The sequence below is a fragment of the Eurosta solidaginis genome, chromosome 3 (assembly GCF_040869045.1).
Source record: "Eurosta solidaginis isolate ZX-2024a chromosome 3, ASM4086904v1, whole genome shotgun sequence".
NCBI lineage: Eukaryota > Metazoa > Arthropoda > Insecta > Diptera > Tephritidae > Eurosta > Eurosta solidaginis.
This window is the reverse complement of record NC_090321.1, coordinates 87,924,773-88,157,669: the sequence shown is the minus strand read 5'-3', so window position 1 is coordinate 88,157,669 and position 232,897 is coordinate 87,924,773. Positions and strand designations below refer to the sequence as shown.

The 232,897-nt window shown below is 37.6% G+C and overlaps 4 protein-coding genes across 14 annotated transcripts; 3 read left to right on the top strand and 1 right to left on the bottom strand.

Annotated features, from left to right (window-relative positions):
* Positions 1–33,920: 33,920 nt before the first annotated feature.
* On the bottom strand, positions 33,921–41,283 carry LOC137244112 (T-complex protein 1 subunit eta-like). 4 transcript variants are annotated; one of them, XM_067772675.1, is made up of 11 exons: positions 40,963–41,281; positions 40,397–40,535; positions 39,861–40,335; positions 39,587–39,796; positions 39,297–39,526; positions 38,923–39,239; positions 38,578–38,869; positions 38,344–38,522; positions 38,155–38,288; positions 35,169–35,553; positions 33,921–35,109 (listed from the first exon to the last, which is right to left on the bottom strand). In XM_067772675.1, exons 7-9 carry the CDS (start codon positions 38,742–38,744, stop codon positions 38,197–38,199), a joined length of 438 nt encoding a protein of 145 aa, XP_067628776.1. In that variant the 5' UTR covers positions 38,745–38,869; positions 38,923–39,239; positions 39,297–39,526; positions 39,587–39,796; positions 39,861–40,335; positions 40,397–40,535; positions 40,963–41,281; the 3' UTR covers positions 33,921–35,109; positions 35,169–35,553; positions 38,155–38,196. The 4 variants fall into 4 exon arrangements, 3 of the variants coding, with proteins under 3 accessions (XP_067628776.1, XP_067628777.1, XP_067628778.1); XM_067772676.1 differs by having other exon boundaries at positions 40,397–40,462; positions 41,091–41,279; XR_010950797.1 differs by having other exon boundaries at positions 38,344–38,512; positions 40,397–41,268.
* Positions 41,284–46,523: 5,240 nt separating this feature from the next.
* Positions 46,524–51,550, top strand: Ate1 (arginyltransferase 1). Of its 6 annotated transcripts, none has more exons than XM_067777622.1 (10): positions 46,524–46,611; positions 47,903–48,029; positions 48,101–48,510; positions 48,568–48,761; positions 49,147–49,296; positions 49,418–49,599; positions 49,660–49,823; positions 49,882–50,030; positions 50,823–50,885; positions 51,067–51,550. In XM_067777622.1, the coding sequence occupies exons 2-10, from the start codon at positions 47,905–47,907 to the stop codon at positions 51,160–51,162; spliced, it is 1,533 nt and encodes a 510-aa protein (XP_067633723.1). In that variant the 5' UTR covers positions 46,524–46,611; positions 47,903–47,904; the 3' UTR covers positions 51,163–51,550. The 6 variants fall into 6 exon arrangements, with proteins under 6 accessions (XP_067633723.1, XP_067633719.1, XP_067633720.1 ...); XM_067777618.1 differs by lacking the exon at positions 46,524–46,611 and adding an exon at positions 46,618–46,797; XM_067777619.1 differs by lacking the exons at positions 46,524–46,611; positions 49,147–49,296 and adding exons at positions 46,618–46,797; positions 48,968–49,114.
* Positions 51,551–70,324: 18,774 nt separating this feature from the next.
* LOC137244114 (sialin) lies at positions 70,325–223,015 on the top strand. Its single transcript, XM_067772678.1, has 10 exons — positions 70,325–70,573; positions 163,055–163,213; positions 218,233–218,375; positions 218,444–218,680; positions 218,747–218,771; positions 220,370–220,650; positions 220,735–220,857; positions 221,618–221,774; positions 221,850–222,091; positions 222,311–223,015. Exons 2-10 carry the CDS (start codon positions 163,189–163,191, stop codon positions 222,467–222,469), a joined length of 1,392 nt encoding a protein of 463 aa, XP_067628779.1. The 5' UTR covers positions 70,325–70,573; positions 163,055–163,188; the 3' UTR covers positions 222,470–223,015.
* Positions 223,016–227,276: 4,261 nt separating this feature from the next.
* LOC137244115 (tRNA (guanine(26)-N(2))-dimethyltransferase-like) lies at positions 227,277–232,216 on the top strand. 3 transcript variants are annotated; one of them, XM_067772681.1, is made up of 7 exons: positions 227,277–228,082; positions 228,139–228,579; positions 228,648–229,025; positions 229,096–229,249; positions 229,436–229,550; positions 230,595–230,952; positions 231,015–232,216. In XM_067772681.1, the coding sequence occupies exons 2-4, from the start codon at positions 228,527–228,529 to the stop codon at positions 229,103–229,105; spliced, it is 441 nt and encodes a 146-aa protein (XP_067628782.1). In that variant the 5' UTR covers positions 227,277–228,082; positions 228,139–228,526; the 3' UTR covers positions 229,106–229,249; positions 229,436–229,550; positions 230,595–230,952; positions 231,015–232,216. The 3 variants fall into 3 exon arrangements, with proteins under 3 accessions (XP_067628782.1, XP_067628781.1, XP_067628780.1); XM_067772680.1 differs by lacking the exon at positions 229,436–229,550; XM_067772679.1 differs by having other exon boundaries at positions 229,096–229,550.
* Positions 232,217–232,897: the final 681 nt, after the last annotated feature.

Below are 232,897 nucleotides of genomic sequence, written 5' to 3'. Positions count from 1 at the left end.
ATGTTCTAGAAAACGAATTCACAAGATAACCATTCGGTTAGCATTCGCTTCAATTTGAATTGGTGAATTTGCCAAGAGAAAACATGTAAGTTAACTAAATCGCAATAAACACACGCCAATTTAATAAATTAACGTTGAATACTTTAGGGGTAAGCATAAAAATGTACGCCAAGAAACAGTTTTACTGCAATTTATGGAGAAGCATCCACATATTGCAAAGGGTTTCATTAAAGGCGACAAGTTGAAAGTGGATGCACTATGGGCGGAGGTGGTAGTGGAATTGAACGAGCATGGCCCACCTCATAAAAATATTTCTGGCTGGAAAAAGGTGCAAAATTAAATTTTTTCTGTATAATTTGTGTATTTTCTTATACTTATTTAAATTTGTACAATTGGCAGGTTTCGATAGATTGGAAAGCCTTTATAGAAAGGAAACTCGTTCATAACAGCAAAGAAGCTAGGGCAACTGGAGGTGGACCATACAACAAATATGTACTAACCCCAACAGAAGATGCAATTGCCCGTTTATGTAACTTGATTACTTCTGTGAAAGGTGTTCCCAACACAAAAGACTACGGGGCTGCAGAAAGCGAGACACCTTCAGATTCATCAAGTGATGATGACCAGCCATCTACAAGTAGAGCTGCTGCATTATCTCGCTCGCGAAGGTCTGAGCCTTCCGCAACTGATTGCCTTAAGGCCAACATTGACGAGCAAACAAAAGATATGAAAAACATTGTAAATGGTTTAAAAGGATGTATTGAGGCAACTGTGTATGTGAGCGGAGCAGTTGAAACTTTCTGTGAAGCAGTAAAGGCAACGACGACTGCTATACGTGAAGGCAATGCCGAAAGAAAGAGACACCATCTTGAAATGGAAAGACAGCGGCAAACGGAAAATGAGCTAAAACAAAAGGAAAATGAACTGACTGAACTTAAAATACATTTAAAATATAACAAAAGCGGAAACAATAATTAGATTCTTAGTTTGTAATTTATGTAATGAAGTATCAAATTTTAATTTATTAACTGACACCTGAAATGTGATTAATTTTGTGTACCTGAAATGTGATTTTAATATAATAATTAAAGTATTTGCTTTGTGTTTTCTACTTTCACGAATTTCTATGAAGGCGACTGGCTATGTTTTCTCTAATTAATGCAGCTTCGTCATAAAGTATAGAATCGTTAAATATTTCTTCGGCAAGAGCATCTTCCTGATTTTCTATGTCAACATCTACGATTTCCTGGACTTCGTAGTGTATACAAATGTTGTGTAAAGCACAACAAACATTAATTATTTGTACAACATTTTCTGGTTGGTATTGAAGAGTACGAGCTACACATCTAAATCGGCTTTTTAACACCCCTATAGTTCTTTCAACTATATTGCGTCCTGAACAATGTTTTTGGTTAAACGTATGCTCTGCTGTGTTAGCTTGTGGATTTCTGAACGGTGTTAGCAGAAATGGCTGAAGTGGATATCCGGCATCACCCAAAAGCCAAGAACCACGTTCTCTATTCTCATAACGGCGTTGGAAGGAGTCATTTGCTTTACTTACACTCCATATCAAAGCATCGTGACTTGACCCAGGGTGACGACCATCAACACTTCTAATAACCATATTGTAATCACATATCTGTAATAATTTACTTATTTAAATTATTTTATATTTTTAGATTTTATATTTGTATACTCACAATCATTGCATTCATGCTAAAATAACCCTTACGGTTATAAAATATGCTGTGATCTTTATTAGGTTTAGTTATTTGTATGTGCGTCCCGTCTATGCAGCCAATTACTCCAGGAATCCCAAAGTGTTGCTGAAAATGTTGCTTCGATTGAGTCAGTTCGCTTTCTGTCATTCGCAACTTAATCCACCGGGGACACAAGTAATTTTCCAAAATACGCAGCACTTCTTTTAACACCTTTGATACCGTGCTTCGCCCCATAGCGATGTAGCTATCCTTACCCACAGCTTTTTGGAAGCCACCTTCGGCTAAAAATCGCAATGTTGCAGCCATTTGCAGTGTCGTTGGAAGCGAAGTGTGCTTTATATGTGGCGCAGCAATATTTAAGAGCAAATGAATGCTTCTTTGCTAACACGATAGCTGGACACGAAACTATAATGAGAATCACTATGTAAAAAGCAGAATACACCGCATGCCCTACAAAATTACGCAGATTCCGGCACATCTAATGGATTTGAGTGGTCACGGAGTATCTTTCTATGAAGAGCTTCTTCTCCATTTCTCTCACTTTCCAAAATAATAAACGAAAGCGTTGTTATAGCACCTATTTTTTATTTTAAGTTTTATTTTTCCCTAAAATGTATTATTTTTTCTTTATCAATTGACAACTGTCAAATGCTAAGTTCATTTTAAGGGTGAATTTAAAACGAGCAAGAAAATGAATGAAAACTAGGTTTGCAGAACACCAAATTTTAATTCCCTCGTTTTAGGTTTCATTTTCATATTTACTTTCACTCGAATTTCAGAACCTACCTGATAAACTCATTCGTAGTCGTGCCCTTTCTGAAACCATTTTGAGTTTCGAAGCTCACACTGATGGTGCTCAATTTTTCCTGCGCGGGTGGTGTTGTTAGTATTAGTTTGCATAGATATGAGTGTTGTAGATATAATACCGGAATATATGCAGCCCCATTTCGTGCTATCAAAGTCGATTTGCAGGTGATGTTGAGCCTTTGAACTTGACCCTTTCCCATAATATGCGTGGTAGGGCCTTATATGTGATACTAAAGAGGCCGAGGACAGTTGTCGCAGTTTTCTTGTAGTTTGAGCAAATGTACGTTCTTCTTACAGCCACAGCTGGAATATTGCTATGCCCACATCGTCAAATCGAATTACCTAGAATGAAAAAGAAACGAATATCAGTAAGGATAGATAATAAGTTTTTAATATAACCGGAAGTGCTTAATAAATACAAGATACTCAAGGAGATTTCAAATAACCAGAATCAGGGCCTGTAAAGTAAATTCAAGTGAACCTCCGCCATGCCAAGGCATCTTCCGGTAGCAGGGGTACCCGAAGATTATAACAAGGGATAATTGATAGATGTTCGGTAATAGATAGTAAATTAGGCGTGCTACAAAAACAAAAACGAATAAATGCAGATGACTGTTTAATCCATTATGCGAAGTTCTTTGAATGGATGTGCAAATTGAAACGGGCAAAGTACTGCTAAAACTGCTTTCCCCGAGTAACCCGGGAACGAATTGATATGACTACGTCTATTCTTCTTTAGCAGCAGTGCCGAGCACCAATTCCCTTTTGGACAGGAAAGTAAACGTTTGGTTGTCTGCAAGTTTATCATATGCCAGTACAGAACATACTCGTTTGCTGGATCTGAGCAGTACATCTAATTTTCCCAGATTTTCTGGGCTCAGCGAGGGTATCATCCTGAATGGTGCATGTGTACCCTGCTGCCTTGCCTGGCCGCTCACCCAACAACACCAGGCACGACGGAACTTGCCTTGCGACACCCAAAGTGCACTCACGCTGCTCATGGCTCCAGCGGGTTAGTGGGCTTAGAGTATACCCGTGGTAGCTATGCCTGTCGTAAGAGGCGACTAAAATACCAAATTGATTCAAGGGGTTTTGTAGCGCAATCCTTTCAATGGGTTGCCAGAGCAATATATAGCCTCTCCAACCCAATTGTCAACGTCACCTACCCGTGGCGAATCCTGTTTCTTTAACAGCCGAGGCTCTGGCGACGTCATGTTCCTTATGGATCTACATTTGAAGGCGCTTAGTTAGCTGACATCGCTTACTTAACCGGTAGATTCTAAAGTAGAAACCGAAACACAAAATATAGGTTAGGTTGAAGTGGCCGGTTCATGAGGATCTCACATAGACTGAATGAGTCCGTAGTGTTACCAGAAGTTTGTTTTAACGACCAAGCTGAAAACCCTATCAAGAACCAGGACCTATGTTATAAAAAAACTCTGTCCTCTTGACAAATACTAGAAGCTTCCTAGGACTTAAGCCACTTGCTGCTTCTAGATCTGACAGCTTTATCACTCCTAATAGCTGGAGCCTTAGCCTGGCAAGCGCAGGGAACGATATTTCTCAGGGGGCCCGGTATTTCTCGGGGGCCCGCGATTTAGAGGTACTAAGACATTTTTTTTAATTCAGGAGAGTCTTTAGTTGTTCCATGTGGAAATTTTAAGCCGAATTTCAAAAGCAACGAATATTGATAATGATTTTTTACCTGGTCCCTCGAACAGTGAGGAGACAATAAAAACATCAAACAAAAATATGTGTTTACATGAATCCGAAATCGTAAAGTTTTCGTGGTAACACTGATGAAGGTTCATCTTCAAAAAGCCTTCCAACAATACCACCAACTCTGTATCAAAGTCTAGATTATTTAAACGACTTGGATATCGGTACCGTGAATAATGAGTTTTTGCGATCTGAAGAAGTCAACGAAATAATTCGTCGAGGTCATCCAAAGTGCCCTGTTATTTTTCCACGTGATTGTCATGACGAGGCATTTCCTACCTCGTTGTTAAACAGAATCTTGCCAAATGGAGAGAAATTGGATCGTCACTGGTTGGTGTGGAGTGCCAGTAGCAATGCTTTTTATTGCCTACCATGTCGTCTGTTAAGCACCAATACTTTAAATCGACCTAAAATTTGTTGTCCTGGCGAATATTCGAAATTCCAGGTATGGAAGAAGCTATACGCTAAACTGCCATCACACGAAAATACTGAAGATCACATTAAATGTTATATTCAGTGGCGATCTTTACAAAGGAGGCTACAATTGATACACTTATCAATGAACAGCTAATCACTGAAACTCAAAAGTGGAAAGAAATTTTATATAGAATTTTGGACGCTATTTTTTTTTCAAAAAGCGAAAGCATGGGCATTTTTTTGGGCATCTAAGATCTCATAAGCCATTATGATCCGATACTTAGAGACAATTTGGAGAAAGTTAGGATTTCACAATAGCAGCACAAACGTTTACAAGTTCAATATCTTTCCCCAGACATTCAGAACGAGTTTATAGAAATTTGTGCAAAGCATGTGAGGGAAACTATATTAGATCAAGGCAAGAAAGCTAAGTATTTTGCTATTATCGTTGATGCTATGCTTGATGCTAGTCACGTTGACTACGTTCATAGCGTTTTCTTTTCTGGATAAAGTGTTACGCAAGCGTTGTTGTTTTATTATAAAAAACAGGCAACGCCTTTACGGGGTATTTCGTTCTTTTGTGAAAATTCTTGCCTGCTCGCAACGCAAAAGCGTTACACTTTTACCCTGTATAAAATGGCGGTGTGGCAGTGCAACTTTGTGAAACTCTCAATTCGCTCTTAAGTTCCACATATACTCTGTTAATATGAGTGAATTTGGTGAGTTGAAATGTTCGTTGTATGCACTATAAATGTTGACCATTTTCTGGGGTAGGAGTAACTCTATTGTTGTTGTTGTTGTTGTAGCGATAAGGTTGCTCCCCAAAGGCTTTGAGGAGTACTGTCGATGTGATGGTCCTTTGCCGGATACAGATCCGGTACGCTCCGGTACCACAGCACCATTAAGGTGCTCGCCCGACCATCTCGGGAACGATTTATGTGACCACATTAAACCTTCAGGCCATCCCCTCCCTCCCCATTACAAGTTCCATGAGGAGCTTGGAGTCGCCAGAGCCTCGTCTGTTAGTGAAACAGGATTCGCAGCGGATAGGTGAGGTTGAAAATTAGGTTTTGGGAAGCTATATATTGCGCTGGCAACCTGCAGGGTTGCGCTACACAGCCCCTGGAATCTGATATTTTAGTCCCCTCTTACGCATACGACAGGCATACCTACCGCGGGTATATTCTGACCCCCTAACCCGATGGGGTAGAGTATTACCATTTACTTAGGCAACAATTTATTTCAGAAAAGAAAACGCTATCAATTTAAGTCGTGTTGATGCTGCAGAATGTTGTACGGCTGCAATTATTTTCTTCGGCAGCACTCCACAACGATGTGACATCCTCAAAAAAAAATGTACCTAGCTCTCTTCATAGTCTTTCAGCCAAAAGCCAAATTTGACTGCGCAAGCATACGGCGATGTTACCGGCATTCTCAAGCGTGGTCCTCCAAGCGAGAGACGCCACCACAGATGTTGAGGTCCGACATCTAGATGCCTTATTAGCTGATTTGAAGTTGATCAGGAACCAATGAGAAACAATTTTAAACGAATGCAAAACAGTTGCTATTCAATTGAACAAAGTTTCCGGACATTGTTTCAAAAACAATACATTCTTGGTGATCGTTGATTCGGTAATCACTGGCATTACTGAACGATTTGCAGCTATGAGAAATTTGAACGAAAAATTTTCCTTTTTGTGGCAATTTAAGACATGGATGAAACTACGGTTCGGGCGAGCGCAGCAAAATTTGTCGAAAAATACAAGTCGGATATTTCTCAAAGCTCAGAATGTGAAATAGTTCACTTGAAACACATTTACGAAACAAATTTTGATAAAGGTCTGTCACCATTGGAATTGCTAAATGCCGTCTATTTTCAAAATATGTATACAATTTTCCCCCAACTTTTGTATTGGTTTACGTACCTTTTGCACTTTACCTGTCACTGTATCTAGTGCAGAACGTTCCTTCAGCATCCTTTCAAGAATGAAAGACTTTCATAGATCGTGTTCATCTAAAGAGCGAGTTTTGGACTTGCCACGCTTTGTGTTGCATCCGTTTTGGCAAGACAGTTAAATTTTGATATTATCATAAAAAATTTTGCAGCGAAAAAAGCAAGTAAAGCCACTCTTTGATATCCGAACCTTCTATATTGAATAATTAAAATTTATAATCATCATTACATTTATCATAAATGTATGAAAATGTTACCAAATAACTAGAAAAGATTATTTGAAATAATATGTGGCTGTTAAAAGAGAATTTTTTTTCTACGTTAAAATAAAATAAAACAAATAGTAAATATTCTGTGTTAATTTTATTGTCAGCTCTTAGCCAAAAATCATTTAGTTGATGTGGCAAAAATTTTTTTTGATGTAACCCATCAATAATGATTTATGAATGAAATGTCATTAATTCACGGTAATCAAATGTAATAGTGGATTTTTTATAGGGGGCCCGTAATTTTTTTTAGTCCCGGGCCCGGATTTTCTCTCTACGGCCCTGGTTCGAAGACGCCAGAGGGGATTGAAGCCAGAGTCTCCGGACCCAGAGCCAAAATATCAGTACCTCTAAAAGCACATACGAACAGCTTTCAAGCGGAAGTATTCGCCATATGTTGGTGCGCTAAGCTGAACCTTCAGCGCTGATACTCCAATGAAACAATTGCCATACTCAGTCAGACAGTCAAGCCCCACTAAAGGCAATTGTGGCGTTCGAAATAAAGTCAGCACTGGTCCTTGGGTGCACAACGTAGTACTGTTGCACTGGCTTCCTGGCCACAGGGGAGTACAGGGTAATGAGCAGGCGGACTCTTAGTGTTTAGTTTGTTGCGTCCCTCCCACAAATTATCATCCTCCCAGCAGATCCATGCAGCGGGTCTGCGCCATACTCTCCACCTCCGGGAAGGTATCGAACCCAATCCGTGTCCTTCTCCTGACCCCGGTCATGAGAAATGGTTTTGCTGCGTTTGCCGGAAAAGAATCTTTTTAGGACGGTCATACTCTTGTCAGTGTGTCACGTGCAAGGGATGGTTGCATCGGACAGGTTGCTCTGGGCTTGATCCCAAAACCCGACGTCCTCGTAACTTTTACAAATGTTTTGTGGCTTCTTGTTGTTCACGCCCTCATTACATTATGTGAAAATACGGCACCTGAGAACACAGCCGTATGAAGCTGAAAAACACAAGCACGTCCTGAGTGAACTCCACAAACAGGCGTCGGACCTCTATGCCAGGAATTGCCCGGTGAATCCTGTACTCAAAGAAAAAAACTAGCAGAGTAGGAACGCACTCTCCCTATGGAAACGCCTCTAACACTCCTCTCATTATGGTCCACCCCTGTTGAAACTTTCTGTTTCCTTGGACTCCCGTTAGAGGACATTGAGAGAGACAGAGAGAAGAACACTGGAGCAATACGCCAGGTTTGAGACAATCTAAGTTACTGTTAGAAAGTTATAGCACAAGTCGCTACAGGGCAATAATAGACCTATCGAAAGATAACCGAAGAATCCCAAGACCTATTCTTACAGGGCATTATATACTGAGCAACCGTATGCAGAAAGTGGGCATACTATCGAATAACACATTCCGATTTTGTGATCGATCAGCAGACGGCGGACCATATCTTCCAAGAATACGAAGCAATCTCAAAACGTATGGCTAAGTTTATGGGCTCACCATGGCCAGTGCATTCCCACATTTAATCCCTCAAGCCAAGAACTCTGCTAGGGTTCATCAAAGAAGTCGGCTACGATGAGGTGCTGTGAAGGAGATGTGCAAGTCACTGTACAATCCTCAATAAATTATCTATCTACGTTCCGGTAACAAGCACCATTGAGGTACTAACCCGACCATCTCCGGACCTATTGATATGACTACATTGAACCTTCTAGGAATTGAATATTAATAATGACCGCAATGCGAAAGTCTGCTAAAATTTACCATTCTCCATGGAATGCTACATATATAACTTCCCACGTTTTGAATCAGTAATGAAAAGAGCAAAATTTACTGGTTGTGGGTAAGGTGTTGATTTCCTTTCTTAACGCAATGTAATGGCAACGGGACGCAGGGAAAATAATAAAAATCCTATAAATCTACTGATCATAATTAATTAATCCCTCCCTTTCTATACAGTTGTATGCATACATACATATGGGTTTTGTTCTCCAAACGCTATTTAAAGAAATCAATTGGTATTTACATGAACTTCGAACTCTTTGGTATTTGCCTTCTTCAGTTCATTATCAACAAAAGCATGACAAATTATCACTAACAAATTATTATTATTATTATTATTTTATTTATTACGGCCAAAAAAGCCTAATTCATTGTATAGTACAGTTTACAAAATTCATAATTGTTTCTTAAAACTATTTCATTAAAACGAAATGAGTAAATTTATTGTTTAACTAGTATTAAATATTTAAATTTTTACAATATAGAAATAGTTTTTCTTTAAACTTAACAACGTTTTCACAGTCTTTTATCTCTGCTGGTAGTTCATTATACATTTTATAGCCTACGTATTCTAAGGTCTTTTTTGCGAACTCGGTTCTTACTTTGGGCAGTCTTAAATTTCTGCTACTCCTAGTTCCATAGTTATGGATCTCATAATTGTACTGTATCCTATCACTCAGATAATTTGGTAACATTCCCTGTGTTATGTAATGTATAAACTTCAAAGAGTAATAACAGATTAATTGCTTAATACTAAGCCAATTTAACATAGGAAGCATAATACTTTTTGATGTTCTATAAGAGCATTTTAGTATCAAACGCATTGCTTTGTTTTGCTGTATTTGGAGCTTATTAATTAACGTATCATTTGTTACTAGTAGTATTGATGGGCAGTAAACAAAATGTGGTTCTACAATTGATCTATATACTAATATTTTATGATGTTGGCTAATAAGCTTACATGTTCGATACATAAATCCTATTTTCTGTGCAATTTTCTTCTCTAAATGATTCATGTGTTCTGTGAAACTTAGTTTCTCATCAATCATTACACCTAGGTACTTCATTTGACCTACTCTTTCAATTGTATTGGTTTTTATTTTCAGACTAGACTGGATTAAGTTATTATGGTTCTTGTTAAATATCATATACTTGGTTTTATCAATATTAAGTTTTAGCTTTCTACTGCATAGCCACTTAAATAAATTATTTAAGTCTTCTTGTATTTTCATGACAGCGCAATCTACATTTTTGTCACTAATGCTAACTAATGCATCATCCGCAAAAATACTTATTTTACAATTTCTCAAGCAAGTTTTTATATCATTGATGTAAATTATAAACAATATCGGAGCAAGTACTGAGCCTTGTGGCAGCCCAATGTTAACATCAACAACCGATGAAACTGCGTCTCCAATTACCGTCCTCTGCTTTCTGTTACTGAGGTAACTACGAAACCATTCCAAAGCTTTTCCCTTGATCCCAATTTTATCCATTAACTTCAGCAATTCATTTCGATCGATTGTTTCAAACGCCCTCTTTAAGTCTAAGAAGCAAGATACTACTACCTTTTTATCAGCAACAGCCTCTTTCCACTCTGCAATTACCATATTCAATGCTATTTCGCAGGAGTGGCCTTTCCTGAAGCCTGATTGCTCTGGTATGATTATATTATGATCGTCTAGGTATGCTACTAGTTGCTTTTTCACCACTGTTTCCATAATTTTTTCATCAATAGGTAGGGTATTAATCGGACGCAGCTCGTCAGGTTTCATTGTATTTTTTACTTTTGCCACTGGTATTATTGTGGATATCTTCCAGCAGCTGGGAACAATGCCACTATCAAACGATTCGTTTATAATGTCCTTATATAAGTGTGCAATGTACACCATAGAGTCCTTGATAACACCCTCTGACAATAGGTTTTTACCGCCATATTTGTTTTTAAATGATTTTGTTATGTTCATTATATCTTCTAACTCGATACTGGTGAGCTCAAATGTTGCTACCGAGTTGGTTGTTTCATTTTCATCAACAAGTTCAATTGTTTCAATACTATCATTGATTTGAATTATGCTCTGAACAAAGTAACAATTCAAGACATTAGCTATATCGTTGCTATTTTCTAGACATTCACCGTTAAATACTATTTTTTTGATATGCTCTTTATTATCTGCAAGTTCCACAGCATCTTTCAAACATTTCCACATGGATTTCATATTTCCTTTATTAATAATCACTTGATCTTCCATGTATTTCTTCTTTTTAAGTATTATTGTTTTTTTATATATTTTTTTAACGGCATTATAATCATCCCAGTGACCTGTGCTAATCGCAATTTTATATAATTCAAATTTTCTTTTATGTAGTACTGTTAGTTCACGGTCGTACCACTTATTTCGCAATTTTATATTGATCCTCTTCTCGTACGTCAACGTTTGCATGGCTTCAGACAAGATATCATTCAAAGCCTGAACCCTATTTTCTAACACTATATTAGATATAGAACTTATATCACATATAGAACTTATATCACATATCCGCAGCAGATTTATCAGGTTCTCCCAACAGACAGCATTAGCATATTTTCTCATTCTGCAATATTTTGAAGTAGGTATCTGAAAGCAGATTGTCTCATGATCAGATATTTTATATTCGCTGGCACATTCAATTTTGATCTGGTCATTATTGGCAAATAGTAGGTCAATTTTTGTAGCTGAGTACATGTTGTTTATATATTTAATATGGTAGGCAATTTACTTACCCTTTCTGGTGCGATGATCCTGGATAATCGGGACTGACTAGACGAGATTTATTTTGCTTTAACATAGCGTGCATAACGCGAACCATATCATGTTAGGGCACAATTTCGATTATGCAACCAATCAAAGAAATGTCGTGCTTGTAATACTACTATAATAGCAGCAGCAGCTCCCGGTGGCGGCACATAAACAACAGTTGCATGCGGATCAGTTGCATTTTTTGCTTCGGCTACCTATTCAATTTTAATTCACATTACATTATCTACTATTGCAATTTTTAATCCATACAAATCAATGTAAATTACCGAAGCAAATACTGGCAAATCAAGATGCGTAGTTCCACCCTTTTTTGGGGAAAAACATCCAACCAATTTTGTACCGTATTCAAAAGCATGTTGGTTGTGGAAAGTACCTTGTTTACCGGTAAATCCTTGGCAAATGACACGTGAATCTGCATTTAATTGTAGGTTTCTTGTTGTTTTGGCATATCCTGAGCTGAATCGCACCCCGGCAGAGATGATATATATTAGAATAATATAACATTTTTTTTTTTATTATTTAAAAATACACATACGTATGAATGAAAAGCAGAGTAAATAATGTTGCTTTGGTTGTAGCGATAAGGACACTCCCCAGGAGCGATTTAGTATGACCACCTGAAACCTTCTAGGCCATCCCGTCGATTCTATACAACTTTCAGATTCTAAAAACGGATCTCGACACGCGTCTTTTGATACCACCTTTGTTTAGGTTGTGCACTGTCTTGAAAACGTTACCTTTTTTGGTTTTGGAAATCGAATCTTCCAATTCCAATTGGTGGCAAGAGGACTTGGCTGCCTCTAGTTAATGCGCCAGGTTTTTAGTTTAATTACCACAATTATAGTTTTTCATCGTTTTAAAATGTTTCCCGGAATAATTAATAAATTGCCGTATTAAGATGACACTGTCATTTCGATGACAGCAAGAAACGTCGATGTGTTAGTGGAGAGCGAAAAAAGCTTTGAATGTGTGGGTGAACTAGTTACCACCGTCTTGTAGGGGTGTAGTGCAGCTCAGTGTGGCCTTAGCTTAAAAGCTGACTGAAACATAACACAAATTTAAGGAACTGACATGTACTATGTACAAACACACACCAAATTGGCAATTTATACCATTTGGGCAATTTATCATATAATAATTTGTAATAATAAATTGCCAATTTAAAAAAAAAAGCGTAATAAACTTTTTCAAACTGAAAATGCAACCTTGTAAAGTCTGTTTATTGAGTAGATTTAAACGTCAATTAGGCATGGCTCAACTATTGCCGTCTTCCAGTGAGTTTTATAGCTCCGGCTCACGCTCAATTCTCACAGGAATGCTCTGGATCATTGAGAGACTTGAAAAGCAGATGTCGTGAAATTTTCGCACACGTAAATGTGATAGGCAGATGTCGCCGCTGTTTTTCATTTCACTCATACGGCGAAAGGCTAAGCAGCTACATCTATTTTTGAAAAAGTAAGTTTATTAAAGGCCGCGTTGCAAACCAAAAAAGAAGTAATTAACAAATTATCTGGCTCATAAATTGAACCAAACTTCTATCTGGATTTATCTGGCTCAGATCGTTGTTGTTGCATTTACATGCAAAATTATTTACCTGGCTCAGGATTTTGCCACCGGATGACAGCATTAGCTCATCTATCAGCTGTTTTTATGTTTTTAATTTCACTGGAGTAGGGATTGTCAAAAGAAGATGGCAAACTCCAAATGAAACCAAAACATTGAACACATTTTCTTACAACACACAAAAATTTCAAAGTTTTATGTTTTCATTCCATTAATTCGTCTAATACCAACACGCTCATTTTAACAGTCTGAACAAAGGTCTGTTGTCGCTGTAGAGATAAGCCAACCAGCTATCAAATTACTAGTGTGTTACCTAAATTGAGTTGTATGAACACCACTCAATTTAAATCGAAATTGCCTCAATTTATTTTTTTTGTTTGAACATAGTATAAGTAACCATAAAAAAAAACCTAAAAAAATTGGCAGGTTTTGATCATAATGCAATAATAGCCGTGTTTTTTTTAACACGTGTTACGTTACGTTATACACCGTATACGTTTACGTTTGCGCATAAAAAACGTTATCCTCGCTTAGATAATGCTTAGGAGACCCATCTAGCGGCAGTGGTTAAATAGCTAGCTACAGAACAGGGTGCACTAAAATCGGAGACATAAACCTCTGGTGGCCATAATGTATAACATATAGCTGAATCAGTTGCGATGAATAGTGGACACGCATAGAATACATAGAATTAATGTAGAGGGTGAAACATAGACACATATTTCAGTTACATCTGAGTATAATGCGTATTGAAATTTAGTAGTACAAATTTTATGGGCAGCAATTTCAGAGGTGTATTTAAAGTTTGGCGGTTAGCAGTCCATATAAAGTTTAAGCGTAAACGTCTATAGATGTGAAAAACCACACAGCTAATATGAAAAAATATTGAAAAAGGCAGAAAATGTTCAAATAATAACAAAAATACTTAACTTCGCTGAATTCTGTTGCGCGAACAAATTATTAGTTAATTTTATCTTACCTTATAGCAATCTCCTAAATTTCATTACCATAGACCAGAGCTGTAAAACTGTGCAATCATTTGAAATTTTAAATCATTGATTTAAGAATGCTTTCTCTTCATTCATTCATTCCTTGCTAGGGAATGTAGCTTAAAAGTCAACCCATTCTTCATTCAGTAGTGGAAAAAAATAATGCACTCCTTAACTTATTCGAAGAAGGAATGAAGTAATTGAATGAAACACAAACATTTTTCAACACAGAATAAGCATTCAAATGAATGCAGCCTGAGTGTGCACACACTTTTCTAGTACCAATCAATTATGAAAAATATCGTACATGCCCAACACCCGCTCAAATATCATATGGTTCCATTTAATTAAAGCCACTTCAAAATATCAACACAAAAATTTAATTATTGTCCGTGATGACCAGTTTTTCCCATATTTAAATGACAGTAAAGTACGTAGAAGTTAAGTGGAAAAGTATTCATATTGACATTTTTCTAAAAATTTAATAATAAAAAAAGCAAATTACAAATATTTCAACATCTCTGTTCCGAAAATTGTCATCGTTCTAAATAAGTGTTCCCAATGTGCCATATAAAAGGCTTGCATTAAAAAGTACTAGCCTACATTTTTTTTTGTTTTAATTGACACTGCATTCGCAAGTGTCATATGGCAAGGTGCTTAAAAGAGCTCTTATACTGCCAGGTGGTCTAAATTCACTTATTCAATTCCGTTATTTGTAGAAATGTTAATTTTTTGGTTTTTTTTTTATGGCACCACGCCAGGCACAAAATTATTAATAAATATTTGAAAATCCAATATATGGCTTGTTGCCATGTTTTTTCCACTATCCCGTTATGGGTAAAAGTCCCGTTCGTATATAACACACGTTTGACTTTTATGGCGTCACGCCAGATATTCCGTTAGTTTATGTTACAATATCCCGTTACATTTTGCTTAGTATATAAAAATAAGATTAGGTTTTCATCGGCACCACGCCAGTTTTCAAATGTCACTGATTCCTATTAGGAGTGCATAAAACCGCCCTAACTCCAGGTCAGGGAGGCATTGTATCTCCTAACTCCGCCAAAACGCCCGAGGGAAGCAAGCAGCCAACCTTGGGGTCTATTTTGCTTTTCCACTCAACGCAAAAAAGCCCGAAAAAATTTACGTTGAGTCGAGGATGATACCGCACGTCCACTCACACGTAAAGACAAGACCGGAATGATACTAGCCTACATTTGCATGCCCTCAATTGGCGATTAAACAATTGAAGAAAAGGCAATACATTATAAAAGCTCTTAAGTTCCTCCATATACTCTTCCTAGCGGTATATGGTCAAATACTGTATCTATACTGGTTTGTGAATTTGCAAATTGCAATAGCAATATCCTATTTTCTAAGAAAAATATGCTTGTAAACACAATAGTTTTTAATTACAGTCATTTAAAGTGGGCTCTATAGGTAGTTGTAGCTTTTTAGATAGCAAGGGAATTAGGATAGGATAGGATAGGTTAGGTGGTAGCTGCCCTGATAAGGATAGCTCACTTGGACAACACGAAGGTCCGTTGTGATACCACATACACCAAAAATAACGGTGACTTAGATCTAGCTACTTAGAGAATCGTTGGGTAGCAACGATAAAGCTCCGAATGATACCGATCTCAACTTTGGATATATCCTCGGGAGATCCAAGTGAGTCGCGACCGAAGTACTTTCGCCTAGTTCTGGCAAAAGCTGGACAATCAAGCATAAAGTGATTTGGTGATTCCACCTCACCATCCTCCATACAGCTGCAGCAGGATGGAGTTTCCAGTATATTGAGACGTACCGCATGGATACCCATGGGACAGTGCCCCGTCAAAACCCCAATGACCATTGATAGGTGAGCCTTAGTGAACCCAATTATTTCAGCAGACCTCCTGCCATCCACTTTTGGCCAGAAAGATCTTGCTACCCTGCAAGACGTAGTATCCGCCCAACGTTTGCTGAGCTGATTCGAGGCCCAGCCCAGCTATGGAGGAGCAAGCCACAGGTGGCCAGCGGGATCCCGAAATCCCTACAGCCATCTTCATCCGGTTCAGTTGTACCGATGCGGGCTGAGAGATCCGCTTGACAGTTACCCGGGATATCACTATGGCCCGGGACCCAGATAATCTTAATTGTAAAATAATTCGATGCAATCGCAAGCGAGGTCAGGCACTCCCAGACCACCCTCGATTGCACTGTAGCTGAGCTCAAGGCCTTGATAGCCGCTTGGCTATCAGAGTAGATGTTAAATTCCCTAACCGTGGTAGCACTGGATAGCATTCCATCCACCGCATCCTTAATCTCAGCACTTTCCGCTTGGAATACACTGCAGTGATCAGCCAACTTAAACTTGCGGCTTAAATATAGCTCTTGACAAAAGACCCCCCACCAACCTTTCCATCCAGCTTTGACCCATCCGTGAACAAGTTAACCGGTCCCATGCCCCAGATAATTCCACTTCCCCAATCCTCTCTCTCTGGAATAACTGGGGTGAAGGTTGTATAGGGAGCAGTTATCGGCATACAGTAGTCCGTTCTGTCCGGGATGAAGTCGAAACTGGTAAGAAGGCTAGAGTGTCCGCGGTCAGAAAGTCTATATCCCATATCACGAAGCCTGACCAACGACCTTGCCGCGGCCGCCTTTCCCGCAATATCTACTGGGTATATGTTCAGCATGACGTTCAGTGCCAAGGTAGGTGTTGTTCTGAGAGCGCCACTGATACCGATCAGCGCCGTCCGTTGCACTGACACTAACATTTTGGAGGTGCTCGTCGTGTCCAGTGCTTTCCACCAGACCAGCACCCCATATAGCAGAATCGGTTTGACCACAATCTCATAAAGCCAGTGTACTATTCTTGGCGAGAGTCCCCATCTCTTTCCGATAGCTCCTCTACAGCAGTACAAGGCAATGGCGGCCTTCCTGGCTCGATCTTCCACATTGGGTCTCCAGGACAGTTTCTTGTCCAAAACAATCCCCAAATATTTAACCCTTTCAGAAAGTACCAACGGTACCCCTCCAATCGAGGGCGTTCTGAAATCGGGCATCTTATATCTCCTTGTGAAAAGGACCAATTCCGTTTTTCCCGGGTTGACCGCCAACCCACATGACTCAGCCCACCTAGCCACAGTATCCAGGTAACCCTGCAGAACATCGCGCAGGGTGCCCAGAAATTTGCCTCTGACTAGGATAGCGAGGTCATCTGCATAGGCAACCACCCGACAACCATTGGCTTCCAGCTCCACAAGAAGCTCGTTGACTACCACAACCCAGAGGAGAGGAGATAGGACACCCCCCTGTGGCGTGCCCCTGCACACCTTCCTCTTAATTATGGCCCCACCCCATTCCGCTGCTACAATTCTGCCGCATAGAAGTTTGCTAATAAATTCAACCAGAGCCGCCTCGACTCCTAAACCCACCAGAGCTCTTTCGATTGCCCCCGGTAAGACATTGTTAAAAGCTCCCTCGATGTCTAAAAAGGCACCCAGAGCATACTCTTTGTGTTCTAGGGACCCCTCTATTTGCTTTACAATCGAATGGAGAGCCGTTTCCGTCGATCTGCCCTTGCAGTACGCATGCTGTGAAGCCGACAGTAACCCCCGAGGTATCCTTTCCCGTAGGTACAGGTAAATCAACCGCTCAAACGTCTTAAGAAGAAACGACGAGAGACTGATTGGCCTGAAATCCTTAGGTGATACATGAGAGCTTCTGCCGGCCTTCGGAATGAAAATAACCCTAACCGTGTGCCAAGACTTCGGGATATAGTTAAGCCTGAGGCAGTTAGTATATATGATGGCCAACCAGCGGCAGGAAATCCCCAAAGACCCTTGAAGCTGCGCAGGAATGATTCCATCCGGCCCGGAGACCCGCTATGGACCAAGCGAGTGCTCCAAAATTAACCACAATTCATACAAAAAATATGGTCCAATTAACATTGCGATGCCCTAGGACCGGACCATATACTCCAGCTCCGCATTACATCAGAGTAATCCATGGAGTACCCACAGTCCAATAAACATTGTGTAGTGATTACAATCGTTAAAAACGAGCAATGATCGGCTTACAACATGTTCGTGTAGAAACATGAGTTGGTCCATCGCTGCATTACAGTGGAGTAGAATGGTAAGTACTCCAGTGGACCACATGGTACAACGATTTTTGCAGGGTTACCATTATACTCCACTGCAGGCATGCTTAACGAACGAAACGATATCATTTCGTTACGATAATCAACGCTAATAAACGAAACGAAGTCACTTCGTTTCGTTTATTAACGTTAAAATCGTCAAATTAACGTTAATTTGACGTTCACTTCGTTTCGTTTATTAACGTTAAAATCGTCAAATTAACGTTAATTTGACGTTCTTAACGTTAATAAACGAAGTGACTTCGTTTCGTTTATTAGCGTTGATTATCGTAACGAAATGATATCGTTTCGTTCGTTAAGCATGCCTGCTCCACTGTAATGCAGCAATGGACCAACTCATGTTTCTACACGAACATATTGTAAGCCGATCATTGCTCGCTTTTAACGATTGTAATCACTACACGATGCTTATTGGACTGTGGGTACTCCATGGATTACTCTGATGTAATACGGAGCTAGATTATATGGTCCAGTCCGAGGACATCGCAATGTTAATTGGACCATATTTTTTGTATGGATTGTGGTAAATTTTGGAGCACTCGGTTGGTCCATAGCGAGTACCCTTACCTATACGCCTCTTTCCCTTACCTATACGATATTTAGATAGATACGATAGAAATAAAAGTCATAACACTCATATACCTGATCAATTGTGTCTTCAATGGCGCTCTCTAAATTGGAATCATAAAAGTTTTCTTCTTCGTCACCTTCTTCATCATCAGAATTATTCCAGTCGAAATTGATTATTTGTTTTATTTCAGATTCTGTGAGACCTTTTGGGCGCATTTCTAAAAAAATCTAATTGTTGATAATAGTTTCTTCCTGAGCTACTACCCTGCAAAAATCGTTGGATCATGTGGTCCACTGGAGCACTTACCATTATACTCCACTGTAATGCAGTAATGGGCCAACTCATGTTTCTATACGAACATATTGTAAGCCGATCATTGCTCGCTTTTAACGATTGTAATTACTACACGATGTTTATTGGACTGTGGGTACTCCATGGATTACTCTGATGTAATGCGGAGCTGGAGTATATGGTCCAGTCCTAGGACATCGCAATGTTAATTGGACCATATTTTTTGTATGGATTGTGGTTAATTTTGGAGCACTCGGTTGGTCCATAGCGAGTATTCCATACATGCATGCATGGAGTACTCGCGATTTTTGCAAGGTACAGACACATGTTGCCTATAAGCAGTATTGTGTTTATAAAATCCTCACAAAACAATACACAATTTTTATAGTTTTGCAAACGTTATTTAATTTACTTACCTTTTATTTATAATAGTATTCAGTTTTTAAGAAAAAATTTCGAGTCTTGACTTTTTTATATGAACTTTTGTAAAACCTTTTTTCACTTTCTTTTGCACACGCTTGAGCAGGGATGCACCTTAACGTTAAGCTAATCGTTTATCAAAAAATTTCCACCGTTTCCGTTGAAACACTTCGAAATATTATCGATAAAGAAATTATCAAGATAAATTGTATCTCGTTTTTAACCGAAACGAAAAGCTTTCGTTAACGTTAAAAACGTGATACTTTATGTTTGAATTGTGCTGGCAATGCTATAGCCATGGTGAAGCCGTAAGGTGGCAACAACGAGCGCACATACACACACAAACTCTATGTAATTTGTTTGTGTAATTCGTTGGTGGTAATGTCAAAAATACTCTGAGAAATGTTTGTACTGTCAAAATTCATGAGAAAAGTTGCAATCAGCTTGGCTAATGCTTTCACCTTTAATGACTCCGCCATCAATCAGCTTTGCCAGAATAGTTTGAAATTAATAATCAACATAAACGATTTGATTTCGTTTTGATATGGCAGAAAACGAAACGAAATCATTTCGTTAATTTGACGATCTTAACGTTAATAAATGAAACGAAATGACTTCGTTTCGTTTATTAACGTTGATTATCGTAACGAAATGATATCGTTTCGTTGGTTAAGCATGCCTGCGCTTGAGCCTTATTTCAACTACCTCGAAATTAAATACTTGTAAAGCTCTTCAAAATATAACGTCGTAAAGAAATGCTTATACACACAAATTTCATCGAAAAAAAACCGTTAGCAAAAATAACATACCCTGTAGGAGATATAACCGAAAAAAAACAATGTTGCATATAAGCAACATTTGACATCAAAAGTTAAAGTATTTTAAGCCATTCAGGAATGGAGATTTATAATATGCAACCAAAAAATCACAAATTTTTAAAAGAATGCTGAGAGAATGCACACTCAATTGATTCTATCTTTTTACAGCTCAGCCATAGACACCACTTTTTTTATACCCACTGTACTTGTACACAGGGTATTATAACTTTGATTGGATAACGGTTGATTGTACAGGTATAAAGGAATCGAGATAGATATACAGCCCAATTCTAAACGAAAATTCCTCGTATTATAAATAAAAATTCCTTGTGAGTTTTTTCACTTCTCCCTTCCTCCTATTCTGAACAATGTTCGAAAAAGCGGAAACCGGTTATGGGAGAAAAGTAGGTATTATGAATGCGAGGGAGAGGGCGATTTCTCTGCCATTTCATAGGAGTTTTTTCACTAGTTAAATTAAAGGGAATGCATCAAAATAGTTAAAGTACATTGGTTCTTTTAAGAAAAACACTTATTTGTACAAATTTGTGCTAAAATATGTATTTACATTCTACCACAATATTCTCACTGTTAATACAACAACAACAACAATATTCTTTATTTTAAGTCGAAAAGTATAACATAAGCAACGCACGATCTCTTCGTATATTTGACGCAGCCATCCAGAAATTGCGCAAAGATTTTTTAAGAAGGCTTAAATAGATTTTGGCATATGGCGAAAGGCGAACTCAACTCGACTTGACCGCCAGAAAATTGCTTTGGAGAATGAAAGCAGGCAACTCCGGCGGATTTGTGTTATCCCGCCGCCTTCTTCTTCTTATGCTTCTCTGTTGATGTTGCTGTGGCACCAATTCATTACTCATTTCAGTGAATACCACATGAAATGCAATAATGTGCATTGTTTATACCTTGTTCCTTAATTTCAAACAAATTTGCAACAATAATTAAACTTTTAAATTTTTTATTCAAAACAAGAAATGCGCAACGAAATTTCAAGTGACAAAACAGCTGACTTCGAAAATTCGAAATTCCAATTCCCCAATTATTCTTCTCCCTAAGAGAAATGAATTGGAGGAATTTTTCCGCGGGAATAAAAAAATCTGCGAGAACAAAATTCCGCGAGAATATTTAGAATTGGTCTGATAGGCTCCCATATATCAAGATCATCAGTATCGAAAAAGAATTTGATTGAGCCATGTCCGTTCGTCCGTCCGTCCGTCTGCCCGTTAACACGATAACTTGAGTAAATATTGAGATATCTTCACCAAATTTGGTACACGAGCTTATCTGGACTCAGAATAGATTGGCATGGAATATAATCAAAATCGGATGATAACCACACCCACTTTTTATATATAAAACATTTTGGAAAACACAAAAACCCTGATTACTTAGTAAATAATACACCTAGAATGTTGAAATTTGACGCCTGGACTTACCTTGAGACTCTTGTTAAAAATTTTAAAAAATTTTTTAAATGGGCGTGGCATCACCCACTTGTGATAAAATCAATTTTACAACTATTATTAATCATAAATCAAAAATCGTTAAACCTATCGTAACAAAATTTGGCAGAGAAGTTGCCTTTACTATAAGGAATGCTTTGAAGAAAACCTAACGGAATCGGTTAAGGACCACGCCCACTTTTATATAAACGATTTTTAAAAGGGTCGTGGACGAATAAAATAATCTATATCTTTGCAAAAAAGAGCTTCATACCAATAGTATTTCACCTCCCAAGTGTATTTATCACAATAAATAGGAACAAATTCTAATTTAAAAATGGGCGAATTTCAAATTTAAACAAGTAAAAACGGGACTGTCTTCGGCTGTGCCGAAGACTTCATACCTTTCATGAATGGGGCTGAACAATAATCTTATCCCGCTCGTAGTCTCCGAATAATCGGATGTATAAGATAAGAAATATATAGTGAACAGATCTACATACCTTAACGATTTTTAAGATAAATATAAAATAAAAAACAGGTAGGTACTTTGTGTGAGGATGCAAAGTTTCAGGTTTTTTGTGGTCTGCGTGTAAAAACTATGACTACGAATCACGTATTTCAACAATATATGACGTAAACGTAACTATTTGATGAAATTTGATGAATTTTGAAGCTTCTAGCCGTAAAAAGGGGACAAAAATTAGAGTTTATATGCGGTATATAATATATATACCACCGATCTCTATGATTTTTTCAGACAACAATATATGCTATATAGGTAAGCATATGGTGAAATTTGAAGCGTCTAGCTATTAAAAAGGGGCAGGAATTGCGCACAGTTTCTTATCTGAACAATCGGTTGTATGAGATATAGACTATATATACCACCGATCTCAATGATTTTTTCAGACAACAATATATGCTATACACGTAAGCATTTGGTGAAATTTGAAGCTTCTAGCTCTTAAAATGGGGAAGAAATTGCGCAAAGTTTCTTATCTGAACAATCGGTTGTATGAGATATATACTATATATACCACCGGTATCTGTGCTTTTCTCAGACAACAATATATGCTATCCACGTAAGCATTTGGTGAAATTTGAACATATCTAAACGATTTTTAAGATAAATATAAAATAAAAAATAGGTAGGTAATCTGTGTGAGGATGCAAAGCTTCACGTTTTTTGTGGTCTGCATGTAAAAATTATGACTACGAATCACGTCTTTCAAAAATATATGACGTAAACGTAACTATTTGATGAAATTTGATGAATTTTGAAGCTTCTAGCCGTAAAAAAGGGGCAAAAATGACAGTTTATATGAAGTATATAATATATATACCACCGATCTCTATGATTTTTTCAGACAACAATATATGCTATATACGTAAGCATTTTGTGAAATTTGAAGCTTCTAGCTGTTAAAACGGGGCAGAAATTGCGCAAAGTTTCTTATCTGAACAATCGGTTGTATGAGATATATACTATGTATACCACCGATCTCAATGATTTTTTCAGACATCAATATATGCTATACACGTAAGCATTTGGTGAAATTTGAAGCTTACAGCTGTTAAAATGAGGCCGAAATCACAAAAAAAAAATATATATACTATATATATTGTAACGAATTTTACTTGCAAATCCTTTTATTTGCAATCCTCTGCTAAGTTCGAATCACTAAACTGTTGAATAAATAACTCCAATATTGAATAATGGGAAAATGGCCTTTATTAAAGTACTTCACAATGAAACTTATACCTTGCTACTCGCTGGCTTAATAACCAAACTGATTGATAACTCAAATTGAACTCTACTATTGGCCGCCAGATCGCGTGCTTAATCAATAACTGATTGATTGCTCAACTCAAACTGAATTACTTCTTACTCGCCTGCCCCGCTTTTATAGTTTACGCTGCATACTTCTAGGCTCTTCCACTTCCAGAACTTACCAACTATATTCGTGTGTGTATAGTTCTCATATAGTTTCTACTTGTTGATGTACATATGTGAGTTTGTAGTTTACAGTCTCCCGCACACACATAAGCGTATAAGTAAATTCATCTGTGTGTGACATCTCATCTCTCGATGCCTTGTATGTAAATGTTGCTCGTCGGAATGTGTACATATGTGTAGACGCAATTATTGATTCGTTTATGTAGATACATAATGATTGAATTATTGATGTGAATTTACGTCACTGCTTAGCATCGGCCTGGAAATGGCAGCACTCCTTAGTTTTGCTAATATTCGTAACACTGCCCTCCACCTAAGTCTGATCGTCCAGATCAGACAAATCTCCCAATCTAAACGCCGCTAGCATCTCCAAATGTACCACCCTTCTAATCCGTGGTTTCCCAGTGGTTTGTATGCGGTAGATGGTATCACTGATCTTCTTCACAACTTTGTACGGGCCTTCCCAACTGCACCGAAATTGGGCTGGAACACCTTTCCGCCGGTGAGTGTTGTTTAACAGTACCAAATCTCCATTCCGGAAACCTTCCGAATCATTTTCCCTGTCGTACCTGTGTTCCATCTTACTACTCATTATTCTGGATCGTTCTCTCGCACTCTGTTGCTTGGCCAATGAAGAACTACTTTGTAGAGCTTGTTCTTGACGGATTGGCTTCACATACTCAGTATCGTTCCGACGTTTCCCAACAAAAGTGCGCGCTGGCTTGAAACCATCCTTGCATTCTTTCTGAAAAATTCTTTCAGTCATTTTAGTGCGTCCATTAGGGTTTGTTGATGCCGGTCTTTTCCTCGGAGGTACTTTTAATTTCGCTTTATTTGGCACATTCGATCCATCAACCTTTGCTCGATCTACTTTCCTTGACTTTCGTGGTCTCTGTCGAATCTCCTCCACCAGCACTCGCTTACTGCTGAACCCTTTTTCCAAACTGAAGTTAAGTGGCACATCTTGGTTCTCATAATGCATCACCCTTCTCTGCATATCGATCTTGATGTCATGGTCAACCAAGAAATCCACTCCCAATATAACTTCATCAACGATCTCCGCCACAACGAATTTGTGTAGAACCTTTCCAATCAATACTTCACATATCACTTCTCCCTGAACTTGGTTATACTCGCCAGTAACCGTACGCAACTTTGCTCCAGGTAACGGTTTTACTCTCCTGTTGACCAAGTCAGATCGGATCAAGGAATGAGATGCGGCCGTATCTACAGTCAGTACTCGTTCTTTGCCATCCACATTCCCTCTGACGGAAAGACTGCTCGATTTTCTACCAATTTGCAACACAGATATCACAGGGCATTCAATAGCTGGATCTAGCTCTCTGCCTCTTACTCGCTCTTGCTCATCTCCTCTAGCTTTGCGTTTATGGCCACCCACATTGTTGGAACTATTAGGACCAAGATCGCAATGACGTGCAATGTGACCTGGGTTGCCACACTTGAAAGATTTAATAACTCCGGCATTCTTCTGTTGAGATCCCTTCAGTGCTTCCAAAATTGTTTCTACCCACTCTGGCCTTTCTACTTCCACACGGCGTGCTTTGTACGCTGGCTTACTGAAAAGTGAGGCTGTTTCCTGAGTCAGTGCATGCGATACCGTTTCAGCAAACGTTAGTTTTTGATTCGCATATGTAGCCCGCTTCGTTTCAACATCTCGTATGCCATTTATGAAGCTCTGGATTTTTACCCTTTCAGTGTATTCCACGGGTGCCTGCATTTGCAAGATGAGCCAATCTTTCAATATCTGAAGCAAACTCCTGCAATGTCTCATTTGCTTTTTGGTAGCGGTTTTGCAACTCAATTTGGAATATCTGTTTCCTATGCTCGCTTCCGTAACGTCTCTCTAAAGCGCTCATCAATGTTTCGTAGTGGTTCCGCTCGTACTCTGGGATGGTCTGTAAGATTTCCGCGGCAGGCCCTTTCAGTGCCACGAACAGAGCTGCAACTTTATCTTCAGCATTCCATTGGTTCACTGCTGCGGTCTTCTCAAACTGTAGCTTAAAGACCTGAAAAGGAACAGAACCGTCAAAGGATGGTGTCTTTACCTTTGGATTACTCGCTGAAACAGCTAGGCGGTTTAGTTGTAACTGCTCCATACGACCTTTTAACGCTTCTATTTCGGCATCAATTTTGTCCTCGAGTTGTAAAATTTTTGCATCCTGCTCTTCCAGTTTCACAAAGAGCTGCGATGATACCTGTTCCGAAATTTGTGCCGACATTTCAGATATACGTGCCTCTTGCGCTTCCAGTTGAGATGCCAAATATGTCTTCTGTTCTTCCAATTGTGATGTTATACGGGTTTCCTGCGATTCCAGTTGGGATACCATATACGTCCTCTGTTCTTCAAGTTGTGAAGAAATTTGTGTTTCCTGTGCTTCAATCTTCGATGTTATTCGGTTCTCCTGCTCTTCCATCTTGGATGTTATACGGTTCTCCTGCGAATCCATAAATGTTTGCTGTTCTGCCAGTTGAGATGACACTGTCGATGTTTGAGCAGATATTGCAGCTAAAATCATGTTCAAGTCTGTACTGGTAACCGTCTGCGATGTTTCGTTTTTCTCTTCAATTTTTGTTATCTCCTCACCATCAAGATGAAAGACATGCTCTTCCACATCAATTCCTTCTGCTTCCATTGCCTCTCGTAGCCGTGCCTGAAGTTCAAGTTTAACGCCGCTTGTATTCAATCCACGGCTATCCAACTCCTTCTTCAGTTGCTGGATCTTCAATTCACTGAACTTTGCCATTTCCTTGTTGTCCTCTGGAATTTATTCAACAATTCCTCTTCTGACACCAATTGTAACGAATTTTACTTGCAAATCCTTTTATTTGCAATCCTCTGCTAAGTTCGAATCACTAAACTGTTGAATAAATAACTCCAATATTGAATAATGGAAAAATGGCCTTTATTAAATTACTTCACAATGACACTTATACTTTGCTACTCGCTGGCTTAATAACCAAACTGATTGATAACTCAAATTGAACTCTACTATTGGCCGCAAGATCGCGTGCTTAATCAATAACTGATTGATTGCTCAACTCAAACTGAATTACTTCTTACTCGCCTGCCCCGCTTTTATAGTTTACGCTGCATACTTCTAGGCTCTTCCACTTCCAGAACTTACCAACTATATTCGTGTGTGTATAGTTCTCATATAGTTTCTACTTGTTTACAATTGTCTACTTTTTAGCGCTTCTCAGATGTACATATGTGAGTTTGTAGTTTACAGTCTCCCGCACACACATAAGCGTATAAGTAAATTCATCTGTGTGTGACATCTCATCTCTCGATGCCTTGTATTTAAATGTTGCTCGTCGGAATGTGTACATATGTGTAGACGCAATTATTGATTCGTTTATGTAGATACATAATGATTGAATTATTGATGTGAATTCACGTCACTGCTTAGCATCGGCCTGGAAATGGCAGCACTCCTTAGTTTTGCTAATATTCGTAACAATATATACTATATATACCATCATATATATATTATATATATCACCGATCTCTATGATTTTTTGACACAACAATACATACTATATACGTAAGCAATCGGTGAAATTTGAAGCTTATAGCTGTGAAAATGGGGTAGAAATTGCGAAAAGTTTCTTATCTGAACAATCGGTTGTATGAGATATATACTATATATACAACCGATCTCTATGATTTTTTCAGACAACAATATATGCTATATGCGTAAGCAATCGGTGAAATTTGAACCTTATAGCTGTTAAAATGGGGTAGAAATTGCGAAAAGTTTCTTATCTGAACAATCGGTTGTATGAGATATATACTATATATACAACCGATCTCTATGATTTTTTCAGACAACAATATATGCTATATACGGAAGTATTCTGTGAAATTTGAAGCTTCTAGCTGTTAAAATGGGGCTAAAATTTGCGAAAATATATATATATATACTATATATATATACTATATATAGCACCATATATATACTATATATACCACCGATCTTTATAATTTTTTCAGACAACAATATATGCTATATACGTAAGCATTCGTTGAAATTTGAAGCCTCTAGCTCTTAAAATAGGGCAGTAATTACGAAAAGTTCCTTATCTGAACAATCGGTTGTGGGGGATATATACTATATATACGACCGATCTCATCAATTTTTTCAGGCAACAATACGTGCAATATACGAAAGTATATGGTGAAGTTTGAAGCTTCAATCTGTTAAATTGGGTAAGATATTACAAAAATCCTCTTTTTCTGAAAAATCGGTTGTATGGAGGATATATGCTATAGTGGTCCGATCCGGTCGGTTCCGACAAATGTCTAATCGGACACCCAAATACACCCGGTCACCAAATTTTATCAAGATATCTCAAAAATTGAGGGACTAGTTTGCATACAAACAGACAGACGGACAGACGGACAGACGGACAAACGGACATGGCTAAATCAACTCAGCTCTTCAACCTGATTATTTCGGTATACTTAATGGTGGGTCTATCTATTTTCCTTTAAGGACTTACAATTTTCGGTTTCGTGACGAAATTAATATTCCATTTCATTTTTTGAAAGGTATAAAAACCACCCCTTTTATGACTAAGCAATTTTCTAAGTTCCGGGAGCCATAACTCGAAGAAAAATCAATTGATCGTAATAAAATTGGGTACACAAATTTTCCCTATAGCAGGAAATATTTCTGGGAAAAATGGACGAGATCGGTTAAAGACTACGCCCACTTTCGTATAAAAGATTTTTAAAAGGGTTGTAGACTAAAATAATAAGATATATCTTAGCAAAAAAGAGCTTTGTATCAATAGAATTTTACTTTCTAAATTGAATTATAACATTAAATTGGAAAACACCAAAATTTTTGAGAATGGGTGTGGCACCGCCCCTTTTTCAATTTACATATCGTTAAAAAATTGGGTACACATATTTTCCTTATAGCAGCAAATATTTCTGGTAAAAATGGATAAGACTGGTTAAGAACCACGCCCACTTTTATATATGTAAATGAATTTAAAAAGGGTCGTAAACAAAAATAATAAGTTAAATCTTAGCGAAAAATAGTTTTGTACCAATCGTATTTTTATTGTTCTGATATATCTTTATTTTAAAACAACAGTAGCGAAATCCCCATATCTGAAGGACAACTGCATTATTACCCGCTCAAGCACATTGGTGTTAGCCTCTGTATCCTTTTGCTTCCTTTAAACGAAAATTAGTTCAGAATAGAACCATATGTATATGTATTATTGCGCAGCCTTGTAACAATATTAAGCCACAAAACAAACAACAACAGCATTTCAAGTTTACAGCTGGGTGTGTAATGTTCGCATTCACCCGAACTTAGACTTCCTTACTTGTTTATACTCAGCTGAGCAGAGCTCACAGAGTATATTAATTTTGTTCGCTTAACGGTACCCCGTAACGGCATAAACTAATCGATATAGATATAAACTTCTATATATCAAAATGATCAGCAGCGACATCTATTTTTGAAAAAGCAAGTTATTTGGCTCACAAATTGAACCAGACTTCTATCAGGATTTATCTGGCTCAAATCGTTGTTGTTGTATTTACATGCAAAATTATTTATCTGGCTCAGGATTTTGCCACCGGATGATAGCTATTAATTCAGCTGTTTTTTATGGGCAATTTTTACGTCATTTTCCTTTCGCTCTTGTTTTTTTCTCTCTTTCTTTCATTCGCTGAAGCAGTCAAGTGTGACGTAGTTGCGCAGAACGAAGCAATTTTGAACATTGTAAATTTTACATAGTAGCGCAACTAACAGCTGATCGGTGAAAATTCGCACATTCACACGCACAGTTCTCGACTCAGTTTCAAAAAAAAACTTTAGATATTATTTAACTAAAATTTTAAAGTGCGATAATCCTTACGAATTTATGTATATAGAATATATAAGGCGTTTTTGTTGTTATTAAAACAATATTTTTATTTATATTAAAGCTTTTATCATTTTTTTTAACTTTGAAAAAACTCCGAACACCATTCCTTCATTAGCCGTGTTTTTTTCACACGGCGCGTGAAAAAAGCACCTATCCTCGCATAGATAATGCTTAGGAGACCCATCTAGCGGCAGTGGTTAAATAACTACAGCTACAGCACAGGGTGTACCGAAAAGCGGAGACACAACTCTCTGATGGCCATAGGGTATAACATATAGCTGAATCAGTTGCGATGAATTGTGGACACACATAGAATACATAGAATTAGTGTCGAGGGTGAAACAAAGACACATATTTCAGTTACATCTGAGTATAATGCGTATTGAAATTTAGTAAGACAAATTTTATGCGCAGCAATTTCAGAGGTGTATTTAAAGTTTGTCGCTTAGCAGTCCATATAAAGCTTAAGCGTGTGTGTACAATGTGTTGACTTCTGTCTGACAGGCACTCGCTTAAGCCCCCATTACTGATACTTAGCATAGACTTGACTTGACTTGGCGTAAACTTGGCAACTTAGCCACGATTATACCCCACTTGTCGCATAAAATCTGGCATCATAATCAGTGTTGAAATTTATTTTTAAATAAATGTCAATTTGTATGACAAAATGTCAAAATTAAATGGAAACAAAGAAATGGCATCTCAAAATGTAAACGTCACTTAGAACTTACATAGAAAATCAAAATTCAACAGACTTCTAAGTCAAGTTAAGTTTTGAGTAATCAGTAACATGCAATGTTCATTTAACAGAACTGTAAGTGACAGTTCGCAAGCCAAGTCAAGTCTCTGCTAAGTATCAGTAATGGAGCCTTTAAGCGAGCATAACGGGAAAATATGGGCTGCCATTGTTGTTTCGGTTGAAAACGGTCAATTAGGGTTCTGTACAGAAACGTCAAACATTGAAACAGGGTTTATGAAGTCACAAAAGTGTTGCTCCTGTTCCACAGCATTTTAATTTTATATCATGGCGAAAAGTGTTCAGTTCAGAGTTATTGATTTTTATTAAAAGTTTAATTTATTACGGAGGGTTACTCCTTTAAGTGTAAAAATCAGAGAAAACGTAGAGTATTTCAAATTATTGTGAAAAACGATTTTAGTATGAATTTCTATACCCAAGTTCACTATATTTGTGTAACACAAGAATCTAGAGGTCAACTCCTTAACTATGAAAAACTGAAAAATTGTTATGGAATCGCATCTACGGTGGAAGCAGTAAGGAAGGCGGTCGGCATGATGTGGTGGTGCACAGTGGCTAGTCATTGTCGGCTGGGGCGGGTCCTTGCCAACCTTACTGTTCCTGCGCCATAATCAGAGAAAAGCTCCCATCATGCCCATCAAAAACCTCAGCTGTCAGATTCAAAAAAAAAACTGACAGAAGCGCAGAGACCGACTCAAAACGCCCACAAATTCAAACCAAAACGACATCCGGTCAAACCAGATGCCACGGACAGACCGTTAACATTCAAAAACTCAAATTCAAAAAAAAACTAAACGCAACGAAAATTACCGAACCGGACATGACCGGTTACCAACTCTAAAATCAAAAATCAAAACAAAAAGCTGAAAATTAAAATGAAAGAAGAAAAGGGCGAATACATCTTGGGGGCGCCGCGGGTGTTGTTGCGACGCCCGGTGCTTGTCCCACCCTCAAAATCCATGGCCACCGACGCACCCAAAATTTCGGTGGCCCCGGATTTTGAGGGTGGGACAAGCACCGGGCGTCGCAACAACACCCGCGGCGCCCCCAAGATGTATTCGGCCCTTTTTGTTTTTCTGATTTTAATTTTCAGCGTTTTTTTGATTTTCAGCAGTTAGTAACCGGTCGTGTCCGGTTCGGTAAACTTTTTTTTGCGGTTTTTTTTTTTGTATTTAAATTTTTGAATGTTGTAACGGTCTGTCCGTGACATCCGGTTCGGCCGGATGTTGTTTTAGTCCATTTGAGCGTTTTGAATTAGTTCCGCGCTTTTGTCAGTTTTTTTAAAGGCATGATATGACTTTTTTTTCTGTTTATGGCGCAGGAACAGTAAGGTTGGCAAGGACCCGCCCCAGCCGACAATGACTAGCCACTGTGCACCACCACATCATGCCGACCGCCTTCCTTACTGCTTCCCTTAGAAAATGCGTTACCATAACAAAATGTACACTTATTGCAAACTCATTTGCACACACAATTTACACTTTGAATTTAGTTCTGTTTTTATGCACAAAATTTTGAAACTAAAAACAAAATTTTCATTTGTCAGGAAAAATAAAGAAAAAACGGCCTAATGTAAAAAAACCCTATCGAAATACAAACTGGCTTGGTTGTTTTTAATGAACTACGTTGTGTTCTTCTTGTATTTCGTTAGTTTTTTTAAATATAGTTCATACACTTACAACAGTACTGAAACATTGTAAACTTTACCAAGTAGCGCAACTAACAGCTGATCGCTCAAAGTTTGCACACACACACAAACACCACTAATGGCCATATTACGGAAATCTTAGGGAAATTGAAGTTAAATTTTTAAACAGACATAAAATGTTACAATTTTGGAATATATAGCATCTAGGACACCTTAGTTGCAGTAATTGAAAGAAAATGTTTGCTTATACTCAAGTATTTAATTATTTTTTCTAAATTTATCTTTAATACTGATGCAATGATTGATCCAATGCAACTCTGGTCTTCCTAGTGTTCTTCATTCCACTCCATTCGAGTGCCTATTTTCACGGCCTGCGAGTGCCTTCCACTCTATTCGCAACATAACCTCGAATTAAGCTGCCAAACTATATAGTAAACAATGACTGAAACCTTATTGGCTCCCTCGACAAAAAATATAAGAAAAAATACATAGAAAATTAAGTAGTGTCATATAGGAGTTTGATTTGTTTGCACTTAAAGCACAATTTTATTTGCAGGAGACTTTCACATTTACAAAAATTAAAGCGGATTTACACAGACGATTTGGTTGTGTTGCATTCATTAATTCATCTGTCGGGCGAAGTATCGAAAAATTTACATAAATGCTTTGGTTGCGTGCCTACGCTTTGACAACGCCATACGAAAAACAATTAAACGCCGTATGTTATCTTTGCTTTGAAGCGACCAAATCGTTTGTATAATTTTGCCCTTATACATTTGTGTAAACAGCCTTAGAAGTGAAAATTTTCCATGTTACATGTGTGGCGCTTTATATTTTGACTCTAATTTAAACAAATTTTGCTTTCCGTATGTTTCCGCATTGTTGCAGGCTACAAATCTTCTAGTTTTCTTATTTCCGCGGAAATATATGCAACTACTTCATCTGTAAATACTACAAAGTTTTATTAAACTATCAAATGCAATTCAGCTTGAAGTACTCTTACGTACCAAAGATGACACAGCTATTATATTATTTTTTTTGTTTACGGCCTTTGAATTATAACTTTTTAAATCAAATCGAGCTCTAGGCCAAATAATTGTATATTCTTAACAAAACACAATACGTGAATAATAATAAATGTTCTAGAAAATAATGAATTTCCCACACGCAAAATAAAAAACTTTATAAGAGATTATTATAAGAAACCCACTGCGAGGAAAAATGCCGAAAATAATAAAATATATATATCGACTACATATGTGTCAGGCCTGTCCAACAGAATAAAATATTCAAATATTTATGACAAAGAGAAATGTATGCCCCTATTACGGTATACAATTCAACTTATACGGCCCATACATGACACAAAAACCATGCGCAAATATAAAACGACGAAATTTGTGCAAATGAAAATTTTGACATACACGGCTCAAAAACACCGCGCAATATTCATTTTTAAAGTAGCGCAACAAACATGGTTCAACTATATACAGGTTGGCTCATCTGTAAAGCAACAAAATATGTCTGTTCAAATTGTCAAAATCTGTGTATTGGTGATGGTGCGAATGGTATGGAATGGAAACATAAAACTTCCCTGCAAAAACGCTCCACGTCATTTTACGGTCATTGTGACTTTCTGCAGCGGTTATATTCATAGTCATTTTTGTATGGGCGGATTAGGTTTTGTGACCAAATTTTCCGTTTCGTTCCTATTAATGTGATAGTGCATTCCGCTCCCACCTATAGGATGTGAGCATAGTACTGTGCTGCTCACACACGTCACAATGCTCGTCAAATGGCGGTCATTTTTCCGTCATTTCACTCTACATTTTCGAGTCATTTGACAATCAATTATACTGCGGTTTTACCATTTATATAACCGCCATATAACGTGAATTTTACCTGCAGATTTACTCTACCTGGAGCAGCCATATGAATAAAATATGAACCAAAAAAATTGAATTTTCAATATTTATTATTTTCAATATTATTATATATGTACATGAAATTGGAACTTATATTAATCCAGTTCATATAAAACAGAAGAACTTTAATAATAAATAAACTCGCTTAATTGGTTTTTGTTTTCCAATTGAAATCTCTTCTAAGCGAGCAAAAATAATATTAAGCTTTAGAAAAAACTCCAATTATTTGAATGATCTATAACTTAAAGCTTAGTATAAATTCAGATCAAAAATATTCAAAGGTGTCGTGGAATCCGATTGCTCTCGTAATTGAAGAACTTAAAAATGTACGACTATTAATTGAGTCAGACTTATTATTGTTCTAAATCTAATCATTCAAGCAATAATTCTGCAACCCATAGCAGGAGTATTGATTGGTTTCAAATCTAATTCCGACAGCAATCGTATCACATCCCTTATTATATATGTACGTGATATTGCAACTTAAATTAATACTGTTGATACAAAGAAAAGTAAATACTTTAATAATAAATCAACTCTCTTAATTGATTTTTGTTTCCAATTGAAATCTTTTCTAAGCGAGCAGAAAATAATTTTAAGCTTTAGAAAAAACTCCAATTATTTGAATAATCTACAACTTAAAGCTTAGTAGAAATTCAGATTAGGTTTACTCTTTTTTCAGATCAAGAATATTCAAAGGTGTCGTGGAATCCGATTGCTGTCATAATTGATGAACTTAAAAATGTACGACTTGTAATTAAGTCAGACTTATTATTGTTCTAAATCTAATTATTTAAACAATAATTCTACAACCCATAGCAGGAGTATTGATTGGTTTCAAATCTAATTCCGACAGCAATCGTATCACATCCCTTATTATATATGTACGTGATATTGCAACTTAAATTAATACTGTTGATACAAAGAAAAGTAAATACTTTAATAATAAATCAACTCTCTTAATTGATTTTTGTTTTCCAATTGAAATCATTTCCTGTGCATGCACATCGCTAACCTGTGTTGGCAAAAGATATGATTATACTGTCTTCGATAGATAGTCGGACGAGCCGCTACTCGGCGAAGTAGAGATGACCGTTGTGTCGGTGGCAGCTGTTACAACAGCAGTTTCTAACTTTACACCATCCGTACGGTGTGATGAAAGCTTCACTGCCTTTTCCAATTGCTTGGCGCCAGCAATTTTTGCTGTTTGTAACGCTTTAGCTGTAATGCAAATATATAGATGGGTTAAAGTGGTTTTCGTATGTTATTCAACAACTCACCCTATACCATCATCACAGCGTCCTCATCGATTTTGAATATGTGTACTCTTTCAGTATTCAGACCCAGTTCGTTTGGTGCAATATTTTCGATTTGATGAATATGTATACTATCCGTTAGGCAGACAATTAGGTGCAATCGATTCATTCATATACTGTGGGTATTTGAGCCGTAGACGCAATGGCAGATATTTTGATTCTTTTTGAAGTGTAACATTTGTAAACAGTTGGGTTTCTCTGCTGTCACCATCACCACTAGAGAGCTATTGAAGAAACGCTCGACCAAGATAATATGTGAGATTTACACGCATAGATTTCTTCCACCTTTTCACAGTTATTGATGGAGAAAATGCGAAAGCCATATTTACCATCCAATACCGAAATAGAACTGTAGAGGAAGAAACATTTTATAAAATTTAATAAAATCAAAAAATGATAGTTGTGCTAAAATGGGGTAACGTATTGTATGTTAAAGTATAGCGAAGTCTCAGCGGCTTTGTCCTGGTGAAAATTGAGTTTGAATAGGTTTTATTCTTCATTCTTAGAAAAATGTACGAAGGTACCTGGTAAGATATTAAAAATCCTCAACGCTTTTTTTGCTATAACTTAAAAAACTCATATTCAAACTTCTGCTTAACTTCTACATATCAATAGCTACCTTTACCACCAGGAGTCACTATTGCTTCTACGCCTATGCTATTGTTTCCTACATCGATGAGCTTTGTAATAAAATAAACAGCTATCTCCAAAATCTCTCCAGTTTTGTCGCCTCGCGAAACCTGATATTGTCACCAACCAAATCATCGGTGACCTTATTTAAAACATGATCGCGCCAAAAGTCGACCATATGGCATTACCCTACCGACTGTCTTACACGCTAAAATTTTGGGTGTGACTTTCGATCAGGATCTACATCTTGGAGAGCATGCACTAGCAATTGTAACGAAAATCGTCGTTGGTGTGAGGTCTTAGCCGATCTCCAGATCTGTAGAAAAGGAGCTTATTAGCTTAATGCTTAAGATGATGCGGGAATAACCAAGTAAGCTCCTTCCAACCTTTGATTCGGGGGATGGTATAATGGTATGAAGATGATAGCGTGCGACTAGATCGCGAGCTTGCGATGGCTGGAGGAAGTGGTTCCAAACCTCCAAAGGCAGGGCACGAACGCTCGTTTTGAGATGGTGGATAAAGCGCAAATCCCCAAGGTAACAAAAGTTAAGGTATGGATACCATGCGTGATGAAGTCGGAGGATACACTGCGACTTTTGCAGAATCAGAATCCGAACATACCGACACAGTATTCGAAGGTCCTTACTGTATCTCGGCGTACGGACGAAGGTTAGTTATACATCTTCCAAATAAACAAGCAGGCGGAGGATATATTGTACGCGCAGCTTGGAAAAATGTCCTTAGGTACAGGCAAAATGTATATGCGACTCAGGAAAAGAAGTCGCGGGTATTAAAGTCCTAACACGGTGGACGTCGAAAAGGAGCTCAAAAGCCTAAGGGAAAAAATACAGGTGGAGGTAGCCCACGTCACCCCGAATGTGTAAGAAGGGGACCAACAGCCAGATGGTGGTGTGAGTCGCACAGAGGAACACCCGGCACAACAGGTACTTGAGGCTGAAGGGGGCTTCGAACGCTCTAAACCAAAAGGGCTAGAGGAGGACGACGACGTCACGATGAAGGTGCTGGAGGGGAACAAGCAGCCCATTGGTACTGCAAGTCATACAGATAAACCTCCAACACAGTAAAGTGGCGTCGAGCGAACTCCTCCTCCTAACGCGCTGATCCAGGAGCCGTGGCTTCCATCGGGAGGAAAGGGTTCTGGACTTAGCGCGCGCGGATTTGGCGTTTACTATGCGCAAACGGAAGGACGGGTGCGAGCTGTAGTAATGGTAAGGAAACAGCTGCATTCATATATGCTGCCTAATTACACTACTGAGGACCTCGTAGTGGTGGTGAAATCGCCGGGCTCAGATGGTACATGTCCGGCCATGCTACAAGTTTCAAGTAGGGTGGTCGTGGGATGGCTTAAAATAATATTCGATGGGTGCATAAACTGAATCATGTACCGCACTCTTGGAGAACTGCTCGTGTAGCTTTCCTACCAAAGGCGGGGAAGATCGGTCACGTGTATCCCAAAGATTATAGACCCATAATTTCTGCTCAAAACCTTTGAGAGGCTGATAGATGTGTACATAAAAACCAACGTGGATGAAAAGCTGCTCTCCACAACACAACAGGCGTACACCAAAGGCAAGTCAGTAGACACCGCATTGCATAGGGTGGTAATAAGCATAGAAAAAGCCCTGGAATATAAGGAATATGCTCTAGAAGTCTTCTTAAGCATTGCCGGGGCTTTCTAAATGGGCGATTATTGATGGTCTTAATTACGTTAAAGTACATCCAGCCTTACCCAGATGGATCGACTGCATGTTAAAATGCAGTAAGATTACATCGCAATGGGGATTGTACGCGGCCACGAAATTAGTGGACAGGGGCATTCCGGGTGCTATCACCTCTGCTGTGGACGCTGGTCATTAACCAACTGCTTAGGGATTCTACGAGGGACCACAAAAACTTACGGTTTACGCAGATGACGTTGCATATGGTCTTGTTTACAAGGAGGTACAAGGTCCCTAATTGGACCAGGCCTAAGTTAGGAGGGGCGACCCTACGGGGAAACCTTGCACAAAATATCTAGGAATGATCCTAGACAGTAAGCTGTCATGGAAGCTCAACGTGGAGGAGAGGGTGAGGAAGGCTTAAACGGCACTTTATGCATGTAAAAGAATGCAAAAGAACCGGCATATACGATCAGAAGGAACTCGATGACGATGGCTCAAAATAACAACCAAAAGCAATAATTATCATTTCACTGACACAAATTTTATAGTTTTTTCTTCCGGAGTTGGACACAATCTTTTCATAATTTTACTTAACAATTTAAGATTAGAAATTTTTTTCAATTTGTATTTTGACTTACCAGCAACAACAGAATCATGTTTAATTGTACGCCGCACAATCATTATAGCATCATGTAACGAAGCTCAGTTTCTTTCAAAAATTGTTCGGCACCGCCATGTAAAATCAATGTATATGTTCTAGCATTAACGCAACCTTTAAATAATTATAAACTATAAAAATGAAGTTAATGTCAAACCCACTATCAAACCTTGGAAAATGTTGAAATGTTCACCACCAACTTGACGTTCTTCAAAGTAATCACATTGACCCAAAACACTTGAATTAATATCATTAGCTGTAGTCATAACAGCTCCACCACAAGCTTTCATTGTACGTTTAAAATCTTCTTCTGGTACACTAACAGAACATTTCACGATCTGAAAAATACTGTGTACCAACATCACCAATTGTTAGTTTAAAAAACACAACATTGGCACCTTACTTTCCTATTTTATTGTACAGGCGACGCCATTCAGCATTAACAATTTTCTGATACTCTTGGACATTGGAGGACATTGCTGTGGCAGAGCATTTTTCCAATAAAGCACTTTGTTGCTCCTTTGATTGGCGCTTCCACATGTACAGCCATGTCATATTTTGGTCATGCATAATTATAATGCTTTACGTATAGCTTTAATGATGATACGTGCATGCACGCCTTCCTCAACATATGGTTTAACTTGTTTTAAGATTTCACCTGCTTAAAGTACTACTGAAGTGGTGCCATCTCCGACCTGATAAGAGAAACATTTTTATTCTACACATTCTAATATAACAAAAAACTTACCTCAGCATTTTGAAATTTGGCGATGTCTACTAGAGTTTTACGGCTGGATTCACAATATCCAATAGTTTCATAATGGTTGCCCCATCATTTGAAATTGTGGCCTTACCACTGGAATCAACAATATGCTTGTCCATACTACGTGAACCCAATTGAATGCGAGGCATTGATGTGGATATGAGTTAAGGTTTACCATGAGAGCTATCGGTACCCAAGCATTTTTTACACAAATACTCATGTACCCAATACAAGTTCAGGACGTTCATATTTATCGACACGCTGTCCGGTATGGCCCAAATGTTGGAAATATGCAGTTGGCACTGTTGAGAAAAAATATGGATCAATGAACACAAGTAAAAGGGAAAGATTTTTTTTACCATCTCTTGTTACTTTACACATTAGACATTGGAAACGACGACCAGCATCTACAAGTTGCTATTGAGCCTTGCAACGATTAGATCTAATTGCACCCAATTCACCAAAATTTACAATGGGTGGCTCATATTCACCCTCAACCGTTCGTGCCATTGGTGAGGCGGTAAGTGTAATGGACAAAACTGTTGTTTTTAATAAATCAGCTGTTGCATGTATGCAATACAAAGACGACCTGCAAAGAAGAAAGATCAATGTAATTGCCAAACAAAACATTAATTTCGATTATCGATACCTAACGTAACGTGGCGAGGAGTTACCCTGATCTTCTACCACATATTTTGTGGTCACCAATGGTGGTAATAAACCCTGTTCATTAGTAATAAAAGCACCACCAGCGCTATTTTGATTTTCAATGATAACGCTTATCGGGATCTAAACGGCGTTGGGCTTGAGCATACTGTTGCGGCTGTTGATATTTATCAGTAACAGGTGCAGGTGGTTGCTAAAGAAAATAACACAAAAATAATCATCAGCAAATTTGTAAATTATTAGTTGTATTAGCATACATTATAAACAGGACGTCCGGACGTGTCCGGGTATTGGGGGTTGACACGGCTGGGGTGGTTGACTGAGCATTGGCGTCTGTCCAGGTTGTGTTGGTGGCATCATAAAAGCCATCAATAACAAGTGCCAAGAATATATCCGCGGCATACCTGCCGACCAAAATGATTCAAGGGGTTGTGATTGCCAACCTCACCTACCCGTGGCGAATCCTGTACCTAACAATTTGGTGTGAACAATTGGTGCCAGTTAACCCTCTGAAATAATCGGCGCAATTGTACGCCATTGTGTTGGCATTAATTAGGCAAAATGCAAAAACTTTTCATCCTCGCGTGACCATTCTGTCTTCTTTAAGCTAGGATCAAGCCATTCGTACCAGCGTGCCTTACATTGCTTGGCAGATTTGCGATGCAGCAGTGATACAATACGTGACCACTGGTTTTTGCCATATTTCATTACAGCTACTTTGAGGATTTTATCCTGAAAGTTATCAATTTAGTTAATAAACGGCCAAGAGTAACCAGTCGCGTCAAATGCTTACCTCAGTGCTTCTCCACACACCACCTTTTATTATTATTCGCGGCATGGTGCTATATAATTGTGAATTCTTTCGATGAGCACAAAAATCAAATCAAAAATTTTTGTCGAAATAAACAGCAAAAATCATTGTATATTAAAGACTTTGGGAAAATTTTAGAATAGAGGGAGTTCTCCCGATCACAAATATATATATTTTAAAGTGCGCAAACTTATAATTTAAAGTTATTTCTTGTTAAAGTTTGCAAATTTAACAAATTTCTATAGAACTTTAAATTACAATTTACATATCTTTCAAAACCTTAATCCACATATGTACATATCTATATAAACTGGCAACGGTAAACTTAAATTACATTTTAGTATATTTCACATTTCATTTTTGCATTGTTTTCACTTATTATAAATGTTTTTATTAATTCAATTGCGCTTTTGTAGCAACATGCACATATATATATATATATATACATATATTTTATTGATGACATTACAAAGCTGTGCTGCCACATATATATACGTATACACATATAAAATTTCTATAGAAATTTGCAAACTTTAACACCAAATTACTTTTAAATTATAAGTTTGCGAGCTTTAAAATATATATATATATATGTGATCTGGAGAACTCCCTGTTAATTTTAAATATTTCCGGAGATATTCCATTTAAAACTCTCAAAATTGAAAAAATTGTCGACCACCAAATGTTTTGCTGTCTCTGCTGAATTAGAAATGGCGAATTTTTTTGCACGCAAAAATTACGTATTTTGCTATCCCTATAAAAATAATAGGTGCGAGAGAGCACGATACATTGTGGGAAAGCTAAATTTGTCAACATGCTATTTCATTTGAAGAATTTTTCATTCCAAATCGTCACCCCTGTCAAAAATTCGTGTGTTTGTGTGCGTTTTTGGTCACACGATTTTTGCAGGGTTAGCAGTTTTCGTATGTGTAATGCGGCAGTTACCCACCGACGTGTGCCGTACGTACGGACGTTTGTCGTACGAAGCACGTTTGACCGAACTCTTAAGCCCGTAGGAATCAATGTGTGCATCTGTGTATATGTACATAACATATTTGTGTGTGCATTGTTTACAGATAAACACTGTTGCCATTGACCATTTTGCATGTATGCTTATGGAAACATCAACTTTTTCCAATTTCATTTTATATATTGTAAAAGGCCGGAATAAATATTAAATAAGTATAAATAGATAACATATTTATAATCTGCACTTTTACATAATTATTTCAAATTATTTTCACAATTTTTCAAACTTTAATTAGGTGTTTTTGCATAAAATTGCAAACGGTCAAAAATTAGCGCACAACAGTTTACTAGGCAACTCTGTTTAGTGAGAGAGCGATCAGCTGACACGTTCTTACGGAAAAAATCAAAATTGTTTTGATTTCTACGTTCCGGGCTACGTACGTACGGGCGTTGCACGTCGGTGAGTTTTCGTTTACATTGCACACTCATAAGATAGGTCGTGTCAGCTGACACGTTTTTGGTACGTACGTTCGTGAGTTATGCGGCAGTTACCCACCGACGTGTGCCGTACGTACGGACGTTTGTCGTACGAAGCACGTTTGACCGAACTCTCAAGCCCGTAGGAATCAATGTGTGCGTCTGTGTACATGTACATAACATATTTGTGTGTGTATTGTTTAGAGCAAAGCACTGTTGCCATTGACCAGTTTGCATGTATGCTTATGGAAACATCAACTTTTTCCAATTTAATTTTTGATATTGTAAAAGGCCGGAATACATATTAAATAAGTATAAATAGATTACATATTTATAATCAGCACTTTTACATAATTATTTCGAATTATTTTCACAATTTTTCAAACTTTAATTAGGTGTTTTTGCATAAAATTGCAAACGGTCAAAAATTAGTGCACAAAAGTTTACTAGGCAACTCTGTCTAGTGAGAGAGCGATCAGCTGACACGTTCTTACGGAAAAAATCAAAATTGTTTTGATTTCTACGTTCCGGGCTACGTACGTACGGGCGTTGCACGTCGGTGAGTTTTCGTTTACATTGCGCACTCATAAGATAGGTCGTGTCAGCTGACACGTTTTTTCTACGTACGTTCGTGAGTAACCACGGCTTAACTGCCGCATAAGTAAAATGTTGCCAATGTGTTAGTTTCATTTTGAGTTTGCCATCTCCTTTTGACAATCCCTTCGACCATGCAATGACATAAATAAAATCAGCTGCTGAGATGAGCCAACCTGTACATAATTGAACCATGGCAACAAATGAAACATGTATTTTAATTGTATAAAAAAGGCATTAATTGTATAAAAATTCACTATTTATTTTCCACAGTGCTGGTAATTCACGGTATAAGTCGAAAAACTCGCACAGAAGCGTTTATTTTCCATTGTATTTATAAAATATATATTTTAATTGCAAGACCAGCTCAACTCATTGCAGCACTGCACAATATTCATTTTTCAACTAGCGCAACAAATGAAACATGTGTTCTAATTGTATAAAAAAATTATTATTTATTATTGAATTTGTGTGAATTCCTGTTACAAGCTAGAGATGGTCCTTGCGCCTTCGATATTAACATTTTTAAGCAATAATTACTGATGCTATATTATCAGGAACCCCAGGTAAACTGTGTAAGATTTACCACACACGAAGAAAAAAGCATGTGCAATATTTGCAGACATGCGTAAATATCAAAATCGTTTTGATTTTAGCGCAGTTCTTTGCGCAAATAACGCAACCAGTGCACACACCGGGGAAATCCTTGTGCAAATTGGTAATTGGCACAAGGATACTTGAGCCGTGTAATTGGCGTATTAGTTGGGTTGTAATTAAAACAACTCAACTTTCAGACAACTCAACGCCTGTTTGGTATTACGAATTACAACTTATTTGAGTTCAGGGATGCACCTTAACGTTAAGCTAATCGTTTATCAAAAAATTTCCACCGTTTCCGTTGAAACACTTCGAAATATTATCGATAAAGAAATTATCAAGATAAATTGTATCTCGTTTTTAACCGAAACGAAAAGCTTTCGTTAACGTTAAAAACGTTAACGAAAACGTGATACTTTATGTTTGAATTGTGCTGGCAATGCTATAGCCATGGTGAAGCCGTAAGGTGGCAACAACGAGCGCACATACACACACAAACTCTATGTAATTTGTTTGTGTAATTCGTTGGTGGTAATGTCAAAAATACTCTGAGAAATGTTCGTACTGTCAAAATTCATGAGAAAAGTTGCAATCAGCTTGGCTAATGCTTTCACCTTTAATGACTCCGCCATCAATCAGCTTTGCCAGCAAAGTTTGAAATTAATAATCAACATAAACGATTTGATTTCGTTTTGATATGGCAGAAAACGAAACGAAATCATTTCGTTAATTTGACGATCTTAACGTTAATAAACGAAACGAAATGACTTCGTTTCGTTTATTAACGTTGATTATCGTAACGAAATGATATCGTTTCGTTGGTTAAGCATGCCTGTTTGAGTTGAAGTTGAATTGGTGCTGCCTACTTAAAAAAGTGATGATTTGACAGATAAATGAACAGTTGATCAATTTATGGCGAAAATTTAAGCATTTGCAAAAGTGATTTTGTTATTACAGATATTATATGATATGAAATCTATTTTATAATGGCGAAAATGTTGGTGATTAACATGTCGCGAATACGGAAAACATTCGCGTGATCATTCCAATCCCTTGGAACTACCAAGCACCAAGTAAGAAACTGTTTAAGTGACAAATGATGAGCTTCAAATGAAGTTATTTTGCAGATTTGAAAGGAAGCATTTTACTCATTACTACACAAAATTAAGGACCATTTCCAGAAACGCTTTCGAGGAAAGGATTTACCCCTATTTTAAAATTATGCGCCACATTCAGATTCCTTGCTGATGGCAGCTATCAAATATGCTGTGGAAATGATTTTGGTGTTGGACTGGTTATTATTGATGAGCATATTTGTGCGAAGTGGATTAAAACCCAAACAGCAAAAATTGTATTTTACTCTAAAACATGATGCCCAGGAGTAGTGATTAGTATCAATGGGACTCACGTTCGCATAATTTCACCTACATCCGAACTGCGGCCAGCCTCGTCCAACTTCGGAATATCGCTCCATAAATTCAAAAAGTTATTCAATGTAATCCTTCGTTTAAACGTTGTTTTTTCAATAAATGTGCACAAAATTGTTGATTATTGTTTGGTTAAAAAATATTTAACTACCGGATCTAAATTTTTTGTTTTTTTTGGTAACATTTTATGAGCCCGTGTACCATCTAACTCTTATCAAAGGTGTAATCAAAAGACGCGTTTCGATCTCTGTTTTTAGGATTCGAAAGCGGAAATTAAAATATTTATTTCTGTCGCAAAATATTTACAAAAACCCACAAAATGGCCCAGAGAGGGTCCGAAATATGAGACCCGATGCAATGTTTTTTTGCACAGAAGATCTTTCTGTGTTGGCGGCCTTTGGCCGCGATTAGTGAAAATAACCCTGGGTGCATCCAACACCTTTCTGCATTAGTGTGTACAAAAAATTGGCAAAATACAACCATATGAAAATTTGAACCGAAATGATATGATAGAAATTAAATTTTAAATTTTTGTTTCCGGATTCTTAAATCGGAGGTCGAAACGCGTCTTTTGATACCAACTTTGAAAATTTTTGTTAAAAACTAAGTGGTGAACTGTCTTCTAAACGTTACATTTTTTCAAAACAACTGCAAAATTGTATAAGACAACTGCCAGTAATCAGTTGTAAGATTTTGACGTCTTTGACAACTACACTAACACAAGGTTGTAAACGGTAATGCCACAAAAAGTTGTTAGACTAGACAACTCAACCGATATTTTTTTTGACAGATTGAGTTGTAATCTGTAATACCAAATTGCGAGATTTCAACTCAACCAGAGTTGAGTTGTAAACGGTAATAGATGCAGTAATTTAGCCTTTACCTACAATAATACGTTGCGACAAATTTTCAGTAATACCAAGAGCAGAATAGATAAATATGAGAAATTGGACTTGATATATAAAATTCTATGTAATGGTGACGGGTCCCACGTATGCGACAAAGTATATGTGGGGACTACTAAATCGAAACTAAAAACGAGGATTTCCGGGCATAAAACGAATATTAAAAGTCGAAACAACCCTAATGATGGCAAAACGGCGCTAACACAGCATTGCAGGGAAACTGGACACTCCCAATTTAGAAAATGTAGAAATTCTACAGCAAGAGAGGAATTACAACAAACGCTACATATTAGAGATGCTGCACATCATAAACACAGCCAGCGACAAACGCATGAACTTCAAATCTGATACAATTGGTATTGCCTCTGCCTTTAGGCAGCTGATCAACAACAACAACAATAATAGATAAGAGCATCTCCAACTGTTTACTAAAGAGTTCACCTGCAGGCTGCAGCTGATATCACTTGAGCGGCGCTCAATACTCATTAGATAACTGTCTGCTTATGTTCATTTTTTGTTTATGATAACGGCTTTGTGTTATTTACATTTTATTGTTATTTGCTTTGCACTGTTCGTAAACTTATATTTTTGTTACACTAGTTGACATATTGCATTCAACAATGTAAGTTCTGTACTTGTGCAAATGTGTATTTTTATGATTTTAATATGTATGTTTGTTCTTTTCGTACCTAGTCCTGATGATGACTTCAGACTGAAGTCGAAATATCGACAAATTTAATAATATAATTGTATATCAAAAATTCACGTATTGTGTTTTATTAAGAATATACAATTATTTGGCCTAGAGCTCGATTTGATTTAAACAGCTATTATATGGCATTCGACTACCTAGTCCATTGCCTTCCACTCTATTCGCAACATAACCTTTATTTAAGCTGCCGTACTTTATAGCATTGTGAATGATGAATAAGTGTGATATCTTATCTGTCAACTGCCTGACAGGATGTTCTATATGACTACCTTTTAGCGTTTTGACAGAGTGTTCAATATGGCGGCGCCTATCTTCAGCGGGTGATAGAAAGAGATACAGAATGAGATAGCGATAGGCAATTACAAATCAGGTGATACAATCACTTTGGAATTTAGACGTCACAATGCAATATAGTTTTGAACTCGTGAATGCAAAATATTCTGTGTGATTGTGCCTGCAACCATGTGCGGAACGACACTGCTCGAACTTGGCAGCACCAGCGTTCTAATGTCAGCTGTAAATTTCTCTAATATTTCTTTGCTCCTATACATATTTAACTATTTTTAGCTGGATCTTTGTAGTATTTTATTTATACAAGTATTTAGTACTATATTGAAATGGAGTTTACGATAAATCATTATTACAGCAAACAAAATAGCCGTTGTGGTTACTGCAAAGGAGCCAAGTGTTCCGTGTCTCATGGTGGGTGAAGGAGCAAGTTTACTGTGAAATACTATTTTGATATTTTATTGATTTATCAAAAAAGTATTGCACTCTTTTATAACAAAAGTTACCATTCGCCTTAATACTTAGCTAGTTAAACATTTATTGCCTTTTTTAAAGCTGGTCCTTTTGTTGGCTTATCGCTGGGACCTGTGAATTTATTTATTCTACGCATGATTGGACAGTGGCGAACCGGTCCGAATTTCGCTACCGTCTATTGCTCGGCCAATTATGATTTTTTAAAAATACATAAACTTAGTCCGTATTGTATACAATGAATTCAATTGTTTGTTTTAATGACTCATATTGGCCATCGTTTTACTGCGCAGTGAGCCCTACCAAGTCAAAGCGGTGTTTAAGAGGAAAAGTATGCTTAGGGATTATATTGAAGAACAAAAGGGATAAGCATAGTTAAACACTTCATAGAAGCATATGTGCAGTTCATATTGAATTTTAATGCCATTATCGGGTATCGACGAGACACCTAATTTTTATTTGCTAATATTGCCTTTTTCATGAATTTGTAGTTTTCGTCAATCAATAATTGGTGAATAAATGTCTCGGCGATTTTATCATAGCATGATACGGCATAATTCTTATTTCGTAATGTTTGGCGCAAATTGGAAGCACTTAGGCGACCACGTCTTCTTTCACCTTTTTTTATCAACCCATTAATGCTCTGCTATTTTGCTGGCACATCTTCATCACATAACAAGGTGAAGATAGCAGTCTTGGTCTTTAGCGACACACTAGCACGTTGTCTCCGAGCTACATCATGTTCTCCCAGCGGGTTAGGAGGCAGAATATTCCCGCTTCCTCAACCCAATTTTGAACCTCACCTACCCGTGGCGTATCCTGTTTCTTAAGCAGCCGAGTTTAGTGCGACCCCAAGCTTCCAGGGAACTAGAGGGGCGGGATGGCCTAGAAGGTTTGATATAGTCATATTAAATCGTTCCCAAAATGGTTGGGCTTGTACCTTATTGGTGCTTGTTACCATAACGTATCGGATCTATATCCGACAAAGGACCATTAAAAACAAGTATTGCTTAGTTTACTAATTCTTTAAATTTCTTTTTAATTTCAGGAATGCATGCCTACACAATGTTTCCGCAAGATTACCAGGAACTAATCGATCGTGGCTGGCGCCGCTCTGGTCTCTATTGTTACAAACCATTAAATAATGAAACATGCTGCCCCTGCTACACCATCAAGTAAACACTTAAAAATTTGTAGAATTATGTTGGCAAAACATATACAACCAATCAATTCATTTTAATCTTAGATGTGACGCCTTAGAGTTCAAGTTAACCAAATCACATAAGAAAATATTAAAACGAATGGCACGCTTTCTACGTGATGGGAAAAAAGATAAAATCGAAGAAACAGTTGCACCTACCGTGATTAACAAAGATTGTGATGAAATGGAGGAAGACGCTGGTGCCAGTGGAGGAGACGAGGTTAAAGGATCCGAGTCAGTAGGTGGCATACGTGATGAGCCACAAGAGCCCAATCTACCTATTAGCACTGTAGATTTAGCAGCTGTGGCAGCTGCAAATGTCGAAAAGCATGAAGCGGCCCGTCAAGAAAATGAACATTTTGATGACCAAACACCATTCACGTCACAACGTGATGAAACGGCCGTCGATTCAAAAAGTGCAGAAAAAGTGGGTTCCCAGGATAGTGGAAAGAAACGTAACTGTGTATCCGTTTTAAAGAGTTGGACTAATATTTAATATATATTTTTTTCAGCTCATGACGGTACAAATTTGCCACGTAAAAAGGCGAAAATAATGCGATTGGAACGTAGACAAGCCAAGCTTGCAGCAAAAGGTGTTGCAAATGCAGAAGAAAAATCTGCACCTTCAAAAAAGTCGGCAAGTAAAGAAAAGACACTTGCAGACTTTTTCGCCGATGTAAGCCCCAATGATAAGCACACACTGGAGGTAAAAGCACATATTTGAAATGTATATAGTTGTATGTATGTACAATACATGGGTATTCATTGTTGTAGCAATTTGGTATTCCGGTACAAGCACATATTTAACTTATTTAAGTTTCGATATTGTAATTCATACATCTTTTGCGAAATGCGCATAAATAAATCTCATCTTCATGTCGCTCTCAAATATATTGTTATTGCTTTTTACAGGTGATTTTAATACCGCCAAATAAGAAATGCGTTACCGACGAAGCATTCAATTTATATAAGAAATACCAATTGCTCGTCCACAATGACGATCCAAATCGTTTAACACCGACTAGCTTAGAACGTTTTTGTTACAAATCCCCCGTTAAGGTAAATCAAATTTTCATTTCTCTCTTACGCAGTTCAAATTGTTACATGTAAAAAGCCAACAATTTAAAGATACACTGAAATCGACATACGCACTTTATCAGAAATATCAAACTCGCATACATAATGATCCACCGACGCATATAAGTGAATATCTGGAATTTTTGCAACAATCGCCTTTAAAGGTTAAACAATTCGAAACATTTTAATTACTTGTTGATCTCAATGTTGTGTATTTTTCGTTTTTTTTTATTTTAATTTGCTTTTCATTAATTTCTTTTTAACAACCGTTATTCCTTGTTATAGTACACAAAAACACGCGATGGTCCTTCAGCTGGTTATGGCTCATTTCATCAACAATATTGGTTGGATGATAAGCTTATTGCAGTAGCTGTTATTGACATCTTGCCTTACTGTGTAAGTTCAGTGTACTTTTTTTATGATCCGGACTACAGTTTTTTGTCGCTGGGAACCTACGGTTCACTAAGGTGAGTGTTTTATGGATGCAAATTATTTATTTTGGTAATCAAATCGTTTCCTATTTTTAGAGAAATCGAACTTGTTCAACAACTCGCGAAAAAAGTACCCGCGCTTAAATATTACTATATGGGTTTCTACATACATTCTTGCTCCAAGATGCGTTACAAAGGCCGTCTTGTGCCCTCGTATTTACTATGTCCAGAAGCATATACATGGCATTTGTTGACGGATGGTAAACCAATAAATTTTACGTATTCATTAAATTATTGAGATTTTTTATTTGATTGCAGAAATTCGTACAAAACTAGATCAACACAAATATCAACGTTTCAATCCAAACTCTGACGCAAAAGATGTTGATATATTCGAGGATACTGACTTAAACGATGTTGTGCTATTATATGACAACACGTACTTAACTTATCGTCAGTACATCCAGGTAGGTTAAATTTAAATTAAATAATATGGTTTTGAGAGTATACTCTTGGTTGTTACACTTTGTTTTCGAATTGGCTATTACTATTTTCACTTTTATATTTTATTTTAATGTAATTATGCATGAAATTTACATAATACATACATAATATATACTAACTTGATTGCAATTCAAGAATAGTCTTTAATCATACTTATGTCAAATATTTTTGTATAATTTTCTTATGCCACAGAGTTCTTTACTCAAATACATGGGGTTCCAAATTTTTACTTTCATATTTTCTAATTGATGATTTCTAATTTTGTATGTGAGACATTTAAATCGAAAAATTCCGAAATTTTTGTCCAGCATTTTCTGAACAAATAGGGAAAGCTTTCTATTTAAGTAATTTCAATTTGCAATTTTCATAAATATAATTTTATCACTACTTTTGTTTTAATATTTTTTATTTGATGTTTCCTGTTTGATATTTAAAACTTTTTTATTCCATACGATGTATTCAATTTGATTCGATATTCTGAGTTAATATTTTTGTATTGATGCGTTTGGTTTTGTTTTTTATATGATATTTTGATTTCATACACGTTGTAAGTACATTGGTTTTTATTTTTTAGAATTCGCGTTTCTGGATTTTAATTTTTGATCTGATAAATTTTAAATAATAATCATATAATCGATGAAGTGCTTTCAAATAAGACTTAAAATTTTTTTTTTATAAGCTCACAACACTTATTGCTTAATTGGTATATTTTGAAAACTCTGCTCCTTTTCCATGTTGTTCGCATTAATACGCAGTCGTTTAAAATATCAGGAAGTGACAACATGTTGGACGTTTTAAGGAGCAGAATTTACAAAAAGGTAAATCCATATCATTTTTATTTAAAAGTATACTTATACATAAATATATATATCCCCGTTCTTGGTTCGAAAAATTGAAAAGTTTGTTTTTATAATAATTTATTCGTTGTTAATTTTGCTGCTTTGCTTTCTTAATAAGAGTTATTTACAATAACATACAAGTTTATAATTTCAATTTCAGATTACTGGTGACCATGACGATCGTGATTTAATATTGGAATATGGTAAATTGGTGGGCAAATCACTGGCACATCGAATGCTCTATGTCAAAACTTAATAGTTGTTCATATTTTTTTATAGACAAATTATAAATTTGTAAGAATATATACATATGTATTTACATGTATTGTATATATTTTTGTTTTTGATTTCTTCCTTATATGTAATAACAGGTAGGAACGATGGTTAACATTGCTGTATTTTATTAACTGAATAATAATAATAATAACTGAATAATACGAGATAAAATATGCGGCTGTTAAATTCGTAAATTAAAAAAATTTAAATATAAATAAGCATTACTTTTAAATCGTCTAAAATCAGAGTATTAAATAATATCTTTGCTGTTAGTTAATTTGTAAAATTCGTTTGCCATTTAATTGATTGACCAATTGTCCTTTACGAAAATGTCTTGCAAGTATAAAATTAATAAAATATGAACTAGTATTTAATACGTAAATCTCTTTTTATTGCTTTTAGTGGTAAACGAACGCGTAGGTAAAGAAATAATTTAAACCAAATCCACACAGAATCGGTAAACGCCTTTGTCAGGACGTGCCCGGTGAACCCCATTATTAATGTGCAATATCCCGCCCTTGCAGAAGAAGAAAGGACACTACCAAGGGAGACACGAGTCACACTGGGCCAACTTCGCTCTGGATGCTGTACCAGGTTGAACTCTTAATTGTCCAGAATCAACCCCGACATACGTAATGTATGTCCTGCATCCGATGTGTCCCCACATTACACCAAACATCTTTTCAATTCTAATGTGGAACCTACGCATCTAAGACCAATTTCTCTATGGTCCGCCCTTGTTAAAACTGCCACTTTCCTTGTACTTCCGTTATAGGACTTTGATGACAATTTGTGTGTGGTTGTTATATTTGTTGTAGCAGTGCTTCGCCCCACCTAATAGGTGCGACCGATCACAAATTGTCATCAATATCCTCTAACGGGAGTCCAAGGAACCTTGAAGTTTCAACAGGGGTGGACCATAATGAAGACCATAATGGTGGTTCCACATTAAAATTAAAGAGATGATTGGTGTAATGTGGGGACACATTGCAAGCGGGGCATATATTTTGTATGTCGGTTACAGTATCCAGAACGAAGTTGAGTCAGAGTGACTCGCGTTTCCCTGGGGAGTATGCGTTCCTTTTCCGCAAGTTTTGGGTACTGTTTTTTGAGTACTGGATTTACCGGGCAATTCCTGGCATAAAGGTCCGACGCCTGTTTGTGGAGTTCACTGAGGACCTGCTTGTGTTTTTTGCTTCATACGGCTAAGTTCTCAGGCGCCATATTTCCTCATAATGCTTACGGAGATGACTCCTTAAGCCCCTAGGCGGAGTTGGCTATTCAATCAGATGTCTGTTGGGATGCCCAGGTTTCTGGGTATTCAACAAGGGAGTATTCTCGCCTCATTATGTAGATGGTGTTCTGAGGACATAAGAAGACAGCCCGTGGCGGTTATGAGAGCAGTATTTTGGCAGGCCTGTAGCTTCTTCCAGTGAGTAGTTTTTAGTATGTGGTAATGAGCGTTTCTTTGTCTTTTCCCCAAATACTGACAGCAAGGGATTTGGGGATTTTATTACGGCTCTGGATTTAAGGTACAATTGCGGCTGCATGCTCACCAAAATGTAGATCCTGATCGAGGACAGTCGGTAGCGTAGTGCCATCGATGTGGATGTTCAAAATGGTCGAAATTTGAGACGTCCATGTTGTAAATAAGGTCGAGGATTTAGTCGGTGATAATGCCAGGTTTCGCGAGGCGAAAAAAATGGAGAGATCAGGGAGGTAGCCGTTTATTCTGTTGCAAAGCTCATCGATCTGTGGGCCTGGGCCTGTGGCCAGCTTAGATATGCAGAAATTAAACAAAACTTGGGATAGGACACCACCCTGTGGCACCCCTGGTTTAATTCTTCTTGGTTTTGATGTTTCGTTTCTAAATTGCACCGATGCCTGCCGACCACCCAGATAATTTGCGGTCCAATTTTTAAGACATGGGGGAAGGGTAGACCTTTCCAGGTCTTACAGTAGCGTGCCATGGTCGACCGTATCAAAATTGATAGGTCTAGCGCAACGAGTACTGTTCTATGGTGCGGGTTTTGATTTAAACCGCAATTTATCTGGGTGCTAATGGCATTTAGAGCGGCGGTGGTGCTATGGGGTTTTCTGAAGCCATGCTGATGACAGGCTAGCTGCAAATTTACTTTGAAGTAGGGGAGCAAAATGGCTTCAACAAGCGTATTGGCTACTGGAGATAGGAGAGATATCGGGCGATATGACTCTCCTATATTAGCTGGTTTCCCAGCCTTTAGTAGCGGGACCACCTTGGCCATTTTCCATTTTTCGGGAATGACAAAGGTGGAAAGAGGCAGGTTGAAGACATGTGCTAAATATTTGAAACCCTCTTTCCCTAGGCTTTTAAGCATCGGCATGGCTATGCCGTCTGGGCCCACTGCTTTGGATGGTTTAGCATGACCGCTGGCATCCTCAACCTCTTGGGCGGTGATGGTAATTGGTGACGCGCTGAATTTATGTTTATGGGCGTGTCTGTTGGCCCTCCGTCTATCTTTGTCAGCCGTAGAATGCATTATATATTGCCGACAGCACTTTATCGCCAAAGGCGATGGAAACTTTGTCATTGTGCCTAGACGGATTGGATAAGAACTTGACGGTGGACCGAAGTTTACCTACACCCGCAGAGAGGTTACAACCGCTTAGGTGCTCCTCCAATTTCGCCCGATTGTGTTCTTCCACAAGCAATCTAATGCGTTGGTTTATATCCCTTATTTGGGGTCGCCGGGGTCGAGCTGTCTTATAAGGGCCTCCGCCGGAAAGTGGGGCCAAATTTCGGGAATTCTACCGGCGGGAATGAAGCGCGCCGAGGCGGATTCAATGACCTTCATGAAATCACGATCCCCTTGGCGGGCATCAGTCGGGATAGGGAGGGCAGCAAAGCGGTTGCCTTTAAAGGATTTGAATTCGTCCCACTTTCCTTTTTTAAAGTTTATGAAAGTGCGTTTTTCTGTGACGATGTAGTCGGCGGTATGCTCGAGCGAAATAAGTATAGGCAGGTTGTCGGATGCCAATGTTACCATCGGCTGCCAGTGGACGCAGTTTACGAGTTCTGTGCTCACGATTGATATATCCGGCGAACTGTGACAGCTTCCTACCATACGTGTGGGGGCGTCTCCATTTATTGTGCAGAACGTCGTTTCTTCTATTTGATCCGCCAACATCTCACCCCTACTATCCGCATGCAAGTTTGAATGCCATAGATCGTTATGGGCATTGAAATCGCCTAAGATAATGCGATTGTTGCCAGTGAGTAAGGCACTGGGGCAACAGGTGGCAGGAGGGATGACAGATAAGCCTTGACGTTCTAAGACACTGTCCCTGCGGCCGATGTCGGGATCAAATATATGATATTGCACAGAGTGGTGTATGATAAACGCGAGGCCGCCTCCATTTCCGCTCTCGCGATCTTTTCTGTGGACATTATAACCAGAACAAGTCTGCAGAGCAGATATTGCTGCGAGTTTAGTCTCTTGAATCGCAGCAATACGGATGTTGTGCCGCTTCATGGAATCGACTATCTCCGTGATCTTCCCAGTTAATCCATTACAGTTTAACTGCATAATTCTGAAGTGCATAGGGGGAGACGTTGTCACTCTGGGAGTAAGTGACGGGTGACTACGCCTGGGTCGTGGAAGGCTAGGATGCAACTGCTGTTGTGGCCTTGGGACTGGACGTCGTGTATTTGGGCCTGGCAACATGGCGCAATGAAACCCGTCGGGGGATTGCCGTCGCGGGACCAGAACATTTAGGAAAGTGGCACCGTCCATGACAGGAGCTGCATTGGGCGGATGTCGCAAACATATATATTTTGTGCTGGGTAACGGTGCAAAGGGAGGTAGGGACTAAGAGTCTATTTCCCTGACCTACGCAATTGCTGCCGGAAAAGAGGGGTGGGGGAGGGGGGAGAAGTAGGGGGCAGGGGCTGATGCTCGGTATTGCTCCCGACTCTACTAAGGAGATTGTAGGTATGAATGGCAGCAGCCGTATGAGTTGGTGGCGCCGTGGGGCGAAGCACTGTTAATACAACAACTTGCAGTTTCAACAGGGTTTGACCAGGGAGAAAGGGGTGTTAGATGCCTTGGTTCCACGTTGCAATTGAAAATGTAGTTTGTGTCATGTGGGGAAACGTTATAAACAGGACATACATTATGCATGTTGTTGTTGTAGCGATAAAGAACATCGCGAAGGTTTTGGGGGGTGTAATCGAAGTTTATGGTCCTTTTACAGTATCCACATCGAAGTTGAGCTAGTTTGAAGCGCGTCTCCCTGGGGAGGTTGCTTTCCTCTAGTGCGAGTTTAGGGGTTTTGTTTTAAGAACGGGGTTGGCCGGGATATTCCTAGCAGGACCCTTATGCCCTTTTTCCTCATATCGCTGAGTTCTCAGTTGCTGTATTTCCTCATATTGCGGAGATAACTTCTTACGCATTAGGCCCCCCTTGTCCTCTTCAATCAGATGCCTGTTGGGATGCCCAATTTTCTGGATGTTTAGCTGAAGCTGTTCGTTCAGCATTCCCTTTATCTCCCCTATAAAGAGTACTCTCGCCTCACTGTGCAAATTGTGTTCTGGGGACATAAGGAAAGAACCCGTCGCAGTTCTTAAATCAGTGTTTTTGCCGACATGTAGTTTTTTCCAATGTGTGACCCTTAGCCTCGGGGACCATATCGGGTACGCGTATCATGCAAGTGGCGGCCAATGGATTTTTACGTGGTAATGAGCGCATATTTATCTTTACCAAAAATGCTGCCGGTAAGAGATTTGAGGATTTTATAACGGGTTCTAGGAATATAGATCCCTATTGAACGTCACACCCAGTATTTTTAGATGTAAGACAGTATGTTGTAAATAAGGTCGCCGATGATTTGGTCGGTGACAATGTCTGGTTTCGCGAGGCGAAGAAATTGAAAAGAATAGAGAGATAGTCTTTTTTTTACATAGCCCATCAATAGGTGGGGCAGGTTCTGTACCCATTATTGTGCAGTCATCGGTGTAGGATACAATGGTTGCTCCTTAAACCTTTTGGGACTAGTAGGAAGGGGGACCCCTGCAAGTCTTCCAATAAAGTGCCGTGGTTGAATTTATCAAAAGCTGTTGAATGTGGAGTTTTTGATTCAATTAATTTGCAATTAATCTGTGTGGTGATGGCGTTTAGCGCGGTGATAGTGCTATGTAGTTTTCGGAAGCCATGCTGCAGATTGACAAGTCGCATGTTTGCGGTAATAGGTTAGCAGAGGGACATCGATTTTCTTGTCTACTGGCGATAGGAGAGATATTGAACTATATGATACTCCTACGTAAGCTGGTTTTTCTGGTTTTAGTAGCGGTACCACCCTCAACATTTCCATTTTTCGGGGATGACGAAGGTGGACAAAGGCGGAGTGAAGACATGTGCCAGATATTTGAGTCCCTCATTGCCAAGTTTGATGGCTTTTTCAACCACTGTGTCGGTGATGGTAATAGGAGATGCGCTTACATGTTGCCGTCATTGTATCGACAAAGGTTATAGATATTTTGTCGTGCTTAGTCGGGTTTGATAGGTGTTTTACGGTAGATCATAGCTTAAATACACCGGCAGACAGATTACAATTCTTTAAATGTTTCTCCCATTTAGCCCGCTTGTGTTTGTCCACAAGCTGTCTGATGCGTTGTTTTGAGCACTTTATTTGTAGGTCGTAAAGTGCGGTTTTCTGAAGTAAAAAATTCGGCTGATTCAAGGGGTTGCGTAGCGCAACCCTTTTAGGTTGCCAGCGCAATATATAACTTCTCCAAACCCAATTGTCAACCTCACCTATCCGTTGCGAATCCTATTTCATTAACAGCCGAGGCCATGGCGACCCCAAACTCTCCATGGATCTAGGGCAAGGGAGGGCGGGATGGCCTAGAAGGTCGACTGTGGTCATAACAAATCGTTCCCGAGACGGTCGGGCTTGGTACCGGAAAATGACCTTTAACATCACTAACGTGCAAAGCACGCTGAGTATAAAAAGAATTTGAAGTCCGATGTTGTCTAATTATAAGGCCAAGCTATTTTGTATGTGCAACAAAACTTATAATAAGGTTATACTATGGTACACCAATCCTTATTCAACCTCGCTGTTATAACAGCCTGTTTTGAGGTGGTCTATATATAAGCCTTATATAAAAGTTCCTAATACAGGAAGTAGTTTTTTTTAATAAGGCCTTATGTAAGTAAACTTTATATTTGTTGGTCCATAAGCCTTATAATAAAGTTGTTATATATTACATAGCTCTTTTGTCTACATGTGGACTTAGAAACCCAGTTAAATATTTCGGGAATAAAAAATTCTATATCACTCGGAAGCGGTTTCGAAGCAGATGAAACCGTCATAGAATCAAGTGGCAAACACACGGACCAAAAATGATATTAGGTTGATGCTGCCTTAAGCTGGAGACATTGGTGCTTTATCGGTAACCGTATCGGTAACCTTATAACAGCTGATTCGACCAATCTTATGAGAATCAATGCAATCGATTATTGGTGCCGCTAAGGTCGTAACCGTATCGTAGCCAACCAATTGGGTTTTGGTTTACCGTCGTAACGATAAACAGCTGATTACGTTAGGGATACGGATACAGCGATGCGACATACGGCACCAATGACTCCAGCTTTAATAAAGATACTACGCCTCGATTTCTGCCTACCATAATGCCATATGTGTTCCTTAGCCCCTCAAATGTTTTAAATCTAGCCCAAATTCATTCAATGTTCTTAAAATTGAATCTACATAAAACTGTTAACATAGATTTTGTAAAATTTTGAGAAAACACTAAAAAGAGCTAAAACATTTCTAAAATTGAGCTGAAAAAAGGTTAAAGCTAAATCGCAAATTTTCAAGCTAAACGGAGAAAAAAAGCTAAATCTAGCTTTTCATAATTTTTTTGAAGTTAGTGGTTCTGGACAATAAACACATGCCCTTTTTCTCGTATGTCATTCCACCATTATCAAAAAGTCGGTTTAAGTCAAAGGCGGAGCTATTACCGTATTGTCGACGATCTCAGTTTATGCTCAAGTTATGGTCTTAATGGACTGAACTTTGTTGATTTTAAACATAAAGACCATCGGCACTTGATAAAGTATCGGGGGAAAGTATCGAGGTAAAGTATCGAGTACGAAATATTCGAGTATTTTTTGGAAAAGTATCGATACTTAACTCAGTACTTGAAAAAAATCAGCGAGTACGAAATATTCGAGTATTTTTTGGAAAAATATAGGGGGTATTCCATCCCATTTCGACCAATTTTGAACCCGACCCCTTTAGAATTGGCTGAAAGTTTTTCTTCTTTTTCTAGCTTACGAAATACGTTTTTCAGAATTTTTTAAAATTTTTTCATCCAACTCATAAAAAGTTATGAATTTTTAAAAAACACCGTTTTTGTTTTCAAAATGCTATAACTTTTTCAAAAATTGACCGTTTGGGATCTTTTTTTTTTTAAATTTGTTTTTAAATGCACTTTTCGGAAAAAATACAAAAAAATTTTTAAAGTTTTTTTTTAATTTTTCAGTTTTTCGAGATTTTTCGAATGTCGCCATTTTTTTTTCTCATAAAAAACTTCAATCAGTTCTGCAATCATCCCCACTAATCCCGGAATGGGCCGATTTTTTTTTATGTTTTTATTTATTTAATTGAAAAAAAAATGTTTTTTTCAAAAATAAAAATTTTTTTTTATCAATTTTATTTATATAACAAAAAATGTAAGAAAATTATTTTTTAAGTATTCTTTTCTTTATATATTATGGTAATCTACGATTAAAATGACATGTTTACTGTGTCAGTCATAAATCCTGGTTATTTATAAAGAAAAGAATACTTAAAAATCATTTTCTTAAATTTTTTTGTTATATAAATAAAATTGATAAAAAAAATTTTTATTTTTGAAAATTTTTTTTTTCAATTAAATAAAAAAATATATAAAAATATGGCCCTCTCCGGGATTAGTGTGGATGATTGCAAAATTGATTGAAGTTTTTTATAAGAAAAAAAAAAAAAATGGCGAAATTCGAAAAATCTCGAAAAACTGAAAAATTAAAAATAAAAAAAACTTTAAAAATTTTTTTGTATTTTTTCCGAAAAGTACATTTAAAAACAAAGTAAAAAAAAAGATCCCAAACGGTCAATTTTTGAAAAAGTTATGGCATTTTGAAAACAAAAACGGTGTTTTTTTTAAAAATTCATAACTTTTTTTGAGTTGGATGAAAAAATTCTGAAAAACGTCTTTCGTAAGCTAGAAAAAGAAGAAAAACTTTCAGCCAATTCTAAAGGGGTCGGGTTCAAAATTGGTCGAAATGGGATGGAATACCCCATAGATACTGCTCACTGTACTCGTATCGTTCTATTACTAAGGATAACTTGGTTGTTATTCCAATGATGTATCTGTATAGCGTTTTGAACGCAAAATGTATATTTAGCAAAGTCTAATGTAGCAACCATTTCTTTTCTTATATTTTCCTTACTTTTCTTAAAATAAGAAGCTTGCAATTTCGCTAAAAAATCATGTTTCAACAAAAAAAAAAAATTCCGCGGATTTTCCACTTCTCTTATTTCACACTACAATCATCAATAATAATTTATGATTTTTAATATATATATGTATGCATATAATGAGCAGTAATGAATTGTCTAGTGCTCTTATTACATGGCTATATTTTATTTCCAAAATGTTATTCTTTGCGAGTATTTGCTTCAGTTCCAGCGAATTAAAACGCAGCGGCTACAATGGTCAGGCGAAGTTATGCGAATGAAAGATGATGTCCCGGCTAAGAAACTATTTTTATCGCAACAAGCCAATGGAAACAGAGGAAGAGGGCGTCCCCACTCAGCTGAAGAACCAGGTGGAAATCGCTTTAAATTCCCTTGGTGTGACCAATTGGCGCCAACGTGTAGATATATTCGTTAATCTTTCGAAGAACATTTCTCTCGAACACTCCCATAGCCGCCTCATCTGATGCTGTCATGGTCCATGCTTCTGCACCATATAGCAGAACGGGTACGATAAGTAACTTGTAGAGTATGATTTTCGTTTACCGAGAGAGGACTTTACTTTACAATTGCCTACCCAGTCCAAAGTAGCATTTATTGGGCAATAGTGATACTGGATTTCAAAACTCAACATCAGTTTGTGGTAATAAAGTAAATTACTATTTCGAAACAATGGCTACTAATGGTGCCGTGGTTACCAAGGCGCAAATGAGCTGGATATTTGCTCGATGACAGCAGGTACTTCGTTTTGTTTTTATTCACCATCAAAACCCTCTTTTTCGCTTCTTTTCTGGTTAGGAGTAAGCAAAACTCACGGTGCGGGTGTTTAGGCAGATGATATCAATGTTATCATACGTCAGTAATTGCACTTATAGAATATTGTTTCAGAGCGGTGAAGTTCTACAGCTAGTATAATTTTCTCCAGCAACAAATTAAAGAAATCGTACAGTAAGGATTCCCCTGTCTGAAACCTCGTTTAGTTTCAGATGGTTCGGAGAGTTCCTCTCCAATTCTGACTCAGCTGATGGCGTTGCTCAATGCCATTTTGCGCAGTCGTATAAGTTTTGTGGCCATCGTGGTGTGAGGGTAGCGTGCTCCGCCTACCACACCGTATGCCCTGGGTTCACAACCCGGACAAAGCAACATCAAAATTTTAGAAATAAGGGTTTTCAATTAGAAGAATTTTTTTCTAAGCGGGGTCGCCCCCTCGGCAGTGTTTGGCAAGCGCTCCGGGTGTATTTCTGCCATGAAAAGCTCTCAGTGAAAACTCATCTGCCTTGCAGATGCCGTTCGGAGTCGGCATAAAACATGTAGGTCCCGTCCGGCCAATTTGTAGGGAAAAGCAGGAGGAGCACGACGCAAATTGGAAGAGAAGCTCGGCCTTAGATCTCTTCGGAGGTTATCGCGCCTTACATTTATTTTTTTTTATAAGCTTTGAGGGTAAACTTAATTCAGCCATCGTTTTTTAATCTGTTTATTGGTATACTGATTTCGTTTAAAATCGGGTGGGGGACATTAATTCCATCATCCTCGAATGCGGGGTCGGGTTCATCACCCCTGTGCGGCACACCGCTGCCTCCATTTAGAACAGCAGAGAAGTGTTCCCTTCATAATCTTAGTACTCTATCGATATCAGTTACAAGGTCACAGTTTTTGTTCTTACAAGAGTTTGCCCCAGACTTAAAACCTTCCGTCTGTTCCTGTACTTTTTTGAAAAATTTGCGGGCGTTATTCTTAGTGACTAGCAGTTCAAGCTCCTCGCACTCATGCGTTTTCCCTCTGCTTTTTTTCCTTCGGTATGGCCTTTTGTTTCCTTTTCAACTTTAAATTTTTTAAAGCCATCTTATATGGTTTTTGTGGCGGAGGGACGAAGCTTTAATTCAAGTTTCTGGTACGTCAGGTTTCAAAGAAAATCAGAGGTAAAGGCACTAAAAATTACGTTTTTTTGGGGTTTTAACCACAACTTGTCTCAAAATCAGGATTGTGATAAACAATAATAGCAGAAACCTTCGTTCATTGACCGAACCACCGGTTTGAACGGAGCGGCGACTTACTTACTTACTTAATTGGCGCTTAACCGTCTAAACGGTTATGGCCGTCCAACAAGGCACGCCAGTCGCTCCCCCAACCGGCGCCAATTCGTCACACCAAGGGAGTTTAAATCGTTTTCCACCTGGTCCTTCCAACGGAGTGGGGGCCGCCCTCTACCTCTGCTTCCATAGGCGGGTTCCGATAGAAACACTTTCTTGGCCGGAGCATCATCTTTAATTCGCATAACATGGCCTAGCCAGCGCAACCGCTGCGTTTTAATTCGCTGGATTATGTTGATGTCTGCGTACAGCTCGTGCAGCTCATCATTAAATCTTCTTCGGTACTCGCCATCGCCAACGCGTAGAGGTCCATAAATCTTTCGAAGAACTTTTCTCTCGAACACTCCCAAAGCCGCTTCATCTGCTGTTGTCATGGTCCATGCTTCTGCCCCATATAGCAGGACGGGACTTTACTTTTCAATTGCCTACCTAGTCCAAAGTAGCATTCATTGGCAAGATTGATTTTTCGCTGGATTTCAGTGCTGATGTTGTTGCTAGTGTTGATGCTGGTTCCCAAATAAACGAAGTCTTTTACTATTTCGAAATTATGGCTACCATCAGTAGCGTGGTTGCCAAGGCGCATATGCGCTGACTCTTTGCTCGATGACAGCAGGTACTTCGTTTTGTCCTCATTCACCATCAAACCCATCTTTACCGGTTCTTTTTCCAGTTTGGAGTAAGCAGAGCTAACAGCGCGGGTGTTTAGGCAGATGATATCAATGTCATCAGCATATGCCAGTAATTGCACGCTTTTATAGTATATTGTTCCAGTGCGGTTAAGTTCTGCAGCTATTATAATTTTCTCCAGCATCAAATTAAAGAAATCGCACGATAGGGGGTCACCCTGTCTGAAACCTCGTTTAGTTTCGAACGGCTCGGAGAGGTTCTTCCCAATTCTGACTGAGCTGATGGTGTTGCTCAACGTCATTTTGCACAGCCGTATAAGTTTTGCGGTGAAACCAAATTCAGACATAGCGGCATATAGGCAGCTCCTTTTCGTGCTGTCGAAGGCGGCTTTAAAGTCGACGAAGAGGTGATGTGTTTCGATTCTTTTTTCACGGTTTTTTTCAAGATTTGGCGCATTGTGAAAATCTGGTCGATGGTAGATTTACCAGGTCCGAAGCCGCACTGATAAGGTCCAATCAGCCGGTTCACGGTGGGCTTCAATCTTTTGCACAATACACTTGAAAGGACCTTATATGCGCTATTGAGAGGGCTGATTCCACGATAGCTGGTGCATTTTGCAGTATCCCCCTTCTTGTGGACTGGGCAAAGAACACTTAGAATCCAACCGTCGGGCATGCAATCTTCCGCCCATATTTTGCTAAGAAGCTGCTGCATGCGCCTTGCCAACTCCTCGCCGCCATACTTGAATAGCTCCGCAGGCAATCCATCAGCGCCCACGGCCTTGTTGTTTTCCAATATGGTTATTGCTATTCTAACTTCGTCATAATGGGGGGGGACATATATTACATCATCATCGATTGCGGGATCGGGTTCTTCATCTCTGCGTGGTGAATTGCTGCCTCCATTTAGGAGAACAGAGAAGTGTTCCCTCCATAATCTAAGCACTCTCTGGACATCAGTTACAAGGTCGCCGTTTTCGTTCTTACAGGAGTTTGCCCCGGTCTTAAAACCTTCCGTCTGTCTCCGTATTTTTTGGTAAAATTTTCGGGCGTTATTCCTGGTGGCTAGCAGCTCAAGCTCCTCGCACTCACGCCTTTCTGCTTCTGCTTTTTTCTTCCAGAAAAGGCGTCTCGCTTCCTTTTTCAACTCACGATAGCGTTCACAAACTCCTCTTGTCGCGCTCGATTTTAACGTAGCCCTGTAGGCAGCGTCTTTTCTTTCAGTTGCAACGCGGCATTCTTCATTGTACCAGTTGGTTTTTTGTGGTCGCCGGTAACCAATTTTTTCCTCGGCGGCAGTACGAAGTGCTTTGGAAATATACTCCCACTGCTCCTGTATGCCTTCAGGATGAGTTGTGCTCTCAGAGAGCAGGTGTGAGAGTCGAGTTGCGAAATCATTGGCAGTCTGTTTTGATTGAAGCTTTTCGACGTCTAACTTTCCTTGTGTTTTTTGTTCCTTGGTTTTAGCCGCGTTCGTATTTTGGGTGCGTATTTTGGTTGCAACGAGATAATGGTCCGAGTCGATGTTAGGTCCTCGGATCGTGCGCACATATAAAACACTGGAGGCATGCCGTCCGTCTATCACAACGTGATCGATCTGATTGCGAGTATTTCGATCAGGAGACAGCCATGTAGCTTGATGTATCTTTTTATGCATGAACCTCGTGCTGGATATGACCATGTTTCGAGCACCGGCAAAGTCAATCAGCCTCAGTCCGTTAGGAGAAGTTTCATTGTGTAGGCTGAACTTTCCGACTGTAGGGCCAAAAGCACCTTCTTTGCCCACCCTGGCGTTAAAGTCACCAAGCACGACTTTTATATCGTGACGGGGGCAGCGCTCGTATGTGCGTTCTAATTGTTCATAAAAAGTGTCTTTCACCTCATCGTCTTTCTCCTCTGTCGGCGCATGGGCGCAGATGAATGATGTATTAAACAAATTTGCTTTTATTCGGATAGCGGCGAGACGTTCGTCCACAGGTGTGAACGCCAGAACTTGGCGACAAAGTCTCTCTCCCATCACGAATCCGACGCCGAAACTGCGCTTATTCGTATGGCCACTCCAATATATGTCACAATTTTTGATCTTCTTTCTTCCTTGCTTCGTCCAACGCATTTCTTGGATGGCGGTGATATTAGATTTTGCTTTGACGAGGACATCAACCAGCCGGGCATCTGCACCAATCTCATTCAGGGAGCGGGCGTTCCAGGTGCATGCCCTCAATTCATTGTCCTTCAAACGTTTGCCATGGTCGTCATCAATAGAGAGTGTATTTATCCGAGGCTTGTTGTTATATTTCATTGGAGTATGGTTTTACGTGGCGGGTCCCAAGCCCAGCGCACAACCCGCTTAGAGGTGGTGAAAATATTACTTGGCACGTTTATATAGCGAGCCGCTTGCTCCAAGGCAGATGCCCGGAGCGGCGACTAGCCCCACTAAAAATAGCAGCAATTAGTTCCAGGAGAAAGTGCACCAAAACGACGCCCCGTCCGCTACTTGGACTCCGGGCTTTAATGTCCGGGCAACACAGCAACAAATTAGCCTATGCAGAAATAATGAGCTCTGCCTATTTTTTGGGTATTGAAATATTGAAGTTAACTTTTTTGCTTTGCCATCTGAGTAATAATTATAATAACATTTTCACGGAATATATCTCCGATCATATTGAGGCCGAGCTTCTCAACAAATTTACGGTGTTCTGCTTTTTCATGTTTGTCATAATAATGTTTTTGTAAGAAGATGTGGGATTAAGGTGAGTTCAATTTTAACAGTTATGCACCACCTTAATGTTCGTCCATCCAACGTTAAGCAGAGCGAACAGTAATGTTTATTTTCTAGCAGGGATGCACCTTAACGTTAAGCTAATCGTTTATCAAAAAATTTCCACCGTTTCCGTTGAAACACTTCGAAATATTATCGATAAAGAAATTATCAAGATAAATTGTATCTCGTTTTTAACCGAAACGAAAAGCTTTCGTTAACGTTAAAAACGTTAACAAAAACGTGATACTTTATGTTTGAATTGTGCTGGCAATGCTATAGCCATGGTGAAGCCGTAAGGTGGCAACAACGAGCGCACATACACACACAAACTCTATGTAATTTGTTTGTGTAATTCGTTGGTGGTAATGTCAAAAATACTCTGAGAAATGTTTGTACTGTCAAAATTCATGAGAAAAGTTGCAATCAGCTTGGCTAATGCTTTCACCTTTAATGACTCCGCCATCAATCAGCTTTGCCAGAATAGTTTGAAATTAATAATCAACATAAACGATTTGATTTCGTTTTGATATGGCAGAAAACGAAACGAAATCATTTCGTTAATTTGACGATCTTAACGTTAATAAACGAAACGAAATGACTTCGTTTCGTTTATTAACGTTGATTATCGTAACGAAATGATATCGTTTCGTTGGTTAAGCATGCCTGTTTTCTAGGTATATACATATGTGTATAGGTAAACATGCGTTTGATCTTGTTATTATTAAGCTCTACAGCAAATTATAATAGACGAGATAAACTCTTAAAACCACATTCATACCTAAGTACATATTTGCTGTACTTACTTTCTACCCTGCACTAAACCCAACTGGTGATAAACTTCCACAATACTAGTTTTATTCCCAAGCGAATGAAGGCAGTTATACAAGTTACTGTGATTCTCAATATGGGGATGTCCTGAAAATTGTCTATCAGAAATATAGCAGTCTCGTGAAAAACTACATGAGTGAAAATTGTTGCCGACATTTTTTCTGTTTTATAGGCAAGGTGAATGCCGTACCAGGTCGTGTTATCCCATTAGCTGATTGCTTCTTCTTTTAATCAACGCCTAGGTACAATAAGATGTCAGATGTCGAAAGCAATGCTAATTATCTTTTGACTTGACTTTCTTCTGCTCGGCGAATTTGGTTGAATTCGCTTGGCCATCAACTAGTTAGATTCCCCTTGTTTATGTGCGAATATGGCTATACCAAAGCGAATTCAGTACCAGGTGTTGTTATCCCAACAGCTGATTGCTTCTTGTTGATTATTTTCCATACAGTGCAAGGCGAATCCATACCTGGTAGTGGCAAAGCGAATTCAACCAATTCGCCGTGCAGAAGAATGTTAAGTTAAAAGAAAATTTTCATTGATTTCGATTAACTGACATCCTGTAGTACAAGGCGTTGTATGGAAAAAAAATCAAGAAGAAGCAATCAGTTGTTGGTATAACAACAGCTGGTACTGAATTCTGAAAGTACTTTGGAAAGTACTCTCACGTATGTACTCTATGGAATACTCACACACAAAGCGAGAGTGGGATCACCTACTCCTCTCCTAGGACATCGCAATGTTAATTGGAGCACATTTTTTGTATGAATACAGATTAGTTTTGGAGCACTCCTATACTCTTAAAGGAGTATTCCTTACACTATTTATGGAGTACTCGCGTTTTTTGAAGGAATGCTGTGTTTTTTTACTCAGCTGAACAGAGCTCACAGAGTATATTAATTTTGTTCGCATAACAGTAATCCGTAACGGCATAAACTAATCGAGATAGATATAGACTTCTATATATCAAAATGATCTGGGCGAAAAAAGAAATAAATTTAGCCATATCCGTCTGTCCGTCTGTGCGTTAACACGATAACTTGAGTAAATTTTGAGGTATCTTGATGAAATTTGGTATGTAGGTTCCTGGGCACTCATATCAGATCGCTATTTAAAATGAACGAAATCGGACTATAACCACGCCCACTTTTTCGATATCGAAAATTTCGAAAAACCGAAAAAATGCGATAATTCATTACCAAATACGGATAAAGCGATGAAACTTGGTAGGGGGTTGACCTTATGACGCAGAATAGAAAATTAGTAAAATTTTCGACAATAGGCGTGGCAACGCCGACTTTTAAAAGAAGGTAATTTAAAAGGTTTGCAAGCTGTAATTCGGCAGTCCTTGAAGATATGATCAAATTTGGCAGAAACGTTACTCCTATTAGCATATGTGTGCTAAATAAAAATTTGCAAAATCGGATGACGAACACGCCCACGCATAGATTCTATGACGATAACTGTTTTCTGTGAAATGGGCGAATCGGTTGTCCTTCCGCTCGGCCGTTAACACGATAACTTGAGCAAATATCGATATATCTGTACTAAACTTAGTTCACGTACTTACCTGAACTCACTTTATCTTGGTATTAAAAATCGGCGAAATCCGACTATGACCACGCCCACTTTTTCGATATCGAAAATTTCGAAAAATGAAAAAAATACCATAATTCTATACTAAATACGAAAAAGGGATGAAACATGGTGATTGGATTGGTTTTCTGACGCAAAATATAACTTTAGAAAAAAGTTTGTAAAATGGGTGTGACACCTACCGCATTAAGTAGAAGAAAATGAAAAAGTTCTGCAGGGCGAAATCAACAGCCCTTGGAATTATTGCAGGGATACTGTTCGTGGTACTACATATGTATATAAATAAATTAGCGGTACACGACAGATGATGTTTTGGGTCACCCTGGCCCATATTTTGGTCGATATCTCGAAAACGCCTTCACATATACAACTTAGGGCCACTCCCTTTTAAACCCCTTTGATGTTTGATGTTTCTTTGCCCGCGAACCGAACCCACGATCTTCTGTGTGGCATTGACTGTCGATAGTTTTCAAACACAAGCTTTCCACATTTTCGTGGACTTCCAAATACGCCCCAACAAAACCCGTCCTATAAGTTATGTACCAATTAAGGAAGTAAGTAAGTACAAGTATGTATTGTGTTTTTGGACTAGTACGTTTTCAGTTAGACAATTCTAGTTAAAATACTTGTTGTTTGTCGCAGGGTAGATAAACAATTTTTATACAAATCAGCAAGCTCATTATCGCTTATTATAAGCTTTTATTTAGTTTCACTTTTGTTGTCTGTAATGGAATCTTGCAAGTTAAATTTGATACACTTCCCGGTGTCCGATTGAGCTGAAATTTTGCACACATGTACAACTCCGATGACAATGCAATATTACTTTGTTAGAATTCGATAAATTAATCGATAACACAGTTATCGGTAAATATTTGTATTTACTTTGGCATACCAGCCTAAGTCCCATACAAACCCGCCGGTACCTATCCGTGGATTGTGATATTTGGACGTGGTGAATCACGTGTGGTGAATCTCAACGCTTGCGAAAAGCGGAGACACAACCCTCTGTTGTATTTCTGTGTATAACCAACATAGCTGAATTTTTAAGGCTGTTTAACTCTGTAATCTTTTCTGTAATTTATTTTGCTTTTGGAAAAATTACCTATTTGAAAAAAGCTGGCTGAAAATTAAGAAAAATCAAGAATGGAAAATCTTGGAAAATTTGAGCAGATGTGGCAATTTCGCGCGTCCGTTGAACGAAATATTGACAATCTGCGGATCATCGCTAGGAAATTAGCGACATTCCATCAACTAAGCAGCACTTTAGCAATACTACTGTTATTATTTGGCCGCTCAAACACTCACATATTAATTGTGCATTAAATCTAAAATATACAAATACACCATAATAATTTACACGGCCAAAGCCATAATAATTTACACGGGTCATCAATTCTTTCTCTGATTCAAAATCTGAACTACCAGCGCTACCGTCAACAGCTCAGTGTCATCATTGCCAGTAGCGCCAATAACACCAAACTCGTGCCTGACACACAAAAGTCGTTTCACTCAATAGCGCAAGTAAAATGTACTGCACACTCACTACTAAGTAGCGTCAAAAATTCGCTTGGAGTCATTTCGTCAATGAGCTACCATTGAGCTGGCACCGCATTGGCGCTGGCGCCATGCAATTTACATCACTAAAATTGCGCGAATGCCCAGGCTCATGACTTCAATACTTATATTTACTATGCTTTAAACTTTGAATACACCTCTGAAGTTGCTGCGCATAAAATGTGTACTAATAAATTCCAATCCGCATTATACGCAGATGTAACTGAAATATGTGTTTTTGTTTCACCCCCTATACTTATATTTAAAGCTTTTCTAAGAACAAGCTTCTATTACTTGTTAATAAAACGAACTAAAAAGTAAAAAATAAAATTAAAGAAAAAAAAACTTTTTTAAAAATAAGCTTTTATTATTTTGGTTAATAAAATTGACTAAAAAGTAAACAATAAATTGAATCTAAAGAAATATAACACTTTATAAGTTCATTGTAAGCTTAAACGATAATTAGGCTTTTTTCGTCTGCGACAAAAAAAATTCTATATTGTACATATTTATATATTTTTAACATTAAAACTTTACACCTAAATTATTAAATCTTACAGTTTATATCACAGTCCTAATTGTTCTAATAAAAGCGTGTTACATTGCGATAGCAAGAAAATGAGATCCTAAATGTTCTTAATTATACCATCAAAATTTAACACGTTTTTTATTAGAACAATTAGGACTGTGATATAAACTGTAAGATTTAATAATTTAGGTGTAAAGTTTTAATGTTAAAAATATATAATTATGTACAATATAGAATTTTTTTGTCGCAGACGAAAAAAGCCTAATTATCGTTTAAGCTTACAATGAACTTATAAAGTGTTATATTTCTTTAGAGTCAATTTATTGTTTACTTTTTAGTTAATTTTATTAACCAAAATAATAAAAGCTTATTTTTAAAAAAGTTTTTTTTTCTTTAATTTTATTTTAGGCTTTTAACTTTCGCTGGGCACGCGCTTCCTCGCACTCAGCTTTCGTTCCATACGATCAGAAGCAATTGCTGTCACCTGCGCAGCCCCACTGCGGCTGCGTCGAACACTTCTAAATTCGCAACCTGCGCTTCGTGTTGACTTTTTTGATTTTGGCCAAGTTTCGCAGTTATCACTGCCGCTTTACGGGTTACTCTCGTGCTTTGGTGGAAGAGCGAATGAATTAACGCGAACCGTTAAACGCCAATCAATCGTTGGTTTCGCGTAAATTAAAAAAAGTTAGTAAGCAAAATTGAGACTTAAAATATAAAAGTTTGCCAATTGTTGGGGCAGTACGTTTGATAATTTCGTAGCGTGCGGTAGTTTGACTTTTAAGCTCCAAAGTGGCGTTAAGAGTGTGAAGTGACAATAAATATTTAAAGAAGACGCGTGAATACGAGTAACAGTACAATAAGTTAAATATTGGTCTGTTTGGCGCAGTTTGCAGTGTTGTGCCAAGGTAAAGCGTGATATTGAAGAATGGTTGATGGTTCAATGTACTACTTCTAGAAAATACTATGCAAAAATTCATGCTCCAATGTGGAAGGTTATAACATTTCGAAATTTCGTGCCCTTTGAATAAGCTAACATACATATGTATGTACGTATGTACTTATGTACATATAAAAACTAATGTGTACTTAAGTGAATTTTGTGATTTTTAGATAATTGTTTTGCGGTTTAAAAATAACCATAAAATAAATACACCACAATTCAATATTCTACTATGCATATTGAAACAAGTGAAAATTTGGTGTCGGGTTTGCGTATTTTATACATTTTAAGTTGTTTTTGAATGCTTGAAACCAGGGCCGGTAAAAGGCGTGGGTATTGTGGGAAGAACTACCGAACCTGGAATTAGAAATAGTCGATACAAATTTTTTTCAAATAGTCGATAAAAACTACAATAAAAACTTCGTTATATTATTACTTGCCCATTGATTACTGATCATACCTAATTTCTAGAACAATATAATCTCTCATGCTAACACTTTTACCACCGATCCAAACTACCCACCCAAATTTTGCGCGTTTCGCCGGCGCTGCTTGAAACAACCTTAAAAGATAACATGAAAATTGTGAATTATAAAATAAAAAATTTTAAACAGCACTCGAATTTATAAAGTTTTGCTGATTCCAAGGAAATGTGTTCTCTTACTCAGTTTAACATGTTTAATTTTTTTTTATTTTTGAATGAACATTTATAAGTTGAACCAATTGCAAAGCTGTTATTCCTATGCGTGTTACCGTAAAAGTGTCAACCAAGAGCATAACAGTAAACTTTTGCCTAGGATCATTTCATAGACGTCAATCGAAATCCTCTACGACACAAAAATATTGGTCCTATTATTTGGATATTATAGAAGGCTCATTCCATTTCAAGACACCCGGTCCGCGCAGGACATGGTTTTTGATTTCGATGAAATTTTAATATGTTTTTCTTTGGTCAAAATAATGAAACCCGTGTTTTTTTTTGCCTCAAAAAATTTCTTTTCGGATTTATCGGCAATTGAATTCGATAAAATGCAATTGATATTTTATTCACCTATTTTTTCAACTGTCAATAACTTTGTCAAAAATTAACCGATTCTCATGATTTTTTCTTTGAAATGTTCGTTATTACTTTTAATTTTATATAAATTTATAAAAAAATGCATTGCACATGGTAATTTGCTACCGTTGAACACTACAGGCATATGTTCAATTTGAAAACGACATCTAACGATTTAACTACTTACCAATAGATGGCGCTTAGGGAAGTAAGTTGACATTTAATTAAACTAACTGATAGTTGTCATTCGTGGGATTTACAAGTTTTTGGAATGTAATAAAATAGTGAGACTTTCATAGTGTATAACTAAAAAAAATTTTTGAAATTAATAATTCCGCGCATGAAGTTACTCGACCTAAATAACTTAGTTCTCGATTTCACTAATTGTCATAACAATCCCTTATACTATAGGCTGGAATTACCCATTACAAATTTTTCGTTCCAGTTCATTTTGCGGTTAGTGTTTGATATGTTTTTTAAATATATTTTTAAGGAAATCAAATATTGGTAAGTAAAAATATATAATATATGTACATATAAATAAAGTAGAGTTTGATTAATGATGACATGTAGAACAAAGTATGCTATGCGGCATACTCGAAGATTGCCGAGCAAAGCTCGGTCGCCCAGGTACTGATTCTTTATAACTAACCTAAATGACCCGATTTGAAAATGGAAAAAATGATAGACAAATTAACGGTTATCAACCGTTTCATATAACTTCTGCACCTTAAATGCACAAGGTTTTAATTTTGCACAGTTTCATTTTAGACTATAATTTATTATATTTCGCCCGGCAAGCTTAATATTCGCAAAAGAGGTATGTATAACTAACGGCTTAATACTAAATATCGGCTTTTCAGTGCAAGTTTAAACTACAGTTAGCGTTAACTAGAGTTCAACCTCTCCACTTTACCCCCTTAAACTGAGATGAGCATTATTATTCCCGGTTCTCTGTATTCCAATGAACAGTGATCCAGGTCCCGATAAAAATTTAACATGCAAATGCAATGACAGTGTTGTTCATATGGATCAATTTGTTGATGGATTTGCATGTTAAATTTTTATCGGGTTCTGGACTACCGTCCATTGGAACACAGAGGTTATCGGAAAATTTGGCAAGGTTAAACTCACTCGCGGTGAAAAGCCGTGCCTAAGTTAGTAGAATTTATTTTTGGTAAAGTTTCGAGATATAGTTCATAATATACAAATATGATTAGTGAAGTGATAAGATTATCTGTATATTTATTTAACAGACACTTTGTTCCGTTAAACACTTTAATAAAACCCATATTAAAATGTGCGGGCTGAGGCCTGAGATGTTTGACTTTTTGCAAGCGTTCGGACGCATTTTATATTTTTATGATTTGAAGAAAAAGTCGTAGAGTTGGTTTAACGTGTAAAAATGTTAACACCAAACGGCAATTTCAGGTATATTTTTTGGTGCCATAATTTTTTTTTCGAATGGCATTGGCAGCAAAGATTGTAAGGATCTCAAAAACCAGACCGTCTGAACGTCTATAGACTCTATGTATTACTTTATAAATTTATTTGCAACAGATTTTATCATATATAAAGGTGAAGCTGAAAAATTAATTTGGCTTAAATAAATGCAATTTTCGGCACTTCCAAATTCAGGGTTTATACAAAAAAAAAAAAAAAAATAAAACTGTAACGTTTCAAAAAAAGACATGCAATTATAAAAATAAATAAATGTAAAGCGCTATAACTTCCGAAGAGATTTAATACCGAGCTTTTCTTCCAATTTGCGTCTTGCTCCTATTTAGTTTTTACTACAAATTGGCGGGACGGGACTTACTTGTTTAAGGCCGATTCCGAACGGCATCCGCAAGGCAGATGAGTTTTCACTGAGAAGCTATTCATGACAATAATACGCTTACGCAAGCATCTGATGAAATTTCAATTTTTAATTTGTAGGAAGAAATTACGAAAACCTTATCGAAAAAATCGTTTGTATGGGAGATATATACTATAGTGGTCCTATCCGGTCGGATTGTAGCTCAATGAGAAATCATTTGAAAACCTATGTCAAAATTCCAAATTCTTATCCAATCATTTCGAACTGTGCGCCACCTAACAGAATTTTTTTAATTTTTGGTTCACTGTCCCGGTGTCTTAACCTAACTGTGAAGTTTTACGTTTGTACCTCAATGGGAGGTTACTTAAAGATCGATCGCACGATTCCCTCCATTCCGTACGATTTTTCTAAATATCTCGATCCGTGCGCCCCCTAGCGAAACCTTTTATTATGCGTTTTAAACTGTCGTCGGCCTCGGAATGAAGTTTGAAATTTCAAGTTTATAGCTCATCGATAATTACCTAAAATCAGGTTTCATTCTCTAATCTTCATCTAATTATTTCGTGCGCCAGCCAACGGATTTTTTCCTCTTTTGTTGCATTGTTAACCTCTATGTGAAGTTTTACGTTTGTAGCTCAATGAAAAATTACTTAAAAATCGATTGCAAGATTTGTATTGAAAATGCGTACAAACATTCAACCAGCCTAATATAAAGGAAATAAGAAAATAGGCCTGAAACTGAGTGAACAAGTCCTGATGAAATTAGATTTTCTAGCTTCAGTTAAAAAATGATTATATTCAGTTAAGTTCAATTTATTGGTTAAAAATACCTGTACAAACGAACTTACTCTCGGGCGGGAAGTGACATGGACTATCTTTTCTGAGTAATCTATTTAATATTTATTAATTTATTTAAAACTAAATATTCCTAAAAATTGAATATAATTTAAGGCGTATACAAAGTATAGCAAACGCAGTCAACAGACTTAGCAATTACAGTTCATAAATTTGACATTAAGATTTAATAGTTTGTAAATTTATTTGCGATAACTTAGATAGCTTAACTCAGTATTCTACGGGAATATACAGGTGTTGGAGACGATTGCTTATACATTTGTATATGCCAAATAGCGCGCTGGCGTCAAGTGCTCAAAAAAGAGCTGACGCGGTGTACCCAGTAACGCGCGTGGATCTGAGAGTACCTACCTAGACCAAAGTACGTTCAGAAAAAAACACTTACCTACAATGAGCGAAATATTTCCTAAAAATATGTTCTCTAAATTGAGAAGAATTTCAATTTAATGAGTAAGATGTGTATACAATTTTTCATTCATTTGAGGAAAAATATTTCTTTATTTTAATCAAGAATCCTTGATTGAATATTTCTCACAAAATTTGCGTTAATTTTTTTATACAATTTTACTTAAGGTAACTTAAGAAAATTGATTTCATTAACAAAGAAAAATACTTTATTTTTGAGAAAATAACTTGTCTAGATTAAGGCAAACATATAGTAACTGCTCTTATAGAATATAGTCTCAGAGGGGTTAAGTTCTGCAGCTAGTATAATTTTCTCCAGCGACAAATTAAAGAAGTTGCACGATAAGTGGTCACCCTGTCTGAATCCTCGTTTAGTTTCGAACGGCTCGGAGAGGTTCTCCCCAATTCTGACTGAGCTGTTGCTCAACGTAATTTAGCATAGCCGTATAAGTTTTGCGGGGAAACCAATTTCAGACATAGCGGCATATAGGTAGCTCCTTTTCGTGCTGTCGAAGGCGGCTTTAAAATCGACGAACCACGCAATGTGGCATTATTCATCGTACCAGTTATTTAAAGAGCAAAAAGTGGCTTTCAATAAAAATACGTACTTATCTCATATTCCGTGCTAGACATTATTTCTATAAAAAAAAAAAATTTAGCACAAAATCTGAACTAGTAGTCCAGTCAAACCTGACTCCAGTAGTACAACCAATAGCTTTAGAATAAAGAATATTTATAAAAATGGAAAAGAGAAATGTAAGTAACCAAAAAACATCCCGGCAGTTTCATATTCATAATATGCAAACTCTTCCGCACCCCAAAAAAAATAAACAAAACGCGGTCTCTATATTTTCCGCACTTAACATCTTCCAGCATTCGATTAGGCCGCAATGAATGTACATGTGACTGTTAGGGTGTTTAAGTTCGAGCTACCAAGTTTTGAAAGAAGCTATGCTGGACTTGAAGCTACATTTAACTGTATAGGCTTAAAGCTTTGCTGACGCTCTAATAAACTTTACAAACTTTGCATAAGATATTGCCGGCGTTCAAGCAAAAGTTACTAAGTCCATTTTTGGCAGTTGAGTTAATGACAGCAAATATTCTCAAAAAGGAGCAATTGCGAAAATCAAATCTCATTAAGTCCATTTCAGCATGTCTAGAGCTACTGGCATACTTAAGATTTAATCATCAATTGACATAAAAAAATTGGTAAGACAGGCTAAAGTCGTGAAATCATTTTGGAGTGATTTTCGCCATAATTTCCTATCTTTATAACTATAAAAGCCCCGCTTCTCGCTTTCAATTTGGGTGAACGATATTAGAAAAATAACATTTTTCACACAATTAAAGCCTGTAAAGCATTAATTGTTAATTTTCTATATAGATTAAGATGTTCAGGCACGACAAACATTATCGCCTGAAAACGAAACACCCTAATGTATGTATGTATATATAAATTCACCCACAGTCGCTAAAATTTTCAGTGTTTTGATCGTTTTAACTACATTAATTATATTTATGGCTTTTGGTTAGTTTTAATATTTATAAAAAAGTATTACCTAGATTACAAAATAGTATGGAAACGTAATCATACACGGTTGCATACATTCACGGTATGTAGCCTTAGTACGTGGCGTATGAGTGACTTTTCGTCGAAGTATCACTGCGCAACTATTTGAAATGTGTGCAAATATGCATTAAAGTGTTTAATGATGAAACACAAATTTTACTACTACATTTTTGTTAAAACAATTTACATTTGAAAATCATAAAAAGAAAACTATTTTGAAATATGTTATCATGAGAGAAATAATATGGGTGATTCCAATGTTACGGACCTTCCATTCTACCTTACATTTTTGGGTATAAACGCTATAGTAGGCATTGGATCAGAAAGTTTTAGTTCTTTTCAGGGAAATAAATGGGCTTTATTTCGAACAAAAATTAAAATATAAAAAGCGGCGCTATTGCAAAACTTGAAGAAGTTGCAAACAAAAAAGTAATAAAAATGTATATAAACAAGTAAGGAAGGCTAAGTTCGGGTGTAACCGAACATTACAAACTCAGCTGAGAGCTATGGAGACAAAATACGGGAAAATCACCATGTAGGAAAATTAACATAGGGTAACCGTGGAATGTGTGTTTGTGTCTGTATGACATGGGTATCAAATGGAAGGTATTAAGAGGGAGTGGGCCATAGTTCTGTAGGTGGACGCCATTTAGGGATATCGCCATAAAGGTGGACCAGCGCTGACTCTAGAATTTGTTTGTACGATATGGGTATCAAATGAACGGTGTTAATGAGTATTTTAAAAGGGAGTGGGCCCTAGTTCTATAGGTGGACGCCTTTTCGAGATATCGCCATAAAGGTGGACCAGCGTTGACTCTAGAATTTGCTTGTACGATATGGGTATCAAATGAAAGGTGTTAATGAGTATTTTAAAAGGGAGTGGGCCTTAGTTCTATAGGTGAAGGCGTTTTCGAGATATCGCCATAAAGGTGGACCAGGGGTGACTCCATAATGTGTTTGTACCATTTGGGTATCAAATTAAAGGTATTAATGGGGGGTTTAAAAAGAAGTGGTGGTAGTTGTATATGTGAAGGCGTTTTCGAGATATCGACCAAAATTTGTACCAGTGTGATCCAGAACATCATCTGTCGGCCACCGTTAATTTATTTATAGTATATGTAATACCACGAACAATATTCCTGCCAAGATTCCAACAGCTTTTGATTTCGCCGTGCAGAACTTTTTCATTTTCTTCTACTTAATATGGTAGGTGTCACTCCCATTTTGCAAAGTTTTTTTCTAAAGTTATATTTTGCGTTAATAAACCAATCCAATTACCATGTTTCATCCCTTTTTTCGTATTTGGTATAAAATTATGGCATTTTTTTCATTTTTCTTAATTTTCGATATCGAGAAAGTGGGCGTGGTCATAGTCAGATTTCGGCCATTTTTTACACCAATACAAAGCGAGTTCAGATAAATACGTGAACTGAGTTTAGTAAAGATATATAAATTTTTGCTCAAGTTATCGTGTTAACGGCTGAGCGGAAGGACAGACGGTCGACTGTGTATAAAAACTGGGCGTGGCTTCAACCGATTTCGCCCTTTTTCACAGAAAACAGTTATCGTCCTAGAATCTAAGCCTATACCAAATTTCACAAGGATTGGTAAATTTTTGTTCGACTTATGGCATTAAAAGTATCCTAGACAAATTAAATGAAAAAGGGCGGAGCCACGCCCATTTTGAAATTTTCTTTTATTTTTGTATTTTGTTGCAACATATCATTACTGGAGTTGAAGGTTGATATAATTTACTTATATACTGTAAAGATATTAACTTTTCCTTTAAAATTTGAATTAAAAAAATTTTTTTTTTAAAAAATGGGCGTGGTCGTTCTCCGATTTTGCTAATTTTTATTAAGCAGATATATAGTTCCTGCCAAACTTCATTATGATATCTTCAACGACTGCCAAATTACAGCTTGCAAATCTTATAAATTACCTTCTTTTAAAAGTGGGCGGTGCCATGCCCACTGTCCAAAATTTTACTAGTTTTCTATTCTGCGTGATAAATTCAACTCACCTACCAAATCTCATCGCTTAATCCGTATTTGGTAATGAATTATCGCACTTTTTCGATTTTTCGAAAATTTCGATATCGAAAAAGTGGGCGTGGTTATAGTCCGATATCGTTCATTTTAAATAGCGATCTGAGATGAGTGAACAGGAACCTACGTACCAAAGTTCATCAATATACCTCAAAATTTACTCAAGTTATCGTGTTAACGGACAGACGGACGGACATGGCTCAATCAAATTTTTTTTTCGATACTGATGATTTTGATATACATATCGAAGTCTATATCTATCTCGATTCCTTTATACCTGTACAACCAACCGTTATCCAATCAAAGTTAGTATACTCTGTGAGCTCTGCTCAACTGAGTAGAAAAATATATTGTACATAATGGGAACAGTTGGTGTGAGTTTTCATCGTTGTACCATGGTATAAACAACAGGTAAAAGCACCAAAGTTGCTTGTTGATGCTTTTTATGCGAAGCCTGCAATAAATTGTCAAACTTTCTTTACATTTAAATTTATTGACATTTCGTGTGAAGATACAAAACAACAAGTAAAATCATCAGAGTTGCATTTCTTTACATTTAAATTTATTGACATTTCAAGTGAAGATACAAAAAAACAGGTAAAAGCACCTGTGTTGCATTTTGATATTTTCATTATAGTACTTTGATTTGAATACCCCTTCTAGCATCTCATGACGCTAATAAAACTAATTTCCTAGAATATTGTGAAGCTTAAATGATACTCAGCATCATCAGTATGTTAATGAAAATCAAAGCGAACTAGATGGAGCGTCTTTAATTTGAATTAAGTGAAGCAATTCGCAGAGTTAAGACCGCAAAGTGGAAGAATCTAAAAAGCCAAATTCGTGCAAAAACGAAAGTGACAAGACTTAAAAGGACAATTTATTTATATTTTGCAACTGTTGTCAAATATGTCTAGCTTGATTCAAGAGAACCATCACAAGGCTCTGCTAACTGTGCCGAATGATTTTGAAAGTTGTTAAAAATTACCAGCAAAAAATGTGCTTTTATGTCGAATAGTGAAGGTTAGGTTAGGCTAGGTGGCAGCTGCCCTGATAAGGAAGCTCACTTGGACAACATGAAGGTCCGTTGTGATACCACATACAATAAAATAACGGTGACGTAGATATAGCCACTTAGAGAATCGTTGGGTAGCAACGATAACGTTCGGAATGATACCGATCTCAACCTTGGATACATCCTCGGGAGATCCAAGTGAGTCGCGACCGAAATACTTTCACCTAGTTCTGGCAAAAGCTGGCCAATCAAGCATAAAGTGATTTGATGAGTCTACCTCATCATCCTCCATACAGCTGCAGCAGGATGGAATCTCCAATAGTGAAACGTAAGGTTGTTTGCAAGAAAATGGATAAGGACAGTATAATATTTCCACCATTTTATTTGAAAATAAAGAAACATGTGTATAAATATTTACTTACACTGACACTTTTTTTAATTGAAACAAATTTAATAAATATTAATGAATACATTTTGATATTTGGCGGCCACCGTGGTGTGATGGTAACGTGCTCCGCCTACCGCACCGAAAGCCCTGGGTTAGCACCCCGGACAAAGCAACATCAAAATTTTAGAAATAAGGTTTTTCAATTAGAATTTTCTAAGCGGGTCGCCCCTCGGCAGTGTTTGATAAGCACTCCGAGTATAGTTCTGCCATGAGAAGCTCTCAGTGACAACTCACCTGGCTCGCAGATGCCGTTCGGAGTCGGCATAAAACAAGTACGTCCCGTCCCGCCAATTTGTAGAAAAAATTAAAAAGAAGCACGACGCAAATTGGAAGAGAAGCTCGGAATAAAATCTCTTCGGAGGTTATCGCGCCTTACATTTATTTTTATTTACTTATTTTGTTTAAAGCTGGCTTATTTATTTTGAATTAAAATTTTTCTGAGTTTACAATGGTTTTGAAACATTTTTTGTTGTCAAATTGTTAGTGTAAATTTGAATAACAAACCGAAGTGCCTTGGCTTCATATGGAAGTGCTTTTTATTTGCACTTTCATATGAAATTCAGGCACTTCCATATGAATCGAATTTATATATGAGGGCTATGTATATTTTATACTCAGTTGAGCAGAGCTCACAGAGTATATTAACTTTGATTGGATAACGGTTGGTTGTACAGGTATAAAGGAATTGAGATAGATATAGACTTCCACATATCAAAATCATCAGTATCGAAAACAAATTTGATTGAGCTATGTCCGTCCGTCCGTCCGTAAGTCCGTCTGTCTCTTAACACGATAACTTGAGTAAATTTTGAGGCATTTTGATGAAATTTGGTATGGAGGTTCCTGGGCACGCATCTCAGATCGCTATTTAAAATGAACGATGTCGGACTATAACCACGCCCACTTTTTCGATATCGAAAATTTCGAAAAACCGAAAAGGTGGGGTAATTCATTACCAAAGACGGATAATGCGATGAAACTTGGTAGGTGAGTTGAACTTATGACGCAGAATAGAAAGTTAGTAAAATGTTGTACAATGGGCGTGGCACCGCCCGCTTTTAAAAGAAGGTAATTTAAAAGTTTTGCAAGCTGTAATTTGGCAGTCGTTGAAGATATCATGATGAAATTTCTCAGGAACGTTACTCATATTACTATATCTATACCTAATAATAATTAGCAAACTCGGAGAACGACCACGCCCACTTAAAAAAAATTTTTTTTAAGTCAAATTTTAACAAAAAATTTAATATCTTTACAGTATATGAGTAAATTATGTCAACATTCGACTCCAGTAATGATATGTTGCAATAAAATACAAAAATAAAAGAAAATTTCAAATTGAGCGTGGCTCCGCGCTTTTTCATTTAATTTGTCTAGGATACTTTTAATGCCATAAGTCGAACAAAAATTTACCAATCCTTGTGAAATTTGGTAGGGGCTTAGACCCAAGGACGGTTACTGTTTTCTATGAAAAAGGGCGAAATCGGGTGAATCCACGCCCAGTTTTTATACACAGGCGACCGTCTGTCCTTCCGCTCGGCCGTTAACACGATAACTTGAGCAAAAATCGATATATTTTTACTAAACTCAGTTCAGGTACTTATCTGAACTCACTTTGTATTGGTGTAAAAAAATGGCCGAAATCCGACTATGACCACGACCACTTTTTCAATATCGAAAGTTACGAAAAAATGAAAAAAATTTCATAATTCTATAACAAATATAAAAAAAGGGATGAAACATAGTAATTGGATTGGTTTATTGCAAAATGGGTGTGACACCTACCATACTAAGTAGAAGAAAATGAAAAAGTTCTGCAGGGCGAAATCAAAAGCCCTTGGAATCTTGGCAGGAATACTGTTCGAGGTATTACATATATAAATAAATTAGCGGTACCCGACAGATGATGTTCTGGGTCACCCAGGTCCACATTTTGGTCAATATTCAAAAACGCCTTCACGTATACAACTACCAACACTCCCTTTTAAAATACTCATTAACACCTTTCTTTTGATACCCATATCGTACAAACACATTCTAGGGTTACCCTTGGTTCATTTTCTTACATGGTGATTTTCCCTTATTTTGTCTCCATAGCTCTCAGCTGAGTATGTAATATTCGGTTACACCCGAACTTATCCTTCCTTACTTGTTTTATATTCAAAGTGTGAATTTTTATCTGTGCCTGTTGTTCAGGTCAAAACAAAAACAAAAGTGTTATATGTGTGTAGGGGTTGAGCAGCTCTGCTTACTATTGTTGTTATTTCACAAATATTATTTATTTTTTTTTGTAAACTATTGCTGTCAAAATTTCCCATAATTTTTATTGCTTTATAATTTAAACACCTTTTTAACATTTTATTAATAATGGCTATTAATATACATGTATGTGTAATTCATATAATTTAATAACTACACATCTTTGGATTAATTATTGAAACAGCTAAACATCTATACATCATTATGGTGTTATAGCATTTTCAGGTCAAATGAAACTTTTTTCATTTTAAATGAATCTTTTTTCATTTCAAATGAAACTTTTTTCAAGTCAAATGAAACTTTTTTCATTTCAAATGGAACTTTTTTCATTTCAAATGAACCTTTTTTAATTTTAAATGAAACTTTTTTCATTTTAAATTAAACTTTTTTCAAGTCAAATGAAACTTTTTTCATTTTAAATGACACCTTTTTCATTTCAAATGAAACTCTTTCAAGTCAAATGAAACCATACTACTAAGGTAATTGTCAATATATTTATATCGTACCATACCGTAAATTCCTTAAGGCTTCGTCAGTGTTTTTGTGGTTAAGAAAACCACCACCATTAATGGACTCATTTCTGCTCAAAACCTTTGAGTGGCTGAAAGATGTGTTCATAAAGTAAAAAGTGTAAGAAAAGCTGCTCTGCACAATACAACATGCGTACATCAAAGGCAAGTAGGTAGACACTGCACTGCATAGGGTGCTGGTAAACATACAGAAAGCTCTGGTATATAAGGAGTATGCCTTAGGAGTCTTCTTAGACATTGCCGGGGCTTTCAACAGTGTCTCTAAATGGGCAATCATGGATGGTCTTAGCCATAACTAAATGGATCGCCTGCATGTTAAATTGCAGGAATGTTACTTCACAATGGGTATTGTATGAGACCACGAAATCATTGGACAGCGGGGCGCCGCAGGCGGTTCAGAGAGGGATCCGTCTACTTACGACTTACGCAGTTGATGTTGCAATTGTCACGAGTGGAAAGTGTCTTCAAAGATTAGCTCTTTGATGTATCTGGCGCTTTGTGATATATGTATGTACATTAGGGCGGGTCGATTTAAAAATCGCTCATTGCTCTGTGAAAATCGTATTCTAGGGATCAAAATAAGAAACTTTGCCGAAGGAACCATACCTCTAAAACGAATTCTGATGCACTTTACCCCCAGGGGGGTTTCAGGGGGTGTGCCACTGGCATCGGTGGGTCGGGCCTCGAAAATTAGTGGGGGTAGGTCATACATTTGGACTCGATTGGAGCACTCTAAATGGGTCAAAGTGGGATTTTTCAAAATTTGCCCCTACCCAAAAGTTCGACCCAAATTGGGGGGGGGGGGGGGGACATCAGAATTCGTTTTAGGGGTATGGTTCCTTCGGCAAAGTTTCTTATTTTGATCCCTAGAATAAGATTTTCACAGAGTAATGGGAGATTTTTTTGGCTCCCCACAAATCGACCCGCCCCAATGTGCATACCTAGTCAACTTATAAGGTGTTGACAGCCATCGCTGAGAAGACGAATACGGTATTGTTTACTAAGATGTACAAGGTCCCAAAAGGGGCCAAGCCTAAGCTAGGAGTAGTTACCCTGAATGAGAAATTTTGCACAAAACATCTATGAATCTTTCTAGACAGTAGGTTGCCGTGGAAGCTTTCCGTGACACTTTATGCATGTAAAGGAATGTTGGGATGTGGAGTTTATCGTCTCCTCTCTCATTGGGTATTTACAGCGACTGTAAAGCCTATCCTATACTATGGAAAAAATCCTTTGCTCGCGAGCGAAGAAACATGTAGAGCAAGCGTGTTGTAGCGAGCTTTGCGAGGCGTAGGCGATTTTCATGAGTAGCTAGAATATTAAAAAACAACACCAACAAACACGCTTCAATAGCGAAAATAAAAACAAGGCTCGATATACCAAGCCAAACTTCTCTTTCAATTTGCATCGTGCAATAATTAAATTTTTTTCTAAAAATTAGCAGGACGGTACCTTCATATATTACGCTGATTACGTTCGGCATCTGCAAGGCAGATCAATTTTCGCTAAGCTTTTCATAACAGAAATATATTCGGATTGTTTGCCAAACTACTGGCTAGGACCCTCTGTGTGTTTTCAGTAGGGTTTTTGGTTGCTTTAGACTCACAATTCGGTCCGTTTTTCATCTTATCTTATGGAAGTAAACCGGGGGCCCACCCATTCTAAAAAACAACTTATGGTGCGACTTACTAGGAAAGGAGAAAGTGCGAAGGAAAGATATATAGGAGAGGAGACCACAGAATGGACGGAGATGAGAAAATTAAGGAGAGGTTAGGGGGAAAAATTGGAACTGACACGTTTTTGAAAAAAAGGATAGCGAAATGTTGAGAAAAATGTGTAATAATTTTATTTTTATATTCGCATAACCAATTTAGATCAGAGAAGCCTGTTCATGAACAAATTAGTATAGTCTATTACTTTCAAAGGTGAAGATATTAATGAAGCTAATTTAATAGAAATAGGTAAATGATACTGTTAAATATTTCTGTAAAAAATAGTGTGTTTTATTGTAAATCAACAGCTGGGTATATAAACCGAGCTTAAACTCTATGAGGGCCCGTTTTTATACTCAGTTGAGCAGAGCTCACAGAGTATATTAACTTTGATTGGATAACGGTTGGTTGTACAGGTATAAAGGAATCGAGATAGATATAGACTTCCATATATCAAAATCATCAGTATCGAAAAAAAATTTGATTAAGCCATGTCCGTCCGTCCGTCCGTCTGTCCGTTAACACGATAACTTGAGTAAATTTTGAGATATCTTGGTATGTAGATTCCTGGGCGCTCATCTGGGATCGCTATTTAAAATGAACGAGATCGGAATATAACCACGCCCACTTTTTCGATATCGAAAATTTCGAAAAATCGAAAAATTGCGATAATTCATTACCAAAGAGGGATAAAGCGATGAAACTTGGTAGGTGCGTTGAACTTATGACGCAGAATAGAAAATAAGTAAAATTTTGGACAATGGGCGTGGCACCGCCCACTTTCAAAAGAAGGTAATTTAGAAGTTTTGCAAGCTGTAATTTGGCAGTCGTTGAAGATATCATGATAAAATTTGGCAGGAACGTTACTCCTATTACTATATGTATGTTTAAGAAAAATTAGCAAAATCGGAGAACGACCAGGCCCACTTTAAAAAAAAATTTTTTTTTAAAGTGAAATTTTTACAAAAAATTTAATATCTTTACAGTATATAAGTAAATTATGTCAACATTCAACTCCAGTAATGATATGGTGCAACAAAATACAAAAATAACAGAAAATTTCAAAATGGGCGTGGCTCCTCCCTTTTTTATTTGATTTGTCTAGGATACATTTAATGCCATAAGTCGAACAAAAATTTACCAATCCTTGTGAAATTTGGTAGCGGCTTAGATTCTAGGACGATAACTGTTTTCTGTGAAAAAGGGCGAAATCGGTTGAAGCCACTCCCAGTTTTTACACACAGTCGACCGTCTGTCCTTCCGCTCGGCCATTAACACGATAACTTGAGCAAAAATCGATATATCTTTACTAAACTCAGTTCACATAATTATCTGAACTCACTTTCTATTGGCATAAAAAATGGCCGAAATCTGACTATGACCACGCCCACTTTTTCGATATCGAAAATTACGAAAAATGGAAAAAGTGCCATAATTCTATACCAAATACGAAAAAAGGGTTGAAACATGGTAATTGGATTGATTTATTGACGCAAAATATAACTTTAGAAAACAACTTTGTAAAATAGGTGTGACACCTACCATATTAAATAAAAGAAAATGAAAAAGTTCTGCAGGGCGAAATCAAAAGCCCTTGGAATCATGGCAGGAATACTCTTCGTGGTACTAAATATATAAATAAATGAGCGGTACCCGACAGATGATGTTCTGGGTCACCCTGGTCCACATTTTGGTCGATATCTCGAAAACGCCTTCACATATACAACTACAACCACTCCCTTTTAAAATTCTTATTAATACCTTTAATTTGACACCCATATTTTACAAACACATTATAGAGTCACCCTTGGTCCACCTTTATGGCGATATATCGAAAAGGCGTCCACCTATAGAACTAAGGCCCACTCCCTTTTAAAACACTCATTATCACCTTTCGTTTGATACCCATAATGTACAAACGCATTGTAGAGTCAACCCTGGTCCACCTTTATAACGATATCCCGAAAAGGCGTCCACCTATAGAATTAAGGCCCACTCCCTTTTAAAATACTCGTTAACACCTTTCATTTGATACCCATATCGTAAAAAAATTCTAAAGTCACCCCTGGTCCACCTTTACGGCGATATCTCGAAAAGGCGTCTACCTATAGAACTAAGGCCCACTCCCTTTTAAAATACTCATTAACACCTTTCATTTGATACCCATATCGTACAAACAAATTCTATGGTCATCCCTGGTCCACCTTTATGGCGATATCTCGAAAAGGCGTCCACCCATAGAACTAAGGCCCACCCACTTTTAAAATACTCATTAACACCTTTCATTTGATACCCATATCGTACAAATTAATTCTAGAGTCACCCCTGGTCCACCTTTATGGCGATATCTCGGAAAGGCGTCCACCCATAGAACTAAGGCCCACTCCCTTTTAAAATACTCATTAACACCTTTTATTTGGTACCCATATCGTACAAACTAATTCTAGAGTCACTTAGTTTTAATGTGATCTGAAAATGGAATAGAGAGTTGGTTATTGTGAATCGATTTTTGTATGATTCATGTGTTGTAACTCTTAAATGTAAACATGGTAGGGAGTATTAGTATTGGTATCATAGATGGCCGCAATAGACCCCTGCAGGAAAATAAGCCAACCGCAAGTTTACCATAAGTAAAAAAATCGCACTACATTGTGATGCCGAAATTGTCACGAGGTGACACTGGAAACAACTCCAAACTTCCAAACCATCCTGAAAAAAAAATGCAAAATTAATCCGAATACAATATCGAAATTATTCTGCATTGATAGCGATCTCAAAATATCGTCGGAGATAGTGCGAAAAGTATTCAGAGAACAATCCTGAAATGATGACGCGTTAGTCCTTAATTTTTGGGATCAATCCCCAAATTATCATAGCAGAAATGCAGTCGGAGTGCTTGTCAAACACTGCCGAGGGCCGACCCCGCTTAAAACATTTTCTTCTAATTGAAAACACTTGTTTCTGAAATTTTGATGTTGCTTTGCCCGGGGCGTGCATCCAGGATCTTCGGTGTGGTAGGAGGAGTACGCTACCACCACACCACGGCGGCCGCCATTTACATACTCCTTAATATTTTCCCAGCTTAAAACTTTTAGCTCATCGGCAGGCTATTGAGGAAAGCTACAATATCTCACAAAATTCTTGAAGGATCCGCGTCCCCGGTAGCGAGTAGAAGTCTCTTAACATGTTGCTCCATCATCAAGTTGTGAACTATGATATAAGCTTCAATTTTTAACCACTTATCCCACTCAATTCATTCCTGCGCCAACTGGTAGAATGTCCATCTTTATAACGATATCCCGAAAAGGCGTCCACCTATAGAACTAAGGCCCACTCTCTTTTCAAATACTCATTAACACCTTTCATTTGATACCCATATCGTACAAATAAATTCCAGAGTCACCCCTGGTCCACCTTATGGCGATATTTCGAAAAGGCGTCCACCTTTAGAACTAAGCCCCACTCCCTTTTAAAATACTCATTAACACCTTTCACTAGATACCCATATCGTACAAACAAATTCTAGAATCAGCCCTGGTCCACCTTTATGGCGATATCTCGAAAAGGTGTCCACCTATAAAACTATGGCCCACTCCCTCTTAAAATACTCTTTAATACCTTTCATTTGATACGCATGTCATACAAGCACATTCCAGGGTTACCCGAGGTTCATTTTCCTACATGGTGATTTTCCCTTATTTTGTCTCCATAGCTCTCAACTGAGTATGTAATGTTCGGTTACACCCGAACTTAGCCTTCCTTACTTGTTCAAAGTACATTTACAACATAGTTTGTTAGTGCAACTACGCTTTTATTATGAGTTATTATGCTGTAAAGATATTTTTTCATGTTTTTTGGGCAAAAAATTCAGCTGCTACCGTAACTGCAAATTTTCTGTATAATGGCTAAACCAATGTTGCCATACAAAACAGCTTACCCGAAGGCGGCCTTATACTGTAATTAAAGACTGCTTTGTGATTTAGTGGAGTTTAAATATGAGTAGAGTTTAAATAGTTTTACTTTAAGCTTAGTTTAACCAACTACTGAAAAAGCGGGCCTCACTTCTTTAAATTAGAATAGCTGTAAAAGGGTACAAATTTCGTAGATACATACATATTTAAAAACTAATGACTACAAGTGCTCATTAGATCCATATCAGTTACTATTATTACGCTTGACAGTTTCATATTTCGCACGTTTTACTGTAAACAGATGTAATCCAAAATTAAAATTTGTTGGGAAAACGCAAAGTGTTATTTTTTCATAGAGTTACATAATAAAATGAGATTCAAAGGCAGGTATGTCCGCTATTTTGGTATTTTTGAGTAATCTCGTCAGGTGGTTAACTTGGTCTTTCATAAAATCTAAAAGAAATAAAAATTTTGAGTTGAATCAGTTTACAATAATACGTGCGATTTATTATGACTTAAAACTGTTTTCGCAGAGAGGAGTGTCTCAATAATATTGGAAAAGCAATATCTGTGAATTAACTGCACGACCGTAGACCACATTTAAGTATATTTTGTTTAGTTACACCCGAACTTAGACTCTCTTATTTGTTTTGCATTGAATTTTGCCAAAGAGTGGCAAAAAAAGAAAAATAGTATTTTGGTCCTCTGTCGATACTTTGCTTTGGCAGTCAAGTTCCGGAACGTGTTTTATTGGTTATTAAATAACACTGCGCTACAAAGATCCAAATAAATATTATGCTGGGACTTTCATATACATACATACTTAGAAATAATATTTTGTCATAGCCTTTGTGGGTTCGTTGGTTATAATATATATGAAGTGACTGAGAAAAAAAATGTTTCTTATTCTATCGGTTATGACAAAATTTATTTTCCATATGAGAATCATTGCATATTTTTGGTGTAGCAAATTGTAATTAAAGTCATTAGCATCTGCTTACTAAATTTAAACTGCACTGCAAAAAAAAAAAAATAAAAAAAATAACGTATTCCGTCGGTCAATGCTACTGCTTGAAAGTTTTTGATAAACAAAAGCCATCATATATGTAAGTCATGAGGCATATGCTAATTTAAGAGTTTGGTGCAATAATATTATAATTCGAGATGCTCATTTTTCAAACCTTTGAAATGTAATAACGTTTTGTTTTGCATTTCAGGTAGAACTCGATGCAAATATCACGAGTTAATTTAAGTACTTCCTGAAAGAATTTGGCGGAATAAATATATCCTCTCTTTATTACCAATGAAACGCTCACAAGTGCAAAGGCCAGTATGCTTATGCTTTATCTTGCCGCTGTACCGCGAAATCTTTCCAATCCTTCAAAATATATTTAAGTTTTGTCTGCAAAGCATAGGCATATTGTTATCAAACACTTACATACATATATGTATATGGTGACCTATCCTCATAGAGAGGACCTAACTTAGAAGTTATGTAAAAAACGACGCATCTCGTATATTCTGTTAATAAAGTCATATCTTAGGAGGCAGGTTGAAAAGGTTGTAACTGAATTAAAAATTTGTTGACAGAAGAGATATGAACCAAATTTAGTTTAATTTATTTTCACAATTCGACACATGATTCTCTATTCTGGTTTACCAATTTATGTCTTTTGCGAATTGTAAAAACCAAATACTTACTTAATTGGCGCTTAACCGTCTAAACGGTTATGGCCGTCCAACAAGGCGCGCCAGTCGCTCCTTCGCTTCGCCAACCGGCGCCAATTGGTCACACCAAGGGAGTTTAAATCTTCCATAGGCTTCCATAGGCGGGTTCCGATTGAAACACTTTCTTGGCCGGAGCATCATCTTTCATTCGCATAACATGGCCTAGCCAGCGCAGCCGCTGCGTTTTAATTCGCTGGACTATGTTGATGTCTGCATATAGCTCATTAAATCATTAAATCTTCTTTGGTACTCGCCATCGCCAACGCGTAGAGGTCCATAAATCTTTCGAAGAACTTTTCACTCGAACACTCCCAAAGCCGCTTCATCTGCTGTTGTCATGGTCCATGCTTCTGCCCCATATAGCAGGACGGGTACGATAAGTGACTTGTAGAGTATGATTTTCGTTCGCCGAGAGAGGACTTTACTTTTCAATTGCCTACCTAGTCCAAAGTAGCATTTATTGGCAATATTGATTCTTCGCTGGATTTCAGTGCTGATGTTGTTGCTAGTGTTGATGCTGGTTCCCAAATAAACGAAGTCTTTTACTATTTCGAAATTATGGCTGCCAACATTAGCGTGGTTGCCAACGCGCATATGCGCTGAGTCTTTGCTCGATGACAGCAGGTACTTCGTGTTGTCCTCATTCACCATCAAACCCATCTTTATCGCTTCTTTTTCCAGTTTGGAGTAAGCAGAGCTAACAGCGCGGGTGTTTAGGCCGATGATATCAATGTCATCAGCATATGCCAGTAATTGCACGCTTTTATAGTATATTGTTCCAGTGCGGTTAAGTTCTGCAGCTAGTATAATTTTCTCCAGCACCAAATTAAAGAAATCGCACGATTGGGGGTCACCCTGTCTGAAACCTCGTTTAGTTTCGAACGGCTCGGAGAGGTCCTTCCCAATTCTGACTGAGCTGATGGTGTTGCTCAACGTAATTTTGCACAGCCGTATAAGTTTTGCGGGGAAACCAAATTCAGACATAGCGGCATATATGCAGCTACTTTTCGTGCTGTCGAAGGCGGCTTTAAAGTCGACGAAGAGGTGATGTGTGTCGATTCTTTTTTCACGGGTTTTTTCCAAGATTTGGCGCATTGTGAAAATCTTGTCGATGGTAGATTTACCAGGTCTGAAGCCGCACTGATAAGGTCCAATCAGCCGGTTCACGGTGGGCTTCAATCTTTCGCACAATACACTTGAAAGGACCTTCTATGCGATATTGAGAAGGCTGATTGCACAATAGTTGGTGCATTTTGCAGTATCCCCCGTCTTGTGGGCTGGGCAAAGAACACTTAGATTCCAACCGTCGGGCATGCACTCTTCCGCCCATATTTTGCTAAGAAGCTGCTGCATGCGCCTTACCAACTCCTCGCCGCCGTACTTGAATAGCTCCGCAGGCAATCCATCAGTAAAAACCAAATAAATTAAGTTTAGCTCAAAGCTTTTTTGACAACAAAATAATTTTTTCAGTTACGACCTTTTTATCGGCCTTAGGTTGGGCTGAACTGGCGGGTCAATAAGACCTCACATAGACTGAATTAGTCCATAGTACCACCAGAATTTGTTTGACAACCAAACGTAGGAACCCCAAACAGGTGTCATGACTTATGTTACGGAATAACTCCGTCCTCTTGGCAAATACTAGAAGTTTTTTAGGACCTAGCTTAATTGCTGCTTCAAGACTTGGCACTCTGCCTTAACCTGGCACTCTGTTTCAACCTGCAGCTCGCACTTCCTACATCTGCTGTTACTGATGAGGCTAAACTTATAAGCATGTTATGCCAGAAGGCCGTGTCCGGTTACGATGCACATTGTTAGCCTTAAGCCTTCTCTCTTCAGAGATATGAGCTACTTTTAATACAGCAGGATTTGCACATGATCTTAGAAATTTTGCAGCTCGCATTTCTGTCCACGCCTTTCCTGCCTGATAGATCATATGCAACTCCTGTGTCCTTATACATCTTTGGGAAAAATTGTCTTTTGAATATTGCAAATAGCATCGCACCTTCTGTCAACACCGTCCCGCGCTTCAGAGCCATACATCTGGACTGTGTTATAAGGGACTTATAGGGTCCGAGTTTTGTTCGACGAGAGAGGACATTACTTTATCAAAGCCTACTCTGTCCAAAGTAAGTTTTAAAGTTGGGGTGAATCTACGTTGGAGTTTTACGGTGACATTGTTTTTGTTGCTGCCTCCAAGATACACGAATTCCTTACTAATTACAAATATATCAATATATTTTCTACAGCGAAAGAGTCCATTATTGAATAATCACGTTTTTATTGTTTTTCGATTTCACTAATTATAAATAGGGTGATGAGTGCCAAGAAGCTAACATATTTCAATAAGTTATTTCAAAGCTTATTCAATTTATCGGGTTCAAAGACAGAACGGCATGACATAATCAGGTCCTTAAGGCTGTATTAATGTCGACTCGTTTATTAATTGGGCGAATAAAATTATAACATTCTGTGAGCTTTACTCAGCTGAGTATAAAAGTTATTGTTCAGTAACGAAAGGGAGCTTGGGTTGACTCCCCACCACGCCGAACGAAAAAACACCAACCCCGTTTTAAACACCGCTCTTGGTGCAAAATGGTTAAACGTAAAAAGAAGGGGTCTTTAATTTTTTGAAATTGCAAAGCTTGGACCAAAATTTATATTGGATATGCATAATTTTAAAGCAACAACATCGCAGACACAACATCAATTACAAATGAGTTTTCGGTTTATTTTACTTCCTTTATATTAGGTCGGTTGAATGTTTTTCCGCTTTTCATACAAATCTTGCAATCGATTTTTAAGTAACTTCTCATTGAGCTACAAACTTGAAACTTTACACATAGGTTAGAGCACCGTGACAATGCAACAAAAGGAAAAAATCCGTTAGGTGGCGCACGGATTGAAATAATTGGATAAGAAATTGAAAATTTTCAAACCAGCTTTTAAGTAACTTCTCGATGAGCTAGAGACTTGAAATTTTAAACTTAATTCAGAGGTCGATGACAGCCGATGACACGATACAAAAAAAAAAAATTCGCTAGGGGACGCACGGGATGAGATATTTAGAAAAATCGTACGAAACGGAGGGAATTTTGTGTAAGTTCTCATTGAGCTACAACTGTAAAACTTAATAGATAGGTTAAGACACCGAGAAAATGCAATAAAAGGAGAAAATAAAAATAAAATAAAAAAATTTTAAGACATATTCTTGCTAATTGATTGATTTGATTTTTAAAAATTGCAAAAATATTTATGAGAAGTAAAAATATAAAGGTGGAGCGCAATTGATTGACTAATAATATCTCCTTTCCTACCAACTTTCCAATCCAACTAATGCGCTCCACTTTTATATTTTTTCTTCTCATAAATATTTTTGCAATTTCTATGTCAAAATTTAAAAATCGAAATTTAGCAATAATATATCTTTATATAAGGAGACGTTTTTCATTTCGATTTTTGTCCATTTATATAAAGGAAGTGTTTAAAATTTTTTTATTTGATTTTTATTTATATATATATATATTACTTATATTATGTTTATATTATATAATGTTTTTATACCTTTCATAAAAATGAAATGCTATATTAAGTTTGGCACGAATCTCAAAATTTTGCGTCCTTAAATATACCGAAATGATCAGGGTAACGAGCTGCGTTGATTTAGCTATGTCCGTCTGTCTGTCTGTTTGAACGAAAACTAGTCCCTCAATTTTGGAGATATCTCATAGAAGGCGACGAAGAGATAACTCACAAACACATGTAATCATCAACCGAAGTAATTACATAAACTACAAATATGCATGGTAACCAAGCAGGAGATACGAAGGTTCTAGAAGGTGAAACGTCTAGATCTTAGGAGAAATATGCGGACCAGGCAACAGAGAGTATAAAAGCAGCGCAAGCTGAGTAATAACTATTCAGTTCTGATTTAAACACGCTATTAATTGTGAAGTATCATTGTGAAGTACTAAGGACAGTTTGCAATACTGAGTATTGCAGTTATTTATTCAACAGTTTAGAGATTCGAACGTTAGCAGAAGGTTTCAAATAAGCGGAATTTCCCTAAATTCGTTACAATATTATATTCTCCTTTTAACATCTAGAAGCTTGTAATTTCAAAGGACGCTTATATATATATATATGTCATTCAGTGTTGTCTGAAAAAATCGTTAAGATCGGTGATACATATATTATATGTATTTCCTATTCAACCGATTGTTCAAATTTTATGAATTTCTGAAAATTAACACATTGTTCAACTTCACTCATGAAAGGTATGAAATTTTCGGCATAGCCGAAGACAGTACCGTTGTTACTTGTTAATTTTTACTGTGATTTAAAGACATACATTAACTTATGTATGTATATATGGAGATACATAAGTAAACATTGCAAATAAAAAATACATTTGCATACATAGTTAATAGAAACAAAGTTTAAGCTTTTAATCATTGGTGTGTTTACAAAAATATTTAACCTTTAAAAAGTCTTCTCCACAAATTTGACCCTTTTACGAACGAATTTCTCTTTCTCTTAAAAACGAGCTGCTCGTATTTAATGTTATTCGAAATTTTTTTCATTTGTATGTAAACTAAAAAGATACTGATCTGTCTGCATCATACGTATACATATATAAACGTATATACCATAAAATAAGTTTGGTTTCATCATACAATTTGCTATGTTATCCAGATCCTGCATTCGGAAACAAGAATGTAAGAGAATGATGAAGAGCTAATAAGGTGAAAAAAGTTTAACTTTTTGCAAAAACTGAGTCCGCTACTCCGATAAACTTGGTCTTACGCAAAATATTTTATTGGCTTTGGCTTGGACATGGAAAAACTATAGTTTTTCACAAAGCTAAAATTAAAAAAAATTTCATTTAAGAAAAAATTTATCATAACAATAATTCGATTCGAACCCGCGGCTTAAGTTAAACCTTTTTTTAAAATTATTTTATTTTAAAGTTTTTAGTCTTTATTTAATTGCCTATAATTTCTCATTCTTTTTAGTTCATTTAGTGCCTCATTATTACAAGGACTCTTTCCTGACAATTTGTTACAATCTAACTCCTCAATACATAATCCTTTCAAAGACTTCTTTCGACTCAGCGCCACATATTCTTGCCCCTCCTCGATCTGCAAAGTATTTTGATGTCACTTCTACCGGACTGTATTTAATATTTGTTCCAAATAAGAGCCAAATCGGAACAAAAACTCGATTTTTTTGAATATCTCGATCCTTGCGGCACCTAGCGGGAATTTTTTTCTATTTCCGCATGTAATATGTATTCCAAATATGAGCCAAGTCGGACCACAAATACGATTTTTTTGAATATCGATCCTTGCGGCACCTAGCGGGATTTTTTTCTATTTCCGCATGTAATATGTATTCCAAATATGAGCCAAATTGGACCAAAAATACGATATTTTGAAATATATCGATCCATGCGCCACCTAGCGAAGTCTTTTCTTCTTTTTATTGAATTGTCATCGGGTTCTGAACTATATTCCAAGTTTCAAGCTTGTAACTTATCGGGAAGTTACTTAAATTTCAACTAAAAAATTCGTAAACAACGCTGGCTACACAGAGTCAATCAAAATAAACCCGTTTAATAATAATAAAACGGCGAAGCGAATGGTGTACTTAGTTTTTTAATACGTTTGGCATATTCTGACGGTGGATTCGAATTTATCGCATGAAAATACAGTGCAAATGCATGTGATGTTACCAGACTCGACAAATGTGCTTTTTTGGAAAGCGCATTAAATTCGAGAAAAAATTTTAAATTTGTGAGTTTTCTCAAAAATCTCATTTGGCAACATAACACCTGCATCCACACATAGCTTCAATTAATCAATTATACATAAAGTTATATTAGTTTAAAGCCCATAAATTTTATTCATGGGTCAACGAAGAACCGTATCGTGTGTTATTTTGAAGATTGTATGGAAGGTTAATGAAATGTTAATTTTTGGCAATGGCTCTGGTGGCGGTCGTTTTGCAATTTTTCAGTGGCATTAGATTCCGTTCAAATTAGGCAATGAAATGCGAAAATCTCGTTAAAACTTCGGCGTGTTATTTAGTGTCAATCCAAGATTCACTACCGCTGAGCACTATTATATATAATCTGAAGCAGAGTTAAAAAAAATTTAAATCATTCCAAAAGCGTATGCACCATAGGGGCTCTCCAAAAAAATTGGCAGGTTTACCCCGTGAATTTATCATCTAGCATAGTTTAACTATCAAAGGTTACACATGTAGCACTATGTCACCCTGTACCTTTCACCGTCGAAACTCCCACATCGCTTGCAAAAAATTAAGACTGGCTTTTGCAAACTCCTTTCAGAATACCGATCAAAACTTTAGAATAGTACAATTATTTATTGGTGGTAAATGTGTTGTTGGTGGAAATTTTCGACTATGAAATGTGCTTTATCCCCTGAAACTCTTTGACGTGGATGACTGGGAGCTTCTGCCTCAGTTTTTCTCTATATCAGGACTAAATGGTTTTGTATTTTTAATGAATGATTTAACTATCCAGTTGTTGATAGCTGTCTGTTCGTTTTTAATATGGTCAGGGGAGCTAGCTTGAGTAGCACTTCCATCACCGCGGTGCACGTGTTCGTGGCTCCGGTAATGAAGAGACATGCTAAGCGTTGTATTTTGGAAAGAGACTTCTGCAGAAATACTTGAGTTGCCCAGTTAAATGCTGTATATACTATGATGAGTGAAACTATCACAGAGTTCATCTATTTATTTTAGAATCCTGAAGCAGCATCCCTCTATTAATAAGAAACCAAATGAGACTCCTTGATATAGTACTCAATTACTTGTTTCAATAACACCACATCGCTCCCACTGAGGTGCGACCCCTCGATCTTTGTAGTGTTACCTTCAACCATTTCTCCACAATCGAGGGTTCGGCTATTTTTTTGGGTGTAGGTTTAAGAAGTAAAAAAAGCACAACTTTTGGGTTAGAAAAAATTTCGTTAATGCATTTCAAACCATCAAGCTTTAGATCTGAACTAAATTTGGCACAGTCCTTTAAACCAAAATTGATTTGATCAAAAATATAGTAAACAAAATGTTTAACCTTGTGCCTATCAGACGACATTTCCTTGCGAGGCCACAGTCTGAAATTAACAATCTGACACTCTGGATTTTAAATTCCGTCAGGTTTGTGAGGTATCTGATAAGTGGCCTGCTGGTGCTTAGTGTGCTACTGTGAATAAGTGCCATCAGGAGTCCGCAAAACGTATATCTCTTTCCTGAACGGCTAAGGTTTTATTAAGACTTGCTGCCTCTGGAGATGATATGTCTAGGTCCATATCAGAAGGCAATAAGTACACCTGAAATTATATTAAAATTGTCGCAATTTTATTGGCAAATTCAATTTCTTTGTTCAAGTTTCATAGGTTTTTATAAACTCTTCTTGATTGCTATTGGTTTGTTCTGGTAAGAAGCTCCTCACAAAAGGATATTTGTTATAATACCCCACGTGTAATTGCATACAATGCTATTATACCTTTGATTGTATAACGGTAGTACGAAATGAAATAAAGGAATCGAGATAGATAGACTTTCATATATCAGAACTAACTATCAGCATCGAAAAAAAATTTCTATTTAGCCACGTCCGTCCTTCCGTCCGTCAACACGATAACTTGAGTGAAGCACAATGTGTATTTAGAAGAAAAAAATTTAAATACCTTACAAGCAATAAATTCTATGGTGTTGAAGATATCATGTTCAAAACTGGCAGGGAGTTTGTCCTTACCATTATACATTTAACTGATGAAAATTAACAAAATCGGTTTGCGACCACGCCCACTTAAAAAAAAAGTAATATAGCGAAATTTCGAAAAATGAAAAAATGCGGTAATTCATTACTAAAGAAAACTGAAACTTGATATAATGGTTGATTTTATGACTAAACAATTTTTTAAAATTATTTTATATACTTAAATTTCGCTTACAAAACTTGAACTTATGAAACAAACAAAATCTTAAAAAAAATATATGTTAAAATACAATTGCAAACTTTTATACTTCACCTTATAACTTAATTTTGAGGAATTCATTGTTTAGTCTTATGGACTTTTCGGCGCCTGTTAAGGCTACGGATGCGAACGAATTAAAATTTTCTAATGCGTTTATATTGTAAAATATTTTTTTTCACGCCCTGTAGAAGATTTGCATTCGGTTTTTTTTAAAAATCCTTTGATGGTTTGGTCTACAAACCCGAACGAAGGTCCAAAATCGCGAAGTTCTTCAAAATTCAGCTTTTTAATCATACATCCAGCGATTTATGACAAAAGCCTCCTCTTGTAAAATATCGCAGTCGTCTACGTCGCACTATGGCGCCTCTCCCCGAAAAACCTGGCAAAAATCAAAATTTTCATGAAAGCATTCGATAAACCTAATACATGTATTTAATAGAGAATTTTCCAGGGATTACGAATATATAACTCTTATTAAAAAGAAAATGATATTTTAGGAGGTGAGCCGCTCAAAGTTGATAAATTTTTAACACTTAGAAAAATTTGTATTTTTTGTTCTTTTTTGTTGTATTAAAAATTGTTTTGTCTCCAAACAAAACGGAATGCTACTCCTTTCTTGTATTATAACGAAAGGATATTTAATTCTAGGTTGAAGAAAAACATAAAATTTTTTTTTTTTTTATAAAATTTGTCTGATCTACCTATTTTTCCAAAAGCCTATTTTTAGGACCTTTTTCGAACTTTGATGGAAAATAAAAAAAAAGAACAAAAAAGGTCTCCGTGAAATTTACAGTAGGTATTTGCTAAATATTCTGCGTTTAGCTGCGATTTCACTTTTTACATCAAATAAAGTGAAGCAACCTTGGGTATAAATACGCGCCTGAGCAGGTATAGGTAAGAAGGAGGCGAATTTAGTACGGTCACTTTTGTTGTTGGAATTTGTTAATAAAACCAAATTTTTCGGTTACAAGCTGCATAATATACCTGGAAATCATTTCCATAATTTGAGTATATATAGCAATGGTTAATACAACGCCCAAAATCAGTCGTTTTTTGGAGTCTATTGAATAAAGTATTATGTTTATTTAAATAAACATAAATATAGCTCACATATTTTTTTATTAAGATATACTCGATGGCAAATATAGAATGTCTCTAGAAAACTCCAAGCTATTTGAGGTGTTCAAAGCTTCAAAGACCAAAGCGAAGTTCGTTGAGGCTTTTATGACAGAATTGCCAAATGAAGCATGCAATAAAGAAGACGAAGACTTGAAAGCAAAATTGGCTTCCTCTACATTCCAGTACAAAGAAAATGGCAAGCAGTCGGTCGTTCTACTTCAAGGTTTATAAGTAAGCATGAAAGCTGGCTAGCTGGTAAAAGTTTTTTCGACGAATAAATGCCTAGCACATCAACCAATCGAACTAGATGAAGACTAACAAAACCCAGAGAAGAATGTTCGACCTACACAAGGAAAAGGAAGCTGTCAGATTATACGACTTATTTTTCAGAAGCATTGGCTATTAATTATAAAAAGGACGAAGAAAACACCAAGTCTCATATCATAGGAACAGTTGCGTTAGCAAGTCCAGTGCGACTGAGAAGGATCAAAAACAGAATTCCCACGCCCCCAAAATCCGCGCCCTAGGAGATACACTCCTGAAGAGCCTTTGGCGCTGTTTATAGATCTCGGGTTATCGAATGATAAATATAATGTATTGCGTGAGTCAATATTGCAACATAATGCCGACCTTTTCCCTGAATATAAACAAATAACTCAAGCCAAGAAAGAAGCAGTTACTCCAAGAGCCAAAATTACCGAAATATCAGCTGAAGTTGAGCTCCCAATCTTAATGGATCATACGTCTATGCGACTCTTGTAAAGTCTTTCTGAAGAAAAGTTGAAATCACTGCCAAAAAGGCTAACATTGATAAATAAATGGGGCTGTGTTGAATCATCAGAACAAAGCGCATATAAACAAAGAATAAATGTAGACGATAGAACAATTACAGATGGTAATATGGCTTCTATTGTTCCCCTCAGTTTAAAAGATGAAGCTTCAGAATATTGGAAATATCCACGGCCGTCATCAGTTAAAATGTGCTGGCCGATATTATTTAAATAAGAGAAGGCGTCTTCAGAACTCATAAAAGCTACAGTGAGTGATATAAAAAATCAAATCGCAAAATTAGAACCAACATTAATTGAAATCGAAGACGGAAATGTTATTACCATAAAGCATGATTTTCTTCTAACAATAGTCTATGGAAACGTTTTAAACTTACTAACAAACACATCATCTACATTGAAATGTCCAATCTGTAAGAAGAGTCAAAAAGACTTTCAAAATCTTGATGATTCAATAATTGACGAACTAAATTATGAGTCTGGAATATCTCCTTTGCATGCGAGGATAAGGTGCATGGAATTCGTCTTAAAACTGGCTTAAACACTACCACAACAAGGAGAAGTTTTAGACGACAATGCAACATCTAAGGAAAAACAAAACATTAGAAAAAAATAATAATTCTAGATGCATTCTATAAAGAGCTTCGCCTGAGAGTTCACTGCCCAAAGTATGGATACGGCAACACAAATGATGGAAACTTCTCAAGACGATTTTTTGAACACGATGAAATGACTGCTCGCATTACTGGAGTCGATAGAGATATTGTCAAACGATTGGGAGTAATTTTAAATATTTTAAATTGCCATGAAAAAGTTAGTGGACCTAAATTTATAGAATATGCATCGAAAACTGCTGAGCTGCTGCTTTAAAAGTATGCTGAGAAAAAGCTCACACCAACGGTACATAAAATTTTGGCCCATGGAAAAGATTTAATAGAATACCAGTGTTTACCATTAGGGGAATTATCTGAAAAAGCTCAAGAAACTAAAAACAAGGACTACAAAAGATATAGAAGTACTAATGCTTGCAAAATCTCACGAGTTAGACAAAACGAGGACATTTTCAACATGTTGGCCATCTCTTCTGATCCAGTCATATCATCCATGAGGCATGTAAGATCACAAAATGATCTTACAGACACCTATAGCTAAGAAATGGTTTCCTTGTTAGATATATTTTCAAGTGACGAAGACTACGTTAAGATTAAAAAATGATTAACTTTTTTCTATCACAAAAAAAAATTAGTACTTAGTTTTGTTGTTTTATTAAAAAAAAAAAGAAATCAATAAATACAAAACTTTTAATCATAAGCGGGTAGAGCCACACTCCTTCATACAAATCATAAGTTTATCTGATTTCATGTTCAAATACATCCTCATAAAAAAAATGTTGAAGTTTGTCCTTCAGTTTTTAACAAACATTTTTTTTTTGTATTTTTCCACAATTTTTCAAATTTGACGAATTATTGTGAAGCACCCTGTTACTCTGGCACCCTGTATTCTAAATTTTCCAAAGTCGAAATAATTAGCTTTCACGTGCAGTATAAATCTTTAAAATATCTTCATTAATTCAAAAGTTATGATTTTTGCAAAGAAAAAACTCAAAAGGCGCCATAGTGCGTCGCCGATAGTATTCAATATTTCTTGGGATGCAGGCATGCTATCATATATTATCACAGTTTTCTTAATCGTCTTTGCATGCAGTATTACCACCTAGGAAGCCTCCATGTTACCCAAAATATATTTTCGCAGCCTATATTGAAACTCCTTTGGAGTCGGGTGATCGTTTAAACCACTTTTCCTACGCATAGCACCAAAAAAATTTTCAAGAACATCTTGGTTTAGTCGGTATGTCAATATGTATTCCACATTTGAATTTTGCTTAAGGTCGTCGTATAAACCTACCAACGCTCTATTGGTTATTAATAGTCCCTTCTGAAATAGCTCCAGGTACGTCTTTTCGAGCAGAATGGGCGACGACATAAAATCGTTCATGCGATTAAGCACATGCTTTTGCCTTTAGGAGACAAGACAGGTTATGTAACCTAGCTATTCTTCCTATTGAAAATTCTATAGCCCGATCTTTAAATTTTGATGATGTTATAGACACTTTTGCGGAACAGAAATCTCGAAAATTCTCTCTTGCCTAAGAGAGGAGGCCCATGGCCATTAGTGGGACATATACTACGTGTAATTGAGTACGCTGAATATTTCGAAACTTGTTAAAACTAAACTGAGTACAACGGGACGATTTTTATTGATAGGGACCCATCAAAAGAATTTGCCACGATCCCCAGATGGTATAGTTACCAGTGAGCTGCAATTATTCATGTTTTAAGGTTATTAGTGGACTAACCAAAAAATTAGTATTAGTGCGTACACAAACAAAGAATATCAAGCACTTATATCCACTAAAACACATTTACATAGTCATGCTTCGTAAAATGAATAACCGCTCATAAGCCACGAAGCAGTTCAGTACTCAATTGTCCTATTGAGCAAGAAAGTCAACTGTGTTATGCGGCAGTTACCCACGAACGTACGTAGAAAAAACGTGTCAGCTGACACGACCTATCTTATGAGTGTGCAATGTAAACGAAAACTCACCGACGTGCAACGCCCGTACGTACGTAGCCCGGAACGTAGAAATCAAAACAATTTTGATTTTTTCCGTAAGAACGTGTCAGCTGATCGCTCTCTCACTAGACAGAGTTGCCTAGTAAACTTTTGTGCGCTAATTTTTGACCGTTTGCAATTTTATGCAAAAATGCCTAATTAAAGTTTGAAAAATTGTGGAAATAATTCGAAATAATTATGTAAAAGTGTTGATTATAAATATTTAATCTATTTATACTTATTTAATATGTATTCCGGCCTTTTACAATATCAAAAATTAAATTGGAAAAAGTTGATGTTTCCATAAGCATACATGCAAAATGGTCAATGGCAACAGTGCTTATCTGTAAACAATACACACACAAATATGTTATGTACATGTACACAGACGCACACATTGATTCCTACGGGCTTGAGAGTTCGGTCAAACGTGCTTCGTACGACAAACATCCTTACGTACGGCACACGTCGGTGGGTAACTGCCGCATTATACGAAAACACTAATTGGAATAAAAAAGACTACAGTGCAATAAAATGAATATAGTCATATCAGTCTTCTGACGCTAGCAACACAACGATGTATACGAAACTAAACTGAATACAGCGCTAAAGAAAAACCGATAATAAACGAAGTATACAGTGTATTACACACGAAACCAACATGCTACTGAGTTAAAGCGACTATGATTTCAGTTTATACTCAACAATGTCATATATGTATGGGACATATGTGTTGCGGGGCACTCGTATGTATTTTCTATTTTATGAGCTAGTCACTCCAAAGAGGATAAATAAAATAAGAGCCGTCACTCGTTATTTTTTAGGCATTTACTCGATGTAAACTATGAGGTAGTTGCTACTTTTTTTTTTTTGGGCGAGATGTTTATAAATGTCTTCTATACATTTTCATGGGGTATTTGTGTTTATTTTTCCGACTGTATTTAATTAATTATTTAATTCTCTTTCCAAAAAACACGTTTGCATAAAGTGACAACACCGCCTGCATAAATGGAAGGCAATTCAAAAATGTTCCTCATAAAACAAAAGAAGCGACTACCTCACAGTTTACTTCGAGTAAATGCCTAAAAAAATAACGAGTGACGGCTCTTATTATATTTATCCTCTTCGGTCACTCATAGTATTTGTCTGTACTTGACTAAGTACACATTTAGACACAATTTTTTGGCTCATGACTAAGTGCACTAATTTTACGAAAAATGAAAAAATGCCATAATTATATACCAAATACGAAAAAATGGATGAAACATGGTAATTGTATTGGTCTATTGACGCAAAATATAACTATAGAAAAAAAACTTGGAAAAATGGGTGTGACACCTACCATATTAAGTAGAAGAAAATGAAAAAGTTTTGCAGGGCGAAATCAAAAGCCCTTGGAATCTTGGAAGGAATACTGTACGTGGTATTACATATATAAATAAACTAGCGGTACCCGACAGATGATGTTCTGGATCACCCTGGTCCACATTTTGGTAGATATCTCGAACACGCCTTCACATATACAACTAAAGGCCACTCCCTTTTAAAACCCTCATTAATACCTTTAATTTGATACCCATATCGTACAAACACATTCTAGAGTCACCCCTGGTCCACGTTTATTGCGATATCTCGAAAAGGCGTTCACATATAGAACTAAGGCCCACTCCTTTTTAAAATACTCATTAACACCTTTCATTTGATACCCATATCGTACAAACAAATTCTAGAGTCACCCCTGGTCCACCTTTATGTCGATATCTCGAAAAGGCGTCCACCTATAGAACTAAGGCCCACGCCTTTTTAAAGTACTCATTAACACCTTTCATTTGATACCCATATCGTACAAAAAAATTCTAGAGTCACCCCTGGCCCACCTTTATGGCGATATCTCGAAAAGGCATCCACCTATAGAACTAAGGCCCACTCCCTTTTAAAATATTCATTAACACCTTTCATTTGATACCCATATCGTATAAACAAATTCTAGAGTCACCCCTGGTCCACCTTTATGTCGATATCTCGAAAAGGCATCCACCTATAGAACTAAGGCCCACGCCCTTTTAAAATACTCATTAACACCTTTCATTTGATACCCATATCGTACAAACAAATTGTAGAGTCACCCCTGGTCCACCTTTATGGCGATATCTCGAAAAGGCGTCCACCTATAGAACTAAGGCCCACACCCTTTTAAAATACTCATTAACACCTTTCATTTGATACCCATATCGTACAAACAAATTCTAGAGTCACCCCTGGTCCACCTTTATGACGATATCTCGAAAAGGCGTCCACCTAGAGAACTAAGGCCCACACCCTTTTAAAATACTCATTAGCACCTTTCATTTGATACCCATATTGTACAAACGCATTCTAGAGTCACCCCTGGTCCACGTTTATGGCGATATCCCGAAAAGGCGTCCACCCATAGAACAAAGGCCCACTCCCTTTTAAAACACTTATTACACTTTTCGTTTGACACCCATGTTGTACAAACGCATTCTAGAGTCAACCCAGGTCCACTTTTATAACGATATTCCGAAAAGGCATCCACCTATAGAACTAAGGCCCACGCCCTTTTAAAATACTCATTAACACCTTTCATTTGATACACATATAGTACAAACAAATTCTAGAGTCACCCCTGGTCCACGTTTATGGCGATATCTCGAAAAGGCGTCCACATATAGAACTAAGGCCCACGCCCTCTTAAAATACTCATTAACACCTTTCATTTGATACTCATATCGTACAAACAAATTCTAGAGTCACTCCTGGTCCATCTTTATGGCGATATCTCGAAAAGGCGTCCATCTATAGAACTTAAGCCCACGCTCTTTTAAAATACTCATTAATACCTTTTATTTGATACCCATATCGTACAAAATAAATTCTAGAGTCACCCCTGGTCCACCTTTATGGCGATATCTCGAAAAGACGTCCACCTATAGAACTTAGGCCCACTCCCTTTTAAAATTATCATTAACACATTTCATTTGATACCCATATCGTACAAACAAATTCTCGAGTCAGGCCTGGTCCACCTTTATGGCGATATCCCTAAATGGCGTCCATCTATAGATCTATGGCCCACTTCCTCTTAAAATACTCTTTAATACCTTCCATTTGATACACATGTCATACAAACACATTCCAGGGTTACCCTAGGTTCCTTTTACAACATGGTGATTTCCCTTACTTTGTCTCCACAGCTCTCAACTGAGTATATAATGTTCGGTTACACCCGAACTTAGCCTTCCTTACTTGTTTTTTATACTCAGTTGAGCAGAGCTCACAGAGTATATTAACTTTGATTGCATAACGGTTGGTTGTACAGGTATAAAGGAATCGAGATAGATATAGACTTCCATATATCAAAATCATCAGTATCGAAAAAAAATTCGATTTAGCCATGTCCGTCCGTCCGTCCGTCTGTCCGTTAACACGATAACTTGAGTAAATTTTGAGGTACCTTGATGAAATTTGGTACGTAGGTTTCTGGTCACTCATCTCAGATCGCTATTTAAAATGAACGATATCGGACAATAACCACGCCCACTTTTTCGATATCGAAAATTTCGAAAAATCGAAAAAGTGCGATAATTCATTACCAAATACGCATTAAGCGATGGAGCTTGGTAGGTGAGTTGAGCTTATGACGCAGAATAGAAAACTAGTAAAATTTTGGACAATGGGCGTGGCACCGCCCACTTTTAAATGAAGGTAATTTTGAAGTTTTGCAAGCTGTAATTTGGCAGTCGTTGAAGATATCATGATGAAATTTGGCAGGAACGTTACTCTTATTACTCTATGTCTGCTCAATAAAAATTAGCAAAATCGGAGAACGACCACGCCCACTTTTAAAAAATTTTTTTTTTAAATTAAAATTTTAAAAGAAAAGTTAATATCTTTACAGAATATAAGTAAATTATGCCAACATTCAACTCCAGTAATGATATGGTGAAACAAAATACAAAAATTAACGAAAATTTCAAAATGGGCGTGGCTCCGCCCTTTTTCATTTAATTTGTCTAGGATGCTTGTAATGCCATAAGTCGAACAAAAATTAACCAATCCTTGTGAAATTTGGTAGAGGTTTAGCTTCTAGGACGGTAACTGTTTTCTGTGAAAAAGAGCGAAATCGGTTGAAGCCACGCCCAGTTTTTATACACAGTCGACCGTCTGTCCTTCCCCTCGGCCGTTAACACGATAACTTGAGCAAAAATCGATATATCTTTACTAAACTCAGTTCACGTACTTATCTGAACTCACTTTGTATTGGTATAAAAAATTGCCGAAATCCGACTATGACCACGCCCCCTTTTTCGATATCGAAAATTACGAAAAATGAAAAAAATGCCATAATTATATACCAAATACGAAAAAATGGATGAAACACGGTAATTGTATTGGTCTATTGACGCAAAATATAACTTTAGAAAAAAACTTGGAAAAATGGGTGTGACACTTTCCATATTAAGTAGAAGAAAATGAAAAAGTTTTGCAGGGCGAAATCAAAAGCCCTTGGAATCTTGGAAGGAATACTGTACGTGGTATTACATATATAAATAAACTAGCGGTACCCGACAGATGATGTTCTGGATCACCCTGGTCCACATTTTGGTAGATATCTCGAAAACGCCTTCACATATACAACTAAGGGCCACTCCCTTTTAAAACCCTCATTAATACCTTTAATTTGATACCCATATCGTACAAACACATTCTAGAGTCACCCCTCGTCCACGTTTATGGCGATATCTCGAAAAGGCGTTCACATATAGAACTAAGGCCCACTCCTTTTTAAAATACTCATTAACACCTTTCATTTGATACCCATATCGTACAAAAAAATTCTAGAGTCACCCCTGGTCCACCTTTATGTCGATATCTCAAAAAGGCGTCCACCTATAGAACTAAGGCCCACGCCTTTTTAAAATACTCATTAACACCTTTCATTTGATACCCATATCGTACAAAAAATTCTAGAGTCACCCCTGGCCCACCTTTATGGCGATATCTCGAAAAGGCATCCACCTATAGAACTAAGGCCCACTCCCTTTTAAAATATTCATTAACACCTTTCATTTGATACCCATATCGTATAAAGAAATTCTAGAGTCACCCCTGGTCCACCTTTATGTCGATATCTCGAAAAGGCATCCACCTATAGAACTAAGGCCCACGCCCTTTTAAAATACTCATTAACATGTTTCATTTGATACCCATATCGTACAAACAAATTGTAGAGTCACCCCTGGTCCACCTTTATGGCGATATCTCGAAAAGGCGTCCACCTATAGAACTAAGGCCCACACCCTTTTAAAATACTCATTAACACCTTTCATTTGATACCCATATCGTACAAACAAATTCTAGAGTCACCCCTGGTCCACCTTTATGGCGATATCTCGAAAAGGCGTCCACCTAGAGAACTAAGGCCCACACCCTTTTAAAATACTCATTAGCACCTTTCATTTGATACCCATATTGTACAAACGCATTCTAGAGTCACCCCTGGTCCACGTTTATGGCGATATCCCGAAAAGGCGTCCACCCATAGAACAAAGGCCCACTCCCTTTTAAAACACTTATTACACTTATCGTTTGACACCCATATTGTACAAACGCATTCTAGAGTCAACCCAGGTCCACTTTTATAACGATATTCCGAAAAGGCATCCACCTATAGAACTAAGGCCCACGCCCTTTTAAAATACTCATTAACACCTTTCATTTGATACCCATATCGTACAAACAAATTGTAGAGTCACCCCTGGTCCACCTTTATGGCGATATCTCGAAAAGGCGTTCACATATAGAACTAAGGCCCACTCCTTTTTAAAATACTCATTAACACCCTTCATTTGATATCCATATCGTACACAAAAGTTCTAGATTCACCCCTGGCCCACCTTTATGGCGATATCTCGAAAAGGCATCCACCTATAGAACTAAGGCCCACTCCCTTTTAAAATATTCATTAACACCTTTCATTTGATACCCATATCGTATAATAAAATTCTAGAGTCACCCCTGGTCCACCTTTATGTCGATATCTCGAAAAGGCATCCACCTATAGAACTAAGGCCCACGCCCTTTTAAAATACTCATTAACACCTTTCATTTGATACCCATATCGTACAAACAAATTGTAGAGTCACCCCTGGTCCACGTTTATGGCGATATCTCGAAAAGGCGTTCACATATAGAACTAAGGCCCACTCCTTTTTAAAATACCCATTAACACCTTTCATTTGATACCCATATCGTCCAAACAAATTCTAGAGTCACCCCTGGTCCACCTTTATGTCGATATCTCGAAAAGGCGTCCACCTATAGAACTAAGGCCCACGCCTTTTTAAAATACTCATTAACACCTTTCATTTGATACCCATATCGTACAAAAAAATTCTAGAGTCACCCCTGGCCCACCTTTATGGCGATATCTCGAAAAGGCATCCACCTATAGAACTAAGGCCGACTCCCTTTTAAAATATTCATTAACACCTTTTATTTGATACCCATATCGTATAATAAAATTCTAGTCACCCCTGGTCCACCTTTATGTCGATATCTCGAAAAGGCATCCACCTATAGAACTAAGGCCCATGCCCTTTTAAAATACTCATTAACACCTTTCATTTGATACCCATATCGTACAAACAAATTGTAGAGTCACCCCTGGTCCACCTTTATGGCGATATCTCGAAAAGGCGTCCACCTATAGAACTAAGGCCCACACCCTTTTAAAATACTCATTAACACCTTTCATTTGATATCCATATCGTACACAAAAGTTCTAGAGTCACCCCTGGCCCACCTTTATGGCGATATCTCGAAAAGGCATCTACCTATAGAACTAAGGCCCACTGCCTTTTAAAATACTCAATAACACCTTTCGTTTGATACCCATATCGTACAAACAAATTCTAGAGTCACCCCTGGTCCACCTTTATGGCTATATCTCGAAAAGGCGTCCACCTAGAGAAATAAGGCCCACACCCTTTTAAAATACTCATTAGCACCTTTCATTTGATACCCATATTGTACAAACGCATTCTAGAGTCACCCCTGGTCCACGTTTATGGCGATATCCCGAAAAGGCGTCCACCCATAGAACAAAGGCCCACTCCCTTTTAAAACACTTATTACACTTTTCGTTTGACACCCATATTGTACAAACGCATTCTAGAGTCAACCCAGGTCCACTTTTATAACGATATTCTGAAAAGGCGTCCACCTATAGAACTAAGGCCCACTCCCTTTTAAAATACTCATTAACACCTTTCATTTGATACCCATATAGTACAAACAAATTCTAGAGTCACCTCTGGTCCACGTTTATGGCGATATCTCGAAAAGGCGTCCACATATAGAACTAAGGCCCACGCCCTCTTAAAATACTCATTAACACCTTTCATTTGATACTCATATCGTACAAACAAATTCAAGAGTCACTCCTGGTCCATCTTTATGGCGATATCTCGAAAAGGCGTCCATCTATAGAACTTAGGCCCACGCTCTTTTAAAATACTCATTAATACCTTTTATATGATACCCATATCGTACAAAATAAATTCTAGAGTCACCCTGGTCCACCTTTATGGCGATATCTCGAAAAGACGTCCACCTATAGAACTTAGGCCCACTCCCTTTTAAAATTATCATTAACACATTTCATTTGATACCCATATCGTACAAACAAATTCTCGAGTCAGGCCTGGTCCACCTTTATGGCGATATCCCTAAATGGCGTCCATCTATAGATCTATGGCCCACTTCCTCTTAAAATACTCTTTAATACCTTCCATTTGATACACATGTCATACAAACACATTTCAGGGTTACCCTAGGTTCCTTTTACAACATGGTGATTTCCCTTACTTTGTCTCCACAGCTCTCAACTGAGTATATAATGTTCGGTTACACCCGAACTTAGCCTTCCTTACTTGTTTTTATTTAATTTTCTCATAATGGCATCAACAGTGAACTGGCTTAAACTAAATTATTTACTTCATATTAAAGCGTAGAATTTTGGGGAACTTTTTCAACATTTGTTATATGTGACCCGGCTTATGAAAAGGTGGCTTATGACGCAAAAAAAAATAATGCAAAAGAAAAACTACTAAGAAACTGAAGAAATGCATTGTTTATCTTTAACAGCTGTTTCTTTTTTGAGTCATAAGCCACCTTTTCATAGGCCGGGTCACATATGTTGACATTAATATATAATAAATAGGCATTCCCAAAAAACTTACATGAATTCCCTTTAAACTTCCATAGTAACATACTGAGGCTAATTATTAAAACAACCATACAGGAAATTATATAAGCAAAAACTATTTGTGAGATATATTTTAAAATATTGGAAAACCCAAGTTGAGCCGTCGAAACACGATTCGATCGATGAATAGTCTTATTTTTTGAAGTAAATTCTATGATCAAAAGAGCTGAAGTAAGAGGAAAGAGGAAGAATTTTCATTTGATATTCTGATGCTCATTCGATGAACTTCGATAAATTTAAACTTTTCCAATAACACATTTCCATCACCTGTCAAATGAAATAAAAATAAACAAAAGCAAAAAGTATGACTACGACGGAATTTTGAAGAAAATAAGGAAAGTGTAATGGAACTAGCCAGAGGCAGAAAACGGCTGAGGGGTGCTTCCAAACTTTGGATATAAATTCCACCGAATAGGTGTAGCTTTCTAAACAAGTTGTTAAAGGTGTTGCAATTATAAATTTTGTTTATGGTTTATTCAAAACTTTAGACAGTCCAAAGACGGGTTTATGGATTTGCTGTCCAGTATAGATGAACTGGTGCAGAAATGCACAAGAGCCTATTCGATGAATTTTAAAATTGGCAACAGTTCTCAGATGTTGTGCATTCGGACTTTTTTGTCGATTCAAAACTAGATATTCAACGAAAATTTCGAGAGCGATGAGCTGCCATAATACGAATTGGAAATTCGCTTTTCGATTTTCGATAGCCTGAGATCAAAGTTCATAACGGGGGTCTATTAACAAATTTGTCGCAAGGTGATACCATTTGTTTAGGAAATCACACTTACGAATTTCGCGAAACCATATTTAAGTATCTAAGTCGGAATTTAAGGGGCAAATTATGTATAACGCAACAAGTAATTTTTTCTCTTGTGTGTACGAAAATTCCTATCATTTAGAGCATTAATTCACTTCAGTGAGGGACAGTAATCCTGAATACCTATATGAAATTTTTGGTATTAAGTTTATAGTGGTGACTGTGAATGTGAGTGACTGCGTCGCAAAGCTTCCTAATATACATCAAATATTTTCTGACGTATGAAAAACAAAGTGTCTATAGCAAGTTCTTCTTTAAAAAAATGTTTATGTTTACACCACTGAATTTATTTTAAATATATTTTCTTACTTCATTGGCGCTTAGCTGCTTAAACGATTTTGGCCGTCCAGGGAACCACAGCAGTCTCTTTTGCATTGCGCCATCTGGCGCAAATTAGAAGACCCAGTAGTGTGGGAGTATTTCTGTTCCCATCTGGCGACTTTGTCCGTTTCGTAACAAAGGTGGATTTACATAAACGCTTGGTAGCTTCAAATGGAAGAAACCGACAAGGTGATTTATTGGTCCCCTTTTGTCGTCATCAAAGCAACAAAGCTATACAACACGACCAAAATAAGTATTTAACCTGCTTTAACTAATACGCAAACGTATGCTGGTGCCGGAAAGGGTGAAATGGGCGGCAGAGACTGGTGCTCGAGACTACTCCTGTTCAAACTTCGAAGATTGCAGCTCTTAAAGATAGCCGAGGCTCCCTTTGGCGTGAACATCAACTGGAATTTTGTCTGGGTATCTTACCAGCATTGGTGATAGTCGTTAAAACTATGCCAGTAATGACTATTAATAGACGTTGAAAAAGCAGATGTGCTCTTAAACGCGGCCCAATTCGCCGTTGGGCGTGAATAGCAAGGATCCATACATGTTTAAAAGAAATCTCGTCGATACCGAGTATAAGGGGTTATCCCAGAACATCTTCAGTGAAACCACGTTCCGACGAGACATACAGACAAGAGTGTGACCGTTTTAGGTATACATATTTATTTTCAGCTGATGCAGCAGTAATCTACAGATGCGGGGTTAGGTTCGACGCCTCCCTCGATTAAGTAAATGAGGGACAGTTCATCCACAGGGTGACACTTTTTGAACATTGAAATACCAGCCCTTGATTGTGGAAGAAAACCCCCTAGTCACTCCAGAACATAGAACCGGCTGCTGTTGGAGGACCAATATGCCCAAACCGCCGAGTATAAGAGAAAATCAAAAAAGGGAAAGGGGGAAGAGACGAAGGACAGGCATGGGTCAAACAGGGAGGGGAGAAGGGGAGAGGCAAGAAGTTTTTTTTCCCGGAGCTACAATATGACAAATGCCCCTGTTTACTGGCATAGTCGATATATCGCAGGTAGGAATATTGTCGGAGACCGTTTCCATTATTCACTTATAAATAAAAATTAATACTAATTTGAAAATTGCACCTGCGTTAGTTTCATATATGTTGCTTCGTAGGTGTTTATAAAACAAAGATATTGAAATCGTGCTCAGTATTTGGTATAGAGATTCCAAATATAAAGAAAATGAGGTGACAGTAGGAGTAGGAATGGGAATGAGAGTTGGAGTGGTAGGCGGAGTCGGATTGGAAGTGGTAGTAGGAGGGTGATAAATTGAATAAGGGTTCGACAAGAATATGAAGAAAACTGGAAGATATTGCAGAAGAGAATGGGATAAAGAGGGAAGAGGGAAGCGAAGCTCACCTTTAAAATGCAGGCGAAGCTATTTTCGGGCAGATAAAGGTTTGCCGGGTACTCTAGTATACTGCCGTCCATAGCAAAAGCGCAGTCAAGTTCACTTACTGCCTTTTAGGAATTTCAATGCCAATATATTTCTGTCTCATTAATTTACTCATTAGTTCAAAACCTAATAATTAAAAAATCAAATTCCAAAATAAAACAAAATTTAAAATTTGTTTTATATTTCGAATATCTTAAATGTCCCAACCAAAAATCCGGGGAATCAATTTTCCAAAGCAGGAAAGCAATATAAAATATGTATTACTGCTTTTATTCTCTGAAAGTTGGCCATACATAGAAATTTAATATTTTAACATTAAAATAACATCATAATAACAATTTACTATGAGAATGATTTTAAAGCATAAATACAGTGTAAGTCCAACCCCCCGAAATTTCCGAAAATTAAAAAATATACGACTGTACTAGAATAATTACTCTATTCACTTTTAAAACCCCTGTTAAGAAAATAGCATTAATAGCAATAATGAAAATGCGAAAGAATAAAATTAAATAATATTTCACACTGAGAGAAGTTATTGGTAGTCGCTCCTTTTAAAATATCGAATTTTGCATTATTTTCATGCTCAGTCATCTCATTTTGGTATGTTTCACCTGATTAAAGCTACGTCAAAACCGCCAATGTAATTTCATTGATCTCTGGGATTTCAACGAAGACTGCAAAGATATGTAGGAAATGTCGATACAAAAATGCACTTGAGCGATTTTTCGAGATTCCGCTTCGTTTGCAAGATACAGTGTTTAAAAAAAAATATGGAATATTTTAATGAAAAGTTAATAATTCACAGGCTTTTTGCAATAAATCTATACAATTTTTTTTTGAGAGCAGGCAAATGTTTTGTCTACAAAAAGAATATACAGGCGAGTTATTAACGTTTTTTATTGTTCCATTAAAAAAATGTTTTCTTGTAAACGAAGAGGAGTCTCGAAAAGTGTAATTTTGTATTACCTATACATTTCTGCTTCGTTGTTGAAATTCTAGAGATCAATTAAAAAAACATGTGCGGTTTTGACGCGGCTTTACCCACCTCTCATTAAAAATGCAATGAAAGAAATCTCCCATCAAGTATATTAAATGAAAATATGATCAAGAATATTTTTTTGTATTACGCCATAATAAAAAACATAGCAACACTTTTTCAGGCATTGTTTGACAATCCCAAAGGAGCAGCGACAAAGCACGTTCATTGATGCATTAAATAATTGTTCCGTGTCTTTTTCCCTACCGTACATCGATATATAAAAATTCCTGCGACGCTTCCAGTTTCCGTTGCTCCTAGCGAACGCTCTTTGTCTTCCCTTCGAAGGTTAAAGCTTATCGTAGAAATACAATGGGCCAGGAGAGGATTAATGGGCTGGCTCTACTCAACATCCACTCTACTATTGAAGTAACTCATAAAGAAATTCTAAACAAAATGGCAAAACAAACAAGAAAAATAAATATTGTTTTGTAGAAAGAAAGAAAAATGTCAAATAAATAAAAGTATAAATATGTAATATGTAAAACTATAAATATGTGTATATTTACAGGTAATTATTATTTACTGACACTTAAAACTCGCACTTCATATTTCTGTGATTTCACTTTTTACACTTTACTGCCTTTTCACTATGGACGGCAGTAAAGTATATGACCTCTATATTCAATCTTTACCTCATTCCATAAATAGTTTAATTTATAAAAAAAAGCAAGCGTTTAATACTCCTGATCTAATATTTATTCAAATAGATCTATTTAACTTTTGCTAATATTTTAACTGGAACTACTTACGTATGTAAATAGAAATGAAGTGTCATTCAAACATAAACATTGAACAATCAGCTTACTTTACGGCATAAGTGGATTTTAGTTGACAACTGTTTTACTGACAGTTGGGCAAGTTCATTGACATTGAATTATTTGTGTTAGTTACGATTGTTCCCATTCAATTTATTTATTCAATAAAATAAAAAACAAAAAATTGAATCAACAAGTATAATCAAGTGCACCGTTACATATGTATGTATGTATATATTTGTGTGCCACGTATATGAAATAGTTATCCCATTAGAGAAATAAGAAGCACTTATAGAAGAAGATGTACTCCAGAGGCCGATATCCTTACCATCTCGATTTTTTAATAAATTTTTGTAAGACCTTGCCATTTCGCTTCCGCTTAGTTTATCAAAGAAGTTTGTTTCAAGCACATCCGTTGTAAGATATTGTAACGAATTTAGGGAAAACCTGGTTATTTCTGCACCTTCTGCTAATGTTCGAATCGCTAAACTGTTGAATAAATCACTCAAATATTCGGTATTGCAAACTGGTCTTTATTTAGATTACTTTGATAGTAGTACTTCAGATTTATACTTCACAACCAATAGCGTGTTTAAATCAAATTATTACTGATACCTCAGCTTGCACTGCTTCTACACTCTCGGTTTCCTCTTTCACGCATTTCTCCTAAGGTCGAGTAATTTCGCGAACAGTTGTATCTCATGCTTGGTTACCAGCTATATATATGTATATTTGTAATTTATGTTTTTCTTATAGCCATATGCTTGTGTATGTGTGAGTAACTACTTCGGCTGATGAATACATCTGTGTATGTGAGATATCTCTTCGTTGCCTTGTACATAAATGTTGCCGCTTGCTGTATTTTGTTGTTGTGATTATTTGCTAACAGCTTAGGGATGCTAATATTCGTCACAATATGTATGTACTTTTCCCTGCCTAAGGAACAACTTATTCTTTAACACCTTGCCAACTCACTTCTTGAATGGAAAAGCAGGAAGAACACTCAGTACAGTGAGGCCAAGATGTGAAGCCTTTCTATAATGCCTTGTTAAGGAAAGCGCTTAAATGGAGCAAGTATGAAATTTAATGCATAGACACCAATATCACAATCAACCATAGTCCAATCTTTGAAGATAGCTGAGGTGCCTGTTAGAACGCTCCCAATTTTCTTATCCTCTTGTCATTATACACTATGCACTTGGGTCTTTCTGAGTACCAAAAAACGTACTGTTAGATGTATGCCGTTGCAAAATATGTATGTAAAAAATATGGGTGCCCTATAATATATAATATCTTATGTTAAAAGGGACAGCTTTTTTCAAATAAACATATGTGTTTTTTCTTCCCAAAGTACTAGTATATTAGCACGATGGGTATAATTAAATAAATGTTATTGGCAGCAAGTTATGTCGAAACTATTCAGAGCAAGCTAAACGCCATTTCGTTGCTAAGTAAGTCGTCTATTCGATTTTTCTATAAATAATGTACCTCACGTGCTTCTAGTGCCGCTACGTGCTGTGTTCAAAAAATTATAACTTCTTTTTTTTAATTTCTTACTATTATATATCAAGTTTATTATTTTGCCTTTGTTGTATTATTTAACATTTGGAAGCACGTATGAATGAGTTTACTGCAATTAAAATGAGATGCACCATGACAAAAATGCATAGTCCACGCTTTTTCGATTTGTAGTTGTTTTTGGTATTATTTAAGCAGTTATGTAGCTTAAACTTTCCGCTTTATTGATTACATGTGACTTTGTATTGCTATCATGAAATCAGTAATTTTTCTAATTCATGGTTGCAATCAAATAATTAAGCAATAATTAATTAAATTAGTTGAACCATGTTCATATTTTAATCATTGCAATTAGATATTAGCGAAAATTCACAAAAGCAAACAAATAAATTATACTACATACATGCGACATACATATGTATTTATTAATAATTAGTTGAATGAGAATTCATTCATTGTCCAAGATCGGGCAAATATTTACACGACTTTTTTAATACATGACTTGGATATGTATATACATACTTACTTACTTAATTGGCGCTTAACCGTCTAAACGGTTATGGCCGTCCAACAAGGCGCGCCAGTCGCTCCTTCGCTCCGCCAACCGGCGCCAATTGGTCACACCAAGGGAGTTTAAATCGTTTTCCACCTGGTCCTTCCAACGGAGTGGGGGCCGCCCTCTACCTCTGCTTCCATAGGCGGGTTCCGATAGAAACACTTTCTTGGCCGGAGCATCATCTTTCATTCGCATAACATGGCCTAGCCAGCGCAGCCGCTGCGTTTTAATTCGCTGGACTATGTATATACATAGATTACTTAATTATACGAAATGGCTAAAATTAGCGTTATTTTGTATGTGGTGAATCCAAAAAGGGCCGACGGATTTACATTTTAATATAATTTGGGCTGTGCGATTAATTGATTACTTAAAATTTCTCTTAATCCCATTTAAGATTACACAACTAGTGAATTAATTTTATATTCTGATTAATTGAAAAGAGAGTTTTCTTTAATGATAATGTATTTGATTAAATAAAAGGAAAATTAATTCAGTAACTGTATTTTGGATCACTCACAGTTTGAATAAAATGATTAACTAAACACATATTTTGCAGCTCCATACATTTTCATTTTATTTTATTTATTTTTATTACATTTTCAATAAGCTAACGGGTAGTACTTGTTATATAAAGATGGGTCGGTTGTTTCCAACTTTACGGACGTTCCATCTTGGCACACCCTTTTGAATAAGTATAAAAAATTAGCATAGATTAGAACAATTTATTTTTTGAATGAACGGCCTACAGTTGCTGTTCGGACGTTCCGTCTTTTTTTCGTAGTAATCCCTGAGTTTAAGTACATATCGTTAGCTTAATGTGAAAATGTGCTAAGCCACTTTTTACGAATTTTACAAGAGAATAAAAGAACTGAATCATTTTTGAAATAACTTTTCTTTTTCAAAACTGTGAATAAGGATACCTTAGTTGCAATACTTTTGAGTGTAGAAGCTTTGAAAAAGATAAATAACAAGTAAGGACGGCTAAGTTCGGGTGTAACCGAACATTACATACTCAGTTGAGAGCTATGGAGACAAAATAAGGAAAATCACCATGTAGGAAAATGAACCTAGGGTAACCCTGGAATGTGGTTGTATGACATGTGTATCAAATGGAAGGTATTAAAGAGTATTTTAAGAGAGAGTAGGCCATAGTTCTATGGATGGACGCCATTTAGGGATATCGCCATAAAGGTGGACCAGGGCTGACTCTAGAATGTGTTTGTACGATATGGGTATCAAATGAAAGGTGATAATGAGTATTTTAAAAGGGAATGGGCTTTAGTTCTATAGGTGAACGCCTTTTCGAGAAATCCCCATAAAGGTGGACCAGGGGTGACTCTAGAATATGTTTGTACGATATGGGTATCAAATGAAAGCTGTTAATGAGTATTTTGAAAAGGAGTGATCCTTAGTTCTCTAGGTGGACGCCGTTTCGAGATATCGCCATAAAGGTGGATCAGGGGTGTCTCTAGTTGTACGATATGGGAATCAAATGAAAGGTGTTACTGAGCGTTTTAAGAGGGAGTGGGCATTAGGTCTATAGGTGGACGCCTTTTCGAAATGTCGCCATTAGGGTGGGCCAGGGGTGACTCTAGAATGTGTTTGTACGATATGGGTATCAAACGAAAGGTTTTACTGAGCATTTTAAGAGGGAGTGGGCATTAGGTCCATAGGTGTACGCCTTTTCGAGATATCGCCATTAGGGTGGGCCAGGGGTGACTCTGGAATGTGTTTGTACGATATGGGTATCAAATGAAAGGTGGTAATGAGTATTTTAAAAGGGAGTAATCCTTAGTTCTATAGGTGGACGCCTTTTCGAGATATCGCCATAAAGGTGGACCAAGGGTGACTCTAGAATGTTTGTACGATATGGGTATCAAACGAAAGGTGTTACTGAGCATTTTAAGAGGGAGTGGGCACTAGGTCTATAGGTGGACGCCTTTTCGAGATATCGCCATTAGGGTGGGCCAGGGGTGACTCTAGAATGTTTGTACGATATGGGTATCAAACGAAAGGTGTTACTGAGCATTTTAAGAGAAAGTGGGCATTAGGTCTATAGGTGGGCGCCTTTTCGAGATATCGCCATTAGGGTGGGCCAGGGTGACTCTAGAATGTGTTTGTACGATATGGGTATCAAATGAAAGGTGGTAATGAGTATTTTAAAAGGGAGTAATCCTCAGTTCTATAGGTGGACGCCTTTTCGAGATATCGCCATAAAGGTTGACCAAGGGTGACTCTAGAATGTTTGTACGATATGGGTATCAAACGAAAGGTGTTACTGAGCATTTTAAGAGGGAATGGGCATTAGGTCTATAGGTGGACGCCTTTTCGATATATCGCCATTAGGGTGGGCCAGGGGTGACCCTAGAATGTTTGTACGATATGGGTATCAAAGGAAAGGTGTTACTGAGCATTTTAAGAGGGAGTGGACATTAGGTCTATAGGTGGACGCCTTTTCGAGATATCGCCATTAGGGTGGGCCAGGGGTGACTCTAGAATGTTTGTACGATATGGGTATCAAAGGAAAGGTGTTACTGAGCATTTTAAGAGGGAGTGGACATTAGGTCTATAGGTGGACGCCTTTTCGAGATATCGCCATAAAGGTTGACCAAGGGTGACTCTAGAATGTTTGTACGATATGGGTATCAAACGAAAGGTGTTACTCAGCATTTTAAGAGGGAATGGGCATTAGGTCTATAGGTGGACGCCTTTTCGATATATCGCCATTAGGGTGGGCCAGGGGTGACTCTAGAATGTTTTTACGATATGGGTATCAAACGAAAGGTGTTACTGAGCATTTTAAGAGGGAGTGGGCATTAGGTCTATAGGTGCACGCCTTTTCGAGATATCGCCATTAGGGTGGGCCAGGGTTGACTCTAGAATGTGTTTGTACGATATGGATATCAAATTAAAGGTATTAATGAGGGTTTTAAAAGCGAGTGGCCCTTAGATGTATATGTGAAAGCGTTCTCGCGATATCGACCAAATGTGGATCAGGTGATCCAGAAAATCATCTGTCGGGTACTGCTAATTTATTTGTATATTCAATAACACTAACAGTATTCCTGCCAAGATTCCAAGGGCTGTTGATTTCGCCTTGTAGAACTTTTTCATTTTCTTCTACTTAATATGGTAGGTGTCACACCCATTTTACAAAGTTTTTTCCAAAGTTATATTTTGCGTCAATAAACCAATCCAGTTACCATGTTTCATCCCTTTTTTCGTATTTGGTATAGAATTATGGCATTTTTTTAATTTTTCGTAATTTTCGATATCGATAAAGCGGGCGTGGTTATGGTCGGATTTCGGCCATTTTTTATACCAAGGTAAAGTGAGTTCAGATAAGTACGTGGGCTAAGTATAGTAAAGATATATCGGTTTTGCTGAAGTTATTGTGTTAACGGCCGAGCGGAAGGACAGACGGTGGACTGTGTATAAAAACTGGGCGTGGCTTCCACCGATTTCGACCATTTTCACAGAGAACAGTTAACGTCATAGATTCTATGCTCCTACCAAATTTCAAAAGGATTGGTAAATTTTTGTTCGACTTATGGCATTAAAAGTATTCTAGACACACTAAATGAAAATGGGCGGAGCCACGCCCATTTTGAAATTTTCTTTTATTTTTGTATTTTGTTGCATCATATCATTACTGGAGTTGAATTTTGACTTAATTTACTTATATACAGTAAAGATATTACATTTTTTGTTAAAATTTGAATTAAAAAAAATTTTTTTTTAAAAAGTGGGCGTGTTCTTCATCCAATTTTGCTAATTTTTATTTAGCACATATATAGTAATAGTAGTAACGTTCCTGCTAAATTTCATCATGATATCTTCAACGACTGCCAAATTACAGCTTGCAAAACTTTTAAATTACCTTCTTGTAAAAGTGGGCGGTGCCACGCCCATTGTCCAAAATCTTACTAATTTTCTATTCTGCGTCATAACGTCAACCCATCTACCAAGTTTCATCGCTTTAACCGCATTTGGCAATGAATTATCGCATTTTTTCCGTTTTTCGAAATTTTCGATATCGAAAAAGTGGGCGTGGTTATAGTCCGATATCGTTCATTTTAAATACCGATCTGAGATGAGTGCTCAGGAACCTACATACCAAATTTCATCAAGATACCTCAAAATTTACTCAAGTTATCGTGTTAACGGACGGACGGACGGACGGACGGACGGACGGACATGGCTCAATCAAATTTTTTTTGGATCCTGATTATTTTGATATATGGAAGTTTATATCTATCTCGATTTCTTTATATATTTACAACCAACCGTTATCCAATCAAACTTAATATACTCTGTGAGCTCTGCTCAACTGAGTATAAAAATCACTTATGCTAACCCAGCAGCTATTTTATGACTTAGCACAATTTCCTCATTCAAAGCAAATTTTTTCTCCTGACTTAGCACTTTTTACTCAATACGTTTCACTATCACTCCGCCCCTTTAATGATTGAAATATAACACTAAAACTATATATTTCACAAAAATACTATTTATTTGGCAAACTATTTCTAACTATTAGCGGCTACCGTGGTGTGATGGTAGCGTGCCCCGGCCAAAGCAACATCAATATTTTAGAAATAAGGTTTTTCAATTAGAAGAAAATTTTTCTAAGCGGGGTCGCCCCTCGGCAGTGTTTGGCAAGCACTCCGAGTGTATTTCTGCCATGAAAAGCTTTCAGTGAAAACTCATCTGCCTCGCAGATGCCGTTCGGAGTCGGCATAAAACAAGTAGGTACCGTCCCGCCAATTTGTAGGAAATATTAAAAAAACGGAGCACGAGATAAATTGGAAGAGAAGCTCGGCCTAAAATCCTTCTCCTTATTTATTTTATTTCTAACGGTTCTGATCTGGACTCTTTTGCCGGATGGTGCGCAGACAATAACTTATTTTTAAACTCAAACAAATGCTGTGTTGTGTCTTATTCCATAAAAACAACTGCCACATACTTTATCTACAAACTAAATGCTAAATCTCTTAACCGTTGTCAAAAGAGTAAAGACACAAGTAATTTTTGACTCGAAACTCTCTTTTTCTAGTCACATAGATTTCGTTTTTTTTTTTTAATTTGTTGCAATGGTTGGGTTCAGTAGACGTAACACCAGTGACTTTAAGGACCCTATAACGTTGAAGGCACTTTATATGTATATGCTTGGTCAGAAGTGGTATTGAATATTGCTCAATAATATGGAATCCTTTCTATGAATCTAACTCCTATAAAATTGAGAAAGTTCCAAAATTTTTACAAAATTGCTTTACGTATGCTTCACTGGCCAGACGGCCTCCCATCGTATACCAGCAGTCACAAATTGCTGGTTCTTCAGGCTTTGCATGATAGAAAAACCTTTAATCTCACACATGCTTGCCTATAATGTAATAAACCTTAGCACGAATTGCTCTGATTTATCTACTTTGTTCATTCCATATATTTCACTGCGTGATCTTCGGCATAATATATTATTTATCGAAATTACTCATAAAACGAATTATGCTATGAATGAACCTATAACTAGGACTATACATTTAGCAAATCAATTCAGTAGTGTTATTCATTTTAATAACAGCTTATATAAGTTTAAGATTGAATTGTTTTCTATTTTTAACTAGTCTGTAAGAAAGCATGTAGTTATCGACATTTAAAAATTGAAGTAGATTATAGTCAGCGCAAAGCATTTATCATACACCAAACGCATGCCTCAATTGGGTAAATACAATTTCAAGGGGTTGTGTTCGCAACCCTCTCAAGGGGTTGCCAGCACAATATATAGCTTCTCCAGCCCAATTTTCAACTCACCTAACCGTGGCGAATCTTGTTTCATTGACAGTCGGGGCTTTGGCGACCCCAAGTTCCTCATGGAACTAGGGGGTGGGGAGGACGGGAAGGCATAGAAGCTTAAATGTGGTCATATAAATCGTCCCCGAGATGGTCGGGCCAGTACCTTAATAGTGCTTTGTTACCGGAACATACCGGATCTATATCCGGCAAAGCGTCATCAATCATCGGTAACACTCCCCAAAGCCTTCGGGGAGTGTCTTTATCGTTAATATAACAACAACAACAAAGCATCTACTTTTAGACTGAATGAATTAAATAAATAAATAAAATGCGTGCACAAAGAAATGGCTAGTAATTCAGATTGATATTATTGACAGGTTGACTTAGCACATTTTTTTTGACAACTGACGACTTATGACATTTATACATCATTGCCAACAGCACGTAAAAATGAGAAATTTAAATATTTTTTGTTTGTGATCGATGTATTTTGAATTCAGTTTTAAAACTGCATTAAAATACAATTTTTCAAAATAAAGTGACTTAGCACATTTTCACATTAAGCTAACGATATAACAAATGCCATTTGAATATTTTATTGTAAATTGCAAAATAATGCCGAAAATTGTATTAATTTTTGCAAAATTAATTTTTGAACTTCACCACTCAGGCTACTGGATTTTGTAAACGTGAGCTCTGAAATTTACACACTTCTCTCACCAAATTTACACGGCGCGATATACCTTCGAAGATAATTTAGCCGAGGTTATCTTGCAGGTTGCTCCTTTATAAATTTTCCTACAAATTGGCGAGACGGGAACTACATGTATAACGCCGACTCCAAACTCACCCTTAAAGAATCCAGAGCCAAATATGAGAAAATCTGTTTTAAATGAATTTATAACGAATACTTAAGGAAAAATTTCTAAAAAGTCTTCGGGCATTTATAATTTTGACATCCTTCTAATCTTGACTGCAAATGCTTCTCGAAAAACAACTAACGGACCATTAAGTTAGTTTCAAATGCCGTGTAGTGTAAAAATTTTTAAAAACACTGCTAAGACTAATTATTTTAAATTAAACAAGTATCTAAACATCTAAAGCTTAAATGCAGCTTTTATTATTGGTTTGACGAAACATAATGTGTGTGAACAATTACATATGTATATATAATCATCATTAATTAGCGCTTAACCGCCTAGCGTTTTGGCCGCTTGGCAACAAGTCACGACAGCTATCCCTGTTTCGCGATAACTGACGAAAATTAGAAGCACCAAGGGAGGTCAAGTCTTCCTCCACGTGCCTCCCCCAACTCAGCGAAGGTCTCCAACTGTCTCTGCTTTCAAACTGCGGTGTTGCTGAAATACTTTTTTGGTCGGAGCATATTCCTACATTCGCATAACATGACCTAGCCAGTGAAGTCTTCGGGCTTTTATATGCTGCAAAACCTTCACATCTGCGTTAAGCTTAAGCAGCTCACTATGATACCTCCTTTGAGACTTGCCGTCGATCACGGACAGGATCATAAATCTTCCGGAGAAATTTTGTCTCGAACAATCCAAGAGCCATCTCATCTATTCTCGACTCCATCCAAGATTCTGGGTCATACATCAGGACAGGTATGATCAGTATATACATCGTGATTTTTGTTTGTCGAGAAAGGACTTGTCAATATTATGGACAATATTTGATCAATCGCAAATATCTTCTATGCTAGCCAACTAACTGGACCAATATTTTGTGTCGTAGATGACAAAATATGCGGCTATCGATTGACATCTATTAAATTTTCTTAGGTAAAATTTAACTTTTTTGCCCTTGATTGACGCTTTTACTTTTTTATTTTTTACAGCCAAGTTTCCGTAAGAGCACCTGAGATTCTGCAGGTCAGTCTGTTATACCTGTTGTAGCAGGCGCGAACCCCGTATATACATAATATATTGTCGCTGCGCCAACGAAAACAGTTATGTGTTGGTGGTTCAATTTTTTTTATTGCATATTTTATAGTCACTATACAGAGCCCACACTTCTACATATGTATGCCGTTTTTTTATATCTCTTTTGGCGTAGCAGTGATCGAAAACAGCTATGTGCTCGCAGTACTAGAAGTACTCTGAAAAACGGTTGTGTACTTACTTGCTTATAACTGTTTTTAATTGCTGGCGAAAGTGCTTTGATGTAAAATGTATAATGTAAAAAAAAAAAATTACGAACCATCTATATACAGTGGCTCACATCTTATTTCGTGCAGCTACAGAACAAAATTGTAGAGATATAAAGAAAATAAACTAGTGACGGTGTCAAAAAATTCAAATGCACAGATTTAATAAAAATAGGCTTCTATTTGAACAAATACTTAATTTTCAAGTGTTTACACGTTTGTGCTAATTATTTAATAGAAACTAAAATTATCTCAAAAACTAAGGTCACAGCTTATTTCGTGCAATGCGCCCTGCCTTAGAAAAAACTACTTTTTGTTTAGTTTAGTACTACGTATGGCCACCTTTTTGTTAAATAACATCTTCAAGATGATTTTCCATAGATGCAATTAGTTTTTGAGCGGCTTCTTGTGGCACCTTATGCCTTTCTTCGACAAGAGTAGTTTTTAAATCGCTAATCTTACTAATCTGTGTTTGCCGTGTAGCCGATTCCAAAATTGACCACAAATTTTCAATGACATTTAAGGCGGGATATTGTGGAAATGGATTCATGAGGTGTGGACAGTTCCGTATTACCCATGCCTGCGCAATACCGGCACATTGCTGGATATGTGTTAAAGGTATTTGTCGTGGTTATTGCGAAATCGATCACGTACACCTCAATTAGGGACAATTTGCAACAAATTGTCTTCTCGTAAGGTTAAATAAAAATTTTTGTCCATTGTACCATCAAAGAAAGTTATTTTGCCAACTCCAGAGGCAGCCAAGTAGGCCTAAACCCATCACACTTCCACCGCCATACTTTACAGTTTGCCTTCAAAATTTTATTTTTGCGCTCTTAAATTGCTTAACACCGCTTATATATTTGGCTTATATGGCATGATTAAAGTGAGGTGTAAAGCAAATACAGACAGAGCTCAAAAACCAATTTCAGAGCTCAAAAATAAAAAATTACAGGCAACTGTATGGTATTCCACCGCCATGCCATAAGTGTGAAGGGTTTGGACCTACTTGGCTGCCTCTGGAGTTCGCAAAATAACTTTCTTTGATGGTACAATGGACAAAAATTTTTATTTAACCTTACGAGAAGACAATTTGTTGCAAATTGTCCCTAATTTAGGTGTACGTGATCGATTTCGCAATAATCACGACAAATACCTTTAACACATATCCAGGATTGTGCCGGTATTGCGCAGGCATGGGTAATATGGAACTGTCCACACCTCATGAATCCACTTCCACAACCTCTCGCCTTAAATTCCATTGAAAATTTGTGGTCAATTTTGGAATCGGCTACAAGGGAAAGGCAGATTAGTAAGATTAGCTATTTAAAAACTACTCTTGTCGAAGAAAGGCATAAAGTACCACCCGAATCCGCCCAAAATCTAATTGCATCTATGGAAAATCATCTTGAAGATGTTATTTAACAAAAAGGTGGCCATACGAGGTACTAAACTAAACAAAAAGTAGTTTTTCTAAGGCAGGGCGCAGTGCACGAAATAAGCTGTGAGCTTAGTTTTTGAGATAATTTTAGTTTTTGTTAAATAATTAGCACAAACGCGTAAACACATGAAAACTAAGTATTTGTTCAAATAGAAGCCTATTTTTATTAAAAGTGTGCATATGAATTTTTTTGACACCGTCACTAGCTTCCTCTCTTTATAGCTCTACAGTTTTGTTCTGTAGCTGCACGAAATAAGCTGTGGGCCACTGTACATACACAAATACATACTGTATATACTACATAGGTTTTACAAGTTTATTTGCTCGGATGCAATTGGAAGTCGACCGTTGCAAAGGTAAATATTGTTTTGTTATCTCCAAAGATATTCTTATTTTTAATCTAAATATGGAATAATATGGCATTCTTAATAAAGAAACTGGATTGTGTGACGCTTCCCAAGGCAGCCGGTTCTATGTACCGGAGCAACTCGGGATTTTTCCCGACCAAGGGCTGTAATTTCAGTGTAACCCCATTTAATTTCCATTTTCTCCTGCTCCGGAAAGGTATGCTGCGTTTGCCGGAAAATAATATTTTTAGGACGGTCACACTCTTGTCAGTGTGTCACGTGCAAGGATGGTTGCACTGGACAGGATGTTCTGGGCTAGACCTCAAAACCCGACGTCCTCATAACTTTTATAAATCTTTTGTGACTCCTTGCTGTTGATGCCCAAAGTCGACCCGTATTCTGCGCCTTAGCGCCCCCACTACCTTCTAGCAGCCCCACTGCTCAGCAAGCTACAACAAGTACCCGCTGCTACTCGCGCCCCACGGCGCCACCAGCTCATACGGCCGCTCCTACTCATAACTAAAATCTCCGTAGTACAGTCGGTAGCAATGCCAAGCATCAGCCCTCGCCCCCGTCTTCTTCTCACCCCTATCCGACAATACCATTCCAGTAGGTCAGGGAAACAGACTCTTAGTCTCTACCACCTTTTGAACCATTTGCCAGCACAGAATATATATTTTTGCGACATCTGGCCTATGAAGCCTCCGCCTTGAATGGTATAGTGTTAACTACTTTGTACTCTTTACTTTAATTTTTAAAATAATTTTAATTGAGTTTTCGTGTTAACTTAAAATTTTGAATAACTTCAAAAAAAGAAAATTCTAATTAGTTGGAAAATATCTAAACTCAAAAATAAACAAAAATAAATTTTTATACTTAAAATCAAAATAAAAGATTTTTAAAATATCAACTTGAATGTTGATATATTAGAGTTATCTACTTATAACAAATATACTTGTTATATTTTAAATTTATTCTTATTATATTAGTTATTTTTTTATTATCAAAAAAATGAAAATATTTTAGTCATCAAAAATATCTTTTAAAGTAAATAAAGTTTAAATAAATTATTGAAAATAAATAGTTTTATATAAACTATATTGATGGCGAATGTATCTCCAAATTGGATTTTAAGTAAACAAACTGATGGCTGTTCGTTTAGTCTGTTTCGCACAACTATTTAAATCGTTGTAAATATGACGGAGTAGTTACTTTAAAATTGATTTAGGTTTAAGAAGAGATTTTGAATTTCCATTCATTATTGCGAATATTGATACACCAATTTTAGGAGCAAACTTTTTAGAAAAATTCGGAATTATTGTCAATATTAAAAATAAAGAAATAATGGATTCTACTACAAAAATTAAAGTTACTGGATCTTCTGGATTTTCTGATATTTTCTCACTCAAAATTCCTATTGTCGAAAATAAATTTTCAAAATTACTTAATGAATTTCCATCTATTACCTGTGAACCAGATTATACTAAAAAAGTTAAACACCATACGGTTCACAGGATAGAAACAAAAGGTATTTTACCATTTTCGAAACCCAGACGTCTTGATCCAATTAAACTTAAAATTGCTAAAGCTGAATTTGAATTTTTAGTTAAAACGGGTATATGCAGACCCTCAAATTCTCCTATTGCATCTCCACTTCATCTCGTTCCTAAAAAAGAACCAAATGATTGGAGACCTTGCGGAGACTATCGAAGACTTAATTTTATTACTACACCAGATCGGTATCCTTTACCACATATTCACGATTTAACAATTGATTTAAAAAACAAACAATTTTTTTCCAAAATTGATCTTGTGCGTGCTTACCACCAAATTCCAATGGCAGAAGAAGACATTCATAAAACTGCAATAACTACCCCTTTTGGAATGTTTGAATTCGTAAGAATGCCTTTCGGTTTACGAAACAGTGCTCAAACTTTCCAACGCTTTATTAATGAAGTATTTTCTGATTTCGATTTTGTATTTACATACATTGATGACATTCTTATTGCCAGTGATACTGAAGATCAACATATAAATCATTTAAAATCAGTTTTCAAAAGACTTGAAGAATATAATTTAAATATCAAACCTTCAAAATGTACTCTCGGTGTAAATAAATTAAATTTTTTAAGTTACGAAATTTCAGGCGAAGGTATTAAACCATCTTTCGATAGAATTGAAATCATAACAAATTTTGAAAAACCAATTTCTATAAATAAATTACAAAAATTTTTAGGTATGATAAATTACTATCACAGATATATTAAAATGTTAGCAACAGAACTTAGTCCTCTGCATGAAATGTTAACACATGCAATTAAAAACAAACTTAAACAATTAAATTGGACAAATGAAACCACAACAGCTTTCGAAAATGTTAAAAAACTTTTTGCTAAAAATACTTTACTTACACATTTCGACAAAAATGGTACTTTATCATTAGCAGTAGATGCATCAAATGTTGCTATTGAAGCAGTTCTTCAACAAACTAGCAATAATATACTAGAACCCTTAGCTTATTTTTCAAGAAAATTAACTACAACAGAAACTAAATATTCAACATTTGATCGTGAACTTTTGGCAATTTATAATTCAATTAAACATTTTAAACATTTTCTTGAAGGTAGAACTTTTACAATTTATACTGATCATAAACCTTTAATTCATGTTCTAAATTCTAAAGTAGATAGATCTCCTCGTCAACTACGTCATCTTGAATATATTGCTCAATTTACAAATGATATTCAATATATACGTGGAAAAGACAACATAGTTGCCGACACACTTTCCCGTATTCCAGAAATAAATGCAATTTCAACTCAAGATATAAATTTAGAAACTTTATATAAAGAACAGCAAACTGATACATTTTTACAAAAAACCATTTCTGATCCAAATTCTAAAAATAATTTAAAAGAAATTCATATTCCAATTATTAATTTAAACATATGGTGTGATGATTCTCTACAACCTTTTCGACCTTATGTTCCACATTCTATGAGAAGAATTATATTTGACAAAATTCACTCATTATCTCATCCAAGTATAAGAACAACTAGAAAATTAATTCAAAATAAATATTATTGGCCTAACATGCGTAAAGAAATTAATGATTGGACTTCATCTTGCATCAATTGTCAAAAATCTAAAATTTCAAGACATACTAAATCTCCTATCCCAAAAATTCAAATACCATCAGGCCGTTTTGAACATATTCATATGGATATTGTTGGACCTCTTCCAGTTTCAAATGGAAATTGTTATATTTTAACAATTATTGATAGATTTTCACGTTGGCCTGAAGCTTATCCGCTTAAAGATATTTCAACAAATACTATAGTAAAAACTTTTATTCAAAATTATATACCACGATTTGGTATACCATTAAATATTACAGTAGATCAAGGTTCACAATTCACCTCAAAATTTTTTACAGAATTAACTAAACTTTTAGGTTCTCATAAAATTCATACATCTCCTTACCATCCCCAAGCAAATGGCATGATAGAGAGATTTCATCGAACTTTAAAAGCAGCAATTATAGCATCAAACGACTCAGTTCATTGGTCTGACATTTTACCATTCATTCTACTTGGTTTACGAACTTCTATTAAAGAAGATTTAAAATGTTCATCTGCTGAACTTGTTTATGGCCAAACACTTAGAATACCTGGTGAATTAATTATTTCAAATAGTAATAAAGAACATGATTTTTCTAATGACGCTCTTCATAAAATAAGAGAATATTTTTCACTTGTTCGTTCTAAAGTTTTTCATCATAACAAAGAAAATGTTTTCGTTCCTAAACAATTAGAAAATTGTGAGTATGTTTTTGTTAAAGTTCTTCGTAAATCTAATTTAGAATCACCTTATGAAGGACCTTTTAAAGTTATATCTAAGAAACATAAAACATTTACAATTCAATACAATAATACTATTAAAAATATTTCAATTGATTTACTTAAACCAGCAAACATACTTATTAACACTAATTTAAACACAAATACATTAAACAACAAAAAACAAAAAAAGGTTACATTTAATATTAATTAATAATTTGTTTGTTTCAAATTTTCTTGGAGGGGGAGTAAATATAGTGTTAACTACTTTGTACTCTTTACTTTAATTTTTAAAATAATTTTAATTGAGTTTTCGTGTTAACTTAAAATTTTGAATAACTTCAAAAAAAGAAAATTCTAATTAGTTGGAAAATATCTAAACTCAAAAATAAACAAAAATAAATTTTTTATTGCAAACCAAAATAAAAGAGTTTTTTAAAATATCAACTTGAATGTTGATATAGATGGTGCCACTTTCCTTGATGTTCTGGTCTCAGCGACGGTAACGCCAGACGGGTTTTACCGCGCCATGCTGCCAGGCCGCAAACCCAACTACACCGGGTACCCAAATGCTTACCCAGGGACGTCCAGTCCCAGGACCACAACAGCAATTATGTCCTGGCCTCCCTCAGCTCAGACGTAGTCACCTATCACTTACCGCCAGAGTGACGACGTCTCCCCCGCTGCATTTAAGAATTCTGCAGTTAAAATATAATGGGTTAACTGGGAAGATCACGGAGATAGTTTATTTCATGCAGCGGTATAACATCCGAATTGCAGCGATCCAAGAGACCAAAAACACTACAAGATCTGCTCTGCAGACCTGCTCTGGACAAAACGTCACAGAAAAGTTCGCGAGAGCGATCTATTTGATCCAAACATCGGCATCACGTTACCGACTGTCTTACACCCTAAAATCTTGGGTGTGACGTTCGATCAGGATCTAAATTTTGGAGAGCATGCAACCGCAATTGTACCGAAAATCCAGAGCCGTAATAAAATCCGCAAATCTATTGCCGACAGCACTTGGGTTAAAGACAAAGAAACGCTCATTACTACTTACAAAGCAATTGGCCAGCCGATTGCATGCTACGCGTCCCCGATATGGTCGCCAAGCCTAAGGGTTAAACACTGGAAGAAAATACAGGCCTGCCAAAATACTGCCCTCAGAACCGCTACGGGCTGTCTTCTTATGTCCCCAGAACACCACCTACATAATTAGGCGAGAGTACTCCCCATTAGGGAGAGCAATGAAATGCTAAACAAACAGTTTCTGTTGAATACCCAGAAACCTGAACATCCCAACAGACATCTGATTGATGAAGCTACACTTCCCAGGGGCTTAACGGATCATCTTCGTAAACATTATGAGGAAATACGGCAAAAATTGCGTACATTTCCCCACCGCCAAAAACAAATTTGAAGCATGTTTGAAAACACCTATGTGCTATAAAACGGCGCAAATATTTATCACGTCGTAATGGGTTAAAAAACATTATTTTTTCCTTCACAAATCAATAACATACTTTTCATAATGTATTCAAAAAATACGATATTTGCAAAATTTTGCAAATGGACACCAGAAATAAGTTTTTTTGATCTCCTGAAAAGTTACTCAAAAACACATAACTATTTTTGTGAGCGCAGCGACGATATGCCCTTTTAACATTGGCACGTTATTGGAATTGGCGTCCTGTCACATGTGGCAAGCTAAGGACCTTGAGAAATATCCCACCCTTACCCTTACAGTAAGGGCCTCCCGCCATACACAGCAGACTTTGGGGTATACTTTTTCGCAACACCCCCTAAACTGTAAACAAAAATCCATTGAGAAATATCCACCAAAGAGGCTTGGTAGTAGGCTTGATAATAGGGCCATGAGATAGTGCCTGTTGAACTGGGTATCTTGCCGCTGCTAGAAAAACAGGGGCATTTTTAAAATAAATCAAAAAATACTTGGCGCGATTGACCTCCGAGAAGTTTAAGACCGAGCTTTTCTTCCATTTTACGTCGTGATACTTCTTAATTTTCCCTGCAAACTGGCGAAACGGGACCTACATGTTTTATGCCGGCTCCGCTGCATAGGTAGATCAATTGACGCTGAGAAGCGTTACATGACAGAAACACACTCGGGGCGTTTGCCGAACCACTGTCGAGGGTTGATTCCACTTAGAAAAAGCCATAGTGTCTTACTATTTTAACATCAGAATAAGGCTTAAATCATACGTTATTTTATCTTTCTGATCTGCATTGAGTTTCTAGAACATATTCCCATCTAGTATCGTCCCAAGTTACTTTATCCCGAATTCAATACTTTCGAATCTCGCAGGTTACATTGTCATGTTTGCTTTCTAAAATTTTGTATTTTAGTTCCGGAATCTAAAGCGAAACAGAACACTTCACAAAATCGAAGCCGAAAGTTAAACGGTTCTTTCATTGCTTAATTTTTATTTTATTTAAAACTTCCAACTTTATTGTCAATTTTATGCGGTTAAATCAACTTACACCCTTTTTATATTCGCAAATTTGTACGGGAATACTTTGAAAATTATAGGCCACTTATTTAATTAATGAAGGCACATATCAACAAACGTAGATCCCATAATAGAATACTATTAGCGTATTAACTATTGTTATTCAAAATTGATTTGTGGCTTGCTCGCCTGACTGACAGGTGCTTTATCATTGGGACAAATCAATCACGTGCGTAATGATCAAATGCATTTAATTAAGTGGTTGGATTTCATTGTTAAGGCCCATTCAATTTCGAACAACTCTTGACATTATATTTTGACGCGACAATTAACCGTATATGACACGCAAATATTTTAGGTATTTCTATTGTGTACTTATAGTCAAAATAAAATAGCATCTAAAGTAAGTTGCGGCTTTTCGACATAATTTTCTATGAGCTATCTCCCCAAAAAGCTGCAACTGAGTTTAAAACCTATTTTACTTTGCGCCAATACTTATACTCAACTGAGCAAAGCTCACCGAATATAACAGATTTACATACTTTGTATAAGCAAATCGAGATAAATATAAACTTCCATATCTTAATGTGAAAATGTGCTAAGTCACTTTTTTTTTGAAAAATTGTATTTTAATGCAGTTTTAAAATTGGAAGTCGACCGTTGCAAAGGTAAATATTGTTTTGTTATCTCCAAAGATATTCTTATTTTTAATCTAAATATGGAATAATATGGCATTCTTAATAAAGAAACTGGATTGTGTGACGCTTCCCAAGGCAGCCGGTTCTATGTACCGGAGCAACTCGGGATTTTTCCCGACCAAGGGCTGTAATTTCAGTGTAACCCCATTTAATTTCCATTTTCTCCTGCTCCGGAAAGGTATGCTGCGTTTGCCGGAAAATAATATTTTTAGGACGGTCACACTCTTGTCAGTGTGTCACGTGCAAGGATGGTTGCACTGGACAGGATGTTCTGGGCTAGACCTCAAAACCCGACGTCCTCATAACTTTTATAAATCTTTTGTGACTCCTTGCTGTTGATGCCCAAAGTCGACCCGTATTCTGCGCCTTAGCGCCCCCACTACCTTCTAGCAGCCCCACTGCTCAGCAAGCTACAACAAGTACCCGCTGCTACTCGCGCCCCACGGCGCCACCAGCTCATACGGCCGCTCCTACTCATAACTAAAATCTCCGTAGTACAGTCGGTAGCAATGCCAAGCATCAGCCCTCGCCCCCGTCTTCTTCTCACCCCTATCCGACAATACCATTCCAGTAGGTCAGGGAAACAGACTCTTAGTCTCTACCACCTTTTGAACCATTTGCCAGCACAGAATATATATTTTTGCGACATCTGGCCTATGAAGCCTCCGCCTTGGATGGTGCCACTTTCCTTGATGTTCTGGTCTCAGCGACGGTAACGCCAGACGGGTTTTACCGCGCCATGCTGCCAGGCCGCAAACCCAACTACACCGGGTACCCAAATGCTTACCCAGGGACGTCCAGTCCCAGGACCACAACAGCAATTATGTCCTGGCCTCCCTCAGCTCAGACGTAGTCACCTATCACTTACCGCCAGAGTGACGACGTCTCCCCCGCTGCATTTAAGAATTCTGCAGTTAAAATATAATGGGTTAACTGGGAAGATCACGGAGATAGTTTATTTCATGCAGCGGTATAACATCCGAATTGCAGCGATCCAAGAGACCAAAAACACTACAAGATCTGCTCTGCAGACCTGCTCTGGACAAAACGTCACAGAAAAGTTCGCGAGAGCGATCTATTTGATCCAAACATCGGCATCACGTTACCGACTGTCTTACACCCTAAAATCTTGGGTGTGACGTTCGATCAGGATCTAAATTTTGGAGAGCATGCAACCGCAATTGTACCGAAAATCCAGAGCCGTAATAAAATCCGCAAATCTATTGCCGACAGCACTTGGGTTAAAGACAAAGAAACGCTCATTACTACTTACAAAGCAATTGGCCAGCCGATTGCATGCTACGCGTCCCCGATATGGTCGCCAAGCCTAAGGGTTAAACACTGGAAGAAAATACAGGCCTGCCAAAATACTGCCCTCAGAACCGCTACGGGCTGTCTTCTTATGTCCCCAGAACACCACCTACATAATTAGGCGAGAGTACTCCCCATTAGGGAGAGCAATGAAATGCTAAACAAACAGTTTCTGTTGAATACCCAGAAACCTGAACATCCCAACAGACATCTGATTGATGAAGCTACACTTCCCAGGGGCTTAACGGATCATCTTCGTAAACATTATGAGGAAATACGGCAAAAATTGCGTACATTTCCCCACCGCCAAAAACAAATTTGAAGCATGTTTGAAAACACCTATGTGCTATAAAACGGCGCAAATATTTATCACGTCGTAATGGGTTAAAAAACATTATTTTTTCCTTCACAAATCAATAACATACTTTTCATAATGTATTCAAAAAATACGATATTTGCAAAATTTTGCAAATGGACACCAGAAATAAGTTTTTTTGATCTCCTGAAAAGTTACTCAAAAACACATAACTATTTTTGTGAGCGCAGCGACGATATGCCCTTTTAACATTGGCACGTTATTGGAATTGGCGTCCTGTCACATGTGGGAAGCTAAGGACCTTGAGAAATATCCCACCCTTACCCTTACAGTAAGGGCCTCCCGCCATACACAGCAGACTTTGGGGTATACTTTTTCGCAACACCCCCTAAACTGTAAACAAAAATCCATTGAGAAATATCCACCAAAGAGGCTTGGTAGTAGGCTTGATAATAGGGCCATGAGATAGTGCCTGTTGAACTGGGTATCTTGCCGCTGCTAGAAAAACAGGGGCATTTTTAAAATAAATCAAAAAATACTTGGCGCGATTGACCTCCGAGAAGTTTAAGACCGAGCTTTTCTTCCATTTTACGTCGTGATACTTCTTAATTTTCCCTGCAAACTGGCGAAACGGGACCTACATGTTTTATGCCGGCTCCGCTGCATAGGTAGATCAATTGACGCTGAGAAGCGTTACATGACAGAAACACACTCGGGGCGTTTGCCGAACCACTGTCGAGGGTTGATTCCACTTAGAAAAAGCCATAGTGTCTTACTATTTTAACATCAGAATAAGGCTTAAATCATACGTTATTTTATCTTTCTGATCTGCATTGAGTTTCTAGAACATATTCCCATCTAGTATCGTCCCAAGTTACTTTATCCCGAATTCAATACTTTCGAATCTCGCAGGTTACATTGTCATGTTTGCTTTCTAAAATTTTGTATTTTAGTTCCGGAATCTAAAGCGAAACAGAACACTTCACAAAATCGAAGCCGAAAGTTAAACGGTTCTTTCATTGCTTAATTTTTATTTTATTTAAAACTTCCAACTTTATTGTCAATTTTATGCGGTTAAATCAACTTACACCCTTTTTATATTCGCAAATTTGTACGGGAATACTTTGAAAATTATAGGCCACTTATTTAATTAATGAAGGCACATATCAACAAACGTAGATCCCATAATAGAATACTATTAGCGTATTAACTATTGTTATTCAAAATTGATTTGTGGCTTGCTCGCCTGACTGACAGGTGCTCTATCATTGGGACAAATCAATCACGTGCGTAATGATCAAATGCATTTAATTAAGTGGTTGGATTTCATTGTTAAGGCCCATTCAATTTCGAACAACTCTTGACATTATATTATTGTGTACTTATAGTCAAAATAAAATAGCATCTAAAGTAAGTTGCGGCTTTTCGACATAATTTTCTATGAGCTATCTCCCCAAAAAGCTGCAACTGAGTTTAAAACCTATTTTACTTTGTTGCGCCAATACTTATACTCAACTGAGCAAAGCTCACCGAATATAACAGATTTACATACTTTGTATAAGCAAATCGAGATAAATATAAACTTCCATATCTTAATGTGAAAATGTGCTAAGTCACTTTTTTTTTGAAAAATTGTATTTTAATGCAGTTTTAAAACTGAATTCAAAATACAAAGTTCACAAAAAAATTTAAATTTTTAATTTTTACGTGCTGTGGGCAATGATGTGTAAATGTGCTAAGTCGTCAGTTGTTCAAAAAAAAATGTGCTAAGTCAACCAGTCAGTAATATCAATCTGAATTACTAGTCATTTCTTTGTGCGCGCTTTTTATTTACTTATTAAATTCATTCAGTCTAAAAGTACATGCTTTGTTGTTGTTGTTGTTGTATTAACGATAAAGACACTCCCCGAAGGCTTTGGACCGATGTTGATGGTCCTTTGCCGGATATAGATCCGGTACGTTCCGGTAACAAAGCACCATTAAGGTACTAGCCCGACCATCTCGGGAACGATTTATATGACCACATTAAACCTTCCAGGCCATCCCGCCCTCCCCTCCCCTAGCTCCATGAGGAACTTGAGGTCGCCAGAGCCTCGGCTGTCAATGAAACACGATTCTTCACGGATAAGCGAGGTTGACAATTGGGTTGGAGAAGCTATATATTGCGCTGGCAACCCCTTGAAATTGGATTCACCCAAATGAGATATGCATTTGGTGTTTGATAAATGCTTTGCGCTGACTTTTATCTACTTCAATTTTAACATGTCGATAACTACATGCTTTCTTACAGACAAGTTAAAAATAGAAAACAATTCAAGCTTGAACTTATATAAGCTGTTAATAAAATTAATAACTCTACTGTATCTATTTGCTAAATGTATAGTCCTAGTTATAGGTTCATTCATAGCATAATTCGTTTTATGAGTTATTTCGATAAATAACACAGGCCGACAAAATTCAACCATTATTCAGACCCAGAAACCAGACTATATATTTCCGAAGGTTTATGATGCGCTGAATCCAAATCTGGCCTTGCTCTATCAGCTCTGGTTTTTGAGATATTCTAACCTAAAGGTGCAAAAAACACCGTTTTTGCCCATATTTGACGTTATGTAGCCTTGCAGATGTTTTCTTTCACCAAAATGAAAGGATGGCATCTTTAAGTACAAGTCTTATTCTTTCAAATGGCGTTGAGTTTCAAATATCATTTTCTTTCGCTGAGATATCGCATTAGGATTCGATATTATTGAGCAATATTCAGGATCACTTCTGACCAAGGATATATAAAGTGCCTTCAACGTTATAGGGTCCTTAAAGTCACTGGTGTTACGTGTACTGAAGCCAACCATTGTAACAAATTTTGAAACAATGAAGCCAATATGACTAGAAAAAGAGAGTTTGGAGTCAAAAATTACACCCAAGTGTTTACTCTCTAGAGAACGACTAAGAGATTTAGCATTTAGTTTGTAGATAAAATATGTGGCAGTTTTTTTTGGATTAAGACACAACACGGCATTTGTTTGAATTTAAAAATAAATTATTGTCTGTGCACCATCCGCCAAAAGAGTCCAGATCAGAACCGTTAGAAATAGTTTGACAAATAAATAGTATTTTTTGTGAAATATATAGTTTTAGTGTTATATTTCAATCATTAAAGGGGAGGAGTGATGGGAAAACATATTGAGTAAAAAGTGCTAAGTCAGGAGAAAAAATTTGTTTTGAGTGAGGAAATTGTGCTAAGTTGGGTTAGCATACATGATTTTTATTTATCTTTTTCAAAGTTCCTACACTCAAAAGTATTGCAAGTAAGGTATCCTCATTCACAGTTTTGAAAAAAGAAGAGTATTTCAAAGATTATTCAGTTTTTTTCGTCTCCTGTAAAATTTGTAAAAGTTGACTTAGCACATTTTCACATTAAACCAACGATATATGAAATGATCAGGATGGGAAAAGAATTGTATTAAGCCATAAACACGATAATTTATGTAAATTTTAAGATAACTTGCTGAAGTGTGTCGTGTGGGTTCCTTGGCTTCTATTCCTTGGTACCTTTATTTCCCATCGCTATTTTTTAATACGCTCGATATCGGAAGATAATCGTGCCCACTTTTTATATATATTAAATTTTGAAACACTCCAGAAACGTGATTATTCAATAAATATTGCAGCTACAATAGCCTAATTTCATGCGTAGGTTGAAATACTAATCCCTTAGAGAAATTGTCGCTCTTAAGTTAACAAAATTCAGATTCCTGGTCAATCTAACTGATTTTTCTGTTAACACACCTGATCTCACTGGCTATTTCAACAGCGATCATCAGTCAATACATGAGCAAATTTCAAAGGGAATTTTACGCTCACTGCGCTCTCTACTTTGTACTTATGACGATAGTGCCACTAGTTTAAAAAAAATACCAAAATAAGGAACCCACCAAATCGAAAAAACACACAAAATGGGAAAACAACAAAAAACTAGTTTTTCAGTTATCAATACAAAACGAAATACCCTTTTTTGAATTTTGAAATTATGAGATACCGGGACAGCTATTTATCGGGTACAATTTTGCAACTTCTTCTCCAAGCGAAATGCAAAATTGCGCCCTCTTATTTCAAAAGTTTAGTTTGAACGAACAGGATTTTTCCAAAGTTAGTAACATTTTGTTCAAGTTTTTACGAATTTTCACTCATGCCAACGAATTTAATAATATAACAAAAAACATCCTTTTTTAATGTTGATATTTCCGACAACATAAAGGTTTGAGTTGTTTTGGAATCGTTTCAACTTAAAGTGTTACGAAAATTAAATTTGCCGAATTACATGTAAAGTTACTCCAGTGGTGAAATACCTTCTAGCGATTTGATTCTTTACTTTTCTATAACTTACAAGTTCTCTATTTAAAATGTTATGTTAAACATTTATAAAAATTTTGTTCGAAACAATCAAGTGTGGCAACTACATGCGAGAGAAGAAATTGAGAATGAGCTGAGCTGCAACTGAAAGAAGTGAGAATCAGTTTTGTGACTACTATTTTCATTTCTATTTGCAAAGCGAGGTTCAAACTATAAATTAAATAAATTATAAAATATAAAATTTGGTGAAAGTGCGTTTATTATAAAGTGTATAATGTTTAATGTGTGCCAGCATATTTGATGTAAGCCCAATTGACGTTCGGTTAGTAAGTGCCGCCGTGGTGTGATGGTAGCGTGCTCCGCCTGCCACACCGTATGCCCTGGGTTCGCACCCCGGGGAAAGCAACATCAAAATTTTAGAAATAAGGTTTTTCAATTAGAAGAAAATTTTTCTAAGCGGGGTCTCGCCCCTCGGCAGTGTTTGGCAAGCGCTCCGAGTGTATTTCTGCCATGAAAAGCTCTCAGTTGAAAACTCATCTGCCTTGCAGATGCCGTTCGGAGTCGGCATAAAACAGGTAGGTCCCGTCCGGCAATTTTGAAAAGAAGCAAATTGGAAGAGAAGCTCGGCCTTAGATCTCTTCGTAGTTTATCGCGCCTTACATTTATTTATTTATATGGCAACATAGGTACTTTCGTACAAAGCTGTCGCAACAACTTTTTTTGTTCATTTGACTACTAAAACGGTCAATTACGAATCAACGATTTGTGCGCAGGTGATTCAACATTTTGTTGCAATGGATAAAAATTAACAGAAATTTCGTTTGAATTGACCGAAATACGGGGTTGATTTTGCCAGTCTTTTTATTTCAGTGTATTTAAATTTTATTAAACATAATTGAATATTCAGTTATTATAAGCCGGTGTTAAGCTCATGAATTCTTAAATAATTTTCTTAAATTTTTGAAAAGGGGCGTGGCACCGCCTACTTCTGACAATCAATTTTTCAGAAATTATTGGCCATAAATCAAAATTGGTAAAACGTGTCATCAGAAAACTTGGCTCCATAGCGAATGAATCTGGAAAAAATAAACGAAATCGCGCGCACGTTCACTTTTATATAAAAGAGAAAGCTTTGGCGAACGTAAAAGGCAATATCTTTGCGAAAAACATTTTTATATCAATGCCATTTTACTTCTAAAGTATATTTGTAACAAGAAAAGTAATAAATAAACAATTTCGGAAATAATAACCCTAAGTTGATTGGTGCGATTTACCTCCGAAGAGATTTAGGCCGAGTTTCCCTTCCAGTTTGCGTCGTGCCCCTCTTAATTTTCCCTCCCTAGAAACTGGTTGGACGGGTCTTACATGTTTTATTCCGTCTCCGAACGGCATTTGCAAGGCAGATGAATTTTCTCTGTGAAGCTTTTCATGGCAGAAATACACTCGGAGTGTTTGCCAAATCACTGCCCAAGGGTCGACCCAGATTAGAAAACCTTTGAAAAAATATTTTCTAAATTTTTGGTGTAATTTTGGCAAGGAGTTGAACCCAGAACCCTCGGACCACCACCACCAAACGGCCGCCGTTTCGCTTATAACCATCAACAAAAAATGGATAAGGAAAAGAGTTCGACAAGGAACACGCCCACTTTTATATAAAATATTACTAAAGGTGGCTATATCTTTGCGAAACATTACTTTCTATCAATGCTATTTACTTCTACATTGTATTTATAACAGGAAAATAAGTTTATAAAAAACGAAGCACTTTTTCAAGTTTCGGGAGCCATAACTCGAAGACCAAATTCGTACACATATTCGCCTCATAACTTCAAAAATTAACTTTTATACAAAAAAAGATTTAAAAGGACCGTAGACGAATATGATATGCAATATCTTTTCGGAAAATAACTAAAAGTGGGCAAAACAAACACTTTGATAATACTTAGTGTCAAAAGACGGAAGCTAAAGGCGCTGTACGGTAGAAGCTGTAAGCTGAGTATTTAATGAACAGCTACACCCGAACTTAGGCTCATTCACACGTTTTGTATCGGCTACCTTCCTTGTTGCTTTAGCAATAGCAAGATACACAATTTGACAAGCACTTTCTCATGGCCCTAATACCATGCCCATTATCAGGCCTCTTCGGTGAATATTTCGTAAGGCATTTTGCTTAAAATATGCAGCATGTTGAGAAAAAGTGAACCCTAAACTCTGCAATGTAGCAGGACGCCCTTGCAGTAAGGGAAAGGATTTTTCTCAAGGTCTTTAGTTTCCTACGTTTGCACTTCCCCTATAGTATAAGTTCACTAACCAGATATATGTAATGTTAATGAGCTTAAGTGTTAAGTTAATATAAAAACAACAAATAAATCATTGAAAACATATTTGTGCTAAAATGTAATTATTTCTGTTAATTTGAACTCACAACATTTCTAAATTAACCAGCATTATTCGTTAAATGGATTTTTTAAATCGTTAGTATTTATAGCATATTAGAGTTCGATCGAATATTCAGTTTTGGTTCGGTTTCCAAACAGTTCGACCTTATAGTTCGGATTAGGGCTCGGTTCGAATTCGGCTAAAAAATTGTCGGCCCCCGAATTCTGGTAAAGGTTACACGATTTTCAATTTTTAGTTTTACGTTTTTTTTTTTGTTATTTAACTCTCAAGTCGATAGATTATGGCGCGGTTTACACTTCGTCATCAATCGCAGGCATTGTGCTATCAAAGCACAGGGCTATGTCGTGCTACCATCTCTGCTCTGTAAGTAACTTCTAAAACGTGAAGAAAGTCCGAAATATATATTCGGCACTTAATTGTTATTCACTGAAATTAAGAGCAAATGTTTGTCATTTTGAAATCTGGAAAAGGTGTATGCTTCGGGTTCAAGCAAGGGTGACATTTTCCACTTTGTGCTGATGTGCATGTATGTGCGTATGTGTTTAATTGAAATTAGTAAAATTTTTTAAAGCTTAAAGCTTTCATTATGAAAGTTCGTGTTCGTTTGCGGTTCGGCCGAAGCTTAAAAAATATCTGGTTTAGGTTCGGATTCGGCCAAAAAGTCGAGGTACGGTCGGACACTATATCATATAAATAAATAAATAAATATTGCATGAGCCATAGTTGGGGGTAGTGCGCTGAATTTTGATTGTACTACACTTTCATTAGCATCGCACTATATTGGAAACATTTTTCCAGCTAAGTGATAGTGCTGCTTTTCTCCAATACGACAAAAAAAGTTATTGCAGTCACCTTTTTTTCACTACCACTTAGCTGAGTGAAAAAAAAAAATACAACAATACCAAGAATTTTTTCTAAACCGAAGTATACATAAATTAAGCAGAATGCAATTGAGAAAAAGTTGAGCAAGAAAAACGTGGTGATGGTCGGATGCATTTGTAAACAGCCCGATCATCGAGGCAGTGCGTGTACTCCTGGGAGAAAAGGCTTTGAAGAGATTTACAAGGTATTATCGAAACAGCGGTCGCCTTGTCAGTCCTGATGTCGTTGTTTCATTTTTTTTCCAAACCTTTAATATAAAAAATACAATTATGGGAAGTTTCCTTTGCATGAATGCCTCCACTCAAATGAGTGAAGAAAAATGGTTGTGCACTAAGCTGATGCTGAAAATATTTTCACAACACAAGGCAGTTGGCTCTATGTACCGGAGCGACTCGTGCAAGGGCTATCATTTCAGTGTAACCCCATTTAATTTGTTGCGTCCCTCCCACAAATTGTCATCCTTCCAGCAGCGCCTTTCAGCGGGACTGCTCCATATTCTCTTGCTCCGGGAAGGTATCAAATCCAATCCGGGTCCGTCTCCTGACCCAGGTCCTGAGAAATGGTTTTGCTGCGTCTGCCGGAAAAGAATCTTTTTAGTACGGTCATACTCTTGTCAGTGTGTCTCGTGCAAGGGATGATTGCATCGGACAGGTTGTTCTGGGCTAGATCCCAAAACCCGACGTCCACGTAACTTTTATAATTCTTTTGTGGCTCCTTGCTGTTCACGCCCAAGGGCGTCCCCCACTACCTTCCAGCAGCCCCGCTGCTCAGCAAGCCACAACAAGTACCCACTGCTACTCGCGCCCCACAGCACCACCAACTCATATGGCCGCTCCCACCCATACCTACTACCTTCGTAGTAGAGGTGGGAGCAATGCCGAGCAATACGGAGCCCCTGCCCCCATCTTCTTCCCCCCTCTTTTCCGGCAGCAATCGTGTAGGTCAGGGAAACAGACTCTTAGTCCCTACCTCCTTTTGCACCGTTTGCCAGCACAGAATATATATGTTTGTGACATCCGCCCAATGCAGATCCTGCCTTGGACGGTGCCACTTTCCTCGATGTTCTGGTCTCCGCGACGGCAACCCCCCGACGGGTTTCATAACGCCATGTTGCCAGGCCGCAAACCCAAATACACCGGGTACCCCAATGCTTACCCAAGGACGTCCAGTCCCAGGGCCACAACAGCAGTTGCGTCCTAGCCTTTCACAACCCAGGCGTAGTCACCCGTCAGTTACTCCCGGAGTGACGACGTCTCCCCCGATGCACTTCAGAATTCTGCAGTTAAACTGTAATGGACTAACTGGGAAGATCACGGATATAGTCGATTTCATGAAGCGGCACAGCATCCGCATTGCTGCGATTCAAGAGATTAAACTCACAGCAAGATCTGCTCTGTAGACTTGTTCTGGGTATAATGTCCACAGAAAAGATCGCGAGAGCGGAAATGGAGGTGACCTCGCGTTTATCATACACCACTCTGTGCAACATCATTTATTTGACCCCGACATCGGCCGCAGGGACAGTGTCTTAGAACGTGAAGGCTTATCTGTCCAGTCAGGCGATGCAAACCTAGAAATCGTCAACATCTACATCCTTCCTGCCACCTGCTGCCCCAATGGATACAGCCCTAATATCAGCGCCTTACTCACTGGCAATAATCATATTATCTTAGGCGATTTCAATGCTCATAACGATCTATGGCATTCAAACTTGCAGGCAGACAGTAGGAGTGAGATGTTGGCGGATCAAATAGAAGAAACGACGTGCTGCAAAATAAACGAAGACGCCTCCACACGTATGGTAGGAAGCTGTCACAGTTCGTCGGATATATCAATCGTGAGCGCAGGACTCGTAAACTCCGTCAACTGGCAGCCGATGGTGACATTGGCATCCGACCACCTGTCTATACTTATTTCGTTCGAGCGTACCGCCGACTTCATCGTCACCGAAAAACGCACTTTCATAAACTTTAAAACGGAAAGTGGGATGAATACAAATCCTTCACAGACAGCCGCTTTGCTGCCTTCCCTATCCCGACTGATGCCCGCCAAGGGGAGCGTGCTTTCCGCAAGGTCATTGAATCCGCCTCGGCTCGCTTCATTGCCGCCGGTAGAATTCCCGAAATTCGGCCTCACTTTCCGGCGGAGGCCGCAAATTTAACGAGAGAGCTCGATCCCGGCGACCCCCAAATAAGGGATATAATCCAAGCATCAGATTGGTTGTGGACGAACACAAGCAGGAGAAATGGGAGGATCACCTAAGCGGTTGTAACCTCTCTGCCGGTTTAGGTAAGCTTTGGTCCACCGCAAAGTCCCTATCGAATCCGTTTAAGCACAATGACAAAATTTCCATCGCCTTTGGCGATAAAGTGCTGTCGGATGCGAAAAAATGCGCGAGCGCTTTCTGCCGACAATATATAATGCATTCTACGGTCGACAAAGATAGACGGAGGGCCAACAGAGACGCACATAAACATAAATTCAGCGCGTCTCCAATTACCATCACCGCCAAAGAGGTTGAGGATGCCATCGGTCATGATAAACCATCCAAAGCAGTGGGTCCAGATGGTATAGCCATGCCGATGCTTAAAAGCCTAGGGAAAGAGGGTTTCAAATATTTAGCGCATGTCTTCAATCTGTCTCTTTCCACCTTCGTCATTTCCGAAAAAGGAAAAGGCCAAGGTGGTCCCGTTACTAAAGCATGGAAAACCAGCTAACATAGGAGAGTCATATCACCCGATATCTCTCCTATCGCCAGTAGCCAAGACGCTTGAAGCCATTATGCTCCCCTACTTCAAAGCAAATTTGCAGCTAGCCTGTCATCAGCATGGCTTCAGAAAACTTCATAGCTTCACCACCGCGCTAAATGCCATTGGCACCCAGATAAATTGCGGTTTTAATCAAAACCCCCGCCATAGAACAGTACTCGTTGCGCTAGACCTATCAAAAGGTTTTGATACGGTCAACCATGGCACGTTACTGCAAGACCTGGAAGGGTCTACCCTTCCCCCATGTCTAAAAAGGTGGATCGCAAATTGTCTGGGTGGTCGGCAGGCATCGGTGTAATTTAGAAACGAAACATCAAAACCAAGAAGAATTAAACAAGGGGTGCCACAGGGTGGTGTCCTATACCCACTTTTGTTTAACTTCCACATATCAAAGCTACCTTCGCCACCAGAAGGAGTTACTATCGTTTCCTTCACCGATGATAGCACAAAATGGCCACAGATCGATGAGCTCTGCAACAGTATAAACGGCTACCTCCCCTATCTCTCCAGTTTTTTCGCCTCGCGAAACCTGGCATTATCACCGACTAAAACCTCCGGGACCTTATTTACAACATGAAGGTTTCCAAATGTCGACCATTTTAAACATCCACGTCAATGGCACTACGCTGCCGACTGTCCCACACCCCAAAATCTTGGGTGTGACATTTGATCAGGATCTCATTTTGGTGAGCATGCAGCCGCAATTGTACCGAAAATCCAGAGCCGTAATAAAAGCCTTAAATCTCTTGCTGGCAGTACTTGGGGAAAAGACAAAGAAACTCATTACAACTTACAAATCAATTGGCCAGCCGATTGCAAGCTACGCGTCCCCTATATGGTCGCCAAGCCTAAAAACTACTCACTGGAAGAAGCTACAGGTCTGCCAAAATACTGCTCTCAGAACCGCCACTGGCTGTCTTCTTATGTCCCCAGAACACCATCTACATAATGAGGCGAGAATACTCTCCATCAGGAAGAGAAATGCCAGGAATTGCCGGGTGGATGCAGTACTCAAAAACAGTATCCAAAACTTGCGGAAGAGGAACGCACACTTCCCCAGGGAAACGCCAGTCACTCTAGCTCAACTTCGATCTGGATACTGTAACAGGCTAAACTCTTACCTATCCAGAATCAACCACGACATACAAAATGTATCCCCTCCTTGCGATGTGTCCCCACATGACACCAACCATCTGTTTAATTGTAATGTGGAACCAACGCCTCTAACACCCCTCACATTATGGTCCACCCCTGTGGAAACAGCAAGTTTCCTTGGACTCCCTTTAGAGGATATTGATGACAATTTGTGATCGGTCGCATCTATTGGATTGGGCGAAGCATTGCTACAACAACAACAACAACAACCACTAGCTTTTAAATTTTAGTGAACAATTTTTTAGCTTTACTACCAGTATAGCTGAGTGAGTCTGTTATTTTTTGCATTACCACTGAAAGTTGTTGCATTAATGCACTACCTCCAACTCTGGCATTAACTAACTAAGTCATAAAAATGAGATCAAATTTACTTGCACTAGTCTGAGGGGGAATCATAAGTTAAAAATCTTTTGAGGTACAATTTTAAAACTCTATACTCAAATAAATACTTATAAAATAAACGCAAAACTTTGTCGTAGAACTTCACCTCACTTATTCCGTTCATCTATCCTTTTGACTAGTAGCTCAAATTCTTAGCACTCAAGGCTTTCCGCCTCTGTATTTCCCTTACTGAAAGGATGTTTGCTTTTGCAACTCACGGTAGCGCTCGCACATTTCTCCATGGTATTCGATCTTTACGGCAGCGTTCGTTTTCTCGGTTTTTTATCATCAAAGAGCGGGGTATGGGAGACAAAATGGGAAGTCATTGGCAATCTATGGCAATTTTCGACTTTTAGCTATCTTTGTTTCACTCGCACATTCAAAGCACTGCTTTCTCGGTGCGAGGTCAGCCATGTAGCTTGCTGCATCATTTTCTGTTTAAACCTGATACTAGAATTCTCACCTTCGGGCACCGGCGTAGGCGATCAGCTTAATGCCCGAAATCGCTGTTTACATTTCATTCTTCCAGCTCCCGATCTCCTATAATTTATATCTGGATCCGCCCCTGTGTAACGTAAATTGCACCAGTCATTGTAAGTACTTACCTGTAGTAGCTTTCCAAAATATTTACTCGAATATGTACATAAGTAGAGATTGCCAAGTAAAGTAATTAGTATATATTACCCACCCGTCCGATCGTCGTATTAACATTCTTTTTTTTTTATCAGACGCCATGTCACGTTATAAATGTATGGAACTTTTTCTGATGGAATTGGTTACAAAGTAATGTTTGTTTATTATTAAGAAAGTATACAATTTCACATTAAGGTAATCCATGACTTGGCTTGCCAGTAAACAAATTTATAAGTCTTTATAAAAAACATTATCTCGAGTTATATTTATCATGGATGATTCAAAAAGGTGGTTGTATGTAATCGGTAAGGAAAAGCACATTAATTATTTATAAGCTGTAAATGAAGGAGCGAGCCACTTTGTAACCGCGCACTGTATAACCAACAAAGCAAACTCTTTTCTGTTAATGCATGTTCCCATTTATAAATTTATGTCTGGTGTCACGCTGTTGTCCGGAATGGACTGCTAACCAAACTTGCATTTCATGGAATATTGTGCATATTAAGCACATTGATAGGATAACTTTTTTCGAGAGTTTCCAAAAGCAGGTATTTAAAGTTTGATTTAGGAGAAGTTGGGTAGGGAGACATTTTATTGCACTAGCATATTGACGGATGAGCGGAATATCACCCTATCTCCGCTGCCAGTTCGAAAGCTCCATGTACCTGCAAATATTCCTAAAAAACACTCCAAAAACTTTCTTCAAAACCCCCTATCTCAGAATTCGGTTGATGAACGAACTATCTCAGCTTATGCCAAAATGCATTGAATTTAAGCTCAGATTGGGCATTTTTGAAACAATTTCTGAAATAAAGCGTTATTCGATATAGAATACTTTTTTCCGCGAATCAAAATTGTTCACACGTAATAGTGTGAGGAAACACTGAGAATAAAGAATGGAACAGAGGTTGAGCTTGGGTGGAGGTGTATATAAAGCATTGTGAATGATAACAAAGTGTGATATCTTCTGCATAGACGTCAAAATTCCAAAGTGATTGGATCATCTGATTTGTAATTGACTATCGCTGTCTCATTCTGCATTTCTTTCTATCACCCGCTGAAGACAGGCGCCGCCATATTGATGTCAAAACGGAAAAAAGCAGCCGTATTGAACATCCTGTCAGGCAGTTGACAGATAAGATAACACACTTAGTTATCATTCACAATGATATAAAGTAGGGACGGTCTTTGCCAGCCCATGAGCGAGACTTTTTACGCTCTCACACAGATAAGACAAAATCTCTCACCCTCTTTGCACTGTGAGATATACAAAGTGAATTTGCCCAACAAATGATTTACGACTGTTGACAGTGAAACATATAGAACTTATTTGTGTATTTATACGCTGCTTTCAAGGATTAAGTTTTTTTTTGATATTGGGCTGATGCATAAAAAGCAAACATTTCCATGTTATAATACAAATTTCCATTATAGGAAAATAAAAAACAATAATTACCACACAAATTATTTTAATAGGCTTTGAGCTCGAATTCGAACCAAGAATCCTTAACAATAAGGCTCAGGGCCGGAATACAAAAGATTTCCGATGCAGCATCGTGCGTTGACAGAACAGTAGATTGCGTTTGCATGGGTAGCGAGAAATAGGCTATTTGGCGCTCCCCAGGGACATCAGTCAGTTAGGTGAAACTTCAGTAGAACTATTATTATTAAAAAAAAAAAACAAATACTACATTTGGCAGTAGTTGTATCAAGCTTTGTTAAAATAACAAAAAAAAATTTAAATACGTTTATTCGAAAAAAAAAAAATGTGTTTAAAATAAGTTGTTTTTACGGGACACGTGAGCAATTCACTTTTCAAATTTCGATGTTGCTTTGCCCGGCGTGTGAAGCCAAACCAAAAATTATTAATTCAAGCCCCGGGCACAGTCGTTTCAAAAATTTAGAAACAAGTTTTCTCCATTAGAAAACTTTTCCTTCGCGGAATCGCCCCTCGGCGATGATTCCGTGTGTATGAAGGGCCAGTACCTTCAACTAGTAGGAAAAATTAAAATGAGCACGACGTAAATTGGAACAGAAGCTAGGCCTAAACTCTCTCCTGGGAATTTACTACAGTTCACTTATATTCACATATATATTCCAAGTACAGGCTTAGTCTATGTACAGAAATGAACATTCTGCATTTTTCAGCTAATTAAATGTATACTGTGGCGACTATTAGCATCACTATGATGTTAGTAAATAATCACAACAACAACAAAAAGTAAGCAACCACATTATGTACATGTACACAGTAAAGCAAAGAGCCACACTTATGTGCAAAGAAACAAAGAATATTATACACACATAACCAGCGCTCGAAGCGAAAAGATATTTCACGTATGTATGTACATACATATTGCCGGCAGCTAAGAGCAGAAGTTGTTACTACATATACACACGCATATAGCTAGAAGAAAAACATAAACTATAGATATACATGTAAATAAAAATAAATGTAAGGCGCGATAACCTCCGAAGAGATCTAAGGCCGAGCTTCTCTTCCAATTTGCGTCGTGCTCCTATTGATTTTCCCTAAAAATCGGCCGGGCGGAACCTACATGTTTTATGCCGACTCCGAAAGGCATCTGCAAGGCAGATGAGTTTTAACTGAGAGCTTTTCATGGCTGAAATACAACCGGAGCGCTTGCCAAGCACTGCCGAGAGGCGACCCCGCTTAGAAAAATTTTCTTCTAATTGAAAAACCTTATTTTTTAAATTTTGATGTTGCTTTGCCCGGGGTGTGAACCCAGGGCATACGGTGTGGTAGGCGGAGCACGCTACCATCACACCACGGTGGCCGCCTATACATGTATATACCTAAATAACCAAGCATGATATACATACATCTGTTCTAGAAAGAATGTTCGTGTAACGTCTAGACCTAAGGAGAAATGGGAAAACGAGGTAACCGAGAGTACAAAAGCAGCTCAAGCTGAGGAATCAGTTTGATTTAATCATGCTATGTGTGAAGTATAATTGCAACTGTGAAAAACTACTCCCAAAGTAGTCTAAATAAAGACATTTTGCAATACTGAATATTGGAGGTTCAGTTCAGCGATTCGAACGTACAATACTAATTTTAAATTCTTGAGGTGTGATATACTTAAAATAGTTTTATAGACTTTGTAATTGTACTTCTAAGCCAGATATTTATTCGCTATAAAAATGAAGAATGTATGAAAGAAGCAGATTGAAGAAGATTTGTATAGAGTGAGAACGGAAGAGAAGAAGTGATAAATGGGGAGGTGTAGATAGAGGGGCAGGGCAAGTGAAGGGAAGAGGGGTGAGAGAAGAAAACATGTGTTAGAGGAAGAATGAGAGATAAACGCTTGATCAAATTAACCGAATTAGAGGCAGGGCTACATTCACCAGGTTTGAAAATGTTTATATCAGTGATGAACACATACATATATACATTTACAAGGTGCGAATGTGATAAAAGGCTTAGAATGCTTTATATTAAAAAGTATTGGGCTTTTAAATATCGACTTTAGCTATGGGGACAAAATTTTTAATAACTGAATTTTTTATTTAATAACTAAAATAGTTACCTTGTTTGATAGAGCGTCAGGGATTTTCTCTGTACTTTGTTTTTCAAAAACTTTACCAAAAGTTGCGAATTTAAAGTAAAATTCTCATTGTTTTATTGGTCATAACTTCTGAACAGATACAGATATTTTAACTATTTTAGTTTTAAATAAATGTAAATAATTTAAATTTAAATTTTTAGTAGAGGTACTATTATAAGTACAAAGCAGTTTTTTCTGCATATTTGTGAAACAATTTTTATGCCCTCAACTTTTCCCAGAGATTTAATATTGCTCATTTTATGGAAAAATTCGTTTTACATCGAATATGATAAGTTACATTCTTGAAAGGTGTGAACCATCCTTAAATGTTCCCGTTGGAAACGTACCGTTATATCTTTTCCTGTAAAATATGCAATTGTATGAACATCCGCAGTCTAGTTGTCAGATCGTCCAATGGCGGTACACAAATTATGTCAAATTTCGCTAAATTCACTTATTGAGAAGTAAGTCATTGAAGTGAAAGCTAAACGTTTAGCGAAAGCTCTAAAAGCGCCGCATTTTTATTACACAGAACAAATAGAAATTCTCGTAAACAAAATTGAACGCAAGCTTGGAAACAACGGGCACCCTCGTATGTATTTCCAAAAAAAGTAGGCGGGTATGTTTTGCATGTTTACGTCTTCTATTCATAAAAATTTGATAGCGGCTAATCTTATAACGGATTAAGCGCCCTTCTATTTTTATCTTTATTTCATGTAGTTATGTAGTTATGTAGGCATGTATCTTAGCAAAAATCTATCTGAACAATCTAAAAAACAAAAATGAAAGTGCGATATAATTAAGTACGTAGATGAAACTGTGTTTGGCAAAAGATAAATAAGAAGCACATAATTATCGTACATTTTAAATAAGTTTATTATGAGCTTAAAATTAAACTCAGCCTTCAGGGGAATTCAAACAAAAAATATAAGGAAAGAACGACAGTACATATCTTAAAATTAAATAAAAAAATTAAGTAACAGCAAGTAAAGAAGTGTAAATTTGGCGGACATATCCAGCTCTATGCTCTCACATACATTTAAGGGATATATTATAAGAGAAATGTCACGAACATTAAATGACATGAAAGCTGGTTAGGTTAGGTTGCGCTGGCCGGTCTGTGAGGACGTCACATAGGCTGAATGAGTCCGTAGTGTTACGGGTGTTACTGAAAAACCCTATCAAGAACCAGGACCTATATTATAAAAAAAATCCGTCCTCTAGAAGATTTCTAGGACCTATGCCATTTGCTGCTTTTAGCTCTGACAGCTGTATCACTCCTAATAGCTGGAGTTTTAGTCTGGCAAGCGCAGAGCACGAGCACAAAACGTGCTCCATCGTTTTCCCTTCCAACCCGCACTTCCTACATCTGCTTTCACTGACCAAGCCTAATTTGAAGACATGTGATGCTAGATGGCAGTGTCTCCAGTCAGAATACCAATCATGAGTCTACAGTCCTCTCTCTTCAATGATAGGAGTAACTTTATTGGTCTAAGATTGTAATGTTTAGGTCACATGATTTTCGACAGTTTACAGGCCCGCACGTGCGTTCACGCCTTTCTCACTTTGTCGATCATGTGTAAATTTCACCTTCTCTTAATCTTGCCCAATCGAATTGAGATGTCTATGGAGTTTGGAGGGATGCGCCCTTTTAAGATAGCTCATTCGTTTTTTTGGTTCCCATCTATTTCCATATGCCCTAGGACCCAATATAGATGCATTCATATAAAAGCTGACATTTGCTAATCTCGTCTTTCCTACACAGAAAGAAAAAGTTTGGAAAATCAACCGAATTATAGGTCAATTCAGGCGATATTTATGTAAATTTTTATCCATCGCAAACATATTTTGAATCAACTTCGCAAAAGTTGTTGATTTTGAATTATTATTAATGTCAACCAAAAAACCCCAATGAAAACAGTTATAACATAACAGTGGCTGTTGATTTTACAGAGATTTCTATATCAAGAGTAAGATTAGATTGATTGAGAATGTGTCAGTTTTACAGCTTCTGTTGCTGTTGTGTTAACATTCCCCATTCAATGGGCACGACTACTTACGAATTGTTATCAAAGTCCCAGGAAACTCGCAATATGAACAGGGGCGGACCATAGAGGGATTGGGGTTAGATGCATAGTTTCCACATACCAATTGAAAATATGCTTGGTGTAAAGTGGGGACATATCGCATGCAGGACATATATTACTTATGTATGTCGGGTTTGATTCTTAACAAGTAAGAGTTTAACCTGTTACAGTATCCAGAACATAGTTGGGCTAGGATGACTCGTGTCTCCCTTGGTAGTGTGCATTCTTCTTCCGCAAGAGTAGGATGTTGTAAATTGATAACAGAGTTCACCGGGCGCGTCCTGGCCAAGGAGTTTACTGATTATGTGTGGTTTGGCTTAGGGCTTCCTTATGCTCATCTGGATCAAACGGCTGTGTTGGCAGGTGCCGCATCTCGTCATAGTGCTTCTGGAGATGTTCCCTTAAACCTCACGAAGGCGGGGCTAGATCAAGCAGTTGTTTGCTAGGATGTCCAGTTGCCAGGCTGACAGTTTAGCAAAAATTGCCTGTTCAGTATTTCGTTGTGCTCTTTAATGTTGAGCTCTTCGGGCTCACTATGGAGGTACTAGTGTTCGGGGGTCATAAGGAGACATCCCGTGGAAGTTCTGATTGCAGCTTCTCTTGTGTTTAAATGGCCAAACAAATTTGTTCTCTTGACAAAAAAACGGTTGAACTTACCACAATGCGATCAATTTTACTGAGTAACTGTTAATTCAAGAACAAAAAACTTGATTTTTTTTATTTTACTAGCTTCATTTCATTCGGCGTAAGATTCTATAAAACTGTTAATGTAACAATAATCCTACATTTGGTTAAATTTGGTAGATTTTTATTCGTCTTACGGCATTAAACCCTTTATAGAGAGATTAACCAAGGGAACCAGGATCATTTACAATTTCTTAAACATTTTCCTAATTTCTACAACTATTTCACAATTGGTTATGAACCATAAATATATAAAAAATTTTATTCAACTTAAACCTTTAAGCAACATGGGTGTAGTTCATAACCGATTTTTCCTTTATATATATATAATACTAACAGCCGTACTTCTGCCAAATCGCAAAATAATCTTAACGGCTTACAAAACTTTAATATTTTTTCTACTTCCAAAGCTTTAAACTGGTGGGATTGAATTAACGCCCCTTTTCCATAATTTTTAATAAATTTGAATTCCGCGATATAAAGTTAGTGCACTCACCAAGTTCCAATACTTTATCAGCATTCGTTTATGCATTGTTCCATATCTTGCATTATTTGGAATTTTCGATATCGAAAAAATAGGCGTGGTGTAAATCTTGTGTCGACCATTTTAAATGGTTCTGCTCAAGTTATTGTGTTAACGGACTGACGGCAGGACAGTCGAAGGATAAATAGTGGTCGTGGCAACGCGATTACCAAATTTCGTTAAGATTGGCCTATTTTTGGATTTATTGCATTAATAGTATTATAGAGAGATTAACAATTGAATTTTTTATTAACATTTTCGTTAATTTTCACTGATTGTATATTAAAGACAATTTCCCTGCCAAATTACAAAATTTTATCTTCAATGGCTTTTTATTTAGGGATTCCGAAATTTTCAAATCTTATTCTTTTAAATGTTGGCGGTAGACTTAGATATTCCATTAGAATCGTTCGAATTCTGCGTAATTAATTGGTATTTCTCCTTTGTACCCGAGGTCGCTTTCTCTACTATGATAAGTTTCAAAAAACGCAAAAAGTATGGTCCAATAGTATTGAATACACATATAATCCCACTCTGATGGAAGGACTCCTTGGTGTTGCCAATTAGGGCCAATTATCGGAACGAGGACGAAACTGGAGAGCTTTATTTAACTGTTAAAACCGTGGAAATAATTAAGTACATATCAACTTTTTTCGATTCGATTTAATCGATTATTTAGAGAACGAATCGATTCCAGCTCTAACAGGCGGTGTCAGGCCAATTATTCAGATTTTACCGTATTTTGTTTTTCGAAATTTTCGATATCAAAATAATGGATGTCCTTATCGTTCCATTTCACTCATTTTCAATATCAAACTATTTCGTGTTTAAGTTAGCCAGTGGACCCAATTTCGCAATGATATCTCAATTCGCAGTCAAGTTATCGTGTTAACGGATGGACATGACCCATCAAAATCTTTTCCATGCTGATAATGTTAAATAAAAGAAGTCTATATCTATCTCGATTATTTTATACCTTTACAAACAATCGTTATCCCATCGAAGTTATAATAAATCCCTTTTTGTACAAGTACGCACTGGGAATAAAAGCAAATATGGAAAGAAGTATATGTTCGGCTGTGAGCATCTTTATCAGGACTCGTAGATAATTTTTTTTTCCTTAAAAAAATCTCTCTTATCTAATCTTAAAGGCAGTTCTATATACAGACATGTTAAATTGATAATTGAACTCAGGCAGTTTTTAAATGTATAAATATCCACATGACATTGTAAAAACACTGGTTTTAAGACGATAGGTATGTACTGTGAATGACCGAAATTGGTCCACTCTTTTCAGTAGTGCTCTCTCTTATTAAGGAATATATATAACTAAGACATATATTAAACTCTCAAAATTAGAACCAACTGCGTAAAAATGAGGGATGTGTACCAGTTTTGAAAAAGAAAGGATAAATAAATAACAACTAAATAACCGATATCGTCGACAAATATTTGAGCCACACTGAAAACACAACAACATTTCGTGACGGTTCAATGGTTTTTTTTGTTCGTTTACCTTCTGTGCCGATCAGGAAATTGAAGAAATTTTAATAGAAATAGGGGAAAATAAAACGAAGTTTGAAAATTAATAGTAAGTAAATAAAATCAAATCGGGCTATGGCGCAAGCTAACATCATTCATTCGGACCTACGAGGAAATATTGCTGAAGATTTACTAGAAGATATTCCTATCATTAATCTCAACTGATTACAAGGGTGGACAAAAATTAGATCCGGAAACGAGCTTATACTTTTTTAAGGCATTTGTTATTATGAATCCGGCGCCATTACAATATCTCGAAAAGCAGATCCAAATTAAAAAAATTTGACTCGATATTAAGATAAACACCCATATACCAGCTCTGTGTGACGGATATTTGTTATACGAAATTCCACCTATTCCTATAATTTATAATGTTTCAATAAAAAGAAAACTATGACAATTGTCAGTCACCGAACGCCGGAATTTGGGTGTTAAAGAGTGAAATACGTTCATTCTGCACTCACATATTTCACTTTTCAGTAGTTTAGTTTTATTATTTTCTAAGGCGAGTACTCGTAACTTCGTGAAGATTTAAGTTAAAATAGGTTACAGTACTGCCAAGTAATTATCATGAGGCATATTTCAGCTTATAATTAAGTAAATCGGTTTACAACCATGCCAAATGAATTTTATGCAGCTGGGTTTATTATGTTTCATTTCACTCGAACTTAGGCATTCAAATTATTAAATAAATTAAAAATTGCAAGTGTCTGATAAATATTTTTTTCGACAAAAGAAGAAGGAAAAATGTATCCATGTTATTGTGCAAGAATTTGTTATGGAATCGCATCTTTGATGGAGCAGTAAGGAAGGCAGTGGGCATGATCTGGGGGTGCTCTGTGGCTAGTCATGTCAGCTGGGCGGGGTCCTTGCCAACCTTACTGTTCCTGCGCCATAACAAAAAAAAAGTTCCTATCATGCCTTTTAAATGGCCACACAGCGCAGAACTAATTCAAAACGCTGGAAATTCCAAAAGAAACGACATCCGGTCGAACCGGATGCCACGGACAGACCGTTAAATTCAACTCAAAATTAAAAAAAAAAAAACTAAACGCAAAAAAAAATTACCGAACCGGACATGACCGGTTACTAACTGTTGAAATTCAAAAAAAATAAAATAAAAAAAAAACGTTGAAAATTAAAATAAGGAAGGGAAAGGCCGCGGGTGTTGTTGCGACGCCCGGTGCTCAGCCCACCCTCTATAATCCATGGCCACCGACGCACCTAAATTTCCGGTGGCCCCTTACCTGTATTATTCTATGCCTTCTAAATAAATAAGGAAGTCAGTATTCCCATTATTACTATATTTTATTTACAACTCATTATAAAAAAATCCAAAGTTATAAAAACTTAGGGTACGACTTAATTCCTAGCAATAATCAATTAGGAGGCATATTAAGCTATCTTATGGTATTTTAGTTTAATCTACCTTTGATTGGTATTTGCGTTTTGTATTTATTAAATTCTTCATAACACAACAATTTTGCAAAAGTAGTTTACATTAATAGTCAGAACCGTGACAGAGAACAAGGTAAAAATTCAAAAATAGTTCAATACGTAGATAACCAACAGATAATTGGTAAGCCAAGACATAAGGGTTTTATTATTGTTATTTATAGTCTTAGCTATCCCATTATATTGTGATTTACTATCGATTCTGTGGTTTTTGGGTATATTTGGTTTAATTTTATTGTACTTTGTGGTATGTTATATTATCTTAGTTTTATGTAATTGAATTTCATTTTATTTCCTTTTGATTTAATCTAATTTTGTTTTATGTTATTTTATTTTATTTTATCTCATTTTATTCGCCTTTAAGAAAATGTGTCCGAACATATAATAATAATTTATTTTGATGGTAATATATAGTTGTATCTGTGCTTGGAAATTTCAGAAACTGTCTTTAAATTGCCTACTTTTACTATAGATTTTAAGCTTATTAACGCTTCTTACGTTTCTCAAAAACATTTAAGTACTCTTTTTATACTCAGTTGAGCAGAGCTCACAGAGTATATTAAGTTTGATTCCATAACGGTTGGTTGTACAGGTATAAAGGTATCGGGATAGATATAGACTTCCATATATCAAAATCATCAGGATCGAAAAAAATTTGATTGAGCCATGTCCGTCCGTTAACACGATAACTATGAGTAAATTTTGAGGTATCTTGGTGAAATTTGATATGTAACTTCCTGAGCACTCATCTCAGATCGCTGTTTAAAATGAACGATATCGGACTATAACCACGCCCACTTTCTCGATATCGAAAATTACAAAAAATTAAAAAAATTCCATAATTCTATACCAAATACGAAAAAAGGGATGAAACATGATAATTGGATTGCTTTATTGACGCGAAATATAACTTTGGAAACAACTTTGTAAAATGGTTGTGACACCTACCATATTAAGTAGAAGAAAATGAAAAAGTTCTGCAGGGCGAAATAAAAAACCCTTGAAATCTTTGCAGGTATTACATATATAAATAAATTAGCGGTCTCCAACAGATGATGATCTGGGTCACCCTGGTCCACATTTTGGTCCATATCTGGAAAACGCCTTCACATATACAACTACCACCACTCCCTTTTAAAACTCTCATTAATACCTTTAATTTGATACCAATATCGTAAAAACACATTCTAGAGTCACCCCTGGTCCACCTTTATGGCGATATCTCGAAAAAGCGTCCACCTATAGAACTAAGCCCCACACCCTTTTAAAATACTCATTAACACCTTTCATTTGATACCCATATCGTACAAACATATTCTAGAGTCACCCCTGGTCCACCTTTATGGCGATGTCTCGAAAAGGCGACCACCTATAGAACGAAGGCCCACTCCCTTTTAAAAATACTTATTAACACCTTTCATTTGATACCCATATCGTACAAACAAAGTCTAGAGTCACCCCTGGTCCACCTTTATTGCGATACCTCGAAAAGGCGTCCACCTATACAACTAAGGCCCACTCCCTTTTAAAATACTCATTAACACCTTTCGTTTGATACCCATATTGTTCAAACGTATTCTAGAGTCACCCTGGTCCACCTTTATGGCGATATCTCGAAAAGGCGATCACCTATACAACTACCGCCACTCCCTTTTAAAACCCTCGTTAATACCTTTAATTTGATACCCATATCGTACAAACACATTCTAGAGTCACCCCTGGTCCACCTTTATGGCGATATTTCAAAACGGCTTCCACCTATAGAACTAAGGCACACTCCCTTTTAAAATACTCATTAACACCTTTCGTTTGATACCCATATTGTACAAACGCGTTCTAGAGTCACCCCTGGCCCACCTTTATGGCGATATCTCGAAAAAGCGACCACCTATACAACTACCACCACTCCCTTTTAAAACCCTCATTAATACCTTTAATTTGATATCCATATCATACAAACAAATTCTAGGGTCACTCCTGGTCCACCTTTATGGCGATATCTCGAAACGGCGTCCACCTATGGAACTAAGGATCAGTCCCTTTTAAAATACTCATTAGCACCTTTTTTTGATGCACATATCATACAAACACATTCCAGGGTTTCCCTCGGTTCATTTTCCTACATGGTTATTTTCCCTTATGTTGTCACCATAGCTCTCAACTGAGTATGTAATGTTCGGTTACACGCGAACTTAACCTTCCTTACTTGTTATTCGTAATTTACGTTTGAAGTTCGTATGTATTTACGTACTAATAGGCTTATCATGCTTCAGCTGTTGACATTAATTCTTTAACTATGTTAACCTTAGTTTAAAGTTGAATAATCCAAGATTTCGAATTGGGTATGCCGTAATTATTTACGCTTCTATAATGACCCTAGTTCACTCCTTTAAATTTTATACATGAAAAATCTTAAATGGAGTTCATACCCACCCAGCATCTGGATGACGAATTTACTTCCGTATCAATATGCTTTGATTATTTCTGGCGACTAAATACCGATTTTGGTTAACCAATTGGACCAACTATTCATTGAAAATCCGATTGACTTCCTATGCTCACACTTCTCAATAAATTAATTCAAAAAAAATTATGGCTATACAAAAATATGTTTAGACCTAAAGAAATGTGGATGCTGTTCCTAGACTACGAGGTACGATAGCATTTATGTCGACAAGTCTTCCAAAAAAAAGAAAAAAGGTTACAGTGTATGAAACCGTGGTACGGAAGCTCCGATGTGGTTGAACCGCTGGTAATTTAAGCTCGATATGTTCCGGCTTCAACATCCTACATGGGTTACGCTTGTTAAAACATCACACTACCATTATTTAAGATGATGACCATAGATAATGTTGGATGTTTTAGTCGTGTGTGAATCTCGTTCAAGTTAACTATCGCAATTACCTGAGGTTTTAATTAGGTCACCTTCGGGCTTCCGGATACTTCCATCCGCAGATGAAATATGTTTATAATATAATATGGAATTACGCACTAAATATGATGGAAAATTTAATTGCAATCATATTCACAAATGATTCCAAAACATTACTTTATATGATTGATTATTGTTGTTAAATACGATAAAAAAAATTGTGAAAGCTAATAAAATACCATATCACATATGGTGATGAAACGAATAAAGGGGAAAAGAAAATGTGGCTTGCAACTCATTAGTCAAGAATAATCCCATCCAAGGTATACCCTTCTCCCGACGATACATTGAGTTTCGAATTTGAGCGTTTTCTAGCAACTTTCCGATACTCTTCCAAAATGCTGGCTGGGTATAACTACAGGTAATCCCCCCTCCCCCCCCCCCCCCCCCCCCCCCTACATCTCATTTATATACATAATTTTAAGCATAATTTAAATAGTATTATCTACTGAATCTAACATAAGTTATCAAATTTAAAGGTAGGTAAAAAAACTTGGTTTTCTGTATCCGGGGCGAACTCACCGCTTTCGTGCTGGTCTTGGTGTCACGGCTGGGTCTGCTGGTTGCATGGTTGATGGGTCGGCCCCGCTGGTGGTTGCTACCAAAGTAGATGTTATTGGTGGTACGTCCGGTGCTTTCGTTGGCTTTATAGCTGGTGGTAGCGCGCTTGGTTGGCTAGTGCTATCGCTGGTGGTTGCGCGCGGTGTTGCACGCAATGGTGGTGTTACGCGCGGTTGGTGGTGGTTGCGCTCTAGGGTGGTGAGTGCAGTAGTATGGGTATCTTAAGTTGTTTATGCTCATGTATCTTAAGTTGTCGTGCTCGATACGACGTCTTGCTGGTAAGGGTATCAACGTGGAACACCTATCCTGTTCCCCACCGTTGTTTAGGTATTATAACACTGACTACAAGAGTGCCCATATATGTATTCATAGGTTAACAAGGATACTGTATGCCGTGTAGAAGGCGCAAAGTGGGCGCAGTTCACAGGGATTACCTACATCCGTATACACTCAATCGTGAAAGTGGTACCTCGACACGATTGGACAAACATTTCTTCCAATTGCCGATTTCCTCGATTAAACTTTGCTCCAGACAATTCCAAGCATATACAAAGGGGTTGATTTTTAGTTTTCTCGCGGTCGTGTTACTGATTCGCTACCTCGGTTTGCCGTGGTCTTCTTATGACTGATTCTCAACTTTTCCTGCGTCGGAATGGGACTGCGCAATACACGTTGTTTAGCGTAAAAAGACCAAAACCACAGCAGTACCAAGCCGGTTCACTAATAACTTAGTGCTTGCTTGTTTTCGTTAATTTGGCTCATAAAATCTGCTGCCAGCACCCAATTAGTTAATTCTTATACGAAAAGGGAATCGTGAATATAATAAAGTCACAAAAATTGCTCGTACATCTGAATACACTTCAGACCAAATTATATTCCTTCAGATTTGATTGAAGGATTGTATCCTTAACAGATGCAAACACGAATCTAATATTTTCAGTGTCCGTAGCACATGTGAAAATGAGAATATATGATTTTTTCGGCAGGAATGTTTAATTTTTTCCTTGCCGCGATTTTCCCCTGCCTGCCGGCTCTGTCAATTTTTTTCTTCTTCCTGGGAACAGCGTGTTTTTTCCTAGAAATCATCGCTTTCGCGGCCGTGGCGACCTCTAGTTCCATTTTCGATTAAAATTGCCCTGGGTCCTTTTCTTTGCCATCAGGCGCGTTCCAAAGGTGACTATCCCAAGCGGACCATAACAAATTTCCAAATGATATTAATACTTTTCAACATAAAATTTAGAGCACATTTTCATTCCATTCTCAAATGCGCATTTTTTTGTTACTAAATAACGGTGTGGACCAGAATCGCATTTACATGTACTGGTAACGATTTTCGGTAACATAATACTCCGGTAACAAATTTATCGATAACGTTCAGAATAAGGCCGTTTATGGTGTTTACGAACGTAGTGTTGAAGGTAGCATTATTGAATTCGATTTTAATTATGTATTTATTTCGTGAATGAACTCGTTTTATTTAATGAACATTGATCTACTTTCAGTTGCAGTTACTAATTTAATAAATTTTTTTTTCCAGAATGCTCGGGGTGTAACCTTCAACTTATAATTTATGGATGAGCCGCTAAAACAGATTGCAGATAACAATTGATGTACAGATCCGTCTAGAAACTAACCATTCTACCTCTTAACTAGATAATTGAACCTAGAAACATGGCGTTTATAAATTTACCATGCTGTAAGTTTGTTCAACAAAATTATCACAATTTTCCAGGAACTTGAACCAAATTTGCATACAAAGTGAGGAAAAACCTCTTATCTGCACGATGAGTTAAAAATGGGAAATACAATATGCTTTAATTATCCCGTCCGGTCTGTTCCGGCAACTGATCACAAGTACAACAAAAATACAGCCGCGCACCAAATTTCATTGAAATATATCAAAAAGTTTGAGAAAAGCGAATAAACAGACAGGCGACAGATAGACGAACATGGCTTCATCGATCCAAATATTTTTGACTAGCATATAAAATGTACAAACCCCTTCCCGTACTCGAGAAAGTAATTCAAACAATTAAAAAAAATAATGTGAGGTATACTGCGCCGCATCAAAAAAGTATGACGCGCCAACAGAGGATATCGAGTTTCCTAAGTCCGCTTATAACACAATAGAGCTTTTAAGCAACATGGCTTTATAAAATGTTGCCCATACGCCGAGTAGTACCGGTACACAAATTTCATTAAGGCTATTGCTAGTTTATTTGAATTTTAAGGTGTGCTTTATTTATGTCGATGCAAATTTGTTTAGGTCTAAGTTAAAAGTTTTCATAATTTTAGCCGCAACATGGTGGAATTATAAAGGTGGCAGCTGATTTGCACTCGTAAAGCTCGCGAGCATCTCGACATTCAATTTAATCGATGAATTGGCTGTTTTATATAGAGCTAACAATTTCTTCTGGGGCAACAACGAAAATGTCCGCAATACCACGAGTAAAAAGCTATTTCGAGATTCGAGCATCTCGTGAAAATCCGAGTTCTTGATTGCTCGATAAAAAATTTGTATCTATTTAATTAGCTAGGCATGCTCATATTGCTTTATACAATGGTTTTTGTTATTGATTTTAGAGAAAAATTACGAAGTTTCCAAACGGCGATGGTTACTAGGACATGTTTCTGAATTTCACTTCTTCATCACCTAGATTTTCGGGAGCTGAGTATTGAACTCGAAATCTCCAACATCATGGCTGAGTGGATAGCCTTTACACTAGTAAATCTCACGAAAAGCAGAGTTTTAAATTTTTCGGGTCTTGAAATTTTCGCTTGTGTTCGTGAAGAAATCGGAAGCTCTACTTCGAAGAACAAATTTGTTAATAATAAATCGCATCTCCCTCTGTTGCAAATATTTGCGATTTAAATAAACACTTAGTCGCAAATTAATTACTATGAATTGACTGCGAATGTTTTGGGAACTGAGAAAACTTGTCGGTCTTACTTTTTCCAATCGCACAGATTCAATTTGTTAGCATTCATGCTATTTTTGGAAATCACACGTTTCCATTGAAAATTGACACACCGCAAGCAAGGCAAATTTAAAGTAATAATCTTAGTTAGTTATTGATCACATATATTTACAATAGACTGGTTCGCATAAAAAACTATTTTCCATATAATATTTCGCTGACCGTTTATAAGATTTAGATCTGGGCCGTTATTTTTGAAAGTGGCATAAGTTAATTTTTTTATACATCGAAATGTTGAATAGTTTGCGTTTACGTTGATTCTAAAACATTGGTAAAGGCTAATTGATTCGAAGTTTATCCTAGAGAATACCATGTTTGTTGGGAGTTCCCCTTATCTGTTTATTTGTTTAGAATGTATTTCTGTTCAGAGTATTTTGTTTTCGCTAAGCACATAAGCATTAATCGTCCAATTGATTTTAGAGCACCAAATAATAAATAACTGGCATGCAGTTTCAAAAATTATAAAACATGCATACCAGAAATTTACGTCCCAATTTTTTGAGGCCTTAATTGGGTGTTAACAGTCTCAATTAAATAATAAATTTCGATTGCATGAGAAAAGTTCAGCCAATTACATGAAAGAATAAAATGTCACTAAAAATGAAGCCAGGTTCGATTCGAGCTCAAGGCATATGAAAATGATTTGCATGATAATTATCCAACCTGGAATCCTTTATCAATAGGCTCATAAAACAAAAACAATTGATACCGAAAAAAAAGAAAATATTTGTATGAGTTAAGCTGGGATTGCCCGTATTGCTTTAAATGTATGAAAACATTTATTTGAAGCAATTTTTAATTTTATAATTTATTTAATAAAAAAAGAAAATAATATGAAATGGTGTTTGAAAAAAGGAAAAAACAGCAGTGCACACTTTTCCTAAGCATTAAATAGGAAAAAGTGCTCAGACTCTTTTTCCTGTAGGAACAGGCATCTGTTTACGTAAAAAATCGACTCTAAGCAAATGCTCGATTTTTATGCATGAGACCAATTTGCTTTGTTCGTATAGCTGTAGATCGTAACGGCATAAAGTAACCGAGATAAATACGTATAGACTTCCATTTGACAGAATGTACAAGGTTTGAGTACCAAGTACTCGTGAAGCTCGATGTGTAAACATAGAGGAGTACATCTGGAAACAGTTTCGGGCTTATCTAGAAGTGTTTCGTCGGCTTCTTTTCGTTAACTACCGACACCGACAAATGATAGTTTTATTATCGGTTTATTATTGATAGCGAGTTCTTACCGCCGAATTTTCGGCTTGTTATTAACTTGATATCGATTGTTATCAGCTTATTATCGTTTTCTTATGGTTCTTATCGGCCTGTTATGCACATGTGTTATCGATTTTATATTGAAGTTTTATCGGTATCTGTTTCATAACAAACTGCTGAGTTGGCGTTAACAAATTGATAAAAAATTGGTAACACTCCGATAGGAAATCGATAACTTTTCGAACACAAATCGATACATACTTGAAAAAAAAATCGATAACATGACGATATCAAATGGGTTACACACCGACAATAAGCCTATAAGTTTCCGAAAACCAATTGATATACTTTTGATCTGTAAGTAATCTATAACTTTGTAATAACAAATCGATAACACTTAGTTAGGAAAGTGGTAGCAATCCGATAAAAAATAGAAAATTGTTTGATAACATATTGACAACTTTTTGCTGATAAATCGATAGTTTTTCTATAACTCGTCGATTTAAAATCAATTTTATTTAACTTTAATTATCTATGTTATATGTTATTTTATTGTATTTATAATTTTATTTTACTTCATTTTTTTATTTTATTTCGTTTCATTTAATTTAATTTTATATTATTTTATTTTTTTATTTTATTTCATTTCATTTTATTTTTATTTTATTTAATTGCACTTTTTTTACATTATTTGATTTTATTTTATTTTGGTTTGCGTCATTTCTAGTATTTTATTTTATAATTTTTGTTTTATTTTAACCACAAGCTTTGTTCTTGTTAACACTCTCTGGTTCTTTATCTCCAACAAAACAACAGTTGTGCACTGGCATGCAAAAAAATTTTGTATATTCTTATAGACTTTAATTTGCATTTAGGTGAAGTCTTTGCATAGAGTTACTGTGTGATTTCGCTTATATACGAACTCTACTACGTACCATGTTCCCACATTCCGCTACAGTATAGTGACTGCACTTACGCTCTCAGTCTTGTACATCATACAGCATACCAACAACACACATTGCGCCTATGCTTACACATTCCCTTGGACTGCATACAGTACATATACTAATATTACACATAACGCCTGTGATTACACATTCTATAGTAATACATACATTATACCGATACCGCACACTACGGCTTCATATATGTGCTACATATAACCCCCATATAGCACACTAGAGCTGCAAAAGTATCGATATTCGGCATACTCGATATTTTCGATATTTAAGAGGGAGGTATCGATATATCGCGACATATATCGAATTTTTGGTTATAGTGAAAAGCGCTTAGTCAATTTAAAAGCAATATCAGGTATATATCAGACATTTATGTAAATATAATATATATATGTAATATTGTCTTCATAACTTCGAAACGATCGTAAAACACATTCTACAAAGTTGTCCGCGATGGTAGCTTATACAGGGAAGCGAGGGTATATACAAAGTTACGACACCCTTTGTCATCCACTATGGGAAAAGGTCGAACGTCTGCGGTGGCTAAACCCCAGTACGGTGCTGGCAAAAGCCTTTTACGTGATGATGGATCTTATATATTTTTAATATATTTTTTCTTATAAAAATTAATCTTATTTGGCGAGCTATGTGAATCTAAATTTGCAGTTGTATGCGGTCGTTCTAGATGGTCAAACAAATTGGACGTATTACCACTAGTTGTATAACATTTTTTGCAATAGTATTACTGATTTTGTCAAAATGGGTCCAAATGCTTGACTTTGTACTTCGTAGCTTTTTGGCAACACAATTTTCGTCTTCAAACTCAATAATGTCTATATGTGTATATAATATGTGTATGTATATATGTGTATAATATGAAAAAAATAACGTAACTTTCACATTGAACTTTTGTAAGAATTTTTCAATATTCAGAGCCACCAACTTGTTAGGTATTCATCTAAAATAAACACAAATCTGACATAATGTATCTAATTTTATTTATTCATGTTTTATTTGTCTTACCAGAGTTTTAGACGCTGGTAATTCCGCCGCTAGAAAAAGGAATAAGAAATGGGAATAATGTACTCGATATTTAGAAAAAAACATCGGTAATCGCAGCACGAACCTGGTATCGATGTATCGATATTTATATCGATACTTTTGCAGCTCTGTAGCACACTACTTACAAAGAAAAATCCCCGCCAGGCCTCTCGTCCGTCTGTAAACTAGATGACTGCAGTATATTTTAATGTATCTTATAGAAATTTAGATTTGAAAAAAAAGTATAATAACTGTAATTTGTTGGGTCCCCATGGCTTAATCTAAAGTATTTGTTACATTCTTCACCGTGGTATTTGCAATTAAAGGAGTGTGACAAAAAATATTATTAATTTAATATTTTAAGGATCAACCAAATGTACATACATACATATACATATACATACATATATATGTACATATATACATTTATAGTGCGAATTAAATGTCACGTATGTTTAATTATCACATGCAGATTTCGAATGCCATTAGCCAGCTGACGAAATACTTTATTGACGGAAATATTCAATATACATATTACTGCTTAAACATACATACATACATACCTATTGCAAAAATGTGTATTCGCACGCGCTTCGTTAAAAATGTAAGCAAAACAATTGTTGCATAAATGTGTAAAAAAATTAATAAGGCGTTTAATTTGAAACTACCTTGCAGACACGCTAAACAATTTCTAGAAGTGTGGAAAATGTAATCTATTAAAATGAGATAAAACTTTAATGGTTTTTAGCAGAGAACGAATAACTAAAGAGAAACGCCAGCAGAACGAATAGCGGAAGAATAAACCATCCCTTCACTATTGACGCTTGATATATTAATTTTTTTTTAACGTTTTCAATCACCCTTATTGTCATTGTCGTCGTCGACATCGTCGTCGTATTTCAGTCGACGTCACATCGTATCGACGTCGTCGTCACTTCGACACCAAATCGATATTGGCTAAGCTTGTTGAGACGACGGCGACAATTTATCGATAAAACGAAAGGAAAATATACCATCTCTGTCAATTCTGGATCAGCTGTTCGATTTTTTTTTTACTATTTCTGTATCTTTTTTCGCGATTTGAGATTTGCTTAAATATTTCTTTTCAAGATTTTACAAAAATGTTTTATTATCAGCTCTAGTGACGAAAATAATAAAGAGGAGCTTAGACTCAATAAAAAAAAATCAGAATTAACTTCGATTTTTTCTAGCCCAGCTACAAGAACTTCGAATTATTGCGCACTCGTTATTTTCATTTTGAATATCTAAGAAAACAATGCATATTACATATATGTATATTTAATTAATTAAAAAAGAAATGATTTACTTACAAATTTTCCTTCTGTCGTCAGTAAAAACCGCGTCGACACAAATGGTGTCGTGTGAGGGCGACGACGACAGGAAATTTGCTTAGCCGATACCAAACATGTGTCGATAGTCGTCAATAGTTATCAAAAACGACAACGGCAATACCGAATTTAACATGTCGTCGTGAGACGTCGTCGTTCAGTGACGACGACGACAATGACAATAAGGGTGAATAGCTCTTTTGTAAAATTTTAACGAAAGGCCGCGTTTTTCCTAATCTTCATGTAGGTATTGTGATGAATTACCTACCGCCAGTTGCACAATTTCTATTGCGTCATTTGCGATTCTCAATAAATTTACGTCTCTGGTTTATAGACATTTTTATACTCAGCTGAGTAGAGCTAACAGAGTATATTAATTTTGTTCGCGTAACCGAACCCCGTAACGGCATAAACTAATCGAGATTGATATTAACTTCTATATATCAAAATGATCTGGGCGAAAAAGAAATTCATTTAGCCATGTCTGTCTGTCCGTGAACACGATAACTTGAGTAAATTTTAAGGTATCTTAAATTTGGTATGTAAGTTCCTAGGCACTCATCTCAGCTCCCTATTTAAAATAAACAGTGGATAACGGCGCCCACTTTTCGATATCGAAAATTTTGAAAAACCGAAAAAGTGCGATAATTCATTACCAATGAGGGATGAAGCGATGAAACTTGGTAGGTGGGTTGACCTTATGACGCAGAATATAAAATTAGTAAAATTTTGGGAAATGGGCGTGGCACCGCTCACTTTTAAAAGAAGGTAATTTAAAAGTTTTTCAAGCTGTAATTCGACAGTCGTTGAAGATATCATGATGAAATTTTGCAGGAACGTTACTACTATTACTATATATGTGCTAAGTAAGAATAAGCAAAATCGAGTATGTAAGAAAATTATGCAAAGATTCAACTCCAGTAATGATATGGTACAAAAAAATAAAAGAAAATTTCAAAATGGGCGTGGCTCCACGCCTTTTTTCATTTAATTTGTCTAGAATACTTTTAATGCCATAAGTCGAACAAAAATTCACCAATCCTTGTGAAATTTGGTAAGGGAATAACTTCTGTGAAAATGGGCGAAATCGGTTGAAACCACGCTCAGTTTTTATACACAGTCGACTGTCTGTCCTTCCGCTCGGCTGTTAACATGATAACTTGAGCAAAAATCGATACATTTTTACTAAACTGAATTCACGTACTTATCTGAACTCGCTTTATCTTGGTATTAAAAATGGGCGAAATCCGACTAACACCACGCACACTTTTTCGATATCGAAAATTTCGAAAAATGCCATAATTCTATACCAAATACGAAAAAAGGGATGAATCATGGTAATTGGATTGGTTTATTGACGCACAATCTAACTTTAGAAAAAACTTTGAAAAATGAATGTGACACCTACCAGGCAGGGCGAAATCAAAAGCCCTTGGAATCATGGCAGGAATACTGTTTTTGGTATTACATATATAAATAAATTTGCGGTACCCGACAGATGATTTTCTGGGTCACCCTGGTCCTCATTTTGGTCGATATCTCGAAAACGCCTTCATATATACAACTAACTCTACCACTCCCTTTTAAAACCCTCATTAATACCTTTAATTTGATACCCATATCGTACAAACAAATTCTAGAGTCACCCCTGGTCCACCTTTATGGCGATATCTCGAAAAGGCGCCCACCTATAGACTAAGGCCCACTCCCTTTTAAAATACTCTTTAAAACCTTTCATTTGATACCCATGTCAATGAGATAAAATTTGTCCATTTCATACAAACACATTCCAGGGTTACCCTAGGTTCATTTTCCTACATGGCGATTTCCGTTATTTGACAAAGGATAAAGGAAAATCGTTCCAAAAAACGTCACCCTTGGTCTACAATTTCGGACACTTATCGGATTCATAATTAAGAGCGCTTCGAAAATATTTCAGTGGTTATTTAAAAAAATGATAAAGAAATGCGTTCAAATTTAACCAAATTTTCATATTAAAAAAAAAAAATATTCAAGTAAAATGAATTGTTAGCTGAAGAAAGATAGCAAAGGCAAGTTGCTCCACTTTTTAGTATTACCATGAAAAAGACAATTTTGTCTCCAAAGCTCTCTCTCTGAGTACGTAATGTTCGGGAGCACCCAAACTTAGCCTTCCTTACTTGTTTTTAATAACTTTCCTCGTGTTCCAATGAAACATGAACCAGATACAGATAGAGATTTAACATGCAAATGCAACAACAATGTGATCCATATGGTTCACAGATTGTGTGAATAAAACGTATGAAATATGCAGCGCAAAAACCATTGGTGAATGGCAATGCAAATCGTTTTTGTATCCAAATTGATTAGTCGATGATGGCCGATAACGACAAATGTGCAGGGTTACATTGCAGTGTATGTTATCAGCCCACAATTTTAGGCGAAACGAAAATGCAACTATGATTGGTTGACCAAATGTGCAGAGGCCCCAATATTCCCGCCGCATAAATTAAAGATATGCAACAAAATGTGTGTGGATGACTTTGAAATTATAGAATGCCTTGCTATAAATATAGCGCGATATTGAAACTTGCAATTTTAGTCACCACGCGGCCCTATGGAAAGTCCATTAACATAACAATAACATAATGTGTTTGCTGACAATAAATTCACAATACGTGTGGTTAACAAGCAATAACAGAACGTGATACTAATTTATATTTCTTTTTCAATGAAATTGAATATCTACATAAATAAATTGGAAACGCGATTTGATTAAACGAAGTAGTTCTGTTTATGTTTATAAAAATCAGTAAAATTTTTCGCAGCTGTTTAAATACAACCAATAACAAATAATATAATTAACTTCGAAATTTGAATTAACCAATTTATTAATTGCCACTGTACCGTCCAAATTCTATAGATTATAAAAGGGTCTAAAGTGAAAAATAACCATTATAGCGGTACCAACAAAAACCCCACTTTCGATAAAAGATTACGTCTTCACGTACAATAGTTTCAATACTGAATGGAATTTGAGGACATGGGTCTTTATGGTTTTGTATAAGCGACATTTAGAATAAGTTCGGCCACATTAAAATTCTTTGGACATTTCCTGATGCTATTAGGCCAAATAATGTACACTAATTGTCTTAAACTTAGCTACATACCAAGATCTTGGAATGTGATCAAAATTAATATAATTCCAAAAATCGTTTCTCCTTAAAACGTATTCTTATCCAATTTGAACGTAATCCCAAGCAGTATTGACTATTAACTCAAGAGAGTAGACTACTTAATTGATTCACGGATGGGTCAAAGTTGGACGGGAAAGTTGGTAGGGAGTTGACTTTAAGAAGTTCGACGTAATTTTGAGATATGCAGGATTACCACGGTTAGAGAATAATATATCTACACGAAGGTCGAGGTCAACATGATACCAGACCATAACTGTATCCCGGAAAATTGTCACGCGGATCTCTTGCCAGCATGAGAAAAACTGAATCCAATATAGATGGATGTAAAATATTCGGAGTTCGCTACTTACCTGCGTTCTACTCCTCAATGCTTCCCGCTTTTGCCAGAACTAAGCGAAAGGGTTTCGGGCGCCGTGGTATTGAGATAGCGTGCTATGCGTAGCACACTGAAGGTCTGATTTCATGTACCAGAAGCAGCAAAATGAAAATACTTTAGACACAAGTAAGGACGGGAATATTATATACATATTTCCGACAGATGATTAATCGAACACCCGTACACAAAATTTTCTCAAGATATCTCATAAATTGAGTGATTAGACAGACAGACAGACTTGCGTATGGAGCGGGACGAGATCGGTCTTATTCAAAACTATAGTATTACATTTAAAAGCAACGAGAGAAATCTAAACTTTATTAATACAAATAGATAATAGAAATAGAACAAAGCAAAACCATTTTCTTGAACTGCCAACATGAAGATGAGGTATGAAGATAGTGCAGCGGATAAAAGCCCAACGGCTTCTCTGGCTGGGTTGTGTTATGCGAATGAACGAAGACGCTCTCACCAAGAAATTATTTGAATCGAGCATTTGAACATTTGGAAGCGGAGGGAGGGGGAGACCTCTACTGAATTGGGAGAGGCTGGTAGAAAAAGTCCTGTCTTCCCTTGGTGCTTCTAATTGGCGTCAGCTATCGCGAAATATTTTCAACGATATCTTGAATTTAGACGGGTCCGAGTACTAGATTTGGTAAATATATCTCAAGCTATCGTGGTAATGGACTGTAATTTGTTATACATAAGCCTGTAGGCTATAGGCACTTGGCAAAGTATCGTGGTAAAGTATCGATACTTTACTCATTAGCAAAATACTCATTAGTAATACTTTTTTTTGGAAAATTATTGATACTACTCATTTAGAACTTTTATATCTGCAGTCAAACAGCAATTAAGGCAATAATCCCGCATAGCACAGCATCTAAAAGTATGTTAAAGTGTAAGCAATCCCTTGAAATAATAGGGATAGGGAGGAGTATACATCTATATTGGATCCCAGGGCATATGGGAATAGATGGGAGTGAAAAAGTGGATGAACTAGCCAAGAAGGGCGCATCCCTTGCTCCGTAGACGTCCCAATCAGAATGGGTGATATTAAGAGTAGGCGAGAGGTGTACATGATCGACCAAGCGGGAAAGGAGTGGACCCAAGCTCGGGGATGCAAAATGCCGAAGGTCTTATAACCTTAGACTTACAATGTTACACCTATCATTAAAAAGAGAGGAATGTAGACTCATGACGGGTATTCTTACTGGGCACTGCCTTCTGGCATCACATGCCTTTGTACGCTATCTGAAACGGTAGTGATGTATTTTCAACGGTCAGTAGAGGGTAAAATATTTACCCGCTTTGATAAAATAGGAGCAGGTTTTTTTATCAATGAATGCGTCTAAAGTACACTGACCTCAACTTCAACTGCAGTTGAAACTTTCATCGATAAACTGGACATGAGGTGTCATCCATTATTTCGTTCTGCACACTAATATGGGCTTCGGGTTTGATGACAAGTTATACAGTCACACTTGGAAATGATCGTCATACTTTGAAATGTGTTTCCATCCCTAAAAATGCATTGATATTGCCATCTAATCTGTTGATTTGTCGTTTAGAGTCGGAACTAAAACATATGTCCTTCTAATATATTATACAAACTTGATCAGAAGATCGCCCAAAAACTCCTGACAGTTGAATTCATGATGTATTACTAATGTTACCAAGTTATTAATTACTAAAATATTTCATGGGATATACTAGCCCCGCGGCAGTCACCCTATAACCAGAAAATGCTGATCCAACCGAGCCGGATTCATATATTCTAAATTACAATCCATAATTGTAACATTCCTCTTATCTTAGTGGTCTGATTTTTATGGCAAAAAAACAAGAGTGAGTTACAATTTTGTGTACCTATATTTAGAGTTCCATTGTTTTAGCGAAGTTTATACTTCAATAAGGTGTAATACGACAGTTTTGGTGTTCTTGTTGTAGGAAAGATAAAAACATTCCTCGAAAGTCTTCAGTAGCGCTGCACTGGCTAAAATCCTTAGTTGGATATGACGTAAATACAAATAGTTTGTTTTAACAAAGACCTGTTTAAATTTTTTTGGAATAAATTAACCATATATATATGGACGTAATAGTTTAGCACGGCCTTACTTATGGAAGCCAACAAAAAAGATACCCAAATGATAAATCTCTGCAATTAAATCCAGTAAAGGTCCATCGATATTCACCTACCAGTTTATGTGAAAAAGTACTAAAGCTATCATATTTTACTCCAGAAAAATTCAAAAAACATTTTTTTTTTCGGGGACAACATTGGTGAAAAATTTTCAGATAGCCGAATGACAGAACAAAGAAGAATTTAGAGCGAGAAAATTAACGGCTTTCTTCACCTGGTTATTCCACCATGAGTCCGGTTAAGCGACAAGCTGTGCTTATTTTCTATTTGTTTTTAAATATTTAAAATTCTTTAACTGAACATTTTTCTGTTTATATCACCAATTCCGCCTCACAACGAATGTCTCAATTTGCTACAAAATAAAGAATTGGAACAATTTTAGCAAGTCGCATATTTTTTTTTTTTTTAATTAGGTATAATAAAAACAAGGAAGGAGGGCTAAGTTCGGGTGTAACCGAACATTACATACTCAGTTGAGAGCTGTGGAGACAAAGTAAGAGAAATCACCATGTTGTAAAAGGAACCTAGGGTAACCCTGGAATGTGTTTGTATGACATGTGTATCAAATGGAAGGTATTAAAGAGTATTTTAAGAGGAACTGGGCCATAGATCTATAGATGGACGCCATTTAGGGATATCGACATAAAGGTGGACCAGGCCTGGCTAGAGAATTTGTTTGTACGATATGGGTATCAAATGAAATGTGTTAATGATAATTTTAAAAGGGAGTGGGCTTAATTCCTATAGGTGGACGTCTTTTCGAGATATCGCCATAAAGGTGGACCAGGGGTGACTCTAGAATTTATTTTGTACGACATGGGTATCAAATAAAAGGTATTAATGAGTATTTTAAAAGAGCGTGGGCCTAAGTTCTATAAATGTACGCCTTTTCGAGATATCGCCATAAAGATGGACCAGGGGTGACTGTAGAATTTGTTTGTACGATATGGGTATCAAATGAAAGGTGTTAATGAGTATTTTAAAAAGGCGTGGGCCTTAGTTCTATATGTGGACGCCTTTTCGAGATATCGCCATAAACGTGGACCAGGGGTGACTCTAGAATGTGTTTGTACGATATGGGTATCAAATTAAAGGTATTAATGAGGGTTTTAAAAGGGAGTGGCCCTTAGTTCTATAGGTGGATGCCTTTTCGAGATATCGCCATAAAGGTGGACCAGGGGTGACTCTAGAATGTGTTTGTACGATATGGGTATCAAATTAAAGGTATTAATGAGGGTTTTAAAAGGGAGTGGCCCTTAGTTGTATATGTAAAGGCGTTTTCGAGATATCTACCAAAATGTGGACTAGGGTGATCCAGAACATCATCTGTCGGGTACCGCTAATTTATTTATATATGTAATACCACGTACAGTATTCCTTCCAAGATTCCAAGGGCTTTTGATTTCGCCCTGCAAAACTTTTTCATTTTCTTCTAATTAATATGGTAGGTGTAACACCCATTTTACCCAGTTTTGTTCTAAAGTTATATTTTGCGTCAATAGACCAATACAATTACCATGTTTCATTCCTTTTTTCGTATTTGGTATATAATTATGGCATTTTTTTCATTTTTCGTAATTTTTGATATCGAAAAACTGGGCGTGGTCATAGTCGGATTTCGGCCATTTTTTACACCAATACAAAGTGAGTTCAGATAAGTACGTGAACTGAGTTTAGTAAAGATATATCGATTTTTGCTCAAGTTATCGTGTTAACGGCCGAGCGGAAGGACAGACGGTCGACTGTGTATAAAAACTGGGCGTGGCTTCAACCGATTTCGCCCTTTTTCACAGAAAACAGTTATCGTCCTAGGAGCTAAGCCTATACCAAATTTCACAAGGATTGGTTAATTTTTGTTCGACTTATGGCATTAAAAGCATCCTAGACAAATTAAATGAAAAAGGGCGGAGCCACGCCCATTTTTAAATTTTCTTTTATTTTTGTATTTTATTGTACCATATCATTACTGGAGTTGAATGTTGGCATAATTTACTTATATGCTGTAAAGATATTAACTTTTCTTTTAAAATTTGAATTAAAAAAAAAAATTTTTTTAAAAGTGGGCGTGGTCGTTCTCCGATTTTGCTAATTTTTTTTAAGCAGACATAAAGTGATAAGGGTAACGTTTCTGCCAAATTTCATCATGATATCTTCAACGACTGCCAAATTACAGCTTGCAAAACTTTTAAATTACCTTCATTTAAAAGTGGGCGGTGCCACGCCCATTGTCCAAAATTTTACTAGTTTTCTATTCTGCGTCATAAGCTCAACTCACCTACCAAGTTTAATCGCTTAATGCGTATTTGCTAATGAATTATCGCACTTTTTCGATTTTTCGAAATTTTCGATATCGAAAAAGTGGGCGTGGTTATTGTGCGATATCGTTCATTTTAAATAGCGATCTGAGATGAGTACCCAGGAACCTACATACCAAATTTCATCAAGATACCTCAAAATTTACTCAAGTTATCGTGTTAACGGACAGACGGACGGACGGACGGACGGACATGGCTCAATCGAATTTTTTTTCGATACTGATGATTTTGATATATGGAAGTCTATATCTATCTCGATTCCTTTATACCTGTACAACCAACCGTTATGCAATCAAAGTTAATATACTCTGTGAGCTCTGCTCAACTGAGTATAATAAAACATAACCATAGTTTTAGATAATATTTACATTCTTGGTAGCAATGCTTTTGTTTGTACCAAATAAATATAGCACCATTTACGCACTATTGAAATTTATATACAATAGTTGCTTTTTTATTTTGCAAGCGAGCTTGAAAAAACGCTCCAACTGACTAAACAGTTTCATGTTCGAAGAACCGGGAACCATAGAGGTGGTGGAAGGAAATCAGCTAATTAGTACTTTTCTTAGCCGCTTTGCCATTTCTACTTCTGGCGCAGTACGTTTTAGATACTAATCCAGAGAATTACAAAAAGAAAATACATGGAATGCGTGTGTTTGTATGTATTTGTATTGTTACGAATGTTGGAGGCACTCAGGGGTACTGCCACTCTAGGCCGATGCTAAGCAGTGACGTGAATTCACATCAATAATTCAATCATTATGTCTACACATACGCGTGCACGCGGGGGAGAAGCAACGCACAAGCACATGCAGATATCTTATCTGAAATGCTCCTAAAGGTATGCAATTGTGATTGTGGAAGTGTCGCTCACATATACAAGCGCACTGGGTATGAGAGAAGCTATAAAAATTATACATCTGTAGTTGTAGTTGAGAAATTTATAACGAACTAGTCAGTTCTGGAATTAGAAAAGCCTAGAAATATGCAACGAGGAGGTCGGACAGTATAAAAGGGCGACAACAGTGGAGGCGAGTAATCAGTTTCATTTAAGCTATCAGTCAGTTTGGTTATTAAGCGAGCTAGTTACAAAGTATAAGTGTTATTGTGTAGTACTTTAATAAAGGCCATTTTTCCATTATTCAACATTGGAGTTATTTATTCAACAGTTTAGCGATACGACCGTTAGCAGAAGATTGCAAATAAGGGGAATTGCAGTAAATTCGTTACAATTGGTGTCAGAAGAGAAATTCTTGAATAAATTCCGAAGACTTCGAATACAACTTGGACATGCCAAAGTTAAGTGAATTGAGGATCCAGCAACTGAAAAAGGAGTTGGAGAACCGTGGATTGAATACAACCGGCAATTAGATTGAACTTCAAGCACGGCTACGAGAGGTAATGGAGTCGCAAGGAATTGATGTGGACGAGTATGAACATGATTTTGGCTGCAATATCTGCACAAACATCGACAGTAACATCAATGTCGTCGCAAATGTCAGAATTTTCGTCAGAAATAACATCGAAGATTGAAGCACAAGAAACGCGTATGTCAGAAATGTCGACACAGATTACATCGAAGATTGAAGCACAAGAAACGCGTATGTCAGAAATGTCGACACAGATTACATCCAAGATGGGAACTCAACTGGAAGAACAGAAGACAACTGGAATCGCAGGAGACACGCATAACATCCAAGATGGAAGAACAAGAGGAGCGCTTATCATTGCAGGTGGCACAAATGTCTTCGCAGTTAGAAGCATAGGCAGGAACGGTAACATCAAAGCTGGAAGCGCAGGATGGAAAAATCGCTCAATTTCAGGCAGAAGTCGATGATTTGAAGGGTCGTATGGAGCAGTTACAACTAAATCGCCCAGCTGTTTCAGCGAGTAATCCAAAGGTAAAAACACCATCCTTTGACGGTTCTGTTCCTTTCCAGGTGTTTAAGATTCAGTTTGAGAAGACCGCAGCAGTGAACAACTGGAGTGCTGAAGATAAAGTTGCTGCACTATTCGTGGCATTGAAAGGATCTGCTGCTGAAATCCTACAGACTATTCCTGAGGGAGAGCGGAACAACTACGAAAATTTGATGAGCGTTCTAGAGAGGCTATACGGAAGCGAACACAGGAAGCAGATGCACCAAATAGAGTTGCAAAACCGCTACCAAAAAGCAAATGAGATATTGCAGAAGTTTGCTTCAGATATTGAAAAATTGGCTCATCTTGCGAATGCGGACGCACCCCTGGAATACACTGAAAGGGTAAAAATCCAGAGCTTCATAAATGGCATACGAGATGTGGAAATGAAGCGGGCTATATATGCGAATCCAAAACTAACATTTGCTGAAACGGTATCGCATGCACTGACACAGGAAACAGCCTCACTTTTGAGAAAGCCAGCGTACAAAGCTCATCGCGTGGAAGTGGAAAGGCCGGACTGGGTAGACGCAATTTTGGAAGCATTGAAGGGTACGCAGCAGAAGAATAATGATGCAGTCAAATGCTTTAAGTGTGGAAATCCAGGGCATATTGCGCGTTATTGCAACACCAACCCTAACAGTTCCAACAATGTGGGTGGTCGTAAACGCAGAGCAGAAGGAGATGAGCAAATCTCCAAGACCATTCAATCGTTAAACTAAATCGAGTCAACCGCAAGGGGCGACAGCTGGCTCCCGCAATTGAATGCCCCATAATCTCTATCTCGCAGATTGGAAGAAGATCTAGCAATCTTACTGTTGGAGGACATGTGGATGGAAAGGAACGTTTACTGACTGTACATACGGGTGCATCTCATTCCATCATTCGAGCGGATTTAGTCAACAAAAAGATAAGACCATTGCATGGAGCCACGGGAGAGGACACCCAGGTAATTGGAGAAGTAGAATGTGAAGTAGCAATTGGGAACGTCACGGTACTACACAATTTTATAGTGGCAGATATTGTTAATGAAATCATAATTGGAGTGGACTTCTTAATCAACCAAGGCAACAAGATCGATATGCAAAGCAAGACGATGCGATATAAGAACATGGATGTGCCACTTAATTTCGGCTAAGAGAGAGGCTACAGCAGTAAACGAGTGCTGGTGGAAGAGAGTCAGTAATTACCACCAAAATCCGAAGCAGTCATCTGGGCAAAGGTTGATGGAGATTGTGGGACAAACAAATTGTGGGTTTTCGAAGCAGCAAACAAATCAGCACTGAACATACCTGTAGGAAAAATCCTGGCTATGACAAAACAAGATGCACGTATTCCAGTAAGAGTACTGAATGAATTCAAGTCACCATTCAATGTTTCACAAATACCTCTACGGCAAGCGATTCCGAGTCAGGACAGATCACGCAGCGTTGAAATGGCTTCTGCAGTTCCGTAATCCGGAAGGACAATTGGCACGGTGGATCGAGCGACTACAAAGCTATGACTTTTCCATTGAGCATCGAAAAGGTAGTACCCATGGAAATGCCGATGCAATGTCACGAAGACCATGTAGTTTGGAATGCAAGCACTGTTCAAAGGCCGAGGCTAAAGAAGACATTATAGATGTCCGGCTAATGACTATAACGTGTACGGATGAATGGGACAAGGAACAATTAAGAAAGTGTCAGCTAGAAGATACAGATCTGTCACATGTTATGCCAGGGCTCGAACGAAACGAAAGACCAAGCAGAGAGCAGATGTCAGCAGAGAGTCCCATTGCGAAGTCATATTGGTCACAGTGGAACAGTTTAGAATTGATATCCGGTTGCTTGCATCGAGTATGGGAGAATGAGGATGGTCAAAGAAAAAAGAAACTGATAGTTGTTCCCAGAAAGAGGATTCCTAACGTGCTCAGCGAGCTGCATAATGGCCCAAGAGGAGGTCATCTTGGAATCACGAAGACGCTCGAGAAGATTAAACAGAAATTTTATTGGGTTGGTTGTCGTCAGTCGGTCACTGAGTGGATTGCGAACTGCGAGGTTTGCAGCAGAGCGAAAGGGCCCAAAACCCGAAGTCATGGCCAGATGAAGCAATATAACTCAGGTGCGCCATTTGAAAGGATCACTATGGATGTCGCCGGTCCATTTCCTACTAGCAACGGCGGAAACAAATATGTACTGGAAGTTATGGATTATTTCAGCAAATGACCAGAGGTATAACCAATCCCAAATCAAGAAGCGGAAACAGTAGCAGAAGTGTTTATAAACAATTAGGTTGCAAGGTATGGTGTACCAATGGAGTTACATTCTGACCAGGGCAGGAATTTCGAATCAGCTGTGTTCCAGGAAATGTGTAAATCATTGGGCATTCGAAAAACACGGGCAACTGCATTGCATCTTCAATCCGATGGTATGGTAGAAGGATTCAATAGAACATTGGAGGAGCACTTAAGGAAAGTAGTAGACAAGTACCATAAAGAGTGGGATACCCGCATACCATTATTCTTGATGGCTTACCGATCAGCAGTGCATGAGACAACGGGCCAAACCCCTGCAAAAGTAATTTTTTGCAATGACCTTAGACTGCCACCTGATTTGAAGTTTGGGATAGATGCCAATGCGGAGAGAAATGTCAAGAAATCCACGGGTGATATGGAAAAAGAGCTAAGAGAAATACATGATCTGATAAGGCAACGAACAAAGATTATGAGTGACAAGATGAAAGCCAGATGCGATAAAGCAATTAATTCGGAAGGTTTTCAGGAAGGAGATTTGGTGCTGTTATACAACCCACAAAGTAAAAAAGGTTTGTGCCCGAAATTGCAGTGTAATTGGGAAGGCCCATACAAAGTTGTAAAACGGATCAACGATGTAGTGTACCGCATACAAACCATCGGTAAACCACGAACCAAAATGAAAGTGGTCCATTTGGAAAGGCTGGCAACGTTTAGATCGAGAGATTTGTCTGATCGGGACGATCAGACTTAGGTGGAGGGCAGTGTTACGAATGTTGGCGGCACTAAGGGGTACTGCCATCTCTAGGCCGATGCTAAGCAGTGACGTGAATTCACATCAATAATTCAATCATTATGTCTACACAAACGCGTGCACGCGGGGGAGAAGCAACGCACAAGCACAAGCAGATATCTTATCTGAAATGCTGCTAAAGGTATGCAATTGTGATTGTGGAAGTGTCGCTCACATATACAAGCGCACTGGGTATGAGAGAAGCTATAAAAATTATAAATCTGTAGTTGTAGTTGAGAAATTTATAACGAACTAGTAAGTTCTGGAATTAGAAAAGCCTAGAAATATGCAACGAGGAGGTCGGACAGTATAAAAGGGCGACAACAGTGGAGGCGAGTAAGCAGTTTCATTTAAGCTATCAGTCAGTTTGGTTATTAAGCGAGCTAGTTACAAAGTATAAGTGTTATTGTGTAGTACTTTAATAAAGGCCATTTTTCCATTATTCAATATTGGAGTTATTTATTCAACAGTTTAGCGATACAACGGTTAGCAGAAGATTGCAAATAAGGGGAATTGCAGTAAATTCGTTACAGTATGTATGCCTCCCTGCCGCCACGCAGTTATTTTGTTATTCCCGTTCATTCCCGTTTATCTGCACATTTGTATATACATATCATTTGCTCGTTCACAATAGTGCCCTATTTTTGTTAGACTGTTCCTTAATCGATTTCATCTCAAACTGGTTAGCCAACTCAACTAGCTAACTTTGTGTTGTTGCTTTGTATGCAATTCCTTAATCTACTTAGCGTTTTATTTCCACTAGCTTGCTAAAAAAGCGGCTTATACATATTTACATTCCACATACTCGCAGATAAATATAAACAAATTAACCGCAAACAGCCGTAAATTAGAAACACGACCTAATATTCAGATAATAGAGCATGTGTGTTGTAAAAACAGTAATGTGTCAAGCATTAAGACCACCTTTTCGATATACATACAATTTTTTTCAGGGCACTTCGAAATACCAGAAAGTTCATAGCATTAGTACTAAGTAGGTATTTTTTTCCAGATAAATAAAGAAATGTTTTAACTAACCGGAAGTCCCGGACTCAAGTGGCGAGAAAACTAACATAGAAATATTTTGAACAATGTTTTAAAACCGATTCTCCTTGCGACAGTGGTTTGGTAATAAATTCGATAAATTCATGCCATGTATAGTTTCTAACAAGCCAACTTAATAAAACCGCACTGCGTTTTTTTAGCGCACGCAAACAACAGACGTTTTTTGCCCTAACCGAAATAAGTATGCGTTGCGACAATGTAAAGCATGTGTGCAAACGTCAAATCTAAATGTCACGCAGAACAAAAATTGGAAATCGAGTTAGGTTTTCACGCAGCAAATTCAATTTGGGTTGCTCTCATACAAGTTGTATGTGCATTAGACATTTTTGACAGAAAATGACTTGCGTGCGTTTATATTAGGTTGGCTTGTAAGAAAAAAAAAATGAGCCTGCCATAAGGCCGCGGCACAATGCCATTTTTCATATAGATGCGTTTAACGCAAGCTTATGCATTCTAGTAACATCGCCACAATAAACCAAGATGTTGCGTTTATAAATATGAAGGAACTTCAGACTTGGCAATTGAAGTTTATTATGCCTTGCCCATTCACATACAAAAATTCGCGAAGCACTGTTATAAAAATTCTCCCTATATAACAAAAATACTTGCTAACATATTGTGACGAATATTAGCAACACTAATGGATGCTATCATCTCTAAGCCAACACTAAGCAGTGACTTGTATGCACAACAATAAATCAATTATTATGTCTATACATATGTCCATACAAGCAGCGGAGAGCAACGCACAAACACATGCATATATCTGAGATACTCTCAAAAGTAGGCAATAATTTGTGCAAGTATCACTCACATATACACGCGCATATGAGAAGCTATAAACGTAGTTATCGCTGGTAATTTTATAGCTGGTTACTAACTAGTAAATTCTAGAAATAGAACCGCCTAGAAATATGCCAACGAAACCAAACAGTATAAAAGCAGCAACAGTTCAGGCACGACAAGTCAGTTTGATTTAAGCAAGCTATCAGTTGCGAAGTACAAGTGTTATATTCAAGTAGTCTAATAAAGGCCATTTTGCATTATTGAATAGTGGAGTTATTTATTCAACAGTTTAGTGATTCGGACGTTAGCGGAAGATTGGAATGAGCGGAATTTCAGTAAATTCGTTACAATATTTTGTGTCGTATTAATTTTGCTGTTTTTAATTGCGAAAAATGTTAGAAAAGTTACCAACGAGTGGGAAAAATAATATCACTTGCAAAGTGTGCCAGCAAATGTCAAATTCATCTTCTTATGCTTTGCTTGCTACAAAATTTGCGAGATGGTGCCCGTGTCGCTCAATCTACCGTTATCCATAAAAATACGTGCAATCAACCCATAATGCATAAGATTGAGTAAAATGCATCTATATTAAAACTTGCTTATGTGTCGGGGCTTGTAGCACACGCTGTTGGAGTCGCCAAAAACACACCGTCCCAAATTGTTATTATTATTATTATTATTAAGTCAACTCACTCAAACTAGCAATTGCCCCATAACTATATAAACATCGGAAATTAAACAATTTTTCATATAAATAAGTACGTGAGGTTTACAAGGTTCGCGAGCTTTTATGAGTTGCCCTGTTAAGATTTGTATATGTGTTGCTTACTTTTAGATATATGAAGCTGTAATTAACATTGGGGGCTTTCAAAAAACACAGCCGTTGATCAATCGTTGATTGAAAACTTTCTGAACACTTCGTTGAGTATTTTTGATCCACACAACTGTTTGGATTTTACGTCAAATCAATGAGTATACCCCCGCCTTATATTGGGCACTGTCTATAATCAAAAACCCAGATTTCAAGAGGGCGAAAACCCATTTGGTTAACTAAACTGTAAATTGCTTATAATATGAAGTACCCCAGTGGGTGATAAAAAAAATCCCGTTATGTATTTAAATCAGGGACCGTATCGTGACATACGATCTGTGATATAATGCCATTTTTAAAATCCCAATAGATCGGAAATAGTGAATCGGTTTAATTAAATATGTGAACTAGGGACAACGCATACCCACAAGATCCATAATATATTTTAAATAATTTGATGGCCTCATTTTGATCGGTTGAGTGAAACTATTTAAAAAAAAAAATACTAGCAGACCAAACAGGCGTTGCTGTGCACTCACCCTTTACTCTCCCTACACCTCTTACCTTTTACCTTGTCCTTTCCTCCACTCCTCCTTTTGTCTTTCTCTGCGTCTCTTTCTAATCCTACATCTTTTCTCTCATGTCCTTTCCGCCCCATCTATCCCTATCTCTTTACCTTCGTCTAATCCTATCTCTTTCTCAGCTTTTTCCTCCTTCCCTCTTTCCTCTTCTGTCTAGTTCTTATTATTCTTCTCCATCCCTTACTCCCAATCCCAGTTCAATTTACAGAACAAACCCAAGTCCATGTCTCAGTTCCAGTCAGACCATGGTACATTTTCCAGAAAAAAGTGTCGTAAATACCAATGTAGGAAAAGGTATAGGCGGGCCAAATTTCACGCAAATCGAACCATGAATAGAATTTGTTTGAAAGATTGGTCCCTGGTCCACTACCCGGAAAGAAGCCGCACGGAACTTTGGTTTCTGAGTCCATACAAACAACCATTCTTCTTTATTTACGTTTATAGATTTATGGCTGCATACAGACAGTGAGTAAATTTAGTAAATTTTTTTCTCACATTTGATACGGGCACTGTAGCATGTAGCAAATAGAGAAAAGAGCGCTTAAAATTTTCAAAATGAAAACTAATACCATTCGAGCTACTAAGTTTTAGAGCTGGTAATTTTATGCATCAACGGTGAGTCAGAGGTAATTTTGCCATTTGAAACTCATTTTCCATAATATTATTGAAGGTATTGAATATAAGGCGACGATAAATTTTTTCGCTACATTCACTTAACATATTTACTCAGCTGTCTTAGTTCTTTGACGTTTGAAACTGTTGGTTATAAATACGATTTGTCCTCTTAATAATTTAGTTAAGTGTGAAAAATTATTTAAGAAGTCCTTTTTTTAATTTAAGAATAATTATTTTGTTTGGCAGTTGGCACAACTCGCTGTCCAGAAAAAAAATTCCTATCACACAACTGTTCAAGTTTTTGTTGTTGTTGTAGCGATAGGGACAATCCCGAAGTCCCTGGGGAGTATTATCGATGTAGAATGTCCTTTTCCGGATGCAGATCCGATAACAAACACCATTAAGGTACTACCCCGAAGATTTGGTATGATCACATGAAACCTTTTAGGCCGTAACGTCCTCCCACCCACTAGATCCACGAGGAACTTGAGGTCGCCAGAGCCTCGGATGTTAAAAAAGGATTCGCCTAGGGTAGGTGGATTGGAGAAGCTATATGTTGCGCTGGCAATCCATTGAAAGGGTTGCGCTATACAACCCCTTGCATCAATATGGTATTTCAGTCGCCTCTTACGACAGGCATACCTGCCGCGGGTATATTCTAAGCCCCCTAACCCGTTGGGGATAACTGTTCAAGTCGCCCTGCTATGCTGAAAATGGCCGGTGGAACGATTATAGAACTATTTAGAATAATTTTTAAGGATTACATAAAACTTGAACAGGTCCCGCAATCTTGTAGAACGGCTCAAGTAGTCCTCATACCGGAAGCGGCAAAAGCCAGGCATCTACACCCGCAAGACTACAAGCCTATTAGTTTGACATCTTTTCTGCTCAAAACCCTAGAGAGATTTATAGATGTGTATATAAAATCAAATATGTGCGAGGAATTATTTTCTTCAGCACAACATGCTTACACAAAAAGCAAGTCAGTTTATATTGCATTGTGTGGTGGTAATAAATATAGAGAAAGCCCAGGAACACCAGGAATATGCCGTAGGTGTTTTTGTGGACATTGCCGGATCTTTGAACAATGTGTCTAAAAGATCAATCATGGACAGCCTCAACTCGATTGAAGTTTGACCAGCTTTAACAAATTGGATCTGCTCCATGTTAAGCTGCAGAATGATAACATCGCAATGGGGTATAAGCGAGGTAAAAATATCTGTAAATAGAGCAACGCCGCAGGGTGGGGTTTTATCCCCAATGCTGTGGACGCTGGTTATAAACCAGTTTCCAAGACGGCTTGTGGAACGATGAGTCAAACTTACGGCGCACAGTGTTTCGTGTAGAACAAGCTAGCTGGACAAAAACAAAGTTCTTATTCCAAGAAAAGTGTAATGAGAAATGAAAGAAAACAAACAAAATAACGGGATTTTTTCTTTTTTTTGATATTTTTTCTCATATATATTGAGTAATTGAAGTAAGAAGGCAGGAGTGGCCGTAAAATGCATTGATTAATTTGTAAAATTCTTGTTGAATATTAAGCTTCATATTTCTTTTAAGTGAACACTTTTATATAATTTTTTTGATGGATTCTAAGCTCGAAGGTAAGTAAAATTTTTTAATTGTAATTCTTTCGCAATTAGAGTATTTTCAATATATTTAACATTCCGTTATTAAGAAGAAAAGGTATTTTTTCTCTATATTTTTAACTTCAGAACAAAAAAGTTACATACATCCGCCGACATTCGGGCTAAATTTTACGTATGTTATAGTCGGAAGTATTCTCTAATAGTCCAAAGAAAAAACCATTGCGAATTCTTTGCACATCTATTTTTAATTTTTTTTTGTAGATTTAGTTATCTCTACATATAAAATAGGATGTATGTACGTACCAGCTCCGACGAGATATTTGAACCTTTAAAGCTGATCTGAAGAATTATTGAGTTTTGTTGTACTTAAGTACGATTTAAGCGAAGCAGCCGAGTATTCGATAAAAAGTTTAAGCTTACAAATATCGGCATATTCGTCGAAGCTGGATCAAAAGTGGAACACTTCTGGAAGACATAAGGAGCGATTTTTGAATAAAAACTCGGAGTGGCTTTCGGGTCCAGACTTCACATTTACAATAACGGTGGATTCAAAGTTGCCATCAGACCAACCAACCACTTCTTCAGGTAACCCCGGCCCCGGAAGACGAATGAAGGACTTTGTTAGCTGCAGTGAAAAAACCAAACGGCGTCGAGTGGATGACCTCTTGCAATCTAGAAGTCCTGGTGAGTTACTTTATGCGGCAGAAGTATCAACGCGTATGTCCGGCAACAGAAATGTTGCTAACATTATAAAAAAATCACAGGAAACCACTCAAATATCCGACAAAAAGATGACATGTGAGCCAGATGCAAGATGCTTGAGCAATGTAGAAGCTTTAGCATACTACGTAGATAGCAAGTCGACGACTCATGGGTACAAAAAGACTCGGAAGTGGAGCATCAAGGCAGGCCATAAGGTTTATCTAGCATTTTATAGTCTAAGAAAAGCTAAGGAAGAATCCTATCCAAATAAAATTGATGTGGGTGAAACACGTGCGGAAATTAAAGTCCAGTCCGTATTAGATAAAACTGTTGAGCGTTTAGTTTTAGCAAATCAAGAAGTTTTTGTTAGTTTATTACCTACAAACTTGACGTATACTTTAATCAGCAAGTGGGCTTGCGATGGAAGCTCTGGCCATAGCACATATAAGCAAAAGTTTATATGCAGTTCTGACACTGATGAGTTTTTGTTTATATTTTCTTTCGTTCCTCTTCAATTACAGGACGAAAAAGGTAACATTGTTTGGCAGAATCTTCGACCTTCTTCTACCATGTATTGTCGTCCAATTAAATTTATTTTTTCTAAAGAAACAAAAGATTTTATTGTTTTTGAAACGAACAAAGTTTTAGAGGAGATAAATGCGTTGTTGCCAACAAAGTACATGCTCGAAGAATACGAAGTTTCCGTAAATCACAATATGCTTCTAACTATGATTGACGTAAAAGTTTGCAATACTTTGAATGAAACTTCTTCCGCACAAAAGTGTTATATTTGTGGTGCACTCCAAAAGTTATGAATAATGAGTTACGGGACTTTACGCCTAACCGAGATAATCTTGGTTTTGGTTTGTCTACTCTCCATGCATGGAGAAGATGTTTTGAATGCTTGCTTCACATTAGTTATTGCTTCGAAGTAAAAAAAATGGCAGCTTAGGAATGAGACAGATAAAGAGAGTGTAAAGCTACGTTCCAACGAAATCCAGAATAAATTTAAAAGTGTACTTGGATTGATAGTAGATAAACCAAAACCAGGTTTCGGCAATACCAATGACGGCAACACTGCTCGTAGGTTTTTCGAAAATTCTGAGGCTAGTGCTGAGATTACGGGATTGGATGTAACGCTCATCAAAAGATTCGACACTCTCCTTCGCGCATAAGCATCTGGGTACAATATAAATATCCAAAGATTTGAAAAATTTGCGGTCGAGACTAAAAAACTATACATAGATCTCTATCCATGGTTTAATATGCCTGTTACAGTTCATAAAATCTTAGTGCATAGTACTGATATTATAAAATCAGCAATTTTACCTATTGGTCAACTTTCTGAGGAAGCACAGGAAGCTCGTAACGAAGATTTGAGACGATTCAGGGATGATATCACACAAAAGCAGTCGCGTGAAGCCACGAATAGAGATCTTATGAATATGTTGCTTATAACGTCGGATCCTTTAGTTAACAGTTTTAGGGAGATACCTAAGAAAAAATTTAAAAGTCTGACTTCAGAAGTCTTAAATTTACTGTCCCCCGATAATGTTGAGGAGTCAATAAATACCCCAGTTGTTTCAAGCTTTCACAGTAGTGTTGCTGATGCTCATGACCATTCCAGAAGTGACTCGTCGAATGAAAGTGATGATAGCGAATAATAACATAATTATAAAAGATAACCTACCCTATAACTTTTTGTTGGATCAGGTTTTATTTAATTTAAATCTATTGTATTTTCTACTTTGTATTATACTTTACTTTTAAGTTTTTGTAATAAGTTATTTTCACATAATTAATTTAATTATTTACATTGTTATTATTATTATTGTAATTCGCTTTTACATTCCTGACTGGTACTATAAAATAACTTTGTAAAAATTGTAGTGCCAGGATAAATACTCAAATAAATACAAAATATGTATGTACATATGTACAGTCACTCACATAAATAAGTAGACACCCCTTTTTGGACAATTCTTACAATTTTCGCTTTCGCAAATTTATTTTAACTAATTTCCCATAAGAAAATTTGTCACGATCTATAACAAAAACTAAATTATATTTAAAAAATGTTTGAAAAATTCGACGAATTTTCATAAAAAATTTTAATTTTTTTTTCAGAATTTTTTAGAGTATTGAGATTTGTAGTCCATTCAATTTAAGTACAATAAAGTAATATTCTTAAGTCCTTTAAATTTTTTGGATCTATGTCACTTATTCACATTAGTTACTGTATATGAAATAAGCAAATGTATGCATATGAAGTAAAATTTTGGAAAAAAAAATAAAAAAAGAACATATGCCTGAAAAAAATGACGTAGTTGTAATAAATGACTGCATATGAAACGGAAAATCTCATAAAATAATTTTGTCCAGCTAGCTTGTTCTACACGAAACACTGTGCGGCGTATGCAGATGACCTTTCAGTCATCGTAATGGGGTATATGCGAGGTAAAAAAATCTGTAAATAGAGCAACGCCGCAGGGTGGGGTTTTATCCCCAATGCTTTGGACGCTGGTTATAAAGCAATTTCCTAGATGGCTTGAAGGACGACCAGTCAAACTTACGGCGTATGCAGATGCATCATAAGCGGCAGATGTCTAACAACAATCAGCTCTCTAATGGATCAGACATTTCGCGACATACATGCCTGGGCGTCTGGGATCGGCTTAACCGTCAACGCGGAAAAAAATCGATTTAGTATTATAGTTATACTAGATAGTGAGTTATACTAGATAGTAAGTTGTCGTGGAAACTCCATGTGGAAAAAGAGCGAAAAAAGCCTCCGCGGCACTGTATGCATGCAAGAGGATGCTAGCATGCTCGTAAAGCCTATCACCCAATCTCTCTCATTGGGTATTTACGGGAAATGTCAAACCCAAAAGTGCGTATACCAAAAAACTTGAGGGGTATCCAGAGTATCAATGATTAGCATAACGGGAGCCCTAAAAACTACCCCGACTGCAACATTGCATACTATTCTACACATCCCGCTGCAGACCTAATGGCCAAAAACATCGCGTTAGCAACTGCAACAAAGCCTAAGGCCCCGCGTCAGCTTAAGTATAGGTATTGTGGCCATAGCCGTATAGCACCATCTAATGTCGGGCAAACGGAATATATGGTCCCATTCCTGAGCTTCGAGAGTTCTTGGAGCCACAATTGAATAGGAGGGTTAGTGCGAGGGTGCAGAAATTGCAGAACATACTATACACGCGTATACGGATGGTTCCAAATTAATGGAAGGGATCGGGTTTGCTGTTTACTATGTCCATCTAGAAATAAATAGATCCTACAGGCTGCCAGATTACTGTAGCATCTTTCGAGCGGAAATTATAGTCGTGAGGAAGGCAGCAGCAATTCTGGAGGAAGCGTGCTTAAGCTGCAGTGGCGTCAATATATATACTGATTGTCAGACGGCGATTAAGGCAATAATCTCACACAGTGCTTTATCAAGAAGTGTTCTGGAATGCAAAGCAGCAAAACTTCGCTCAGGCCAAACCATACATCTATTCGAGGTTCCCGGTTATAAAGGAATAGAAGGTAATGAAATGGCCGATTAGTTGGTAAAGGAAGGTGCAACACATGCTGAATGGGTAGAAGAATTGCGCGGGGCTGCAAAATTTCTAATATCATGTGCAAAGCCTACGATGTTATACTCACAAAGTGGCTCATATCTCTGAAAAGAGAGACTTAAGGCTTACGGTGGGCATACTAACTGGACACTGCGTTCTGGCGTCACGTGCTTTTAGGTTAGGCCTCCTCAGATGTAGGAAGTTCGAGCTGTCTTCGTGTCCTGCCATCGCCAGGTCAAGACTCCAGCAATTCGGGGCGGCAGAGTTGCCAGATATGGAGGCAGCAATTAAGCTAGGTCCTAGAAAACTTCTAGTATTTGCCAAGAGGGCGGAGTTATTGTATAACATAAGTCCTGGCACCTGATTGGGGTTCTTCCGTTTGGTCGTCAAACAAATTCTGGTACAACTATGAACACATTCAGTCTATGTGAGGTCTTTATTGACCGGTCAGTTAAACCTAACCTAACTGTCGCAAACATGTTTGCACCATATTTGCTGAAGCGCACATTATTTCTTATTTTGATTTTAGCGATCGTGAAACGATAAACCCATTTTTTCAAGCTAAATAATTGTTTAATTACGTGTGTTTTTGTATGAGTAAATCGGGGATTGCCCGTATTGCTTTAAATGTACGAAAACATTTATTTGAAGCAATTTTTAATTTTATAATTTATTTAGTAATTTGGGAAAAATTTAAACAACGTGACATCAGGACGGACAAGGCGACAGCTGTTTCGATTATACCTTGTAAATCTCTTCAAAGCCTTTTCTCCCGGGAGTGGGATTTGAACCCGCACTCCTACGATAGTTGAAGTGGTTACAAACGCATTCATCCACGTCATGCCTTAGTTGTTGTAAAGTTTTTCCCAATTGCCTTCTCTGCATATTTAATCTTTTACACACTGCATGTTATTATGTGTTAAATTCACAGCTCCGACACATAAGCAGTTTTTCATATAGATGAGTTTAATACTGTGTTACGGTCTGCTGCTACGGTCTACGGCTACGATCCACTTGGAAGCGTATTCACGCGAACACACCTAGCGATGTGGCGAAAGTGGCGATAAAAAAAATATCGAAAACAAGAAAAAGACAGACCGGCCATCAGTAGAGAAAAAAGGCAAGGAGTTTCCGGCTGCATACACACGAAGAAAGATAAAAAAAATTTTGGTAAGAAATAAAAATCGAGAAAAATCGCCGAGTTTCCGGCCAGATCGACACCAAAAAAGATGATGGTGGTAAAACGTATTTACCTAGTGTGTTTATAAATGATTATTGGAACTTACAACGTGAACATTTTCCCATCAATGAAACAACGCCATAATTAGATTTGCATTTAACCTATCAACCATTAGGCATGTTCAAGTGGCAATTGTATGCAGCGCAGCAAATGTAAAAAAATGGGTGGTAATAAATCTTAACCTAGTGAGGACACTACCACCGGCGTAAAGGCCAGCACGAAGCTTTATCGCCACCTGGGTCATTTGGTCACCTCGGACCACAGCGCCAACCGCCACCAACGGTGCCTACTATTACCACGGGCATCACCATCGGTAGTACCTCCCCCAACTCCTTCATAAGCGCAACCACGAGCGCAACAACCATCAGACGTACCGCCACACCAGTTGCAACGCACGTAGCGTGGCCACGTACATAGGCTTGCGGCCACTAATGGTAACACCAACAACAGGCGGTACCACCGACCCAAATACTAGCCGCATCTTTATTAGCTGCGTTCATACCGGCAATAATACTACTAGCGCATCCTTATTGGCTGCGTATCAGCTACGACCAGACGGGCTACAATAAACCAGCTACAATGACGATCACAGGGCAGCGAGTATAGGCCTGCGGGCATTCCAATTGCGATAACGAACATCAGCGGTTAAAGCGGTGAGTTCGTTCCACTACTGAACTAAAGTTATGTATTTGTAGCCTTAACCCTATCTTTTAAAATTATATTTTTGACTCCGCAACATTATGTAATGTTAATGTACCACCATACTCAAATTTAGGGCTATCACCCTATTGTAGAATCAAAGCAAATGTGAATACGAATGCAATATGCACAATGACCGGAGGAAATGAAAAGTTAAAAAGAAAAGAAGCAATTCTTATTGTACGTTCAAGTCGTTGCATACTGAAAAGAAATTTTAACCAACACAAACAAAGCATATTTTAATGGTCATAGGTGTGCAATTTATACTGCCTGTGAAACAAAGAAAAAGGTGTTTCAGGTATTAAAATTTGCTTTGCGTTGTGGTAGAATTTTACTATTACATTTTTTTTTTAATTGATGCCATCGTGGCGAATATGATTTTGGAGTGAGCAAAAGTGTTGATATTGTTTCGGTAAGGAATAAAGTTTTATTGGTAATTCAAGTTCAGTTGCATTATCAGTAAAATGCATTAACTCTATATTGAGAGACGCAAATAACAAGTAATGCGGGTTAGCTTGCGTTATCAAAACAAAACTTTTTGTTGTATACATTTTTTGGTGACTGAGTCGAACTAAACCCGAAACAATACCAACCCTGACTGTTACATGTAAAATAGTTAACGTTTCAACTGAACAAGTAAAACAATTTCATTAATTGTACTATAAGTTTAAAGGGCTCCTGTTTTACCTGAACAGGTGAATGACTTCGGTAATTTTTCCATGAATCTAAAAGCTTACGTTTTACTTGAGCTTGTGAAACAATATTTTTTGAGGGGTAGGATTTACCCCAAGTTTAGTCCTAGTTGCGTTTATAACTAATTTCTTAGTGCATAGTACATATTACTGTCATTATACTATGTGTAATACCGAAATGATGTTCAGTTAAACTCAAGTAAGTTTAATACAACAACTATTAATTTTGTAAGGGGGCCCCTATTATCAGAAGTTGTATCCAAACTGTACAGCCCTAAGATAGATTTGTAAAACAAAAAAAAGAGAAAAGGGCATTTATCCAAATTTCTGAAAAAAAAAGATTTTTTTATTACATATATAGTATATTTTTATTTTATTACATATATAGCCTTTTTGATTGCTATAAAGTTTTTAAAAAAAAAAAAAAAAATTTTTTTTTATAAGCTTAAATATATTCAAAACCCTTGTAGTAAGAAGTAAGAGAAAAAAAAGGAGAAAGCTATGTTAGTAGTAATAATGAATTTTGAATAAAAGTTGTTAATAATATGGGAATGCTGGCGTCACCAATAATTTAGAAGGCATAGGGTAAACCAGGTAAGGGGCCACCGAAATATAGGTGCGACGGTGGCCATGGTTTTTGAGGGTGGGATAATGCACCGGGCGTCGCAACACCACCCGCGGCGCCCCTATGTATATTCGGCCTTTTTGTTTTCCTTTAATTTTTCAGCGTTTTTTTTTTTTTTTTTTTGATTTTCAGCGATTAGTAACCGGTCATGTCCGGTTCGGTATTTTTTTTTGCGGTTATTTCTTTTTGAATTTAAATTTTTGAATGTCTAACGGTCTGTCCGTGGCATCCGGTTCGACCGGATGTCGTTTTAGTTTGAACTTATAAGCGTTTTGAGCCGGTCTCTGCGCTTCTGTCAGGGTTTTTGATTTTGACAGCTTTCAGTTTTGATAGGCATGATAGGAATTTTTTTCTGTTTATGGCGCAGGAACAGTAAGGTTGGCAAGGACCCGCCCCAGCCGACAATGACTAGCCACTGTGCACCAACACATCATGCCGACCGCCTTTCTTACTGCTTCCACTGTAAATGCGATTCCATAACAGATGGCGCCCAACGGGATTTGGTGCCCGAGGCGCTGTCGCGCTGGTCGTTTTGGTCAACTTGTGAAGTTGACCATCACATCAGTCCGAGGTGTGCAGCCGCAGGAGCAGCCACCTGCATTGCGGTGGGATGGTTGGACGGATCAAGTTGTCCAGAATGATCATCAATGACAGTTGCTGAGGGCGCCATAACAGATGGCGCCCAACGTGGCGCCTGAGGCGCTGGCCGCGAGGGTCAGTCGGGACAACCTGTGAAGTTGAACATCCCACCAGTCCGAGTGAGCAGCCACAGAAGCTGCCACCTACGTTGCGGTGGGGTGGTTGGACGGATCAGGTTGTCCGGGCTGGTCATCGGGGGCAGCGGCCGAAGGAGCCACGGGACTGAACGTCGTGTCCTCCGGACTTTGCTTTCACCCGATGAGGCAGTGCTGAACGCACTTAGTTTTTTTATTAATTGGGATTTTAGTTACCGGAAGTTGTCCGTTAGTCGGCATAGGAAAAATATTTGTCCGCTAATTGGGTTTTTTTATGTCAAATTTTTTCCAGTTTTTTTTAGTTTCCCTCATGCCGAATTTGTGATGTCAGGTATGAGTGAGTGTGTGATTTGTAGGACCCCGGCTCATCCCACGTCTCAGGTGGCAACCCATAGTGCCACCTGGACTGTGACGGGTTGAGCTGGGATTCAAAGTGGCACTCCTTCCTGTCCCACCAAACTGGGGGAGCGGTTCCGAAACCGCTCCACCCATTGCGGCGGGGGCAGGAGGGGTGTCCAGAGTGAATGAACGGGAGGCCTCAACACCCCAACCAGTCCCAGGGGCAAGCCCCTGGAGACTGCCCCTGTGTTGCGGCTGAGCGTGTTGAGGCCGACCCGGGTGTGCCTGGAGCGGACCCTAGTGGCCCCAACCAGTCTCGGAGGGGCGCCTTAAGACCCCCTCGCATTGCGGTTGGGAGCACTAGGGACATGTATGAATGTATCTGTGTTTTTTTTTTCCTGTAGCCCTGCTGCCTTCTAATGATGGGATGTCAGCATTCCCATCACCACCTATATTGTATATTTTACTAACTACTTTTTTTTCCAGCTTTGAATTTTTTTTTTGTCGATACGATAGTCGAACAAAGGACAACAATACGTGTTCGCGCGATTTTTTTCCGCACAAATTTTTTTTTCTCGCATATGTATAAATATTCACATTTCTTTTTTTTTGACAAATCCTCGCCTAAAATATAGGGTAGAAGGAGGGTGAGTTTAGACCTTTTACATAACCCCTAACGGCCTTACGTTTGGCAGTAAATAAAAGCATTTTTCCGAATACTAGGATTTAACAAACTACGACCTAACAAATAAAAATTTTTTTTTTAATTATTATGTCACGCGAGCCGTCGTACGGCCAACCGGGCCGAACTACTCCGTTTGGGAGCGCGGGAAGCTTCCGGGGGAACCAGAACCGGGGCGGTAGTAATAGGGGGGGTTTTTCCCAAGGCCAGGCGTCCCTTGGTGGTGCACACCCCAGTAGGGGGACATTACGGAGATCCCGCGCTAATGAACATAGGCTTGGACCTGAACGACCCGCGCAACAAAATAGACAGACCTATAAGCACCAGCAACCTTAATGCGCCTCCAGTAAGCGCGCATGATATCTCGGGGCTAGTGACCAATGTGTCGACCTATGCACCCGATGGAGCTGGCGCTTTACCACCAAATCAGGAGATAGGAAATTTTGGAGACGCTACAAGTGATCGGGCGAATACCCTAGGTATGCAGGACGAAGCCAATCGTGGAGGCTCGTGGGTGGACGTGCTACACCAACTGTTCCAGGCTTCGCAGGAGGAAATGCGGAGAGAGATGGGGTCAATTCGAAGCAATATGGACCAGCTCTACGCCGCTCTCGAATCCGCGCAGCAATCAAACCAGCAACACAGGAACGCAAGTAGGATGGACCGTAACCCATTTCCAACGGGAGTACCACCAATGTACCCGACTCCAAGCAGCATAGCAGTAAAACCGCAAGAGTGGAAAATCTCATTTGACGGCACTGGGAGCGTGGCCGATTTCCTTTTTAAACTGAACACCTTGTGTGAGCGCACACAATGCCCTGACGAACAAATAATGGCTAGTTTCCACCTGTTCCTTTCTGGACGAGCCGAAGAATGGTACTGGCTTTTCACGAAACAAAACCCAAACGCGACTTATGTCTTTTTGTGCTACTCACTGAAAAGAGAGTTTGGCACTTTGAAAACTGACCACGAGATCATGATGGAGATCTCCATGCGGAAGCAGAAAGCAAGTGAGTGCTATGACGTGTTTCACACGGACATAATCTCCTTGAACGCGCGCTTAAGAGAGCCAATGTCGGAGCTTCTACTGATTGACATAATAAAAAGAAACGTCAACAGTAGCCTTAAGCTGATGCTTTTCAACGCAGATGTAAGGAACCTTCATGATCTACGCGATGTAGCACGCAGAGGTGAACAAGTGCTGAAAGAAAGCAAGTTGTTGGGAGCCACTTACCCAGGACGGCATGTAAACGAAGCACGCGCGACAACCCCAGAAATGAGGAGGGAAAGCGAGGACGGCGAAACGGATCCACAAATAGAGGCGCTGGAATATCGACGCAACAGAAGACCGGACTATTCGGGAATCCAATGCTGGAATTGCCAGGGAATGGGGCACTCCTATATATATTGTGAGGAACCCATAAAAAATCCTTTTTGTTTTAAATGTGGGTATAAGGGTGTATTTACTCCTAAATGCCCTAGGGACCATCGTATGCAGGGAAACCAGTACCCGAGCGAGAAGGCGGGGGAACCTCGTTCGGCTTCATAGCTCCCACATCAGCCAGTGCTCGAGGCGTCGTCCCGTGCGCTGAACCAGAGGGTGAATCTCTGCATGGAGGTGATACGCTTCCGAGGTGCAGTAGTACCCTGGCAGAAGAGCCCTCAAAAGTGATAATAACTTACCCTGACAGTACGGACAATTCGAATAGTTCTGAAGCCGAGAGTCAAACGTCTTCATCCGCGATGGGCGAGCCGACTAAAGTTCTGCGACGCCGGCATAGGGATGTCGCTTGCCAGACGCAACTTTCACCAAACCTAGAAGAAAGGGAATATAGGTATGAACAAATAAGACATACCATTTTTGAACACTACCCGGTATCGGATAATATTTTGAAGTGTAGGAAGAGATACCACAGGAGAGTACAGGAGCGTAGACTGCTGCAAGCCACCACGTTAATGCTTACAGAGGACGAAAGGCCTTTAGTAAAGGCTAAAATTAAAGATAGTTTTCTTGTAGGGTTGTTGGACTCGGGAGCCAACGTCTCCATCTTAGGGAAAAATGGAGTAGAATTCCTAGAGAGTAACGGCTTCGAATATCAGCCCTTACACGCGTTCGTATATACAGCGGGCGGCAACAAGCAAAAAATTTTAGGCTCAGTATCCCTACCAGTCACCTTCAAAAATATCACAAAGGTTATTCGTTTTTACCTTGTTCCCTCATTGCTCCAAGAAGCATACTTCGGGGTAGATTTTTGGAGAGCATTTGCGTTAGCTCCCGAAATATTCCCAAGCGTAGAGTGTTTAGAGATTAGGCTTGAAAAGGAAGAGGAACTTAACCTCCATGAATTGTCACCAGACAGGAAATTAGAATTACAAAAGGTCATCGAGACGTTTCCTTCATACGAGAAATTAGGCCTAGGGCAAACCAAATTAGTGGAGCATCACATCGACACCGGTGATGCTGTACCTATAAAAAGCAAACATTTCCCTCTTTCGCCACCGAGGCAAGCCGAAGCTTTTAGCGAACTAGACAGGTTACTCGAATTAGGAGTTATAGAAGAATCGAACTCCCCGTGGTGTAGTCCTGTAGTACTGGTCCGGAAACCAGGTAAAGTTAGGCTGTGCATAGATTCCAGGAAGGTCAACGCGGTGACTAAGAAAGACTCGTACCCCCTGCCTCATATCAACGGCTTATTGAGCAGACTGAAGGATACGCATTTTATTAGTGGCATTGATCTGAAGGACGCGTTCTTCCAGATCAAATTGACAGAGTCCTCCAAGGAAAAAACAGCATTCGCAGTTCCGGGGAGGCCTCTGTACCACTTCAAGGTGATGCCATTTGGTCTGTGCAATGGACCGCAGACTATGAGTAGGCTGATGGACAAGGCAATCCCTTCGCATCTGCGAGAGAATGTCTTCGTCTACCTAGATGATCTAATGGTGTGTAGTACAAATTTTGAAGACCACCTGAAATTGCTGGCGGAAGTGGCTAACTGTTTGAGAGACGCAGGTCTGACAATAAACGTCGAGAAAAGTAAATTTTGCCAGAAAGAAATACGCTATTTAGGGTACCTGATAGGCAGCGGGTGTTTGAAAGGGATCCGGGAAAAATAGAAGCAATGCAAAACTTCCCGATCCATAAATCCCCTCGCCAAGTGCGTAGGTTTGTGGGCATGGCGAATTGGTACCGAGCGTTTATTACCAATTTTGCTGACTTGGCAGGTCCCTTGACCGACTGTCTCCGCAAGTCAGCAGGCCCGTTTAAGCTTACTCCTGAAGCTATAGAGTCATTCGAAAAACTAAAAGTAGCCTTGAGTTCGGCGCCTGTCTTGGCCCAACCAGACTTTTCCAAAGAATTCGTAATACAATGCGACGCTTCCAAAATAGGTGTTGGCGGAGTGTTGTTCCAGGTCGATGATGAGGGCGCTGAGCGTCCAATCGCGTTCGTGTCGAAAAAGCTGAATAATGCTCAACGCAATTATAAAGTAACCGAGCTGGAATGTCTTGCCGCTATAATCAGCGTGAAGCGTTTCCGACCCTATGTCGAAGGATTACCTTTTCGGATTATTACGGACCACTCCAGTCTCAAGTGGTTGATGACACAAAAAGACTTGAGCGGGAGGTTGGCGAGATGGTCACTCTTACTGTAAAGATACGACTTTAGAATGGAACATCGTAAGGGTACCCTGAATGTAGTACCAGACGCGCTGTCGCGTTTTGATGCTGACGAGTTAACTTTCACTACCACACCCGGAGAAATAGATTTAGTCTCTCCCGAATTTAGCAGCAACGAGTATTTAGACTTGATTCGGACCGTCGCCGAAAACGCGAGTTAAATTTCGTAAGGGAATGGAAGGGGAAGAAGACTCCGTGGCGTTTGTGGTTGCCAAAAGGGTTGACTGAGGAAGCAGTGAGATTAGCACATGACGCTAACCGGAGTTACCATGGCGGATGGCAGAAAACCTTAGGACGTGTTAGGCAGAAGTACTTCTGGCCGCAGCAGGCTAAGGACGTCAGGGACTACGTCCAGCGTTGTGACACCTGCAAAACGGTAAAACCCACCAATCAGCAGTCGAGACCACCTATAGGGAGTACCTTTGAATCCGAAAGGCCATTTCAGCGGTTATATTGCGACTTTCTAGGGCCTTATCCAAGATATAAGCGGCGTAATCAATTTCTTTTTATAGTATTAGACCATCTTTCAAAATACGTTTGGCTAAAGCCCATGCAAAGAGCCACCACTGTTAACGTTATAAATTACTTCGCCTCTGAAATTTTTCCGACTGTAGGGGTTCCTGAATTTATCCATAGTGACAATGGTAAACAGTTTATCTCGAAGGAAATGAACCAATTTTTAGTAAATTACGGGGTGACGCACGTGAGGACGGGGCTATATTCTCCCCAAGCGAACGCATCCGAACGCGTCAATAGAGAAATTGTTTCTAAGATTAGGATTTTCCTGAAGGATAAGCCTGACCACACCGATTGGGATAAGCATATACCCGAAATTTTATCAGTTTTGAGAAGTGATTTTCATACGGCGATTCAGTGTTCTCCATACTTTGCATTATATGGCCAAAATATGGTCCAGCATGCCGCAACGTACAAAATTTTAGCGAAGCTCGGCAGCCTTCGGGAAGACCAAGTTACGATAGTAAGCCGAACTGACAAGTTGACTAATATTCGTGAGCAAATCCGTAAAAATTTAGATCAGGCTAAGGATAGGGGAGTAACCACCTATAACAAGCGCTCTAGGCAAGTCAACTACAAGGAAGGTCAGGAAGTTTTCCGAAGAAACTTTGCCTTAAGTAACTTTAAACAGGGTATTAACGCCAACTTCCTGCCGAAATACCTTAAGTGTCGTGTGCTCCGAAAAATAGGCAATGCATTGTATGATCTCGAGGACCTAAACGGGAAATTGATAGGTCGCTTCCATGCTTCGGGCATTCGTCCGCAATTAACCAACAAGGGCGTTTCTTTTGCTAAATTACAATTTGATCTTTTTTTTTATATATCTACCAATCGGACTTTTTTTGTCTGGGCGTTTTGGCGGTCGGGGACATCTCGCCCAGTATTCTCCCCGAGCACTGACCTCATAGGATGTTCACGCGCGTACTCACCGAGGACCGTGAACACCATGGCAGTCCACACTTAGGTCGGACTAGCCTTTCGGAGTTTTGACGAGTTCTCCAGATCAAAATGTCTACACTGTTTGTTTTGCATTCCTGTGGGAGCGATACCCACTAGAAATCATCTTTCGGAGTTTTGACGAGTTCTCCATAACAAATGTCTAAGTGCCGCAAAGCCCTTTTAAACTAGGAAACATAATTAATTCCCGACCTGACTTAGTTTTTTTGATGGACCTATGTTGCCCGGGTAGCTTCGTAGTAGGACTTTGAGACTCTTATCTCAGGGGTGAGTCGTGCCCCACGTTGCTTGTCGTCGAAGATCCCTGGCAGTAGCTTCCCAAAGATGATCCGGTTTCCTGTTCGCTTCATCGTCAGGTCTCCAAAGCGAAGCAGGTTTGTTACGGTCTGCTGCTACGGTCTACGGCTACGATCCACTTGGGAGCGTGTTCACGCGAACACACCTAGCGATGTGGCGAAAGTGGCGATAAAAAAAATATCGAAAACAAGAAAAAGACAGACCGGCCATCAGTAGAGAAAAAAGGCAAGGAGTTTCCGGCTGCATACACACGAAGAAAGATAAAAAAAATTTTGGTAAGAAATAAAAATCGAGAAAAATCGCCGAGTTTCCGGCCAGATCGACACCAAAAAAGATGATGGTGGTAAAACGTATTTACCTAGTGTGTTTATAAATGATTATTGGAACTTACAACGTGAACATTTTCCCATCAATGAAACAACGCCAGAATTAGATTTGCATTTAACCTATCAACCATTAGGCATGTTCAAGTGGCAATTGTATGCAGCGCAGCAAATGTAAAAAAATGGGTGGTAATAAATCTTAACCTAGTGAGGACACTACCACCGGCGTAAAGGCCAGCACGAAGCTTTATCGCCACCTGGGTCATTTGGTCACCTCGGACCACAGCGCCAACCGCCACCAACGGTGCCTACTATTACCACGGGCATCACCATCGGTAGTACCTCCCCCAACTCCTTCATAAGCGCAACCACGAGCGCAACAACCATCAGACGTACCGCCACACCAGTTGCAACGCACGTAGCGTGGCCACGTACATAGGCTTGCGGCCACTAATGGTAACACCAACAACAGGCGGTACCACCGACCCAAATACTAGCCGCATCTTTATTAGCTGCGTTCATACCGGCAATAATACTACTAGCGCATCCTTATTGGCTGCGTATCAGCTACGACCAGACGGGCTACAATAAACCAGCTACAATGACGATCACAGGGCAGCGAGTATAGGCCTGCGGGCATTCCAATTGCGATAACGAACATCAGCGGTTAAAGCGGTGAGTTCGTTCCACTACTGAACTAAAGTTATGTATTTGTAGCCTTAACCCTATCTTTTAAAATTATATTTTTGACTCCGCAACATTATGTAATGTTAATGTACCACCATACTCAAATTTAGGGCTATCACCCTATTGTAGAATCAAAGCAAATGTGAATACGAATGCAATATGCACAATGACCGGAGGAAATGAAAAGTTAAAAAGAAAAGAAGCAATTCTTATTGTACGTTCAAGTCGTTGCATACTGAAAAGAAATTTTAACCAACACAAACAAAGCATATTTTAATGGTCATAGGTGTGCAATTTATACTGCCTGTGAAACAAAGAAAAAGGTGTTTCAGGTATTAAAATTTGCTTTGCGTTGTGGTAGAATTTTACTATTACATTTTTTTTTTAATTGATGCCATCGTGGCGAATATGATTTTGGAGTGAGCAAAAGTGTTGATATTGTTTCGGTAAGGAATAAAGTTTTATTGGTAATTCAAGTTCAGTTGCATTATCAGTAAAATGCATTAACTCTATATTGAGAGACGCAAATAACAAGTAATGCGGGTTAGCTTGCGTTATCAAAACAAAACTTTTTGTTGTATACATTTTTTGGTGACTGAGTCGAACTAAACCCGAAACAATACCAACCCTGACTGTTACATGTAAAATAGTTAACGTTTCAACTGAACAAGTAAAACAATTTCATTAATTGTACTATAAGTTTAAAGGGTTCATGTTTTACCTGAACAGGTGAATGACTTCGGTAATTTTTCCATGAATCTAAAAGCTTACGTTTTACTTGAACTTGTGAAACAATATTTTTTGAGGGGTAGGATTTACCCCAAGTTTAGTCCTAGTTGCGTTTATAACTAATTTCTTAGTGCATAGTACATATTACTGTCATTATACTATGTGTAATACCGAAATGATGTTCAGTTAAACTCAAGTAAGTTTAATACAACAACTATTAATTTTGTAAGGGGGCCCCAATTATCAGAAGTTGTATCCAAACTGTACAGCCCTAAGATAGATTTGTAAAACAACAAAAGAGAAAAGGGCATTTATCCAAATTTCTGAAAAAAAAGATTTTTTTTATTACATATATAGTATATTTTTATTTTATTACATATATAGCCTTTTTGATTGCTATAAAGTTTTTAAAAAAAAAAAATAATTTTTTTTTATAAGCTTAAATATATTCAAAACCTTTGTAGTAAGAAGTAAGAGAAAAAAAGGAGAAAGCTATGTTAGTAGTAATAATGAATTTTGAATAAAAGTTGTTAATAATATGGGAATGCTGGCGTCGCCAATGATTTAGAAGGCATAGGGTAAACCAGGTAAGGGGCCACCGAAATATAGGTGCGACGGTGGCCATGGTTTTTGAGGGTGGGATAATGCACTGGGCGTCGCAACACCACCCGCGGCGCCCCTATGTATATTCGGCCTTTTTGTTTTCCTTCAATATTTCAGCGTTTTTTTGTTTTTTTTTGATTTTCAGCGATTAGTAACCGGTCATGTCCGGTTCGGTATTTTTTTTTGCGGTTATTTCTTTTTGAATTTTAAATGTTTGAATGTCTAACGGTCTGTCCGTGGCATCCGGTTCGGTTGAGTCGGTCTCTGCGCTTCTGTCAGGGTTTTTGATTTTGACAGCTTTCAGTTTTGATAGGCATGATAGGAATTTTTTTCTGTTTATGGCGCAGGAACAGTAAGGTTGGCAAGGACCCGCCCCAGCCGACAATGACTAGCCACTGTGCACCAACACATCATGCCGACCGCCTTCCTTACTGTTTCCACTGTAAATGCGACTTCCACAACAACTGTTTTCACACAATGATCTCATTTCACCTTCTAATGAAATCGTAAATTTTTTGCTTTCACACAGAAGTAACTGCTCGATTAGTATGAAGGATGAAATGTCAAGCGAATAAAATGACAATGCTATATGACAGACAATCAAGGCGGAACGATACACGGTGGCAGCATGGTGACATACCTACAAACATAAAAAAATTCCATGTACTTGTAAATTCGATGGACAAATGTCAAAATCGTACTGCGCCGGTAGTTGATGTATCAAATCAAATAAAAAATGTTATAATCAGCTGTTCGATGGGGCCACTTTGTATGGTTCCGCCATGTAGATAATGACTTTTACTTTGACAAATGACATTTTTAAGCACTGAACACACCAAAAATTAAGAAACGGAAGGCTGCCAACAGAGTTGCATTGTGCTTTTGACTTCATTAGGCATTCGATTAGCTACTAATGAAATAATTATAGATTCGAATTTTGTAGGGAAGATTGAGCTCAATAAGCGTCTTAATGTAGAAAATTGCCTTTATTATTCAATAAGCCGTCTGTGTGAAATTAGTATAAAGTTCCTTCATATTTACAAACGCAACATCTTGATTGATTGTGACGATCTTATTGGAATGCATAAGCTTGTGTTAAATGCATCTATATGAAAAATGTCATTGTGACACCGCCTTTACGCTTGGCGGTAAGGCGGTTTTCAAAGAAACTTGATATTGTTGCTGTTTTTGTTCTATTTATAGAACTACAACGAATTAACCAATTTTGTCTATTTGCATTAGCAAAGAGGATAGATATATCTTTTTTTGAAACGTTACAGTTTTATTTAATTTTTTTTTTGTTTTTTTTTTTTGTAGTAAACCCTGAATTTGGAAGTGTCGAAAATTGCATTTATTTAAGCCAAATTAATTTTTCAGCTTCACCTTTAGATATGGCAAAATCTGTTTCAAATAAATTTATAAAGTAATACATAAGAGTCAATTTTCTATAGACGGTCAGACGGTCTGGTTTTTGAGATCCTTACAATCTTTGCTGCCAATGCCATTCGAAAAAAAAAATTATGGCACCAAAAAATTTACCTGAAATTGCCGTTTGGTGTTAACATTTTTACACGTTAAACCAACTCTACGACTTTTTCCTGCTATTGCTCGCTAGATATCGTCTTAATCGCAACTGCTTGACAACTCAAATCAAACTGAATTACTTCTTACTCGCTTGCGCCACTTTTATAGTTTACGCTGCATACATCTAGGCTCTTCTATCTCCAGAAGTTACTAGTTAGTTTCGGCTACAAAATCGCCAGCCACAACTACGTGCACAAATTATTGCCCTCTCTTGTGACAACTCAGATAAGATATATGCATGTGTTTGTGCATTGCAGCTCCGATGCTCGTATACGTACATATGTGTAGACGCAATTATTTTTCGTTTATGTAGATACCTAATGATTGAATTATTGATGTGAATGTTTGTAGTTTACAGTCTCTCGAGTACACATAGGCGTATTAGTAAATGCATCTGTGTGTGACATCTCTTTCGGCTGCCTTATATATGTGTATACAAGATTTGATTATTGACGTAAATACTGCTTGGCATGGCCTTAGCATCGCCTTAGTGATGGTACAGCTTAGTGATGCTAATATCCGTGACACTGCCCTCCACCTAAGTCTGATCGTCCCGATCAGACAAATCTCCCGATCTAACTGCCGCCAGCATCTCCAAATGTACCACTCTTCTAATCCGTGGTTTCCCAGTGGTTTGTATGCGGTAGATGGTATCACTGATCTTCTTCACAACTTTGTACGGGCCTTCGCAACTGCACCGAAATTTGGCTGGAACACCTTTCCGCCGGTGAGGGTTGTTTAACAGTACCAAATCTCCCGCCAAGAAACCTTCCGAATTAAAGTTCTTGTCATGCCAGTGTTTCATCTTACTACTAATTACCCTGGGCCGTTCCTTCACACTCTGTTGTTTGGTCAATGAACCACTTCGTAGAGTTTGCGCTGGACGGATTTGCTTTGCATAATCGGTATCGTTCCCACATTTCACAACAGTAGTGCGCTCCGGCTTGAAACTACCCTCGCATTCTTTCTCGGAAATTCGTTGCTTCGTTTTCCTGCGTCTTTTAGGTTTTGTCAATGCCAGTGTTTCTCTCGCAGGTACTTTTGATTTTGATTTATTTGGCCCATTCGATCTATCAACCTTTGCCTTTGACTTTCGTGGTCTTTGTCGAGTCTTTTCCACCAGTACCCGATTACTGCTAAACCCTTTTTCCAAACTAAAGTTAAGTGGTATGTCCTGGTTCTTATAGCGCATAATTTTTCTCCGCATATCGATCCTGACGTCATGGTCAACCAAGAAGTCCACTCCCAATATGACTTCATCAACGATCTCCGCCACAACGAATTTGTGTAGAACCATGACTTTTCCAATTAATAACTCACATACCACTTCGCCTTGGACTTGATTATATTCGCCTGTGACCGTACGCAACCTCGCTCCAGGTAATGACTTTACTCTCCTGTAGACCAAATCAGATCGAATCAAGGAATGAGATGCCCCCGTACCTACAGTCAGTACACGCTCTTTACCACCCACATTCCCTCTGACGGTAAGACTGCTTGATTTCCTTCCAATTTGCGACACAGATATCACAGGACAGTCAACAGCCGGGGCAAGTTTTCGTTCTTTACATTCGACACGCTCTTGCTCATTTCCGCCAGCTTCGCGTTTACGGCCACCCACATTGTTGGAACTATTAGGACCAAGACCGCAATGACGTGCAATGTGACCTGGGTTGCCGCACTTGAAACATTTAATAACTCCGGCGTTCTTCTGTTGAGATCCCTTCAGTGCTTCCAAAATTGTGTCTACCCACTCTGGCCTTTTTACTTCCACACGGCGTGCTTTGAAAACTGGCTTACACAGAAGTGACGCTGTTTCCTGAATCAGAGCTTGTGACACCGTTTCTGCAAATGTTGGCTTTGGGTTTGCGTATGTAGCTCGCTTTGTTTCGGCGTCCCGTATGCCATTTATAAAGCTCTGAATTTTTACCCTTTCTGTGTATTCCACGGGTGCATCCGCATTTGCAAGATGAGCCAATCTTTCAATGTCCGAAGCAAACTCCTGCAAAGTCTCGTTAGTTTTTGGTAGCGGCTTTGCAATTCTATTTGAAATATCTGTTTCCTGTGTTCGCTTCCGTATCGCCGTTCTACAGCAGCCATCAATGCGTCATAACTATTCCGTTCGTACTCTGGAATAGTCTGTAAGATTTCGGCAGCTGGTCCTTTCAATGCTACGAAGAGTGCGGCAACTTTATCTTCCACATTCCAGTTGTTCACTGCTGCGGTCTTCTCAAACTGTAGCTTAAAGACCTGGAAAGGAACAGAACCGTCAAAGGATGGTGTTTTTACCTTTAGATTACTCGTTGAAACTGCTGGGCGATTTAGTTGCAACTGCTCGATACGTCCTCTCAAAGCATCCACCTCGGCCTCGATTTTTTCTTCAAACTGTAAAATTTTTGTATCTTGCACCTCCAACTTCGAGGAAATACGTTCTTCTTGCTCTTCCAGTTGAGCAGAGATCTGCGATGATATCTGTGCTGAAATTTGCGCCGACATTTCGGATATCCGTGCCTCTTGTGCTTCAATCTTCGCTGTTATACGGTTCTCCTGCGATTCCAGCTGAGACGACATCTTTGATGTTATACGTGTCTCTTGGGATTCCATCTGTGATGACAGTTGAGATGTTATTTCTGTCTTTTGCGATTCCAGTTGGGATGCCAATTGTGACGACATGTTGGTAGATATTTGTGATGACATTTCGGACATTTGTGCCGATATTGCAGCTAACATCATGTTTAGGTCTGTGTTCGCCATTGTCTGCGGTGTTTCATTTTTCTCTTCAATTTTTGCTGTTGTCTTGTCCTCATCAGGATAAAAGACATACTCGTCCACATCAATTCCTTCTGCTTCCATTGCCTCTCGTAGCCGTGCCTGAAGTTCGAGTTTAACGCCGCTTGTATTCAATCCACGGCTCTCCAACTCCTTCTTTAGTTGCTGGATCTTCAATTCACTGAACTTTGCCATGTCCTTGTTGTCCTCTGAAATTTATTCAACAATTCCTCTTCTGACACCAATTGTAACGAATTTGCTTGCAAATCCTCTTATTTGCAATCCTCTGCTAAGTTCGAATCACTAAACTGTTGAATAAATAACTCCAATTTGTAATAATGCAAAATGGCCTTTATTAAAGTACTTCACAATAACACTCAAACTGTGCAAGGAATAGCTTGCTTAATAACCACGCTGATTGATAGCTCAATGAAACTCTACTATTCAAAATAATACTGCTATTGCTCGCTAGATATCGTCTTAATCGCAACTGCTTGACAACTCAAATCAAACTGAGTTACTTCTTACTCGCTTGCGCCACTTTTATAGTTTACGCTGCATACAACTAGGCTCTTCTATCTCCAGAAGTTACTAGTTAGTTTCGGCTACAAAATCGCCAGCCACAACTACGTGCACAAATTATTGCCCTCTCTTGTGACAACTCAGATAAGATATATGCATGTGTTTGTGCATTGCCGCTCCGATGCTCGTATACGTACATATGTGTAGACGCAATTATTTATTCGTTTATGTAGATACCTAATGATTGAATTATTGATGTGAATGTTTGTAGTTTACAGTCTCTCGAGTACACATAGGCGTATAAGTAAATGCATCTGTGTGTGACATCTCTTTCGGCTGCCTTATATATGTGTATACATGATTTGATTATTGACGTAAATACTGCTTGGCATGGCCTTAGCATCGCCTTAGTGATGGTATAGCTTAGTGATGCTAATATCCGTGACAATATGAATCACACTGTCATTGCATCACTGTTCATTGGAATACAGAGAACCGGGAATAATAATGCTAATCTCAGTTTAAGGGGGTAAAGTGGAGGGGTTGAACTCTAGTCAACGCTAACTGTAGTTTAAACTTGCACTGAAAAGCCGATATTTAGTATTAAGCCGTTAGTTATACATACCTCTTTTGCGAATATTAAGCTTGCCGGGCGAAATATAATAAATTATGGTCTAAAAACAAACTGTGCAAAATTAAAACCTTGTGCATTTAAGGTGCAGAAGTTATATGAAATGGTTGATAACCGTTAATTTGTCTATCATTTTTTCCATTTTCAAATCGGGTCATTTAGGTTAGTTATAAAGAATCAGTACCTGGGCGACCGAGCTTTGCCCGGCAATCTTCGAGTATGCCGCATAGCATACTTTGTTCTACATGTCATCATTAATCAAACTCTACTTTATTTATATGTACATATATTATATATTTTTACTTACCAATATTTGATTTCCTTAAAAATGGATTTAAAAAACATATCAAACACTAACCGCAAAATGAACTGGAATGAAAAATTTGAAATGGGTAATTCCAGCCTATAGTATAAAAGATTGTTATGACAATTAGTGAAATCGAGAACTAAGTTATTTAGGTTGAGTAACTTCATGCGCCGAATTATTAATTTCAAAAATTTTTTTAGTTATACACTATGAAAGTCTCACTATTTTATTACATTCCAACAACTTGTAAATCCCACGAATGACAACTATCACTTAGTTTAAATAAATGTCAACTTACTTCCTTAAGCGCCATCTGTTGGTAAGTAGTTAAATGGTTAGATGTCGTTTTCAAATTGAACATATTCCTGTAGTGCTCAACGGTAGCAAATTACCATGGTGAGGTATCTTTTTGCTATGGTGAGAAATCTTTCTAATAGTAATCTGTGAGAAATTGCAATTATTCATTTCATATTTGCCAAAAATATGCATTTAAATATATTTTGCTAAAATTTACCACGGTGCCTTCATATTGCATTTCAATTTCATTAGCGTGTGTGAAATTAAGAAAGTTAAGTCGAATCATGTGTAAGCTTTTTTTGCGAAGATTTTTATACCTTTCATGAAAATGAAATGGTATATTAATTTCTTCACGAAACCGAAAATTGTAAGTCCTTAAAGGAAAATAGATAGACCCACCATTAAGTATACCGAAATAATCAGGTTGAAGAGCTGAGTTGATTTAGCCATGTCCGTCTGTCCGTCTGTCCGTCTGCCCGTCTGCCCGTCTGTCCGTCTGTCTGTTTGTATGCAAACTAGTCCCTCAATTTTTGAGATATCTTGATAAAATTTGGTGAGCAGGTGTATTTGGGTGTCCGATTAGACATTTGTCGGAACCGACCGGATCGGACCACTATAGCATATATCCTCCATACAACCGATTTTTCAGAAAAAGAGGATTTTTGTAATATCTTACCCAATTTAACAGATTGAAGCTTCAAACTTCACCATATACTTTCGTATATTACACATATTGTTGCCTGAAAAAATTTATGAGATCGGTCGTATATATAGTATATATCCCCCACAACCGATTGTTCAGATAAGGAACTTTTCGTAATTACTGCCCTATTTTAAGAGCTAGAGGCTTCAAATTTCAGCAAATGCTTACGTATATAGCATATATTGTTGTCTGAAAAAATCATAAAGATCGGTGATATATATAGTATATATATGGTGGTATATATAGTATATATATATATATTTTCGCAAATTTTAGCCCCATTTTAACAGCTAGAAGCTTCAAATTTCACCGAATATTTACTTATATAGCATATATTGTTGTCTGAAAAAATCATAGAGATCGGTTGTATATATAGTATATATCTCATACAACCGATTGTTCAGATAAGAAACTTTTCGCAATTTCTACCCCATTTTAACAGCTATAAGCTTCAAATTTCGCCGATTGCTTACGTATATAGCATATATTGTTGTCTGAAAAAATCATAGAGATCGGTTTTATATATAGTATATATCTCATACAACCGATTGTTCAGATAAGAAACTTTTCGCAATTTCTACCACATTTTAACAGCTATAAGCTTCAAATTTCACTGATTGCTTACGTATATAGCATATATTGTTGTCTGAAAAAATCATAGAGATCGGTTGTATATATAGTATATATCTCATACAACCGATTGTTCAGATAAGAAACTTTTCGCAATTTCTACCCCATTTTAACAGCTAGAAGCTTCAAATTTCACCAACTGCTTACGTGTATAGCATATATTGACGTCTGAAAAAATCATTGAGATCGGTGGTATACATAGTATATATCTCATACAACCGATTGTTCAGATAAGAAACTTTGCGCAATTTCTGCCCCGTTTTAACAGTTAGAAGCTTCAAATTTCACAAAATGCTTTCGTATATAGCATATATTGTTGTCTGAAAAAATCATAGAGATCAGTGGTATATATATTATATACTTCATATAAACTGTCATATTGACCCCTTTTTTACGGCTAGAAGCTTCAAGATTCATCAAATTTCATCAAATAGTTACGTTTACGTCATATATTTTTGAAATACGTGATTCGTAGCCATAGTTTTTACATGCAGACCACAAAAAACGTGAAGCATTGCATCCTCACACAGATTACCTACCTATTTTTTATTTTATACTTATCTTAAAAATCGTTTAGATATGTTCAAATTTCACCAAATGCTTACGTGTATAGCATATATTGTTGTCTGAGAAAATCATAGATACCGGTGGTATATATAGTATATATCCCATACAACCGATTGTTCAGATAAGAAACTTTGCGCAATTTCTTCCCCATTTTAACAGTTATAAGCTTCAAATTTCACCGATTGCTTACGTATATAGTATGTATTGTTGTGTCAAAAAATCATAGAGATCGGTGATATATATAATATATATATGATGGTATATATAGTATATATATATTTTTTTTACGATTTCGGCCCCATTTTAACAGCTAGAAGCTTCAAATTTCACCAACTGCTTACGTGTATAGCATATATTGATGTCTGAAAAAATCATTGAGATCGGTGGTACACATAGTATATATCTCATACAACCGATTGTTCAGATAAGAAACTTTGCGCAATTTCTGCCCCGTTTTAACAGTTAGAAGCTTCAAATTTCACAAAATGCTTACGTATATAGCATATATTGTTGTCTGAAAAAATCATAGAGATCGGTCGTATATATATTATATACTTCATATAAACTGTCATTTTGACCCCTTTTTTACGGCTAGAATCTTCAAAATTCATCAAATTTCATCAAATAGTTACGTTTTCGTCATATATTTTTGAAATACGTGATTCGTAGTCATAGTTTTTACCCGCAGACCACAAAAAACCTGAAACTTTGCATCCTCACACAAAGTACCTACCTGTTTTTATACCTTTCATGAAAATGAAATGGTATATTAATTTATTTTATATTTATCTTAAAAATCGTTAAGGTATGTAGATCTGTTCACTATATATTTCTTATCTTATACATCCGATTATTCGGAGATTACGAACGGGATAAGATTATTGTTCAGCCCCATTCATGAAAGGTATGAAGTCTTCGGCACAGCCGAAGACAGTCCCGTTCTTACTTGTTAACTTTAATGTTCTCCTTTAAAGCTTTAATAGAATATGAGTAAGTAGAGTACTATTTCGTCTAACTACCCCAACCCTAACTGGCAACCCTACTCAAAAATGTCCCTATTGTAATGCGGAGTGAAATACCTTTCGTTTGATACCCATATCGGCATATCTCATGAAATTTTTTTTATTTCGAATAAGTAGCAACCCTAAATGGCAACCCTACTCAAAAATGTCCCTATTGTAATGCGGAGTGAAATGCGTTTCGTTTGATACCCATATCGGCATATTTCATGCAATTTTTTTAAATTTCGAATAGGTGGCAACCCTAAATGGCAACCCTACTCAAAAATGTCCATATTGTAATGCGGAGTGAAATGCGCTTCGTTTGATACCCATATCGGCAAATTTCACACAATTTTTTTTTATTTCGAATAGGTGGCAACCCTAAATGGCAACCCTACCCAAAAATGTCCCTATTGTAACGCGGAGTGAAATACCTTTCGTTTGATTCCCATATCGGCATATCTCATGTAATTTTTTTTAATTTCGGATAGGTGGCAACCTTGTGAAACGTTCTGAGTGGCAAAACCTAGGTAGAAAGTCTTAGAAGGTGATACATTATCTCTGTGCCAAATTTCATTTAAATCGGTTGAGCCGTTCCCGAGATCGTTCGGCTATACAAATATACGAATATACAAGAATTGCTCGTTTAAAGATATGACACTGTACAGTACCAAAGTAAAATATATATATTTTTGACAGTGAAAAATAAATTAAGAATTATGGGTCTTAGCAGGCCTGATATGTATATTCGAAGCATGAACTTCAAATTGAACCAAAAATTAACAGGATTTAAGAAACCAGAACCAACACTTCCACAGAGAAATCGTACATCCGCTACTGATAACTCTGAGTTTGACATTTGTTCGAAAAATTTTAAATTTAATTTTCCATAACGTGACAAAGTTAATAAACCAATTAACTCCGTGAAAATTAGATATTTAATTATCTAGATACACATAATAATTATATTGTAAAATATATAATACTCATCTCACTATGTAAAGTTGTGTTCATACAAATAACTACTTATATATATATTAATCTGGGTCGATTTTTATGGACGAAAGATAACCGATATCGCGCCATCGATTTTTCGATAGGATTTGGGCTCAGGAAAAAAAGTTCCACTACGCATACCCCAAAAAAATAATTTTCAAGCCTGCGAAAAAAAATGTCGAAAGGATCAATTTTTCAAAACACTGTTGTAAAAACGTTGGTGATAACAGTTTTTTGAAAAAAAAAATATTTTTTGGGTTTTGGGGAGTGTTTTGGTAGAAAAATTGACCCTTTCGCCATTTTTTTTTTCGCAGGCTCGAAAATTATTTTTTTTAGGTATACGTGGTGGAACTTTTTTTCCTGAGCCCAAATCGATGGCGCCAAATCGGTTAATAAATCGGCCCAGTCTAATATACATACCTTAGAATGGGTCGTTAGAAAATTTGCAAACGTCAGCTTGAAGCTCTGTTGAGAGACTCGAAAAAATTGACCTTACAAATACAGCCAAAATTATTTTTTGATTGCAACTTGACCTATGCCATTATTGCACTCAGCTGAGCAAAGCTGTGAGCGTATTAACTTTTTTGACATAATGGTAGCTTATAGCGGCATGACCTAGCCGAGATAAATATAGACTTCAATATATCGAAATGAGCATGTCCGTCCGTTTGTCTGTGTACACGATAACTTGACAAATTTTGATATAACTTGTTGAAATTTAGTGTGTGGGTTCTTGGCACACATCTCCCATTTCATATGAGCGAAATCGGATGACAACGATGGACACTTTTTATAAATATAAAATTTTGGAATACACCAAAAACGTGTTTATTAGGGTGGGTCGATATATTAACCAATATCGCGCCATCGATTTTTCGATAGGATTTGGGCACAGGAAAAAAAGTTCCACTACGCATACCCAAAAAAACAGTTTTCGAGCCTGCGAAATTTAATTTTTTTTACTTTTTTTCGACTTTGATTTTTAAGAGTTTTTTCATAACCTACTAAAAAATTTTCATTTTTACAATAACAAAGGTTGCAATACTAATCCCTTATTTGAATTTTCTAAAATTTTCGATAAGGGGCGTGGCACCGCCTACTTCTGATAAAATCAATTTTTCAAACATTGTTGGCCATAAATCAAAACTGGTGAAACTTGTCATCACAAAACTTGGTAAACTGATTTTACGCTCCATAGGGAATGAGTCTGAAAAAAAAAAATAAACGAAATTGCGCGCACGCTCACTTTTATATAAAAGAGAAAGATTTGGCGAACGTAAAAGACAATATCTTTGCGAAAAAATTTTTGTATCAATGCGATTTTACTTTTAAAGTATATTTGTAACAAGAAAATTAATAAGTAAACAATTTCCCAAATAATAACACTAAGTTGATTTATCTTGACACACAGGTTTTGTTTATAAAAAAAAAAAATACTTGGTGCGATTTACCCCCGAAGAGATTTAGGCTGAGCTTCTCTTCCAGTTTGCGTCGTGCTCCTGTTAATTATACTCAGCGTGCTTTGTACACAGATTATATTAACTTTGATTGGATAACGGTTTGTTGTATAGGTATAAAGGAATCGAGATAGATATAGACTTCTGTATATCAAAATCATCAGCATCGAAAGAAAAGTTGAATAAGCCATGTCCGCCCGTCCGTTAAAATGATAACTTCAGCAAGTATTGAGGTATTGAGATGAGCGAAATCGGACGATAACCATGTCCACTTTTTCGATATCGAAAATTTAGAAAAATGAAAAAAAAAAATTAGATAATTCAAAAACGAATACCACTAAGCTAATGAAATTTTGCAGGTGGATTTGTTTTATGACGCAAAACATAAATTTCAAAAAGTTTTGGAAAATGGGCGTGACGTGACACCACCTATATTTAGAAGAAGAAAATTTGGAAGTTTAACAAGCCGTTAAAGATATTACATTAAAATTTGGCAGAGACACTATCCTTGCCATATTATATGGACTGTGTGAAAATAATCAAAATCAGTTAAGAACCACGCCCACCCACCAATTTTCTGTGTTTCGGGAGCCATAACTCAAAGAAAAATTAACGGATAAGATTGGGTGCTAATATTTTCCTTATAGTGTAAAATATTTCTAGTAAAAATGGACGGAATCGGTTGAGGGCACGCCTACTTTTATATACATATATCCGGAATGTCCAAATGGATTAAAATTTATGGTATCACCACGTTTATAATATTAATGCATGTAGTTGTTTATTTAATTAACAAAAGGTTTAGGTTAAGTTATAATTCAAATAATAAGAAACTTGATTGTACCACGAACTGACTACCGTTCTGCTTCAACGTCAACCAGCGAATGCCCTCAATGCTCTCACAAGCAAACTGTTGGTGACACATGTAAAGGTTGTTTTAAAAAGGTCGTAGACTAGAATAATTAGCTATAGCTTAGCGATTAATAGTTTTGTATCAATGATATTTCTCTTACCAAGCTTCATTGTAAGAGGAAAGTGGGAGACATTTATTTTAATGGGTGGTGCCTGTTCCGATCAAGCATGACGCAACATTTATAGAGCCTAAAAAAAATATGTCCCTTGGAACAAAATTCGAAAAAGTAGTTTTTCTGAAATGTACAGTACAATTGAAACTCGCGCTGAGTATATAATGTCAGGTTACACCCGAACTTAGATACCCTTACTTGTTTTCCCTACAAATTGGCGGGACGGACTACGAACGTCATCTGCAAGGCATATGAATTTTCAGTGAGAACCTTTTCATGACAGAATTACACCGATACCCTAACTAGAAAAACTTTTGAAAATGGTTGTAGTAACGCCCCTTTATAAACCAAACATTTTCTCATGTCTCAGGAGCCATAACTTGAAGACCATCTGATGTATCTTAGTAAACTATTTTCTATTCGACGGGTGTAGACCTGTTTTGCTCGCTCTGTGTGTTTAAATCTTTCTATACTTTTTTGACGTTTTTTTGTGTGTTTCGAAAATATGAATTGTTACTGTGGTGAACTGGACAAGCACTCCTCTAAAAATGATAATTTGATGGTGCCGTGTAGTGGATTCTGCAAACAAATTTGTGATCGCGCCCGCTGTGCATGCGCATGAAAAGATCAGTAAATCCTACCACATCCTTTTGGTTTCCCTGAAAACTGGCCTTATTTAATATTGACTACATTTGAGTTGAGGTTAAAAGATTTAACTGCACATATTTGTCTCATAACCCCAAATACTTCTGCCAAAAACAGACGAAATCGGTTAAGGAACACGGCCACTTTTATATAAAAATTGTTAAAAGAACCGTATCTCCTACCTTACCTTTAGGTTGTGTTTACAACATGGGTCTCCAAAAATTTAAAATGATTGCGCTTTCGCATAAGAGAGCACGGTTGTGTTATGGAATGCAGACCCCTGATTTATAACAAGGATATTAATAAAAAAAAATATTTTTTGTGGGCGCGCCCCTTTTTAGCAATCACTCTTTTACTCTTCGGAAGCAATAACTAAAAGAAGAATTGACCTTTATAATGGACAAAATCGATTAAAAAACACGCCGGCTCTTGATAACACTTTGTGTCAAAATACTGCACAATAGCTAGAAGCTCTTAGCTAAGTATTTCATTTTAGGTTACACCTGAACTTAGATACGCTTAGTTGTTAATGTCAAACTTCTTTCTTTATTTTTGCAGTTAATATACCAAAACGCTTTAACATAGCGGTAATGCTATTCATGGCATGCCTCATGAGCTATATGATGCGAGTCAATCTAAGTATTAATATTATTGCAATGGTCGAACCGAAGAGCTCAAACACCACCGACGCACCGCCGAATGTAAGACCAAAATCACATTAATATCAGCTAGCATTCAAATTAATAATGAAAACATTACTCATTCTTAGTATGGACCACGATACAACTGGACTCAGACGGATCAAGCCAATCTGTTGGGAGCATATTTTTATGGCTACATGATCACCTCACTTCCCGCGGGTATGCTGGCAGAAAATTTTGGTGGCAAACCAGTGGCAGGCTGGAGTTGTATAGGCGCTGCTATATTAACGGCGCTGACACCACTCGCTGCATCATGGGACAAATGGGCGGTATTTATAATACGATTCCTTATTGGTTTCCTGACCGTAAGTTGGACGATTCAATTGTAAAAGTTTGAACCCGTTATGTAAACTAGTACTTCCTTTTTTCAGGGTGTGATTTATCCTTGCTGTCACAGTAAGTATCCAATTAAGGCAGAATCGTTTGTGTGAAAATCATTAGGACAGATTCGTTTTTGAGATCTAATATTCAAAATGAATTTATATTTAGTAAGTACATTTGTCCTTCACTAAGAATTCGAAAAATTGGCGGCCTAAGCTTGATAAGCACGTTGTTTTGCTTAAACCAATTACACACAAACATATCTGTACCACCTGATAACACGGGCACCGGTGCATGAGAGCTGCAAAAGAGGCGCTTTGGACCCAGGACCACGAATCGGAAAGCGAAAACTGAAAATTTTATTTCGGTTCAGATATATTTACAAAAGAAAATGAATAAATCTCATTTGGTTGTTGTAATTTCGATGATTACATAAAAATAGTGAAGAATAGTGTTTTGCACCGGTATAGTTTCGATCTCCACCCAGAGTAATTATTTATAATCGCGGCCGAAGGCCGGCAATGCAGAAAAGTGTTCTGCCCAAAACCACTTTGGATCTCACCCCCCCTGTTGCAGGGTGATCGGGGGTAATTTTTTGGTTTTGTGGAAATATTTTTTCTCAAAAATAAAATTTTTATTTTCCTCTTTCGGATTCGTGGTGCTGAGTCCAAAGCGCGTCTTTTGGCACCCCTCCCGCTCGCCTAAAAAACCGAAGGCCATGGGTTGAAGTCCCGGGAAAACCAAATTCAAAATACTTTAGAATAGAATATTTCAAGAGAGTTGGCTCTCAGGAGTGGTTTGGGAGAAATGCTGAGTGTATTTTGCCCCGAAAAACTGTTAAGCGAAAATTCATCTGTCTGTTTCGCTGATTTGTAGAAAAAATTAAAATGTAGCACGGCGGAAATCGGAACAGAAGCTCAACCTAAATCTTCTCGAAGGTATATTGCGTCAAATTATTATTAGTAGCAAGACTTTTAGGACATTCGGAAACGCCCACACACATTCTCTGCCGAAGTTGTCTTAGCCTGCTTTAGGCGAAAGTCTAACGCCGCCATCCAGGGATTTTTACAGCTCCGGCTCATGCTCAATTCGCACGGGAATGCTCTGGATCATTGAGAGACTTGAGAAGCATATGTCGTGAAATTTTCGCACACGTGAAATGTGATAGGCAGATGTCACCGCTGTTTTTCATTTAACTCATACGGCGAAAGGCTAAGCAGCGACATCTATTTTTGAAAAAGTAGGTTTATTAAAAGCAGCGTTGTCAAACTAAAAATAAGTAATTAATAAATTATATGGCTCACAAATTGAACCAGACTTCTATATGGATTTATCTGGCTCAAATCGTTGTTGTTGCATTTACATGCAAAATTATTTATCTGGCTCGGGATTTTTGCCACCGGATGATGGCTTAAGACTAAGGGCTGATGCCGCATCCAAATTCAACGCAACTAGGATCATAAAAAACTTAATGCTAAGAAGGGGTTTAAAGTAGGTAGGTTTGAAAATGGTAGGACATTCTCTGTCAAAACCAAACAAACATGCATTAAAACCCAGCTCAATCGGAGCCTAATGGCTATGAGCCCGACTACAGTCCTTAGTTATATCTGAGAACTTTACTTTGTTATTATTTATAAAGGCTAAGTGATAAAACTTCATTTTGTTTCATTTAGATTTGGTTTCAAAATGGTCGCCGCCTGATGAAAAAGGCAAGTTTGTTGCCTCTCTTATGGGTGGCACATTTGGTACAGTTATAACATGGCCCATTAGTGGTTTTCTCATCGAAAGTATGGGCTGGGACTGGGCTTTCTATATGGTGGGAATTTTTGTATTTATTGTTACTCTGGCGTGGTTCTACATTGTCGCTGATAGTCCATCACAGCATACATCGATTTCAATGAAAGAACGTGAATACATTGAGCATAGTCTGGGTGATACCATCACTAGTAAAAAGGTTGATGTCTCGTTTGTCTAATTTTCTCTATTTATATTATTTTATTTTATCTTAATACTTTCTTCTTCTACTGTCTTCTTTCAGAGATGGCCACCGTATAAGAGTCTCATACTTTCGTTGCCTTTCTGGTCACTAATGTTGTTACATTATGGCAGCATGTGGGGTTTGTTTTTCCTAGTTACCGCTACACCTAAGTTCCTCAGTGAAGTAAGTAGCCAAACCACAAAGGGCATTCATTTTATAATGAAAATATACACAATATATATTAGGGCGGGCGATTTAAAAATTGCTCATTGCTCTATGAAAATCGTATTCTAGGGATCAAAATAAGAAACTTTGCCGAAGGAACCATACCTCTAAAACGAATTCTGATGTCCCCCAATTTGGGTCGAACTTTTGGGTAGGGACAAATTTTGAAAAATCCCACTTTGACCCATTTAGAGTGCTCCATTCGAGTCCAAATGTATGACCGACCCCCACTAACTTTGGAGGCCCGATCCACCGATGCCAGTGGCACACCCCCTGGAACCACCTGGGGGTTCTCCATACAAACATTTCAAAAAATCGCCGGTTTTGCACTTTACATGAAAAAATCAGCTAAATGGCTATGTGGTAATAAGGCCAATTGACCTTATGGCCGTTGACCTTATGTCACAACAACATCACATTAATGCATTGTCATCGAGCCTTGATAGGTGTGCAAAGTTACAATCAAACTTATCGCCATTCAAAGTGGTGATAAGGCCAATTGACCTTATGGCCGTTGACATTATGTCACCACACCATCACATTAATGCATTGTCATAGGTCCTTGATACGTATGCAAAGTTTCAAATTAATCAGACTTCTAGAAACCGGTGAAAATTAAGCTCAAAGATTCCGTTACATTCGCAGAGCAATGGGCGATTTTTTTGCCTCCCCACAAATCGACCCGGCCTAATATATACTATTCTTTATTTCGTTCAAGGTGCTTGGTTTCAATTTATCCTCTGCAGGATTTCTATCCAGCTTGCCACATTTAGCGCGTTTAATATGCGCATTTGGTTTTGGTGCTGTCGCTGATCTCATTCGTCGTAAGAGTTGGTTGTCTGTCACGAACATGCGTAAAACATTTTGCTTATCTTGTACGTGCTCGAAAAATAGCTTAATATAGTTTTTAAGAACTAGCATAAATAAAAAACACCCATTTCAAATTTCAGCTCATATTTTACCAGGAGTAATGCTTATTGTACTGGCATTTTATGGCAGAGATCCCTATGTCTGTGTCGCCTTTATGACAATCTCATTAGCTTTCAATGGTGCTGCAACCGCATCCAACTTACAGAACTCTCAAGATCTAGCGCCAAACTATGCGGGCACCCTGTATGGTATCATTAACTGTGTTGGTACAACGCCTGGTATTTTCTCGCCAATGATAGTGGCTGCGTTTACTAAGAAAAGTGTAAGTATAAATATTTAGAGATGTTTCAGGCTGTGCACACAGGGATGCTGTTTCCTGGCAGAACGTTGATGAAATAGAACGGTTACCGAGTAGCTGGTACACTTCTCCATTCTGCGTCATTATTTCGCTTTGCAATCGATAAAAGATCCATCCTGTGTGAGCAGCGTCAGTTATCGAGTGAGCTTGAGCTATAATTTTGTTTATCTTTATTGAATTTAGAACACAATCGATCAGTGGCACAATGTATTCCTGATAGGAGCCGCAGTTTATATAATTCCTGCACTGATATTTTGGTTATTCGGTTCTGGTGAAATACAGAAATGGAACGAAATTGATAAGAAGTCATCGAAAGAGGAAATTGTAAATACAAAACTGTAAACAATAGCAAAAAGTGATAATCTAACGGATATTCTGGTGTTATATAAAGGCATGACTATCGAATACACTTAGATGTAATGTAAATGCATATGTACATACAAATGTATATATTTATAAATAACTTAATCCAACTTTATTACCATAAGTATATAGCTTTGTATAAGTGATATGATAGTTAGACATTGCAATAAGCATTCCCCACCCACTAAAAATTTTGTGCACAATGCCCCAATATAAGTGATATACTAGAGTTTAACCTTGACACTGCGGCCGCTTAAGCTGAGATGAGCAGCAAAATTTGATGTTATCGAACAACGTAGAAAGGTTACATTCTACTCAACTTTAACTGGAGTTTAAACTCGCACTGAAAACCCCGCCCTTTTATCACAACAACAACAGCAAAAGAAAAAATTTTTTGGTTAGGGCCTTTGTGAATTAAGATAACGATTTACAAGTTTGTGTAAATATGCGCACAAGATTTGTAAGTTGTGATTTTAATAAATCTCGAACTGACCCATGAAATATAAAATATATTTTCCATCTGAACTGTAACTTGTTTTATTTATTTGAAACACATTTCTTGTACATCAATATAATATATATTTAACCCTTTATCGGCCGAAGGTATCTACAGTGTCCTGGAACGTCAAGGCATATCTTTCCGGGAGTAGCGGATCCGCGGTTTTTGTGTTTTTGCAATGACGTAGCAAATGCATAGCCGTGTTTTTGTTTGTATACTGTTAAAGATGCGCTCCGGGAGTTTGCAATGCTATGAAGCTAGACCATTTGCACAAAATCCTTAACTCTTTTATTTTTTTCATAGGAATTTCTTTTCAAAAACATAATTTTTTATAAAAACAAAAGAGAAATCATAAAAATTGATATAATAAATTGAGGAAAAAATGTCTTTGCCTATTGCAAAAAATCCCGTATTTTGTTTTTTTGTTTTATAAAAATATTTTCGCTGAAGTTTCACCTGACCGACTGGTGTCCCGTACAAACGGGTTTTTATTTTTACTTATGAATATACCATGCAATACTAATGCACTAAAAACTTTGTCTGAAAAAGTTATAGTTTTTCTTTAGTTAAGGCCTAAAATGAAAAAAATTCGTACGATTTGTCCCGTACCAACCGTGGAATAGCAATTATCAACATAGCTGAGTGCTTCAGCGCTGTCTCCATTTTGAAGACGTAGACAACGTCCCTCCAGAATCTGAGCACTGTCTGAAAATTGGTTACCAGGACGCCCTTTTGGTTCTGACAGATATTTGACCCCGGCTTAAATTCTTCCAACTTTCCAACTTCTACAGATCTCGAATTTATATTTCATTATATCATGTTTATACCAAAAGTGGACGCGGTAATCAACCGATTTTTAAAAGGAAGGTTATAGATAAAATCACAACGTCTTCAACCGTGTTGCAAAGATTTTCAAAAGATTCGAGCGGCCTTAATATGCCACGCGCTTTTTCTTCAAGATAATTAAATACAGTTTTAAGTCAACGGAGGGCATTACGTCACGCAGTTGTAATGTGGCATTTTCTATGGATTTTCTTATTACTTTCAAATGCCCTATCACGCTTCCTGGCTTCAACTTCGAAATATTTGGAAGTCTTAGTGCGTCTGGTGTTGCCTCCTTCTCTATCAGAATAGGGAAGGGAGGTATTCCTACAAAAGCACTAAGTGCATCAGCAGGGCACGTTCTCATCGCATCCGTTATGCCAATGCAAACTAGTCGATGCAACATCCAAGCGGAAGTTACTGCGATTAAGGATGCGGTGGATGAACTACTATCCAGTGCCACTACTGTTAGGGAATTTAACATCTACTCTGATAGCCAAGCGGCTATCAAGGCCTTGCGTTCAACGATAGTGAGATTGTGGTGGTCTGGGAGTGCCTAACCTCGCTTGCGAATGCATCGAATTATTTTATAATTAAGACCATCTAAGTCCCGGGCCATAGCGATATCCCGGGAACTGTTGGGCGGCTCTGTATAACTGACCCGGATGAAGATGACCGTTTATTCATAATGCTACATACTCTCATATTCATACACACAATAAATAGCTTCCCAAGGCAGTGGGTTCTATGTACCGGAGCGACTCGGGATTTTTCCTGGCCAAGGACTGTCATTTCAGTGTAACTCCATTTAATTTGTTGCGTCCCTCCCACAAATTGTCACCCTCCCAGCAGCTCCTTGCAGCGGGACTGCTCAGTATTCTCTTGCTCCGGGAAGGTATCGAACCCTATCCGGGTCCGTCTCCTGACCCCGGTCCTGAGAAATGGTTGTGCTGCGTCTGCCGGAAAAGAATCTTTTTAGGACGGTCATACTCTTGTCAGTGTGTCTCGCGTAAGGGATGGTTGCATCGGACAGGTTGTTCTGGGCTAGATCTCAAAACCAGACGCCCACGTAACTTCTATAAATCCTTTGTGGCTCCTTGCTGTTCACGCCCAAGGGCGTCCCGTAGTCTACGACTTAAAATTTCCACCGCCTTTGGCGATAAAGTGCTGTCGGATTCGAAAAAATGCGCGAGCGCTTTCTGCCGAGAATATATAATGCATTCTACGGTCGACAAAGATAGGCGGAGGGCCAACAGATACGCACATAAACATAAATTCAGCGCGTCTCCATTTACTATCACCGCCAAAGAGGTCGAGGATGCCATCGGTCATACTAAACCATCCAAAGCAGCGGGCCCAGACGGCATAGCCATGCCGATGCTTAAAAGCCTAGGGAAAGAGGGGTTCAAATATTTAGCACATGTCTTCAACCTGTCTATTTCCACCCTCGTCATTCCCGAAAAATGGAAAATGGCCAAGGTGGTCCCGATACTAAAGCCTGGGAAACCAGATAACATAGAAGAGGCATATCGCTCGATATCTCTCATATCGCCAGCAGCCAAGAAGCTTGAAGCCATTTTGCTCCCCTACTTCAAAGCAAATTTGCAGCTAGCCTATCATCAGCATGGCTTCAGAAAACTCCATAGCACCACCACCGCGGTAAATGCCATTAGCACCCAGATAAATTGCGGTTTAAATCAAAAACCCCACCATAGAACAGTACTCGTTGTGCTAGACCTATCAAAAGCTTTTGATACGGTCAACCATGGCACGTTACTGCAAGACCTGGAAGGGCCTACTCTTCCCCCATGTCTTAAAAGGTGAACCGCAAATTATCTGGGTGGTCGGTAGGCATCGCTGCAATTTAGCAACGAAACATCAAAACCAAGAAGAATTAAACAAGAGGTGCCACAGGGTGGTGTCCTATCCCCACTTCTGTTTAACTTCTACATATCAAAGCTACCTTCGCCACCAGAAGGAGTTACTATCGTTTCTTACGCCGATAATTGTACAATAATGGCCACAGGCCCAGGCCCACAGATCGATGAGCTTTGCAACAGAATAAACGGCTACCTCCGTGATCTCTCCAGTTTTTTCGCCTCGCGAAACCTGGCATTATCACCGACTAAATCCTCCGCGACCTTATTTACAACATGGACGTCCCAAATGTCGACTATTTTAAACATCCACGTCGATGGCACTACGCTACCGATTGTCCTACACCCCAAAATTATGGGTGTGACGTTTGATCAAGGTCTACATTTTGGAGAGCATGCAGCCGCAATTGTACCTAAAATCCAGAGCCGTAACAAAATCCTCAAATCTCTCGCTGGCAGTACTTGGGGGAAAGACAAAGAAACGCTCATTACCACTTACAAAGCAATTGGCCAGCTGATTGCATGCTACGCGTCCCCTATATGGTCACCAAGACTAAAAACTACTCACTGGAAGAAGCTACAGGCCTGCCAAAATATTGCTCTCAGAACCGCCACGGGCTGTTTTCTTATGTCCCCAGAATACGACCTACATAATGAAGCGAGAATACTCCCCATCAGGGAGAGAAATGAGATGCCAACCAAACAGTTCCTGTTGAATACCCAGAAACCGGGGCATCCCAACAGACATCTGATTGATGAGGCTACACCGCCCAGGGGCTTAAAGATTCATCTCCGTAAGCATTATGAGGAAATACGGCACCTGAGAACTCAGCCGTTTGAAGCCAAAAACACAAGTAGGTCCTCAGCGAACTCCACAAACAGTCGTCGGACCCGGTGAATCCAGTACTCAAAGAACAGTAGCCAAAACTAGCGGAAGAGGAACGCATACTCCCCAGGGAAACGCGAGTCACTCTAGCTCAACTTCGATTTGGATACTGTGTAACAGGTTAAACTCTTACCTCTCCAGAATCAACCCCGACATACAAAATGTATGCCCCGCTTGCAATGTGTCCTCAAATGACACCAACCATCTCTTTAATTGTAATGTGGAACCAACGCCTCTAACAACCCTTTCATTATGGTCCATCCCTGTTGAAACAGCAAGTTTCCTTGGACTCCCGTTAGAGAATATTGATGACAATTTGTGATCGGTAGCACCTATTGGATGGGGCGAAGCACTGCTACAACAACAACAACAGCAGAAATATCGATGACTTTTTGGGCCGCCGCCACATTCCAACCCTCGATAACGCTAAAATCAGAGAACTTGTACAGAATGAATAAATTCCCTGAAAACAAAGAAGTTGAACTTCTTTGCTGAAAACGCTTTCTCATTTTGTGTACGTTCTCTGGTGCTATCCCTGCAAAAATCGTGTGACCAAAAACGCACACAGCCACACGAATTTTTGACAGGGGTGACGATTTGGAATGAAAAATTGTGCAAATGAAATAGCATGCTGACAAATTTTGCTTTCCCACAATGTATCGTGCTCTCTCGCACCTATTATTTTCAAAGGGATAGCAAAATACGTCATTTTTGCGTGCAAAAAAAATCGCCATTTCTAATTCTGCAGAAAAGTTGAAAATTTTTTCAATTTGTGTGATTTACATTTTCCAGAAATTAATATACGCATTCTTTAATATTTTTTGGTCTACCAAAGTGTGTTTTAGCAAAAAAAACTCATATCAATGTGTGCATGTTTATAAAGAAAGAAAGTGAAATATGTAATTGCATAGTATAAATAATCGTGAGCAATTCTAATGCAGAATAGTAAATTTTGATTTCCACATACATACAAGAAAAAAATTCTTGTTACCATTAAGATTTATTATCCAAAATTGAAAAAAAAAAATTAGAAAATTCGGTGTAAAAAAACGGCTATGTGTGCAATAAAATAGCCTCTCTTGTTGAGATACCCCTCCATGGTCTCCATTAATTATTGTGACGGAGGTGTGTTTGCAGCAGCAAAGTGAACCCAAACAGTGTAGGTCGTGGTGGTTGTTGTTCGTGGTCCGCATCAACTGGACCAGGTGGGGCAATGACGCCACATCCAGTTATACCAAGGTATATACCACAAGAGCAACCGGGTAATGCAAGGCCACGATAGCAGCAGCAACAACCTCCCAAGGCTGGCTATCATCGTTGATTTATAAAAAAACAGTGTTGTGCATCTTTAATGCTTAAATATTTCCTCTGTTGAAACAGTTTCCACGTTTCACTGTTCAACGAAAGCAACAGCCAGCGTATGCCACCACCGAACAGCTGATAACAAAAACTTGGATGCACAGCAGTTTAAAGCTAAAATGGAAGTTGAGGAAATATCTGAAAATAAGGTAAATATATGTTTCGCGTTATTAACAAAATCGCCCTAAATTTTATGAATTAACAGATCGCTGCGAACGACAAAGCACCCGAACGTGTGATCAAAGAAAGTACTACAGAAATTATTGCCGGCGGGGCCGTATTCTACAATCCAGTACAAGAATTTAATCTTGATTTAAGTATTTCAGTACTTAATGTATACTCAAAGCGGTTGATAAGAGAGCGGGAAGCGGCGGCGCATAAAAATCCACAAAATACAAAGGAAAGCAAGCAATGCTAATGACAAGAAACCATACACGGCTGGTGGTGTAAAATACGACGATGGACTGCGAATATTGGAAGCGCTTGCTGCAACAGGTTTACGTAGCATAAGTTATGCAAAAGAAGTAGTAGGCGTGCGTGAAATTGTTGCAAATGATATATCTAAGGTGGCAGTAGATTCCATTAGCGTAAATATGCGACACAATGGAGTGGAACATTTAATTGTGCCAAGCGAAGGGGATGCAATGTAGGTTTGATATACGAATCAATAGCTAGTGATTTAACTGTAATTATCAATAATAAAATTCGCAATAGGACTCTCATGTACCTTTCAACTTCATATGAGAAGCGTTTCGATGTTATAGACCTAAATCCTTATGGTTGTCCGAATCGCTTTCTGGATGGCGCTATACAATCACTGACGAGTGGGGGTTCATTACTTGTAACTGCGAATGGTATGGCTGTGCTGGCAGGCAATACGCCTGAAGCCTGCAATGCCAAAAATAGTTCTGTGCCTTTGCGTATGAAATGCTGCCATGATATGGGATTGCGTATACTATTGCATTGCATTGAAACGCACTCTAATCGTTATGGAAAATATATTGAGCCACTTTTGAGCATTTCTGCCAATTTTTATATACGCGTATTTGTGCGTATGCATAGTAGTCAAGCGAAGTGTAAATATAGCATGAGGTTGGTATACAGCATTTTGGCCTTTTACCACAATCCAATTACTTACCATATCTTTATATTATGAACACAGCAAACAATGAATGGTATTTCACTGGTTGTGATACCTATACGCTACAGCCTATGGGTATTGTAAAATTAAGATCTCAGATAAAGGCAATGGGGAAGTATAATTCGGTATACCAACTGTTAATACAAATTGTGCGCATTGCGGTGATAAACATCATGTAAGTTTCAACTATCCCACTTAAGTATTTAAACTCGAATAAATCAAATTATTTCCTTCTTACTTAATTGGTGCTTAACCGTTTAAACGGTTATGTCCGTTCAAAAAGGCGCGTCAGTCGCTTTTTCAGAGGGTTAACTGGCACCAATTGTTCACACCAAATTGTTTCTTATATTCCCAAATATAGATGGGCGGTCCACTTTGGTCGCATCCCATACATGATCCAACGTTTGTTGAAGAATTGCTACAAATCGTAGAAGAAAAACCGCTAAGTGATTTGGACACACAACGTCGTTTAAAAGGTGTGTTATCGGCGGTATGCCTGAACTTGTATTGGGTACATGAGTTTTTATGTAAAAAATATTCACCATATCCAACATCAATACCTCGCATTCAATTGTGGACGCTGTACATTGGGTTCACGTAATATGGACAAGCATATTGTTGATTCCAGTGGTAAGGCCACAATTTCAAATGATGGGGCAACCATTAATAAACTATTGGATAAAATAATAACACAACGTAGCGTGCTCAAGTGGTATAAGCTTATCTGGAAAAGATATTTCGTGACGAAAACCCTGGAAGATTACCGCGCCTTGGTTGCTGTGGATCAACAAAATATAACTGAGAGCAGTATTTTGGCAGGCCTGTAGCTTCTTCCAGTAGGTAATTTTTAGGCTTGGCGACCTATGGGTGACGCATAGCACTTAATCGGCTGGCTAATTGCTTTGTGTGTAGTCATGAGCGTTTCTTTATCCTTTCCCCAGGTACTCCCAGCGAGGGATTTAAGGATTTTGGTACGGCTCTGAATTCTCGGAACAATTGCGGCTGCGTGCTCACCAAAATTTAGATCCTGATGAAAGTCACACCCAAAATTTTAAGGTGTAAGACAGTCGGTAGGGTAATGTCATATGGTCGACATTTGGCGCGGCCATGTTTTAAATAAGATCACCGATGATTTGGTTGGTTACAATATCAGGTTTCGCGAGGCGACAAAACTGGAGAGATTGGGGAGATAGCTGTTTATTTTATCACAAAGCTCATCGGTGTAGGAAACAATAGCATAGGTGTAGAAGCAATGGTGACTCATTCTGGTGGTAAAGGTAGCTATTGATATGTAGAAGTTAAACAGAAATTTGATGAATATAAGTTTTTTTTAAGTTATTGCAAAAAAGCGTTGAGGATTTTTAATATCTTACGAGGTACCTTCGTACATGTTTCTAAGAATGAAGAATGAGACCTATTCAAACTTCGCTATACTTTAACATACGATACTTTACCCCATTTTAACACAGCTATCATTTATTGATTTTATTAAATTTTATAAAATGTTTCTTCCTCCACAGTTCCATTTCCGTATTGGATGGTAAATATGGCTTTCGCCTTTTCTCCATCAATAACTGTGACAAGGTGGAAAAAATCTATGCGCGTAAATCGCAACATATCTTGGTCGAGCGTTTCTTCAATAGCTCTCTAGTGGTGATGGTGACAGCAGAGAAACCCAACTGTTTACAAATGTTACAATATATCAATTGCGTCTACGGCTCAAATAGCCACAGTATATGAATGAATCGAACGCACCTAATTGTCTGCCTAACGGATAGTATACATATTCATCAAATCGAAAATATTGCATCAAACGAACTGGGTCTGAATACTGAAACAGTACACATATTCAAAATCGATGAGGAGGCTGTGATGATGGTATAGGATGAGTTGTTGAATAACATACGAAACTTTAACCCATCTATATATTTGCATTACAGCTAAAGCTTTACAAACAGCAAAAATTGCTGGCGCCAAGCAATTGGAAAAGGCAGTGAAGCATTCATCACACTGTACGGATGGTGTAAAGTTAGAAACTGCTGTTGTAACAGCTGCCACCGACACAACGGTCATCTCTACTTCGCCGAGTAACGCCTCGTCCGACTATCTATCGAAGACAGTATAATCATATATTTTGCCAACACAGGTTAGCGATGTGCTTGCTCAGGAAAAGATTTCAATTGGAAAACAAAAACCAATTAAGAGAGTTTATTTATTATTAAAGTATTTACTTTTCTTTATATCAACAGTATTAATTTAAGTTGCAATATCACGTACATATATAATAAGGGATGTGATACGATTGCTGTCGGAATTAGATTTGAAACCAATCAATACTTCTGCTATGGGTTGCAGAATTATTGCTTGAATGATTAGATTTAGAACAATAATAAGTCTGACTCAATTACTAGTCGTACATTTTTAAGTTCATCAATTACGACAGCAATCGGATTCCACGACACCTTTGAATATTCTTTATCTGAAAAAAAAAGAGTAAATCTAATCTGAATTTCTAATTAGCTTTAAGTTGTAGATTTAAATTGATTCAAATAATTGGAGTTTTTTCTAAAGCTTAAAATTATTTTCTGTTCGCTTGGAAAAGATTTCAATTGGAAAACGAAAACCAATTAAGCGAGTTTATTTATTATTAAAATACTTACTTTTCTTTATATGAACTGTATTAATTTAAGTTAAAATTTCATGTTCATATATAATAAGGGATGTCGTGATACGATTGCTGTTGGAATTAGATTTGAAACCAATCAATACTCCTGCTAAGGTTTGCAGAATTATTGCTTGAATGATTAGATTTAGAACAATAATAAGTCTGACTCAATTAATAGTCGTACATTTTTAAGTTCTTCAATTACGACAGCAATCGGATCCACGACACCTTTGAATATTCTTGATCTGAATTTCTACTAAGCTTTAAGTTGTAGATTATTCAAATAATTGGAGTTTTTTCTAAAGCTTAATATTATTTTTTTGCTCGCTTAGAAGAGATTGGAAAACAAAAACCAATTAAGCGAGTTTATTTATTATTAAAGTTCTTCTGTTTTATATGAACTGGATTAATATAAGTTCCAATTTCATGTATGTACATATATAATAATATTGAAAATAATAAATATTGAAAATTCAATTTTTTGGTTCATATTTTATTCATATGGCTGCTCCAGGTAAAGTAAATCTGCAGGTAAAATTCACGTTATATGGCGGTTATATAAATGGTTAAACCGCAGTAAAATTAATTGTCAAATGGCTCGAAAATGTAGAGTGAAATGACGGAAAAATGACCGCCATTTGACGAGCATTGTGACCAGTGTGAGCAGCACAGTGCTATGCTCACATCCTATAAGTGGGAGCGGAATGCACGATCACATTAATAGGAACGAAACGGAAAATTTGGTCACAAAAGGTCATCACGCCCATGCAAACGTGACTATGAATATAACCGCTGCAGAAAGTCACAATGACCGTAAAATGGCTAGTAAAATGACGTGGAGCGTTTTTGCAGGGATGTTAAGTAAAATGCGTTGAAAAAGCCGATTGGTTGGCTACGCGAATATCTTCGTGGTAGATGGCTAGATTGACGAGGTAGGCAAGAATGAGGTCGTAGTTGTGATTGTCGATTGATATGGTAGATTGGCGATTGATAGGGGTGTAAATGCTTTTATTTTGTCGGCGCTGAGCCGGTTCAGTATTCGGTTGTTTGTGTTTGTTTTGATGGTTCGCCGGGTATTTGTCATTTTCTTCATTGTTTACTATATAGTTTGGCAACTTAAACAGAGGTTATGTTGCGAATAGGGTGGAAGGCAGTGGA

What these genes read in the sequence shown, in the direction of transcription:
- LOC137244112 (XM_067772677.1), bottom strand. Translation starts at nt 38,744, where the DNA reads ATGCATGACCAAAATATGACATGGCTGTACATGTGGAAGCGCCAATCA. An exon ending in CTGTACAATAAAATAGGAAA is followed by an intron (nt 38,523 to 38,577) that starts GTAAGGTGCCAA and finishes GTTGGTACACAG; the next exon opens with TATTTTTCAGATCGTGAAAT. An exon ending in ACATTTCAACATTTTCCAAG is followed by an intron (nt 38,289 to 38,343) that starts GTTTGATAGTGG and finishes AATTATTTAAAG; the next exon opens with GTTGCGTTAATGCTAGAACA.
- Ate1 (XM_067777618.1), top strand. Translation starts at nt 46,713, where the DNA reads ATGGAGTTTACGATAAATCATTATTACAGCAAACAAAATAGCCGTTGT. An exon ending in CAAGTGTTCCGTGTCTCATG is followed by an intron (nt 46,798 to 47,902) that starts GTGGGTGAAGGA and finishes TTTTAATTTCAG; the next exon opens with GAATGCATGCCTACACAATG. An exon ending in TGCAACAATCGCCTTTAAAG is followed by an intron (nt 49,297 to 49,417) that starts GTTAAACAATTC and finishes TCCTTGTTATAG; the next exon opens with TACACAAAAACACGCGATGG.
- LOC137244114 (XM_067772678.1), top strand. Translation starts at nt 163,189, where the DNA reads ATGGCGTTTATAAATTTACCATGCT. An exon ending in GATTTATCCTTGCTGTCACA is followed by an intron (nt 218,772 to 220,369) that starts GTAAGTATCCAA and finishes TGTTTCATTTAG; the next exon opens with ATTTGGTTTCAAAATGGTCG. An exon ending in CTGCGTTTACTAAGAAAAGT is followed by an intron (nt 222,092 to 222,310) that starts GTAAGTATAAAT and finishes TATTGAATTTAG; the next exon opens with AACACAATCGATCAGTGGCA.
- LOC137244115 (XM_067772680.1), top strand. Translation starts at nt 228,527, where the DNA reads ATGCGACACAATGGAGTGGAACATTTAATTGTGCCAAGCGAAGGGGAT. An exon ending in CCAAGCGAAGGGGATGCAAT is followed by an intron (nt 228,580 to 228,647) that starts GTAGGTTTGATA and finishes AATTCGCAATAG; the next exon opens with GACTCTCATGTACCTTTCAA.